General features: G+C 44.2%; 5 protein-coding genes and 2 pseudogenes across 5 annotated transcripts; 4 read left to right on the top strand and 3 right to left on the bottom strand.

Annotated features, from left to right (window-relative positions):
- The first annotated feature begins 21,503 nt into the window (after nt 1-21,503).
- LOC123408205 lies at nt 21,504-23,111 on the top strand. Its single transcript, XM_045101371.1, has one exon. The coding sequence runs from the start codon at nt 21,504-21,506 to the stop codon at nt 22,932-22,934; it is 1,431 nt and encodes a 476-aa protein (XP_044957306.1). The 3' UTR covers nt 22,935-23,111.
- Nucleotides 23,112-23,116: 5 nt separating this feature from the next.
- On the top strand, nt 23,117-28,874 carry LOC123408204 (annotated as a pseudogene).
- Nucleotides 28,875-29,168: 294 nt separating this feature from the next.
- On the bottom strand, nt 29,169-30,924 carry LOC123412384. The gene has a single exon (XM_045105330.1). The coding sequence runs from the start codon at nt 30,473-30,475 to the stop codon at nt 29,456-29,458; it is 1,020 nt and encodes a 339-aa protein (XP_044961265.1). The 5' UTR covers nt 30,476-30,924; the 3' UTR covers nt 29,169-29,455.
- Nucleotides 30,925-35,188: 4,264 nt separating this feature from the next.
- LOC123408203 (non-specific lipid transfer protein GPI-anchored 7-like) lies at nt 35,189-35,869 on the bottom strand. Its single transcript, XM_045101369.1, has 2 exons — nt 35,473-35,869; nt 35,189-35,346 (listed from the first exon to the last, which is right to left on the bottom strand). The coding sequence occupies exons 1-2, from the start codon at nt 35,867-35,869 to the stop codon at nt 35,189-35,191; spliced, it is 555 nt and encodes a 184-aa protein (XP_044957304.1).
- A 46,231-nt stretch (nt 35,870-82,100) lies between these two features.
- On the bottom strand, nt 82,101-84,654 carry LOC123408202. Its single transcript, XM_045101368.1, has 5 exons — nt 84,614-84,654; nt 84,292-84,510; nt 83,312-83,512; nt 82,698-82,830; nt 82,101-82,611 (listed from the first exon to the last, which is right to left on the bottom strand). The coding sequence occupies exons 1-5, from the start codon at nt 84,652-84,654 to the stop codon at nt 82,555-82,557; spliced, it is 651 nt and encodes a 216-aa protein (XP_044957303.1). The 3' UTR covers nt 82,101-82,554.
- On the top strand, nt 84,580-87,670 carry LOC123409981 (rRNA-processing protein FCF1 homolog). Its single transcript, XM_045102849.1, has 9 exons — nt 84,580-84,819; nt 84,909-84,986; nt 85,066-85,171; nt 85,788-85,830; nt 85,948-86,020; nt 86,168-86,255; nt 87,036-87,092; nt 87,179-87,257; nt 87,367-87,670. Exons 1-9 carry the CDS (start codon nt 84,746-84,748, stop codon nt 87,378-87,380), a joined length of 612 nt encoding a protein of 203 aa, XP_044958784.1. The 5' UTR covers nt 84,580-84,745; the 3' UTR covers nt 87,381-87,670.
- Nucleotides 87,671-101,131: 13,461 nt separating this feature from the next.
- On the top strand, nt 101,132-207,171 carry LOC123408200 (annotated as a pseudogene).
- The last annotated feature ends 42,283 nt before the right edge of the window (nt 207,172-249,454 follow it).

Here is a 249,454-nt window from a genome sequence, read left to right as displayed (position 1 = left end):
GTGGTTTACTGCTTTCTTGCTTCATGCCACTCCACTCCAGCAAGCTTATTTTGGCAAACAATACTGGCATGTGGCCTTTCATCTATACTACAGAGGATAGTCACTATTATGGGGGTGCCCTGTTCTCAGAAGTTTGCCAAAACAGCAAATATTTAGTTGAACATTAACAGTGTTTCTTGTTTTTCCTATCAAGGCAGTTTGAAAAGTTACAGGGTGCTTTAAGATTTATATGTGCTTTATTGGAAAACTAATAAAATATAACAGTGTTATGATAACTCCATTTTCAATAGCTATAGTATTATTGTAAGGAGCATCTAGATACTGAATAATGCCCATCTTTCGGACTAGGCAAGTGTAAAATACTGAAATGTTGGTCAATATCTGTAGTAGTATTGTAAGGAGCATCTAGATACTGAATAATGCCCATCTTTTGTACCAGGCAAGTGTAAAATACTTAAATGTTGGTCAATATCTGTAGTAGTATTGTAAGGAGCATGTAGATACTGAATAATGCCCATCTTTTGGTAAAATACCGAAATGTGATGGATGTTCACTTTTATGTTTGAGAAAGGGCTCAAGCATGAAGAATCCTAGTAGCCTCTGTTCAATACAGTTGAATGTGCTTGTCTTGTAACCATGTACTGAAATGTTTCACATCTGTATGTATCACCATCACATGGGATAGCCAATATCATGGGCATCCCCTGTTCTCTGAAGTTTACCAAAGTATGAAATATTTAGTTGAACATCGACTGTGTTTCTTGTTTTTCTCATCGAGGCGGTTTGAAAAGTTACAGGCTGTTTCACATTTATCTATGCTTTCTTGAACAAAATTATGAAATCTCCATGGTGAATATCTGTAGTATTACTGTAAGGAGCATATCAAAATTCAATTATACCCATCTTTCGGACTAGGTAGGTGTAATATACTTAAATGTGATTGATAATCAGTTTGATGTTTGTGAGATTTAAAGGCTCAAGCATGGAGAGTCCTAGTGGCCTCTGTTCGTCACTGTTGAATGTGCTTGTCTTATCATCATGTACTGGCTTGTTTGTTTATTGCCAGTGTAAAGATACCACATGCCAGTATTGTTCTCGCTTGTTTAGCTACTAAGGTTGTTTTGCTAGTGAAAAAATGGTTGCCTGCTACGCTGTTGATTGCCTCATTTTATTCATCTTCTCCATATATTCATTTGATTGCCTCCTACATGTCTCCTTAAATACTGATGATGGTAATGTCCACATTTTGTTCAGCTAGACTGACTAGATGCTCTTCTCGTTAAACTTATTTTTGGAGAGAAACAAATATTGCAATTTATGTTTCTCCAACTTGACATGGTGGTTACATTATCATGTCATCTTGCATTCCATTTGGCCACTTTATTTCTGGTTTCTTATCAGATGCACAAATACTTTTGTTGCAGATGCTAGTTTCATTTGTCTTGCTGCATGATGCACTAAATTACGGAACACACATCCCATTGAGCATGAACCAGGCCCTGTTTGAAACTGATGTGTGCACTTTTACATGTATTCACAATCTAATATTGGCTCTAATATTGCTTTTTCTTAATCAAGTGCCAGCCTTAAGTTCTGAATCATCATCTAATAAGTGTGCAAGTTAGTGGTTTTGTGACAAGGTTTATATCAAATTTTAGTGCGGTCCAATTTAGTGTACTGAACAAATAGATAACATAACAGGCTTTGTTTGCATTCGTAGGCTGACGGAGGTCATTGTACTTAGCTCTGATGATGAGGCTGCTGTCAAGATGACAACACGAGGTCCCAACAAAACAGGGAATGCTAATTTTGATAAGCATTGCGTGTATGCTAACAAAGTCGCCTTTAAGCCCTCGCAGGTTGAAAAATTAAAGCGCCGAATTCGTGATCGAAAGCCAACCATACCTTATTATGTATGCAGCATTCAAGAAGCTCACGTGATACCCAAGAAGGCAAAAATGGTAAGAAGTTGCCCATCTTTTTAATAAGTTGTCCATGTTGCCCATGTTTTTTACAAGTTGCCCATGTTTTTTTATGTGTAGTACTTCAACAAGCCCTACACCACTCAACACATCAAAAAGCGTCTTGCCTTGGAAGAAGAACATTCCCTCGAGGTCTATTACAAGGTGAAGAACATTGCTCAAGTTAGGATGATCTTCAGCAAGGCAAAGAAGAAGGGTGCTAGCATAACAACCAACTGGAAGGATGTCGTGGACAAGACCAAGATGAAGAGGGGAGATATCTTCGTGTTTTGGTTCCGCCGTCACTTTGGTGGACTCAAATTAATAGTTACTAAACTAGTGTAGGACTATCTAGGTGGTATGGCTATGTAAACTGATGGTACCCTGGTTATGTAGGTGTTATGGCTATGTAAACTGATGGCACTTGTTATGTTATGGTACCAGTTTGATCAGAATCAAGTTTGACAAGTACCCTGTTCTTAAATCAGTTTCTGGTTATTAAATCAGTACCCTGTTATTTTGTGCTGTTGTTTCAGTTTCTTGTTATTTTGTGCTACTGCTATTCTAGTAATTAAATCAGTTTCTGGCAGTTGCACTTGCTACTAAATGCATGAATATTTTGGCTATTCTGGTTATTAAATCAGTACCCTTTTATTTCTCTAAATGCATGAATACTTTGTGAAAATATTTTGGTTATTAAATCAGTACCCTGTTATTAAATCAGTTTCTGGCAGTTGCACTTGTTGCTGTTATCTTGTCATTTGTGCTGCTGCTATCTTGTCTTGTGAAGCATCAGGACAACTTGAGCCTACCAGTTTGATCAGAATTTTGTGATGCTGCTATCTTGAGCATCAGGACGAAATGAGAAACTGGTATTGTTTTTCTTTTTTCTTTTGTGCTATGGCATGCTAGAGGAAGACCCAAAGACTTCATATTTGCAGATAGGACACATAGGAAAGGTCTGTTTCTTCATTTCCTTGTTCATATTTTACAAGGGCGGACAAAAAAAACGCATACTATAAAACATATTTTACAAGTTGAAAAAACAGATTACATAGAGCTTAAAAGCTGATTGCACAAGGTCTATTTCTTCATTTCCTTGAACTGATTGCACAAGCAAAAGCTGGACTAATTATGTAGCACAACACTCAGATTCTCCGGTACTTAAAACATTGAAAAACTTAACTGATTACACAGAGAGAAAAACTGAACTGATTGTGGCAAAAGATGCATGAGCGGAACTGCTACTCGTCATCGTCCATATCATTCTCGCCGTCGCTACAATATTGGAGGATTGTATCGTCAGTCCCAATCTCTTCATCATCCTCGCTTTCATGACCATCCCCTACCTCCTTCCTCCTTTTCTTCATTCTTTCTACCACTTCAGCCTCAACAAACACGCCTTCCCTATCCCTTCGCAATCTGGTTTGCACATTGGCTTCTTGAGCTTGCACTGGAACTTCTGGGGTGTCATCATCTTGGTATGATAGCCCGATACCACCGGGACCATCTCCTATTTCATTTTCAGTCACACTCCACAAATGCCTATGCTGGAACTTTTGCACAACTCGCCAATTTCCACGCAAACGAGTGTCTGGCACATAGAATACCATTGTTGCTTGTGTTGTTAGAATAAAAGGATCATTCTTGTACCACCACTTTTCAGTGTTAATGCTTATGAAGTATCCATCATCATTGAATCCTGTGTAGGTTTTCTTGCAACTAAGATCAAACGAGTCACAACGGAATAAGACGACCGAACGACGGACACCTCTGATAGTGTTGTACTGCAGCTTTATGATGCTTTTGAGCTGACCATAGAAGTCGATGTCAGCGCCTTCATGTTCTCCCTCGGTAAAAATTCCACTATTATGTGACTTTCGATCTTTCTCGCGGTCAAAAGTGTGGTACCGGACACCATCAACAATACACGCAGAATACAATCTCACTCGCTTATCCGGTTCACATGCCAAGGCAAAGAGATCATCACTAACATTGTTCTTCTCATGTAATTTTCCAATCTGCACAAATAAAACCAGGGTGAATAACACACATGGAAAATTACGTGTCAATTGATCAAATGCTAAATATCTCACATGAGTCTTAAACCATTGAGAAAATCCCTTCGCAAGCCATTTATCAACATTGATGATACCTTGCTGGTTCAGCTCTTCCTTGCACAAGCTGTAATGCCAACAAAATAATAAATTAAAGCATCAGGCCTAAATAATAAATTAAAGCATCAGGCCAACAAAATGATACAATTAAGTGCACAAGAGATGCCATACTCGATATAAGGTTGAACCTCACGGCAACTTCTGAGGACATACCAAACCATCTTGTCATAGTCATCACCAGCAGGCACGTAATCTGAAGCTCCAAGAAAGCTCACACCATGCTTGAAAACCGAGAGATCACCACCTTGCGAATCATCCCGCTCTCTGTTTCTACCCGGTTGATTAAATCTTGTTTCCACATCATCAAAGTACCTCGAGCAAAATGTCAAGCACTCATCGACAATATATGCTTCGGCAATGGATCCCTCCGGTCTGGCCGTGTTTGGCACATACCGCTTCAGTGTAAGCAGCCGTCTTTCGATCGGGTACATCCAGCCGTATTGTACAGGTCCTCTAAGCATTGCCTCTTCAGGTAAATGGATGGCCAAATGAACCATAACAGTGAAGAAAGATGGAGGGAAAATCTTCTCTAGCTTGCAAAGGATAATTGGGATTTCTTTTTCAAGTCTTTTCAGAACACCTAGCTTCAGTGTTTTGCAGCACACCTCTTTAAAGAAATTCCCTAGCTCAGCAACCGCTTCATATATTTCCTTATCCATCAAACCTCGGAGTCCCGCCGGTAAAATCCTTTGGAGCAGGATGTGACAATCATGTGTTTTCAGGCCTTGAAGCTTGCATCCATCAGGAGAAACACATTTTGCTAGGTTCGCGGCGTACCCATCTGGAAATCTCACATTCATTATATATTCACAGAATGCAAGCTTTTCTTCTTTAGTCATCGTATACCATGCTTCTGGCATTTCGAATGACTCTCCGTCTTCAGAAGGCTGTAGGTGCAAATCTTCTCTTATGCCCATGTCTTCCAAATCTAGCATGGAGTTAACCGTGTTCTTTGTCTTTCCTTCAATATTCAGAAATGTCCCTAGTAGATTCTCACATATGTTTTTCTCGATGTGCATAACATCGAGATTATGCCTGAGCTTCAGGTGTTTCAGTACGGGAGGTCCCACAGAATAGACCTCCGGTCCCAACATTGACCCTGCTGACGCTTTCTTTTCTTTCCATGCTTTCCTGGTCTCACATCTTTGACCTTGTCAAGTTGCTGCTCAAGCTCTTCTTGAGTGAATTGTGCTGGCTTGTCGCGAGTTTCGGTCTCGCCGTTAAAATCCTTGCTTTTCCGCCAAGGATGGCTGCGACTAAGAAAACGGCGGAGCCCAGTAAAGCATATCTTGCTCCTTATTCTCTTTGAGCAAGGGTCCTTGTCACAACGAACGCATGCTTGATACCCCCTGTGGTCCTCCTGGATAAAGTGTGCAGCGCCGGGTAATCATGGATGCACCATAAGATCGCAGCACGTAGATTGAACTTTTTGGGACTTCCGGCATCATATGTAAGTACACCCTTCCATAGCAGGAGCAGTTCATCTACGAGGAGCTCCATAAAGACATCAAAATCCTTGCCGGGAGAATTTGGACCCGGAATCAGCAACACCATCATGACGTTGGACTGATCCATACATGCCCATGGCGGAAGGTTGTATGGAATCACAAATACAGGCCACATACTATAGGATGTGCTCATCTTTCCAAATGGATTAAAACCATCACCGGCAATGCCGAGTCTAAAGTTCCTTGGATCAGCGGCAAATTCTTTATCTAATTTGTCCAACTCTTTCCATGCCTCCCCGTCAGCTACATGGCTGAGTTCACCCTCCACGGCTTTCCGATTTAGCTTGTGCCATTGTACCTCCTCCGATTGTTTCTTTGAAATAAACATCCTCTACAGCCTTGGAATCAAAGGAAAGTGCCTCAATACCTTCACCGGTATCCGCTTCTTCCCATCAGCATTTTTCCACCTGGAGGCATTACATTTTGGACACTCGTCGTAGTGGGCAAACTGCTTCCGAAACAAGACACGGTTATTCGGGCAGACATGGATTGAAACATAGCCAAGTCCCAATGTGCTGATTATACTCAATGCTTCATCATAAGATTTGGGAATTTCGCTATCTGGATATTGCAAGGTCATGATACGGAGAAATCTGTTGAATTGAACATTGGTCATCCGGTAGAAAGACTTGGCGTGAAGTAACTTCACGGTGAAGGAAAATTTGGAAAATTTACCACCATCACTAGCTGGGCGCTTCGCCTCCTCTAACAGCTCGGCAAAGATTGTCTTCTGTCGATCACCTTGCGGTTCTGAATTGTCGAAATCCTTTAACAACTCAGGAATTCTGTCATCTTCATTTCCACCCTCCTCAAAACCAGCACCTGCTGGCGGATCATCTTGTACAAAATCATTGCCTTCATCAACATGGTGTGGGTCTGCATCAGGTTCAGGTTCAGGTTCAGGTTCAGCATGTAAAGGTTCTCCATGATAGACCCACCAATCATATGTGCTTGCCATCCCATAAATCAACAGATGAGCCTCTACAGTTCCTAGAGGTTGTTGTGCACGGTTGAGACAGCTCCGACATGGGCAAAGAACATGAGCATCCTCGGCAGCACTTCTACGAACAAATTGCATAAATTCTTCGACTCCTTTTGTATGTTCAGCGGAAAGCCTTCTAACTCCTTTAATCCAGCTCCTGTCCATCTGCCAAAGACCAAGAAATGTTGCAACTTAGCATCAATCAAAGCTCAGAGACCAACAGTAGCTAGCAAAAAGCAAACCAAACCTAGATAAATCATCAGTGCATGCATTTCCCCTACACAGCCTATACCAATAATATTAAAGATCCTGCATGCATGCATTTCCCCTACACAACCTAATAAAGTGATATATCATATACTCCAGCATCCTGCATGCATTTCCCCTACACAGCCTATACCAATAATATTAAACATTCATCCATAAAATGATTAGAAGCAGATCCCCTATAATATACCAGCTCCCTCCGGCATGCATTTCCCCTATACCAATAATATTTTTGCATCATCCTCCGAAAAATATGGATTTCCCCTATAATATACCAGCTCCATCCAGCCTATACCAATAATATACCAATAATATTTCCCCTAGACCAATAATACTGGCAGGAGAAGCTAAATCAGCGAAAATAATATGGACCGAAGGGACTATGAATTTAGTGGCAACAGAACCAACTTAAACCTGACTAGAAAAAACAGAGCGAAGCCCTGGAATAGCAAGAGCAGAAATGGGGCTAAATCTGCTGATATTTCACAATGCTTTCTTTCACTTGATTATATGATACAAGATGAAAGCAACTACAAAGCCCTGATATAGAAGCTTCCTGGTGTACAAGTGATACTGAACCTACTGATTTGAACACAAGTGATACTGAACCTACTGATTTAACTTACACTAACTGTCGATGGTACGACTACAACATGTATGTGCATCTATGAATTTACACAATGTCCGACATTCACATATTTAAAAATCCCCTGTAGGAGGAGGGAAGGATGTGGGATTTGAGTAAGCGGATGAATAGCAAAACGAATGATGAAATCCATAAGGCAGGAATTGTTTTCTTGTTATCTTTCTCTTCTGAATAGTTTTTTGATGCTTAGATTTGGTCCTTGTTCGTGCATATACTTTTCAGTATGAGGGCTTCCAAAGATGAAGCTTCCAAGGACTACGAGGTGGATAAATTAAGTTGTTTTAGCAAGAAATAATCTAATTCATATTCCACACTTTTGAAGTAACCTGTACAGTGTGTATTCAAAGAGGCCCTGTCCATCTACAAATCCAAAGCTGCAGGGGAATAATCACCTTGTGTAGGGGAAGAAGCCTATAGCCGTCGGGCACCACACCAGCTCCCCCCGCAGCTCCCTCCGCCCCACACCAGCTCCCTCTGCAGCTCCCTCTGCCGCTGCCCGCACCCTTCGCCGCTGCCCGCACCCGCACCAGCTCCCTCCGCCGCTGCCCGCCCCCGCACCAGCCACCGCCACCGGTCACCTCTGCATCAGCCCCCGCCGCCGGTCACCTCCGCATCAGCCCCCGCCGCTGGTCACCAGATCCGCCGCGTAGTGGGAAAACTGAAAACTGCAGTGGGTTAGATTAGGGAAGGGCATGAAAGAGTAGTTGTATCTATATAAAGTTACTATGCATACAGTTAGTTCTATCAACTAACACAAGCAGAGTCGCTAGCGCAGTGGCGCGGACCTATTAGCACTAGCTCTGGACAGAGAGGTTGTGAGTTCGAGTCCTGTCTGCGCTCGAATTTTTGCGATTTGTGCAGTGGTGCACACGATGTGGACAGACCACAAACAAGCCCATTAGCAAGCCCAATATGTGCACCATCTGGACAGACCACAAACAAGCCCATTAGCAAGCCCAATATAAAAGTAAGATGAAAAAAATAGCCAACATAAAAGTAAGATGAAAAAATAGCCAACAGAAAAGTAAGATGAAAAAAAAATCAATACATTTTACGATGTTTTTATAATCGTCGTAAAAATTATGTTACATCGTGTTACGATGTTTTTATAATCATCGTAAAAATTATGACGATCTCATCTTATGCGGTTACGATGTTTTTGACTCACATCGTCGTAATTTATATGTAGATTTGATCCCCTCAAACGGCTTACGACAATCTCGGATGAAATCGTCGTAGATTTATGACGAATTCATCAACGACATTTAAAAAAACGTCAAGTATGAGCATATTTCTTGTAGTGACTTGTTCTGGCGATCTTTATTCCTCGGAGACTTCAAGACCCTTATCCTGAATCCAGAGATACCCCATTGCCAGCCACCATGAGGCGATCTCAAGAGGCAAGAGGCAAAGTCACCGAAAGAAGGTCGCGTCCTGCCAAGCGGTCAAGATGGTGTGGCTGGATCCATAGAAGAAGAGACATCATAGAGATGGGATCGCTGGGATTAGCACCACACAGGTCCTGTCAAACATACATGTCGCGGAACATAACTTACATGACAAAGGAGTCTATCCTGGTGGTTAGAGGATCTAGTTAGGCGCATCTCTCCAAGATTAGCCTCATCTTTCTTTATTTCTCTCCAAGATGTACTCCCTATATTCTCTCCAACCGATGTATGCGCTATCAAGGATCATGCTTCCCTGTCTATAACATGAACCACGTCCCCTCGCACCGAGGTACGACGTTTTCCGCTATCGCACATTGTATACTGAGCCTTTCTACCTCCTAGAATCTAGCTTACCCCATCGCCAGTAGTGCCACAACCATGTCTTCCTCCGGTTCTTCTCACCTGAGCCTCAATGGACAGGTCATGGAGAAACTCACCCGCACCAACTACGTCTTCTGGTATGCATAGATCGTGTCACAGATAAGAAGCGCGATGTTTTCGGCTACACCGACGGAACTTCACTGGAGCCAGCGAAATCCCTCCTCACCAACGACACAGACGAGAAGGAAACAATTGAGCCGAACCCTCTCCAACCAATCTGTGTCAGAGGGAGGACCAATAGGTTCTCGGGTACCTGCTCAACAACCTCTCCAGGGAGGTGATCATGCAGGTGACTGCGATCACCACCGCGGGTGCGCTCTGGACGGCTTTGGCAAGCATGTTCTCATCGCAGTTGCTCAGCCATATGAACAACATTTGCACGACCCTCATCAGCACACAGAAGGGGACACAATTTGTCGCTGCCTTCTTCACCTACATGCACAGGATCGCAGACAAACGCGTCATGGCCGGCAAGCCGCTCCCGTACGATGAACTCGTCTTCTACATCCTTCATGGGCTGGACATGGACTACCGGCCCTTTGTTTCTGCCCTCGACGCCCGTGTCATGTCGGTCACCCTTGATGAGCTCTTCTCCATGATGAGCAACTTTGACCAGCGTGTGGCACTCTTCCACAGCTCGGGCAGTTTCAAGTCTTGTGTGAATGCTGCGTACCGTGGCCGCGGCGGCTCCGCGTCTTGTCAGTGTGGACCTCCTTGCAACAAGGGAAAGTCATCGGGTGGTGGCTCCAATGGCAAATCCACCCCACGCAGTAGTCGGTCCCCCTCCGGCAACAATACGGACCGTCGCGTGGCTCCACCAGATCACTTCTGGATGCTCCACTTTGCCGGATCTGGGGTAAACCTGGACACACGGCCAAAGACTACTGCTACCGCTATGACGAGGATGACGACTCCTCTCTGGACAAAGAAAAGTTGCTGCTGATGAGGATGGATCCTATGTGATCAACACCAACTGGTACACCGACAGTGGCACCCACCAACCACATCACCAATGAACTTCAGAAGGTGACCATGAAGGAGAAATACCGTGGCAAGGAGTAAATCCACACTACCAGTGGTGAAGCTATGAGGATAAACCACATTGGTCGTTCAATTTTGATACCCCTCGTCAAAAAATTCATCTTAGAAAAATCTTGCATGTTCCTAGTATCAATGAAAATCAACTTTCTGCTCATATAATTGCGCTTGATAATCATGTCTTCCATGAATTTCATCCTTATTTCTTTTTGATCAACGATGAGGCAATGAAGAAAATACTCTCTCGATGTAGATGTGTCCGAGGGCTTTACCCTGATTCTGGAGCGTAGAAGATTCAATAAACAAGCTCGTGGTGTTATCAAACTTACTTCAACACAATGGCACGATCAATTAGGACATGCTTCTTTTTCTTTGATTGAAAATTTTCTTAGGAAAAATAAGCTCCCGCATGTTGGTGAGCACAATGTTGCAACTATTTGTGATCCTATCAGGGAGCTAAGAGTCATCAATTAATTTATCCCATATCTACCAGTGTTTCTACCAAACCATTGCAATTACTCTTTTCTAATATTTGGGACCCTGCTCCTACTTCTGTTGGTAGACACGCCTACTATGTAAGTTTTATTGATGACTATTTCAAGTTCACGTGGATCTATTACTCTTTTCTAATATTTGGGGCACTGCTACTACTTCTGTTGGTAGACACACCTACTATGTAAGTTGTATTGATGACTATTGCAAGTTCACCTGGATCTATCTTCTTAAGAAAAGATTTGATGTTTTTCATGCATTTCAAAACTTCCAAGCACTTGTTGAGAGGAAATTTGATAACAAGATCATTGTTGTCCAATCCGATTGGGGAGGGGAATACGAAAAGATAAATTCCTTCTTCCAAACCCTGGGCATCTCCCATCATGTGTCATGCCCCAATGCTCAGAAACAAAATGGCTCAACTGAACACAAACATAGGCACATAGTCGAGGTTGGCCTCTCCCTCCTCTCCCATGCCTCCATGTCACTAAAATTTTGGGATGAAGCATTTCTCACCGCCATTCATATCATCAACACGCTCCCTAGTCATGTCATAAATAATGAAACTCTGGTAGAATGCCTTCTCGACACCAAACCAGACTACACCACACTTCGGGTATTTGGTTGTGCTTGTTGGCACAACCTACGTACCTACAACAATAGCAAGCTCATGTTTCATTCCAAACAGTGTGCCTTTTTAGGTATAGTGCCCAGCATAAGCGTGTAAAATTCCTACATCTCAACTGGGCATGCTTACATGTGTGTTATAGAGACCAAGTTGCATATGGATTTACAAAGGCCTTATCCACAAGAAGTTTTGAAAACTTCAAGCATAATCTCAACTTAATGAAGTTGTGATTAAGGGAGGGTGTCAAACATACATGTTGCGGCAGGTAACTTACATGACAAGGAGTCTATCCTCGTGGTTAGATGATCTAGTTAGGCACATCTCATCTTGTACTCGATTGTAACTATATTAGCCTTATCTCTATACAAGCTATCCTTGCAGCATGTTTAGAATAGTTGTCCTTGCATCCTGTTTAGGGAAGCCAAGTTTTAGAAATGTGCTTCTTGTTTTGTTTTATCTTCGTGGGCGAGTTGTGGCAACGTGTTTTTCGGAAGATGATTTCCAGAAAACATGTCTTTGTGTTTACCAGGCCCGGGATTGCTATTAGCTGGTAGACACTTACTTGATACAGAATATCCAAGAAAAAATACAAAATATGGATTACAAGACCATGATGGTCTACTGGGTTGAACAAAAGTCTGAGGTTGGCGGCAGAAGCGACTCAATGAATCTCCAGTGCCCATGGGACTCAATTCCCGCAGGAACAACTGACCTGGATAAATTTCTATCTCACAAGGCTGCTATCCTTGACTTATAGGTTCCCGGGTTGACGGCATCATGCTCCTCTCCGAACGCAATCTGGCCAAGACAATAGCCAGGGACAAGCCAGTGAGTACTTTGAATGTACTCGCAAACATCAAGAAAACAGTTGAGTTAAGCAGGTGAGATGCATGCAAATTTCCACTAACAATTATATCTTACCATTAGAGTTTAATTCATGGATGCATTTATGAAGATATGCAATGTTTCCATCAATGTTATATAAACAAGCAAAAGATGGTAATAATGAACGATATGCTTGTTGCCATATGTGCTTGCCCATAACTAATGAACCAACTAAACCGTGGATTTTGTTTTGAATGCAACGCTGTAATAGCAAATTAGAATGTGTATATACATCTCATTGTAGACAACAAGCCGCCGTTTTATCCTTGAAGGTGATTAAATTTGTTGTCATATGTGCTTGCCTTAACAAAATCAACTAAACCATTAATTTCTTTTCATTGCTAACATGGAATCATGATAGCCATATTTTCAATCTAAACATGTCCATCTTATACAAATATTTTCTTTTTCCCAACTCATATTTCGCAGCAGGATAAGCATGTTTTAAAAATACCATGATTTAACAAATGGTCCTTGCAACATGAAACTATTTTTCATCGATAATATGGCTTCAACGCGTCTCTGTGCCATTTGGCGCAATGGGTCAACTAGTACATATATACAAACAAGGAAACATAAGACAACATGTCATCCTTCCCCATACCGGACAACATTAAATTGACACTTCTTTTATTTCGACGAACGTTTTTTTGTTTTACGAATGTTTATAAAAAATTGTGGACTTTTTTACTTCATAAACATTTTTGTTAATTTATGAATATTTTCTAGTCTGCAAACATTATTTTTGTCTACGACATGAGTCAAGTGTGGCTAGCTCAAAAATCCCTTTGTACAAATAAAGGGCTGAATCGAATGAGTTTTTAACTATGGTATGAGTCGGGTATGGGTGTGGTGTATGGTTGCTCTAGTTTAATAGTGAGTTGGCTACCAGCTTTGTGTTTTTTTACATACTTCATGTCACTTTTGCTTCGGTACACCCCCTCAAGGCCTTAATAAAACGTACAAAGAAGAACGTATACCCACCTCGTATGTACATTATTGTACATTACAGACAGCCATGCGTATACCCACCTCGTATTACATACGTACGGCGACCTGTAGTATACAATACGAGGTGGGTATATGTTCTCCTTTATACGTTTTGTGGGCTCATGTCATGTATCCACGATCAACTTAATGGATTGGCGGCAGAGGGTTTTGTAGGCATGAGCTAGTTTCTATATGGCTGGAGTAAGTAAGCCGAGACAAACAAGAGGTACAACGTCACAAACGGTGTTAATGTTACTTAGGTGTGAGGTATTATCTCACATCTAGATAAGATATTTTTCAAACCATATTTATAATGCTGAACTGACCTTAAAAATGTGTATGGATTTTTATTTAATTTTTTCGTTGGCAAATTTTCCCCAGGTCCCAATTATTAAGTGGACCTCCGTGAAATTCTTTCATACAAGATTTAGACCAAAACTGATCTTTCAACCTAATTCAAAGTCAAAAGGAAAAGGGAAAATAAAAAAGAAAAAAAATCATATTCTATCCACCTCAACGCACGAGCCCTAACCCTATCGTACGGTCACCACGCGAGCACGGTGCACAACACGGCAGACCAATGCAAGGCTCATGGCCCATTTCCCCAATGTGAGCATGCCCCGCTTTAGGCTTTGTTTGGTAGAAGTGGATTGGGGAGGTTTGGGGAGGAGGGGACTTGAGGGGATTTGGTGAATCCCTTCCTTCCACCCAATCCTCTCAAATCCTCGGGGCTTTGCTTCCACCAGTCCTTCAAGAAGGATCCTGAAACACATGGATAGGAAGGGAGTGAAGGGGAACGGAGGGGATTCGGCTAAGCAAACCCCTCATACCAAATGGGCGCCCGAGGTTCTGTGGGGTTTCTGGCCCTCCCGAAGATTTTCCTCTTGAAACCTCATGAATCCCTCCGTGCCAAACAAGGCCTTAGGAAGATTTAACAACCGATAGCATCCCCGTGCCACCCCCTCAATATCACTAGTACACTGGCCCAACATGTCAGATCTGTCATCCACCTCCCACGCACGACCTACAAGGCACTACTAGAAAAAAAAGGCTATTAATTGCGCACCTATTTTGGCTATTAATGGCGCACTATAGGTGCGCCATTATTATCACGCCATTAGTAATAAATAGTAATGACGCACTATGGGTGTGTGCCATTACTATTTGACTTAGTAAGAGCAAGTACAATAAGGTACAGTCAGCAGGCTGTAAGGATTAAAATACTATAATTTTTGCTGAGTTGGATGAGAGAGAGAAGAGGAGAGAGAAGGGAAACGGGCTCTTCGTGAAGAGCTAGCTCTAGCACGTGCTCCTAGGTGCTTTGTGAGAATGAAAGGTGGACCGAGCACGCTTAACTTCTCAGTTCTATCCAACCCCAGCACCAGCTCACTTAACAGACACTTGTTGATATATGTATCATATCAATCCTATTAAACCTTGTTGATGTCTAGGACTTTTTCATGTTATGAGTGTGATGAAATTTTTAAAAAATATTTGAAACTTCCCGGTCATATTAAGTATCACATTTTGAACATTTTTTTCAAATAAAAAAATTTGAAACCAATTTTTTTTCAGTTACTAGTGGGGCACCTACAAATGGTGCGCCATTAGTAAGTTTGAATTTTTTTTCCATTTCCCCCCTCTAGATCTTAAAAGCTCCGTATCTTTTATTCTGTTAGGTTTTTGGGGGTTCTAAAAATCTTCAAACGGGGTTCCCCCGGTTGAATTCGGATGTAACTTTTCGAGTAGATGATTTTTCATATAAAAAACTTTTTCATCAGAGGTCGTATGTAAAAGTTATGCCCATTTTACTAAATTCCAGAGAGATTTTGCAAATAAAGTCGAAATTCATATTTGTAAATTTCCCCAACAACTAGACCACATATCACATGGGAAACTTATTTTCTTTTATTTTTTTGACATTTCCATCATTTTCTTTTATGTTTTTTAAAACTGAAAAGGCAGTACACGGGGGGCATTTAGTAATGGCGTACCTATACAAAGTGCGCCATTACTATGTCGCCGGCTTGGTCAAACCTTGGTCAAAGTTAGTAATGACGCACTTTGTATAGGTGTGGCATTACTATGTCAATTTAGTAATGGCGCACCTATATAAAGTGCGTCATTACTAACTGTGACCAAGGTTTGACCCAGTGATACACATAGTAATGACGCACTTTCTAAAGGTGCGTCATTACTATGTCAACTTAGTAATGGCGCACCTATACAAAGTGCGTCATTACTATATGTATGACAGGGTCAAACCTTGATCAAACTTAGTAATGGCGCACTTTTCACCTGATGCGCCATTACTATTTTGGTTACTAATGGCACACCTACACATGGTGCGCCATTACTATTTAGTAATGGTGCACCACATGTATAGTGCGCCATTAGTAACCATATTGTCCCATATTGTCTATAGCTGTTTTTCTAGTAGTGTGGTGTCAAAACCGTTGACCACCACCTCATGTCGCAATGATGCCTCCCTCGACCTCCTGCCAGCCCGTATAAAACCCTCGGGGCCCCTCCGTCGATCTCCATCTCGTGCGCACCTCACCGTTGCAAGGCCGCTCGATCCCGAGCTCAAATCACCATCATCGCTGCAACACTCCGATGAGAGATCTCGACCCCGTACATGAGCAATCAACCCTTTCTTTTATTATGTTCAACTCATTGTCATCCCAATTCATTATGCGCAATATCGAGCATAATGACAATGGCCCAAGGATGGTCAAAGACTCCATTGCTCCAGCTGCACATCGCCGTCACCAGAGGAGGTAGTTGATGGCGTTGACATTATCATTGTGATCGCCTCGCCGAGCTGCACCTTGTCAAGTCCTTCCCGTTGCCGGAGGATAAGCAAAGAGGACGTTTGGGGTGAATCCCGAGAGCCATTGCCGTCGTCATTTCATCTCCGGTGACCTAACCATCGCTAGGTGAACTCCCATATTCCTCGGACGTTCTATCTCGCACGATGTCGTGGTATTTCCGGGACAAATGCCATGGGGTGGATTAACTCGTAGGTTGGGGCCGATGGGCGCTGACGGCCTCTGGGAACGGGTGTGGGCGCAATACCCATGACGCCGGTTTACCCAGCTTTAGGGCCCTCCGGAGAGGTAAAACCCCTAGTCCTGCTTAGGTAACTATATGGGAATCACAGTCCAAAGGTTGCTCCTTGAGTTGTTCGTGAGGAGGGGACGGAGCGCTGACTGCCGGTCTCGCGCCTCAGGTGGTATTCTACGTATGGTGGTGGGATGGCTATCTGTTTTAGCCTGCCCTCTTAGTGGGCAGAGACGTGGCTTTTATAGTAAAGCCTCCTGTCGGCCGCACTTGTGGGCTGAGGGAGGGCCGGCTACCGCCAGCCGACCTACTCGCGGGTTGAGGGGTCGGCTATCATCAGCCGACCGTACTTGAGTCGGCCAAATGGGCCGGCTATCGCCAGCTGGCCTGGGGGGCACGGGGCCCCAAATGTCTTGGAGATGGGTAATCCCCGCTCTTGGTATACTCGGGGGTGATATCCCCGTCACGCGAACGCATGAGAATAGATCTCAGTGAACTGCTACCGGTGCATGTGGCTACGCAACATGTCCAAAATCCAGTTGTCTGAGTTAGTCTATATCCGGTGACACCTAGTCGAAAAACGGTATCAGCCAATTGAAAAAGGCCACATGTTGCCTATTTCTCTTAATTCATTTTCATCCAAATTGACTTCTGTAAATTCTGTAGAAAATTGCATGTAACTTCACACCTTTATAGCATGCTACGTGTAGCTCAAAGTTGAGTGAATCTTTTTGCATATTGATCCTCATGGAGAAGACTATTCACCGGAACCAATTAATTTCACATTTCCATATTTCAAAAACGAACTTGAACCTTGTTTAGGGTCTAAAATGCAAACCATTAGTCCAAATAAAGTGGATCTTTTTTAGATTGATCCTTAGGATGTAAGTTTTCAATAGAACTATGTTTTCATAGTTTCAACAATTAGAATTTGATACAACCTAAATTTGGTAGCAGATGATATATTGGAGCCACGGCAACCATTTTTGCCACCATGGTAGCTTTTGAGCAAAACAAAATTAAGTTGGAATTTGGTGCAACTTAAAGTAGTTAAAATGAGTTGATTGGTTTTCCTTTGCGTTCCAAAAGTTCACAAATGACCATTAGAACCTTATCGCCCTAGTTCAAAAATTCTCCAATTCATATTATATGAATCTGAGTTCAGATCCCATTTCAACCTAGAATTCAAACTACAAGTCCAAATTAGTTGAATATTTTTGTAAATTGATTCATAAGATGTCCTAAGCCTATTTAGTTCATTTTGTAATCTAACCTATCAAGCTTGAATTATTTATATTTGAAGTAAAACCTATTTTGAGCTATAACTTTCGAACCTTTTTGAATTTCATCATGAATCCTATTGTACATTGATTCACACACTGAACCAAACCATTCAAACTTGTTTGAATCCAATTAAGGACATCAAAATTTGAATGTGAGCTTGTATAACTCTAGTTCATAAACTACACGCCCAAAAGCAATTATTCCTTTTTCATATTCAATCATGAAGTGAACCTTACCCGTTATACATCTTATACCCGAACCTTCCAAGTAATTACACGTTAGATCACATTAAATTTAAATTGTACTTCAAATGTTCATAACATTGAAACCATGCACCCAATACAATTGAAGCCATGGCAATTTAAAACATGAACCATATACTAGTCATGCATAGCCTATGATACTAATAATCACAAACCTTGACCCATTGAGTTTGAACTCAAAACAAGCTTCATTCCACTTTAACCTGAATTGAAGTGACCCTACCCAAATAATCTTCTTTTATATGAACTTTGACATCATATGCAATCCACTGAACAATGTGTGTGTTGTTTCCAAATATACCTTGACCCTTCTATGCTCCATCAACTATAAACTTATTGTGAAGCAATAGTTCGGCATTCATTGACTCTCATGAGTTGATCCCTTCACCTACAACCGTGACATTACTATGAAAACCTAAACCATACACCCAAGTTAGTCACCTTGTTTGTAATTTCATACTTCTATATGTAATGTTTGTTTATGTGAATTATTTTCGATGATAGGTTGTTCGAAGAGCGAGGAGAGCCATACTTTGGAAGTAGACCAAACATCATTGTCGATCAAGGGTCTTTAGTAGTGGAAAGATTAGTTCCCTTCCCTCGCCCCACATCGACTTGTTGAACGAACTACTCTTCAAGGTACAAGCTCAGATGAAAGCTCAAGCTGATAGAATGTGCACAGAACAATATGTTGCTGTTGGGGAGCCAATGCTTTTGAAAGGTCAATTGACTGTGGCCCAAGCTATCCTTCAAATATTTCAAGTATTTCACAATTCTGGAGCGGCGAAGTGGTGTACCACCTGTATTTACCATTTGTTGTACAGGTGATCCAGTTTTTCATGTTTTCCAATTGAAACCATCTACTATAGGTTACTCCCTGACCCAATATCTCCCTCTACTGGATTTATTTAGCTGCGAAAAATTACCCACGACAATCATGCAACGCAGACTTGTTCACATGAGATAGACGCTTCCCTCAAGTGTTGATCAAATGGGAATATCTTTATCGCAAGGCAACCACCTAGGAGGACTATTACATGGGTGTCATCGCCTTTCAGCGACGCCATTATGGAGCGAGGACTTGTCTCAAGAGGGGGTGAGGGGGTGTTTGTTTTCAAGGACTTTTTGGTGCAGGGACTAAAAAAGTACCTTTTAGTCTCATGTGAAACAAACAGGAGGGACTTTTAGGGACTAAAATGGCGTATTTGGGACTAAAAGAAAAAGTCCCTATGTAAGGAACTTTTTGAGACTTTTTTGATACTTTTTCCAACACTACCCCTACTTTTAGCATGTCATTTAATAACTTCTAATATATTATTAGGAGTAACATGGTCTTTTTGCATGTCCTTTAATGACCTCTAGTCTCTGTTTAGTCCATGGAAACAAACAGGTAGGGACTAGGGACTTTTTAGTTGAGACTAAAAAAATCCTGGGACTTTTGAAACAAACAGAGCCTGAATATCACGCCCTCACCATCATCAATGATGATAACGGACCATAAATCGCCTGTCCTCAAGAATCCAGCTAGTGGATACGCGAGCGAAGCCAGGCCCAGCAGGCAGACCAAGCAAGCATCAGCGTGGTTCACAACTTAGATGGCTCCGTAATAAACCATCGAAAGAGTTCTTTCTTCGACGGCAGTCACCGAAATCAATGTTTTGGCGGGTAATTAGAGGGTGCTTGATCCAAGGGACTAAAACTAGTCTGACTAAAAATAGTCTCTTTAAGAGGCTAAAGTTCCAAGCATTCCTGACTAAAGAGAGGCTAAAACTAGTCTTGAGGCTAAAATCTTTTAGTCAGGGGTACCCTTATTAAAATGTGGATTAGTCATCTCTCTCCTCATTTAACTCCTCTCCTTTAACACATGCGAGTTCTGGATTGGAGGGTTTGGAGGATAATAAATGCTCATTAACTTGATTTTAGTCTGTTTAGTATTTGGATCCAAGCATGTGTGAGGCTAGCAAGTTTTAGACCTACTAGTTTTAGTCATGGAACTAAAACGTATCCAAACACCCTCTTATTCGTTTCGCTCCTTTACTCGTGTCAGTTGTTTGTTGAATGTTGCGACAGCATAACTGTGTTTGTCATGTAGTGATTCTGTCCAGTGTAATGTAACTCCGGATTGCATCCAGGGAACTCTTTGTAATGATATTTTGTGACCAATGAAGGACGGCATTCTCTTGAGAAAAAATCTAGATGGCTCTGCATGTTGGGGTTGAGACCCGGGGCCCGCCTGTAAGCGTGTGTTGCGTGAGAGACATAAGGTGTGTTTGACAGCAGTTCTCACCCGAGCATAATTGTTCCCTCTTGATGCATGCTAAGTATAGACATGATGAATACATACATCTTTTGTTGTTTGGTGGTCATGTATGTGGTGAGACATGCTTGGATGAGACTGTATTTGGTAGGGTATGTGTGATATGGGGAAGAGGTGCATTGCGAGGCCGCCGTCGGGGCTCGGGAGGGACGCAGCGCGGGCAAGGCCGTCGTCGGAGCTCGGGTTGAGGAAGAGGAGGGCCAGCGGGGCGCGGGCGAGGCCGCCGGGGCTCGGGAGGGGCGCGGCATAGCGGGGCGAGGGCGAGGCGACCGGGGAGCGGCGCAGCTTGGGAGGGGCACGAACCGGAGGGGGCGAGGCCGCCGGGGCTTGGGAGAGGCTCGACGCGGAGGGGGAGGGTGATGTCGTCGGGGCTCGGGAGAGGCGCGGCCCGACGGGGCGAGGGCGAGGCCACCGGGGCTCGGGAGGGGCGCGGCATGGCGGGGCGAGGGCGAGGCGACCGGGGACCGGCGCAGCTTGGGAGGGGCACGGCCCGGAGGGGGCGAGGCCGCCGGGGCTTGGGAGAGGCGCGACGCAGAGGGGAGAGGGTGATGTCGTCGGGGCTCGGGAGAGGCGCGGTGCGGTGTGGCGAGGGCGGGGCCGTCGGGGCTCGGGAGAGGCGCGATACGGTGTGGCGAGGGCGAGGTCGTCGGGGCTCGGGAGAGGCGCAGTGCGGTGTGGCGAGGGTGAGGTCGTCGGGGCTCGGGAGAGGCGTGGGAGGGCGAGGCCGAGGCAACCGGGGAGCGGCGGGGCGAAGGCGAGGCGGCCAGGGTAAAGGCAAGGCGGCCAGGGTAAAGGCAAGGCGGGGCGAGGCCGAGGCGGCCGTGGATCGACGGGGTGAGGGAAGGGCAAGGTGGGTCGAACTCAGCTATGATTTCCTCACCTCGCCTTCGCGGGGGTGTTGGGTTAAACATAGCTGAGGCCCTTTTTTGCTCTTCTTAGCTCATGCACTCTACCAAACAACAAAAAGTGGATCGAAAAGAAAACTTTTAAACTGATGTACCCTACATACAAGCTATCAATCACATCCATAAGGCCACTGAAGGGGAACTGTTGGCCAGCGTGTGGGGTGTGAAAAAAATTGACTCCTTCCTCCTGCACCCAACTCTTCCCGTACGTATCCTCAGACTCTCTGAGCAATCCATGGAAGGAGCTCGGGTCGTGACACGAACTCCAATGCCGCAAGACACGCCGGCCTCCCCAACCCAACCTCCGACGGCAACGCCATCCGGCACAGGGGCCTCAGGTCAGAGCCCGCCCTCCCCACCTCCACACATCCCCGTCGTCGCCGGCGGCCGCGCAGGCAAGGTGCTCGACGAAATGCCCCCTGACAACCCAAGGCTCGTCGTCGCGGGCCTCGAGCCGCAGCCACGATCGTGGGCGGACGTCCCTCCGGACATCCTCGGGGCCGTGGCCGGCCGCCTCCCGCGCGCCGAGGACCGCGCCAGGATGCGCTCCGTCTGCGGCGCCTGGCGCGCCGCGGCGCTCCTCCACCGCCCGCCGCCGCCGCCGCTGCCCCTGCTCGTCCACGCTGACTTCGCGTTCTCCGGCTTCTCCCCCGACGGGGCCGCCACGGGCGCGCGCCGCATCCCGCTGCCCGGGGACGCGGCGGCCGGCGACGACGACGACGACGTCCGCTGCGTGGGCTCGTTCGAGGGCTGGCTCGCCGGCGTGCGGCCGAACGAAGGCCGCTACTTTGGCGACGGCGAGTGCTTCTTGGTGAACCCCTTCTCCCGGGACGTGCTCCGTCTCCCGCCTCCTTCCGCGTCCTCCCACTTCGTCGATGCCCGCAGTCGGTCCCTCCCGATCGTCGGCGGCAGCGGCGTGGTCGAGTGCACAATCAACGCCGCACACTACGTCATGTCGTTCTGCAAGGTGATCCTGTCCTCCTCGCCTCATCCTCCTGGGTCCAAATGCATCGTGGCTGCCTTCTCCGTGCACAGAAACTCGGCCAAGCTCGCTCTCTGGCGGCACGGGATGGCGTCGTGGTGCGTGTGCCTCGGTGGCTGCATCAGCAAGTTCAGCGACATCACCTTCTACCAGGGGAAGCTCTATGTCCTCAGCGACCTCACCACAAACCTCTTTGCCGTCGAGACAACAGACGACGACGACGACTCTGGGCTGATGGTTTCTCGCGTCGAGCGTTGTGCGGCCGTGCTGCCCGAGGTCAAGGGCAGCTACAAGCAGAGGTGGAACCTGGTAGAATGGCATGGAAAATTGCTGTTCATCGCCAGACACTTTTTAGGTGGCGGTGTGGGCTGGCACGATATCTGCAAGGTTGGGGTGTATATGGTGGATTTAAGCACGAGACCTCTGCGATTCACCGAGATCAACACCTTGGATGGCGACTGCATCTTCATCAGCCCGTGCAGCAGCAAATCGTTTCATGCGTCGGAGTATGATGACGGGGTGGAAGGCGATGTCATCTACTTCGTCGATGGCCATCTCTGCCATGCTAAAAATGGTCCCCCACTCGATAAGTTCTTCATGTACAGTTTGAGAGCTAGCACATTGGCACCATTTGCTGCAGACATATCATCGGAGCACGCCTCTCGGGCACCAGATGGCAAGCCGATGAGTCCAACATGGTTGTTTCCTTCTGAATGAACTGCGGCACATCAACTCCGATGTCAATGAATCTTTTAATGTGTATGAGAGAGCCCTGATGCTAACCATGGTGTTTGCTTTTGAAGTACTGAAAAAAAAAAGTTCATGTTGTTGCCTGATTTGTGACTATTATGATGCTTGCCAACTTAAACTGTTTTAGTACTTCGTTTTCAAATTGATATATAGAGGCTGTGAAGCCATCAGCAGTAGATCAATTGATCAAGAGAGAGGAAAGCGAATCAGGGGATACAGGTCTTAAGCCTTATATGCTTTACCTGCGCCACAACAAAGGCTTCTTGTATGCCTCTCTTTCTGTTGTTTCTCACATAATTTTCTTAGCTGGTCAAATTTCACAGAATTCATGGATGGCTGCTAATGTCCAAAATGCTCGTGTTAGTACACTGAAGTTAATTTCTGTGTACACTGTTATCGGAATCTGCACCATTTTCTTTGTGTTATCACGATCTTTGTTCCTCGTTGTTCTTGGAGTCCAGACTTCAAGATCCTTGTTTTCCCAGTTACTCAATTTTTTGTTCCGTGTACCTGTGTCCTTTTTTGATTCTACTCCTCTAGGCAGGATTCTTAGCCGGGTAAGAAGAGCCTGAAACAAATGACTGATATGGTCTTTAGAGTTATGTTTCACATTCATTTTCTAATGATGGATTATCCCCTGCAGGTTTCTTCAGATTTGAGTATCATTGATCTTGATGTTCCATTTGCCTTCATGTTTACCTTTAGTGCCAGCTTAACTGCATATAGCGATCTGGTAGTATTGGCTGTTGTGACATGGCAAGTTCTGTTTGTATCGTTGCCGATGATAGTTTTGGCAATTCGGTTGCAGGTGATTCGTGTGACTTTATTTCTAGATGGTTAAATCCCCTTTCTACTGTTATTTTATTTTCCGAATGATCTACTCTGCTGAATTTTCATCCATGGGGTTAAATAGTCTAATGTTTTCTCACAATTCCGGTTGACTGAGATATGTTATCTTTGGTCATCTAAAGGTACTATTTAGCCTCAGCTAAGGAATTGATGTGGATTAATGGCACTAGCAAATCACTTAGGTGAATCGATTTCAGGGGTTATAAATTTGCTAAAAATACGTGCTTCCAAGGAACAAGATCGTTTCTTTGCTAAAAATTTGGAGCTAGTCGACAAGAATGCTAGTCCATACTTTTATAATTCTGCAGCTACTGAATGGTGGATTCAGCGCCTGGAAACAATGAGTGCTGCGGTTCTTTCTTTTTATGCCTTTGTCATGGTTCTTCTTCCTCCTGGAACTTTTAGCCCTGGTAAGTAGCTTAGTATCTTAAGTACAACAATCACAAAATTGTTTCACATATTGGAGAAAGTTATGGTTGCTTACAAGCTGTACGACCGTTGATGCTTGCATGCATCAGATGTGCAACGAATTTTATATGCATTAGAAATATATTTTTTCCCTCTGTTTTGATAGGTTATTGAGTTATGAATGTTAAGCTTGCGATAAGAAAGCCTACGCTTTATTGAATAGAGTTACAAACCTACTAGATAGCCGTGAATGGTTCAAAACGCTAGTGGTATATATCCAATTTGCCTTTAGTAACACTTTATATGCCCCAATGTCTATGTGCCAAAATCATTGAGAATATAGTTATATAATATCATCCAGTTTATGAAGAAATTAGCATTACCCATCAGAAAACTAATTACTTCTCTTCATACTTGCACAGGTTTTGTCGGAATGGCATTGTTGTTGAAATTAGAGATGGGCCTTAGGCCCATAAGACAAATTTTAGAAAAATCTCCAAGGGCCCATGTAGGTGGTGGCATGACAAGGTGGTGGGAAGTTTAGTCCCACCCCGCTAGTGTAGGAGAAGTTGGACCCCTTTATAAGGGTCTCTCTTCCACATGCTATTGGAGAGTGAGAAGAGAAGGTGCCCTCGCGCACTCCTCCTCCGCCGCCCGCCCCGCCGTGGGTTGGCCGAGCTCATAACTACGCGCTTATTTTTGCCGGTCAGGAGGCTATCGCCTACCCTAGCCGTCACGAGAATCAGATCACATCTGCCTCACGCGTTCGTTCCTTGACTGCTGCTGCCGTCGGCGACTCCGTCCCGTTTACCGCGTACACGGTCGACGGGAGAGCAGGCCTCCGAAACCTCGCCTCTCCGGTTCCTGTACGGGAGAGGGGCGATTAGGTTTTTGGGGAGCGATCACGCGACTGCTCGCCTCCGTTCGTCTGCTTCGTCTACGTCCGCGTCGCCCTCGTCATCGCCATGTCTTCACCAAGCGAAGCTGACCGTCTCGTCCGCGAGAAGGCCGAAGCCGAGAAGAAGGCGGCAGAGGATACTGCCGCCGCCACCGCTACTGCTACGGCCAACTGGCCGATCGGAGGGTATGATATGTTTATCTCTCTCCTGTTTGTCTGCACTAGTAGTACTGCCTATATGCGTAGATGTTTCTGCTATATGCGTAGTACTTGCTAGTATACTGCGTGATCATTATGTGATGAACCTATGCAATGCCATGTTAGTAATTATTTCATGGATTAATCTACTCGGAAAATTGCCTATTTACTCAACAATCCAAAAACCTAATTTCTGTAGGAATTTTTCGAGTAATGGTTTTGCTGCTGCACTGAAACCGGATAAATTTACCGGTACCTTTTTCAAGCATTAGCAAACGAGAACCACCTTATGGCTCACAGCTATGAACGTGTTCTGGGTAGCCGGTGTCACTCCTACAGAAACTATCACTCCTGAACATGAGAAGATGTTTAAGGAGGCCACCGTCCTATTCCTTGGAGCAGTCATTAGCGTGATCGGAGATAAGCTGGTTGATGCATATTTACATATGCATGTTGCCAAGGACTTGTGGGAGGCGCTCGAATCTAAATTCGGGGCCACCGATGCTGGGAGTGAGATGTATGTTATGGAGCAGTTCCACGATTACAAGATGGTTGACAACCGTTCTGTATTGAACAAGCTCATGAGATAATATGCATAGCTGAGGAACTTGAGGTTCTTAAGTGCAATTTGTCGGGCAAGTTTGTCGCGGGCTGTATAATTGCTAAGATCCCTAATTCCTGGAGGAACTTTGCTACTACTCTGAAACATCAGAGGCGTGAGTTCTCAGTAGAGGACATCATCGGCCATCTGAGTGTTGAGCAGAACTCGAGAGCAAAGGACTCCAATGGAAAAGCGGTGGAAAGCTCTTCTGCTGCCAATATGGTACATCAGAGGAACTTCAATTCCCACAAGCCCAAGGAAAAGAATTCTGTCCAACAGAATACCGACTTCAAGAAGAAGGGAAAGAAGCCCTTCAAGAAGAATAAGAAGGGAGATGGCTGCTATACTTGTGGTTCAGAGGAACATTGGGCGAACAAATGCCCAAACAAGTACAAGAAGCCGACGCAGGACTCCAAGTCTGCCAATATGATCGTGGGCAACAATGAAAGTGGTGCATCTGGGTACGGTAATTTACTTACTGTATTTACAGTTTGTCAGTCCACCGATTGGTGGCTGGACACGGGTGCAAATATTCATGTGTGTGCTGACTTATCATTGTTCTCTTCTTATCAGGCCACCGGTCGCGGGTCCGTATTGATGGGGAATGGCGCGAGTGCTTCTGTTCTTGGTGTTGGCACGGTCGATCTGAAGTTTACTTCGGGAAGGATCGTGCAGCTGAAGAACGTGCAACATGTCCCCGCCATCAAGAAGAATCTCGTTAGTGGCTTCCTTCTGTGTAGAGAAGGGTTTAAGTTGGTATTTGAGTCTAATAAAGTAGTAGTTACGAAATATGGACTTTTCGTTGGAAAAGGTTATGAATGCGAAGGTTTGTTCCGCCTTTCTCTTGCAGATTTTTGTAATAAAGTCGTGAACAATATTCATTCGAGTGTTAAATAATCTGAAGTTTGGCATTCACGTCTTTGTCACATAAGTTTCGGTGTTATGTCGCGGCTAGCAAAACTGAATTTAATCCCAACTTTCACTTTAGCCAAAGGTTCTAAGTGCCATTCGTGTGTGCAAGCAAAGCAACCTCGCAAGCCTCACAAGGCTGGAGAGGAGAGACACTTGGCACCATTAGAACTCATACATTCTGATCTTTGTGAGATGAATGGTGTGTTGACTAAGTTTACCGGTACCTTTTTCAAGCGTTGGCAAACGAGAACCACCTTATGGCTCACAGCTATGAACGTGTTCTGGGTAGCCGGTGTCACTTCTACGGAAACTATCACTCCTAAACAGGAGAAGATGTTTAAGGAGGCCACCGTCCTATTCCTTGGAGCAGTCATTAGCGTGATCGGAGATAAGCTGGTTGATGCATATTTACATATGCACGTTGCCAAGGAATTGTGGGAGACGCTCGAATCTAAATTCGGGGCCACCGATGCTGGGAGTGAGATGTATGTTATGGCGCTCGAATTATTTCATGGATTAATCTACTCGGAAAATTACCTATTTACTCAACAATTGTCTTATGGTCTTTCCCTAAATAATACTCTTGTTAACTCTATTCAAAGGCAATGCAGCCTTGCGAATCAAATAGTATCTGTGGAAAGGGTGAACCACTACATGGATATACAAAGTGAACGAGTAGAAGTTATTCAAGAAAACTGTCCGGCACCAGACTGGCCCCAAGTTGGCAGTGTGGAGCTTAGAGATTTGAAGGTAATCAAATTTAAGCATGTACATGTATGCCTGGCCAGGTGAAACCCTTTAGAAATTCTAACAATTTTATGTGATTTATTTTGATTTGACAGATTAGGTACAGAGAAGATGCACCCCTTCATACTTGAATGTTGAGACAAGATTGGTATAGTTGGTCGAACAGGAAGGGGCAAGGCAACTTCAATCGGTGCATTTTTTTCGTCTTGTTGGACCTGCTGGTGGCACAATAAGTATTGACTCTGTAGACATCACCACGCTTGGCTTGCATGACCTGCGTTCTCGTTTGGGCATCATTTCACACAACCCAACACTTTTTCAGGGTACAGTAAGATATAATCTAGATCCTCTTGGGAAGTACTCGGATCAACAAATATGTGAGGTAAAACAGTGTGATATATCACAATTTCAGGATAAATAAATTGACGTATGGGGTCGTAAAATGACAATAAAAGAAAACACTAAAGCATGTACTTAATATTAATATGCTATTGTGTTGCAGGTTCTTGACAAATGTCAACTTCTTGAAGCCATCCAGGAGAAGGAATAGGGATTCGGTTCGCTTGGTAGGAAACCTCACTATATCTATACATATACATAATTTGGTCTCGCGTTTATTGTAGGCCATTTCAGAGTTCTGCTGTAGCCATTTCAGAATTCAAAATACATGTGCCGTCAAATCTGTCAAACTGTTAGTGGTACTTATCAAGTTGTTGCCATAGAGTTGCAGAAAACGGGTCAAACTGGAGCATGGGCCAAAGGCAGCTCTCTTGTTTGGCTCGCACGCTTTTGAGAAGGTGTCGTATCTTAGTTCTTGATGAAGCCACGGCCTCTATAGACAACGCAACGGATGTTGTCTTTCAGAAAACTATCCGGACAGAGTTCAAACATTGGACCTTTATCACAGTCGTCCACCGTATTCCAACAGTTATGGACTGCTATATGGTACTTGCAATGAGCGGCGGTATGCTCGTCTTATTGCCAGCTTATTTGGACCACATCATAGAGTTTCTAATTCCATATAATACTGATGAGCTGTATGCACTTCCAGGGAAAGTACTGCAGTATGATGAACCTGTGAAGTTCATTGCTGCAGTTTCTCAGGAGATGTACAAGAATCGGTTTCAGAGAAACGGAGATTTGTGGATCAGAAAGAAAAACAGATATACTGTAATCTGTTGCGGTACTCGATCTACTTGGAGTCTGCAAAAGATGCAGTGCCATCTTCAAGCAATTTCTGGATTTCTTTTAGCTATGTATTGCTACCTGAAATTTGAGTAATGTACAGTTTTAGCTTATGTTTGCTGACCGGTGACAAGTGCTGAAAGCTGAAGAGAGTAAATTCTTGAACATTTTGTTGCTCCAGCAATCAAATATAAAAGTCTGAATGGTTGAAACTTCAAACATGTAACCCTGCTATCACTGTCGACATGTTCGAACTTCTTAGTAGAAGAAATGATGATGTATTTTTCATGGCCAAGTATATGATTTGTATGCATTTTTGCGAATTTAGTGACACCAAATAATGTGCATACCAGCATTATATTTCAGTCACAGCTTTGAGTTTTGTTCTATCCTGGAAGGAACATAAGAACAACAATTAGATTCGGTAAATGAGGTGGACAGCCCATTCCCCATTGCAACCTGCTACTGGTTCTCAAAGAACATGCAGTGATATGTTGCTCTCAATCTCAAGATAATGACCTATTTCAGTGTACATTTTTACTCTGAGTTTACACAAAATATCATATTAGAGTATAAAGTGGTGTATGTAATAATGTACAATGACAATACCAAGGCTGAATGTCTGATGCTGAGAAAAAAAAGAATACACCTAGTTCACACAAGGCGGCGACGGTGCAACCGGCGGAGGAGCTAGCGCCGCCACGCCAGCGGGCTCCCGTCCTCCAGCTCCGGCCGCGTCCTCACCATCTTCGCCGCCGGCATCCTGCTCCCCCGCACCGCCATCCTCCCCAGCTCCTCCCCGGCCAACGCCCGCACATCCATCTCCTCCCTCCTGCGCCTCCTGCTCCACCGCACCGCGGCGGCCACGGTGACCGCCAGGAAACTCACCGCCACCACCCCGCCCAGGCCAGCCACCACCGTCCACGCCCACCACCGCTCCCGCACCGCCCCGGGCGGCGGCGGCGGCGGCAGTACTGTCGTTGGCGGTGGCGGTGGCGGTTGCAGCCGCACCGCCACGCCGTAGTGCCCCGTGCCGGTCACCGCGCACGCGGTCGCCGACGCCATGGGGTGCGTGGCCACGGCCTTCCCGCTGTCCACCGCGAAGGTTACGCACCTGGCCGCCGTGGCGTTGAACGGCGGCGTCCCGTTCGTCGCCGCCGCCGCAGGCGCGAGGTCCCCGAAATCTACGCGGACCGGCGCGCCGAGCGCCCGCAGCGCGACGGCCCGGCTGCCGTTGTTCCCGGCGGAGACGTCGTACGCGAGCAGCGCGGCGACCGGGGCGGCCAGCGCGTACCCGCGCGGCGCGGCGAAGAGCGCGGCCGAGGCGTTGCCGACGAACCGCTCGAAGACGACGTCGACGCGGCGGGCGAACGGGGCCGGCACGACGCGCGGCGGCACGGTGAACCCGGCCGTGTCAGCGGCGGTGGCGTTGACGCCGTCGGACCAGAGGGAGCTGCTGCGCACGCGCAGCGCCGAGGCCTGGACCGCGACGACGCCGCACGCCGACGCGCAGGCCGTGAGGGGCACGCCCACGAGCTTGTCGGTGCGGTGGAGCAGCTGGAACGCGCGGTCGCGGACGGCCGCCTCGACGGCGGAGATGTTGACGGCGGCGGCGCCGTGGTCCTGGGCCGCGGAGCGATGATGCGGGAGCGCGAGGAGCAGCAGCAGCAGCAGCAGCGACAACAAGGACGACGACGACGGGACCGCCATTGCTGCCTCTCTTTCTGGAGGGCTAGCGCCGTGGCATGTGGTGGCGGCCGTAGGATGCCGCCATCTCGACGGAGGGATCGAAACGGCGGGCCGGCACGACGGAGACGGAGCGTGCGGAGGAGGTGGCCGAAAGTACGTGAGGTTAATCACCAATGGAGGAAAATGATCTCCTATATTTAGGGAGCAATGCTAACTACAGAGAGTTTACAAAACGATTACGGACAGAGCTTAGATGGGATATTTTGATTGGTTTAGGATGAAGCGGGTCCACCTTAAAAATCAGGGGGAGCAAGATTAGTGAGAGGAGAGGGGTTAGTCCGTTAAAGTTTGTATAAATCATCTGTAAGTTTAGCATTTTTGATATTTAGGGGGATGCTGGCTGTTAATTAGTAGTACTAGTGCTTGATGAAATGCAGCATTATATTATGACCTTGTTGAATTGTACTCACTCAGTTTCAAGGAGGGAGTGGGGATTAAAAAATACAGAAAGAGAAGAAATACAAAAATAAGATGGCAGGCACCATGAAGAATTCTTACATGATTTCGAAATTTAGAAAATTTCAAGTTTTATACGAATGGTATGCGTAGCGTGTGAAAAATTAACTCCTAAAGATGAGATAAGATGGAAATTTTACCAGGCGAACGTTGCGTCTAATGAACACTTACCCGGAGTGAAAGGAGAAGGACGAGGAATGAGAAGAACTGAAACCGTTACCGAGACAACGTCAATCCTTTCGCTCCACCGCCTTCTCCCCCGCGCCATCGTTACCTCCTCCACCCCCGGAGCCTGATTAATTAGTTGCTTTTTTTGGGGTTTGTTGTGTTGTGCCCTCAACCAGACCTATTTTACTTTTTCTTTTGTTGCCCGTAAACATTGAGCTTGTGGATTGGTGATATGCTTTATAATATAAAGCGAGAGAAAACCCTATTTGAATATAATGTGAGATAATGCCTTGACTTGATGCTGGCGAGACTGAAAAATCAAAGAGGATAGAAGAAACGACATGGCAAGGAGGACGAGGAAGAAGAAGGTGTGAGCCGGTCTCTCGCGAGGAAGAAGATGAGATAAGGGTACGACGGTTTGCGCCATATGATCAGTGCACATATGCAACATCATAGTCCCATCCGAAATAAAATGGGAATGCATGTTGGGTTCTCAATGAAAGTGGGGACGCGGGGACGCGTCCGTTCAAAAGGAATTCTTGAATTTGCAAAACTAAAATAAAAAACTTTGACAACCTAAATAAGTCAGTCCAAGACATCTGTTCATAACACCGAAGTCCTCCAAAGTGTCTTCCGAAAATGCCATGATCCACAATGAACTGGTGTTAGAAAAAAATCTTGAAACGTTGAAATACAATTTTGGTTTTCTTCAAAAGAAAAGAAAAAGGATTACAGAAGCTAGAGCTTTTAAAAGGCATTTTCTGTACAAAACCGGCCTTCTTTTCTAGTGCTGCCAAGGAGAAAGAGCAATGGAGCAGCTCGGTTCCCATTTTATATGTCATCTTATCGGAGAAATGAAATGGAGCAGTTGATAGGACAGTGCTCCGGTCTCCAACCCAACCTTTTTCCGATGACGACACGCCTCACCTTACCGGAGTTCCTGGAGTGCGGCAGCTTTACGGGGCGGCGCGGCGCGGCCGGGTTGACCCTCTGCATCGTAGAGAATCCTGCATACATCTGAACCGAATTGCCACACCTGTACGGTCCATGGACGCGTCCGGTTGTTTCAAATCTCGCAAACGAGATGGTAAGATGAGGCATTTGTTTGGTACTAGGATTTTTAATGGGATTTGTGCTAATTTAATGAAATCCCAACCTTCATCCAATCCTTTCAGATTTTCATTTATCTCCGATCCATTAGGTAGGGTAGTATATTAGGTATTGAGAAAAATACACTAGAGTTGATGGTCTTTCGGTCAGGCCTTTGTTTGGTACTAGGGTTTTTGAGGGGATTGACGGGGATCTGATAAAATCCCAACCTTCATCCAATCCTTTCAGATCTTCATTTATCTTCGATCCATTAGATAGGGTAGTGTATTGGGTATTGAGAAAAATACACAAAAGTTTGAAGATTTGTGAAAAATATGAAAATGAAATAGGTCAAATACATTCGTGCCAAACGGCGTTTCGAAATATGTGAGGATTTAGAGGTTTGACCGGGATAGTCCCACCAATTCTCTAAAATACATTAGTACCAAACAAGGCCTCGTTCTATAATCTGGTTTCACATAAAACATCTCTTGTGCCTCCGCCTTCTTCAGGGCGGTCAAGAGTGGACACGATCACGCACTGGAGTCGGCATTAAAGCGGCACTCCGCCAAGAGCCGCCCCACCATGTTTCCATCTCCGTGCGTGCTATCACACTCAAAACGTCTGCTTGTTCGTTCGCCTGCTTGCAATTAACAGACGCAGCGGTCCAGAAACCAACTCTGAAGCCCACGTTGAAACATTTCGCCGTTTGGCCTGGCTAGCGTCCGCTATTTATACATGGCCAGACCCAGACATAATCCGCACTGCGTTACCTCCGTCATGACCACAAGCTGTAGAGCGATCTCAGAGAGCCTCTCAATGGAGAGGCAGGAGTTAGTCGGCCTTGGAATCAATAGGCATGCCCATCATGCGCGACGGACAGAGACTGGCTTGCCGGCGAGCTCGCCATAGGTTTACAACGTTGAGCAGATGGTGGAGGAGGCGTCTGACGATCAGCCAACACCCTAGCCTGCGTCGACATCTTCATCATGGAGCAAGCGTGGGCGAACATCAACATCGTCATGGCGGAAGAGCAGTCGACGGATCCGGTATCGGTGTTCCGTCAGGCGCAGCAGGACGAACACTACTAACCTCTGGCTCCTCGATGAGCAGGCTCATGGAGGGATAAATTGCAGGCGAGCGAGCGAATGACGGCGTCGTCGTGACCATGGTCATGGAGGATCCGTCTTGGGCGAGTAGCGGACACACTAGTAAAGAAATGGCTAGCCATAACTTTTGTTGGTGACGCCGTTTCCAACCAACAGCGGCAACGTATTTTTCAAATAGCGCTGGTGTCGGTCATTTTTGTATGACATAGCTAGTAACTTAGTACAGGCGTTGAACTTACGTGGAACACCACTTGTATGTAGCCTCTAATGTTGTATGCAAGTGTAGTATGAGTTATGCCACAACGGTAGTATTTCCTTTATTTATGGTGTCGCTTTCGTCTGAACGTCAACAATATATTTTGTGGGTCAATTTTTGTGTGTCAATTTTGAGACCCACGTAACACCGGCGTATGATACAATGACACGTCAGGAATACACATATTAATGCTGGTGTTGCATTGTGTAGCAACGCCAGTAATAAAGTCACAACACTATTTTCATGCAATAACCCTTGTGTATCCACCTAGTATATTCCTTTCTTCTTCCTCTTCCTCTTGCTCTTCCTCCTCTCTCTCCCTTCTTTATCTTGAGAAACCCAATTATTTTATCATGATTCATAATTAGGTAGTTAGATCTAGCTAGGTGATGCATTAATTAAGTTTGCTAGCCTCGGCATATCCACTCTCTAAGCTAGCTAGGTAACTCTCTACTCCATCCATTTGCATTAAATTTTCCTTCACCCTCACGCCCTTCAACCTATGTATCGGTTCATGTGCAGTGCCCACGATATCCACCGCAAGCGATGACGACTTCACGTTCTGCAGGCGAAGACATACGCGATATTCATGGAGATTGATGCTGAGGTGGACGAAGAGGAGACACAGACGATCACACACGTCGCCAGCTCTGTGTCGGTTGCGTCGCCCATGTGATTATCTCCCGGCCGCAATGACCACGAGATCGGTCCATCCACAGGGTCGACTCCGTCGAGGAAGAGTAGGAGGCGGGATACAGATACAACGACGTCCCGTGTTCCATGTGGGTTGTGTCCCACGTCATACTCTTCCCCTCTCGCAACTTCACTTCCTAGAGCTCACAACCGTTAAGCTTGTTGTACACGGGTAAGACATATCCTGACAAAAATTTAGACTAGGTTAAAAAAATGCCGTCCGCTTTTGTTTAGATCAGAAGAAAATAAATTTGATTTGGTTTAAATAAAAATCATTCGGTTTGCATGCAAATCGTTCGGTTGGTTCAAATCCATTTGAAATGTATACAAATTCATTTGAGTTGTATCACTGCATCCATCGGCTGGATGAGACGACAAACATTCTTTATTTTTTCTACGATCGAGGTGACCGCGCCTGACTCTGTCATGTGGCATTCACTGGTTGGATGAGCAGAGGAAAGCTTTTTTAGATGCAGGTGACGTTTTTTCAGAAGGTTTTTCTTTATTTATTTTTGAGATGGAGGTGAGGAAAGGCTTGTTTTCTTAGATGGACATGGCGTTTTTTTCTTTCTTTCTAAGATACATGTGACACCGTACGTGCCCAGCGAGCGCATAACTTGATCTCAGACGGGCGCAATGGCACGCCCCAGCCACTAGTATCATAGCAAGCCCTGATGAAGAAAATACTTTTGGTACCACTATTGATTTAGACCAGCCAATAAGCAACAATCAGTGAATTTTCCTAGCACGAAAAACCTAGACGATCCTCTACTCTGGAAATGTGAAGACCAAACACCTCATCTTTTCTTCTTTCTTGAAGCTGACCAAACACACTGTGTGCAAGTGTACACGATCATGCATGAGCCGAATGCAGCGAGCAGAACACTCCTCAGTCCAAGAAGCCTAAAACGACACAGCGATCGTGAACAACTCGCCAAGCAGCATCGTCGTCCAGATCGCGCGCGAGACGCTCCCCGTCCTGCACCGGTCGCCACCCGACGGATCGCCGCCGTGCCCATTGCGCGGCGGCCGGACGGCGGGCGGCGGCGGCGCCTCCACAACTGCATGCACACAAGAGCAGCTTTATGTTCACCAGGAGTTACACACGGACACGGACGTGCATGCATGCCTGCGCACCGGCTGGCTGGGATGGAGGGGAAGGGAAGGGTCGAAGGGAGCTAATTAACCTGGGTCGGGCGTGCCGATGGAGCCCTCGCGGCAGCCGGCGGGGAGGCGGCAGCGCGCGGGCAGCCCGAGCGCCTGCTCCCTGGTGACGTTGAAGTCGGCGAGCATCCCCGGGTCGGCGAGCAGCTGGCAGATGCACGGCATCTCGGAGGCCGCGGCGCGGCCGAGGGCCGTGCAGCACGTCGGCGCGGGCCGCCCCGCCGACTTGAGGTACGCCGTGCACGGCAGCACGTCCTCCAGGCACGGTACGAGGGGCGCCGGCGTGACGCTCATGCTCTTGCCGGGGGCCGGGGCGGGGGCGGGGGCGGGGGCTAGGGCGGGGGCGCCCGCGTCGACGGCCGCGGCGGGACGGGGTCGGGGGAGGACGAGGAGGAAGAAGAGCACGGCGGAGCAGTGCATCGCGGGCAGGCACTGGCTGGCAGATCGACAGGCTTCGGTGTCCGGAATGGCGGATCGGCGCCGTGATGGTGGTCGATCTGAGGTTTGGTTTGGCTCGTTAAGCCCTGCGCATGCGCGCGCTCCGTGCAAAGAGGGCAGCACGAGCTGTGGTGGTGACCAGCGGATCGGAGCGCGCATGCGGGATCACATCAAAGACCAAGTGTGTGCATGTGCAGGCCGTTAAAGACTCACGGTTTCTGTTAGGGCGGGCGACCAAAAATGCTACACCTACGAATTTGTACGTGAATTACTTACGAACTGCAGGAGGTTTTCGGGAAAGAGGGGCGCTGAATATCTCTACTCTTTACCTTTTTTTACTCTCTACGACTTCAAGAAAAGAACGCATAGCTAAAAAAAATTTAAGTTAGCAGGAGAGCTGTTATGATTTCATTGCAGAAGAAGAAACCGATGATGGCTGGAAACTGCTCGGTTTATTAAAAAAACGAACAAAAACCAATAAAGGGATACATAACACCCAACTAAACTAGGCCTAAAGCACTACGATGTGAACAAGAGCATGAAGGACACAAGCATGCGAACAACATCGTCTGCACCGGAGAAAGGAGACATATCCGATAAAGAGGTGGAGATGTGCCGTTCCGGTGGCAAGAGGACATTCTACATGGCTTGTTAGGCGCTGCCTAGAAGTCAAGAATGCTCGATTATCCAATCACCGCTGGCCAACGGCCAACCCTCACCGGACACGCCACCGCAGACCCCATCGTCACCCCGCCACCGCCAACTTCGGACTGGACACCATGCCGCAAACCATGTGCTCCCATCAAGAGGTCAAATCTCCATAACGATGCTTCCAACAAAGAAACGACGTCCAGGACGCCGTCATCGCCGATCCAACAACGTAGATCTTGGTTTTCACCCGGAGATTGAACTCGAGGACGAGAGAGGTCCAAGATCTCCTCGGTGAGGCCTTCAACAAGGAAACAACACCCACGAGTGTTGCCATCACCGGCAAAGAGGAGGACTTTCGTCCGTAGAAATTGCAAAACCTACGTTAGGGAGAACACCCTAAACGCATCCACCAAAAGATCTCAAGCTACCCCTCCTCCCATCCAAACTGGAGCACAACGGCAACACCGACATCTCAGGACCTGCGTGTCGCGGTCAACTCCACCACTCGCACCAGCCACGCACCACGAAGGGCCTCAAACTGGCTGGCACCGCTCGCAGCCACCGCGTTCACAACACTGCACGCACCAGCCACGACCAGGAAGGGCCTGCTACGTCTTCATCGTATCTACTTTTCCAAACTCTTTTGCCCTTGTTTTGGACTCTAATTTGCATGATTTGAATGGAACTAACCCCGACTGGCGCTGTTTTCAGCAGAATTGCCATGGTGTTGTTTTTGTGCAGAAATGAAAGTTCTCGGAACGTCCTGAAAATTTACGGAGAATATTTTTGGAAAATATGAAAAATACCTGCGCAAAGATCCACCGGAGGGGATGGGCCAGTGGGCCACAAGCCTTGTTGCCGCGCCCCCCTGGCCGCGGCAACCAAGCTTGTGGGGCCCACGTGGCTCTGCCGCCGCCAAACTCAGCTCTATAAATTCACTTTCGTCCAGAAAAAAAATCAAAAGTGAAGATTTCATCGCGTTTGCGATACGGAGGCGCCGCCACATCCTGTTCTTCATCTGGAGGGCAGATCTGGAGTCCGTTTTGGGCTCCGGAGAGGGGAAATCGTCGCCATCGTCATCATCAACCTTCTTCCCTCTCCAATTCCATGAAGCTCTTCATCGTTCGTGAGTAATCTATTCGTAGGCTCGCTGAACGGTGATGAGTAGGATGAGATCTATCATGTAATCGAGTTAGTTTTGACGGGGATTGATCCCTAGTATCCACTATGTTCTGAGATTGATGTTGCTACTACTTTGCCATGCTTAATGCTTGTCACTAGGGCCCGAGTGCCATGATTTCAGATCTGAAATTATTATGTTGTCACGAATATATGTGTGTTTTAGATCCGATCTTGCAAGTTGTAGTTACCTACTATGTGTTATGACCCGGCAACCCCGGAGTGACAATAACCGGAACCAATCACGGTGATGACCATAGTTTGAGGAGTTCATGTGTTCACCAAGTGCTAATTCGTTGTTCCGGTTCTTTATTAAAAGGAGAACCTTAATATCCCGTAGTATCCTTTTGGACCCCGCTGCCACGGGAGGGATGGACAATAGATGTCATGCAAGTTCTTTTCCCTAAGCACATATAACTACACACGGAATGCATGCCTACATCACATTGACGAACGGGAGCTAGCCACATATCTCTCCGTGTTATAACTGTTGCATGATGAATGTCATCCAAACGAATCACCGACCCATTGCCTACGAGTTTGTCCCACCACTGCTGTTACTCGTTACACTACGTCTACCTGCTACAATACCTTTCTGGCGCCATTGATACAACAGTTAGGCATAGTCTGCCGTCAACAGATCGTTTTTGGCACCGTTTTTATCATACTACTTTGCTACCGATAATTTGCTTGCAGATACTAATCTTTCAGGTGCGGTTGAATCTGACACATTCAGCTGCTAATACTTGAGAGTAGCCTTTCACTTCCCGCCTGGCGAACCAACAAATTTGGGTCGAATACTCTACCCTCAAAAACTGCCGCGAACCCAGACGCTGGTGGGCCATTGCAAGACAATTACTAATTGTTGAGCAACTGGGAGCAGTTCTGGCTCTGTTGCCGCGGAGGCATCAAGTGAGGCACACGTCAACAACATTCTTCTAGTGTCGTTGTTGTGGATTGCTAGCAAGGAGCTCTTTTCTGGCGCCGTTGCCGGGGAAGGATTGCTATATTCTCTGAGTCACTTGGGATTTATATTTGCTGATCACTATGAAGAATCTGAAAGATCCAAAAACTAAAGTCTTGCCCTTAACTACGAGGGGAGGTAAGGAACTGCCATCTAGCTCTGCACTTGATTCACCTTTAGTTATGAGTAAGTTTGTGACATCACCTCCTGCTAGAAATCTTGATATGTCGCATGTGCTTGATGATGCTTATGATGCTACTATGCTTGATGATGCTATGCCTGATACTGCTAGAGATGCGATGCCTGATACTGCTAGAGATGCTATGCCTGATACTGCTAGATATGCTATGCTTGATACTGCTTTGCCTGATGATGCTAGAGATGCTATTTTGCCTGATGATGCTATGGTTGATACTGCTAGAGATACTACTTTGCCTGATGTGCCACTAGGGGTATTCCTTGATGCTCATATTGCTAGAGTTACTGCCAATGGTCGTGATGCTTCTAAAACTGTCGATACTATTGTGATAGAACCTGCTTTTGCTCCTGCTAGATCTAGCTCTCCTAGATATGAATTGCCTGATATACCTGAGGGTTACGTTATGGAGGGAGAGATAGCTGAGGATTTTCTTGCGTGTAAGGATGCCTATGACGCTGAGAAATTACTTCTCAAGTGGAAGGAAAAATCTCTGAAAGCTAGGATGAAATACGACCCGAAGATTGCCACTTCACCTATCTTTATCACCGATAAGGATTATGAATTCTCTGTCGACCCTGAGATAATATCTCTAGTCGAATCTGATCCTTTTCACGGTTATGAGTCTGAGACAGTCGTAGCCCATCTTACCAAACTACACGATATAGCCACCCTTTTTACTAGTGAGGAGAAGATCCGCTACTACTATATCCTTAAGTTGTTTCCTTTCTCTCTAAAGGATGACGCTAAAGCCTGGTTCACTTCTCTTGCTCCTGGATGTGTGAGTAGTCCCAAAGATATGGTCTATTACTTCTGTGAGAAATATTTCACCGCCCATAAGAACCAAGTTTCCTTGCAGGAAATATATAACTTTGCTCAACTCAAAGAAGAGAGTCTCCCACAAGCTTGGGGGAGGCTCATCCAGCTACAGAATGCTTTGCCTGATCACCCTCTTAAGAAGAACGAGATACTTGATATCTTCTATAAAGGACTTACCGATGCTTCTAGAGACCACCTAGATAGTTGTGCCGGTTGTGTTTTTAGGGAACGAACTTTAGAACAAGCCGAGACTCTACTGAATAACATGTTGATCAACGATAATGCTTGGACTATTCCCGAACCACCTCCTAAGCCAACTCCAAAGAAAAGAGGTATTCTATTCCTCAGTCCCGAAGATATGCAAGAAGCCAAGAAATCTATGCAAGAGAAAGGCATTAGATCTGAAGATGTCAAAAACTACCACCTATCGAAGAGATCCATGGTCTCGATAACCCGATACAGGTAGTGGAAGTAAATTCTCTGCGTAGGTTTGATGAGAGTGATATTCCTTTTGATAAACCTGCTAGCCTATGCTTTCATGAATTTGACAACTTTGTTGCCAAACAACAGAGTTTCAATGATTATGTTAGCAGACATTTGGAACAAAGTACTCGCATGCTTAGTCATTTAAGTGCTTGTGTAGACAGAAATGTCAATGATCTGAAGCTTCTGAGTAAACATGCCTCTATGATTACTACTCAGGTAGAACAAGTACTTAAAGCTCAGAATGACTTACTCAATGAATTAAATGACAACTCTCTCAGAGTCATTACTAGAGGAGGCAAAATGACTCACGAACCTTTGTATCCTGAGGGTCATCTGTGACAGCCCGAGACCGACGTTCCAGAAGATTCCCCTTTCTTTCCGTTTTCATCGTGTGTCTATTTTCTTTTGTCGCATCATCATCGCATCATGCGCATCATCTGCATTGCATCGGCATCTCCGTTGCCGCCAGTTTTCAAAACTTGCATCCGTTGTTAGTTGTCGGTTCGCGTCGTTGTTCGTTCTGAGCCCGACCGCACACGCACGCGCCCGCGGCATCGTCAAAACCCTGTTTTAAAAGTGTGCATAAAAATTTCTCTCATCGAGGTGAAACTTTGCATGCGGTCCAGATTAGTTGTAGCTAGGCCGCCTGTCGAATTTCGTCGCGATCGGAGTCCGTCTGGTACCCGAACGGTCGACCGTAGCGGCACCGGATTCGGTCTATCGTCGGACGTGTTCCGGTGTTTTTAAAAATACTTTGTCGGGCGCTCGTTTTCCCTCTCATCTCCTCCTAGTCCGTGTGCACAGTGCACCGACCTGCGCGCAACCTAGCCCAAAAACCTCTCGGAACCCGAACCCGGCAATCATGACCGTTGGATCCGGAACAACCCTGTTTTAACGTAAACCGTCTTTGGTTTGTCCATTGATCATCCTAACCTTTTTTTTCGACCGCCCGATTAAATCGGAGGGTTCAAATGAACCTATCACTAACCCAGCTATATATATATATAGCACCCAACCCTAAAATCTAGGAGGATTTTCCCATCCAATCACCCAGCCGCTGCCACCCCTTGTGCCATCTCTCTCCTCGGGATCTCCTCCCGACCCAACTCCATCCATGAGCGCCTCCAGCCAATTCCCCAGATCCACCGCAGCAAGCCGAAGCCAGCCACCCAAATCCATCCATCCATTGTTGATCCTCCTGCAGCCAACCACTGAGCACCTCAGCCACCTCCTGAATCGAGCATAGCCTCGATCCAACAGCTGGAGCACCTGCAGCCCCCTCCGCCCTCAAGCTCGCCGGAGACGTCGGCCGGAGCGCCACCGGCGACCCATCCAGCGAACATCCGCCTTGCGTGCGCAACCCCAAGTCTCCCAGCCGCTCGTCCAGCTCCACCTCGCCCCGACGCATCAGCAGGAGCAGCTGCACCCGCAGCGCCCCGCTGTTTCCCCCTCCTCGCCGCCTCGCGCCGGTCAGCCACCGGAGGGCTGCCACACGTCGGTTCCCCTGGTCATCTCTCTGCTCATCTCTCTCCCTTTTTTTCTTCCTTCCAGTGTTTCTTCTCTGAATCTCTCTCTGTCTATTTCTTTCTTCAGGCTGCAGCAGCGCCATGGCAGCCCGGAGCTTGCCGTCGTTCGCTCCCCATGCCGTCGGACCTTGCCGTCGACGAACCTCAGGCTGGAGCCCCGCTTCACCCATCGCCCTTCTCTGCTCCTCTCCTTCCCTCTCCCCTCGAGTCTCTCTCTGTATTTCTTCTCTCGCTGGTTCACGTACAGCGTCGCTAGCAAGCAGGAGTTGGACCTCTCCATGTGCTCGTGCGTCAGATCAAGCCCTCGTCAGCGGGAATGGAACCCCCGGTGTCGGATCTATGAACCCCACCGTTCCCGCGCCTCCAGGACCTCATCCCCTGCCCAGACCGCCATGGCTTCCCCTGTGATAGCCCGATGCCGACGTTCCAGAAGATTCCCCTCTCTTTCCGTTTTCGTCGTGTGTCTATTTTTTATTTGTCGCATCATCATCGCATCATGCGCATCATCTGCATTGCATCGGCGTCTTCGTTGCTGCCCATTTTCAAAACTTGCATCCGTTATTAGTTGCCGGTTAACGTCGTTGTTCGTTCTGAGTCCGACCGCACACGCACGCGCCCGCGGCACCGTCGTAACTCTATTTTTAAAGCGTGTAGAAAACTTTCTCCGATTGAGCTGGAATTTGTCGTGCGGTTTTATTTTAATATAGGTAGACCGCCTGTCAAGTTTCGTCGCAATCGGAGACTGTCTGGTACTCGAACGGTCGACCGTAGCGGTGCCGTATTCGGTCTACCGTCGGACGGTCATCGGTGTTTTAAAAATTGTTGCCGCGCCGCCCGTTCTCCCTGTCGTCTCCGGATATCCCCTCTACACGGCCGCGTACCCATACCTGCGTCCGGAATCGTCCGAATCCGACCCCGCGGTTGGATCCGGAACGCGATTCCGGTTAACCGAGCCCCTCTTTTCCCTATATATACCCCTCCTATTTTTTAGACAGCCACCCTAGCCCCTGCATTGATTTCCGTGCCAAACCCTAGCCGCGGCCTCCTCCCACCTCCTCCTCGCGCCGCCGGGCCCGCGAGCCCACGCGAGGCCCGCCGAGCCCATCCGGCCGCCGCCCCCGTTCTCCCCCCTGCCCGAGCTCCTGCCCGAGCCGCCGCCGCCCCTATCTGCCCTGAGCTCCCCCAGCGAGCCCACGCCCCGGGCCTCCCGCTCGTGGCCGCGCCGCCCGGGACCTCGCCCTTCGCCGCGCCGTCCCGTGCTCCAGTCGTCGGCCCCGTCCCCTGCCTGCTCCTCCATGACCGCCACCAGCTCACGTCCCGCGCCGGTGTCCCGCCGGATCCCGCCGCCACAGCAGGTTCCCCGGCCGCCGCAACACAGTGCAGCTCCAGATCCGACCGGCCCGAGCGGCTCCCCTCCCTCGCGGCCAGGCAAGCTCCTCCTCCTGCTCGATCTCGGGAGACCAGCGCCATGACCTCCAGATCGAAGGAACGAGGAGACGAGCCCCGCCTCGCCCCGCGTTGACCGGGCACTCGCTCCTGGGCCTCGTCGGCCGAGCAGGCCCAGCTCGGCATCCCCCCCCCCCCCCGTCGGCCTCGCTCCATGTGGCCCAACAGCGCCAAGGCCTGGCTAGCTCCACCGACCAGGCCCAACCGCCTCCTCTCCTGGCCCGTTGGCCCAAGGTGAGGCTGGCCATCCCCCCGCCTTGCTTTTTATTCTGTTATATTGCGCCCCTGTCGGCCCATGTAGTATTTTAGGTTTTTATTTCGTTTTAGATAATTCCAGTATATAAACGTATATATAAATGCCCGTAACTTTTTATCCGTAAGTCGGAACGAGGCATATTTTATATGGTTTTGGGGTAGCTTCGCGAGCAGAACACGATTTCACCACTTGCATATTTGTTTGAAGTTGTTTAGCGTGCCTAACGCCTAGTTTAGCGTGCTGTCCTATTATGTTCGTGTTCAGTAATATTTTCCGCGCGTGTTCATATAGCCCGAATGCCGTATTAGAAATGCCTACGTTTTAGGAACTATTTTCCCGTGTATTTTAGAGCAGCCATTTGTTATTTTGCGTGTAGGGATTTGTCGGTAGTTTATTTTCCCGTATATAGGTGATTATCTCGCATTAATGTGTGGCAATATTTTGTGTTGCAAACCCCACATTATTCTGTGCAATTAGTTTTAGCTTTCGAGTAAGTTAGTTCGTGAGATATTTTGCTATGTTGCCCTTTTGATTAATTCGTAGGATTTATTCCGTGCGTCATTTGAAGGAGTTGTCAACTAGAGAGTTGATCTTGGATGTTTTGTTTAGCCCCTGGTATTTTTAGTTGCAGTAGAAATGCATGTTTAGGTGTGTTTTGATTGCCCTCAAGTTGCTAGAAATAGTGCTGTTTTGGACGTGCTGAAATATTTCTAAGTCTGGAATCTGTTATATTTTGTTGTTGTCTTGTCTTGCTTGCATCTTGTGATCTGTAGCTCTTTTGAGGTTGGTCCAATGGAGTAAGTTGTAGCCCTTGTGTTTCTCTAGCATGCTGTGAAGTTTCATGCCATTTGAAGTCCTGTAGCTATAGGTTTTGCTGCTGTCAATATAGCTTCAGATCGAAAACTGCACTTTCATGAGGTGTAGTTTTCACTAAGTCTGAAATAGTGTGTGAGATGCCGTTTTGTGTCTTCTTGTCCTAGTGCTCCTTGCTGCCATGCTAGTGGTTGTTAGTTGTTTGTAGTAGAGCGTCTTGCCCTTTTTCGAGCCATGCCTTGCTTGAGTTTATCGGAGTTGTGTAGCCGTAGATGTGGGGTGTAGAAAGTGCTATGTGGCTGTTTTTGGCAGATTGTAGTCATTTCTTGTTTTGCTCGTAGTTTTTGAACCGTAGCTCCGATTTGATCGTGTCCTACATGAAACTTGCTTAGAATCTCGTGTAGTTTCATTTTCTCTTGCTGTTTGTATGTTTTGAAGTGCTCGTGACCGTCGTTGCACACATTTTGCATTCATGCCATCATATCTTGGGGTGCTTGTATCTTTTGAACCGTAGCTCCGTTGGAGATGTTCTTTATGTGTAGATTGCTTGCCTTGACGCGTAGAATCACGTGAACCTATTTGTTTTGCTGTTTAACAACTAATTAAATGCATTAGTTCAGATCTGGACAGAATTGTAAATTAACATGTGAGGTCGTCTCGGAGATGCTATATGTCATTTCCGACCTCACTTAAAATGTCTAGATAGGTAGTTTAATTTCCGCTTCACCTCTTGCCATGTTTAACCACATTTAATATTGTCGTGTATCTAACCGGGATAGAACTAAATAATTAAAGTGGAGTTTCGTCAATATGCAACTCGTTGCATATTGAACTTCACTTAATGTGTAGTGTTTGTTTGTGTGATTTGTCATGCCGTGACTTGCATGTATTCAGCTGCTCATGCATCATATGTGTTGTGCATCGTGTGGTGAATATCGTGTGTTGATTTGTGTTTCCGGTTTGCTTCGTCTCGATAGAGTTCCGCAAGCGTGTCGGATTGTGAGGACCCATTCGACTACGTCGGTTCGTCTGCTTCACGGAGTCATTCTTCTTCCAAGCGGGATCTCAGGCAAGATGACCATTTCCCCAGATACCATTACTATCATTGCCATGCTAGTTATTTCGATGCTACCGTTTATGTCTCGTTGCCTACCACATGTTAAATATCAGCCTCTCAACAATGCCATGAAAACCTTCAACCTGTTCAACCTAGCAAACCACTGATTGGCTATGTTACTGCTTGCTTAACCCTGTGTTAGCGTTGCTAGTTGCAGGTGCATTGCTTCCATGTGAAAGCACGGGTTCCTTGTTATATCACCATATTAAACGCTATTTAATCTAATGCACCTATATACTTGGTAAAAGGTGGAAGGCTCGGCCTTTTCTAGCCTGGTGTTTTGTTCCACCTTTGCCCCCTTAGTTTCCGACTACCTGTGTTATGTTCCATAAATGAGCGCTCCTAACACGGTCGGTGTTGTTATGGGGACCCCCTTGATAATTTGTTTTAGATTAAGACTGGTCTGGCAAGGCCCAACTTTGGTACTACATTTGCCTAATAACCTAATAATAATGCATAGGGACCTGCCGGCACCCGAGGAAATTTAATCAACCCCCGGGCCAGTGCTCCTCATGAGTGTTGGTCCCACCTGAGCGATATCCGGCGCCCCTCTGGTCACCCGGAGGTTTAGCGATCCCGACGTCTAGCTCATCCGCCGTGTCCTGAGAACGAGGTACGCGACTCCTATCGGGATCGTCGACACGTCGGGCGGCCTTGCTGGATTAGTTTTACCATTGACGAGATATCTTGTGCATCGGGATTCCGGTGATGCTTTGGGTAATCTCAGTGTTGAGGTTTTCCACTAGGGAATCCGACGAGATCGCGAGCTTCGTGATTGAGGATTTCTATGCGGCTTGTGGTAATTTATGATGGACTAGTTGGAGCGCCCCTGGAGGGTTAAATCTTTCGGAAAGCCGTGCCCGCGGTTATGTGGCAACGTGGAAGCTTTGTTTAACACTGGTTCTAGATAACTTGAAGTTAACTTAATTAAAACATGTCAACTGTGTGCGTAACCGTGACTGTCTCTTTCGTGAGTTCCTTCTCTGATCGAGGACACGGTGGGGTTATGTCTGACGTAGGTAGGTGTTCAGGATCATTCATTTGATCATCAGTACTTCACGTCCGTTATGCATAGATCTTCCCCCTCTTAACTCTTGTACTCGTAAGTTAGCCACCAAATATATGCTTAGCCGCTGCTGCAACCTCACCACTTAACCATAACTTACCCATTAAGCTTTGCTAGTCTTGATACCTTTGGAAATGAGATTGCTGAGTCCCCTGTGGCTCACAGATTACTACAACACCAGTTGCAGGTACAGGTAGAGGTTACTTGACGCGAGCGTGTTGGTTGTTCATTTGGAGTTGCTTCTTCTTCTTCTTGTTCATCGATCTAGGATGGGTTCCATGCCGGCAGCTTGGGATAGCAAGGATGGACGTCGTTCTTCTTTTCTCGTTTGTTTTCGTCCGTAGTCGGACCGTGCTCTTACTCTTGATGATTATGTAATGTACTGATGTGACTGTGATCTAGCTTGTGGCGAGTGTAAGCCAACTCTATATATATCTCTTCTTTTTCAGTACATGTACTTGTAACGATATCCATTCTTGCGACACGACGAGATGCGCTTCTATCCCTGACGAGGCCCTTGTGCCAAATTGAGGATATGGTCGCATCTTGGGCGTGACAAGTTGGTATCAGAGCAGTACCGACCTAGGAGCCCCCTTGATTGATCGAACTTGGCCGAGTCGAGTCTAGTAAAAATACTTTGAGTCTAGTTATATATCGGAGAGTAGGATTCTTTTTTCTCCTCTTCTATGCTCTGGTGAGGAATCTTGACGTAATATTTTAATTCTACTCCACTTCTTACTCAATTTTTTTAGGATCACGCGGATATTCTTGGGATCTATATGATGCCGATGTGACGGAGTTCTGTCTTGGTGCCTCCTGTCTGACTTGGTTTTCTTCCGGGGAGTTGAGCTCCAGGGGATTCTTGAGCACATCGTTATCATTCAGGTTTCTTAGTATCTCAGAACGAAGGATGTTCGTAATTGCTTCAATACTAGTAGTGGCGAGATAACCCCGATGTCCCCAGTACTGGTGCAGATTGTTCGGGAGTACTGCCATACTTTGTATCGTTGTGATCACGAGGGTCTGTTGTAGATGAAGGTCCAAGATTCTGGTTGTGTGTTGACGGATGTGATACAAGTGACGGGTTAGTATAGGAGTTGTGTGATGTTACTCCTTGTATCTGTGTACCAGATTGCATGACCAGATATTTTGGGAATTCATAGGTGGGAATTCAAGTAGTTGCTTATAGGACAATCTTCCAATAAATGCATGATGTTAGGTTGGGGTTCGACATCTAGTGGATTCGTCTGTTCACGGTCGACTTACAGCGGTACACGCTGTGTCTTAAAGAGTCCTTGTAGCTTGCTACGACTCGGGGACGCTTCGTATGTAGGGTGCACTGCCTTGTACTTGATGTCTACTGTATAATCGAGCCCGTGCGATCTTGTCCATGAAAATATCGGACAAAATCTTTCTCATGAGTTTGTTCTGGCTAATTGCAAGCCGCACCCTTTGTTTTGTTGAATGTGGTAATTCGTGTTGCTTTGATGTCAAGTGGTGTTCAGATCTTTCCAATAGGTGTTCTCATATTTTTATGGGAATACTAATTCTTTTGCTCAATCAGTTGTCTTATTAATTCTTGTCAACCAGAGTCGTCGTATCAATTCTTTTTCAACCGGTGTATTTCTCTCCAAGTGGATTCAATCTTCTCCAGTTGTTGCAGATCATTCTCTCATTTTATTCCGGAGTTCCTCTCATCTGTCCCGAGTTATTTTTGTTTTCCCCCACCCTCCCACCCTTTTCTTCAGTAATTCAATATTCATCCAAGAGTTTTCATTTCATTGTTGCTCCCGCTATCTTTTCTTCTGTGTCCTATCCGGTGATTCATTGTGAAGATTCTCAGGAGCTTCGTGTTCATCCTTATTCAGTCATGTTATCTTTTCCGGTGAATTCAATGCAGTTATCCGTGTTCATTGTATTTTATTCATCCTTGTAATTTTTCCCATGTTGGAAATTCTCATCAGTCTTCTTATTGTCATTTCTCTCTATTCCATCCGGAGTGCTGAAGTTATCTCAGAGGTTCTTATTTCCAATCTTTTTAATTATTTTGAGGTGCTATCCTCATCTAGTTTTCTTATACCGGTGCAATCTCTCTTTCTAATCTATTGTTTCAACGGTGGTTTCTTTGAGTGGGCCCATAACCCACATGTTCTTCCCAGGATCTTTCCTGGCTCTTTTAATCTTTTCCCGGAGATCATTAATTCTTTTCAACTATGCCGTAAGCATGATTTTCATCAGTCATATTCCTTCTTCAAGATCTATTTGAGTTAATTCTCATATTTGGCTCAACCTTGCATTCTTCTTTATTCCGGAGTGTCTCAGTTATTCTTGGTGAGGTTCTTCTCGTCATTTTCTACATTAAAGATTCGAAGGAGTGTTTCTCTCAATCTTGGTTCATTCTCTTGGATATTCGTCATTTCAGCTTTGTGCCATCATCTTAATTGTTGTCAATCATGTCTATTCCTTTCTCGCTATCCGGTGCGTTTCTGAGTTGTTTTTTATTTCTCGTTCCTTCGAAGGCCATCATTTCACAAGATTCTTCGTTCTCAGCTTTCAGCTTTCATCCTCAATTCTTCTCCATTGCTATCTCTTCGTTCGTCTCTCGGTTATTCCAACACTTTGTCAAGTTTTCTCTCAGGTGGCTCATGATCTCTTCATTCGCTTGTATCTCCATTAATTCATGGTGTTCCCATTCAATTGTGAATTCTTACCGGTGCTTCCTTCAATTATGCTTCATGTGGTGCATATCTATCTAGCTCTTCAAGTTCTTTCAAGAAGAATAAGTGCTATGCTAAATCCGTTGCTTTTCATCAATTAAACTTGATGAAGGATATGCATAACATAATTCTTATTCTTGTTCATAGTGATCTGAATTCTTCTTCCTGAGTGCCTCATTATGTCAATTCCTTTTTCTCAAGTGTTCTTATCTTTTCTTTTGCGGAGTTCCAAGTTTTCTCTTTGTGAAGCTTCATCTAAATCTTGGCAAGGTCATAATCTTATTCTTTTCTACCTTCATATTTGTTGCATCATTCTTTTGTATATGGAGGTCCTTCATGGTGATTCATCAAGATTTCAATTCATTCTGAAGTGTTCTTCAAGATTCTTGCGGGAGAACCTAAAGTTTTCTTCTCTTGCATTTCCAAGTGCATTTGTTCTTCCTTTATCCTTTGAGGTGGTATTATAGCATTCTTGTTAGTGTAGGAGCCTCGAAGAGATTTCCTTTCAAGAATGAGATAATTAAAACCACCAATTCTATGATCATGAGATTTTTCAACCCATGATTTCTTAATTGAGCTATCTGTTGGGGAACGTCGCATGGGAAACAAAAAATTTCCTACGCGCACGAAGACCTATCATGGTGATGTCCATCTACGAGAGGGGATGAGCGATCTACGTACCCTTGTAGACCGTACAGCAGAAGCGTTAGTGAACGCGGTTGATGTAGTGGAACGTCCTCACGTCCCTCGATCCGCCCCGCGAACTTTCCCGCGATCAGTCCCACGATCTAGTGCCGAACGGACGGCACCTCCGCGTTCAGCACACGTACAGCTCGACCATGATCTCGGCCTTCTTGATCCAGCAAGAGAGACGGAGAGGTAGAAGAGTTCTCCGGCAATGTGACGGTGCTCCGGAGGTTGGTGATGATCTCGTCTCAGCAGGGCTCCGCCCGAGCTCCGCAGAAACGCGATCTAGAGGAAAAACCATGTAGGTATGTGGTCGGGCTGCCGTGGAAAAGTCGTCTCAAATCACCCCTAAAACATCCGTATATATAGGTGGGAGAGGGGGGACCTTGCCTTGGGGCTCAGGGAGCCCCAAGGGGGTCGGCCGAGCCGAAGGGGGGAAGGACTCCCCCCCAAACCGAGTCCTACTTGGTTTGGTGGGTGGAGTCCTTCTTTCCTTTCCCACCTCCTCCTTTTTTTTTCTTTGATTTTTCTTCCAATGCGCATAGGGTCCCTTTGGGCTGTACCACCAGCCCACTAAGGGCTGGTGCGCCACCCTCAAGGCCTATGGGCTTCCCCGGGGTGGGTTGCCCCCCCGGTGAACTCCCGGAACCCATTCGTCATTCCTGGTACATTCCCGGTAACTCCAAAAACCTTCCGGTAATCAAATGAGGTCATCCTATCTATCGATCTTCGTTTCCGGACCATTCCGGAAACCCTCGTGACGTCCGTGATCTCATCCGGGACTCCGAACAACATTCGGTAACCAACCATATAACTCAAATACGCATAAAACAACGTCGAACCTCAAGTGTGCAGACCCTGCGGGTTCGAGAACTATGTAGACATGACCCGAGAGACTCCTCGGTCAATATCCAATAGCGGGACCTGGATGCCCATATTGGATCCTACATATTCTACGAAGATCTTATCGTTTGAACCTCAGTGCCAAGGATTCATATAATCCCGTATGTCATTCCCTTTGTCCTTCGGTATGTTACTTGCCCGAGATTCGATCGTCAGTATCCGCATACCTATTTCAATCTCGTTTACCGGCAAGTCTCTTTACTCGTTCCGTAATACAAGATCCCGCAACTTACACTAAGTTACATTGCTTGCAAGGCTTGTGTGTGATGTTGTATTACCGAGTGGGCCCCGAGATACCTCTCCGTCATACGGAGTGACAAATCCCAGTCTTGATCCATACTAACTCAACGAACACCTTCGGAGATACCTGTAGAGCATCTTTATAGTCACCCAGTTACGTTGCGACGTTTAATACACACAAAGTATTCCTCCGGTGTTAGTGAGTTATACGATCTCATGGTCATAGGAACAAATACTTGACACGCAGAAAACAGTAGCAACAAAATGACACGATCAACATGCTATGTCTATTAGTTTGGGTCTAGTCCATCACGTGATTCTCCTAATGACGTGATCCAGTTATCAAGCAACAACACCTTGTTCATAATCAGAAGACACTGACTATCTTTGATCAACTGGCTAGCCAACTAGAGGCTTGTTAGGAACAGTGTTTTGTCTATGTATCCACACATGTAAATGAGTCTTCATTCAATACAATTATAGCATGGATAATAAACGATTATCTTGATACAGGAATTATAATAATAACTATATTTATTATTGCCTCTAGGGCATAATTCCAACAGTCTCCCACTTGCACTAGAGTCAATAATCTAGCCCTCACATCATCATGCGAATTACATTGTAATAAATCTAACACCCATACAGTTCTGGTGTTGATCATGCTTTGGCCGTGGAAGAGGTTTAGTCAGCGGGTCTGCTACATTCAGATCCGTGTGCACTTTGCATATATTTACGTCCTGTCCTTCGACGTAGTCGCGGATGAGGTTGAAGCGTCGTTTGATGTGTCTGGACTTCTTGTGAAACCGTGGTTCCTTTGCTAAGGCAATGGCACCCGTGTTGTCACAGAACAAGGTTATTGGATTCAGTGCGCTTGGCACCACTCCAAGATCCGTCATGAACTGCTTCATCCAGACACCCTCCTTAGCCACCTCCGAGGCAGCCATGTACTCCGCTTCACATGTAGAATCTGCTACGACGCTTTGCTTGGAACTGCACCAGCTTACCGCACCCCCATTAAGAATAAATACGTATCCGGTTTGCGACTTAGAGTCGTCCGGATCTGTTTCAAAGCTTGCATCGACGTAACCTTTTACGGCGCGCTCTTCGTCACCTCCATACACGAGAAACATCTCCTTAGTCCTTTTCAGGTACTTCAGGATATTCTTGACCGTTGTCCAGTGATCCACTCCTGGATTACTCTGGAACCTACCTGCCATACCTATGGCCAGGCTAACGTCCGGTCTAGTACATAGCGTTGCATACATGATAGAGCCTATGGCTGAAGCATAGGGGACGGAGCACATATGGTCTCTATCCTCATCAGTTGCTGGGCACTGAGTCTTACTCAATCTCGTACCTTGTAAAACTGGCAAGAACCCCATCTTGGACTGTTCCATTTTGAACCTCTTCAAAACTTTATCAAGGTATGTGCTTTGTGAAAGTCCTATCAGGCGTTTTGATCTATCCCTATAGATCTTAATGCCTAGAATGTAAGAAGCTTCTCCTAGGTCCTTCATAGAGAAACTTTTATTCAAGTAATCCTTTATGCTATCCAAAAACTCTACGTTGTTTCGAATCAACAATATGTCATCCACATATAATATTAGAAACGCCATAGAGCTCCCACTCACTTTCTTGTAAATACAAGATTCTCCAACCACTTGTATAAACCCAAATGCTTTGATCACCTCATCAAAGCGTTTGTTCCAACTCCGAGATGCTTGCACTAGTCCATAAATGGATCGCTGGAGCTTGCACACCTTGTTAGCATTCTTAGGATCGATAAAACCTTCGGGTTGCATCATATACAATTCTTCCTTAAGGAAACCGTTAAGGAACGCCGTTTTGACATCCATCTGCCAGATTTCATAATCGAAAAATGCAGCTATTTCTAACATGATTCTGACGGACTTAAGCATCGCTATGGGTGAGAATGTCTCATCGTAGTCAACTCCTTGAACTTGTGAAAAACCCTTTGCCACAAGTCGAGCTTTATAAACGGTCACATTGCCGTCAGCGTCCCTCTTCCTCTTAAAGATCCATTTGTTCTGAATAGCCTTGCGGCCCACAGGCAGTACCTCCAAAGTCCACACTTTGTTCTCATACGTGGATCCTATCTCGGACTTCATGGCTTCTAGCCATTTCTTGGAATCTGGGCCCACCATTGCTTCTTCATAATTTGCAGGTTCATTGTTGTCCAACAACATGATTGATAAGACGGGATTACCGTACCACTCTGGAGCAGCACGTGGTCTCGTCGACCTGCGTGGTTCGACAGAAACTTGAACCGGAGTTTCATGATCATCATCATTAACTTCCTCCTCAACCGGCGTCGCAACGACAGAGGTTTCCCCTTGCCCTGCGCCACCATCCAGAGGGATGAGAGGTTCGACAACCTCGTCAAGTTCTATCTTCCTCCCACTCAATTCTCTCGAGAGAAACTCCTTCTCGAGAAAAGCTCCGTTTTTAGCAACAAACACTTTGCCCTCGGATTTGAGATAGAAGGTGTACCCAACTGTCTCTTTTGGGTAACCTATGAAGACGCACTTTTCCGCTTTGGGTTCCAGCTTTTCAGGCTGAAGCTTTTTGACATAAGCATCATATCCCCAAACTTTAAGAAACGACAACTTTGGCCTTTTGCCATACCACAGTTCGTATGGTGTCGTCTCAACGGATTTTGATGGTGCCCTATTTAAAGTGAATGCAGTTGTTTCTAATGCATAACCCCAAAACGATAACGGCAGATCGGTAAGAGACATCATAGATCGCACCATCTCTAATAAAGTACGATTACGACGTTCGGACACACCATTACGCTGTGGTGTTCCAGGCGGTGTTAACTGTGAAACAATTCCACATTGTCTTAAGTGAGCACCAAACTCGAAACTCACATATTCACCCCCACGATCAGACCGTAGGAACTTGATCTTCTTGTTACGATGATTTTCAACTTCACTCTGAAATTGCTTGAACTTTTCAAATGTTTCAGACTTGTGCTTCATTAAGTATACATAACCATATCTACTCAAATCGTCAGTGAAGGTGAGAAAATAACGATATCCGCCGCGTGCCTCTACGCTCATCGGACCACACACATCGGTATGTATGATTTCCAACAAGTCACTTGCACGCTCCATTGTTCCGAAGAACGGAGTTTTAGTCATCTTGCCCATGAGGCATGGTTCGCACGTGTCAAGTGAATCAAAGTCAAGTGACTCCAAAAGTCCATCGGCATGGAGTTTCTTCATGCGCTTTACACCAATATGACCTAAGCGGCAGTGCCACAAAAATATGGCGCTATCATTGTTAACTCTAACTCTTTTGGTCTCAATGTTATGTATGTGTGTATCGCTATCAAGATTCAATATGAACAATCCTCTCACATTGGGTGCATGACCATAAAAGATGTTACTCATAGAAATAGAACAACCATTATTCTCTGACTTAAAAGAGTAACCGTCTCGCAATAAACAAGATCCAGATATAATGTTCATGCTCAACGCAGGCACTAAATAACAATGATTCAAGTTCATAACTAATCCTGATGGTAACTGAAGTGAAACTATGCCGACGGCGATTGCATCAACCTTGGAACCATTTCCTACGCGCATCGTCACTTCATCTTTCGCCAGCCTTCGTCTATTCCGCAGTTCCTGTTTCGAGTTGCAAATATGAGCAACAGAACCGGTATCGAATACCCAGGCACTACTACGAGAGCCGGTTAAGTACACATCAATAACATGTATATCAAATATACCTGATTTTTCTTTGGCCGCCTTCTTATCTGCCAGATATTTGGGGCAATTGCGCTTCCAGTGACCCATACCCTTTCAATAGTAACACTCTGTTTCAGGCTTAGGTCCAGCTTTGGGTTTCTTCGTCGGATTGGCAACATGCTTGCCGCTATTCTTTGAATTGCCCTTCTTGCCTTTGCCGTTTCTCTTGAAACTAGTGGTCTTATTCACCATCAACACTTGATGCTCTTTACGGAGTTCAGACTCTGCGACTTTCAGCATCGCAAACAACTCGCCGGGTGACTTGTTCATCCCTTGCATGTTGTAGTTCAACACAAAGCCTTTATAGCTTGGCGGCAGTGATTAAAGGATTCTGTCAGTGATAGCCTCTTGCGGGAGTTCAATCCCCAGCTCAGCTAGACGGTTTGAGTACCCAGACATTTTGAGCACATGTTCACTGACAAACGAATTCTCCTCCATCTTGCAAGCATAGAATTTATCGGAGGTCTCATACCTCTCGATCCGGGCGTTCTTCTGAAAGATAAACTTCAACTCCTGGAACATCTCAAATGCTCCATGACGCTCAAAGCGACGTTGAAGTCCCGGTTCCAAGCCATACAAGACTGCACATTGAACTACTGAGTAGTCCTCCTTACGTGTTAACCAAGCATTCTTAACATCCTGATCAGCCGTAGCGGGTGGTTCATCTCCTAGCGCAGCATTAAGGACATAATCCTTCTTCCCAGCTTGTAAGATTAGCTTAAGATTACGAGCCCAGTCTACAAAGTTGCTTCCATCATCTTTCAACTTAGCTTTCTCTAGGAACGTATTAAAATTCAGGGTGACTGTCGCGTGAGCCATGATCTACAACACAAATATATTCAAAGTGGACTTAGACTATGTTCAAGATAATTAGAGTTTAACTTAATCAAATTATTCGCTAAACTCCCACTCAAAAAGTACATCTCTCTAGTTATTTGAGTGGTTCATGATCCACTTACACTAGCTCAAGTCCGATCATCACGTGAGTTGAGCATAGTTTCAGTGGTAAGCATCCCTATGCTAATCATATCATCTATATGATTCATGATCGACCTTTCGGTCTCATGTGTTCCGAGGCCATGTCTGCACATGCTAGGCTCGTCAAGCTTAACCCGAGTGTTCCGCGTGCGCAACTATTTTGCACCCGTTGTATTTGAACGTTGAGTCTATCACACCCGATCATCACGTGGTGTCTCGAAACGACGAACTGTAGCAACGGTGCATAGTCGGGGAGAACACAATTTCGTCTTGAAATTTTAGTGAGAGATCACCTCATAATGCTACCGTCGTTCTAAGCAAAATAAGGTGCATAAAAGGATTAACATCACATGCAATTCATAAGTGACATGATATGGCCATCATCATGTGCTTCTTGATCTCCATCACCAAAGCACCGGTACGATCTTCTTGTCACCGGCGCCACACCATGATCTCCATCAATGTGTCGCCATCGGGGTTGTCGTGCTACTCATGCTATTACTACTAAAGCTACATCCTAGCAAAATAGTAAACGCATCTGCAAGCACAAACATTAGTATAAAGACAACCCTATGGCTCCTGCCGGTTGCCGTACCATCGACGTGCAAGTCGATATTATCTATTACAACATGATCATCTCATACATCCAATATATCATATCACATCGTTGGCCATATCACATCACAAGCATACCCTGCAAAAACAAGTTAGACGTCCTCTAATTTTGTTGTTGCATATTTTACGTGGTCACCATGGGTATCTAGTAGGATCGCATCTTACTTACGCAAACACCACAACGGAGATATATGAGTTGCTATTTAACCTCATCCAAGGACCTCCTCGGTCAAATCCGATTCAACTAAAGTTGGAGAAACCGACACTTGCCAGTCATCTTTGAGCAACGGGGTTACTCGTAGCGATGAAACCAGTCTCTCGTAAGCGTACGAGTAATGTCGGTCCAAGCCGCTTCAATCCAAAAATACCGCGGAATCAAGAAAAGACTAAGGAGGGCAGCAAAATGCACATCACCGCCCACAAAAACTTTTGTGTTCTACTCGAGAAGACATCTACGCATGAACCTAGCTCATGATGCCACTGTTGGGGAACGTCGCATGGGAAACAAAAAATTTCCTACGCGCACGAAGACCTATCATGGTGATGTCCATCTACGAGAGGGGATGAACGATCTACGTACCCTTGTAGACCGTACAGCAGAAGCGTTAGTGAACGCGGTTGATGTAGTGGAACGTCCTCACGTCCCTCGATCCGCCCCGCGATTATCCCGCGATCAGTCCCACGATCTAGTGCCGAACAGACGGCACCTCCGCGTTTAGCACACGTACAGCTCGACGATGATCTCGGCCTTCTTGATCCAGCAAGAGAGACGGAGAGGTAGAAGAGTTCTCCGGCAACATGACGGCGCTCCGGAGGTTGGTGATGATCTCATCTCAGCAGGGCTCCGCCCGAGCTCCGTAGAAACGCGATCTAGAGGAAAAACCGTGGAGGTATGTGGTCGGGCTGCCGTGGAAAAGTCGTCTCAAATCAGCCCTAAAACCTCCGTATATATAGGTGGGAGAGGGGGGGCCTTGCCTTGGGGCTCAGGGGGTTGGCCGAGCCAAAGGGGGGAAGGACCCCCCCCAAACCGAGTCCTACTTGGTTTGGTGGGTGGAGTCCTTCTTTCCTTTCCCACCTCCTCCTTTTTTTTCTTTTCTCTTTGATTTTTCTTCCAATGCGCATAGGGTCCTTTTGGGCTGTACCACCATCCCACTAAGGGCTGGTGCACCACCCTCAAGGCCTATGGGCTTCCCCGGGGTGGGTTGCCCCCCCCCCCCCCGATGAACTCCCAGAACCCATTCGTCATTCCTCGTACATTCCCGGTAACTGCAAAAACCTTCCGGTAATCAAATGAGGTCATCCTATATATGGATCTTCGTTTCCGGACCATTCCGGAAACCCTCGTGACGTCCGTGATCTCATCCGGGACTCCGAACAACATTCGGTAACCAACCATATAACTCAAATACGCATAAAACAACGTCGAACCTTAAGTGTGCACACCCTGCGGGTTCGAGAACTATGTATACATGACCCGAGAGACTCCTCGGTCAATATCCAATAGCGGGACCTGGATGCCCATATTGGATCCTACATATTCTACGAAGATCTTATCGTTTGAACCTCAGTGCCAAGGATTCATATAATCCCGTATGTCATTCCCTTTGTCCTTCGGTATGTTACTTGCCCGAGATTCGATCGTCAGTATCCGCATACCTATTTCAATCTCGTTTACCGGCAAGTCTCTTTACTCGTTCAGCTCCACCTCGCCCCGACGCATCAGCAGGAGCAGCTGCACCCGCAGCGCCCCGCTGTTTCCCCCTCCTCGCCGCCTCGCGCCGGTCAGCCACCGGAGGGCTGCCACACGTCGGTTCCCCTGGTCATCTCTCTGCTCATCTCTCTCCCTTTTTTTCTTCCTTCCAGTGTTTCTTCTCTGAATCTCTCTCTGTCTATTTCTTTCTTCAGGCTGCAGCAGCGCCATGGCAGCCCGGAGCTTGCCGTCGGACCTTGCCGTCGACGAACCTCAGGCTGGAGCCCCGCTTCACCCATCGCCCTTCTCTGCTCCTCTCCTTCCCTCTCCCCTCGAGTCTCTCTCTGTATTTCTTCTCTCGCTGGTTCACGTACAGCGTCGCTAGCAAGCAGGAGTTGGACCTCTCCATGTGCTCGTGCGTCAGATCAAGCCCTCGTCAGCGGGAATGGAACCCCCGGTGTCGGATCTATGAACCCCACCGTTCCCGCGCCTCCAGGACCTCATCCCCTGCCCAGACCGCCATGGCTTCCCCTGTGATAGCCCGATGCCGACGTTCCAGAAGATTCCCCTCTCTTTCCGTTTTCGTCGTGTGTCTATTTTTTATTTGTCGCATCATCATCGCATCATGCGCATCATCTGCATTGCATCGGCGTCTTCGTTGCTGCCCGTTTTCAAAACTTGCATCCGTTATTAGTTGCCGGTTAACGTCGTTGTTCGTTCTGAGTCCAACCGCACACGCACGCGCCCGCGGCACCGTCGTAACTCTATTTTTAAAGCGTGTAGAAAACTTTCTCCGATTGAGCTGGAATTTGTCGTGCGGTTTTATTTTAATATAGGTAGACCGCCTGTCAAGTTTCGTCGCAATCGGAGACTGTCTGGTACTCGAACGGTCGACCGTAGCGGTGCTGTATTCGGTCTACCGTCGGACGGTCATCGGTGTTTTAAAAATTGTTGCCGCGCCGCCCGTTCTCCCTGTCGTCTCCGGATATCCCCTCTACACGGCCGCGTACCCATACCTGCGTCCGGAATCGTCCGAATCCGACCCCGCGGTTGGATCCGGAACGCGATTCCGGTTAACCGAGCCCCTCTTTTCCCTATATATACCCCTCCTATTTTTTTAGACAGCCACCCTAGCCCCTGCATTGATTTCCGTGCCAAACCCTAGCCGCGGCCTCCTCCCACCTCCTCCTCGCGCCGCCGGGCCCGCGAGCCCACGCGAGGCCCGCCGAGCCCATCCGGCCGCCGCCCCCGTTCTCCCCCCTGCCCGAGCTCCTGCCCGAGCCGCCGCCGCCCCTATCTGCCCTGAGCTCCCCCAGCGAGCCCACGCCCCGGGCCTCCCGCTCGTGGCCGCGCCGCCCGGGACCTCGCCCTTCGCCGCGCCGTCCCGTGCTCCAGTCGTCGGCCCCGTCCCCTGCCTGCTCCTCCATGACCGCCACCAGCTCACGTCCCGCGCCGGTGTCCCGCCGGATCCCGCCGCCACAGCAGGTTCCCCGGCCGCCGCAACACAGTGCAGCTCCAGATCCGACCGGCCCGAGCGGCTCCCCTCCCTCGCGGCCAGGCAAGCTCCTCCTCCTGCTCGATCTCGGGAGACCAGCGCCATGACCTCCAGATCGAAGGAACGAGGAGACGAGCCCCGCCTCGCCCCGCGTTGACCGGGCACTCGCTCCTGGGCCTCGTCGGCCGAGCAGGCCCAGCTCGGCATCCCCCCCCCCCCCGTCGGCCTCGCTCCATGTGGCCCAACAGCGCCAAGGCCTGGCCAGCTCCACCGACCAGGCCCAACCGCCTCCTCTCCTGGCCCGTTGGCCCAAGGTGAGGCTGGCCATCCCCCCGCCTTGCTTTTTATTCTGTTATATTGCGCCCCTGTCGGCCCATGTAGTATTTTAGGTTTTTATTTCGTTTTAGATAATTCCAGTATATAAACGTATATATAAATGCCCGTAACTTTTTATCCGTAAGTCGGAACGAGGCATATTTTATATGGTTTTGGGGTAGCTTCGCGAGCAGAACACGATTTCACCACTTGCATATTTGTTTGAAGTTGTTTAGCGTGCCTAACGCCTAGTTTAGCGTGCTGTCCTATTATGTTCGTGTTCAGTAATATTTTCCGCGCGTGTTCATATAGCCCGAATGCCGTATTAGAAATGCCTACGTTTTAGGAACTATTTTCCCGTGTATTTTAGAGCAGCCATTTGTTATTTTGCGTGTAGGGATTTGTCGGTAGTTTATTTTCCCGTATATAGGTGATTATCTCGCATTAATGTGTGGCAATATTTTGTGTTGCAAACCCCACATTATTCTGTGCAATTAGTTTTAGCTTTCGAGTAAGTTAGTTCGTGAGATATTTTGCTATGTTGCCCTTTTGATTAATTCGTAGGATTTATTCCGTGCGTCATTTGAAGGAGTTGTCAACTAGAGAGTTGATCTTGGATGTTTTGTTTAGCCCCTGGTATTTTTAGTTGCAGTAGAAATGCATGTTTAGGTGTGTTTTGATTGCCCTCAAGTTGCTAGAAATAGTGCTGTTTTGGACGTGCTGAAATATTTCTAAGTCTGGAATCTGTTATATTTTGTTGTTGTCTTGTCTTGCTTGCATCTTGTGATCTGTAGCTCTTTTGAGGTTGGTCCAATGGAGTAAGTTGTAGCCCTTGTGTTTCTCTAGCATGCTGTGAAGTTTCATGCCATTTGAAGTCCTGTAGCTATAGGTTTTGCTGCTGTCAATATAGCTTCAGATCGAAAACTGCACTTTCATGAGGTGTAGTTTTCACTAAGTCTGAAATAGTGTGTGAGATGCCGTTTTGTGTCTTCTTGTCCTAGTGCTCCTTGCTGCCATGCTAGTGGTTGTTAGTTGTTTGTAGTAGAGCGTCTTGCCCTTTTTCGAGCCATGCCTTGCTTGAGTTTATCGGAGTTGTGTAGCCGTAGATGTGGGGTGTAGAAAGTGCTATGTGGCTGTTTTTGGCAGATTGTAGTCATTTCTTGTTTTGCTCGTAGTTTTTGAACCGTAGCTCCGATTTGATCGTGTCCTACATGAAACTTGCTTAGAATCTCGTGTAGTTTCATTTTCTCTTGCTGTTTGTATGTTTTGAAGTGCTCGTGACCGTCGTTGCACACATTTTGCATTCATGCCATCATATCTTGGGGTGCTTGTATCTTTTGAACCGTAGCTCCGTTGGAGATGTTCTTTATGTGTAGATTGCTTGCCTTGACGCGTAGAATCACGTGAACCTATTTGTTTTGCTGTTTAACAACTAATTAAATGCATTAGTTCAGATCTGGACAGAATTGTAAATTAACATGTGAGGTCGTCTCGGAGATGCTATATGTCATTTCCGACCTCACTTAAAATGTCTAGATAGGTAGTTTAATTTCCGCTTCACCTCTTGCCATGTTTAACCACATTTAATATTGTCGTGTATCTAACCGGGATAGAACTAAATAATTAACGTGGAGTTTCGTCAATATGCAACTCGTTGCATATTGAACTTCACTTAATGTGTAGTGTTTGTTTGTGTGATTTGTCATGCCGTGACTTGCATGTATTCAGCTGCTCATGCATCATATGTGTTGTGCATCGTGTGGTGAATATCGTGTGTTGATTTGTGTTTCCGGTTTGCTTCGTCTCGATAGAGTTCCGCAAGCGTGTCGGATTGTGAGGACCCGTTCGACTACGTCGGTTCGTCTGCTTCACGGAGTCATTCTTCTTCCAAGCGGGATCTCAGGCAAGATGACCATTTCCCCAGATACCATTACTATCATTGCCATGCTAGTTATTTCGATGCTACCGTTTATGTCTCGTTGCCTACCACATGTTAAATATCAGCCTCTCAACAATGCCATGAAAACCTTCAACCTGTTCAACCTAGCAAACCACTGATTGGCTATGTTACTGCTTGCTTAACCCTGTGTTAGCGTTGCTAGTTGCAGGTGCATTGCTTCCATGTGAAAGCACGGGTTCCTTGTTATATCACCATATTAAACGCTATTTAATCTAATGCACCTATATACTTGGTAAAAGGTGGAAGGCTCGGCCTCTTCTAGCCTGGTGTTTTGTTCCACCTTTGCCGCCTTAGTTTTCGACTACCGGTGTTATGTTCCATAAATGAGCGCTCCTAACACGATCGGGGTTGTTATGGGGACCCCCTTGATAATTCGTTTTAGATTAAGACTGGTCTGGCAAGGCCCAACTTTGGTACTACATTTGCCTAATAACCTAATAATAATGCATAGGGACCTGCCGGCACTCGAGGAAATTTAATCAACCCCCGGGCCAGTGCTCCTCATGAGTGCTGGTCCCACCTGAGCGATGTCCGGCGCCCCTCTAGTCACCCGGAGGTTTAGCGATCCCGACGTCTAGCTCATCCGCCGTGTCCTGAGAACGAGGTACGCGACTCCTATCTGGATCGTCGACACGTCGGGCGGCCTTGCTGGATTAGTTTTACCTTTGACGAGATATCTTGTGGATCGGGATTCCGGTGATGCTTTGGGTAATCTCAGAGTTGAGGTTTTCCACTAGGGAATCCGACGAGATCGCGAGCTTCGTGATTGAGGGTTTCTATGCGGCTTGTGGTAATTTGTGATGGACTAGTTGGAGCACCCCTGTAGGGTTAAATCTTTCGGAAAGCCGTGCCCGCGGTTATGTGGCAACGTGGAAGCTTTGTTTAACACTGGTTCTAGATAACTTGGAGTTAACTTAATTAAAATATGCCAACTGTGTGCGTAACCATGACTGTCTCTTTCGTGAGTTCCTTCTCCGATCGAGGACATGGTGGGGTTATGTCTGACGTAGGTAGGTGTTCAGGATCATTCATTTGATCATCAGTAGTTCACGTCCGTTATGCGTAGATCTTCCCCCTCTTAACTCTTGTACTCGTAAGTTAGCCACCAAATATATGCTTAGCCGCTGCTGCAACCTCACCACTTAACCATAACTTACCCATTAAGCTTTGCTAGTCTTGATACCTTTGGAAATGAGATTGTTGAGTTCCCTGTGGCTCACAGATTACTACAACACCAGTTGCAGGTACAGGTAGAGGTTACTTGACGCGAGCGTGTTGGTTGTTCATTTGGAGTTGCTTCTTCTTCTTCTTCTTCATTGATCTAGGATGGGTTCCAGGCCGGCAGCCTGGGATAGCAAGGATGGACGTCGTTCTTCTTTTCTCGTTTGTTTTCGTCCGTAGTCGGACCCTGCTCTTACTCTTGATGATTATGTAATGTACTGATGTGACTCTGATGTAGCTTGTGGCGAGTGTAAGCCAACTCTATATATATATCTTCTTTTTCAGTACATGTACTTGTAACGATATCCATTCTTGCGACACGACGAGATGCGCTTCTATCCCTGACGAGGCCCTCGTGCCAAATTGAGGATAGGGTCGCATCTTGGGCGTGACATCCCCGTCCCTTGCTGTGAGCAAATCCTTCCCGTAACTGAACTTCGTGGTGCTTTCAGATCTGTTCTGGCAAGTAAGGATATTTGGAAGCGCATGTATTCTATAACACGAACAGATATCTAGCCGACTTGGCTATCTCAACAGTTCTGCACCTGCAAGATCCTGGGTTCGAGTCCCAGGCCACCCAATTTTGCGTGTGGTATCCTAAATTTATTCCTACGCACTACACTTCGCCCCACAGCCACACTTAGGCCAGGATACAGGCTCTAGCCTAGTGGACATCGCCACTCTTTGCAACCCAGGCGGCTAGGGGATCGAATCCCTGGGAGCCGTTTTATTTTTTTCGTTGTTTCCATCTTTTAGAGGTAGAATAGATCGCCCTATGCACATCATAGTAACTCTGCACACTTTGGACCGTGCCCTGTTTCGGCCCATGTAGGTTTTTTTTACGCCTCCGATTTATTTCCTTTTCAGAAAAAGCATTGTTTTTCAAACGCTCGTAGTTTCTTAACCGTGCACCGGGTCGGAGTGATTTAAATATGTAACTTGATTAGAATTTCGCGTCGATTACCAATTTCCAACTCTCATGCATAATTAGAACTGTTTAGTGTGCTGTTTGCACCGGTTTGCGTGTCGACGTGTTGAAAACGGTTTAGGTCGTAACTATTTGTCCGTAGCTCCGTTGGAGATGTGTCATATATGTAAATGGAGCAGAACGGCGAGTAGAATCACGTGAACCCCTTTGGTTTGCCGTTTAACAAACCTAAAATGTGTTTAGGACAAATCTGGACAGAATTAGAATTTAACGCGGGGGGTCATTTCGGAGATGCTATATGATGTTTCCGACCTCATTTAAAATGCCTAGATAGGTAGATTAATTGAGCTTCACCTCTTGCCATGTTTAACCATATTTAATATTACCGTGTATCTAATCGGGATAGAACTAAATAAAAACATGGTGTTTCGTCAATATGCAACTCGTTGCATACTGAACTTCACTTAATGTGTAGTGTTTGGGCGTTGTGAATTGCCATGTCGTGCCTTGCATTAGACCGTTCATGCATCATATGTGTCTTGCATCGTGTGGTGAATATCGTGTGTTGATTTGTGTTTCCGGTTTGCTTCGTCTCGTTAGAGTTCCGCAGCGTGCCGGATTGTGAGGACCCGTTCGACTACGTCGGTTCGTCTGCTTCACGAAGGCATTCTTGTTCCAAGCGGGATCTCAGGCAAGATGACCATTTCCCAGATACCATTACTATCATTGTCATGCTAGTTTTACCGCTTCTATCGTTTATGTCTCGTTGCCTACCACATGTTAAATATCAGCCTCTCAACAATGCCATGAAAACCTTCAACCTGTTCAACCTAGCAAACCACTGATTGGCTATGTTACCGCTTGCTTAACCCTGTGTTAGCATTGCTAGTTGCAGGTGCAATGCTTCCATGTGAAAACATGGGTTCCTTGTTATATCACCCTATTAAATGCTATTTAATTTAATGCACCTATATACTTGGTAAAAGGTGGAAGGCTCGGCCTTTCTAGCCTGGTGTTTTGTTCCACCTTTGCCCCCTTAGTTTCGGCTACCGGTGTTATGTTCCATAATTGAGCGCTCCTAACACGATCGGGGTTGTTATGGGGACCCCCTTGATAATTCGTTTTAGATTAAAGCTGGTCTGGCAAGGCCCAACATTGGTACTATTTTCCCAACATAACAATTCTGTTAATCTGAAATGCATAGGGAGTTAGCGCTACCCGAGGAGTAATTCTACATAATACAAGGAGGGCCAGTGCTGATGGTGCTGGTCCAAAACAAAGCACTGTGCGGGGCCACCGCGAGGAAACTCGAGGTTTGGCACTCGTACGCGTAGCTTATCCGTCGTGTCCTGAGAACGAGATACGCGGCTCCTATCGGGATCGTCGACACGCCGGGCGGCCTTGCTGGATTAGTTTTACCTTTGACGAGATATCTTGTGCATCGGGATTCCGGTGATGCTTTGAGTAATCTCAGAGTTGAGGTTTTCCACTACGGAATCCGACGAGATCGCGAGCTTCGTGATTGAGGATTTCTATGCGGCTTGTGGTAATTTGTGATGGACTAGTTGGAGCACCCCTGCAGGGTTAAATCTTTTCGGAAAGCCATGCCCGCGGTTATGTGGAAACGTGGAAACTTTGTTTAACACGGGTTCTAGATAACTTGAAGTTAATTTAATTAAAATTTGCCAACTGTGTGCGTAACCGTGACTGTCTCTTTCGCGAGTTCTTACTCCGATCGAGGACACGGTGGGGTTATGTCTGACGTAGGTAGGTGTTCAGGATCATTCATTTGATCATCAGTAGTTCACGTCCGCTATGCGTAGATCTTCCCCCTCTTATTTCTTGTACTCGTAAGTTTAGCCACAAAATACATGCTTAGTCGCTGCTGCAACCTCACCACTTAACCATGCCTCACCCATTAAGCTTTGCTAGTCTTGATACCTTTGGAAATGAGATTGTTGAGTCCCCTGTGGCTCACAGATTACTACAACACCAGTTGCAGGTACAAGTAAAGGTTACTTGACGCGAGCGCGTTGATTGTTCATTTGGAGTTGCTTCTTCTTCTTCTTCATCATCGATCTAGGATGGGTTCCAGGCCGGCAGCCTGGGATAGCAAGGATGGACGTCGTTCTTATTTTTCTCGTTTGTTTCCGTGTGTAGTTGGACCCTGCTCTTACTATTGATGATTATGTAATGTACTGCTGTGACTCTGATGTAGCATGTGGCGAGTGTAAGCCAATTCTTTATATGTATCTCTTCTTTTCAGTACATGTACTTGTAACGATATCCATTCTTGTGACATGACGAGATGTGCTTCTATCCCTGACGAGGCCTTCATGCCAAATTGAGGATAGGGTCGCATCTTGGGCGTGACATCATCCTAAGAGAATTGATCAAGATTCTCAAGGAATTAATGCTGATACACCCAGTCATCCTAAGGAGAAGAAGAAGGATGATAGAAACCTGCATGTTAGTCCACCAAATACTGTCACACCTGAAGAACCAAATGATATTTCTGCGTCTGATGCAGAAACACAATCTGGTGATGAACATGAACCTGGTGACAATATGGACAGTGATGTTCATAATGATGCTCAACCTAGCAATGATGAGGATGTGGAGATTGAACCTACGGTTAATCCTGATAACCCACAACCTAAGAGATACGATAAGAATGGCTTTATTGCTAGAAAGCATGGTAAAGAAAGGGAGCCATGGGTTCAGAGACCTATGCCCTTTCCTCCTAAGCCATCCAAGAAAAAGGATGATGAGGATTTTGAGCACTTTATTGAAATGATAAGACCCGTCTTTCTGCAGATGCGGTTAGTTGATATGCTCAAAATGTCTTCGTATTCTAAGTACATTAAAGATGTCGTGACCAATAAACAGAAAATACCAGATCTTGAGATCTCCACCATGCTTGCCAATTACACTTTCAAGGGTGGAACTCCTAAGAAACTTGGTGATCCCGGAGTGCTCACTATACCTTGCTCCATTAAAGGAAACTACGTAAGAACTGCCTTATGTGACCCTGGAACCAGAGTTAGTGTTATGCCTCTCTCTCTTTATCGTAGACTTTAACTGGATAAGTTGACACCCACTGAAATCTCTCTGCAAATGGCCGACAAATCAACTGCTTTCCGTGTCGGCATTTGCGAGGATGTGCCTGTTGTGGTTGCTAACACCACTATCTTAACAGACTTTGTTATCTTGGATATTCCCGAGGACGATGCCATGGCTGTCATCCTCGGAAGACCCTTTTTAAACACTGCAGGGGCTGTTCTAGATTGCAACAAAGGCAATGTCTTTTTCCATGTCAACGGTAATGAGCATACAGTGCACTTTCCAAAGAAACGATATCAAGTACATTGCATCAATGCTATCGAAAAAACTTCATCTATTCTTATTGGGAGCTTTGAATGCCCTATTGCTCGTGTCAAAATGAAGTATGATTTGCTTGTTGGGGAGATACATATCCCCATTGAGGTAACTTGGTGGCTATTCGAAAATTCTCCGTTCTCTTTTGCGATTTGAGAAAGTTTTGTCATAAGGATTTGATCAACCCCATTGACGGATTTCTTTCGATGACCATGAAATGGATGAATCAAAGAGTCACATACCTCTGTTTTAAGCTTTCACTTTTTTTCTTAGAAGAAAAATGATAGGTTTAGTTTAGTTTTTCCTGTTTCCTGTTTTAGCGTCCCGGAGAAAAATACCCCAAAAATAAAAGTTCTCCGATGGTCCTGAAAATCTACTATGATTTTTTCTGGAATATTTGAAAAATACTGGGACTGAGAACTGGCCTGGGGGCCACACCAGTGGGCCACAAGCCCTGTCACCGCGGCCACACCTCCTGGCCGCGACAAGCAAGCTTGTGGGGCCCACAGGGGCCCCCTCCGCTCATTCCAGCTCCCATCCTTTTCCTCTACCTCCAGAAAAAATTGTTTCGCAGCTCAAACCCGTGTTCTTGCTCATTTGGCTGTGATTTTCGATCTCCTTGCTCAAAGCATCATTCTCCGAACCGTTTTGGGGAAATTACTCCTTGGTAAGTGACTCCTCCATTGGTCCAATTAGTTTTTTCTCTAGTGCTTTATCCTTCGCGTATTCTTGCTACCTTGGTGACCCTGTTCTTCAGCTTGAAATGTTGATTTTAGCTGGTCCTAAGTAGTTTTAGCGCGTGATACGGTCTCTAGGAACTAGTAGGAGTAGTTGCTACAAGGTGTGGTTGGTCTTTATTCACTTTTCTCTTGAACTTCAAAAATTTCAGCAAAAGAAATTATGTTCACGAGGAAGTTTCATGGTGGTTCCTCAAGTAAGAAGGGTCCCCGTCTTTCTATTCAGGAGCCCGATCCTTATCAACTAAGGGATGTACCGGTACAACCATGTGAATGGCCTTCCGATGAGTTTATGATCGAAGCAGGCTTCAAGGATGAGTTTGATACACTTGTCCGCAATGCCGGGTTAGAAGAATTCCTCTCAGATAAATGTGAACAATATGCTTTGCTCACTGCCTCTTTCGTGCGTAGATTTAAATTTTCAGTTGGTCGTGACTCATCCATACTGTTTGATCTGTATGATAAATCCTACGCCATGGATTTGGAGGATTTCAATAGGATTTGCAAAATACCCGATGGGGGTAATCTTAACGATCCTGCTAAATCTTCCGTTAGAGCTTTTTTCTCTAGTATATCTGTTGGAGAAACTAGAGACATCATGCAAGCTACCATAGGAAGCATTCATTTCCCTGCCTTGCACTACTTTGCCCTCTTCATAGGTAGATGCATTAACGGCAAGGTTGAACATTTTCACCTATGCGCATCCGACCTTAGTATCCTTAAGAGCGCAGTGACGGGTGACAAAAGCGTCAACATGGGAGCTATTATAGCAAGGAGGCTGAATAAGAATGCTATTGAGGGGGATTTCTTTGGCGGCATCTATGCCACTCGCATAGCAAATTTTCTTGGAGTACCCATCAGCGCAGGAGATCCCCCGCTCCATACAGCTTTTCTTGACCGCATCGCTTTGACACGCTACCAGTTCCTTGAGAGGGATGATGAATCCCTCCTATACCGATTGATATAACTGCCAACGTGTTTTCCATATTACCCTTCATGCTCCTGCTTTCTTTGACTTTCAGGTGAAACGGAGATACTACATAACCATAGGAGAGGCAGAGGAGTATGAGAGGGAGACGACGGCTGCTCGTCTTCGTGAGGCAGCTATTCAGGTAGTGGCTGCAACGCTCCCGTATAACCCCGATTATGATTTTGGATTTTGCCAGGACCGTCCTTGGGAGTAGACCAAGCTAGGCCAAAAGCATAAGCTTGGGGGAGTACGTGTTCTCACCGACTTTACATTCATGCTTATGCTTTCACCTTGTTAGCCGGTGTTTACACTTTGCCATTGTATTATCCATGCTAGTTTATTTTCGTTTTCTTGTTTTGTGTCCTATTGAGAAAACCCAAAACGATTTTCCTTTCTTGTTTTGTTTTTCTTTGGGTCAAGGTAGAAGATATTGGTTACAATGTTTATTGGCTCTTGCATGCATACATGTTTAGCTTTCAAAGAGCCATATTACTTTGTCTTCTCCTTTGTGTTTGCCTGCAGATTCAGCTTAGTCCAATGCACGAGCACTCTTATTATTGTTCACATCGTTCGATCGTGCAAGTGAAAGACAATAATGATGACATATGATGAAGTGACTGAGACTGGAAAAGCTGGTATGAACTCTATCTATTTTGTTTTTGTAAATATGACTAGCTTGTCGTCCCAGATTCAGCTTTGTTGTGAGAGAACCATGTTTGCAATGACAACTTAGAGATCATAGTTTCTGATGCCATGCTTAATTAGCTAGGAGCTTATAATGCTTTGTCTTGAATGCCAACATAGATTTTGAGATGACTATGATGTAGTATGATAGAATGGTATTCTCCTTTGAATGATTCAAGTGGCTTGACTTGGCGCATGTTCATGCATGTAGTTAAAACAAAATCAACATAGCCTCTATGATGTTCGTGTTCATGGTGATTTATATCCTGTTCATGCTTGCACTCCATGTTAGTCAAACTCATTGCATCTTGATGACTGTTGTCGCTCTCTAGTTGGTCGCTTCCCAGTCTTTTGCTAGCCTTTACTTGTACTAAGCGGAATACTGCTTGTGCATCCACTTCCATAAACCCAAAAGTTTTTCCATGAGAGTCCACCATACCTACCTATTTGCGGTATTTACCTGTCGTTCGAAGTAAATTTGCATGTGCCATTATCTAAACCTTCAAGAAATAATCTGTTCTGCATGCCCCAAGCGCTCATGTGGTGACAGGGGGCTATTGGTATCTTCCATGTTAAGCGTGTTATCCTCGATATGTGTTTATTCACTGTCATTCACGAGAAAGGGGCCGGTAATTGGAATGCCCAGTTCCACGCTTAAATCAAAAACATAACTGTAAAATAAGACTCCTCCCGGATTGATGTTAGTATGGACGGTACCCGAGGATTCGGCTAGCCGTGGAGTGTGATTGATTGGTGGTGGGGGAGTTAAAACTTTACTTTTCTGTTTGGGAACCGCCTATAGCATGAGTAGCATGGAAGATGTTGAGAACTCTTGGTAATTGCGTTGACAATGAAAGCATGCCACCCAAAATTATTATCTCTGTTTTCAAAGCTTGAGCTTTGGCACCTCTGCAAATCAATGCTTCCCTCTATGAAGGGCCTGTTTATTTATTTTCCTGTTGAGTCATCCTCTTCTTATTTAAGCACCAATTAGAGAGTACCTCTGTCATTTTTACGCTTTGCTTTTGATTGATATTGGGTATGACTATGACTGGATCTTCGTTGCTATGAATTACAATGTTTAGTCAGCCCTTGATCTTTGAAAGTGCTCTGCATTTATGTTTTCCGGTCTCAGAAAGAGCTAGCGAGATACCACCTATTCATATTGCTTCATGCTTGTTTTGATTGAATTGTTGGTATCTAAAACTCATTATTATTTGCTCCCTAGCTGATTATGCCATTGATATTAGTTTACCGTGAGACCTTTGTGTCACTTGCTTATGTGGTTAACTTGTGATCTTGTTGAAATTCTAGTTATGAGTTAGACATAGTTGCAACAACAAGATCAAACAGAGTTTGTCAAAGTTTTTCTTTCTCTTTCAGTTTTTCAACTGAGTTGCTTGAGGACAAGCAAGGTTTTAAGATTGGGGGATTTGATACGTCTCCATCGTATCTACTTTTCCAAACTCTTTTGCCCTTGTTTTGGACTCTAATTTGCATGATTTGAATGGAACTAACCCGGACAGACGTTGTTTTCAGCAGAATTGCCATGGTGTTGTTTTTGTGCAGAAATGAAAGTTTCCGGAACGTCCTGAAAATTTACGGAGAATATTTTTGGAAAATATGAAAAATACCTGCGCAAAGATCCACTGGAGGGGATGGGCCAGTGGGCCACAAGCCCTATTGCCGCGGCCCCCCGGCCGCGGCAACCAAGCTTGTGGGGGCCACGTGGCTCTGCCGCCCCCCAAACTCAGCTCTATAAATTCATTTTCATCCAGAAAAAATCAAAAGAGAAGATTTCGTCGCGTTTGCGATACGGAGGCGCCGCCATATCCTGTTCTTTATCTCGAGGGCAGATCTGGAGTCCGTTTTGGGCTCCGGAGAGGGGAAATCGTCGCCATCGTCATCATCAACCTTCTTCCCTCTCCAATTCCATGAAGCCCTTCATCGTTCATGAGTAATCTATTCGTAGGCTCGCTGGGCGGTGATGAATAGGATGAGATCTATCATGTAATCGAGTTAGTTTTAACGTGGATTGATCCCTAGTATCCACTATGTTCTGATATTGATGTTGCTACTACTTTGCCATGCTTAATGCTTGTCACTAGGGCCCGAGTGCCATGATTTCAGATCTGAAATTATTATGTTGTCACTAATATATGTGTGTTTTAGATCTGATCTTGCAAGTTGTAGTTACCTACTATGTGTTATGACCCGGCAACCCCGGAGTGACAATAACCGGAACCACTCCCGGTGATGACCATAGTTTGAGGAGTTCATGTGTTCACCAAGTGCTAATTCGTTGTTCCGTTTCTTTATTAAAAGGAGAACCTTAATATCCCGTAGTATCCTTTTGGACCCCGCTGCCACGGGAGGGATGGACAATAGATGTCATGCAAGTTCTTTTCCCTAAGTACGTATGACTACACACGGAATGCATGCCTACATCACATTGACGAACGGGAGCTAGCCACATATCTCTCCATGTTATAACCGTTGCATGATGAATGTCATCCAAACGAATCACCGACCCATTGCCTACGAGTTTGTCCCACCACTGCTGTTACTCGTTACACTGCTGCTACCTGCTACAATACCTTTCTGGCACCATTGATACAACAGTTAGGAATAGTCTGCCATCAACAGATCGTTTCTGGCACCGTTGTTATCATACTACTTTGCTACTGATACTTTGCTTGCATATACTAATCTTTCAGGTGCGGTTGAACCTGACACATTCAGCTGCTAATACTTGAGAGTATCCTTTCACTTCCCGCCTGGCGAACCAACAAATTTGGGTCGAATACTCTATCCTCGAAAATTGTCGCGAACCCACACGCTGGTGGGCCATTGCAAGACAATTACTAATTGGTGAGCAACTGGGAGCAGTTCTGGCTCTGTTGCCGCGGAGGCATCAAGTCAGGCACACGTCAACAACATTCTTCTAGTGTCGTTGTTGTGGACTGCTAGCAAGCAGGGCCCAGATCTGGTCGGCCCCGCCCGCAGCCACCGCCGCACACCACTCCACCACTCGCCCGCAGCCACCGCGTCTGCACCACTGCACGCGTCAGCCACGCCCGGGAAGGGTCAAGACGTGGCCGACCCCGCCCGCAGCCACCGCCGCAGACCACTCCACCCCCACCCGCAGCCACCGCCACAGACCGCTCCACCCCCGCCCACAGCCACTGCCGCAGACCGCTCCACCCCCGCCCGCAGCACGCACCCTCCGCGACCAGGAAGGGCCTCGTCTCCCCGTCTCTGCTCGCAGTAGGCGCCGCACACCCACCTCCAAACGCGCCGCCGTGCCCAGGCCGCCTCGCGCCATGACGCGCTCTCGCTGGGCCGCCCACGCCGCGCCCTCGCCGGGTTGCCCCCACCGCGCCCATACCGGTCGCCTCGCCCTGCCCACATCAATCGCCTCGCCACGCCCTCGCCTCGCGCACACCGTGGCCTCGCAGCACGCATGTCGATCATTCCGCGCCGCGCTCACTCCCTGGTCCTCGTCGTGCCCAAGTCGCGCGCCGCAACAAAAAAACGGAATGGCCCTGCCACCAACTTCACCGGAGTCGGTGCAGGCTTCGCCGGGGGCTCCTCAAGTGATGGCGAGCGGGGGGGGGGGAGGGGGTTGGAGGAGCCCGATCTAGGGTTTCCTCCGAGCCGCCAGAGAGGGCAACGCGGGGTCTTTCACCACACATCCGTGTAGATCGGGACTCGCATAGCTAAAATTGGGGAGTTAAACCCCATCTCACATTTAACTCCGTTGAATCTGAGGAGTTAAACTGTGACCGGAACTAATGGAACCTTCAAATAACTCCTCAAATGAAGTGAGACCCCACATGAAAGTCTCTCTTCTTCTTTGTTTCTCTCTCTCTTTCTCTCTTTCTTTCGGCACGCCCAACCGAAGCAGCACATCGATCGCGCACAACTCCGACATGTCATAGAACCGTAATTTTTCCACCACAACGAGGTTCGGTGGGCCCGTGCCCATGCTTTCTAGATTCAAGACCAAAGAAGAACACCTGATACGTCTTAAACATATATATAAGTTTTGATTGTTTCATGTTACTATAATAACATTTTGCTGGAAATATGCCCTAGAGGCAATAATGAAGTGGATATTATTATATATATATATATATATTCATGATAATCATTTATTATCCACGCTATAATTGTCTTGATCGGAAACTCAAATACATGTGTGGATACATAAATAAGAAAGTGTCTCTAGTAAGCCTCTACTGGACTAGCTCGTTGATCAAAGATGGCTAAGATTTTCTAGCCATAGGCATGGGTTTTCATTTAATGACGGGATCACATCATTAGGAGAATGATGTGATGCACAAGACCCAAACCATAAGCATAGCATTTGATTATATCAAGTTTACTGCTACTGCTTTCTGCATGTCAATGTATCTGTTCCTATGACCATGAGATCATGTAACTCCCTGACACCGGAGGAAGTCCTTGTGTTTATCAGATGTCACAACGTAACTGAGTGATTATAAACATGTTCTACATGATATGTGTATTCGATGGTTTCTTATGAGTTGGCATGGATCAAGACAGGAAGTTGTCACTCCGTATGAAGAAGATGTATCTCGGGGCCTACTAGGCAATACAACATCACAATAAGCTTGCTTGCAATGTGACTAATGAGTTACTCACGGGATCTTGTATTACGAAACGATTAAGAGACTTGCCGGTGACGAGATTGAACTAGTTATGAAGATACCGACGATCGAATCTCGGGCAAGTAACATACCGATGGACACAGGAAACTTTTTATTTAGAAAAAGACGACATATGGGAACTCATCACTTGATCCAATTGAGGAGATTCTTTCAAGGCGGTCAACACACTCGTTTTTGTTTTTAGAAAATACGACATATCTCTACTCTCTGCTACATAACTTTTTTTAAGAAAAACTTTTAGTCTATTCAATTATCATGGTAGCACAAAGAATGTCATAGTAGAAAAATACATTTAGGGCGAGGAATATAAGCACTGAAGCCAGCCGAAGATGTCACTGTCATCGTCCCTCGCTCACTGGAGCCGGATAAATCTTATTGTAGTAAACCATCACAAAATCATCGTGCTAAGGCCCTATATAATCAGCGCACTAGAGCAGCAACCAGTGTCGATGAAATGAAACATAGATCGAAAGGGTCCAACATGTAAACACGCGAACGTAGGCTAGATTCACATAGATCCACCAAAAAAACACCGACCGAATCCTGCAAGATCCACCGAAGACAAACATCCTCACGTCCTTCCACAATGCTAGAAGCATCATTGGAACGGAGGCTACATGGGAAGAACCTTATTTCATGTTTAGAGAATCATCGTCGCCTCGCCTCTTTGAATGGGACATAAAAGCTAACAAAAATATATAAAATACATTCAAAAATAAAGCCCTCCAGCCGACGAGGGCCGGAATGCATTGTGCATCCATGACCCTAGGCTATAGAAGACGAGCCAGATCACAGGCAACGATGGCGGGCGGCACGAGAAACCGAGTACTAAACTCTCTACCATAGTTGCAAGACACATTTCGAGGGGCGAAGCCAGGATTTGGCCATGAGGGGGGGGGGAGGCGAGAAATCAATGCTTATAGAATAGACGAAATATCATGATACTATTTTAAAAAAGTTATAACTTGCTTCATAGTACATTATAGAATATCTGAATTCTCACAACAATTTTTTTTAATAATTGGATATGAATTATAACTTTAAGTTTTAACCTTGCATCTGCGACAGTTTTTGCAGATGCTTTCTTTAAGTCGACCCACTTGAAAATGAAATTTATCCCCCTAGTTGTTGGTGTGTTTTGCTTCCTCATTGAATACTATATAAAACAAAAGACATGATTAATAGATTAATTCACTCTTTTATACACAACACTAATGCATCAGATTAGGATTATAATTCATAATATTAAAAACTCATAGCTACAAGTACGTACTAATGAAGCCTCCTCCTGGTAAAACTTTGGTCTAATGAAGTCTCCTCCTATAGCCTTAACCTTTAACAGTGCACAATTCATAATATTGAAAACTCATAGCTACAAGTTCGTACTAATGAAGCCTCCTCCTGGTAAAACTTTGGTCAAATGAAGTCTCCTCCTATAGCCTTAACCTTTAACAGTGAACAAACAAGGGATAAAAACGACAGATGATAGATCGGCGCAGCCGATAGGGTACCTGAATGTGGGGCATCGTGATGAGCGGATGCGGGCGTGCGACAGCCGACAGCGACCCAACGGCAACCGGTGACTGGGCGGTAGCCGCAGACAACGTCCTCGTACAACCAGAAGACGATCAATAGATTGATTGATCACATAGGGTTGCCACAATCGTACATGACAAATTGACAATGACATGGGCTATTTGGCTTTCGGTATAACCTAGTTATTATATTAATACTTATGAACTAATGATGTAATTATCTTCGGTCAATAAGAACTTCTACAGTTATACAACCTAATACCGGTAGACTGTAGTACTATCTGCTAGAAATCGTTTAAAAGGGCGAGCGATTGACAGGGGTCTAGCTATGGCGGACCGCGGACCTAACTGAACTTTCGAATTTTACTTCTTAATATAAGCCGTGGCACATTTTACCCCGCTCATTGTGTATTTTTTTTCCTCAATTTTAACGCTGAGTAGGCGTGTCACGCAGAAGGTTTTTTCTTTTTGTCTGCTTTGACGTCTGGTTTTTTCTGATACGCTCCAGTTCAAGAGTTGGTCCTACCAGCTGGAAGAAATAAATATGAGGAAAAAATGGGCAGGTTGGGGTTCGAAATTATTGTGCTCCTACTCAAAATCAATGCCCGCGTAGACATATACTTCCTCCGTTCCTAAATATAAGTCTTTTTAGAGATTTCATTAGTGGACTATATACAGATATATATATACATATTTTAGAGTGTAGATTCACTCATTTTGTTCCGTATATAGACTTCTAGTAAAATGTCTTAAAAGACTTATATGTAGGAACGGAGGGAGTATGCTATAGGCACCTACTCATGCATGATACTCGCTGGCATTGAACTTCAACTCCGCCACCAGCGACCTCGGCATGTCCCTGTGCGTTCTCGACTGGTATGAGCGTGGAGTTGGCTTCGGCCACAGATATTGTTATTTTAGAAAAAGTCCGGATGGCATATTAGACATCTGTTCATATACCGTGTGTGACATATTCAAGAGGTAGCTCATACGATTATGTGTGAGCGAAATATTCAAAATGTCCACATGTATGGGCACAACTACTTCGTTCAACATGTCCAATAACTATTACTCATCTCCATCACATGCATGTGGCACGAAGTAAAATTTGTCTACATGTCCTGATGCAGCAACTTTAGTTATCCGAAGGATGGCAACTTTAGTTACCTGGGGATGGCAACTTTAGTTATTCAGGATGACAACTATAGTTGTAAAGCATGGCAACTTCTCTATTTTAGTTAATTATAATTGTCCAATGTAATTAACGGTATTTGTCGCGTGTAATCAAACATAGTTGTCATGTGTGATTACACTACCAGGGAAATGCTTGTAGATAGAACATCAGCAGTAGCGCTGGAAAATTTGCAGCGCTGCTGCTAATTAACAGTAGCGTCGGATATTGACAGCAATAAAAGTGATGTCGTAGCAGTACCGTTGTAAATGTAAGCAACGCTACTACTAAGTGGGACCAAACGAGCTCACCAACGCCAGCTCTAGTAGTAGCGCTGCCCAAAATAACGCGTTAGTGCTAATCACATTAGCAATAGCGCTGGCTTGCATAAGGCGCTACTGCTAAGTGGAACCCAAGGAGTCCACCTACCCAAGTTGTAGTAGTAGCGCTTCCCATAATAAAACGTTGTTGCTAAGCACCATAGCAGTAACGCCCTTCTCGTCCCCGCGCTACTGCTAATTAGTCCCATGGACTTGTCATCTTCCCCGTGGACGCCCCTCACTCTCTCCATCTCTCCCTCGCCACTCCCTCCCTTGAGCCGTTGCCGGTCCTCCCAACGGGACCCCTCTGCGCGACTCTGTGCTGCCCGGTGACCCCGACCCCGACCCTGACCCACCCTGCTGCCCCGACGACCTTGACCCCGGCCCCGACCCCAACCCCGACCTCTGCTTCTCCTCCGGACGTCTCCTCCGCGCGCCGGCAGTCTCCTTCGCTAGTGAGATACCCCGACTTAGCAGTAGCTAGCGCCTCGGCTCCTCCTCCGCCTATTTGCCTACTAGGGTTTCGGTGGATTGCTAGGGTTCTTGCTAGGACATTCCAAGGGTTGCTTGCTAGGGTTCTTGCTAGGACATTGTTTCTAAAATTGTTTGTGAAATTAGATAGTTAATAGGAAAACCGAGTCAAAATGAGTTTAAAATGAGTTTCAAAAATCAAGCATTTTTGAAATAGCAAAACTGAGTCAAAAATGAGTCAGAAAAATGGTTTTGATGCCCAAATTGAAATGAGATGCTTGGTGCCCAAATGAAAATTAGTATTAATTTGGCATACAGTTATAATTTGGATATGTTTTATATAATTTTTTATGAGAAAAAAGAAATTCTCCGCGTATTTCTAAGAAGATAACGAGAAAGTAAAACATTAAACGATAAGAAAATGTTCTCATAGAAATTTCTTCTCGACGTCGACAATTCCCGGCCAGCATCCTCGTCGTCGACTCAACGGTGAGATCCTAGACAGGCACCATGTATGGGGCCGGGCTTCCCCGGACTAGCAGTGGGAGGAGCTACCTTCCGGGTCGTCCAACTTGGTGAGGAATCAGAGTCTCGTCATCGACTCAGAGCTTCTTTGGTGACGGTCGCGTGGGCCACTATCAGTGTGAAAGAGTGCGCACCAACACACCATGAGATATGAGAGTTATTTAAGGAAAGTCTCGACAGATCGAAAGTCAACCGATATTGAATTAGGTCTATTTGAACATGTGTGTACGTATGTTATTGTAGTGCACACCTCCTAGTGCCTATGTTTTGCCGGAATGTTGATTCATTTCCGTTCCGGTAATTTTCAAGCACTCAATATGTCTTATATTAACAATGATCATGCCAAAATTTTGAATCATGAACACATGAAATATCTGACAACGATTGGGAGCGTGAACATTGCGGCGACGATCGGGGTTTGTGCGACACGCCTCACCTCCGAGATGACAGGCTCTTCACCATCAAGCTTGACGAGACCTTCGTTGTTTGTACGGTACCCAACGGTGACAAGTGTTTTTTCGTAATTAAGCACGACTTCTGTTTCTTTGCTTCAACGTGTAATTTCTGTTTTATAAAATTCGACCAGTTCATCCCCTGCCATGCAAGAAGGTATGTCTTGGAGAGACTCGGTTTCGAAGACCAGGAGAGTATGGAGACGACCTGAGGACTAGACATGGTGACACATTTCTGGTCAAAGTAATGAATGCAGTTAATCACACATAATTAGGATATTCAAATTGGCAAGCTGTAGCCAAGGCATATGGATTTCAGGAGGTTATGGAAATAATCTTTGATCTTCGTCTTGAAGATCATATTGAAGGTGGATGTCGATATGCTTCCAGTTTTACCTTCATGTGAGTTTGTCAAGTAATTTGCATTCTATATTTAAAATTACTTGGTGTCCATCCATACTAAATTTGTTAATTTATAATTTACATCTTATTTTCTTTCTTCTAATGAAACACAAAACATAGTTGACATGACACACTATATTTTATGGATCATATCTAACTTGGGAGGAGAAGGATATTCTTCTCACATTTGTTATTGGTGTCCTGTTTGGTAGGGACAACTTCCCGTATAATATGGGACGTGGCATAAAGTATACTTATTACATGGTATTAGTGCATAGGTTGAGGGCTGATGACATTCGCGCAAATATCTTGGTAATATTTGTTAATCAAGTACACTACCATTGTGTAAATAGTGTTGATTACATTGCTAACTAGGCTACTATTATGTTCTTTAACAGAAACTGCCAAATGATGTTGTGCTTCCGTTGATGCATGGCAAAGGTCATATGACAATTAAAAGCCCTACGTGAGTTCAGTTCGCTTTTCCATACTCGAGTGAGCGTAAATCAAAAGGACAACTCCAAATTGAAGCATGGGGAGAAATAAATAAGCATCACAAGTCACAAGTTGGAGACCGTTGGATCTCTCTGCTTCATCACATAGACATAGATGTTATTCTATTTTATGACATTTTACATAGAAGAGAGAACTATGTCCTATAAGAGAGAAGTTTTTCTGGTTTATATTAACTTGGCATGATCGATTAGGATGATGTTTTTCTGTTTTATGAGATTTTAACTTGGTATGATTAAGATGATGATGAGTTGTTAGATGAGTAAGATGATGATGAGTTATATGACATAATATGTATAACCGTGTGTAAATTTTGTTGCTGTCACAATAATTATTGATGTTGTATGTTAATATGTATAACTGTGTGTAAATACAACATAAATATAAAAAATAAATATGTTTGTTTAATAGTAGCGTGGGTTAGAAAAGCACGCTACTAACAGTAGCGCTGATTAGAAAAGCTCGCTACTGCTAACTCAGTTATCTGTAGCGATGGGCATACAACGCTACTGCTAAAAGTTAGCTACAACATCTTAGCAGTAGCGCGGGTATCCGTGCTACTGATAGTCCCAAAACCGCTGTTAGGGTTTTGCCTAGTACTGTTAACTGCTTGTCATGTATGATTAACTTTTTGTCACGTGTGATCCAACCATAATTGCTATGTACGGTTAACCGTAGTTACCATCATTACCTAGTCGCCACATACGCACAACTGTAGTTGCCATCGCACCGTACGAGCATCGTGTGAGCGAAGAGCAGTTCATCCAGACGCACGCGGACTAGGTGGTGACTGTGTGAGCAGGAACTGGTCCGCTCACACGGCGCAGCTGACAACCGCGCGTTGCTTGTCGTGTGGCGAATGCTCTAATGTCCACACAACATGCTATGCCTATGTAATACTGAAATTTCAATAAATTCCTTCAAAATTCATGCAAAACATAATAGACGGAGATCAATGAATGTGTACAAATCGCACATATACCACACGTATGGGCATTATCATTTGGGTTAGAAAAATAATTACATTATGAAATGAAAATATGAAATACTCTACATCATTACATTATGCCCTCCTTGGATTGTCGGAACTAAGAGACATAGAAAGAGAATGAATACAAAATAAGATGGTGGGAAATATGTTTGTACATGATTTCAAAAGATCTAGTTATCTAAGCAAGCGAAGAAAAAAAAAGCCCAGTAGTAGTGAATGCTCGCCCGAAATGGTGGAAAGGAGGGAGGGCATAATAACGATAAACTGAATACCTAGGGAACAAAAATGCTAGCCATACGTACGGGGTTTTACAGGCTTCTACTACAAGCTACTTCCTAACCAACTAAACATGCCCCCCTAATTTTCAGGTGGATGGGCCCCTCCTTCTTAATCCAATCACAATTTGCTAACTTCAATTCATCCTGTAAAATCCCGTAAGTGTCTGTCGGTGTATCATTGATCCCCTAGGGAAAGAGCTATGGATCAGCTCGGTTCTCATTCTAGTTTTTTTTTTTTTGCAAGGACCGTTCTCATTCTAGTTTATCTTACCGGAGCAGTTGATTCAGGAGTTCTCCGCTCTCCAACTCAACCTTCTTCCGGTTATTTTCGAAAGAAAAACCTTCTTCTGATTAGGACACGCTCTCCTCGAGATTCACTTATTTTGTTTCGTACGTAGCTTATAGAAGAACCTTAAAAGGGTCTTATATTTAGAAACGGAGAAAGTAGTATGAAAGTTAACTTGATGAATCTAATAATACTGATTTTTTCCTATATTGATATTTTTTCCTATAAATTTAGTCAGATTTACTTTGACCAAATCTTATATGCAAACTAAAAGAAAAAAAAAACCGGCAGGGAGTACAAGTTCTCAGCATCATCATTATATTATAGTATTCGCAGTGCAATGCTAGAGGTGATCATCGCAGCGTCTTGGGTTGATTGGATGACGACTGATGTTAGCGGGGGCAGGTGGATCCGCTGAAGCCGTCTTCTTGTGCGTGGACCGGCCCGCCTTGGCTCTCTCCTCCCACCACCTTCCTTCCCCGCGTGCTGCCGGTCTGCTCTGCTCTGCTCTGCTCATAGGCTTTTGAACAAAGGTCGATGAAGTAACCCCAAGGCGGTGTGTTTGGATGCTTGCACAGCAAACCTTGAAATGTTAACTTGAAAAAAAGCACACCTTGAATTTCTCGTGAACAACGCTATTCTTCTTTTTTTCTTTTTCTTTTTCCGACGAGCCATGCTCTTCATCCGAGCACCTCCCAGAGTATCTAAAATCTCGCCGGCTCTTCCAAAACCCAGTGTCTTTCACCAAGAAAAAAACAATGCTTTGCATACATGCGTTGTGCACGCGGTTGCATTTTCAAGGGACGAAAAGAGGGTGAGCACATTACTATTATTTTACAGGGCAAATGGAATAAAATGAGGTGGCCAGGTTGAGAGAACTGATACGCCTGTAATAGTCCAGGCCATGATCAACCAGAATCAGCCAAGATACCGCTACGAATGAGAGCTGGTTGGCTCCGGCCACTATCCTGAGCTGCTGCTTTTTCGAACCGGCGACAAAATATACAACACTAGTGGCACCATGAGGAAAACAGTGAGCAGCATCACAGTCACCCGAATTCCTGAACATCCCTAGCCTCCCAGAAGTTGTACACGAGTCACACTTGCGATGAGAAAACATCTCCTTTGCCGCAACAAACAAGCACGCGTATCACTAATCTGCGAGCGACTGAAAACGGCTTCTCCTCCTTCGTGTTTTGAAAAAACAGGTTCTTCAGGCTGGCTCGTAGAGACCTAGCACGTGGCCGTCGATGCAGCGTAAGGCTGCAACCTGCATAAAAGTAAACATGATACAAGAAGAAACAATGAATGGATATCATTACTAGGGCCACATATAGATGTTGAGGGATGTCATACTTTTCCATGGACCTCATATTTGATCGGCCCGTCCAGCTCGGCTCCCAGGGACATTAGCTTTGTCACTGTGCTGGTTATGTCCGGTACGGTGAAGGACATCATCGAAGAATAGGCTCTCTGCGTTGCAAGGGTACTGCAAATATGTACGAATATTTTGACAAAAGAAGTCACCATATTATGCTAGTTAATAGCAAAAAAGATGTCATGATATCGCAGGGAAAACTGGTTAAGATGATTAACTAATACTACTCCCTCCGTTCGTTTTTATAAGACGTTTTAGACGGCCTGCTTTGAACTATTTTGGGCACTGTCTGAACTGTCTAAAACGTCTTACAATTATAATTTGTGGTCATGAAGCTCAACCTGTCAGGCATGAATCAGTTAGTTGCTGCCTAGATTTCATCTTTTGGATGCAGCGAATATGCCGTACAATTCTCCGCAGCTGACTAAATGAAATCCATGTTATGAAATAAAATAAAAAATCCATGTGATGGCATAGAAAGGACTCCCTAAGCTACATTCTATCAAGCACCTCTAGAGTGACATCCACCTCAACCCTCAAAATCCCTATAAACCACAGTGAGTGACGAGGAGAGGGCAGTGCAGCTCCGAACCTGTCATTTGTGTGCATGAGCGCGAGCTTGAGCGGCCCTGACTGGAGCTCTGCAAAACGGAGTGTGCAGACGTTGACACTGAAGTCGAGCCCCTCTGCATAAAACCGTGCAGCCCGTGGCACGTCCCGGTGCATCTGGACCACCCACCGCAGTGTCGCCGCCGCCATTCCACGACAGGCAGGACCAGGGAATTTCTGGGGCCTGGGCAGACAACAGGAGAAACACTTGTCAAGAAATCCCTCGTTTCTTCAACCCCGCTACCGGCGGCCGGCGAAGCAACTTCCCAAATCTGGCAGCAGGTGGTAATTATCTCCAAGAGCAAAAGAGTGCTAGTCTGTTGTGAGAAGAAGAAGAACAGATAGAGCAGGAATTTCCTCTCTGTGAGGCTACAGCAGTCCAGTAATACAGATTTACTCTATTTTTCTTCAAAATGATGTCCCCCAAATCATTCAATCAGATGATGATATCACATCACTGCTACCAAAAGTTCTGATAAAAAACTAAAGACGCAAACCCTTCCCTTCCTTTGCAACAGGTAGCCACACAATTGACAAGTAATGGTATCTTATAAATGTGGCCGGCCACGGGTGGTAATTAACTCGAAGAAGAAAAGTTGTGAGATGAAGACAGGACAGAATAGGAGATCTCTTGCTGTGCTGCGAGGCAAACAGCAGTGCAGTGACCAGCAACACAGATGTATACGTACGTACCATTTATTTACTTCTATTTAAAACGGTGCCCCATAGATTCATTCAATCAAATGGTCATGCTCATACCACCTCATTGCCGCTAAAAACTTGGTAAAATGTTATGAAAGCACCCCCTTCCTCTGAAACTTAACAATTCCGAAGATCAAGTTCGAACCAGCCATTGATCAACCGGTTACAGGTAGCCACTCAGTTGACGAGTACTACTGGTATTTGGAAGCAATCGAGTAGCACAACTGAATGGACTGTTGATTCCTCAGTTCGGCATCTTACCTAGCCGGAGTCAGCGGGGGAGAGCGGACGCCGAGACCGTCAGAGCCGCGGCGAGCCCGGGCCTCGCGGCGAAGTGGGTGAGTCTCACAGCCAACACGGTCGAGGGAGAGCGGGGAGTGCCGGAACCGCGCCGCCGCGCGCCTGCGCAGGCCGTCTGCCCGTCGCCGCCGGCTGATTCGGGTGGGGATCAGGGATGGAAAAGGCTGGGAGCACGGACAACTGACACAAAGGTGATCCGCGGCCCAGGAGCTTAGGCCCAGCCCGGCCCGGCACGGCCCAGTAGGGCGCCGATAGAGAGGGAAGGGCTTGGCCCAGGAGATACCGCCAGCCGCCTTCGCCCCCCTCGCCGACCTCGAGAGCCATCATCCCACGGACCCGCCGCCGCCGCAGCCGCCGCCGTCGAGCACTCGAGCGGAGCAGAGGAAGCGGTGCCAGGGCTTCGGATCGAGGGAGGATGGGGAAGTCGAAGAGCAAGGGCGCCAAGTTCGCCGCCGTCAAGAAGATCATCAGCAAGAAGACCATCAAGAAGTAAGCATCCCTCGAGTCCGCCCCCCTCTGCGATTTTTTTCTGGTCTTAGTATGGTCGGAGCCCTGAGATTCGGCGCCGGTCGGTGTAGGCACAAGGAGAAGCTGCTGGAGGAGGTGCTGGACCCCCGGAAGAAGGCCGCCGAGAAGGAGAAGCTCGGCCGGAATGTGTGAGTGCCGCCCTGCTCGCGCTTGGGTTTTGCGCTTTTGGGGGTGCTCGTCTTGGGTCTAATCGGCGTGCGCTCGCAGGCCGCAGGTGTCGTCGGCGCTCTTCTTCAGCTACAACATGGCGCTCGGGCCGCCCTACCGGGTCATCGTCGACACCAACTTCATCAATTTCTCCATCCAGAACAAGGTCTGTCGTTATATAATTAGCCTGCTGTGCTTTGTTTCACTTGCTGGAAGCCTCCTGTAACCTCAAATTTACGAACTATGTGGTGTTGGTGGCAACCCACAACTTGTTATTACAACTGCCTCGGTTTGACGCCAGACGGTTTCAAGTCTGCGTTCAGCGGCGCTCAAAGCATAATACAAAGTTCAATTTTCTTATTGACAAGTTGAGTTGTGATGCTACACTGTTCTTATGCTAACAGGCATGCGTGCTAGTCCATGTGAAGAGTTAATGTACTCATAGTTTCATTTGCTTGTGTCACGTCATGTGTTCCTAGGCCCATTGTTCGGTGTGAGAAGCCTCAGCTCAAGCTACTAATTATTACTCCCTCCTTTCACTTTTATAAACCCTTTCAGACAACTAAAATTGAACTGTTTCGCACTATGTTTGAAATGTCTAAAAGGACTTATAAAAGTAAACAAAGGGAGTACCAGATAACACGGTTATATTGCGATTGGATTCAGTCCACTAGCCTTGGTCATATGCTTTGCTGATGCTACTGATGTTCTATTCAAGACAGGCTTGTCTTCATGCATACAAAGCTATCTGTGTGACTGAATGCTTCTTTTCCCTTATGCAGTTAGATTTGGAGAAAGGAATGATGGATTGCCTTTATGCAAAATGTAAGTTTATAGCACCGTTGCTTGCTTTCAGTTATCTTATTTGGATCTGTGCTATCTTTTCCGTTTGTATTCCAACTGCATATCTCTTTCCTGACAAATTCAGCCTTTGTTATGAAGGTACCCCTTGCATCACTGATTGTGTTATGGCTGAGCTTGAAAAGCTAGGACAAAAATACCGTGTTGCGTTGAGGTATATTCATGCCCAGTAATCACTGTAATATTTGCCGAGTCGTCTCTCTATAAATGTGCTACTACTAACTGCACATATTTGTGATTACTATATGATAATGTTGACTTCTCATTAATACTTCTATTTTTGTAATTCCCTCTGTCACAGAATTGCGAAGGACCCTAGGTTCCAGAGATTAGCGTGCACACACAAGGGAACTTATGCTGATGACTGTATTGTTGAGAGAATTACTCAGGTAATATTCTGCTTCCATGAATTACCTTTTGTTCTGTTAGAGTGGAGGTGCTGGCAACATTTGTGATGCTTAAGAGGTTGAGGGTAGTCTATTTTTATCTGGGTCCCTGTATAATCTACATAAGTATGTCATTTATATCGAGATCATATTCTTTTGGCATTGTAAACGTTCAACTAGAATCATTTACAGCGACAATTTGGAAGTTTGTGTTTGTTCGCTCCTTGATGATCAGAACTGTGAGATTTCTAGGAAGCTTTCGATGAAAAAGTGGCCCTTTTCCTCAAGAGTTTTTAGTTGATTTACGTTCTTTATGTCTATTTGTGGCATCAAATATGTTCCAAGGCAGTGAACAGAGCCACTCTTTATAGAAGCTTCCCTATTTTTTTGTACCCCTGCATATACTGTGTCCTGTGCCCATTCAAGTACCGTATCACTGCATGTACTACCTCTGTTCCAAATACATGATTACTTTAAAGTGTGATGTAAGAATTCTCTATATCCTACCACTAATAAATAAAAATATATTTAGTTTTTGGTAAGATAGAAATTGTACCATCAAATTTGTAGAAGGGCCTCAGAGTCTAATGTTTTACACACAAACTCATACAAAAAGTCAATGGTTAGATATCCTTCAGTTTTGCTCGTATTTAGTACCCTTTTGATTGCTTTGGATAGTTCATCTTTAGATAGCAAGTCAGTAATTACTTTGGCGTGGTACCTTTTTTTTTGTTAAACACTGATTTGAAATAATAATTTGAAACCAAATGTTTTCTGTAACAGCACAAATGCTACATTGTTGCCACTTGCGATAGAGATTTAAAGAGGAGAATAAGAAAGGTATACTTGCTTCCTTTAAGTTCAGCACCAGGACACCGAAGTTTTGCCCGCATACTGATAACTTCTGCATGCTATTGATTTGGCAGGTTCCTGGTGTTCCAATCATGTATATCACCCAACACAGGTACTCGATAGAACGACTCCCTGAAGCTACAATTGGTGGAGGTAATGTATTTTGCTCTAGTTTTAGTTTCTGTTCATGAAAATGTTCTGTTTATTTTTTTGTATTTGATAAATCCACGACCTAACTCATGTGTTGGTATCTTATATGCAGCACCAAGAATCTGATTAGCTGAAATACACCGTCACAGTTGCCCAAGTTCCTTGATTTAGGATGGACATGAGTACTGCCGTGCTGAATCGAGCTGATTGTAACCACTTCAAAATTGTGTACCAACCTCTTTAGGGCATCATTTTCATAAATTTTGTAAGGAACTTTAGAAGAATGTCTATCTTTGTCCTTTGTTTTGAGCTGAACTGTAGCCAACTTCCCAGATTGCTTGGTGTTGTTAATGTTGCAGACTCAAGAATATATTTTATGTAATATGCAAGTGCCGTCATATGGTTCAGTGCTTTGACATGCTTCTGGTTCACTGCACTCGATTGCCAAGCCAACATATGTTCTGGGTTTTGGATTTTGTGAACTATCTGTTCTGAACTGAGCCCAATGTGGAGTGCAATGCAAATAGTACGATTTACTTGTATCCTAAGCTTTATAAGCTCATGTATGACTCGTGTAGTGATAACTATAGTTGCGCAACTCTCTAGTGATAATTGTAGTTGATCAATGCTGAAGTTTTGTCGATACTATAACTTCACAAGCCAAAATAAAAATGGCGCCCACATGGTCTCTGCCCTTGGCCATGGTAGAGATTAGAGAGTAATTATCCTTTATTTAGTGGTAGAACATCGTGCGTCCACAATTCCACATCCAACCAACCATTATTATAAAAGGTGGCATAAGGCAAACTTGATGCTACCACCACACAGTTTCATAAACTGAAAAGAGAATTGAGGGGACAGTTTATCACCATGCCTTAAAGACAATGGGATAGTGGCATGCTAGCAAATCGTGGGCTTGATAGACTTCAGAAACTTAGGGTTCACTTGGACTGGTTCTGTCCTAGCATGATGGAATATCGTCATTGTTTTTTCAGCATCACAAGTATGCTCGAGAAGGCAACAAACTTTAATTAGGTTATGGAAATTGTTGACTGACATAGGAACCACGAAGAGTTATTCAGGAGGGTACACGTTAGGGATGCGAGATAACGAGTTGCCCTGTTGATGTTTTACAAGTAGAATCATCAATGGTGGATCTTCATCCTATATCAGAATGCACAATGACAAAAGGGAAAAACATGTGTTACTCACTAGTGGGGACAGGGCCTATAGCCCCGGCCCGTAAGGCCTAACTTTTTCGTCCTGGCCCTCTTACAAGCCGGGACTAAAGGTGCTCCACGTGGGCGCCTCGTAGCGCCCCAGGGGCAGGCCCTTTAGTCCCGGTTCGTTACATGGACCGGGACTAAACAGTTTCAGATTTTGCTTATTTTTGGGGTTTTTTTAAATGAAATTATTTTTGGGATTTAGGGTTTTAGGGTTTAGGTGTTCGGGAGATTAACGTGATGCCTCGTTTGGTGTTCGGGAATTAGTTTTCATATAATTTAAATAGAAATAATTATGCATATATATATATATATATAAGATTAACTTATCTTACAAGCGATCATATATATACAATTATATGAAGATCTGAATTATCGGGACTAGAGCCCGTCTATTCGATTACATGGACGAACATCAGTAATGGCCCTTAGCTACACTAAATCGTCCTTTGTCTTCTATAGCTTCCGTCCTCAGAAATCTCGCAAGCTCCTCTGCAACAGCAATCGCGCGTTGCTGTGGTAGGACCTTCGTCCTCATGGCCGTGTGCTATATAAGAAGAGGAGATGAATATGAATATCAATCATGATAACAAAGAATGATGGGTAAAAATAGAGGTGTGAATGTTCATTGCTTACGTCGAATCTGTGATCCTTGAACTCAGAGGTAAACGTGCGAATGATCTCGCAAACATAGTATCCGCATAGATGCGTTCCCCGTGGCTGCTGGTCGCACTTTACGAGAATAGAATATATATAATCAAAATAATAATCTAGCATCATAAATGTATTGAAAATTAATAGAAGTATATCATACTACTACTTACCTGAGCCACTCTAAAGGTCAGCTTCTCAGGCTCGATACCGGGAGTCACGCACTTGAACCGCTTCCAAACCCTGTCCGATAAGGATAATGATTTGCTAAGTTTTTCATTAATTAATATATCAGAAAATCATCGAAAGAGACCGATAGAGCGCAAGAATGATTAAAATTACCCTTGGAGCATGTCCTGCAGGCTTTGGAACTGTTCCAAGGGTCTCGATAATGGGTCGAAGGCATCAACTCTTCCCTTATCAATTTGAATGTCCAACAGAGTCCAATGAAAGCTGCACATGTATATATATATTATATATATATATATATATATTATATATATATATATATATATATATATATATATATATATGTGTGTGTGTGTGTGTGTGTGTGTGTCAGTAACTTATCAATTACACTTATAAGTGAATGGACACAACAGAGTAAAGACCCTCACCTGAAGTTGTATGGAAACAGTATGTGGTCACAGAAATTTTGATCTATTAGAAACCTTAGAAGGTTTTCCTCCGTCTCCTTGGGTTTGTCAGTTAGCGTCGCTATATGTATTTTATCTGGGTCAATAAACCCAATATTTAGGATGCTCTTACTTTTACACTCCAGAATCTTCATTCTGCATAATAGAGTACAAGTTATATATAGACAATGAATTGAAATAACTAAACAAGTTATATGTAGACAACGAATTGAAAAACTTACAGACAATAGCAACTCATAAGCGATTTGTCGAGGGCGTCGCCATTGTACATCTGGAAGAGTTCATCAAAGTCGATATGGATTTCTTCGGAGCGGCCGTAGTACTCCCGTGGGACACTCAGCACGATCATCGTTCTCCCATTCTTTGATTCACTTAAGTACCATTTATGCAAGTAACGCATATTTGTTGGGAGATCATCTTTGCTGACCAAAGGCTCTCCCATGACAAACTGTGGCTTAGGGGCTATCACAGCCTTGGTTATCCTGTCGTCTAGGGAAGCCAACAAATCTTCAACCGCGATACCACATTCGACCGCCAACTCCTTTGCTCTTTCAAAAGCTTGCCCCTGCACCGGAGGGGGAACATTCTCGGTTAACACCTTGAGGGTGGGATAGACTGTTTGGCCTGTTGTCCAAGCTGAGGAACGTCTGATTTTTTCTTGCTTGTAGTTGAACTTGATTTGCTCCCACTTGCACTTGCACGTGAGCTGCTCTTTTTCACTTCCTTCTGCAATGTGCGTGTATAGTCATCAGGCTTATGGTGTAAGTCATACTGTTATGGAAGGGTTATGAAGTCTTTTGCCCATGCTATATGCTTCTCGGTGTATTCCGGGCGGGGCTCGGGTTCCTTCTTTTTCATCCGTGCCTCATGCTGTTCCTTTGTTATCCTGGCATTTTCCTCGGGGGTACGATCATAAGGTCTGATAGGAAGATTAGCATGAGGTACCTTTGGGAGGGGCGACAGTTTGCGCTTTGGGGAGCTCCGTCGCTTAGAAATCATCGACAGAGCGTTCTTGCTCGCACGCTTCCGCTTAGTATCATGTGCGGGCGGCGGCGGAGACAGACGACCCAAGTCCGGCGGCGGTGATCGAGATGGACTCGTGTTGTGCTGGCCGAGGTCATGTGGAGGGCTTGGAGGTAATGGAGGTGTAGGTGACCTGCGACGACTCAGCGGCGGTGTTGTCCTTGGGGCCGAGCCTGGAAGCTTGATGTAGTTCTTGTCCCATAGGATGACTCCACCCAGTACTTCTCCGAGTGTTCTCTCATCTTCGGGTCCAGCTATGTCGAGCTCCATATCATTAAACCCCGTCATGGTTTCATCCACCCTGACTTTAGCAAAGCCAGCTGGAATCTCACGTCCATGCCAGCGTGCATCAGGGCCAGAAGGTAAAGCTTGTCCGACGGGCACCTTCATGGATATGTTCTTGAATTTCTGATGGAGTTCACATGATGTTGACTCCTTGATTCCATCCACGGGGTAGCTGGGACCGCCCTCTATCATTCTTTGTTCATCGTCGGGCGGGGCCTCAGATTCAGCCACGCTGCTTTTCCACTTAGATGGGGCGCCGGTAATATCAAGTGCAGGATCTTCCTGGCGCGGTACTCCTCTAAGCTCATCAATCTGCTTTTGTTGCTCGTTAATCCTGGCAAGCAACTGGTTGAACTTGTCATTCTCCTCATCCTGCTGCCCCTTCTTTGCTCTATCTCGGCTTCTGTAAGTGTCTTGGTCTGTGGCAAACCCAAGCCACCACGGGTAAGATGGACCGAAGCCTCGCGTTCGTCCTCCATGTTCGTCATTGCCGAGGACCAGTGTGAGCAAATCTTTATCTCTATCTGTAGTGAACTTTCTTTGCCCCTCCTTAATTTCTTTCACTATCCTTTTCCAATTCTCCCTGGGTATCCTAAGACCATCATTGCAGATGAGGTCCCCTGTTTGTTCGTCGTACGACCCACCATGCGCAAGGAACCAATTTCTTGCTCTCAATTCCCACTCATCACGGAGTGGTTCAGGTACGATGCCTTTATCTAGCAGATCATGCTCTTTCTTATCCCACTTTGGGATGGCAGTCTCATAGCCCCCTGGCCCCAGCTTGTGGTGATATTTCTTCTTGTCGGCATTTATCTTGTTCTTTTCTGATAATGCCTGGGCATCTTTTGACTCCTTGTACTCTTGAAATGCCTTCCAGTGATTCGCCTGCTTGGCTAGATACCCCTCGAATACTGGCACTTTCTGTGTCTTCAGATAGTTTTTCCATAGCTTCTTCTTCCAGCTACGGAACAGTTCGGCCATCTTCTTCAGAGTCCACTGCTTGACTTTGGCCCTCAGTTTGTCTGCGGCGTCTTCATTCTCACATTCTGGCAGGTTGAAATGTGACATGAGATCATTCCAAAGATTATCTTTGTACCTTTCGGCGACATAGTCACTATCGGCTGCCCCTTTGCGCTTGTTCCACTTCCGAACGCTGATCGGGACGTGATCCCTATCGAGAACTCCGCATTGCTTCTTGAATGTGTCAGCAGCATTCTTAGGAAGCTTGGGTTCTCCCATAGGAAATATCACCTCAAATGTGTAATGCGTCCGTGCATCCAACTTTCTAGTCGGGCCTCGTTTCGTAGTTTTGCTCGATGTGGAGGCCTAAGAGGGAGAAACATTCGTCAAATGAATGTATATGTATACAATATAGAGCTATCTCCAATATTTTTCACATATTACAAGTGATTGTCGAACTTCATATGTATACCTCGCCGGACTTCTCCTCTTCACCGGCTTCTCCATCAGTGGAGCTATCACCTTCTCCGTCATTGGACCTATCTCCTGCCCATCGGCTTCATCTTCGTGTTGCTCGACCTCCATTCCAACGTCCTGGTTTAGATATGACGACGGAGATTCAGCTGGTTCAACGTCGGGGCCGTCTTTGATTATATCTTCCAGAAGTTCTTCCTCTTCGAGGTTCCTGATATGTGGATCCATAGTTCTTCAAAAAACGGATTCTCTTAACCTTTGTACCAAAAACCAAAGTAGGAGTACTTTTCCAATTTGAGACTCCTAGATTTCTGCATAGTATTCAAAGTAGGAGTACTTTTCCAATTTGAGCATTCAATAAGCAAAACCAAATCGTAAAATAAAGTAGTATTCAAATTAGCATGCATTTAATTATAAGCTAATACATCATCACTTTTGTCCGTACACCGTCGAATATTATCATTAATACTCCTCGAATACTATCATACATATAGCATCACTAATACATCTAGAACCATAGCGCCCGACGGGTATCGGCGCGGGCGGTGGACACCCAAAGAGAAGGAACCATCACAGGATCATAGCTCCAGTGAGATCCCCGAAGAACCTGTAAGGTATGCTCGAACCTGCCCTCCAACGCAACCATGTAGCGACGGACGTGCTCATCCTCCTCGCTGACACGGTGACGTACCACCTCCGCGGTGTCCGGAAGCCTCGGCACCCTCACTGGCCCACGCGACCGCCACCAAACAAGGATCGGGTCAATGACGGGCTGGCTCCTCACCAACCTACGCTCCCCGGAAGGTAGCACCTCCCAATACCAGCCGGGCGGAGCCCAGTCCCGGACAGGGCCCCTCTGATCAAGCAGGTGTCCTCCGCCGAGTCGACGATGAGGATGCGGGATAGGCATCGTAAAATGAACTAAAAAAAATAAACTAGTTCTATTAATTTTCTTGCTAAAAATAAACTATTAACACTTAAGCATATACAATAGCAAAATTAAACTATTAACACTTATTTTCATTTTTCTTCTCCCTCCTCTTCTTTCTTCTCTTCTCCTCCTCTTCTTTTCTTCTCTTCTCCTCCTCTTCTTTTCTTCTTTTCTTATACACTATACACTATATACACTATAGCAAAATTCCTCCTCTCCTTATGCACTATACACTATATACACTATACACTTAAGCATATACACTATACAATATACATTTTTTCTTCTTTTCTTCTCCTCCTCTTCTTATATTCATTTTTCCTAATCTTATTTTCTTATTTTTGTTCATATTTCTTCTTCTTGTAACCCTAACCTAATTCTAAATATTACTAACCCTAATAATCTAGCACAAACCTAATAACAATAGGAATTAAATGACAAAAAAATCTTTTCTTTTTCTTCTTTTCTTCTCCTTTTTCTTCCTTTCTTCTCCTTTTTCTTCTTCTCTTCTCCTTTTTCTTCTTTTCTTCTATACTGGCCGGAGTGTTGGGGAGGAGGGGGCGGGGGGCTTACTGGCCGGAGTGTTGGCAAGGAGGACGGCGCGGCGGCGAGGAGGACGGCGCGGCGGCGAGGAGGACGGCCGACGGCGAGGAGTACGACAGGCGGCGGCGAGCAGGACGACGGGCAGCCTGACGGCGTCGGTTAGTTCGTCGTTGTGCCGCGCCGGGCAGGAGAACGAGAGGAAGAAGAAGAGAAATGGACGAATTGGGTTGGAAATTTTCGAAGTCCCGCTTATATAGGTGGATCTATAGTCCCGGTGCGTGGCTCGGGCCGGGACTAAAGACCCCCTTTAGTCCCGGGTGGAGCCACGACCCGGGACTAAAGGCCTCTTTTCGGGCAGACCAAGAGGCGGGAAGCAGGGAGTCTTTAGTCCCGGTGCGTGGCTCCACCCGGGACTAAAGCCCCTCCTCGGCTGCACGATAAATTTAGTCCCACCTCGCCCAACGAGGGGGACTAACACTTGTTTATAAGCCCCGTCGCAGCTTCTCCATCGAGCTCCTCTCTAAAGTAGGCTTACGGGCCTAAACTTACTGAAAATTGAAACTATATTCGAAATTGTGGATAAAATTCAATCTGAATTCAAAGAGAATTCAGGTCGAATTTTGTCCACGATTTCTCATATAGTTTCAATTTTTTTTTCTATTTTCATAATTAATAATTTTGACAATCCAAACTATTAACTTATTTTGTTATTTTCAATTAAAAACTATGTTTATTAAAAATTCTTTTTGCATATTTGAGAATTTGACAAAACTATGATAATGAAAAGTGTCTGAAATTGAATAAATAATTCAAAAATATTTTCTATATTCATAATGAATAATTTTGACTATCCAAACTATTAACTTATTTTGTTATTTTCAATTAAAAACTATGTTTATTAAAAATTCTTTTTGCATATTTGAGAATTTGACAAAACTACGATAATGAAAGGTGTTTGAAATTGAATAAATAATGCAAAACTATTTTTTATTTTCATAATTAATTATTTTGACTATCCAAACTATTAACTTATTTTGTTATTTTCAATTAAAAACTATGTTTATTAAAAATTCGTTTTACATATTTGAGAATTTGACAAAACTATGATAAGGAAAAGTGTTTCAAATTGAATAAATAATGCAAAACTATTTTTTATTTTCATAATTAATAATTTTGACTATCCAAACTATTATCTATTTTGTTATTTTCAATTAAAAACTATGTTTATTAAAAATTCTTTTTGCATATTTGAGAATTTGACAAAACTATGATAATGAAAAGTGTTTCAAATTGAATAAATAATGCAAAACTATTTTTTATTTTCATAATTAATAATTTTGACTATCCAAACTATCATTTATTTTGTTATTTTCAATTAAAAACTATGTTTATTAAAAATTCTTTTTGCATATTTGATAATTTGACAAAACTATGATAATGAAAAGTGTTTCAAATTGAATAAATAATGGAAACTATTTTTTATTTTCATAATTAATAGTTTGGACTATCCAAACTATTATCTATTTTGTTATTTTCAAAACTGGATGCAGTTCGTGTACAAAACTGACAATCTCTCTCGAAGTAGTAGGGTTTCGAACGAGAACTCATCTCTTACAAAGGGATTTCATTTTTTTAACTTATTTGAACTCCATACTTTTTGTGTGTTCAAAATGCACCATTCAAAGGCACATCACAAAGGGATCAACAATTTTTGACTTCATTTGATATATTTCGTGCATTTCCTTATTTTTTTTTGAGCTAGTTGACCCTGAAATTGAAAAGCACTACAAATGAACTCTGAAAATGTTGAAAGTTGGCATGCTATCATCATTTCACCCACATAGCATGTGTTAAAAAGTTGAGAGGGCTACGACAAAAATTGGATGCAGTTCGTGTACAAAACTGACAATCTCTCTCGAAGTAGCAAGGTTTCGAACGAGAACTCATCTCTTACAAAGGGATTTCATTTTTTTAACTTATTCAAACTCCATACTTTTTGTGTGTTCAAAATGCACCATTAAAAGGCACATCACAAAATTTCAACAATTTCTGACTTCATTTGGTATATTTCGTGCATTTACTTATTTGTTTTGAGTTAGTTGACCCTGAAATTGAAAAGCACTACAAATGAACTCTGAAAATGTTGAAAGTTGGCATGCTATCATCATTTCACCCACATAGCATGTGTTAAAAAGTTGAGAGGGCTACGACAAAAACTGGATGCAGTTCGTGTACAAAACTGACAATCTTTCTCGAAGTAGCAGGGTTTCGAACGAGAACTCATCTCTTACAAAGGGATTTCATTTTTTTTAACTTATTCGAACTCCATACTTTTTGTGTGTTCAAAATGCACCATTCAAAGGCACATCACAAAGGGATCAACAATTTCTGACTTCATTTGATATATTTCGTGCATTTACTTATTTTTTTGAGCTAGTTGACCCTGAAATTGAAAAGCACTACAAATGAACTCTGAAAATGTTGAAAGTTGGCATGCTATCATCATTTCACCCACATAGCATGTGTTAAAAAGTTGAGAGGGCTACGACAAAAACTGGATGCAGTTCGTGTACAAAACTGACAATCTCTCTCGAAGTAGCAATGTTTCGAACGAGAACTCATCTCTTACAAAGGGATTTCATTTTTTTAACTTATTCGAACTCCATACTTTTTGTGTGTTCAAAATGCACCATTCAAAGGCACATCACAAAATTTCAACAATTTCTGACTTCATTTGGTATATATCGTGCATTTACTTATTTTTTTTGAGCTAGTTGACCCTGAAATTGAAAAGCACTACAAATGAACTCTGAAAATGTTGAAAGTTGGCATGCTATCATCATTTCACCCACATAGCATGTGTTAAAAAGTTGAGAGGGCTACGACAAAAACTGGATGCAGTTCGTGTACAAAACTGACAATCTCTCTCGAAGTAGCAGGGTTTCGAACGAGAACTCATCTCTTACAAAGGGATTTCATTTTTTTTAACTTATTTGAACTCCATACTTTTTGTGTGTTCAAAATGCACCATTCAAAGGCACATCACAAAGGGATCAACAATTTCTGACTTCATTTGATATATTTCGTGCATTTACTTATTTTTTTGAGCTAGTTGACCCTGAAATTGAAAAGCACTACAAATGAACTCTAAAAATGTTGAAAGTTGGCATGCTATCATCATTTCACCCACATAGCATGTGTTAAAAAGTTGAGAGGGCTACGACAAAAACTGGATGCAGTTCGTGTACAAAACTGACAATCTCTCTCGAAGTAGCAATGTTTCGAACGAGAACTCATCTCTTACAAAGGGATTTCATTTTTTTAACTTATTCGAACTCCATACTTTTTGTGTGTTCAAAATGCACCATTCAAAGGCACATCACAAAATTTCAACAATTTCTGACTTCAGTTGGTATATTTCGTGCATTTACTTATGTTTTTGAGCTAGTTGACCCTGAAATTGAAAAGCACTACAAATGAACTCTGAAAATGATTTCTTCTTCTCTCATATATGGTGTACACTAGCTCACCTGATTTTTCAACCGTCGATGATGGTCGCTACTCCTACTTCCCCTAGTGCATAACCAATATCTAGCACAAGGAGAAGAAGGAGAAGCGACCTCCACAACAAAAGTGGTTCCGCGGCACGCCACGTGGTTCCGCTGCAATGACACGTGGGACTAATAGTCTTTCATTTTTAAATGATTGTTTTAATCAAAAACAGATCTGTTACAAAAGGGATTTCATTTTTTGAACTTATTTGAACTGAAGACTTTTTGTATATATATGTGGTCGAAATGCATGATACCATGAAGTTAGAAAGGGCAAAACCATTCAAAAGTAGCAAATGAAGTTAGAAAGGGCTAAACCATTCAAATTTGGAAACTATAATGGCACAAACAGAAACTAGACATATATAAATTGGTCCAAGAAGTACATGATACTAGCCCAAACAGTACATAATAATAGCTACCATAGATATATATACAAGTGTTCGACGTTCAGAACACTACTCGTCTGAATCATCTAAATCAGAATGTCCACGTTCCTCGAGGTGACGCTGGCCATAGTTGACGACTCGAATCTTGCGGTACAACTCGTATGAAACGTATGCATCTTTTGCTGCATACTCAATGTTGATATCATCAAGTGGGCCCTTCTCCCAAAGTTTGTGCTGATACTTTGGGAAAATGGTCTTCATATCACCATATGACTCGTCGATCAAGGCAACTGCCATATGAGCCATCGAAGTCCTCTCATGTCGAAGCTTGAATATCGTTTGTAGATCAACGAGGCAACCAGCTGGTATCTCAATACCGAAGCTGTGCCTCATCTTCAGCTTGTCGTTCCTTATGTCAACGGAAGCAGAAGTGACGCCGCTGCGAAGGAACTCCATGAGTCCTGGACAATGCTTGTCACTCCTGCAACAGAAACAAATTAAAATGGAACAAATGTTACATACTGCTGCAATAAGGAAACATGTTTCACTACAACTAAAGAGAAACTTATCTTTAGGATTCAAATAGAACATATGCAATGGAACCTAGAGAGATCACTACAACTATTTGAAGCGAACCAACTATGATTCCAATGGAACATATTAAAAACTAGTTCATTCTAATACGATTTTTCAGATTATGGAACACTATTCCAATCAGATTGTGTTCCCCTTCAACTAATCAAAATTGTTTCACTACAACTATTTGAAGGGAACCAACTATGGTTCCAATGGAACATATTAAACACTAGTTGATTCTAATACGATTTTTCAGATTATGGAAAACTATTCCAATTAGATTGTGCTCCCCTTCAAGTAATCAAAATTGTTTCACTACAACTATTTGAAGGGAACCAACTATGATTCCAATGGAACATATTAAACACTAGTTGATTCTAATACGATTTTTCAGATTATGGAACACTATTCCAATTAGATTGTGCTCCCCTTCAACTAATCAAAATTGTTTCACTACAACTATTTGAAGGGAACCAACTATGATTGAAACAAACAAATAAACTTATACAATGTCATTATCTTGGATCAAAGAAAGCCTCAAAACTTACCTCGCCCATTGGAAGATCAAGATATGCCTTGCGAAGCATATTTGGATGACGGCAACACCGCGTTGATCGGCCGTGTACTCCAGATCAAGCCCGAAGAACTTCTCATGATCCGCTGCGTGGTCAAACCATCGTTCCTTCAACTGTTGAAGGAAAAACGGCACCTCCCTGCTCAGGTTCGTGTACACGACACGGAGCTTCGTCGTGCCATGCGCGACCACCTCATGAAAGCTAGTTGGCATGGTGGAAGAAGAGAAGGGAAGAAGAGAGGAGAAGAAGAGAGAGGGCGACGCGAGAGAGAAGAAGAACAGAGAAATGGCGACTGTATGCTTCAGTTCGTGCTTTTCATCGCCCGAAACGACGCGAGATGCAAACCGTTTGGGCCTTTAATCCCGGGTTGAGCCACCAACCGGGACTAAAGAGGTATACCAAACGGTTGCCACCACTACGGCAGGCCACGTGTTAGGCTTTTAGTCCCGGGTTCAACCACCAACCGGGACTAAAGTGGTATACCAACCGTCGCCACAACCACGACAGGCCACGTGTTAGTCCTTTAGTCCCGGGTTGAGCCACCAACCGGGACTAAAGGGGGATACGAACGGTTGCCACCACCACTGCCCGCCGCGTAGCCCTTTAGTCCCGGTTTGGGACACACACCGGGACTAAAGGCTCCCTACGGGCCGGGACTAAAGCCTCGAGGGAGGCATTGAGAATTGGGGCGACGTGGCCGGGCCTTTAGTCCCGGTCCAGAGGCAGGCCGGGACTAAATGGTCCAGGCCAAAGGCCCGTTTTCTACTAGTGACTAGTGGCATATTACATTTAATGAGTGTTCTGTTTTGTTTACTTGTCATTGTTTTCTCTTATGAGCGCTAATAGTGCACTCCGCATAGAATGTACGTAAATAACAAGATGATCTAGCCGCCTAGCTTTACAAGTTTGTGCGTGTGTAATAATAACCATAGACCAAAGTGGCCAGTAGTGAATTTTATTTACGAAATGTCGTATAGCTGCATCGAGCAAAGCATGCCATATTTGCTACTTTTGTTCAAGTAGAATCCAGGCTTAGAGATTCTCATCATTTTCTGAATTTCAATAGTTAGGAAACTCTACCAAGTTACTTGGATTGGTGTCAATGGGCCAAGTGATTTTTTTGAGAAAAGGGAATCACGTGTTACTATTGAATAGTGGCTTCTGTTTGCTCTCTGTTTTTCAGATCTACCGTCCGCGACTTCTGATTCTTTGAGATTACATCTTATCCATTAACATGTTACTTTTCCTTTTTTGAATAATCAGGATGTGTTACTTTCACAAGACCACAACACTTATTTTGGATCGGAGGGGGTACTTGATTTACTATCAACAATTGGATGTGAATGATACCACATTACTTAATACATATTGTAGTTTAATTGCTTCTACTCTGAATGTGTATGTTGCCGGTTGTTCATTGTTTCGTAATGTTGTATTATCAGCTCACTAGTGTACATTCAATCTCTATGATCTTTGTGTGAATCGAATACTTAGTGAGGGCTCAGGTTTTTGAAGATCTTAAAGTGTTTTTGACTCGTATTCATCTCATCCACTGTAGTTTCTTCTGATTGGAGTAAATTGCAAAAAACACTACAATTGGGGATCCTAATTAAGAAAACCAACACCTTCTGTTTTTTCTTCTTAAAAAAATCGCCATCATTGTGCTGATAGTTTTTAGAAAATGTTGATCGATCGATTAGAACAGTTTGACGCCAAATCTAACGTGTAGGTCCCACTATCGGGTCGATGTGGCATGGGCTAAACAGAGTGAGGAGACAGACGTTAGGTCACTCGCTCAAACCCTCCTGTGCCTCTTGAGTAATTTCCTGAAACACCTAACAGACATCTCGTCGGCCGCCCAGCTTGCCCGTGGAAGGAGCACAACGCCGGCGGCAGTGGTGTAGGAATTCACCGCGGGTGACCGAGTGTGAGGTTGCACGACCGAGAGACTGAGGCCGGGTAGAGAGGTGGCGTCGGACCAAGGCACCCATCATAGGGTAGTCGGGGCACAAGGTGGAGCCAGAGCCCGTGCTCTTGACCATGGCGACAGGTAGCTTGTGGGCAAGGGGGAAGAGGGCAAATGAGGTGTCCCTCACGTGGGATCTCGGCGGCGAGGTAGAAGGAATGAGGGAAGCAGCCGAAGCAGAAGACAATGTCATCAATGATTGTGTCTGGTGGCACTCACTTAGAACGGCCCTAAGAGCATGGTTAATAGTATAGCCAACTGCTGGCTATAAGCCCATCTTATAGCTAGCTTGTATAATAGTTAGCTATAAAAGATTACTATTTTTATCATATATGGTCCACCTTTCATTCTGACAAAGCACCTAGGAGCACGTGCTAGAGCTAGCTCTTCACGAAGAGCCCGCTTCCCTTCTCTCTCATCTTCTCTCTCATCCAACTCAGTAAAAGTATAGTATTTTAATCCTTACAGCCTGCTGACTGTACCTTATTGTACTTGCTCTAATCTGTCAGAAACATTGTTAACATGTGTTTAGTGATCTATCGGTGTTTCTGGAAACTGTCAGTACAATGGTGACGGTCTTTTAAAGAAAAAAAGTGTTTTTTTTTTCCGTTTTAGGGTCCCCAATTGTGATGTTTTTTTTTGCAATTTATTCTTTGAGTGAGCTTGTTGTAGAGGTTTGTTCCATGCAAATGCTGAGAGGATATAGGGCTCTAGATCATCATAAGAAAATTAAACTCTATAGTTAGTGTACTCTTTGGTGTGATTAGTGAGTTGAATGCATCAAAAGAACATGTTTGCCTAGCCCAGTAAATCATTTCAAATTCTCGTGAATGAGCTTGTCTAGGGTATTCTGTTTGTGATGCAATTAATACCAAGTAGCAACCTAAGCTAGGGGTACGGCCCATGGGGAAATTTGTGTAATTGCCCGGCACTAAGGTTCCACAGATACTGAGACATGAACTTCACTCCTACACAAGAAAAAAAATGATCCTCAATAGGAACCACATGCTCCTTGCCCATGCAATGATACTCCCTTCGTTCCTAAATATAAGTCTTTTTAAGATTTCACTAAAAGACTACATACGGAACAAAATGAGTGAATCTACACTCTAAAGTATTTCTATATACATCCGTATGTAGTCTTTTAGTGAAACATTTAGAAAAACTTATATTTAAAAACAAAGGGAGTAGATGATAAATACCCATCATTTAGTGGGGCAATGTTGTTAGAAAAAAACCATCCAGCCGAGCCATGTATAAGATGTGGAGAGTAGCATAGAGGAAACTAATATGGAAAAATCTACTCCCTCCGTTCCTAAATAGAAGTCTTTTAAGAAATTTCACTAAGAGTTTACATGCGGAGCAAAATGAGTGAATCTGTAAAATATGTCTATATACATCCGTATGTAGTCTACTAGTGAAGTATCTAGAAAGACTTATATTTAAAAACCGAGGGAGTATATTACAACGTGCGCATAGGATCCTTTCCGTAGGGCGGCTGCATGTGCACCGTTCCGCTTACATGCCGCAGGTGTACATCATGCGTATTCTTTTTAATTACTCCTTTTGTTCCTAAATATAAGTCTTTTAAGCGATTTTACTAGGTGTCTACATACGAAGCAAAATGATTAAATGTACACTCTAAAGTATGTCTATATACATCCGTATATAATTTACTAATGAAACCTCTAGAAAGACTTATATTTAGGAACGGAGGGAGTAGCTTTTATTCTTAAAAAATAGATTGGCTGCTACAGCGAGGAGCATCCTGGACCCATAATGCGAGGTAGCGAGCCAACTTTAGCCGAGTAGTGTAGTATTAGTAATACTCATTTGCCTTTTATTTTCAGTAGTGTAGTACTAGGACTACTCTGCTATAATACATAGTCAGGTTTAGGAAAATAATTAGTCACTTGAAAGAATTTAAATGGCAAGCGTTGTTAATGTAACAGTTAATTTTTACGACAACTGACAAGCTATATGAGACAACTGAGTATAGTTAAATTGATAATCACAATAAAATACTATGGCAACTAGGTTTTAGGACAACTAAACAATCGATAAACATTTTATGTAAAAAACACGATAACTAGATAGAATTAATCTGATAAATACAATAAAGCATCATGACAACTAGTTTTTACAATAACAGACAAGTTTTATAAGAAAAAATGGCAACTGAGTAAAATAAAAAATGGCAAGCGCCGCAAAACATTTGTTGCAACTGGATTTCATAAGCACCGATAAGCTTTGAGAAAACATGACAACTTGATAGAGTTTTTAGTGGCAAGCACATCTAAACATTTGTGGCAACTGGAATTATAAGCACGACAAGCTATTACAAAATAATGTAAAAATGACAATAAAGTTATTTTTTATCAGACAAGTAAGTGGTTAATATTATGACAAGTCGATGAAACAATGTAGCAAGTACGAAACGGCAAAAAAAAGTTGTGAAAACATGTTAACATGGGATCTTATTTTAAAGATCTTGTCGTGAACAAGTCAATGATTAAAACAGACAATTAATCGAGTTGACGGTTTTAGAGATAAAATATTTTGAATCTCAAACACTAAAGGAAATATTCATGGCGTTGTTGCATGCATGCATGATGGAGTCACGTTAATTTTTTTAGCTAGTAGCATGTCGGCATGCCGCTTTCATTATAATAGCAGCTGCACGGAAAAAGCAGGGTGGGGCGCCGCTGTTTAGTCGGGTCCAACTAATATATATAATAGTTTTTGTAAGTGAAAGGGAAACACAGAGTGGAAGGAAAGAAATACAGATAAGGAAGTTGATTGGAGTGCTTTGGACCTAACCACACTGGATAGAAGGCAAAATGTAAGCAACTTAAGTCGTGGGCTTGAGAGACATCGGGTATGCAGGAAAAAGTTGCTGCAAGAGTCGACGATGAACATGCGCTTTTCTTTCTCCACCCGGGGCAGATATGGCCACTAAATCTCACATTGGCTACTCCTTTGTGTTCCTTGCCGCTACCTTTTTTGCACATAGCGATGCTATTTGTAGTTATGGGCGGCATGTTGGCTTTAGAACCTAGATCCAAAACCAGGAGCAACACGAACGTGTATGTGCTAAGTTAGTTTTTTTGTTTTAGAGAACTTCATCGCACTTGATTCAACAACGATGTTCAAAGGGTTTGTTACTAGATCATGTGGCTCCGTTAAACACACAATCATCCCCTTTTTTGACGATTTCCACCTTCTTCATGCTGATGTTGACCAGTCTAAGGGCATCTCCAGCATTGACCAGCAAATTTTCTCTCGCATCCGTCCATGGACAGGGGTATTAGTTTGCGGACACCGATGACGGAAGCAGCCATTTAAAAATATCCGCATACATTTGAACAACTATTTCAACTAACTGGACGAAATTCTGGTGGATTTTTAAATAAACCGGAAGAGATTCATTACATGTTAAGCTAGCGTTTTGTTTTAGAGAAATTCACTACACTTTATTCAACAACGATGTTCACATAGATTTTACAAGATCATATGCTTCCACAAGCCACACACGTCTACCAAAACTAGAAGACAAAGGGTATTTAGCTACTAGAATAGTAAGGGCATCAAGTTAACCGCCGTCAAGATGATCATCAGCAAGAGAGAAGGTCATCAAGAAGTAAGTCCGTTCCTATCTGCAACCTTCTGTGGCTTCGAATGCTCGGAGCCCTGAAGTTTGCACTGCATTTTTTGGGTTTGAACTGAAGTTTGCACCGTTCGGTTAGGTACAAGGATGAGGTGCTGGACCCTCGGAAGGATATAGAGAAGGAGAAGGACGGCCGGAATGTGTGAGTGCCCTTTTCTTGCTTGGATTTTGGTTACCTTTTTTGGGGGTGCTCATCTTGATATAATCGGTGTGTGCTCACAGGCTGCAGGTGTCGTCGCGCTGTTCTTCAGTTGCAACATGGCGCTTCGCCAGCCCTACCGGGTTATTGTCAACACCAACTTCATCAATTCCTTCATCCAGTGTAAAATATGTTGGAACCGTCTCAACACTCATACAGACAGAGGGCCGCGTGGGTTTATATTGATTGGGAGAGACCCATCTCTCAATAGGTTACATATTTGTAGAGATATTACAGGGAGGTTTAAGAGGATAGAGATAAACCAAATCTATCTCTACTAATAAAACACATATTACTTCTGTGGTACGTCATTAAAATTTAACTCCAAAACTCTCTAATATTATCCACCAATGCCACCTATAAGTTATAAAAAACGTTTTGCAGGGAATCCTCGCATAGGCCAGCCCAAGCATAGTGACCAGCTATACTACGCTCTGCTCGCTGGAAAATAGACAGCACGCCCATTTGGGCCAGCCCATGGGTGGGGGCCTGTTTTTTTAGTTTTTTAATTATTATTTATCTGTTCCATTTATTTTTTTCTAATTCAAATAAATAAATAAAAACTTTGGAAATTCAAAAAAATATATTTACATAAATGTTTGATAAAACATAGAATGTTTTTGAATTCAAAAATTGTTCAGGATTTTTTGTAAAAAAATGTTTGCATATTAAAAAAATCGTAATTTTGGAGAAAACATTCGTGAATAAAAAAAATTCCATCATTTTTAGCATTTTCTTTAATGAAATTAAAAAAATGTTTGATAATTCAAAAAATGAATTATTTGCCAATTCACAAGAAAATACTTGAAAACAGTTTGTAATATAAAATATTATTTGGAATTTTGAAAAAATGTTTCAACTTGTGAATTGTGAATCAAATTAAAAAAAGAAATATTTTCTTGCATTTGTGAACAAGTTTTTGAAATCATGCGATGAGATATGAACATAATATGGTCATCGCCATTGAAGATGGTGGTTTTTTTTTCTCCCGTTGCAACACACGGGTCCTTTTACTAGTCTAACTTAAACAACTAACAAACTCCCCTGGCAGACCTGGCGCACAAGGCCTCATAATATCTGAATATATTCTGTTTAACACCTTCCCTTAATCAGAACTTGACCAAGTTCAGATTACGCTTGAATTCTTCAAAGAGTTTTGTAGACAAAGGCTTTGTGAACCTATCAACAACTTTATCTCTTGAATGCACAAACCGAATGTCCAATTCCTTGTTGGCAACCCTTTCTCTTACAAAGTGATAGTCAATCTCAATGTGTTTTGTTCTTGCATGGAAGACAGGGTTAGCAGACAAGTATGTAGCTCTAAGATTATCACACCAAAGACAGGGAGTTTGGGTATGACATATCCCAAGTTCCTTTAGCATGGACTATACCCAAATAATTTCAGAAGCTGCAGTAGCTAATGCCTTATACTCTGCTTCAGTGCTAGACCTTGAGACTGTAGGTTGTCTTCTTGCACACCATGAGATTAGGTTGGGTCCAAAGAACACTGCAAAACTCCCTGTTGAGCGTCTGTCATCTAGACATCCTGCCCAATTAGAGTCAAAGAAAGTTCTAACCAAGGTAGATGACGACTTGCTAATTGTCAGCCCAACACTCAATGTATTCTTCACATATCTTAGTATACATTTGGCAGCAGTCCAATGTGTAGTTGTAGGTTCATGAAGAAACTGACAAACCTTATTTATAGCAAATGACATATCTGGCCTAGTGAGGGTCATATATTGAAGTGCACTTACCAAGCTTCTGTACCTGGTGCCATCCTCTTGGCTCAAAGGATCACCTTCTGTTAAAGACAATTTTTCCGATGAAGACATTGGTGTTGGTGATGATTTACAACCATGCATTACAAGTTTACTCAAAAGATCAGTGGCATATTTTCTTGAGAAAGATGAAGACCACCTTCCCTGTTTCTCCTCACCTCAATTCCAAGAAAGAAGTGCAAGTCTCCTAGATCCGTGAGAGCAAATTCCGAGTTCAAATCCTTCAACAGGGCTGTTACTTCTTCATTGGATGAGCTAGTGACTATGATACCATCAACATATACCAGCAAAAATATACATATATGTGATTTATTGTAAATAAACAGAGATGTATCACATTTTTAAGGAACAAAACCAAGTGATTGCAGCTTTGAATTAACCTAGAGTACCATGCTCTAGGTGCTTGCTTGAGTACATAGAGAGATTTACCAAGTCTGCAAACATAAGAGGGTTTATTCTTATGTTCAAAACCAGGAGGTTGTCTCATGTACACTTCCTATTCTAGAACACCATGAAGAAACGCATTCTGCACATCTTGTTTTCTGAGGCTCCATCCCTTAGAAACAACAATGGACAAAACAAGGTGTATAGTGACAGCTTTAACAACAGGACTGAATGTATCTTCATACTCTATGCCATACCTCTGCTTGAATCCTTTTGCAACAAGTCTTGCCTTATAATGATCAATGGTATCATCTGACTTTTTCTTTATTCTAAACACCCATTTGCAATCAATCAAGTTTTTACCTTGGTGTGGTGGAACTAGGTGCCATGTTTCACTAGTAGGAGAAAGGTTACCAGTAGCGCTGGTTTGTGCCTTACTAGTATTGCCGGTGCCAACGCTACTGCAAACGCGCTATAGCTAATCTGTTAGCAGTAGCGCTGTTTTATCTAGTGCTACTAGTATACACATTAGCAGTAGCGCTAGAGAAGATAAAGCGTTACTAATAACCCAACGCTACTACTAATATTCCAGCGCTACTGCTATTGTTACTGCTTTCAATATTTAATTCCCGTCGTATTAGCAACGCCATCATACATGTTTTCATACAATATCATCATAATACATCATTGTCATATAACAACTCCTCATCATCATCATTTTCGTCCATGATACATCACTAATTATTCTTAATACCTAGGACCTACCCCTGCTGCTCTCTGTGAGGTAAAATAGCATAAAACATGTGTAGATGCACTCATGTGCAATACATGATATCTTGGCCGTAAGCTGACCATTGTCATGCGACCTTTAGACTCGATCCAACGAGACACAACACTCATCAGGAGTCCCTGTTCAATACATAGATGTAACATACATAGTAATGAAGTTTAGCTTAAAATATAATGTATGCAGAAGATGCACTGAGGACAAATAGTAAATATCTTACCATCTTTCCTAAATAGATGTGACCGTAGTTCAATATGCACACTAGCTAGTATCGCACGTTTTGAGTACTAATATCTCGAAGTACAGGAAAATAACCTGTCTTGACAGTATCAAGATCCTCAAGCCATGAAACATAATGACCTATCTCTCCGCAGTTTAGTTCAGTTCCGGGATAGTAGTAGGTGTTGTCTACCAAGCGCTGGACATGTTTGCTTGAATGGAAATAAGCTGTCAATAGAAATTAGTTGTCAACTATTATTAATAAACAATATAAATTACTTAATAAATATGGTTGAGAAAATATTACTCAATATGCAACGGGTTGACTTTAGGACTGTCGAGTCTTCCTTCCTAAACTCTTATCTTACTTATATGGTGGGCAGTCCCTCATCGATTTTTGGACCGTCGATGATGGTCGCTACTCCTACTTCCCCTGGTGCATAACAAATATCTGTTAGAGCATATATCTCCATATGTGGTTTTGGTAATTGATGACAACTCCTATGGACTAATGGTTGCTTTAAGTTATATTTACAGGACTTGTCCATAGGCACTTCTTGAAGTCCATCTGTTGGGTTCAAGGAGTTTATATGTTGACCAAGATGTTATTCAAGTTATTATCCAAAGAATGGTCATAGAAACACTAGGTTGATCAAGATCTCAGACAAAGAGTAAATCAAGATGATCAACACACAAAGCGTATAAGATGTACCGAGAGGGATCAAGTGATCCCATGGTATGGTAAGCATTGTCCATTACGTGTTTGTGTACTAACCCATGGTCTTTGTGAGACTCCTATGTGGGGGTTAGGTGTGTTTCCATTGGGCTTGCGTCAAAAGGAAGATCTCATACAACCCATGAAGGATGACGTCAAGTGGTGATCGTCACCAAGATTGTGGTGTGCAAGTTCAAGTGGATCAAAACGAATATATCATTGAAACTATTGTCAATGATCATGTGTTGATAAGGACAATCTCATGTGCTAACAAGGACAAGATCAAGATAAGCATTCGTGAGCACTACATGCTTGATTCTTGTGGATGTTCACATGGTGGATAGGACAAGATCAAGATAAGCATTCTTGAGCACTACATGCTTGATTCTTGTGGATGTTCACACATGGTGGACAAATGAAGATAAATACATAAGCTAGGTTTTCCGCATTGTGTATGGGAAAGCTACTTGAAGACTTCATCATGTCTTGCTTTCAACTTGAGCCAAGAAGGAACAACAACATCAAGCTCAGGTGAAAGGGCTAACTCAAAGGTATCAGTTCCTTTGACGTTAGTTGTGCGGAGTGATGATCAGCGAATAAAAGTATACACTCAAGTATGGATCATCAGTACTCTTTTATGATTCTTGAGTCCTTAGGGATCCCGCACTATTAAGAGGGGATCACAGGTTTTGCGATGAACTTGCTCAAACTACATCATCACTTTCTGCTCAGACCACATCTCCACTGCTTTGCTGTTATCTGTAAACAGAACCAGTGCCTCGGACATCCGGCTTCCTCCGGACGTCCGAGGGCCGGACGACCGACAGCTTCGGAAATCCGGAATCCTATACCAGAGAAATCAGAGCCATATAACTCGGACTTCCGGCTCCCTCCGGACGTCCGAGGCCCGGATAGCCGACCAGCTTCGGAATTCCGGAACTATCCACCAGAGAAACTTGAGCCATATAACTCGGACTTCCGGCTCCCTCCGGACGTCCGAGGGCTGGTCAAGGCTCGGACGACCGACTGGCTTCGGAAATCCGGAGCCCTGCACCAGTAGAACATGAGTTCTATATCTCGGAAATCCGGCTCCCTCCGGACGTCCGAGCGCCGGACTTCCGACACCCGTCGGAAATCCGGAACCTACCACCAGTAGAAGTTGAGATGTATAACTCGGATTTCCGGTCCTCTCCAGACGTCCGGTGGCTGATAAATTCAACATAGGTTCGGTCGTATCTTCAGGCCTCGGACGGCCGACCCCTGTCGGACGTCCGGTCGCTGTTTAATTCAAAATAGTTTCAGTCGTATCTACAGGCCTCGGACGACCGACCCCTGTCGGACGTCCGACCCCTCGCGGACGCCCGGACTTCCGACAACTGTCGGACGTCCGGACCCTATGTGACTTAAAGTGTCCCCAACGGCTCTTTTTCTCTCCCCACTATAAATGCCCAACACAGCCTTATCCTCATAAGAACACACTTCCACCTCACACACATTTGCTCACTCCAAATCTTAGATCCCAAGAGCATTTGTGAGCCCCTTTGAGAGTTGTTCCAATCAAAAGATAGATCTTCTCCCTCTCCTTCTCTCAACCCAAGCTATTTGTGATTTGAGAAAGTTTTGAGCATTCCCCGTGATCTTATTACTCTTGGAGGTTGGAGACTCCTAGGCGGTAGGAGTTCTTCGGAGAGGAATCAATTCGTGTGATTTCCCCCGAAAAAGTTTGTGAGGGTTTGGAAGCCACCTCAAAGGCTTACCACTAGTGGTTGAGAAACGCCTTCGTGGTGTTATCTCAAAGGGAGAATAGGGTGAGCCTTCGTGGCGTTGGTGTGCCTTCGTGGTAACATCCACCTCTCTAACGGTGACTAGCTTCCCTCCAAGGAAGTGAACATCGGGATACATCTTCGTCTCAGTGACCTTGGTTATCCTTAACCCTAACTCCTTACTTGTGGTTTACTTGTGTTATTTGAGCATACATACATTGCATATTGCTTGTGCTCATTATATTGTGTTGGCCATTTCTTGTACAAGATTAATCATTCAAGCATACCCTCTATATCCACACGTTCATACTTGCATCCCTTGATACATCGTGTTGATATAGTGTGATCTAGTATCTTGTGTTGTTCACCTACTTGTCGTGTGATATAGCTCAAGTAAGTTTGTGTAACTTACTTGTGCTTGTTTGTAACTGTATTGTGTCCATCTTGGTAGATCGTGTTGTTGATACACGTTGCAGTGCCTAGTGCATTTAGGATTTGTGCTTGACAAGTACCCTCTTAGTTTATTTCCGCATTAGGTTCAAGCCAAATCCGAAGAAGTTTTTAAATAGCCTATTCACCCCCCTCTAGGCGTCATCGAGGTCTTTTCAATTGGTATCAGAGCTAGGTCTCTCTTTAATTAGGTTTCACGACCTAGAGAGTATCGATGTCGACTATTGGATTAGTGCACAATGGCATCTTTGACTTTGATGGCACAAATTATACCCTATGGAGAATTTGTATGCTTCATCACTTTCGGGCCATGGGCCCAAATACTTTACGAATTGTTCTTGTAGGGATTGCCGACAAAAAGGATGATGCATCTTCATCTACTAATGAAATGTATCTTGATTGTGAGGCCTTTCTTGCCATTCATCGAACCATAAGTCCTGAAGTGTTCAAGTCTATCTCGACTTGCAAGTCAGCTCATGAAGTTTGGACTAAACTTGAAGATATATATGGTGGGTCCAATCTTGATGAAGACGGTATTATGATGAAGGAGTTGGTGCACGAGCTCTTCACTCTTTTCGATCTTAAAGAGTCCACCACTACTCCCATATCCGATTGCTTGCACACCTCAGCATCTTCAATCTCACAAGGTAATGACATGGTGAGTGAAGAAATATATGTTGATGAAAATGGCATAGCCTCTATGGACACGAGCATATCTAGCACCACACATAGTGTAAATTATTGTGCTGATAGGTCATGCATTTCACCTAAAGATTCCTTGAAAAATGTCTGTGGTGATATGCCTGCTTCCTCGTGTCCTCTTGATCAAAATATCTTGTTTCTCCCTAGTTGCTCTATGACTAACCATTTAGGGGAAATCAAGAAATATGAAGTACTTTTGGCTAATGAAGAATCTGATTCACCAAAAGAATCATCATCAACTCCTCCAGTTCACATGTGCCTCATGGCAAGAGGTAATAATGAGGTATCATCTTCCCTGTGCAATAACGATGATATTTGCGATGAGGATGATGATGATGACTTGACTGAAAATATCTATGTGATCAGTAAAATTCATCATAAAGCTAAAAATAACTCTCTTCAAAGGTTCCAAGATGTTCTTGCTTACTTTGAAAACTGTAATGATTCACTTAATCATGAACAAGCTAATAGTGAACAACTTGAACATGAACTTGAGAAGAGTCATCAAGCATGTAGAGACTTAAAATCTTCAAAAGGAGAGATTGAAGTTTCTCATGATAAACTTAAAAGGGATTTTGAGGTCCTTCTCCTTGAATGCAATAATGTCAAGGGAGAGCTCATCAAAACCTCTGAGATCTATGAGGAGCTTCAATCTACTCATGAGAAGTCTCTATTTGCTACTTACTCCTCTCATATTGTTGATGATACTTGTACATCTAACTCTACCTCTTTTGAAGTATCAACATTGAAGGAGAATGTTGAGCTACGTGCTCAACTTGATTTACTAACTAGCAATTATGGGAAGTTGGAAGAAAACCATGTAATGCTCACAAGCTCTCATGCTGATCTTCTAACATCCTATAATGTGCAAAAGTTAGCTCATGAGGCTATCATCACCAAGGTAACATCAAGCGAGCCTCATGTGGACAATGGCACTACTTCTGGTCAAAGTACTATATTTCCATGTGCTAGTCCTCATAATTCGTCTACTCATAATGTTGCCACCTCATGTGATGAATTACTTTCCTTGTCTTGTTGCTCTAACATTGAAGCCTACACTTCCTCTAGTACTTGCATTGATACTAACCGTGCAGAGGAAATCAAAGAGCTCAAGGCCCAAGTCACTTCTTTGAAGAAAGACTTGGAACAGTGTCATGAAGGGATGCCCACACTCAACAACGTCCTGTGTGAGCAAACATCTCCGAATGACAAAAATGAGTTTGGAGTAAACTCAAACAAGAACAAGAGGGGCCTAGAACAAGTCAAGAATTCGGCCAAAATCATTTGCTTCAAGTGCAAAGTTAAAGGGCACCATGTTAGATCTTGCCCTCTGAAGACGAAGTCTCAAAGTCACAAGCAACAAGGGAAGCGGCCACAAACTCAATCACATATTCAACTACAAGTTGAAGGAAGGCCTCTTCCCAATAAAACCCAAGCCAACACTCCCCAAGGTGAGAAATCAACTGGGAAGAAAACAAAGGGTAGGTGTTGCTACTTGTGTCGTGAGAAGGGTCACGTCGCTTCGTCTTGCACGAAAGGTAACTTATCCAACCCAATCACCATTGATGATACATATTCCCTTGGGAAGGATAAGGTTGGCAATGTGTTTGCCAAGGTTGTTGGTACTCAAAATGGTGTCAAGAAAAGAACCATTTGGGTTGCCAAGCCTATTGTGATTAACCTCTTAGGACCCAACGTAGTTGGGGACCAACAAGCTCAAACTTGATCAATAGGTGACCTTGGAGGACATTAGAGACTTGGATACATAATGAAGAATTAAGGGGTCTTCATCATTCATATTATCTCAAGCCAAGTCATTTGGATTATCGAGTTCCTATCTTATATCCAATGTGCCTCCTTACGATAACTTATACTTAAACTGTTTACATTGTTAGGTGCTTGCCCCTTTGCATGTTGTGGTTTTGTACCTTGCATGCGTTTGTATATGTTGTGCTTCCAAACTAGCTTATCTTGAGTAATCGAGTATGTGTATGTTGTTTTGCACATCATATACATGTGAGTCCTGTATTGAGCCTATTTGCATCTTGTCTGTATTTTTGTTGGCTCTTGTGAGAGATTAATGGATTATCCCATTGTGGGGGAGTGATGTGCTTTGCACACCTCACAATCCTATAAATGTGTATACATGGGGAATACCACTTAGTTTTGATGCTTCAAGATTATCTAGTGTCTATGTGGTATGTCTTACTCATGAGAAATTCAAATTCTATATGGTCCATTAAGTATCTCTTGTTGGTTTTAATTTGCCACTTGTTAATGTTATTGGTTTATCACATTATGGGGGAGTAATATGCTATGTGCATATTACAAACCTAGAAAATGTGTACATTTGAGGTAATTGCCACTTAGCGTTGATATTGTAAACTATCTTGTTCCTAGGTGGCATGCTAGCTCTACAAGTGTCATTTGCTTGCGTTTTATGGGTAAAGATTATCTTGGATATATTTGTGATCTACCAATGAGTATCATTTCAAAAATACTTCTTGTCCTTGACAATTGGTATTACCATCATATGATTGGAATTGATAATCATCTTTACATTGAATTTTGTGTTTCGTTTGTCTTTCTTGCCTCTTATGAATCTATTTTTAACATGTCTAGTGTGGTTATAGATATAGAGAAAGTGATGATCCCATCGTGTGAGTTTTGTATTCAAATGCAAATTCTATATAATGCACGTCCCTTGGGGGAGCTATCCTATTCCCTTTAGAAACACTCTCTTTATTCACCCATCATAAAATCATTTGATCCCCATCAAGTGTGTGTTGATGGGAGTCAAGTCTTGCTCTTTATGATGCTTTGTGCCATCATGAAAATTTGTAGAGGGCTTTGTTTGTTGGAACCTAGCTCTCTCTTAGAAACTAGATACTTCCGTTTGTTTTCCTTCAAATGGTTTCTTGTTGCCTTCTATTTGACATGTGTCAATGGATATCTCATTCCTTGATGTATCTTTTAATTGATATCTTTCAAGTGATAGTTCTTTTGTTTTAGGATCTTATTGTCACTTGATATCTTGTCTTTTGATGACTTATCAACTTTGTGTTGAGTTGATTCTTGAGAGTCTTGAGCATGCATATCTAGCTACTATATACAACTTCTTTTGCTTGCTTTCCTCCTTTGACCCAATATATAAGGGAAACTCCACCCTGTCATAAATTGGCTAAAGTGTGCATGAAATTCAAATTCACATCTATATGCACATATGTGTGTGGAGTTTGTCCTATGTATTGCTGGTTTTCTAACTCTTTGGTCCCAATGAGTTTGGGCACCATTTTGTTTGTTTTGTTGTTCCAGGAACAACTGGAGATGCATTGGATGCTCGACTCACCTATAAGGAAGATGTTGGGACCATGTGATTATTGGAGCCAAGTTAGGATGATCAAAGAACAACTATCTACTACATCAATCCAATGTTGTCTCGGTAACAAGTATCCACTTCATGCATTCTTTTCTTGCAAAGGACCCATCCTGTCTTTCCTTTTCCAGGTTGCATCATGGCATGAATCTCTTGATTTGTTCTCGTAGTACTTGTTTGCTTTCTCAAAGCATCCGAACGATGATGTCTTACTGCTAGTTGGGATGTCTTTGATGTTCGTATGTTGGAAGTTCATATTATACAATAAGAAAATATTAGGCCATGTGCTATGCTTCCAAGCAAAATATCTCATTGATATATTTATGACTTCCCTTTTTGGATATCTAGTGTTCTTCCTTCTTGTAACCATTTCGTGTGTACATTCTTCTTTGTGGATATATATATCATCATGATTGTCTTCTACTTAGAATCTTGGTCACATGAGAGAAGTTACATCTCTAATTGATATCCTCTTTTCTTTCACGTCCACCGCTGCATTTCCTTTTTCGGTTTTGGTGGCAACGTGAAAGGATTTGTTTTGAGTGCGTATCTTATTTTCCTACATCTTGGTGCACTCTTTGGCCGTGAAGATTATTTTCCTCATGCTTGTCTTGATGAGGGTTTTGCCATTTTCAATTAGTATCCCTCCTCTTGACAAGATTCTTACTTCCTATCTTCACAATGGGTTGTCACAAGCGTTGGTTCTTATTTTGTTTATTAGTAAGCTTGTGAACCCATTTTCTAGTATGTGTGTGTGGGAATGATATGTCTTGCACTTTGTATCTCATATTCATCAAGACTATGTTGATGAGCAATGCTCATCCTTATCTTAAGTCTTCTCAAGTGCTTTGCCATGACTCACACACATTACTTTGGTTGAGCTTATTCTTAAGTTGCTTCCTTTACATGTTGCTCAACCATTAGTTTTGTGCAATTGATATGCCTATTGTCTCATCTATCTTCTTGCACTAGTTGTGTGTGTCTATTAATTCTGGGGGAGCAACGATCCTATTTTGTGCACCTGTGTCAAATACAAAAATCTCATATTAGTGCACAAATCATGGGGAGCTTTTCTAGTTTTTGATAAAGCACTATGTTGCCTCTATCATAATATCTTTTATTCATGTGGTTCGAAGGACCATATGATTGTTTGTTCCATCTGGAATTCTTTGATTGCTTGCCTCCATCTTTGTATGTCTTTGTGGCATACGATCCTTTTATTTGCAATCTTTGGGTCCTCAATATAGTTTGTTTTCCTCCAACTACTTATCATTGTATTTGTGTATTTTTCTGCACTCATTTGCTGAGAAGTACACACTTTTTGGAGGACCACCTACTATTTTGGCTTTCTAAACTTGTCGTCCATTTTGGCAATCGATGCCAATGGGGGAGAAGTTTAGAGAGTTTACTTTGGATATGTTTAGAGGGTTTTGCTTTTATTGCGTAAGCATTTACATCTTGCACACATGCATTATTACCTTGTATGTGTGTGCTTGGTTATGCTTATCTCCTTATATAAACTCTCTTGAAGTGGTTGTCTTCAATTACCAAAATGGGGGAGATTGTTAGAGCATATATCTCCATATGTAGTTTTGGTAATTGATGATAACTCCTATGGACTAATGGTTGCTTTAAGTTATATTTACATGACTTGTCCATAGGCACTTCTTGAAGTCCATCTGTTGGGTTCAAGGAGTTTATATGTTGACCAAGATGTTATTCAAGTTATTATCCAAAGAATGGTCATAGAAACACTAGGTTGATCAAGATCTCAGACAAAGAGTAAATCAAGATGATCAACACACAAAGCGTATAAGATGTACCGAGAGGGATCAAGTGATCCCATGGTATGGTAAGCATTGTCCATTACGTGTTTGTGTACTAACCCATGGTCTTTGTGAGACTCCTATGTGGGGGTTAGGTGTGTTTCCATTGGGCTTGCGTCAAAAGGAAGATCTCATACAACCCATGAAGGATGACGTCAAGTGGTGATCGTCACCAAGATTGTGGTGTGCAAGTTCAAGTGGATCAACACGAATATATCATTGAAACTATTGTCAATGATCATGTGTTGATAAGGACAATCTCATGTGCTAACAAGGACAAGATCAAGATAAGCATTCGTGAGCACTACATGCTTGATTCTTGTGGATGTTCACATGGTGGATAGGACAAGATCAAGATAAGCATTCTTGAGCACTACATGCTTGATTCTTGTGGATGTTCACACATGGTGGACAAATGAAGATAAATACATAAGCTAGGCTTTCCGCATTGTGTATGGGAAAGCTACTTGAAGACTTCATCATGTCTTGCTTTCAACTTGAGCCAAGAAGGAACAACAACATCAAGCTCAGGTGAAAGGGCTAACTCAAAGGTATCAGTTCCTTTGACGTTAGTTGTGCGGAGTGATGATCAGCGAATAAAAGTATACACTCAAGTATGGATCATCAGTACTCTTTTATGATTCTTGAGTCCTTAGGGATCCCGCACTATTAAGAGGGGATCACAGGTTTTGCGATGAACTTGCTCAAACTACATCATCACTTTCTGCTCAGACCACATCTCCACTGCTTTGCTGTTATCTGTAAACAGAACCAGTGCCTCGGACATCCGGCTTCCTCCGGACGTCCGAGGGCCGGACGACCGACAGCTTCGGAAATCCGGAATCCTATACCAGAGAAATCAGAGCCAAATAACTCGGACTTCCGGCTCCCTCCGGACGTCCGACGCCCGGATAGCCGACCAGCTTCGGAATTCCGGAACTATGCACCAGAGAAACTTGAGCCATATAACTCGGACTTCCGGCTCCCTCCGGACGTCCGAGGGCCGGTCAAGGCTCGGACGACCGACTGGCTTCAGAAATCCGGAGCCCTGCACCAGTAGAACATGAGTTCTATATCTTGGAAATCCGGCTCCCTCCGGACGTCCGAGCGCCGGACGTCCGACACCCGTCGGAAATACGGAACCTACCACCAGTAGAAGTTGAGATGTATAACTCGGATTTCCGGTCCTCTCCGGACGTCCGGTGGCTGATAAATTCAACATAGCTTGAGTCGTATCTTCAGTCCTCAGACGACCGACCCCTGTCGGACGTCCGATCGCTGTTTCATTCAAAATAGTTTCAGTCGTATCTACAGGCCTCGGACGACCGACCCCTGTCGGACGTCCGACCCCTCGCGGACGCCTGGACTTCCGACAACTGTCGGACGTCCGGACCCTATGTGACTTAAAGTGTCCCCAACGGCTCTTTTTCTCTCCCCACTATAAATACCCCCCTGCCACTTCGTGAGAGGGTTCCCCAACACAGCCTTATCCTCATAAGAACACACTTCCACCTCACACACATTTTCTCACTCCAAATCTTAGATTCCAAGAGCATTTGTGAGCCCCTTTGAGAGTTGTTCCAATCAAAAGATAGATCTTCTCCCTCTCCTTCTCTCAACCCAAGCTATTTGTGATTTGAGCAAGTTTTGAGCATTCCCCGTGATCTTATTACTCTTGGAGGTTGGAGACTCCTAGGCGGTAGGAGTTCTTCGGAGAGGAATCAATTCGTGTGATTTCCCCCGGAAAAGTTTGTGAGGGTTTGGAAGCCACCTCAAAGGCTTACCACTAGTGGTTGAGAAACGCCTTCGTGGTGTTATCTCAAAGGGAGAATAGGGTGAGCCTTCTGTTGGAATTATGCCCTAGAGGCAATAATAAATATAGTTATTATTATAATTCCTGTATCAAGATAATCGTTTATTATCCATGCTATAATTGTATTGAATGAAGACTCATTTACATGTGTGGATACATAGACAAAACACCGTCCCTAGCAAGCCTCTAGTTGGCTAGCCAGTTGATCAAAGATAGTCAGTGTCTTCTGATTATGAATAAGGTGTTGTTGCTTGATAACTGGATCACGTCATTAGGAGAATCACGTGATGGACTAGACCCAAACCAATAGACGTAGCATGTTGATCGTGTCATTTTGTTGCTACTGTTTTCTGCATGTCAAGTATTTATTCCTATGACCATGAGATCATATAACTCAGTGACACCGGAGGAATGCTTTGTGTGTATCAAACGTCGCAACGTAACTGGGTGACTATAAAGATGCTCTACAAGTATCTCCGAAGGTGTTAGTTGAGTTAGTATGGATCAAGACTGGGATTTGTCACTCCGTGTGAACGGAGAGGTATCTCGGGGCCCACTCGGTAATACAACATCACACACAAGCCTTGCAAGCAATGTAACTTAGTGTAAGTTGCGGGATCTTGTATTACGGAACGAGTAAAGAGACTTGCCGGTAAACGAGATTGGAATAGGTATACGGATACTTACGATCGAATCTCGGGCAAGTAACATACCGAAGGACAAAGGGAATGACATACGGGATTATATGAATCCTTGGCACTGAGGTTCAAACGATAAGATCTTCGTAGAATATGTAGGATCCAATATGGGCATCCAGGTCCCGCTATTGGATATTGACCGAGGAGTCTCTCGGGTCATGTCTACATAGTTCTCGAACCCGCAGGGTCTGCACACTTAAGGTTCGACGTTGTTTTATGCGTATTTGAGTTATATGGTTGGTTACCGAATGTTGTTCGGAGTCCCAGATGAGATCACGGACGTCACGAGGGTTTCCGGAATAGTCCGGAAACGAAGATTGATATATAGGATGACCTCATTTGATTACCGGAAGGTTTTCGGAGTTACCGGGAATGTACCGGGAATGACGAATGGGTTCCGGGAGTTCACCGGGTGGGGGGGGGGGGGCAACCCACCCCGGGGAAGCCCATAGGCCTTGAGGGTGGCACACCAGCCCTTAGTGGGCTGGTGGGACAGCCCAAAAGGGCTCTATGCGCCAAGAAGAGAAAATCAAGAGAAAAGAAAAAAAAGGAGGAGGTGGGAAGGAAGGGGGACTCCCTCCCACCAAACCAAGTCCAACTCGGTTTGGGGGGGGGGGAGTCCTCCCCCCTTGGACTCGGCCGACCCCCTTGGGGCTACTTGAGCCCCAAGGCAAGGTCCCCTCCCTCCCACCTATATATACGGAGGTTTTAGGGCTGATTTGAGACGACTTTTCCACGGCAGCCCGACCACATACCTCCACGGTTTTTCCTCTAGATCGCGTTTCTGCGGAGCTCGGGCGGAGCCCTGCTGAGACAAGGTCATCACCAACCTCCGGAGCGCCGTCACGCTGCCGGAGAACTCTTCTACCTCTCCATCTCTCTTGCTGGATCAAGAAGGCCGAGATCATCGTCGAGCTGTACGTGTGCTGAACGCGGAGGTGCCGTCCGTTCGGTACTAGATCGTGGGACTGATCGCGGGATTGTTCGCGGGGCGGATCGAGGGACGTGAGGACGTTCCACTACATCAACCGCGTTCACTAACGCTTCTGCTGTACGATCTACAAGGGTACGTAGATCAGTCATCCCCTCTCGTAGATGGACATCACCATGATAGGTCTTCGTGCGCGTAGGAAAATTTTTGTTTCCCATGCGACGTTCCCCAAAAGTGGCATCATGAGCTAGGTTCATGCGTAGATGTCTTCTCGAGTAGAACACAAAAGTTTTTGTGGGCGGTGATGTGCGTTTTGCTGCCCTCCTTAGTCTTTTCTTGATTCCGCGGTATTGTTGGATTGAAGCGGCTTGGACCGACATTACTCGTACGCTTACGAGAGACTGGTTTCATCGTTACGAGTAACTCCATTGCTCAAAGATGACTGGCAAGTGTCGGTTTCTCCAACTTTAGTTGAATCGGATTTGACCGAGGAGGTCCTTGGATGAGGTTAAATAGCAACTCATATATCTCCGTTGTGGTGTTTGCGTAAGTAAGATGCGATCCTACTAGATACCCATGGTCACCACGTAAAACATGCAACAAAAAAATTAGAGGACGTCTAACTTGTTTTTGCTGGGTATGCTTGTGATGTGATATGGCCAATGATGTGATGTGATATATTGGATGTATGAGATGATCATGTTGTAATAGAAATATCGACTTGCACGTCGATGGTACGGCAACCGGCAGGAGCCATAGGGTTGTCTTTATACTAACGTGTGTGCTTGCAGATGCGTTTACTATTTTGCTAGGATGTAGCTTTAGTAGTAATAGCATGAGTAGCACGACAACCCCGATGGCAACACGTTGATGGAGATCATGGTGTGGCGCCGGTGACAAGAAGATCGTGCCGGTGCTTTGGTGATGGAGATCAAGAAGCACGTGATGATGGCCATATCATGTCACTTATGAATTGCATGTGATGTTAATCCTTTTATGCACCTTATTTTGCTTAGAACAACGGTAGCATTATGAGGTGATCTCTCACTAAAATTTCAAGACGAAATTGTGTTCTCCCTGACTGTGCACCGTTGCTACAGTTCGTCGTTTCGAGACACCACGTGATGATCGGGTGTGATAAACTCAACGTTCACATACAACGGGTGCAAAACAGTTGCGCACGCGGAACACTCGGGTTAAGCTTGACGAGCCTAGCATGTGCAGACATGGCCTCGGAACACATGAGACCGAAAGGGCGATCATGAATCATATACATGATATGATTAGCATAGGGATGCTTACCACTGAAACTATACTCAACTCACGTGATGATCGGACTTGAGCTAGTGTAAGTGGATCATGAACCACTCAAATGACTAGAGAGATGTACTTTTTGAGTGGGAGTTTAGCGATTAATTTGATTAAGTTAAACTCTAATTATCTTGAACATAGTCTAAATCCACTTTGAATATATTTGTGTTGTAGATCATGGCTCACGCGACAGTCATCCTGAATTTTAATATGTTCCTAGAGAAAGCTAAGTTGAAAGATGATGGAAGCAACTTTGTAGACTGGGCTCGTAATCTTAAGCTAATATTACAAGCTGGGAAGAAGGATTATGTCCTTAATGCTGCGTTAGGAGATGAACCACCCGCTACGGCTGATCAGGATGTTAAGAACGCTTGGTTAGCACGTAAGGAGGACTACTCAATAGTTCAATGTGCAGTCTTGTATGGCTTAGAACCGGGACTTCAACGTCGCTTTGAGCGTCATGGAGCATTTGAGATGTTCCAGGAGTTGGAGTTTATCTTTCAGAAGAACGCCCGGATCGAGAGGTATGAGACCTCTGATAAATTCTATGCTTGCAAGATGGAGGAAAACTCATCTGTCAGTGAACATGTGCTCAAAATGTCTGGGTACTCAAACCGTCTAGCTGAGCTGGGGATTGAACTCCTGCAAGAAGCTATCACTGACAGAATCCTTCAATCACTGCCGCCAAGCTATAAAGGCTTTGTGTTGAACTACAACATGCAAGGGATGAACAAGTCTCCCGGCGAGTTGTTTGCGATGCTGAAAGTCGCAGAGTCTGAACTCCGTAAAGAGCATCAAGTGTTGATGGTGAATAAGACCACTAGTTTCAAGAGAAACGGCAAAGGAAAGAAGGGCAATTTGAAGAAGTGCGGCAAGCCTATTGCCAATCCGATGAAGAAACCCAAAGCTAGACCTAAGCCGGAAACAGAGTGTTACTATTGCAAGGGTATGGGTCACTGGAAGCGCAATTGCCCCAAGTATCTGGCAGATAAGAAGGCGGGCAAAGAAAAATCAGGTATATTTGATATACATGTTATTGATGTGTACTTAACCGTCTCTCGTAGTAGTGCCTGGGTATTCGATACCGGTTCTGTTGCTCATATTTGCAACTCGAAACAGGAACTGCGGAATAGGCGAAGGCTGGCGAAAGATGAAGTGACGATGCGCGTAGGAAATGGTTCCAAGGTTGATGCAATCGCCGTCGGCACAGTGTCACTTCAGTTACCGTCAGGATTAGTGATGAACTTAAATCATTGTTATTTAGTGCCTGCGTTGAGCATGAACATTATATCTGGATCTTGTTTATTGCGAGACGGTTACTCTTTTAAGTCAGAGAATAATGGTTGTTCTATTTCTATGAGTAACATCTTTTATGGTCATGCACCGAATGTGAGAGGATTGTTCATATCGAATCTTGATAACGATACGCATATACATAACATTGAGACCAAAAGAGTTAGAGTTAACAATGATAGCGCCATATTTTTGTGGCACTGCCGCTTAGGTCATATTGGTGTAAAGCACATGAAGAAACTCCATGCTGATGGACTTTTGGAGTCACTTGACTTTGATTCACTTGACACGTGCGAACCATGCCTCATGGGCAAGATGACTAAGACTCCGTTCTATGGAACAATGGAGCGTGCAAGTGACTTGTCGGAAATCATACATACCGATGTGTGTGGTCCGATGAGCGTGGAGGCACGCGGTGGATATCGTTATTTTCTCACGTTCACTGACGATTTAAGTAGATATGGTTATGTCTACTTGATGAAGCACAAGTCTGAAACATTTGAAAAGTTCAAGCAATTTTAGAGTGAAGTGGAAAATCATCGTAACAAGAAGATCAAGTTCCTACGGTCTGATCGTGGGGGTGAATATCTGAGTTTCGAGTTTGGTGCTCACTTAAGACAATGTGGAATTGTTTCACAGTTAACACCGCCTGGAACACCACAGCGTAATGGTGTGTCCGAACGTCGTAATCGTACTCTATTAGAGAAGGTGCGATCTATGATGTCTCTTACTGATTTGCCGTTATCATTTTGGGGCTATGCATTAGAAACAGCTGCATTCACTTTAAATAGGGCACCATCAAAATCCGTTGAGACGACACCATACGAACTGTGGTATGGCAAGAGGCCAAAGTTGTCGTTTCTTAAAGTTTGGGGATGTGATGCTTATGTCAAAAAGCTTCATCCTGAAAAGCTGGAACCCAAAGCGGAAAAGTGCGTCTTCATAGGTTACCCAAAATAGATAGTTGGGTACACCTTCTATCTCAAATCCGAGGGCAAAGTGTTTGTTGCTAAAAACGGAGCTTTTCTCGAGAAGGAGTTTCTCTCGAGAGAATTGAGTGGGAGGAAGATAGAACTTGACGAGGTTGTCGAACCTCTCATCCCTCTGGATGGTGGCGCAGGGCAAGGGGAAACCTCTGTCATTGCGATGCCGGTTGAGGAGGAAGTTAATGATGATGATCATGAAACTCCAGTTCAAGTTTCTGTCGAACCACGCAGGTCGACGAGACCAGTTGCTGCTCCAGAATGGTACAGTAATCCCGTCTTATCAATCATGTTGTTAGACAACAATGAACCTGCGAATTATGAAGAAGCAATGGTGGGCCCAGATTCCAACAAATGGCTGGAAGCCATGAAGTCCGAGATAGGATCCATGTATGAGAACAAAGTGTGGACTTTGGAGGTACTGCCTGAGGGCCGCAAGGCCATTCAGAACAAATGGATCTTTAAGAGGAAGACGGACGCTAACGGTAATGTGACCGTTTATAAAGCTCGACTTGTGGCAAAGGGTTTTTCACAAGTTCAAGGAGTTGACTACAATGAGACTTTCTCACCCGTAGCGATGCTTAAGTCCGTCAGAATCATGTTAGCAATAGCTGCATTTTTCGATTATGAAATCTGGCAGATGGATGTCAAAACGGCGTTCCTTAATGGTTTCCTTAAGGAAGAGTTGTATATGATACAACCCGAAGGTTTTGTCGATCCTAAGAATGCTAACAAAGTGTGCAAGCTCCAGCGATCCATTTATGGACTGGTGCAAGCATCTCGGAGTTGGAACAAACGCTTTGATGAGGTGATCAAAGCATGTGGGTTTATACAAGTGGTTGGAGAATCTTGTATTTACAAGAAAGTGAGTGGGAGCTCTGTGGCGTTTCTAATATTATATGTGGATGACATATTACTGATTGGAAACAACGTAGAGTTTTTAGAGAGCATAAAGGATTACTTGAATAAAAGTTTCTCTATGAAGGACCTAGGAGAAGCTGCTTACATTCTAGGCATTAAGATCTATAGGGATAGATCAAAACGCCTGATAGGACTTTCACAAAGCACATACCTTTATAAAGTTTTGAAGAGGTTCAAAATGGAACAGTCCAAGAAAGGGTTCTTGCCAGTTCTACAAGGTACGAGATTGAGTAAGACTCAGTGCCCAACAACTGATGAAGATAGAGAGCATATGCGCTCCGTCCCCTATGCTTCAGCCATAGGTTCTATCATGTATGCGATGTTGTGCACTAGACCGGATGTTAGCCTGGCCATAAGTATGGCAGGTAGGTTCCAGAGTAATCCAGGAGTGGATCACTGGACAGCGGTCAAGAATATCCTGAAGTACCTGAAAAGGACTAAGGATATGTTTCTCGTGTATGGAGGTGACGAAGAGGTCGCCGTAAAAGGTTACGTCGATGCAAGCTTTGACACAGATCCGGACGACTCTAAGTCGCAAACCGGATACGTATTTATTCTTAATGGGGGTGCAGTAAGCTGGTGCAGTTCCAAGCAAAGCGTCGTAGCAGATTCTAAATGTGAATCGGAGTACATGGCTGCCTCGGAGGCGGCTAAGGAGGGTGTCTGGATGAAGCAGTTCATGACGGATCTTGGAGTGGTGCCAAGCGCACTGAATCCAATAACCTTGTTCTGTGACAACACTGGTGCCATTGCCTTAGCAAAGGAACCACGGTTTCACAAGAAGACCAGACACATCAAACGACGCTTCAACCTCATCCGCGACTACGTCGAGGGAGAGGACGTGAATATATGCAAAGTGCACACGGATCTGAATGTAGCGGACCCGCTGACTAAACCTCTTCCACGGCCAAAGCATGATCAACACCAGAACTGTATGGGTGTTAGATTTATTACAATGTAATTCATATGGTGATGTGAGGGCTAGATTATTGACTCTAGTGCAAGTGGGAGACTGTTGGAATTATGCCCTAGAGGCAATAATAAATATAGTTATTATTATAATTCCTGTATCAAGATAATCGTTTATTATCCATGCTATAATTGTATTGAATGAAGACTCATTTACATGTGTGGATACATAGACAAAACACCGTCCCTAGCAAGCCTCTAGTTGGCTAGCCAGTTGATCAAAGATAGTCAGTGTCTTCTGATTATGAATAAGGTGTTGTTGCTTGATAACTGGATCACGTCATTAGGAGAATCACGTGATGGACTAGACCCAAACTAATAGACGTAGCATGTTGATCGTGTCATTTTGTTGCTACTGTTTTCTGCATGTAAAGTATTTATTCCTATGACCATGAGATCATATAACTCACTGACACCGGAGGAATGCTTTGTGTGTATCAAACGTCGCAACGTAACTGGGTGACTATAAAGATGCTCTACAAGTATCTCCGAAGGTGTTAGTTGAGTTAGTATGGATCAAGACTGGGATTTGTCACTCCGTGTGAACGGAGAGGTATCTCGGGGCCCACTCAGTAATACAACATCACACACAAGCCTTGGAAGCAATGTAACTTAGTGTAAGTTGCAGGATCTTGTATTACGGAACGAGTAAAGAGACTTGCCGGTAAACGAGATTGGAATAGGTATACGGATACTGACGATCGAATCTCGGGCAAGTAACATACCGAAGGACAAAGGGAATGACATACGGGATTATATGAATCCTTGGGACTGAGGTTCAAATGATAAGATCTTCGTAGAATATGTAGGATCCAATATGGGCATCCAGGTCCCGCTATTGGATATTGACCGAGGAGTCTCTCGGGTCATGTCTACATAGTTCTCGAACCCGTAGGGTGTGCACACTTAAGGTTCGACGTTGTTTTATGCGTATTTGAGTTATATGGTTGGTTACCGAATGTTGTTTGGAGTCCCGGATGAGATCACGGACGTCACGAGGGTTTCCGGAATAGTCCGGAAACGAATATTGATATATAGGATGACCTCATTTGATTACCGGAAGGTTTTCGGAGTTACCGGGAATGTACCGGGAATGACGAATGGGTTCCGGGAGTTCACCGGGGGGGGGGGGGGGCAACCCACCCCGGGGAAGCCCATAGGCCTTGAGGGTGGCACACCAGCCCTTAGTGGGCTGGTGGGACAGCCCAAAAGGGCTCTATGCGCCAAGAAGAGAAAATCAAGAGAAAAGAAAAAAAAGGAGGAGGTGGGAACAAAGGGGGACTCCCTCCCACCAAACCAAGTCCAACTCGGTTTGGGGGGGGAGTCCTCCCCCCTTGGACTCGGCCGACCCCCTTGGGGCTCCTTGAGCCCCAAGGCAAGGTCCCCTCCCTCCCACCTATATATACGGAGGTTTTAGGGCTGATTTGAGATGACTTTTCCACGGCAGCCCGACCACATACCTCCACGGTTTTTCCTCTAGATCGCGTTTCTGCGGAGCTCGGGCGGAGCCCTGCTGAGACAAGGTCATCACCAACCTCCGGAGCGCCGTCACGCTGCCGGAGAACTCTTCTACCTCTCCGTCTCTCTTGCTGGATCAAGAAGGTCGAGATCATCGTCGAGCTGTACGTGTGCTGAACGCGGAGGTGCCGTCCGTTCGGTACTAGATCGTGGGACTGATCGCGGCATTGTTCGCGGGGCGGATCGAGGGACATGAGGACGTTCCACTACATCAACCGCGTTCACTAACGCTTCTGCTGTTTCATCTACAAGGGTACGTAGATCACTCATCCCCTCTCGTAGATGGACATCACCATGATAGGTCTTCGTGCGCGTAGGAAAATTTTTGTTTCCCATGCGACGTTCCCCAACACCTTCGTGGCGTTGGTGTGCCTTCGTGGTAACATCCACCTCTCTAATGGTGACTAGCTTCCCTCTAAGGAAGTGAACATCGGGATACATCTTCGTCTCAGTGACCTTGGTTATCCTTAACCCTAACTCCTTACTTGTGGTTTACTTGTGTTATTTGAGCATACTTACATTGCATATTGCTTGTGCTCATTATATTATGTTGGCCATTTCTTGTACATGATTAATCATTCAAGCATACCCTCTATATCCACACGTTCATACTTGCATCCCTTGATACATCGTGTTGATATAGTGTGATCTAGTATCTTGTGTTGTTCACCTACTTGTCGTGTGATATAGCTCAAGTAAGTTTGTGTAACTTACTTGTGCTTGTTAGTAACTGTATTGTGTCCATCTTGGTAGATCGTGTTGTTGATACACGTTGCAGTGCCTAGTGCATTTAGGATTTGTGCTTGACAAGTACCCTCTTAGTTTATTTCCGCATTAGGTTCAAGCCAAATCCGAAGAAGTTTTTAAATAGCCTATTCACCCCCCCTCTAGGCGTCATCGAGGTCTTTTCAATATCGAGCACAAGGAGAAGAAGGAGAAGCGACCCCATGACAACAGTCGGCATTCTTCTTCTCTCATACATGGTGGACACTCCCTCACTCATTTTTCGACCGTCGATGATGGTCGCTACTCCTTCTTCCCCTTATGCCCCCTCTACGTATTTGTGCATGCTCGAAACAATAGTTTCATCATATCATAATAAACATGCATTATTCTCATCATAGCATACACATAAAGTATCCTGTCATATAACTCATCATAATCTTACGTACTCATCATCATCTTAATCATATATCAAGTTAAAATCTCGTAAAATAGAAAAACATCATAATAGTTATCATATGCATGCATCCTAATTGATCATGCCAAGTTAATATAAAGCAGAAAAACTTGTCTCTCATAAGACCTAGTCCTCGCTCCTAGGTATAATGTCATAAAACAGAATAACACCCATGTCTCCATGATGAAGCACACAGATCAAATGGTCTCCAACTTGTGGCTTGCGATCCTTCTTTATTTCTCTTCATGATTAAATTTGGAGCCTTCTTGATTTGCGGTTAGTCGAGTATGGAGCATCGAACTCATCCCTGAGCGGGCTTTTAATTTTCATATGACCTTCTGGGTGCATCAACAAAGGCACTACATCATTTGGCAGTTGATGTTGAAGAACATAATAATAACCTAGTTAGCAATGTAATCAACACCATTTATGCAATAGTAGAGCATACTTAATTAGGAAACTCTTACCAAGATATTTTGGCGAATGTCATCCGGCCTCAAGCTATGCATTAGTGGCATGTAAAATGTATAATTTAGGCCAATTCCCAAATTATACGGGAAGTTCTCCCTACCAACCAGTACACCAACAAGAAAGTATAGAAGAACATCCTTCTCCTCCCAAGTTAGATGTGATCCATACGTGTAGTTTGTCGTGTCAATTAATTTCCGTAATTCACTGGAAGAAACAAAATAAGAAGTAAATTATAATTTAACAAATTTAGTATATGGATGAACACCAACTATTTCTAAATATAGAATGCAAATTACTTAACAAATATGGTTGAGGAACTCACATGGAGGTAAACCAGGAAGCATATCGACAACCACCCAAATGTCGATGTTGCCTCGCATATTATCTTCAGGACGAAGATCGAAGGTTATTTCCATACCCTCCTGAAATCCATATGCTTTGCAAAGATCTTCCTAATTTGGGCACCCTATTTCTGTGTTAAAAACTGAATTAAATACTCTGATCACAAATGTGTGACCATGTATAGTCCTCAGGTTAGCGCTCCTCGTCTCCATACTCTCGTGGTCTTTGAAACCGAGCCTCTCGAACACATATCTTCTTGCATGGCAAGGGAGGAACTAGTCGAATTGTATAAAATAGAAATTACACGTTGAAGCAAAAAATAGAAGTCATGCATTCTTAATTACAAAAAACACTTGTCATTGTTGCGTACCATACAAACTTTGAAGGTCTCATCAAGTTTCATGTTGAAGAACCTGTCGTCTCGCAGGTGAGGCGTGTCGCACATACCCCGACAGTCGCCGCAATATTCACACTTCCAATATTCATCGTCAGACATTTTCTGTTTTAATGTGGTAATTTAACTTATAATCCATGGAACATGTTTGTAAATGCGTAAACAACAAGAGTGACACTATGTCAAAAGAATTGAACATCTATATACAAATAGAAGCATGAATAATAAAAAGGGACCTATATTTGGTCAGAATGTTGATTCATTCCCATTCCTGGCAAGTCCATGACACTCCATATGTCCTAGTTTCTAGCACTAGTCATGCCGAAGAACTTTGGCATGACCTTTGCTAAAAAGTGGACATATGGAGCGCCTGAAATTTGCCAGAACGGAAATGACTCAACGTTCCGGCAAAACATAGGCCACTCGGATATTGCAACAATGAACAAGTACAACAGATGGGCTAAATTCTTCTCATGAAGATGCATAAATGTCCATACAATTTTTTTTGGTTTCTACTTTCAATATTCAAAGATTGCATATAAAATGAGTAAGATTGCATATATTCAAAGATTGCATATCAAATTCTGGTTTCTAATTTCAATATTCAAAATTGCATATAAAAAAAATTCTGGTTTCAATATTCAAAGATTGCATATAAATCACATCACTCGCATTTTGAATACGCATGATGGTTTTCCCTGAAAATAGAAAATACAAAGGTTGCATATAAAATGAGTAAGAACTTGAACTTGAAATGTTTGCTTATATTTTGTTGCATGCATGCCCTTTTTATTAACCCATAATTGATTTACAAGTGACGAACATCATCACCATCAACACTAAAACCAAAACTTTCCCTAGACATACTAAAACCAAAACTTTCCCTAGACATACATATTGTAGATTTAGCTACAAATTTTCCCTAGACATCATATTGTAGATTTTTTTCCAAAACAAATTGTATGTCTCCGGTGGGGAGGGCTTCGGTGGGGAGGGCTCCGGTGGGGGCGGCAGGGGAGGGCTCCAGGGGAGGTGGGGTGGGGGAGGGCTCCGGGGGAGGTGGGGAGGGTTCCGGTGGGGGAGGTGGAGAGGGAAGGGCTCCGAGGGAGGTGGGGAGGGCTCCAGTGGGGGAGGTGGAGAGGGAAGGGCTCCGGTGGGGGAGGTAGGGTGGGGGAGGTGGGGTGGGGAAGGGCTCCGGTGGGGGAGGGGGAGGTGGGAAGGGCTCCGGTGTGGGGGGGGGGACTTACCGCAGCGGCGGCGGCGGCGGGGGAGGGCTCCGGCAGCGGCAGTGGGGGAGGGCTCCGACGGTGGCGGCGGCGATAGGGGAGTTGAGTGCGCGTGGGAGAGGTGGAGGGGTGCTACGTCAAAAAAAGTCCTTCCCCGACAGTGGTGCCAGAGATCCTTCTGTCGTCTCTTGAGCTTGCGTTGGTTTTTCCCTTGAAGAGGAAAGGGTGATGCGGCACAGGAGCAGTAAGTATTTCCCTCAGTTTGAGAACCAAGGTATCAATCCAGTAGGAGAATCTCGTCAAGTCCAGAGTACCTGCGCAAACACAAAAGAGCTTGCACCCAACGCTATAAAGGGGTTATCAATCCCTTCAAGATTGTTTGCAAAGTGAGATCTGAAGGCGGAAAGTGCAACGAAGTAAAAAGTGTAAGGCTGAAAATATGGTGTGGAGTAGACCCTGGGGGCCATAGTGTTCACTAGAGGCTTCTCTCAAAATAGCAAATATCACGGTGGGTGAACAAATTACCGTCGGGCAATTGATAGAACCGCGCAAAGTCATGACGATATCTAAGGCAATGATCATACATATAGGCATCACGTCCGAGACAAGTAGACCGATACTTTCTGCATCTACTACTATTACTCCACACATCGACCGCTATCCAGCATGCATCTAGTGTATTGAGCTCATGACGAACAGAGTAACGCCTTAAGCAAGATGACATGATGTAGAGGGATAATCTCAAACCAATGATGAAAACCCCATCTTTTTACCCTTGATGGCAACAACACGATGCGTGCCTCGCTACCCCTTCTGTCACTGGGTGAGGTCACCGCACGGTATGAACCCAAAACCAAGCACTTGTCCCATTGAAAGAATCATAGATCTAGTTGGCCAAACAAAACCCACAACTCGAAGAGAATTACAAGGATATGAAATCATGCATAAGAGAGATCAGAAGAAACTCAAATAAGATTCATAGATAATCTGATCATAAATCCACAATTTATCGGATCTCGACAAACACACTGCAAAAGAAGATTACATCGGATAGATCTCCATGAAGATCATGGAGAACTTTGTATTAAAGATCAAAGAGAGAGAAGAAGCCATCTAGTTACTAGCTATGGACCCGTAGGTCTATGGTGAACTACTCATGCATCATCGGAGAGGTCATGGTGTTGATGAAGAAGCCCTCCGTATCCGAATCCCCCCTCCGGCAGGGCGCCAGAACGTGCCCCAGACGGGATCTTGCGGAGACAGAAGCTTGCGGCGGCGGAAAAGTACTTTCGATGATCTCCTGATTTTTTATGGAATTTTTGGGGATATATAGGCGTAGATCCTAGGGCAAAGGGTGTCCAGGGGGCCCACAAGCCTGAGAGCCGCGACCTCCCCCTCGCCGCGGGGTGGGGGCTTGTGGGGCCCCTGGGCCCCCTGCCTTGGTTCTCAACTCTCTTGATCTTCTTCCGTTATGGAAAAATTCTTTTCGGGGATTTTATTCCGTTTGGACTTCGTTTCAAAATCTCCTCTGAAAGGGGTCAAAAACATGGAAAAAAAATAGGAACTGGCACTTGGCACTGAGTTAATAAGTTAGACCCAAAAAATATATAAAAGGCATGCAAAACATCCAAAGTTTGACAAGATAATAGCATGAAACCATCAAAAATTATAGATACGTTGGAGACGTATCAAGCATCCCCAAGCTTAACTCATGCTCGTCCTCGAGTAGGGAAGTGATAAAGAATGAGTTTTTGATGTGGAATGCTACCTAGCATTGTTGTCATTTACAACTTCTTTCACGTGACATGAATGTTCAGATCCGTAAGATTCAAAACAATAGTTTGCTATTGACATGAAAACAATAATACTTCAAGCAAACTAGCAAGGTAATCATGAACTTTCAAAATAACAAGGCCAAGGAAAGTTATCCCTACAAAATCATATAATCTGGCTATGCTCCATCATCCTCACACAACTAATGTAAATCATGCACAACCCCGGTATTGGCCAAGTAATTGTTTTCACACTCTTACTTTCTCAAACTTTTTATAACTATCACGCAATACATGAGCTTGAGCCATGGTTATAGCACTATAGGTGGAATAGGGTGTGGTGGTGGTTGTGAGACAAAAAGGAGGAGATGGTCACATTGACTCGGCGTATCAAAAGGCTATGGAGATGCCCATTAATAGATATCAATGTGAATGAGTACGGATTGCCATACAAGAGATGCACTAGAGCTATAAGTATGTGAAAGTTCAAAAGGAAAACTAGTGGGTGTGCATCCAACTTGCTTGCTCACGAAGACCTAGGTCAATTTGAGGAAGCCCATCATTGGAATATACAAGCCAAGTTATATAATGAAGATTCCCACTAGCATATGGTAGTGACAAAGCAAGAAGCTCTCAATCATGAAGAACATGGTGCTATTATGAAGCACAAGTGTGGAAAATGATAGTAGCATTGTCCCTTCTCTCTTTTTCTCTCTTTTTTTATTTCGGCTCTTGGGCCTCTTTTTTTTCTTTTCTTTTTCTCTCTTTTTTTGGGCTCTTTTTTTATTTCCTCACATGGGACAATGCTCTAATAATGATGATCATCACACTTTTATTTACTCACAGCTCAAAGCTCAAAATGATGATGACTCTATAGGAAATGCCTCCGGCAGGGTACCGGGATGTGCAATGATCTAGCATGGCATATGACGTTGAAACATCTCGCTAGCTATCTTACGATCATGCAATGGAAATATGAGAGTGACGGCACAAGTCATGAGACGGAATGGTGGGAGTTGCATGGCAATATATCTCGGAATGGCTATGAATATGCCATAGTAGGTAGGTATGGTGACTGTTTTGAGGAAGGCATATGGTGGGTTTGTGCACCGGCGAGAATTGCGCGACACTAGAGAGGCTAGCAAAGGTGGAAGGTGAAAGTGCATCTATACCATGGACTCACATTAGTCATGAAGATCTCACATACTTGTTGCGAAAGTTTTTATTAGTAATCGAAACAAAGTGCTAAACGCATACTCCTAGGGGAAGGGTTGGTAGGTGTTAACCATCGAGCGATCCCGACCTCAACACAAAGGATGACAATCAATAGATCAATTATGCTCCGACTTCCTAACATAGCGGTTCACCATACATGCATGCTACGGGAATCACTAACTTCAACACTAGTATTTCTAGATTCACAACACCCTACTAACATAGCTCTTAATATTACCAAATCCACGTCTCAAAACTAATTGAGAGGAATCAAGACTTCTCTTTCTACTCAATGCACATGAAGATGGAGGTTTTTGCATCCTCTTTGGGTACCTATCACCTTTGGGACTACTTTCATAGCATAAGCCAAGTACCAAGTTGTGCACTGCCATGCTCTAAAAGATATAAGTGAAGCACATAGAGCAAAAGTATCTAGCTCAAAAGATTTAAGTGAAGCACTATGAGCATTCTAGCAAAAATCACGATGAGTGCATGTCTCTCTCTCTCAAAAAGGTGTGCAGCAAGGATGATTGTGACACAACAAAAAGAAAAGACTCCTACGATACAAGACGCTCCAAGCAAAACACATATCATGTGGTGAATAAAAATATAGTTCCAAGTAATGTTACCGATGGATTGAAGACGAAAGAGGGGATGCCTTCCCAGGGAATCCCCAAGCTTAGGCTTTTTGGTGTCCTTGAATTTGGCTTGGGATGCCTTGGGCATCCCCAAGCTTGAGCTCTTTCCACTCCTTATCTCTTTGTCCATGAGAACATCACCCAAAACTTGAAAACTTCACAACACAAAACTTAAACAGAAACTCGTGATAACATTAACACAAGAAAACAAACTACCACTTCTTTTGGTACCATAGCAAACTTGAATTCTATCTGTATTGGTGTTGGGATACTGTATTCTCACTTATACATGGCTAGTACCCCCCGATACTAATCATAGTTTCATCAAAACAAGAAACCAACTCAACAAAAACAGAATCTGCCAAAAACAGACCAGTCTGTAGCAATCTGTATACTTCGTATACTTCTGGTACCTCAAAAAATCTGAACAATTACGAAGGCCTGGGAAAAAGGCATATAAACCAGAAGTAAAAAGAATCAACTCAAAAGATCTTTCTGAATAAAAATGAAAAATCATCTCGTGAGCGAAAAGTTTGTGTCTTTTTCTAGCAGGATCAAACAACCATCACCAAGACTAGTCATAAAGGTTTTTCTTGGCTCAAACACAAAAATAAACACACAAAACACAACCACAACAGAATTATGATGGTGTGGACACAACAAAACAGAAAGAAAAAGATAAATTCATTGGGTTGCCTCCCAACAAGCGCTATTGTTTAACGCCCTTAGCTAGGCATTGATAATTCAATGATGCTCACATAAAAGACAAGAACTGAAGCACAACGGGAGCATCATAAAGCATGTGAAAATCACATCTAAGGCTAACATACTTCCTATGCATAGGCATTCTATAGGAAAACAAATTATCAAGACAACCAATAGCTGCCATATGCAAGGAAGAAGAAAGAGACAATAGCAATCTCCACATAACGAGAGGTAATTTGCTAACATGAAAGTTAATACCACAATATTTTCCTCTCTCATAGCAATTACATGTGGGATCATAATCAAATTCAACAAAATAGCTATCACAAAGGATATTCTTTTCATGATCCACATGCATGCAAAGTTGACGCTCTTCAAAAATAGTGGGATTATCATCACCTAAACTCATGACTTCTCCAAACCCAGTTTCAATAATATTGCAAATATCATATTCATCATGAGGCTTAAACAAATTTTCAAGATCATTAGAAAAATCATCGCCCCACTCATGATCATTGCAACAAGTAGTGGACATATCAAAACTAACATCCCCAAGCTTAGGGTTTTGCATATTTTTAGCATGATTGTCACTAATAGAATTTACAGTGAAACCATTGCAATCATGCTTTTCATCCAAGGAGCCCTTGTGAATCACTTCATAAATTTCTTCCTCACAATTTCAGATTCACGCATCTCAAGCAAAACTCCATAAAGATAGTCAAGTGCACTCAACTCACTAGCAATTGGATCAACATAATTGGATCTCTTAAAGAGATTAGCAAGTGGATGAGGATCCATATCACTAGATTTTCAGCAAGCGAAGATGCAAGCATATTGAAGGCACATGGCACACAAGTGAACAGAGAGCAAGCGAGAAAAAGGGCAAACGAAAAGGCAAACAAGGCAAACAAAAAAGGCAAATTGGTGAAGTGGGGGAGAGGAAAACGAGAGGCAACTGGCAAACAAAGTAAATGCAAGAGATGAGTTTGTGACACCTACTTGGATGACTTCTTGACTTGATCCTCCCCGGAAATGGCGCCAGAAATCCTTCTGCTACGTCAACAAAAGTCCTTCCACGACAGTGGTGCCAGAGATCCTTCTGTCGTCTCTTGAGCTTGCGTTGGTTTTTCCCTTGAAGAGGAAAGGGTGATGCAGCACAGGAGCAGTAAGTATTTCCCTCAGTTTGAGAACCAAGGTATCAATCCAGTAGGAGAATCTCATCAAGTCCATAGTACCTGTGCAAACACAAAAGGGCTTGCACCCAACGCTATAAAGGGGTTGTCAATCCCTTCAAGATTGTTTGCAAAGTGAGATCTGAAGGCGGAAAGTGCAACAAAGTAAAAAGTGTAAGGCTGAAAATATGGTGTGGAGTAGACCCTGGGGGCCATAGTGTTCACTAGAGGCTTCTCTCAAAATAGAAAATATCACGTTGGGTGAACAAATTACTGTCGAGCAATTGATAGAACCGCGCAAAGTCATGACGATATCTAAGGCAATGATCATACATATAGGCATCACATCCGGGACAAGTAGACCGATACTTTCTGCATCTACTACTATTACTCCACACATCGACGGCTATCCAGCATGCATCTAGTGTATTGAGTTCATGACGAACAGAGTAGCGCCTTAAGGAAGATGACATGATGTAGAGGGATAATCTCAAACCAATGATGAAAACCCCATCTTTTTACCCTTGATGGCAACAACATGATGCGTGCCTCGCTACCCCTTCTTGTTGGAATTATGCCCTAGAGGCAATAATAAATATAGTTATTATTATAACTCCTGTATCAAGATAATCGTTTATTACCCATGCTATAATTGTATTGAATGAAGACTTATATACATGTGTGGATACATAGACAAAACACTGTCCCTAGCAAGCCTCTAGTTGGCTAGCCAGTTGATCAAAGATAGTCAGTGTCTTCTGATTATGAACAAGGTGTTGTTGCTTGATAACTGGATCACGTCATTAGGAGAATCACGTGATGGACTAGACCCAAACTAATAGACGTAGCATGTTGATCGTGTCATTTTGTTGCTATTGTTTTCTGCGTGTCAAGTATTTGTTCCTATGACCATGAGATCATATAACTCACTGACACCGGAGGAATACTTTGTGTGTATCAAACGTCGCAACGTAACTGGGTGACTATAAAGATGCTCTACAGGTATCTCCGAAGGTGTTCGTTGAGTTAGTATGGATCGAGACTGGGATTTGTCACTCCGTGTGACGGAGAGGTATCTCGGGGCCCACTCGGTAGTACAACATCACACACAAGCCTTGCAAGCAATGTGACTTAGTGTAAGTTGCGGGATCTTGTATTACGGAACGAGTAAAGAGACTTGCCGATAAACGAGATTGAAATAGGTATGCGGATACTGACGATCGAATCTCGGGCAAGTAACATACCGAAGGACAAAGGGAATGACATACGGGATTATATGAATCCTTGGCACTGAGGTTCAAACGATAAGACATTCGTAGAATATGTAGGATCCAATATGGGCATCCAGGTCCCGCTATTGGATATTGACCGAGGAGTCTCTCGGGTCATGTCTACATAGTTCTCGAACCCGCAGGGTCTGCACACTTAAGGTTCGACGTTGTTTTATGCGTATTTGAGTTATATGGTTGGTTACCAAATGTTGTTCGGAGTCCCGGATGAGATCACGGACGTCACGAGGGTTTCCGGAATGGTCCGGAAACGAAGATTGATATATAGGATGACCTCATTTGATTACCGGAAGGTTTTCGGAGTTACCGGGAATGTATCGGGAATGACGAATGGATTCCAGGAGTTCACCGGGGGGGGGGGGGGGGCAACCCACCCCGGGGAAGCCCATAGGACTTGGGGGTGGTGCACCAGCCCTTAGTGGGCTGGTGGGACAGCCCAAGACGGCCGTATGCGCCATAGGAAGAAAATCAAAGAGAAAAGAAAAAAAAGAGGAGGTGGGAAAAAGGGGAAGGACTCCTCCTTCCAAACCTAGTTGGAATCGGTTTGGAAGGGGAGGGCTGCCCCCCTTGGCTCGGCCGAAGCCCTTAGGGGTACTTGGACCCCAAGGCAAGGCTCCCCCTCTTCCCCCTATATATGGAGGTTTTAGGGCTGATTTGAAACGACTTTTCCACGGCAGCCCGACCACATACCTCCACGGTTTTTCCTCTAGATCGCGTTTCTGCGGAGCTCGGGCGGAGCCCTGCTGAGATAAGATCACCACCAACCTCCGGAGCGCCGTCACGCTGCCGGAGAACTCTTCTACCTCTCCGTCTCTCTTGCTGGATCAAGAAGGCCGAGATCATCGTCGAGCTGTACGTGTGATGAACGCGGAGGTGCCGTCCGTTCGGCACTAGATCGTGGGACTGATCGCGGGACGGTTCGCGGGGCGGATCGAGGGACGTGAGGACGTTCCACTACGTCAACCGTGTTCACTAACGCTTCTGCTGTACGGTCTACAAGGCTACGTAGATCACACATCCCCTCTCGTAGATGGACATCACCATGATAGGTCTTCGTGCGCGTAGGAAATTTTTTGTTTCCCATGCGACGTTCCCCAACACTTCGGTCACAGGGTGAGGTCACCGCACGGTATGAACCCAAAACCAAGCACGTCTCCCATTGCAAGAATCATAGATCTAGTTGGCCAAACAAAACCCACAACTCGAGGAGAATTACAAGGATATGAAATCATGCATAAGAGAGATCAGAAGAAACTCAAATAAGATTCATAGATAATCTGATCATGAATCCATAATTCATCGGATCTCGACAAACACACCGCAAACGAAGATTACATCGGATAGATCGCCATGAAGATCATGGAGAACTTTGTATTGAAGATCCAAGAGAGAGAAAAAGCCATCTAGTTAGTAGCTATGGACCCGTAGGTCTATGGTGAACTACTCACGCATCATCGGAGAGGTCATGGTGTTGATGAAGAAGCCCTCCGTATCCGAATCCCCCCTCCGGCAGTGCACCAGAATGTGCCCTAGATGGGATCTTGCGGAGAGAGAAGCTTGCGGCGGCGAAAAAGTACTTTCGATGATCTCCTGATTTTTTATGGAATTTTTGGGGATATATAGGCGCATATCCTAGGGCAAAGGGTGTCCAGGGGGCCCACAAGCCTGAGGGCCGCGGCCTCCCCCCTGGCCGTGGGGTGGGGGCTTGTGGGGCCCCTGGGCCCCCTGCCTTGGCTCTCAAGTCTCCTGATCTTCTTCCGTTACGGAAAAAATATTTTCGGGGATTTTATTCCGTTTGGACTCCGTTTCAAAATCTCCTCTGAAAGGGGTCAAAAACATGGAAAAAACAGGAACTGGCATTTGGCACTGAGTTAATAAGTTAGTCCCAAAAAATATTTAAAAAGCATGCAAAACATCCAAAGTTTGACAAGATAATAGCATGAAACCATCAAAAATGATAGATACGTTGGAGACGTATCAAGGGGCAAGGGGAGTTAGGGGATTTTGGGTAGGGTTTACGTAGGTAGAAGTAGCGCTCGTTTGGCTCCAGCGCTACTGCTAAGTTAGTAGTAGCGCTGGTGCTAACCGAGTGCTACTTCTAAATGACCTAGGTTATTTAGCAGTAGCGCTGGTTTGCTTACAGCGCTACTACTAAGTTGTCGGTAGCGCTCGCGCCAAACCAGCGCTACTGATAACTTTATTTTCTTTATTAATTTCTTTTAGTTATTTTTCTTTATTGATTTTCTTTATTATTTCCTTTTAGTTATTATTTTTTATTATTTTATTTTTATTACCTTTCTTTCCATTTTATTATTTTTCTTTCCTTTTCTTTTTCTTTTTATTGCTTTCTCCCTTTTTGTTTTTTGTTTTTCTCCCGACGGCCTCTCGCACGCATGGAGTCGATGACGAGAACATCTCCCTCCCACACTACGCGTATGTATGTGCTGTTGCGTACACAAAATACGTACATATATCTGAATGATTGTTTCTCAGGTGCATTGAAGACGTTTCATGTTGAGCTTCTTACCTTTATTTTCCATTGTATTATATTTTCTTTTCCGACACCATGGAGTACGATCTTTCTTAGGTAATGTAGTCTTGATTCTTCTTTTTACGTATGCTTCATCGTCATCGTCATCTTCCCTCATCGTGTTGCCGTATTGGTCGTAGTCTTCCTCGTTGGCGACTCCATCCATTCCGATGATGTTCCTTTTGCCTCTCCTCACGACAACAGGTCTGGGATTGGTCGGGATGGTTATGAAGAAGCATTATGCCATGTGCTTAGCGTGTATCCATGGCTCAATTTTGGCGATGACGTTAACGTTGACGGTAGCGCTCTTTGCGTCGGGTGTAGACATGGTAGTGAGAAACCCATCCGCATTGCCCTCTTCGGGGGGATTAGCATGAACCTGCTCTTTGAACCAACACAAGAAAGTGGCGTTGTCCTCTATAGTAACTTCGTCGTCCGTCTTGCGCATCCCCTGATCATGGTACTTATTTGCGATGATTTCTTTGTGCAGTGTTACATAATCATCTACCACATCTAGGTGTTGTAGCACTACTAAGTTAGCCCTGTCAAAGTCGTCCCGTCGATCCGAGTAGTCCACGTGCAATTCCCTCCGGCCGTTGTTGTGACCTTCTCCTCCGAGCCTCCCATGGTGCTTGTTGACGGCAAACTAACAACAAAGTCTTCTTTGCCCATATAATTCTCGCAAAAGGAGATGCCCTCTTGGGTCAGATACCCGTGGACGATGCTCCCCTCGGGACGGGCCATGTTAAGAACGAATCCTTTGATCACCCCATTCACCCTCTCCAATGGCATCATGCTGTGTAGGAATGTTGGCCCGAGGTCGATGATGTCGTCCACGATGTGGACATACAGATGCACCATGATGTCAAAGAATGCAGGCGGGAAGTACATCTGAAGCTCACATAGTATGACAACGATCTCTTCCTGTAGCCTTCGCAGCTGCTTCACATTGATGGAATTTTGAGAGATAACATCGAAGAAGTTGCAGATACCAGTAAGTGTCTCACGGATGTTCTTGTCCATTATCCCTCTAATGGCAACCGAGAGTATCTGCGTCATCATCATGTGAAAGTCATGAGACTTCATCCCGTTGAACCTTTTCTTCTTGGTGTCTAGAAATCTGCTTATCTTCCCACAGTAACCGGAACTTAATTTGATTCCCGTAAGGAACTTGACGAATTGATCGATATCCTTCGGACTTAAGGTGAAGCTGTTGGGGAACGTCGCATGGGAAACAAAAAAAAATTCCTACGCGCACGAAGACCTATCATGGTGATGTCCATCTACGAGAGGGGATTTTCGATCTACGTACCCTTGTAGATCGCACAACAAAAGCGTTAAGAAACGTGGTTGATGTAGTGGAACGTCCTCACGTCCCTCGATCCGCCCCACGAACCGTCCCACGAACCGTCCCGCGATCCGTCCCACGATCCGCTCCGATCTAGTGCCGAACGGACGACACCTCCGCGTTCAGCACACGTACAGCTCGACGATGATCTCGGCCTTCTTGATCCAGCAAGAGAGACATAGAGGTAGATGAGTTCTCCGGCAGCGTGACGGCGCTCCGGAGGTTGGTGGTGATCTAATCTCAGCAGGGCTCTGCCCGAGCTCCGCAGAAACGCGATCTAGAGGTAAAACCGTGGAGGTATGTGGTCGGGCTGCTGTGGCAAAAGTTGTCTCAAATCAGCCCTAATAGCTCCATATATATAGGAGGAGGGGACGGGAGGCTTGCCTTGAGGCTCAAGGAGCCCCAAGGGCTGCGCCACCAAGGGGAGGAGGAGTCCTCCTCCAATCCTAGTCCAACTAGGATTGGAAGGTGGAGTCCTTCTCTTCCTTCCCACCTCCTTTTTTTTCTTTTCTCTTAGATTTTCTATCTATGGCGCATAGGGCCTTCTTGGGCTGTCCCACCAGCCCACCAAGGACTGGTGCGCCACCCCCAAGGCCTATGGGCTTCCCCGGGGTGGGCTGCCCCCCCGGTGAACATCCGGAACCCATTCGTCATTCCCGGTAACTCCGAAAACCTTCCGGTAATCAAATGAGGTCATCCTATATATCAATCTTTGTTTCCACTAGTGGAAAACGGGCCTTTGGTCGGGACCATTTAGTCCCGGCCTGCCTCTGGGCCGGGACTAAAGGCCCGGCCACGTCGCCCCAATTCTCAATGCCTCCATCGAGGCTTTAGTCCCGTCCCGTAAGGAGCCTTTAGTCCCGGTTCGTGTCCCAAACCGGGACTAAAGGGCTACGCGGCGGGCAGTGGTGGTGGCAACCGTTCGTATCCCCCTTTAGTCCCGGCTGGTGGCTCAACCCGGGACTAAAGGCCTAACACGTGGCCTGCCGTAGTGGTGGCAACCGTTTGGTATACCTCTTTAGTCCCGGTTGGTGGCTCAACCCGGGACTAAAGGCCCAAACGGTTTGCATCCCGCGTCGTTTCGGGTGATGAAAAGCATAAACCGAAGCGTACAGTCGCCATTTCTCTGTTTCTTCTTCTCTCTCGCGTCGCCCTCTCTGTTCTTCTCCTCTCTTCTTACCTTCTCTTCTTCCACCATGCCAACTAGCTTTCATGAGGTGCTCGCATATGGCACGACCAAGCTCCGTGTCGTGTACACGAACCTGAGCAGGGAGGTGCCGTGTTTTCTTCAACAGTTGAAGGAACGATGGTTTGACCACGTAGCGGATCATGAGAAGTTCTTGGGGCTTGATCTGGAGTACACGGCCGATCAACGCGGTGTTGCCGTCATCCAACTATGCTTCGCACGCCATGTCTTGATCTTCCAATGGGCGAGGTAAGTTTTGAGGCTTTCTTTGATCCAAGATAATGACATTGTAAGTTTATTTGTTTCAATCATAGTTGGTTCCCTTCAAATAGTTGTAGTGAAACAATTTTGATTAGTTGAAGGGGAGCACAATCTAATTGGAATAGTGTTCCATAATCTGAAAAATCGTATTAGAATCAACTACTGTTTAATATGTTCCATTGGAAATAGTTGGTTCCCTTCAAATAGTTGTAGTGAAACAATTTTGATTAGTTGAAGGGGAACACAATCTGATTGGAATAGTGTTCCATAATCTGAAAAATCGTATTAGAATCAACTAGTGTTTAATATGTTCCATTGGAATCATAGTTGGTTCGCTTCAAATAGTTGTAGTGAAACAATTTTGATTAGTTGAAGGAAAACACAATCTGATTGGAATAGTGTTCCATAATCTGAAAAATCTGATTGGTTCAATATGTTCCATTGAAATCATAGTTGTAGTGATACAATTTTATGCGGTGTTCTTTGATCCAAGGTTATGAAAATTGAATATAGCTAGTGATCTCTCTAGGTTCCATTGGATAGCAATATGATATGTCATAGTCATGAAAATTGCATATAGCTAGTGATCTCTCTAGGTTCCATTGGATAGCTATAGTGATCTCTCTAGGTTCCATTGCATATGTTCTATTTGAATCCTAAATATAAGTTTCTCTTTAGTTGTAGTGAAATATGTTTCCTTATTGCAGCAGTATGTAACATTTGTTCCATTTTAATTTGTTTCTGTTGCAGGAGTGACAAGCATTGTCCAGAACTCATGGACTTCCTTTGCAGCGGCATCACTTTTGCTTTCGTTGACATAAGGAACGACAAGCTGAAGATGAGGCACAACTTCGGTATTGAGATACCAGCTGGTTGCCTCGTTAATCTCCAAACGATATTCAGGCTTCGACATGACAGGACTTCGATGGCTCATATGGCAGTTGCCTTGATCGACGAGTCATATGGTGATATGAAGACCAGTTTCCCAAAGTATCATCACAAATTTTGGGAGAAGGGCCCACTTGATGATATCAACATTGAGTATGCAGCAAAAGTGTTGGAATTATGCCCTAGAGGCAATAATAAATGTATAATTATTATTATAATTCCTGTATCAAGATAATAGTTTATTATCCATGCTATAATTGTATAGAATGAAGACTCATTTACATGTGTGGATACATAGACGAAACACCGTCCCTAGCATGCCTCTAGTTGGCTAGCCAGTTGATCGATGATAGTCAGTGTCTTCTGATTATGAACAAGGTGTTGTTGCTTGATAACTGGATCACGTCATTGGGAGAATCACGTGATGGACTAGATCCAAACTAATAGACGTAGCATGTTGATCGTGTCATTTTGTTGCTACTGTTTTCTGCGTGTCAAGTATTTATTCCTATGACCATGAGATCATATAACTCACTGACACCGGAGGAATGCTTTGTGTGTATCAAACGTCGCAACGTAACTGGGTGACTATAAAGATGCTCTACACGTATCTCCGAAGGTGTTAGTTGAGTTAGTATGGATCAAGACTGGGATTTGTCACTCCGTATGATGGAGAGGTATCTCGGGGCCCACTCGGTAATACAACATCACACACAAGCCTTGCAAGCAATGTAACTTAGTGTAAGTTGCGGGATCTTGTATTACGGAACGAGTAAAGAGACTTGCCGGTAAACGAGATTGAAATAGGTATGCGGATACTGACGATCGAATCTCGGGCAAGTAACATACCGAAGGACAAAGGGAATGACATACGGGATTATACGAATCCTTGGCACTGAGGTTCAAACGATAAGATCTTCGTAGAATATGTAGGATCCAATATGGGCATCCAGGTCCCGCTATTGGATATTGACCGAGGAGTCTCTCGGGTCATGTCTACAAAGTTCTCGAACCCGCAGGGTCTGCACACTTAAGGTTCGACGTTGTTTTATGCGTATTTGAGTTATATGGTTGGTTACCGAATGTTGTTCGGAGTCCCGGATGAGATCACGGACGTCACGAGGGTTTCCGGAATGGTCCGGAAACGAAGATTGATATATAGGATGACCTCATTTGATTACCGGAAGGTTTTCGGAGTTACCGGGAATGACGAATGGGTTCCGGGAGTTCACCGGGGGGGGGGGGGGGGGGGAAACCCACCCCGGGGAAGCCCATAGGCTTTGGGGAGACACACCAGACCTTAGTGGGCTGGTGGGACAGCCCCAAGGGGGCCTATGCGCCAAGAATAAAGAATCAAAGGAAAAGAAAAAAAAAGAGGGAGGAAGTGGGAAGGGAGGGGGACTCCTCCCACCAAACCAAGTCCAACTCGGTTTGGGGGGGAGTCCTCCCCCCCTTGGCTCGGCCGACCCCTTGAGGGTCCCTTGGACCCCAAGGCAAGGTCCCCCTCCCTCCTCCTATATATATGGAGCAATTAGGGCTGATTTGAGACGACTTTCTCACGGCTGCCCGACCACATACCTCCATAGTTTTTCCTCTAGATCGCGTTTCTGCGGAGCTCGGGCGGAGCCCTGCTGAGACAAGATCATCACCAACCTCCGGAGCGCCGTCACGCTGCCGGAGAACTCTTCTACCTCTCCGTCTCTCTTGCTGGATCAAGAAGGCCGAGAACATCGTTGAGCTGTACGTGTGCTGAACGCGGAGGTGCCGTCCGTTCGGTACTAGATCGTGGGACTGATCGCGGGATTGTTCGCGGGGCGGATCGAGGGAGGTGAGGATGTTCCACTACATCAACTGCGTTCTCTAACGCTTCTGCTGTACGATCTACAAGGGTACGTACATCACTCATCCCCTCTCGTAGATGGACATCACCATGATAGGTCTTCGTGCGCGTAGGAAAATTTTTGTTTCCCATGCGACGTTCCCCATCAGTGGCATCATGAGCTAGGTTCATGCGTAGATGTCTTCTCGAGTAGAACACAAAAGTTTTTGTGGGCGGTGATGTGCGTTTTGCTGCCCTCCTTAGTCTTTTCTTGATTCCGCGGTATTGTTGGATTGAAGCGGCTTGGACCGACATTACTCGTACGCTTACGAGAGACTGGTTTCATCGTTACGAGTAACCCCCTTTGCTCAAAGATGACTGGCAAGTGACGGTTTCTCCAACTTTAGTTGAATCGGATTTGACCGAGGAGGTCCTTGGATGAGGTTAAATAGCAACTCATATATCTCCGTTGTGGTGTTTGCGTAAGTAAGATGCGATCCTACTAGATACCCTTGGTCACCACGTAAAACATGCAACAACAAAATTAGAGGACGTCTAACTTGTTTTTGCAGGGTATGATTGTGATGTGATATGGCCAATGATGTGATGTGATATATTGGATGTATGAGATGATCATGTTGTAATAGAAATATCGACTTGCACGTCGATGGTACGGCAACCGGCAGGAGCCATAGGGTTGTCTTTATACTAACATTTGTGCTTGCAGATGCGTTTACTATTTTGCTAGGATGTAGCTTTAGTAGTAATAGCATAAGTAGCACGACAACCCCGATGGCAACACGTTGATGGATGATCATGGTGTGGCGCCGGTGACAAGAAGATCGTGCTGGTGCTTTGGTGATGGAGATCAAGAAGCACGTGATGATGGCCATATCATGTCACTTATGAATTGCATGTGATGTTAATCCTTTTATGCACCTTATTTTGCTTAGAACGACGGTAGCATTATGAGGTGATCTCTCACTAAAATTTCAAGACGAAATTGTGTTCTCCCCGACTGTGCACCGTTGCTACAGTTCGTCGTTTCGAGACACCACGTGATGATCGGGTGTGATAGACTCAACGTTCACATACAGCGGGTGCAAAACAGTTGCGCACGCGGAACACTCGGGTTAAGCTTGACGAGCCTAGCATGTGCAGACATGGCCTCGGAACACATGAGACCGAAAGGTCGATCATGAATCATATAGTTGATATGATTAGCATAGGGATGCTTACAACTGAAACTATACTCAACTCACGTGATGATCGGACTTGGGATAGTGTAAGTGGATCATGAACCACTCAAATGACTAGAGAGATGTACTTTTTGAGTGGGAGTTTAGCATATAATTTGATTAAGTTGAACTCTAATTATCTTGAACATAGTCTAAGTCCACTTTGAATATATTTGTGTTGTAGATCATGGCTCACGCAAGTGTCATCCTGAATTTTAATACGTTCCTAGAGAAAGCTAAGTTGAAAGATGATGGAAGCAACTTTGTAGACTGGGCTCGTAATCTTAAGCTAATCTTACAAGCTGGGAAGAAGGATTATGTCCTTAATGCTGCGCTAGGAGATGAACCACCCGCTACGGCTGATCAGGATGTTAAGAACGCTTGGTTAGCGCGTAAGGAGGACTACTCAATAGTTCAATGTGCAGTCTTGTATGGCTTAGAACCGGGACTTCAACGTCGCTTTGAGCGTCGTGGAGCATTTGAGATGTTCCAGGAGTTGAAGTTTATCTTTCAGAAGAACGCCCGGATAGAGAGGTATGAGACCTCTGATAAATTCTATGCTTGCAAGATGGAGGAAAACTCGTCTGTCAGTGAACATGTGCTCAAAATGTCTGGGTACTCAAACCGTCTAGCTGAACTGGGGATTGAACTCCCGCAAGAAGCTATCACTGACAGAATCCTTCAATCACTGCCGCCAAGCTATAAAGGCTTTGTGTTGAACTACAACATGCAAGGGATGAACAAGTCTCCCGGCGAGTTGTTTGCGATGCTGAAAGTCGCAGAGTCTGAACTCCGTAAAGAGCATCAAGTATTGATGGTGAGCAAGACCACTAGTTTCAAGAGAAACGGCAAAGGCAAGAAGGGCAATTCGAAGAAGAGCGGCAAGCCTGTTGCCAATCCGCCGAAGAAACCCAAGGCTGGACCTAAGCCTGAAACAAAGTGCTTCTATTGCAAGGGTATGGGTCACTGGAAGCGCAATTGCCCCAAGTATCTGGCAGATAAGAAGGCGGGCAAAGAAAAATCAGGTATATTTGATATACATGTTATTGATGTGTACTTAACCGGCTCTCGTAGTAGTGCCTGGGTATTCGATACCGGTTCTGTTGCTCACATTTGCAACTCGAAACAGGAACTGCGGAATAGACGAAGGCTGGCGAAAGACGAAGTGACGATGCGCGTAGGAAATGGTTCCAAGGTTGATGCAATCGCCGTCGGCACAGTGTCACTTCAGCTACCATCAGGATTAGTGATGAACTTAAATCATTGTTATTTAGTGCCTGCGTTGAGCATGAACATTATATCTGGATCTTGTTTATTGCGAGACGGTTACTCTTTTAAGTCTGAGAATAATGGTTGTTCTATTTCTATGAGTAACATCTTTTATGGTCATGCACCGAATGTGAGAGGATTGTTCATATTGAATCTTGATAGCGATACGCATGTACATAACATTGAGACCAAAAGAGTTAGAGTAAACAATGATAGCGCCATATTTTTGTGGCACTGCCGCTTGGGTCATATTGGTGTAAAGCGCATGAAGAAACTCCATGCTGATGGACTTTTGGAGTCACTTGACTTTGATTCACTTGACACGTGCGAACCATGCCTCATGGGCAAGATGACTAAGACTCCGTTCTCCGGAACAATGGAGGGTGCAAGTGACTTGTTGGAAATCATACATACCGATGTGTGTGGTCCAATGAGCGTAGATGCACGCGGCGGATATCGTTATTTCCTCACCTTCACTGACGATTTAAGTAGATATGGTTATGTCTACTTGATGAAGCACAAGTCTGAAACATTTGAAAAGTTCAAGCAATTTCAGAGTGAAGTGGAAAATCATCGTAACAAGAAGATCAAGTTCCTACGGTCTGATCGTGGGGGGTGAATATCTGAGTTTCGAGTTTGGTGCTCACCTAAGGCAATGTGGAATTGTTTCGCAGTTAACACCGCCTGGAACACCACAGCGTAATGGTGTATCCAAACGTCGTAATCGTACTTTGTTAGAGATGGTGCGATCTATGATGTCTCTTACTGATTTGCCGTTATCTTTTTGGGGTTATGCATTAGAAACAGCTGCATTCACTTTAAATAGGGCACCATCAAAATCCGTTGAGACGACACCATACGAACTGTGGTATGGCCAGAGGCCAAAGTTGTCGTTTCTTAAAGTTTGGGGATGTGATGCTTATGTCAAAAAGCTTCAGCCTGAAAAGCTGGAACCCAAAGCGGAAAAATGCGTCTTCATAGGTTACCCAAAAGAGACAGTTGGGTACACCTTCTATCTCAAATCCGAGGGCAAAGTGTTTGTTGCTAAGAACGGAACTTTTCTCGAGAAGGAGTTTCTCTCGAGAGAATTGAGTGGGAGGAAGATAGAACTTGACGAGGTTGTCGAACCTCTCATCCCTCTGGATGGTGGCACAGGGCAAGGGGAAACCTCTGTCATTGCGACGCCGGTTGAGGAGGAAGTTAATGATGATGATCATGAAACTCCAGTTCAAGTTTCTGTTGAACCACGCATGTCGATGAGATCACGTGCTGCTCCAGAGTGGTACGGTAATCCCGTCTTATCAATCATGTTGTTAGACAACAATGAACCTGCGAATTATGAAGAAGCAATGGTGGGCCCAGATTCCAACAAATGGCTAGAAGCCATGAAATCCGAGATAGGATCCATGTATGAGAACAAAGTGTGGACTTTGGAGATACTGCCTGAGGGCCGCAAGGCTATTCAGAACAAATGGATCTTTAAGAAGAAGACAGACGCTGACGGTAATGTGACCATTTATAAAGCTCGACTTGTGGCAAAGGGTTTTTCACAAGTTCCAGGAGTTGACTACGATGAGACCTTCTCACCCGTAGCGATGCTTAAGTCCGTCAGAATCATGTTAGCAATAGCTGCATTTTTCGATTATGAAATCTGGCAGATGGATGTCAAAACGGCGTTCCTTAACGGTTTCCTTAAGGAAGAGTTGTATATGATGCAACCCGAAGGTTTTGTCGATCCGAAAAATGCTGACAAAGTGTGCAAGCTCCAGCGATCCATTTATGGACTGGTGCAAGCATCTCGGAGTTGGAACGAACGCTTTGATGAGGTGATCAAAGCATTTGGGTTTATACAAGTGGTTGGAGAATCTTGTATTTACAAGAAAGTGAGTGGGAGCTCTGTGGCATTTCTAATATTATATGTGGATGACATATTACTGATTGGAAACAACGTAGAGCTTTTGGAGAGCATAAAAGGTTACTTGAATAAAAGTTTCTCTATGAAGGACCTGGGAGAAGCTGCTTACATTCTAGGCATTAAGATCTATAGGGATAGATCAAAACGCCTGATAGGACTTTCACAAAGCACATACCTTGATAAAGTTTTGAAAAGGTTCAAAATGGAACAATCCAAGAAAGGGTTCTTGCCGGTTTTACAAGGTACGAGATTGAGTAAGACTCAGTGCCCAGCAACTGATGAAGATAGAGAGCATATGCGCTCCGTCCCCTATGCTTCAGCCATAGGTTCTATCATGTATGCGATGCTGTGCACTAGACCGGATGTTAGCCTGGCCATAAGTATGGCAGGTAGGTTCCAGAGTAATCTAGGAGTGGATCACTGGACAGCGGTCAAGAATATCCTGAAGTACCTGAAAAGGACTAAGGAGATGTTTCTCGTGTATGGAGGTGACGAAGAGGTCGCCGTAAAAGGTTACGTCGATGCAAGCTTTGACACAGATCCGGACGACTCTAAGTCGCAAACCGGATACGTATTTATTCTTAATGGGGGTGCAGTAAGCTGGTGCAGTTCCAAGCAAAGCGTCGTAGCAGATTCTACATGTGAAGCGGAGTACATGGCTGCCTCGGAGGCAGCTAAGCAGTTCATGATGGATCTTGGAGTGGTGCCAAGTGCACTGGATCCAATAACCTTGTTCTGTGACAACACTGGTGCCATTGCCTTAGCAAAGGAACCAAGGTTTCACAAGAAGACCAGACACATCAAACGACGCTTCAACCTCATCCGCGACTACGTCGAGGAGGAGGACGTAAATATATGCAAAGTGCACACGGATCTGAATGTAGCAGACCCGCTGACTAAACCTCTTCCACGGCCAAAACATGATCGACACCAGAACTGTATGGGTGTTAGATTTATTACAATGTAATTCACATGGTGATGTGAGGGCTAGATTATTGACTCTAGTGCAAGTGGGAGACTGTTGGAATTATGCCCTAGAGGCAATAATAAATGTATAGTTATTATTATAATTCCTGTATCAAGATAATAGTTTATTATCCATGCTATAATTGTATTGAATGAAGACTCATTTACATGTGTGGATACATAGACGAAACACCATCCCTAGCATGCCTCTAGTTGGCTAGCCAGTTGATCGATGATAGTCAGTGTCTTCTGATTATGAACAAGGTGTTGTTGCTTGATAACTGGATCACGTCATTGGGAGAATCACGTGATGGACTAGACCCAAACTAATAGACGTAGCATGTTGATCGTGTCATTTTGTTGCTACTGTTTTCTGCGTGTCAAGTATTTATTCCTATGACCATGAGATCATATAACTCACTGACACCGGAGGAATGCTTTGTGTGTATCAAACGTCGCAACGTAACTGGGTGACTATAAAGATGCTCTACAGGTATCTCCGAAGGTGTTAGTTGAGTTAGTATGGATCAAGACTGGGATTTGTCACTCCGTATGACGGAGAGGTATCTCGGGGCCCACTCGGTAATACAACATCACACACAAGCCTTGCAAGCAATGTAACTTAGTGTAAGTTGCGGGATCTTGTATTACGGAATGAGTAAAGAGACTTGCCGGTAAACGAGATTGAAATAGGTATGCGGATACTGACGATCGAATCTCGGGCAAGTAACATACCGAAGGACAAATGGAATGACATACGGGATTATACGAATCCTTGGCACTGAGGTTCAAACGATAAGATCTTCGTAGAATATGTAGGATCCAATATGGGCATCCAGGTCCCGCTATTGGATATTGACCGAGGAGTCTCTCGGGTCATGTCTACATAGTTCTCGAACCCACAGGGTCTGCACACTTAAGGTTTGACGTTGTTTTATGCGTATTTGAGTTATATGGTTGGTTACCGAATGTTGTTCGGAGTCCCGGATGAGATCACGGACGTCACGAGGGTTTCCGGAATGGTCCGGAAACGAATATTGATATATAGGATGACCTCATTTGATTACCGGAAGGTTTTCGGAGTTACCGGGAATGACGAATGGGTTCCGGGAGTTCATCGGGGGGGGGGGGGGGGGCAACCCACCCCGGGGAAGGCCATAGGCTTTGGGGAGACACACCAGCCCTTAGTGGGCTGGTGGGACATCCCCAAGGGGGCCTATGCGCCAAGAATAAAGAATCAAAGGAAAAGAAAAAAAAAGAGGGAGGAAGTGGGAAGGGAGGGGGACTCCTCCCACCAAACCAAGTCCAACTCGGTTTGGGGGGGGAGTCCTCCCCCCCTTGGCTCGGCCGACCCCTTGAGGGTCCCTTGGACCCCAAGGCAAGGTCCCCCTCCCTCCTCCTATATATATGGAGCAATTAGGGCTGATTTGAGACGACTTTCTCACGGTTGCCCGACCACATACCTCCATAGTTTTTCCTCTAGATCGCGTTTCTGCGGAGCTCGGGCGGAGCCCTGCTGAGACAAGATCATCACCAACCTCCGGAGCGCCGTCACGCTGCCGGAGAACTCTTCTACCTCTCCGTCTCTCTTGCTGGATCAAGAAGGCCGAGATCATCGTCGAGCTGTACGTGTGCTGAACGCGGAGGTGCCGTCCGTTCGGTACTAGATCGTGGGACTGATCGCGGGATTGTTCGCGGGGCGGATCGAGGGACGTGAGGACGTTCCACTACATCAACCGCGTTCTCTAACGCTTCTGCTGTACGATCTACAAGGGTATGTAGATCACTCATCCCCTCTCGTAGATGGACATCACCATGATAGGTCTTCGTGCGCGTAGGAAATTTTTTGTTTCCCATGCGACGTTCCCCAACAAAAAGATGCATACGTTTCATACGAGTTGTACCGCAAGATTCCAGTCGTCAACTATGGCCAGCGTCACCTCGAGAAACGTGGACATTCTGATTTAGATGATTCAGACGAGTAGTGTTCTGAATGTCGAACACTTGTATATATATCTATGGTAGCTATTATTATGTACTGTTTGGACTAGTATCATGTACTTCTTGGACCAAGTTATATATGTCTAGTTTCTGTTTGTGCCATTATAGTTTCCAAATTTGAATGGTTTAGCCCTTTCTAACTTCATTTGCTACTTTTGAATGGTTTAGCCCTTTCTAATTTCATGGTATCATGCATTTAGACCACATATATATACAAAAAGTCTTCAGTTCAAATAAGTTCAAAAAATGAAATCCCTTTTGTAACAGATCTGTTTTTGATTAAAACAATCATTTAAAAATGAAAGATCATTAGTCCCACGTGGCGTGCAGCGGAACCACGTGGTGTGCAGCGGAACCACGTGGCGTGCCGCGGAACCACTTTTGTTGTGGGAGTCGCTTCTCCTTCTTCTCCTTGTGCTAGATATTGGTTATGCACTAGGGGAAGTAGGAGTAGCGACCATCATCGATGGTTGAAAAATCAGGTGAGCTAGTGTCCACCATATATGAGAGAAGAAGAATGTCGTCTCTTATTGTGGGGGTCGCTTCTACTTTGAGAGAGATTGTTCATTTTGTGATGTTCCTTTGAATGGTGCATTTTGAACACACAAAAAGTATGGAGTTCAAATAAGTTCAAAAAAATGAAATCCCTTTGTAAGAGATGAGTTCTCGTTCGAAACCCTGCTACTTCGAGAGAGATTGTCAGTTTTGTACACGAACTGCATCCAGTTTTTGTCGTAGCCCTCTCAACTTTTTAACACATGCTATGTGGGTGAAATGATGATAGCATGCCAACTTTCAACATTTTCAGAGTTCATTTGTAGTGCTTTTCAATTTCAGGGTCAACTAGCTCAAAAAAAATAAGTAAATGCACGAAGAATACCAAATGAAGTCAGAAATTGTTGAAATTTTGTGATGTGCCTTTGAATGGTGCATTTTGAACACACAAAAAGTATGGAGTTCAAATAAGTTCAAAAAAATAAAATCCCTTTGTAAGAGATGAGTTCTCGTTCGAAACCCTGCTACTTCGAGAGAGATTGTCAGTTTTGTACACGTACTGCATCCAGTTTTTGTTGTAGCCCTCTCAACTTTTTAACACATGCTATGTGGGTGAAATGATGATAGCATGCCAACTTTCAACATTTTCAGAGTTCATTTGTAGTGCTTTTCAATTTCAGGGTCAACTAGCTCAAAACAAATAAGTAAATGCACGAAATATACCAAATGAAGTCAGAAATTGTTGAAATTTTGTGATGTGCCTTTGAATGGTGCATTTTGAACACACAAAAAATTATGGAGTTCAAATAAGTTCAAAAAAATGAAATCCCTTTGTATGAGATGAGTTCTCGTTCGAAACCCTGCTACTTCGAGAGAGATTGTCAGTTTTGTACACGAACTGCATCCAGTTTTTGTCGTAGCCCTCTCAACTTTTTAACACATGATATGTGGGTGAAATGATGATAGCATGCCAACTTTCAACATTTTCAGAGTTCATTTGTAGTGCTTTTCAACTTCAGGGTCAACTAGCTCAAAAAAAATAAGTAAATGCACGAAGAATACCAAATGAAGTCAGAAATTGTTGAAATTTTGTGATGTGCCTTTGAATGGTGCATTTTGAACACACAAAAAGTATGGAGTTCAAATAAGTTCAAAAAAAATGAAATCCCTTTGTAAGAGATGAGTTCTCGTTCGAAACCCTGCTACTTCGAGAGAGATTGTCAGTTTTGTACACGAACTGCATCCAGTTTTTGTCGTAGCCCTCTCAACTTTTTAACACATGCTATGTGGGTGAAATGATGATAGCATGCCAACTTTCAACATTTTCAGAGTTCATTTGTAGTGCTTTTCAATTTCAGGGTCAACTAGCTCAAAAAAAATAAGTAAATGCACGAAGAATACCAAATGAAGTCAGAAATTGTTGAAATTTTGTGATGTGCCTTTGAATGGTGCATTTTGAACACACAAAAAGTATGGAGTTCAAATAAGTTCAAAAAAATAAAATCCCTTTGTAAGAGATGAGTTCTCGTTCGAAACCCTGCTACTTCGAGAGAGATTGTCAGTTTTGTACACGTACTGCATCCAGTTTTTGTTGTAGCCCTCTCAACTTTTTAACACATGCTATGTGGGTGAAATGATGATAGCATGCCAACTTTCAACATTTTCAGAGTTCATTTGTAGTGCTTTTCAATTTCAGGGTCAACTAGCTCAAAACAAATAAGTAAATGCACGAAATATACCAAATGAAGTCAGAAATTGTTGAAATTTTGTGATGTGCCTTTGAATGGTGCATTTTGAACACACAAAAAATTATGGAGTTCAAATAAGTTCAAAAAAATGAAATCCCTTTGTATGAGATGAGTTCTCGTTCGAAACCCTGCTACTTCGAGAGAGATTGTCAGTTTTGTACACGAACTGCATCCAGTTTTTGTCGTAGCCCTCTCAACTTTTTAACACATGATATGTGGGTGAAATGATGATAGCATGCCAACTTTCAACATTTTCAGAGTTCATTTGTAGTGCTTTTCAACTTCAGGGTCAACTAGCTCAAAAAAAATAAGTAAATGCACGAAGAATACCAAATGAAGTCAGAAATTGTTGAAATTTTGTGATGTGCCTTTGAATGGTGCATTTTGAACACACAAAAAGTATGGAGTTCAAATAAGTTCAAAAAAAATGAAATCCCTTTGTAAGAGATGAGTTCTCGTTCGAAACCCTGCTACTTCGAGAGAGATTGTCAGTTTTGTACACGAACTGCATCCAGTTTTTGTCGTAGCCCTCTCAACTTTTTAACACATGATATGTGGGTGAAATGATGATAGCATGCCAACTTTCAACATTTTCAGAGTTCATTTGTAGTGCTTTTCAACTTCAGGGTCAACTAGCTCAAAAAAAATAAGTAAATGCACGAAGAATACCAAATGAAGTCAGAAATTGTTGAAATTTTGTGATGTGCCTTTGAATGGTGCATTTTGAACACACAAAAAGTATGGAGTTCAAATAAGTTCAAAAAAAATGAAATCCCTTTGTAAGAGATGAGTTCTCGTTCGAAACCCTGCTACTTCGAGAGAGATTGTCAGTTTTGTACACGAACTGCATCCAGTTTTTGTCGTAGCCCTCTCAACCTTTTAACACATGCTATGTGGGTGAAATGATGATAGCATGCCAACTTTCAACATTTTCCGAGTTCATTTCTAGTGCTTTTCAATTTCAGGGTCAACTAGCTCAAAAAAAATAAGTAAATGCACGAAGAATACCAAATGAAGTCAGAAATTGTTGAAATTTTGTGATGTGCCTTTGAATGGTGCATTTTGAACACACAAAAAGTATGGAGTTCAAATAAGTTCAAAAAAATGAAATCCCTTTGTAAGAGATGAGTTCTCGTTCGAAACCCTGCTACTTCGAGAGATAATAGTTTGGATAGTCAAAATTATTAATTATGAAAATAAAAAATAGTTTTGCATTATTTATTCAATTTGAAACACTTTTCATTATTATAGTTTTGTCAAATTCTCAAATATGCAAAAAGAATTTTTAATAAACATAGTTTTTAATTGAAAATAACAAAATAGATAATAGTTTGGATAGTCAAAATTATTAATTATGAAAATAAAAAATAGTTTTGCATTATTTATTCAATTTGAAACACTTTTCATTATCATAGTTTTGTCAATTTCTCAAATATGCAAAAAGAATTTTTAATAAACCTAGTTTTTAATTGAAAATAAAAAAATAGATAATAGTTTGGATAGTCAAAATTATTAATTATGAAAATAGAAAATAGTTTTTCATTATTTATTCAATTTTAAACACTTTTCATTATCATAGTTTTGTCAAATTCTCAAATATGCAAAAATAATTTTTAATAAACATAGTTTTTAATTGAAAATAACAAAATAGATAATAGTTTGGATATTCAAAATTATTAATTATGAAAATAGAAAATAGTTTTGCGTTATTTATTCAATTTGAAACACTTTTCATTATCATAGTTTTGTCAAATTCTCAAATATGCAAAAAGAATTTTTAATAAACATAGTTTTTAATTGAAAATAACAAAATAGATAATAGTTTGGATAGTCAAAATTATTAATTATGAAAATAGAAAATAGTTTTGCATTATTTATTCAATTTGAAACACTTTTCATTATCATAGTTTTGTCAAATTCTCAAATATGCAAAAAGAATTTTTAATAAACATAGTTTTTAATTGAAAATAACAAAATAGATAATAGTTTGGATAGTCAAAATTATTAATTATGAAAATAGAAAATAGTTTTGAATTATTTATTCAATTTCAAACACTTTTCATTATCATAGTTTTGTCAAATTCTCAAATATGCAAAAAGAATTTTTAATAAACATAGTTTTTAATTGAAAATAACAAAATAAGTTAATAGTTTGGATAGTCAAAATAATTAATTTTGAAAATAGAAAAAAATTGAAACTATATGAGAAATCATGGACAAAATTCAACCTGAATTCACTTTGAATTCAGATTGAATTTTCTCCACAATTTCGAATATAGTTTTCAATTTTCAGTTAGTTTAGGCCCGTAAGCGTGCTTTAGAGAGGAGCTCGATGGACAAGGTGTGACGGCGCTTATAAACAAGTGTTAGTCCCCCTCGCTGGGCGAGGTGGGACTAAACTTATCGTGCAGCCGAGGAGGGGCTTTAGTCCCGGGTGGAGCCATTCCCCGGGACTAAAGACACCCTTTAGTCCCGGCTGGAGCCACGCACCGGGACTAAAGACCCCTTGCTTCCCGCCTCTTGGTCTGCCCGAAAAGAGGCCTTTAGTCCCGGGTCGTGGCTCCACCCGGGACTAAAGGGGGTCTTTAGTCCCGGCCCGAGCCATGCACCGGGACTATAGATCCACCTATATAAGCGGGACTTCGAAAATTTCCAACCCAATTCGTCCATTTCTCTTCTTCTTCCTCTCGTTCTCCTGCCCGGCGCGGCACATCGACGAACTAACCGACGTCGTCAGGCTGCCCGCCGTCCTGCTCGCCGTCCTGCTCGCCGCCGCGCCATCCTCCTCGCCGTCGCGCCGTCCTCCTCACCGTCTCACCGTCCTCCTCGCCGCCGCGCCTCACCGTCCTCCTCGCCGCCGCGCCGTGCTCCTCGCCGTCGCGCCATCCTCCTCGCCGCGCGCCGTCGACACCTCCGACCGGTAAGCCCCCGCCCCCTCCTCCCCAACACTCCGGCCAGTATAGAAGAAAAGAAGAAAAAGGAGAAGAGAATAATAAAAAGGAGAAGAAATGAAGAAAAAGGAGAAGAAAAGAAGAAAAAGGAGAAGAAAAGAAGAAAAAGAAAAAGATTTTTTTTGTCATTTAATTCCTATTGTTATTAGGTTTGTGCTAGATTATTAGGGTTAGTAATATTTAGAATTAGGTTAGGGTTACAAGAAGAAGAAATATGAACAAAAATAAGAAAATAAGATTAGGAAAAATGAAAATAAGAAGAGGAGGAGAAGAAAAGAAGAAAAAGTGTATATTGTATAGTGTATATAGTGTATAGTGTATAAGGAGAGGAGGAATTTTTCTATAGTGTATATAGTGTATAGTGTATAAGAAAAGAAGGAAAGAAGAGGAGGAGAAGATAAGAAAAGAAGAGGAGGAGAAGAAAAATGAAAATAAGAAGAGGAGGAATTTTGCTATTGTATAGTGTATATGCTTAAGTGTTAATAGTGTTTCTTAGATTATTGCTTAATTTTGCTATTGTATATGCTTAAGTGTTAATAGTTTAATTTTGCTATTGTATATGCTTAAGTGTTAATAGTTTATTTTTAGCAAGAAAATTAATAGAACTAGTTTATTTTTTTAGTTCATTTTACGATGCCTATCCCGCATCCTCGTCGTCGACTCGGCGGAGGACACCTGCTTGATCAGAGGGGCTCTGTCCGGGACTGGGCTCTGCCCGGCTGGTATTAGGAGGTGCTACCTTCCGGGGGGCGTAGGTTGGTGAGGAGTCAGCCCGTCGTTGACTCGATCCTTGTTTGGTGGCGGTCGCGTGGGCCAGTGAGGGTGCCGAGGCTTCCGGACACCGCGGAGGTGGTACGTCACCGTGTCAGCGAGGAGGATGAGCACGTCCGTCGCTACATGGTTGCGTTGGAGGGCAGGTTCGAGCATACCTGGCAGGTTCTTCGGGGATCTCAGTGGAGCTATGATCCTGTGATGGTTCCTTCTCTTGGGGTGTCCATCGCCCGCGCCGATACCCGTCGGGTGCTACGGTTCTAGATGTATTAGTGATGCTATATGTATGATAGTATTCGAGGAGTATTAGTGATAATATTCGACGATGTACGGACAAAAGTGATGATGTATTAGCTTATAATTGAATGCATGCTAATTTGAATACTACTTTATTTTACGATTTGGTTTTGCTTATTGAATGCTCAAATTGGAAAAGTACTCCTACTTTGAATACTATGCAGAAATCTAGGAGTCCCGGGTGGAGCCACGACCCGGGACTTAAGTTGTTTTGGAACGGAGTTCCTGATAGAATAATTCTTTTTTGGTACAAAGGTTAAGAGAATCCGTTTTTTGCAGAACTATGGATCCACATATCAGGAACCTCGAAGAGGAAGAACTTCTCGAAGATATAATCAAAGACGGCCCCGACGTTGAACCAGCTGAATCTTCGTCGTCATATCAAAACCACGACGTTGGAATGGAGGTCGAGCGACACGAAGATGAAGCCGATGGGGCAGTAGATAGGTCCAATGACGGAGAAGGTGATAGCTCCACTGATGGAGAAGCCAGTGAAGAGGAGAAGTCCGGCGAGGTATACATATGAAGTTCGACAATCACTTGTAATATGTGAAAAATATTGGAGATAACTCTATACTGTATACATATACATTCATTTGACGAATGTTTCTCCCTCTTAGGCCTCCACATCGAGCAAAACTACGAAACGAGGCCCGACTAGAAAGTTGGATGCACGGATGCATTACACATTTGAGGTGATATTTCCTACGGGCGAACCCAAGCTTCCTAAGAATGCCGCTGACACATTCAAGAAGCAATGCGGAGTTCTCGTTAGGGATCACGTCCCGATCAGCGTTCGGGAGTGGAACAAGTGCAAAGGGGCAGCCGATAGTGACTATGTCGCCGAAAGGTACAAAGATAATCTTTGGAATGATCTCATGTCACATTTCAACCTGCCAGAATGTGAGAATGAAGACGCCGCAGACAAACTGAGGGCCAAAGTCAAGCAGTGGACTCTGAAGAAGATGGCCGAACTATTCCGTAGCTGGAAGAAGAAGCTATGGAAAAACTATCTGAAGACAAAGAAAGTGCCAGTATTCGAGGGGTATCTAGCCAAGCAGGCGAATCACTGGAAGGCATTTCAAGAGTACAAGGAGTCAGAAGATGCCCAGGCATTATCAGAAAAGAAAAAGATAAATGCCGACAAGAAGAAATATCACCACAAGCTGGGGCTAGGGGGCTATGAGACTGCCATCCCAAAGTGGGATAAGAAAGAGCAAGATCTGATAGATAAAGGCATCGTACCTGAACCACTCCGTGATGAGTGGGAATTGAGAGCAAGAAATTGGTTCCTTGCGCATGGTGGGTCGTACGACGAAACAACAGGGGACCTCATCTGCAATGACGATCTTAGGATACCCAGGGAGAATTGGAAAAGGATAGTGAAAGAAATTAAGGAGGGACAAAGAAAGTTCGGTGCAGATAGAGATAAAGATTTGCTCACACTGGTCCTCGGCTTCGGTCCTTCTTACCCGTGGTGGCTTGGGTTTGCCAGAGACCAAGACACTTATAGAAGCCGAGAGAGAGCAAAGAAGCAGCAGCAGGATGAGGAGAATGACAAGTTCAACCAGTTGCTTGCCAGGATTAACGAGCAACAGAAGCAGATTGATGAGCTTAGAGGAGTACCGTGCTAGGAAGATCCTGCACTTGATATTACCGGCGCCCCATCTAAGCGGAAAAGCAGCGTGGCTGAATCTGAGGCCCCGCCCGACGATGAACGAAGAATGATAGAGGGCGGTCCCGGCTACCCCGTGGATGGAATCAAGGAGTCAACATCATGTGAACTCCATCAGAAATTCAAGAACATATCCATGAAGGTGGCCGTCGGACAAGCTTTACCTTCTGGCCCTGATGCACGCTCGCATGGCCGTGAGATTCCAGCTGGCTTTGCTAAAGTCGGGGTGGATGAAATCATGACGGGGTTTAATGATATGGAGCTCGACATAGCTGGACCCGAAGATGAGAGGACACTCGGAGAAGTACTGGGTGGAGTCATCCTATTGGACAAGAACTACATCAAGCTTCCAGGCTCGGCCCCAAGGACAACACCGCCTCCGAGTCGTCGCAGGTCACCTACACCTCCATTACCTCCAAGCCCTCCACATGACGTCGGCCAGCACAACACGAGTCCATCTCGATCACCGCCGCCGGACTTGGGTCGTCCGTCTCCGCCGCCGCCCGCACATGATACGAAGCGGAAGCATGCCAGCAAGAACGCTCCGTCGATGATTTCTAAGCGACGGTGCTCCCCAAAGCGCAAATTGTCGCCCCTCCCAAAGGTACCTCATGCTAATCTTCCTATCAGACCTTATGATCGTACCCTCGAGGAAAACGCCAGGATAGCAAAAGGAACAACATGATGCGCAGATGAAAAGGAAGGAACCCGAGCCCCGCCCGGAATACACCGAGAAGCACATAGCATGGGCAAAAGACTTCATAACCACTCCATCACAGTATGACTTACACTATAAGCCTGATGACTATACACGCACATTGCAGAAGGAAGTGAAAAAGAGCAGCTCACGTGCAAGTGCAAGTGGGAGCAAATCAAGTTCAACTACAAGCAAGAAAAAATCAGACGTTCCTCAGCTTGGACAACAGGCCAAACAGTCGATCCCACCCCTCAAGGTGTTAACCGAGAATGTTCCCCCTCCGGTGCAGGGGCAAGCTTTTGAAAGAGCAAAGGAGTTGGCGGATGAATGTGGTATGTCGGTTGAAGATTTGCTGGCTTCCCAAGACGACAGGATACCCAAGGCTGTGATAGCCCCTAAGCCACAATTTGTCATGGGAGAGCCTTTGGTCAGCAAAGATGATCTCCCAAAAAATATGCGTTACTTGCATGAATGGTACTTAAGTGAATCAAAGAATGGGAGAACGATGATCGTGGTGAGTGTCCCACGGGAGTACTACGGCCGCTCCGAAGAAATCCATATCGACTTTGATGAACTCTTCCAGATGTACAATGGCGACGCCCTCGACAAATTGCTTATGAGTTGCTATTATCTGTAAGTTTTTTAATTCGTTGTCTACATATAACTTGTTTAGTTATTTCAATTCATTGTCTATATATAACTTGTACTCTATTATGCAGAATGAAGATTCTGGAGTGTAAAAGTAAGAGCATCCAGATAAAATACATATAGCGACGCTAACTGACAAACCCAAGGAGACGGAGGAAAACCTTCTAAGGTTTCTAACAGATCAAAATTTCTGTGACCACATACTGTTTCCATACAACTTTTGGTGAGGGTCTTTACTCTGTTGTGTCCATTCACTTATAAGTGTAATTGATAAGTTACTGACACACACACATATATATATATATATACATGTGCAGCTTCCATTGGATTCTGTTGGACATTCAAATTGATAAGGGAAGAGTTGATGCCTTCGACCCATTATCGAGACCCTTGGAACAGTTTCAAAGCCTGCAAGACATGCTCCAAGGGTAATTTTAATCATTCTTGCGCTCTATCGGTCTGTTTCGATGATTTTCTGATATATCAATTAATGAAAAACTTAGCAAATCATTATCCTTGTCGGGAAGGGTTTGGAAGCGCTTCAAGTGCGTGACTACCGGTAACTTTCCTGAGAAGCTGACCTTTAGAGCGGCTCAGGTAAGTAGTAGTATGATATACTTCTATCAATTTTCAATACATTTATGATGCTAGATTATTATTTTGATTATATATATTCTATTCTCGTAAAGTGCAACCAGCAGCCACGGGGAACGCATCTATGCAGATACTATGTTTGCGAGACCATTCGCACGTTTACCTCTGAGTTCAAGGATCACAGATTCGACGTAAGCAATGAACATTCACACCTCTATTTTTACCCGTCATTCTTTGTTATCATGATTGATATTCATATTCATCTCCTCTTCTTATATAGCACACGGCCATGAGGACGAAGGTCCTACCACAGCAACGGGGATTTCTGAGGAAGGAAGCTATAGAAGACAAAGGACGATTTAGTGTAGCTAAGGGCCATTACTGATGTTCGTCCATGTAAACGAATAGACGGGCTCTAGTCCCGATAATTCAGATCTCCATATAATTGTATATATATGATCGCTTGTAAGATAAGTTAATCTTATATATATATATATATATATGCATAATTATTTCTATTTAAATTATATGAAAACTAATTCCCGAACACCAAACGAGGCATCACGTTAATCTCCTGAACACCTAAACCCTAAAACCCTAAAACCCAAAAATAATTTCATTCAAAAAAAAACCCAAAAACCAGCAAAATCTAAAAATATTTAGTCCCGGTCCGTGTAACGAACCGGGACTAAAGGGCCTGCCCCCGTAGCGCCCACTTGGAGCACCTTTAGTCCCGGCGTGTAAGAGGGCCGGGACGAAAAGGTTAGGCCTTTAGTCCCGCCCCTTTAGTTCTGGTTGGTGAACCGGGACTAAAGCCCCTTACGGGCCGGGGCTAAAGGCCCCGTCCCCACTAGTGTTCCGGACCATTCCGGAAACCCTCGTGACGTCCGTGATCTCATCCGAGACTCCGAACAACATTCGGTAATCAACCATATAACTCAAATACGCATAAAACAACGTCGAACCTTAAGTGTGCAGACCCTGCGGGCTCGAGAACTATGTAGACATGACCCGAGTGACTCCTCGGTCAATATCCAATAGCGGGACCTGGATGCCCATATTGGATCCTACATATTCTACGAAGATCTTACCGTTTGAACCTCAGTGCCAAGGATTCATATAATCCCGTATGCCATTCCCTTTGTCCTTCGGTATGTTACTTGCCCGAGATTCGATCGTCAGTATCCGCATACCTATTTCAATCTCGTTTACCGGCAAGTCTCTTTACTCGTTCCGTAATACAAGATCCCGCAACTTACACTAAGTCACATTGCTTGCATGGCTTGTGTGTGATGTTGTATTACCGAGTGGGCCCCGAGATACCTCTCCGTCATACGGAGTGACAAATCCCAGTCTCGATCCATACTAACTCAACGAACACCTTCGGAGATACCTGTAGAGCATCTTTATAGTCACCCAGTTATGTTGCGACGTTTGATACACACAAAGCATTCCTCCGGTGTCAGTGAGTTATATGATCTCATGGTCATAGGAACAAATACTTGACACGTAGAAAAGAGTAGCAACAAAATGACACGATCAACATGCTACGTCTATTAATTTGGGTCTAGCCCATAACATGATTCTCCTAATGATGTGATCCCGTTATCAAGTGACAACACTTGCCTATGGTCAGGAAACCTTGACCATCTTTGATCAACGAGCTAGTCAACTAGAGGCTTACTAGGGACAGTGTTTTGTCTATGTATCCACACATGCACTGTGTTTCCAATCAATACAATTATAGCATGGATAATAAACGATTATCATGAACAAAGAAATATAATAATAACTAATTTATTATTGCCTCTAGGGCATATTTCCAACAGTCTCCCACTTGCACTAGAGTCAATAATCTAGTTCACATCACCATGTGATTCCAACGAATCCAACACCCATATAGTTATGGGGTCTGATCACGTCTTGCTTGTGAAAGAGGTTTTAGTCAACGGTTCTGAAAATTTCAGATCCGTGTGTTCTTTACAAATCTTTATGTCATCTTATAGATGCTGCTACTATGTGCTATTCGGAAATACTCGAAATATCTACTCTACTATACGAATCCGTTTCACTACTCATAGTTATTCGGATTAGTGTCAAAGCTTGCATCGACGTAACCCTTTACGACGAACTCTTTAACCACCTCCATAATCAAGAAAAATTCCTTAGTCCATCAGTTACTAAGGATAAATTTTGACCGCTGCTAATGATTCAATCATGGATCACTCTCTGTACCTCTCAACAGACTTTGAGTCAAGGCACACATCAGGTGCGGTACCCAGCATGGCATACTTCAGATTCTATGGCCAAGGCATAGAAGATGACCTTCGTCTATTCTCTTTATTCTGCCGGGGTCGGGTTTTGAGTCTTACTCAAATTCACACCTTACAACGCAACCAAGAACTCCTTCTTTGCTGATCTATTTTGAACTCCTTCGAAAACTTGTCAAGGCATGCATCTTGTTGAAACTTCTATTAAGCGCTTTCGATCTATCTCCATAGATATTTGATGCTCAACGTTCAAGTAGCTCAATCCAGGTATTCCTTTGAAAAACTCCTTTCAAACAACCTTTTATGCTTCACAGAAATTCTACATTACTTCTGATCAACAATATGTCAACCACATATACTTCTCAGAAATTCTATAGTGCTCCCACTCACTTCTTTGGAAATACAAGTTTCTCATAAACCTTGTACAAACCCAAAATCTTTGATCATCGCATCAAAGTGTATATTCCAACTCCGAGATGCTTGCACCAGTCCATTAATTGAAGGATCGCTGGAGCTTGCATACTTGCTAGTATCTTTAGGATCGACAAAACCTCCTGGTTGTATCACATACAATGTTTGCTCAAGGAAACCGTCGAGGAAACAATGTTTTGACATCCTATGTGCAATATTTCATAAATAATGCAGCAACTACTAACATAATTCTAACATACTTTTAGCATCGCTACGAGTGAGAAAGTCTCATCATAGTCAACTGTTTGATCTTGTCGGAAACATCTTTGTGACAAGTCGAGCTTTTCTTAATAGTGACTTATCACCATCATCGTCTGTCTTCCTTTTAAAGATCCATCTTTACTCAATAGTCCTATGACCATCAAGTAGTTCTTCCAAAGTCCACACTTTGTTTTCATACATGGATCCTCTCTCGGATTTCATGGCCTCCAAACATTTGTCGGAATCCGGGCCCACCATCGCTTCTTCACAGCTCGTAGGTTCATTATTGTTCAACAACATGACCTCCAAGACAGGGTTACCATACCACTCTGTAGTAGTACGCGACCTTGTCGACCTACGAGGTTTGTAGTAACTTGATCCGAAGCTCAATGATCACCATCATCAGCTTCCACTTCAATTGGTGTAGGCGCCACAGGAACAACTTCCTGTGCCCTGCTACACACTAGTCGAAGTGATGGTTCAATAACCTCATCAAGTTCTATCGCCCTCCCACTCAATTCTTTCGAGAGAAACCTTTCCTCAAGAAAGAACCCGTTTCTAGAAACAAACACTTTGCTTCCAGATCTGAGATAGGAGATGTATCCAACTGTTTTGGATATCTTATGAAGATGCATTTATCCGCTTTGGGTTCGAGCTTATCAGACTTAAACTTTTTCATATAAGCATCGCAGCTCCAAACTTTCAAGAAACGACAGCTTAGATTTCTCTAAACCTTAGTCTATACTGTGTCATCTCAACGGAAATACGCGGTGCCCTATTTAAAGTGAATGCGGTTGTCTCTAATGCATAACCCATAAACGATAGTGGTAATTCAATAAGAGACATCATAGTATGCACCATATCAAATAGGGCGTGGCTAAGACGTTCAGACACATCATCACACTATGGTGTTCCAGGTGGCATGAACTGTGAAACAATTTCCACATTGTCTTAAGTGCGTACCAAAACTCGTAACTCAGATATTCATCACTATGATCATATCGTAGACTATTTATCCTCTTGTCACGACGATCTTCACTCTAAAATAGCTTTGAACTTTTCAACCTTTCAGACTTGTGATTCATCAAGTAAATACTCCTGTATCTACTCAAATCGCCAGTGAAGTAAGAACATAATGATATCCACTGCGTGCATTAGCACTTATTGGACTGCACACATCAAAAATGCATTACTCCCAACAAGTTACTCTACTTGTTTCATGTGGCATGTTTTGCATGTCTCAAGTGATTCAAAATCAAGTGAGTCCAAACGATCCATCAGCATGGAGCTTCTTCATGCATTTTACACCAACATGACTCAAGTGGCAGTGCCACAACTAAGTGGTACTATCATTATTACTTTTTATCCTTTGGCACTAATATTATGAACATGTGTAACACTACGATCGAGATTCAATAAACTATTGAGGGTAATTATTCAAAATAGAATAACTATTATTCTTTTAAATGAATAATCGTATTGCAACAAACACGATCCAATCATGTTCATGCTCAACGCAAACACCAAATAACAATTATTTGGGTTTCACCACCAATCCCGATGATAGAGGGAGTGTGCGGCGTTTGATCATATCAACCTTGGAAACACTTCCAACACGTATTGTCACCTCGCCTTTAGCTAGTCTCCGTTTATTCCGTAGCTTTCATTTCATGTTACCAATCACTTAGCAACTGAACCGGTATCCAATACCCTCGCACTACTAGGAGTACTAGTAAAGCACACATCAACATCATGTATATCAAATATACTACTTTCGACTTTGCCAGCCTACTTATCTACCAAGCATCTAGGGTAGCTCCGCCTCAGTGACCGTTCCCCTCATAACAGAAGCACGTAGTCTCGGATTTGGGTTTAGACTTGGTTCTCTTCATTAGTGCAGCAACTCTTTTGCTGTTTCACGAAGTATCCCTTCTAGCCCTTGCCTTTCATGAAACTTAGTGGTTTTACTAACCATCAACCATTGATGCTCCTTCTTGATTTCTACTTTCGCAGTGTCATACATCACGAATCTCTCAAGGATCATTGTATCTATCCTTGATATGTTATAGTTCATCACGAAGCTCTCACAGCTTGGTGGCAGTGACTTTGGAGAACCATCACTATCTCATCTGGAAGATTAACTCCCACTTGATTCAACTGATCGTCGAACTCAGACAATCTGAGCACACGCTCAACGATTGAGTTTTTCTCCTTTACTTCATGGACAAAGAATCTTGTCGGAGGTCTCATACCTCTTAACAAGGGCACAAGCATGAAATCACAATTTCATCTCTTTAGAACATCACTCATGTTCCGTGACGTTTCAAAATGTCTTCGGCGCCACGCTTCTAAGCCATTAAGTTTTTGCACCGAACTATCGCGTAGTCATCAGAAACGTGTATGTCGGAGGTTCACAACATCCACAGACGACGCTCGAGGTGCAGCACACTGAGTGGTGCATTAAGGACATAAGCCTTCTGCGCAGCAACGAGGACAATCCTTAGTTTTATAGACTCAGTCCGCAAAGTTTGCTACTATCAACTTTCAACTAATTTTTCTCTAGGAATATATTAAAAACAGTAGAGCTATAGCGCAAGCTACATCGTAATTCGCAAAGACCATTAGACTATGTTCATGACAATTTGTTCAATTAATCATATTACTTAAGAACTCCCACTCAAAAAGTACATCTCTCTAGTCATTTGAGTGGTACATGATCCAAATCCACTATCTCAAGTCCGATCATCACGTGAGTCGAGAATAGTTTTAGTGGTAAGCATCTCTATGCTAATCATATCAACTATACGATTCATGCTCGAACTTTTGGTCTCATGTGTTCCAAGGCCATGTCTGCACATGCTAGGCTCGTCAAGCTTAACCCGAGTGTTCCGCGTGTGCAACTGTTTTGCACCCGTTGTATGTGAACGTTGAGTCTATCAGACCCGATCATCATGTGGTGTCTCGAAACAAAGAACTGTCACAACGGTGCACAGTCGAGGAGAACACAATTTCGTCTTGAAATTTTAGTGAGAGATCACCTCATAATGCTACCGTCGTTCTAAGCAAGATAAGGTGCATAATGGATTAACATCACATGCAATTCATAAGTGACATGATATGTCCATCATCAGGTGCTTCTTGATCTCCATCACCAAAGCACCGGCACGATCTTCTTGTAACCGGCATCACACCATGATCTCCATCATCATGATCTCCATCAACGTGTCGCCATCGGGGTTGTCGTGCTACTCATGCTATTACTACTAAAGCTACGCCCTAGCAATATAGTAAACGCATCTGCAAGCACAAACGTTAGTTTAAAGACAACCCTATGGCTCCTGCCGGTTGCCGTACCATCGACGTGCAAGTCGATATTAACTATTACAGCATGATCATCTCATACATCCAATATATCACATCACATCGTTGGCCATATCACATCACAAGCATACCCTGCAAAAACAAGTTAGACGTCCTCTAATTGTTGTTGCATGTTTTACGTGGTGACCATGGGTATCTAGTAGGATCGCATCTTACTTACGCAAACACTACAACAGAGATATATGAATTGCTATTTAACCTCATCCAAGGACCTCCTCGGTCAAATCTGATTCAACTAAAGTTGGAGAAACCGGCACTCGCCGGTCATCTTTGAGCAACGGAGTTACTCGTAGCGATGAAACCAGTCTCTCGTAAGCGTACGAGTAATGTCGGTCCGAGCCGCTTCGATCCAACAATACCGCGGAATCAAGAAAAGACTAAGGAGGGCAGCAAAACGCACATCACCGCCCACAAAAACTTTTGTGTTCTACTCGAGATTACATCTACACATGAACCTAGCTCATGATGCCACTGTTGGGGAACGTCGCATGGGAAACAAAAAAATTTCCTGCGCGCACGAAGACCTATCATGGTGATGTTCATCTACGAGAGGGGATTTTCGATCTACGTACCCTTGTAGATCGCACAGCAGAAGCGTTAAGGAACGCGGTTGATGTAGTGGAACATCCTCACGTCCCTCGATCCGCCCCGCGAACCGTCCCACGAACCGTCCCGCGATCCGTCCCACGATCCGCTCCGATCTAGTGCCGAACGGACGGCACCTCCGCGTTCAGCACGCGTACAGCTCGACGATGATCTCGGCCTTCTTGATCCAGCAAGAGAGACGGAGAATTAGGTGAGTTCTCCGGCAGCGTGACGGCGCTCCGGAGGTTGGTGGTGATCTAATCTCAGCAGGGCTCCGCCCGAGCTCCGCAGAAACGCGATCTAGAGGTAAAACCGTGGAGGTATCTGGTCGCGCTGCCGTGGCAAAAGTTGTCTCAAATCAGCCCTAATAGCTCCATACATATAGGAGGAGGGGAGGGGAGGCTTGCCTTGAGGCTCAAGGAGCCCCAAGGGCTGCGCCACCAAGGGGAGGAGGAGTCCTCCTCCAATCCTAGTCCAACTAGAATTGGAAGGTGGAGTCCTTCTCTTCCTTCCCACCTCCTTTTTTTTATTTTCTCTTTGATTTTCTATCTATGGCGCATAGGGCCTTCTTGGGCTGTCCCACCAGCCCACCAAGGGCTGGTGCGCCACCCCAAGGCCTATGGGCTTCCCCGGGGTGGGCTGCCCCCCCCCGGTGAACATCCGGAACCCATTCGTCATTCCCGGTACATTCCCGGTAACTCCGAAAACCTTCTGGTAATCAAATGAGGTCATCCTATATATCAATCTTCGTTTCTGGACCATTCCGGAAACCCTCGTGACATCCGTGATCTCATCCGGGACTCCGAACAACATTCGGTAATCAACCATATAACTCAAATACGCATAAAACAACGTCGAACCTTAAGTGTGCAGACCCTACGGGCTCGAGAACTATGTAGACATGACCTGAGTGACTCCTCGGTCAATATCCAATAGCGGGACCTGGATGCCCATATTGGATCCTACATATTCTACGAAGATCTTACCGTTTGAACCTCAGTGCCAAGGATTTATATAATCCCGTATGTCATTCCCTTTGTCCTTCGGTATGTTACTTGCCCGAGATTCGATCGTCAGTATCGTGGGTATAAGCCTGACAGTAGATGTGTAGGGTACGGATGAGATGGGCGGAGTCCTAGCTACGGCGAGGTTGTATGAGTTTAGGCCCCTCTACGGTGGAGGTAATAGCCCTACGTCTCAGTGCTCTTGGAGCTTGTTACCGAGTGTAATATGGAGTACAATGTTTTTCTAACCCTTTTACCAGTGGGGGAGGGCGGCTTATATAGAGTGCGCTGCCCTCCACAAGGATTCTGATTCAAGGGTGGAGTAGTGGCGATTGAATGCATGCGTTACAGGTAACGTATGCTACAAATGCTAGTTAATGCACCCGGAAACGTACGGCAGTTTCCCTCCAGGGAGGTTACGACGCACCGAGTGTATCCAATCGGTAGGTCCGGTGTCCTCCGAGTCTTAGTCTCCGACTGGATGATTCGGGACCCATTACCGACTGGATGATGGGGGCACCTTACTACAGTCGGGCATACTTAAGGTCCTGTCCCTTGCGTGGGGTAGTCCTTGGGTAGGACCAGTAGGACAGGCCTATGACCCTACCCTAGGACTATGACCCCATCATTAGTCCCCGAATGGATTGGGGTTGAAACGTCAAAGCAGTGCTCGATGCTCAGATCCGACTGGACTAGGTTCGGCTTGGGCGTTGCTTGCCTCTATCCATTCTATCTCTCCTGGCCAATGATCAGAGTGAATGTGTTCTGCGGAATGGACTGTCGGGAACCGAGTGCTTTCGCATCATCTTTTGACACGACCGGTCAACTGACATCGGCGGATTTTCCGGGATCTCAAATTTCGGGTTCCGCGCGCTTAGCGGGGGCGACGTCAGCGCGCTCGAGTAGCGCCTGACTCCTCGATCCTCGCGCCTTCAACTCTTCCACCGATATCGCCGCGGCTGGTTGGGCGGATAAGATTTCGGGCCCGCTCGCGAGCGACCCAGTCGGTGTTCTATTTAACTCTGGCCGACGAGACCCTTTGGTTACGCTCGCCGAATCCTCTGCTCTTGCTTGCTCCGTCTTCCTTGCCACCTCTTGCGCTCATACACCTTTCCCTTCCCATCCTTCTCGAAAGCTCGCCATCGCCGCCATGACCAAGGGCCAGACCAGCAAGATGGAAGCAAGGAAGAAGAAGGGCAAGGCGGCGGCTGCTCAGCGGCGGCAGCGGCCATTGCCAGCGGGATGGATCCAGGGAGACTTTCTCCCCTCCACAGTGACGGAGGGGGACCTGCTGGAGCTGGTAGAGCACGGCCAGCTCGTGCATAAGTCTTGGAGGTTGCTGGTGGACAACGAGATTGAGCCGGCACCACGGGAGGGGGAGCGCGTCTTGCTCCTCAGCCATGTTCACAGAGGTTTTTCTCTCCCCCCGCACCCCTTCTTCAAAGGCATCATGAATCATTTTGGTGCTCAACTCCATTACTTCCCTCCGAATGCCATTGCCCACCTTTCTGCCTTCATTGTTCTGTGCGAATGCTTTATCGGTTGTCCCCCTCATTGGGGTTTATTCAAACATATCTTCTTCGCCCGCTCTCAAACCATCAAACGTCTTAGTCAGTCGGATGACAAGACGCATCTCCTCCAGCTCTGCGGGGGTTTAGGGTTTCAGAAAAAGAGTCGGAGTAGCTACCCTGCTCTCCAGTTGAACGAGTCGGTTAGGAACTGGCAGTCGACGTGATTCTACTGCCAGGACATAGCCTGTCCGAACGCGTCGACTGGGCTGCCTCCATTTAGTCTAGACCGCCCTGCTCCACCCAAGCAACTCGCCCTCTCGAAAGCCGAGAGGAATGACATCCAGCCTTTGGTCGAGGCACTCGCGGATGTTGTCAGGAGGGGGGTCACCGGTATTGACCTGTTGGGAGTCTTCACCGGTCGGCGGATCCAGCCTCTACAAGCTCGCCACCATGCTATGTGGCTCTACACAGGGCCCGAGGATTTCACTCGGACCGTCGCGGTGGGCATACTCGAGGAGAAGGTGACCTCGATAGTGCTCCAAATCACGGGACCTTGCGAGAACCCTAAAGGAGCTCGTCGAGTGGTGCCTTATAGCGCGGACAACCTGCCACCGAATCAGGTGAGTAGCATTAGCCGAATATATCGAACTGTTTTGATTTTAGTCGTTCATTTATATCCTCGTGTGATGCTTAATGTTTCCGACTGAATCTCATGTAGGAATGAACCAACTGGTCCTCCCCTGTCTCGAACGGGGATCCGGAGGAGGAGGAGGAAGAAGGTAGCCAGGAGGGGAGCGTGGAGAGCGCTGAATATGTCTCCGACAGCAGGGAGTCGGAGGAGGAGGACAGCGAGGAGGAGGAAGAAGACGAAGAGCGCGACTCTCCGCCTCCACCGCCAGAACAGTGGAGTAAGCGTCGACATGAGCCTGTTGTCTCTTCGGCTCCTCCCGCGTTGTCGAGTGCTCTACCTACCGCTCCGGCGGTCCTGAGTGCTCGAGGCACGAAGAGGTCCACGGACGCCCCCGCTGAGCCTGCAGGCCAATCTCCCAGGGCGCCCAAACCGAGTGGGCCCAAACCTCGGAGGGCTCTGCCGCGCATGAGGGTTGCCATCCCCGTCACATCCACGTAAGCGAATCCAACTCTCGGCTTTTTATGTTATCCGAGTGAACTCCCGCTTTACAAGTCGAATGGGCTTCACTTGACAGGGTCGCCACTTCTACAACCTCTCCGGTCCGCCAAGGGGATGACGCCATGGACACAGACGACGTAGTCTCGTCCCAGCCGGGTATGTTGTAGGAGAGTCAGGTGTTTTATTCCTGTAGACTGTACTATCCTTTTCTTTTTCTGAATCATCATGCTATTCGGCTTGTCAGGGGCGATTCACCCGGACGAAGACGGGCAAGGGAGAGCCGACCCGGCCGCGGAGCCTGTCGTGGAGCCTCTCCTTGAGGCTGCTCCTCCTGCCGCTGCCCCTGCCGTTGACGCTCCGCCGACTGAAGTGCCTCCACCGACCGAACCAGTGCCGGTGGGCGACGAACTGACTGGGGCGAATCTTGGGATGCCCCAGGATCTTCCTACGATTCCCGGTTCGTCGAATGTTAAATTCAGCATTCGGTGTGTCCCAGAGGAGCAGGTGGGAGCGGCCAAGGGAGCCATGATCCAAGCGGAGCTGATGACCGGGGAGGCCAAGAAGGCTTATGACTCCGTTGCGGCTTTGTACCAGCGGAGCTTGGAGCTGCGCGACGACATCCGAGTAAGTAGTCTAGTAAGTACTTACTTTTCTTTTGTAACCCACTGGGTGTTGTCGTAGTCTGTTGTTTGCAATGGGTTCGCTCCGAGTGAACCCAGTGGGTGTAGTCCCCGAGACTTCTGTCGAGTGCTTGCACCGACAGTTGTCTTTATACATTTGGTCTTTATTTGTGTCGTGTCCGTAGACAAGATTTTTGAGTGCAAGTACTTACTGTAGTCGGAGCACTCTTGCGGTAAGAGTTCCCTAGAGTAAACTGCACACAGGTGGAGTAGCTTTAGCCTCGGAGGCGTAGGTGAAAACGTGCACCTCAATAGGGCAGACCTGCTTGAGGTGCATGCCAGTGGGGTCACTCTTAGTGAACCCACTGGGTGTAGTCCCCGAGACCGCTGTCGACTGCTTGCGTCGGCAGGGGTCTGAAGAACGTAGTGTGTATTGAGAAAGTTGCTGATAACCCTTTGTTTCGTTTTGTAGAAAACTTGTGAGATGGGGAGCGCTTATGAAGCCTTGAAGGCCGAGAAGAACCAATATGCTGGTGAACTAGAAGCCGCAACGCTCGCCATGGCTGGCCTGAAGAACGCGCTGGAAGTTCGAGAGAAATCCTTGGAGGAAGCATTGGAGGCAAACAGGGCGTTGGTGGCGGAGGTGGAGAGGCTGAAGAAACAGAGGACCGAAGTGTACGATCAAATGGCTGCTCGGAATAAACGATGGACAGCTGAGGAGAAGTATGTGAACGACTGGGATGTCCAGATGATGAGTCGTCTGGCTGGTAAGTCTGATGATTTGTCGAGTGGTTGTATCTTGTGACGAACACTCGGTTTGTAAATTCTATTTGCTCGTTTGTTGCAGATTTTTGTGGTGACGCGGAAGCTGAAGCGGCGGCCGTGGAACGATCCATGAAGGGCAATGTGCCACTCAGCGAGGACGCCAACCGGAATCTACTCCGGGCTCATATCCGCGTAGGCAAAGTGGGTCCGTTCATCAACCGACTGAGAGAAATCTTTGGCCGCATTGAGAAGGAGCTTTGGCCGTAAGACGAGTCGCGGGAGAAGATGGAGACTCTGTTGGGGCGACTGGGGGACATTCCGGCCCGAGTGCAATCTTGGAAGAAATCGGCAGCGCGTTGCGGTGCTGATGTGGCGCTGTCCTTGGTCCGAGTCCATTGCAAAGAAGTGCGGGAAGATAAGCTGAAAGCCTTGAAAGTCGCCAACACGAAGAAGCTTCAATTCGAAGACTTCATGGAGACATTCCTGGAGACTGCGACCCGCATTGCTGATGGAATCGACCTGGATACCTTTGTGGAACCCTCCAGTCCTGACGCGGGCCCAGCTGACTCATGATCGAACTTTATCCTCGATATGCCGAGTGTTTGACTGTACGATATTCTGGCCACTTCTGTTGGCCGTCATACTTTTAGATCGGTGCGGATAAGCTTGATCCGCACCAAGTCTGTTATCATGTCTAGACTGTTGGAGTCACCACGAAAACACTTATTATTTTGCTTGAATGCTGTTTGGAGTTGAACACTTAATGTGTACTCGTAGAATATTAGGACTTAGGTGATTCATGATCAGTGCTAAGTTCTCGAGCGTAACGTATAGTGTACATTCGGAGAAGCGATTAGTACTTAGGCGATGCTGGATCGCAGCTAAGTCCTCGAGTGTGACGTGAAATGCACACTCGAAGGAAGATTAGTACTTAGGCGATGCAGGATCGCAGCTAAGTCCCCGAGTGTGATGTGAAGTGCACACTCGGAGAAGTTAATACTTAGGCGATGCAGGATCGCAGCTAAGTCCCCGAGTGTGAGGTGAAGTGCACACTCGGAGAAATTAATACTTAGGCGATGCAGGATCGCAGCTAAGTCCCCGAGTGTGAGGTGAAGTGCACACTCGGAGAAGTTAATACTTAGGCGAAGCAGGATCGCGGCTAAGTCCCCGAGTGTGAGGTGAAGTGCACACTCGGAGGAAGTTAACACTTAGGCGATGCAGGATCGCAGCTAAGCCCCCGAGTGTGAGGTGAAGTGCACACTCGGAGAAGTTAATACTTAGGCGATGCAGGATCGCGGCTAAGTCCCCGAGTGTGACGTGAAGTGCACACTCGGAGGAAGTTAATACTTAGGCGATGCAGGATCGCAGCTAAGCCCCTCGAGTGCGACGTGAAGTGCACACTCAGAGGAAGTTAATACTTAGGCGATGCAGGATCGCAGCTAAGTCCCCCGAGTGTGAGGTGAAGTGCACACTCGGAGAAGTTAATACTTAGGCGATGTAGGATCGCGGCTAAGTCCCCGAGTGTGACGTAAAGTGCACACTCGGAGGAAGTTAATACTTAGGCGATGCAGGATCGCAGCTAAGCTCCTCGAGTGCGACGTGAAGTGCACACTCAGAGGAAGTTAATACTTAGGCGATGCAGGATCGCAGCTAAGTTCCCGAGTGTGACGTAAAGTGCCCACTCGGAGGAAGTTAATACTTAGACGATGCAGGATCGCGACTAAGTCCCCGAGTGTGACGTAAAGTGCACACTCGGAGAAGTTAATACTTAGGCGATGCAGGATCGCAGCTAAGTCCCTGAGTGTGACGTAAAGTGCACACTCGGAGAAGTTAATACTTAGGCGATGCAGGATCGCAGCTAAGACCCCCCGAGTGTGACGTAAAGTGCACTCGGAGCAAGTTAATACTTAGGCGATGCAGGATCGCAGCTAAGCCCCCCGAGTGCGACGTGAAGTGCACACTCGGAGGAAGTTAATACTTAGGCGATGCAGGATCGCAGCTAAGTCCCCGAGTGTGACGTAAAGTGCACACTCGGAGGAAGTTAATACTTAGGTGATGCAGGATCGCGGCTAAGTCCCCGAGTGTGACGTAAAGTGCACACTCGGAGAAGTTAATACTTAGGCGATGCAGGATCGCAGCTAAGCCCGTGAGTGTGATGTAAAGTGCACACTCGGAGATAGGTGTTACTTAGACGATTCGGGATCGTAACTAAGTTTTTTTTTTGTGTCCGTAGTCTGCAACCATGGAAGGACTCTGAATCTGCAAAAGAAATTGAATCTGCTGTATATTATTTCTCCAAAACTTGTTCGTTACACTGCTTCAGTCGGCGATCACGTATAAAAATGCTTGAGGAGGTCTCTGTTCCACGCGCGGGGTTCGTCGGTCTCCTTCTGAATGTTGTTCAGCACCTTTGAAATGATGAAAGGACCTTCCCAGGCCGGAGCCAACTTGTGTGGTCTTTGCTGATCCACTCGGAGCACCAAATCGCCAGCCTGGAACGTGCAGCTTCTGACATGTCGTGCGTGAAAACGTCACAGATCTTGGCTCTTCCGTGAAGGGATCTTCTTTGACTGAAGGAAGATGGAGGTGCTCGAGGCAGACATCACTCAGGACGGGTCTCCGAGTGGATCCGAGCTTCGCCAACTCGTCCGCCGCTTGGTTCTTCAGTCTTGGAACATGATGAAGTTCTAGACCTTCAAACTTCTTCTCCAGCTTCCTGACTGCATTGCAGTAGGTTGTCATAGTGGGGTTCCTTACGCCCCACTCTTTCATCACTTGGTTGACCACCAAGTCTGAATCCCTGTAGACCATCAGGCGACGGACGCCGAGTGAGATGGCCATGCGCAATCCGTAGAGAAGAGCTTCATACTCTGCCTCATTGTTAGAGGAATCAAAGTGTATCTAAAGCACATACTTGAGCTTGTCACCCTTTGGTGATACGATCACAACGCCAGCAGTGGATCCATTCAACATCTTAGACCCATCGAAGAACATTGTCCAATGAGCCGAGTAGATGTGAGTCGGTTGCTGTTGTTCTACCCATTCTGCTATAAAGTCAGCCAGGGCTTGAGACTTAATAGCTTTTTTGGCCTCGAACTTGATGTCACAGTACAGCATCTCCATCGCCCACTTCGCCACTCGGCCTGACGCGTCTCGATTGTGGAGAATTTCCGACAAAGGAGAATCAGAAACGACAGACACCGAGTGGTCTTGGAAATAATGGGCAACCTTCTTCGCAGTCAAATAGATCCCATAGATAAGCTTTTGATAATGGGGATACCTCTGCTTGGAAGGTGTCAGGACTTCGGAGACGTAGTACACTGGCCGCTGAACTTTGTATGCTTTGCCTTCTTCTTCTCGCTCGACTGTAAGAACAGTACTGACGACTTGATTTGTAGCCGCGATATACAGAAGAAGGGGCTCTTTACTGAGCGGAGCAGTAAGAACCGGCTAGGTGGAAAGTAGGACTTTGAGGTCGTCGAACGCGACTTGGGCTTCGTCTGTCCACTCGAAGGTATATGATTTCTTCATGAGTCGGTACAGAGGAAGTGCTTTTTCTCCGAGTCGACTGATGAACCTGCTCAAAGCTGCTAAGCAACCTATGAGTCGTTGAACATCGTGTATTCTGACCGGCCTCTCCATTCGGACGATGGTCCCGATCTTTTCGGGGTTTGCATCGATCCCTCGTTCAGAAACGAAGAAACCGAGTAACTTTCCGCTGGGAACACCGAATGAACACTTGGCAGGATTTAACTTGATATCGTACCTACGAAGGTTGGCGAATGTTTCTGCCAAGTCAGTCAGCAGGTCGGAACCTTTGCGGGACTTGACTACGATATCATCCATGTATGCCTCCACATTGCGACCGATCTGGTCGAGGAGACATTTTTGGATCATGCGCATAAAGGTAGCTCCTGCATTCTTCAGACCGAAAGGCATGGTGATGTAGCAGAAGCACCCAAACGGGGTGATGAAAGCTGTTTTCAACTCATCGGGACCATACAGACGGATCTGATGATAACCCGAGTAGGCATCAAGAAATGATAAACGCTCGCACCCCACAGTCGAATCGACAATTTGATCTATGCGGGGGAGCGGAAAATGGTCTTTCGGGCAGACCTTATTGAGGTGCTTGAAGTCAATGCACATTCGGAGTGACTTGTCCTTCTTGGGCACCATGACTACATTGGCGAGCCACTCGGAGTGGTGAACCTCGCGAATGAATCTGGCAGCTAGCAGCTTAGCCACCTCTTCTCCGATTGCCTTCGTTTTGTGCGCGGCGGACCGGCGCAGGCGCTCTCGGACGGGCCGAGCAGCGGGATCCACATGCAGTCGGTGCTCAGCCAACTCCCTAGGTACACCCGGCATGTCAGATGGCTTCCATGCGACGATGTCCCAGATCTCACGGAGGAATTGGGTGAGCTCGGCTTCCTATTTGGGATCCAGGGTGGTGGAGATGTTCGTCGGGGCGGCAGACTCGTCCGTCGGGTGGATGCTGACCTTCTTAGTCTCTCCCGCCGACTGAAACATGGACTCAGAAGCTGGCTTCTTTGAGCGCATTAAGTCGGCAGGGTCGGCTGTCTTCTTGTACTCTTCGAGCTCGAGTACAGCCATCTGCTGGTCGGCGATCCGCGACCCCTCTTGCAGACACTCCTCGGCTCGCTGGCGGTTGCCGGTGATGGTGATACCACCTTTTGGACCGGGCATTTTCAACTTCAAGTACACATAACACGGTCGTGCCATGAAACTCACATATGCCGGGCGGCCCAGAATTGCATGGTAAGCGCTCTGGAAGTCCACCACCTCAAACGTGAGCTTCTCCTTGTGAAAGTTCTTGCCGGAGCCGAAGATGACCTCCAATGCAATCTGGCCGAGTGATTTGGCCTTCCGCCCTGGGACGACTCCGTGGAACTGCATATTGCTCTCGATGAGTCTGGACATCGCAATGCCCATCCCCTTGAGAGTGTCGGCGTACATAATATTCAATCCGCTGCCACCGTCCATTAGGACTTTGCGCAGTCGAACTCCTTCCACCACCGGGTCGACGACCAGAGCCTGCCTTCCTAGGGTGGGGACATGTGTTGGATGATCCGACTGATCGAAGGTAATCGCAGTCTGAGACCATTTAAGAAACTTGGGGGCAGTCAGAACTGCCATGTTGACTTCTCTGTTTACTAGCTTCAGTCGACTCTTGCTTTCGACGTCAGCGAAGATCATGAGGGTTGCATGGACTTGGGGGAACGGATCCTCCTTGTCCTCCTCATCCTGTTCAGGATTCTTCTCACTCGGCTGCCCTTCGCTGAAACCCTGGATCAGGAGACGGCACTGCCGAGTGGTGTGCTTTGCGTATATGGGCTTACCTTCCTCATCCATCTTCGTATGGATTGGACAAGGCTGGTCCAGAATGGGATTGTTGAAAGGCTTTTTCTTGGGGGTGAACTGCACTTTCCCTTTGCCTTTGAATTTGGCGCTGGTGACAGCTGCAGCTTCTGCTTGCGGTGTGGGCGGAACCTTCGGTTTCTGCTTCCGAGTGTTACCCCCATCGGCATCGCCGACTGTCTTGTGTTTACCGCTCCGGATGCGGTCCTCTTCTTCGCCATTTGCATAGCGAGTTGCTATCTCCATCATCTTGCTCATGGAGATGTCGCCGGTTCGACCAAACTTCAAGTACAGCTCCCTGTACCGCACGCCTGCCTTGAAGGCGCAGACTGCTTGATGCTCGGTGACGTTCTCCACCGTGTGGTAAAGAGTCGTCCATCGCTGGATGAAGTCGCGCAAGGGCTCATTTGGCTTCTGGACACAGTGCTGAAGCTCCACAAGACCTGCAGGGCGCTTGCACGTTCCTTCGAAGGTTCTGATGAACACTCGGGCTAGATCTGCCCAACTATAAATGCTTGAGGGGGCCAACTGGTTCAGCCAAGCTCGGGCCGAGGCGTCGAGCATCAGAGGGAGGTGCTTCATAGCGACATGGTCGTCTCCTCCTCCGATCTGGACTGCCACTCGGTAGTCATCTAGCCATGTTTCGGGCTTGGACTCTCCTGAGAATTTACCGATTCTCGCAGCCAATCGGAAGTTGGGCGGGATATCAGCCGAGCGGATGGCTCGACTAAAACACTCGGGACCAGATACGATGGCCCTGCTTCCACTCGAACGGGCCATATCGCGGCCATCGCGGTGGGCTCGACCCATGTCGACTCTTTGCTGAGCGATTCGGCCCCTCGCGTCGGGTCTTGGGTCGTAAGTGTCGCCGACTGAATGTCGATCATCATGATGCCGGGACCCGTAGGGCCCACCCTGCGGAGGGGTGCGTGAGCGACGGCGATACTGATGAGATCCAGGGCTGTGAACCGATCTATGCGTGTTTGCATGGACGAAACTATTGCGGATCCGGTTGTGCGACTGGGAGACTGCCAAATTCTGCTGCTGCGCCGTGCGCAACAGGGTTCGGATTTGTTCGATTCCCCTTCCTGCCTCTGAATCAGTCAGCTGGAGGGAATCGGCAATCTGGGCAGCCGCGGCCAGGTTGAGGAGAGGTGTGCGGAACACCTCCACGTTGCTCCGCCGAGTGTGTCGGCTGGTAGAACGACGAGGCGGACAACGCGCACCAGATGCTTCGCCAACTTCACCTCGGTCGGCTTGACGAGGATCTTCATGGGAGTTGGCCATGTGTACTTCTGCTGCAGGCCCACGACCCACGTACTCGGTAGGAAGCTCAGTCGGAACCGAGTCCGAGCACTGGGAGCGTGGGGCGACTACAACAGACTCCAGAACTGCCACCTGAGAGGACGCGAACTGGCGCGCTCGGGCATGCTGCACCCAACGTTGTAGACGTGGACTGCGAGATCGCCTGCTGCGGTGCGTGACGAAGGTGCAAGCCGGCAATGGAGCCGATTGTTGGAGAAGAAGAACGCCGCGAGTGCCAGCACGGAAGTGCGTGGCTCCACGACGGGGAAGCGTCTCGACGTCGAGAGGTGCATCCCGAAGCCACGCCGAATCGTCGACGACGAAGGAGAGAGCGCCGAAGAGGATCTGGTGACCCATGCTCGAACCTCCACCGGACGACACGACGAAAGGAAGTAGTCGCAAACTCGCCGGAAGTCGCTTAGACGCCTGCCCCACGGTGGGCGCCAACTGTCGTGGGTATAAGCCTGACAGTAGATGTGTAGGGTACGGATGAGATGGGCGGAGTCCTAGCTACGGCGAGGTTGTATGAGTTCAGGCCCCTCTACGGTGGAGGTAATAGCCCTACGTCTCAGTGCTCTTGGAGCTTGTTACCGAGTGTAATATGGAGTACAATGTTTTTCTAACCCTTTTACTAGTGGGGGAGGGCGGCTTATATAGAGTGTGCTGCCCTCCACAACGGTTCTGATTCAAGGGTGGAGTAGTGGCAATTGAATGCATGCGTTACAGGTAACGTATGCTACAAATGCTAGTTAATGCACCCGGAAACGTACGGCAGTTTCCCTCCAGGGAGGTTACGACGCACCGAGTGTATCCAGTCGGTAGGTCCCGTGTCCTCCGAGTCTTAGTCTCCGACTGGATGATTCTGGACCCGTTACCGACTGGATGATGGGGGCACCTTAATACAGTCGGGCATACTTAAGGTCCTGTCCCTTGCGTGGGGTAGTCCTTGGGTAGGACCTGTAGGACAGGCCTATGACCCTACCCTAGGACTATGACCCCATCAGTCAGTATCCGCATACCTATTTCAATCTCGTTTACCGGCAAGTCTCTTTACTCGTTCCGTAATACAAGATCCCGCAACTTAAACTAAGTCACATTGCTTGCAAGGCTTGTGTGTGATGTTGTATTACCGAGTGGGCCCCGAGATACCTCTCCGTCATACAGAGTGACAAATCCCAGTCTCGATCCATACTAACTCAACGAACACCTTCGGAGATACCTGTAGAGCATCTTTGTAGTCACCCAGTTACGTTGCGACGTTTGATACACACAAAGCATTCCTCCGGTGTCAGTGAGTTATATGATCTCATGGTCATAGGAACAAATACTTGACACGTAGAAAACAGTAGCAACAAAATGACACGAGCAACATGCTATGTCTATTAGTTTGGGTCTAGCCCATCACATGATTCTCCTAATGATGTGATCCCGTTATCAAGTGACAACACTTGCCTATGGTCAGGAAACCTTGACCATCTTTGATCAACGAGCTAGTCAACTAGAGGCTTACTAGGGACAGTGTTTTGTCTATGTATCCACACATGCACTGTGTTTCCAATCAATACAATTATAGCATGGATGATAAACGATTATCATGAACAAAGAAATATAATAATAACTAATTTATTATTGCCTCTAGGGCATATTTCCAACAGAAGCAAGAAGGGGGGCAACAATTCTTCTCCTTCTTGTTGACTTTTCTTCGACTTGGCCCCGTCACCGTCTCCGTCTCCTCCGTCGACTTTCTACGGGGCATGTGGAGATCCCCCCGATCTCCAAATCCTCCAAGTCTTTCCTTGCCTTCGGCCCATCCTTGGTCTTCTCCGGCATGTTCATCAGTGTGCCAAGCAAGCTCTCGAGGACATTCTTCATTATATGCATTTGATCAAGGCAATCAGGTGTGTCGTGATTGGGCCAATACTCCAAGTCCGAGAAAACATACCTCATTTTCCATACCTTCAGTAGCGGATCCGGCGCCTTTTCCATCTTTCCCGACGCAAGGCACTGTTGCCAAACATTCAACGACTCGTTGATTTCAGTGCCGTTCCTCTTACGTGGAGGTCCTCGATGCTCATCCAAGCCATTGAATTGATCTCCACGTTTTCTCCACGGGTCATCCTTTTCGAGCCATCTATGATGCCCCATGTACACGATTTTCCCAGACCCGCCATCCTTCTTTGACGTAAGCTGCTGAGACGTTATATCATCCATGCACCTCATGCGTACGCTGTATCCGTGGCACACCTGGCCTGAGGTGTGCCCATAACAGAGATAGTCATGCACCGCCATCATCAGCGCAATTCTCATATAGAAATAATCTCTGGTGCTGGCTTCCCATGTCTTGACCGGCGATTTCCATAACGTGTCTAGCTCCTCTTTTAGAAGTTCCATATATAGGTTAATATTATTTCCCGGTTGTTTCGTCCCTTGAATCAGCATGCTCATGTGTATGTACTTTGTCTTCATGCACTTCCATGGTGGGAGGTTGTACATCCATACAAAGACGGGCCATGTGCTGTGGTTGGTGCTCTGGTTTCCAAACAGATTCATGCCATCGGTACATGCACCAAGACGTTGTTTTTTTGCATCTTATCCAAAAAAACTATATTCGACATTGCGTGCTCTCCACTGGCTACCATCTGCGAGGTGTGTCAGCTTCGGATCATCTCCGTCATCAAGCTTCTTCCTCTCCACGTGCCAGCGCATGATCTTTGCTTCCTTAGGATCTACGAAATACCGCTGCAGACGGGGAGTGATCGAAAAGTACCATACAACTTTCTGAGGAGCTTTGTTTCCCGCCTTCTTGTAACGAGAAGCATTGCACACTCGACACCTGATTTTTTCCGCGTGCTCACCCCTATAAATGATGTAATCACTGGTGCATGCGTGGTATCTAATGTGCGGCAGATCCAGAGGGGAAACGATTTTCTTGGCCTCATCGACACTAGTAGGACACAGGTTCCCTGCGGGAAGAACTTTACTTTGTACATACTTCAATTGCTCATCGAGGCTTTTGTTTGTCCATTTGTTTTGGGCCTGCGTCTTTAGAAGTTCAAGCATGAAACTCAACCGGGTAACCTCGGGATCGCAACCATCATATAATGGAGTCTTCTAGTCTACTTCAAGTGGCGCCAGCTTGGCCTCCTCTCTATCATCAACTTTGTTGCTATTCGTACTCTTGCGAAGGAGGTCTCGAACATGAGGGTCCTGCACGACTTAACTTAGTAGTCGAAGTCTGCGGCGTGTCCATCGACTCTTCTCCGCCATGTCCGGACTCTGCTACTTTGCTGTATCCAGAATATTCTTCAACGCCATGTCCAGACTCTTCCCCGCCGCCGTGTCCGGACTCTTCACAGCCGTCGTGTCCGGCGCCATCGTCTTCTTGTCGATCGGTCATCTCCTTGTCTAGACCCATGTCGTTATTCCCTGCCATGTGGACGTCCTCATCATCATCTTCACTTATCCACCGAGTATAGCCATTCATGAAACCATTGATTAGCAAGTGGGCCTTCAAACTGCCACGATCAAAAGGGTCCAAAATTACTTCTTCTTTGCATCTTGCACACGGACATCTAATCCCAGTCCGTTTATTTTCATACATGTCCATAATCGCAGATTGCAAGTATCGCTCCACCTTCCTACCACTCACCTTCATGACTGCAAGGTATAACAAGCAAAAGGGTCATAAGGAAAATAGGACATATCAGTTTGCTCGTAATTCGCCGAAACGGAAATAAATCGACATTTCGGCAAAACATAAGCAACTCACGGGTCATGTCACTCACACAATATCCCTTTATATCGCAAACACACATATTCCCATTACTGATATGCACAACTTTTTACTCACCTATATACATATCCCGAGAGAGATTGTGCACGACTAAATAATGGAGAGGTAACAACGGTGGAAAACTTAGAGAGAGGAAAGGAAAAAGGAGGGGATAGGGCAAGGGGGGGAGGGGGAGAGGGTGTATGTGTGGGGGTCAAATGAAGGCAAGAATGGTGAAGGAAAGGAGATAGGAGGGGATAGGGCAAAGGGGTGTGTGTGTGTGTGTGTGGGTGAAAGGGCAACAATGGTGGAGGAAAGGAGATATGAGGGGATAGGGAAAATGGGGGAGGAAGAGGGAGAGGGTGTGTGTTGGTGATAGGTAGAATAAAGAGAGAAGAAAGACAATAATGGTGGAGAAGTAACAATGGAGGAGGAAAGGAGAAAGGAGGGCAAAGGAGGAGGAATGGGGAGAGTGTGTGTGGGTGTAAATGAAGCTGCCCACGTGTAGCAGTAGCGCTGGTTCCAAAGGAGCGCTACTACTATTACACATAGCAGTAGCGCTTTCCCCAACCAGCGCTGCTATTGCAGCTGCTGTCCGTGCCTCGTTGGGCCCCTTTTAGCAGTAGCGCTGGCTTCAAGGAAGCGCTACTGCTATGGAACTTAGCAGCAGCGCTGGCTTGAGGTAAGCGCTACTACTACAGATATTGCGGATGGCCTCGTTGGGCCCCGTTTAGGAGTAGCGCTGGAACTATAGCCAGCGCTACTACTACGGTAGTTATCAGTAGCGCTTACTATTTTCAGTGCTACTGCTAAGTAGCAGCAGTGCGTGCTATGTTCCAGCGCTACTACTAGGCTCCTACCTTTAGGGTTTTCCCTACTAGTGGTTTGTTCTTCTAAAGAGCTTAGAATTCTTCTTCCATAGCTTGTCTCCACTATGAATCTTTGCATGCCTCTTGGAACGTACTAGGCTCTCCTGTAGAACAAGTTAAACCAAACTTGATCTTATAATTAATGGGTTGGATTACTCCCGCTCGTAACCTTGTGCGTAGTGGAGTGATCGTCGGCTGGATTGAAACAACAGTGTCCTGCACAGCAGATCCTAGAGATAGTTCTACAGCAGGTGATTCCAAAATATTGTTAGCCAGGTCTTCTGTGACCAAATCAACAAGTGGATGTGAAGCGACCGACGTAGAGGAACGAGTGGCTCCGATGCAACACTCCACCACATCCTGATGAGGAGCCATGCCTGGTTTTGATAGGCGACTCGTGTGCCTAATGTAGACCTGGCTTGCTGGCTGCACTATAGGCACGGATTGGCTACGCTCCAACCCGAAAGATGATTGCACTTGTTCTAACACTGCTGATCCCAACGAGGATCCTATCGCGGTGTCCTGTTGCGCCCACATAGGATGACAGCCGCTGTTGTTTGAGTTCTCCTTTGATTTGTACTGAAGTTTGCCCTGTTTGTCCTACACTATCACAAGACTCATGTCCACGGTTAGAAGAATTAATCATATGACCAGTACAACTGCCATCCCCTTGCTGAGAACTGGTAAGATGAGTGGGTAAGAAGAGGATTTCTTGATGAAGCAAGGCCCCAACATTGGGATGAAGATGGGAAAAAGGAAAAACAGTTTTATCAAAGACAACATCACGAGAAATATATACACGCCCTGTAGACACATCTAGGCACTTGACCCCTTTATGTTTTGGACTATAGCCGAGAAAAATACATTGTGTTGAGCGGAACATGAGTTTGTGGTTGTTGTAAGGGTGTAGGTTAGGCTAGCAGGCACAACCAAAGACACGAACAGAAGTATAATCTTGTCGAGTATGAAAAAGCTTGTGGACGGGTGTTTCATTGTGAATAACACGACTGGGCAACATGTTGATGAGGTGAATAGCTGTGAGAAATGCCTCATCCCAAAACTTAAGAGGCATGGAGGCACCAGCAAGCAGTGCAAGCCTTACCTCAACAATATGTCTATGTTTGTGCTCGGTGGAGCCGTTTTGCTGGTGAGCATGTGGGCATGACACATGGTGTGAGATACCCAAAGTCTTGAAAAAGAATCTAATTTTTCATATTCACCACCCCAATCAGATTGAACAGACAAGATTTTGCTATTGAATTGACGTTCAACAAGTGATTGAAAGTGTTTGAAAACTTGAAACACATCGGACCGTTTTAAGAAGATATATCCAAGTGTACTTACTGAAGTCATCGATGAAGCTAACATAGTAAGTATGACGTCCAACAGACATAGGGACATGACGCCATACATCAGAAAAAATTAGCTAAAAGGGCTTAGTAGAAACACTAGTAGAAATTGGATAAGGTAACCGATGAGCCTTTTCTTGCTGACATGAGTCACAAATAGTTTCAAGACTACGCTCACCAACACATGGGAGCTGATTATTTCTAAGCACTTGCTGAACAATAATAAAGGAGGGATGGCCTAATCTTGCATGCCACCGCTCGGAGGAAAGTTTGATGACACACAAACTTTCTTATTGAACCTTCTAAATTGGGGAATCAACGGATAGAGCCCATGCACACATCTACCTTGGTAGAGAATTTGCCTCGTGACCTGATCTCGGATCAAAAAGAAATAGGGGTGAAACTCAAGAAAGACACGATTATCAAGGGCAATACGATGAACAAAGAGAAGGTTTTTGGATATTTGAGGAACATGTAAGATGTTTCTTAGATAAATTTTTGGATGGCGAGTATGAAAAATTGCATGACCTATATGATCAATCTTCATACCTTCACCGTTGGCATTGTGGACTTGATCATGACCTTGATACTTCTCGCTCATGGTCACCTTCTCAAGCTCACTAGTGCTGTGGTTTGTGGCTCCAGAATCTATGTACCAGTTTGTGTCAACACTATAGGAGGTGTCTGCCGCCGCTGCAACCTTTTTACGGGAATTGTTCTCAGCATAGCGCGAGTCAAAGTCCTTGGCAATATGATTATTTTTCTTACATATTTGACACTTTTTCGTATTCCTCATATCCTTGAAAGGGGTGCCCCTGTTGTTGTTGTAGTAAGGATGCCTGTTGTTGCCGCCGCCACCACCATTACCGTTGTTGCTCGAGTTGTAGTTGCCGCCGCCACCACCGTTGTTGTGGTAGCTGCTGCCATTGTTGTTGTGGAAGCCGCCGCCGTTGTTGTAGCAACGGCCGCTGCATCCATCTTGTGATCCACCGCTCCCACTACCCGTGTTGGAGTTACGGTCGTTCCTGGAGTTATTGCCACGTCCACGAGACACATCGTTTCCAAATGATTTGAACGTGCCTGGCCCAGTCCCCTGGAACATCCCAACACGCTGGTCGAAGTTGGCGATTATGCCGAAGAGATCTTCCACCGAGAGGGGCTCAGTGCGTACATCCAGCACTGACATCGGCGGCTGGTAGTCCATGTCGAGCGCTGCAATAATAAAGGAAAGAAGTTCTTCTTCCGTTATGGGTTTTCCGGCTGCAACCAGTTCGTCAGCTAGGGCCCTCAACTGACCAATGTATGTGGTGGCACTCTGAGTTCCTTTCTATGCATTGGAGAGGGATATGCGACAATTGTTTGCTTTGGAGCAGGATTGAGTGATGAACATGTTTGCTAGAGCAGACCATATTGCATAGGATGTTTCTAAGGAGGCGACTTGAACAAGGACCTCTTTTGAGAGAATCCGTAGCAGGAAGGCTACGATCTGCTGATCTTGGATCAGCCATGGCTTGTAGGCAGGGTTTGGAACATATTGCTCCTTTCCTTCTGAGTTCTTGGTGATAATGGTTTTGCTAGGTTGTGGTGTGGTTTGATCTATATACCCATATAGCCTGGGACCCATGATTCAGGAGCGGGTTTTGGCTTTCCATTGGATGTAGTTGGTTCTTGTGAGAGGCTCGGATGTGGTGTTGGTAAGAGAAATGGATGTAACTTGGCTTGAAGACATGGTTTGGTTCGAGGGAGGAGATGATCTGGAGATGGGTTTCGGCGAGATGGAGCTGATGCTAGATGTGCCGAAAGAGGGGGGCTCTAATACCATGTAAAATATGTTGGAAGGGTCTCAACACTCATACAAAGGGCCGCGTGGGTTTATGTTGATTGGGAGAGACCCATCTCTCAATAGGTTATATATTTGTAGAGATATTACAGGGAGGTTTAAGAGGATAGAAATAAACCAAATCTAACTTAAAAACTAACAAACCCCGTGACAAACTTGGCGCACAAGGCCTCATAATATCTGAATATATTATGTTTAACATCCAGAACAAGGCCCGTCCGTCGAATTAGCCTGCTTTGTTGTTTTTTACTCACTTATTTGAAGCTCCTCTCTAATCTCAACCGTACAAAGTATTTTGTGTTCACCATAACTTGTTTTACAACTGCCTCGTTTAGGCAACAGATAGTTTCAAGTTTGTATTCTGCAGCACTCAAAGCATAAGATGATGTTTATTTTTCTTATTGACGATTTTGAGTTGTTGTACCATTAGGCGTGTATGCTTGTTCATGTGCAGAAGTTAATGTTTTAACATAATTTCATTTGCTTGTCTCATGGCATGCTTTGGTGTGTGCAGCTTAAGCGCTAATTAAACTGAAGCTACTTATTCTTACTATATATCAAACCACTATGGCAGCCAAGAAAAATGGCCAGGATAAAGTGATTTTTATTGCGATTAGATTTAGTCCGCTAGCCATGGTCATATGCTTTGCTAATGTAGTGATGTTCCAGTCAAAGTTATCTGCTTGACTTGATTCTTGATTTTCTCCCTATGCAGTTGGATTTGGAGAAAGGAATGATGGACTGCCTTTAGGCAAAATATAAGTTTGTAGAGCCATTGTTTTGCCATGAATTGTCTTATTTGGATGTCTGCTATCATTTTTCATGTGTGTGTTGAACTTCATAATACTTTGCTGACAAACCCGGCCTTGTTATGAAGGTACTCTGTGTATCACTGATTGTGTTATGGGCTTATGGCTGAGCTTGAGTAGTTAGGACAAAAATATCATGTGGCTTTGAGGTATATCATGCCCAATAATTGCTGTAATAGTTGGTGAACTGTCTCGCATTATTGTGCTAGTTGTACATATGTGTGATTAGTGTTTGGTATTACCATTTTTCTATCCATTAACACTTGACTTTTATTTCTTGTCATTCCCCGTGTCACAGAATTGCTAAGGACCCTAGGTTCTAGAGACGAGCATGCACACACAAGGGAACTTATGGTGATGACTGTATCATTGTGAGAATTATTTAGGTAGGGTTCTGCCTCATTGAATTAGTTTTTGTGTACTTAGAGTGGAGGCACAAACAATATTTGTGAAGTTTAGGAGGTTGATGATTGCTCTTTTTAGCGGACTATACCTGTATAATCTCCATAAGTATGTCAATGATATGAAGACCATGTTCTTTTGGCGTTGCAAACTTGCAAGTAGAATCATTTACAACGAAAATTTGGATGTATAGGTGATCATTAAAGATCAAAACTATAATATTTTGATTTCTTTTATGATGCTTTTGAATAGCAAAGTAGCACGCTTTTCCTTTCTCCAAAGAGTTGTTAGTTGATTTTCCTTCTTCATTTGTGGTATCGAAATTACTTCCAAGGTGAATGAATATGTAATGCATGTGAGAAGAACCTCTTTGTGCCCCTGCTTTGTACTGTCTCGAGTGCATCAATTGTGACCAAGCAAGAACATATTATCAAGGGATTTTTATTTCTGTGCCCCTCGTTCGTTAGTTCTACTCATTCATCCCCACGCTCTTAACTTTTACTCACTTTTCCCCACTCCCTTGCTCGCAACCCTCAGAACAGGTTACAACGGACGTTGCCGTCGGGTCAGTGCTTTGACCGTTAACTTTGACGAGTGGGGCCGCGTAGGGCGCATGCAACTGACCGCGGTCGTGGGGTAGCACATGTCAATGGGGGTAGTCGATGGGACATGCCCGAAACGTCCCATCGTATAAAGACGAGGAACCACCTCCCAGCGCATCGCCCCTACCATTTCCCCCAAATCCCCTCCCTGCCGCATCGTCTTCCTCTTCCCAACCGACATCATCTCACTCTCCTCCACTGCCGTCTCGTTGTCTCCCACTGCATCCTCTTCCTCACCTTCATCGCCTCCATCTATCCGATGGCGGAAGCTCATGGCGACGCCGTCGCAACAGCCGGAGATGTAGTGGAGTTGCAGGGCGTGGTGACCGCGGATGAAGTGAAGGATGTTGGTGGCGTCCATGGCGGTGCCGGGAAACTCGCAACCGCTGCAGATGTGAAGAAGGAGGTGGCGGTCTCCGCCTCAGTGCTGCTGGAGCAGAAGGTGACGGCGTCAAGCGGCGCAGTCCATTCCGATACCCGCGATGCGCAACCTGGCGAGGAGCAGGAGGTATTTGCACTTGCTTGTTAGTTGCAATATTTAGGATATTAGCTTGTAGAGTTAGTTGCATTGGTTAGAATGTGATTCATACGGTAGTACAGATGGTTAGAGTAGTTGGTTTGACGGATGGGCCAGGGTTTTCTATATGGGGGGATGGGGGTTTTTTCGTTGCGAAAATGCTAGATAGATGTGTATGAGAGATAGGGATCTCTGTGCTTCAATGCTACACATATGTATACTTATTAGATTTGTTTTTAATGCTACACAAACTGGGTTTTAATGCTACACAGACATGTATGCTTATTAGATTGGGTCCTTATTAGATTTGTTTTTGAATGCTACGCATATTAGGGTTTTGAATGTCATATGCCCAAATGGAATCCATTGATTAAGAAGTTATTTGATTCATTAGTATATAAATTTGTCCATAATATGTAGTTATATTAGCTCTGTTGTTCAATGTGTGTGCATGACAATGGAAAATGCAAATAACCCTAGTATATTAGCCCTATGATCAATGTGTCATGTGTGCATCTCTAAATTTTCAATTGGCTTCTGTATTTACTAGTGATGGATGTAATTATATATTCAGGAGGATGATGGATGGGGAAAAAAGAGGAAACTGGCCTTTACTGGGTTCGACCCGTACGATCTAGAGTATAGTGACGACGAAGAATATGAGGTAAGCCTACTTGAAATTTAGATTGTTCATTTAGTTCCTTCGACATGGTGTATATGAATATGTAATGTATTAATGCAATTCATTTATGTGTGCAGTATGATTCTGGAGAAGATGTGTACAAGGGAACTTCAAGTTCTTCAAAGCGAAGGAGGTGGAGAAGATCAAGGCCAAGGGAGTTGCTTCCTTCTTCAACCGCAAGATCAAGAAGTGGCGCTGCCCCTACTGCACCACCAAGCCAACGCCTAAGGATGGCCGCTTCGATCACCTTGTGTGTCATGCAGAGGTTGTAGCGATTCGCGGGGAAGACTACATGATCAGGGGACAACATGCTGCCCTCGCGAAGGCACTGACTCCGGTGTGATGTGATGATGTGATGAACTGAATGGGGCAGTGATGACCCACAAGTATAGGGGATCAATCGTAGTCCTTTCGATAAGTAAGAGTGTCGAACCCAACGAGGAGCAGAAGGCTCTCATAAACGGATTTCAGCAACGTAGTAATTGTAAGCACTGAAAGTAGCGGTAACAAGTGATTGTGTAGCGAGGTGAAACATAGCGAGAAAAAAGTAACAAGTAACAAGTAGTAGAAATGGTGCAGCAAGTGGACCAATCCCTTTTGTAGCAAGGGACAAGCCTGAACAAAGTCTTATAGGAGGAAAAATGCTCCCGAGGATACACGGGAATTTTTGTCATGCTAGTTTCATCATGTTCATATGATTCGCGTTTGTTACTTTGATAGTTTGATATGTGGGTGGACCGATGCTTGGGTACTTCCCTTACTTGGACAAGCATCCCACTTATGATTAACCTCTCTCGCAAGCATCCGCAACTACAAAAGAAGAATTAAGACAAAGTCTAACCATAGCATTAAACTAGTGGATCCAAATCAGCCCCTCACGAAGCAACACATAGACTGGGGTTTAAGCTTCTGTCACTCCAGCAACCCATCATCTACTTACTACTTCCCAATGCCTTCCTCTAGGCCCAAATATGGTGAAGTGTTATGTAGTCAACGTTCACATAACACCACTAGAGGAAAAACAACATACAACATATAAAAATACCGAACGAATATCAAATTCATATGACTATTATCAGCATGACTTATCCCATGTCCTCAGGAACAAAAGTAACTACTCACAAGACATAATCATAATCATGACCAGTGGTGTAATGAATAGCATCAAGGATCTGAACATAAACTCTTCCACCAAGTAATCCAACTAGCATCGACTACAAAGAGTAATCCACACTACTAGCAACCTTACAACTACCAATCGGAGTTGCAAGACGAAGATTGGTTACAAGAGATGAACTAGGGATTGGAGAGGAGATGGTGCTGATGAAGATGTTGATGAACATGCCTCCCCTCCGACGAGAGGAGTGTTGGTGATGACGATGGCGACGATTTCCCCCTCCGGGAGGGAAGTTTCCCCGGCAGGATCGTCCTCCCGGAGCTCTAGATTGCATCTGCTCAAGTTCCGCCTCGTGGCGGCGGCGAAACCACGAAAAAGCTCCCGATTGATTTTTTTCCAGACCAGGACGCTTCATATAGCAAAAGACGGGGGCTAGTGGGCCTTTAGGCAGCCCACAAGCCTGCTGTGCGCCACCAGGGGGTGGTGGCGGTGGGCAAGCTTGTGGAGCCCTGGTGGCCCCCCTCCGGTAGTTCTTTCGCCCAGTATTTTTAATATATTCTAGAAAAAATCCACGTAAATTTTCAGGGCATTTGGAGACGTGCAAAATAGTGGACTAGGATTTGCTCCTTTTCTAGTCCAGAATTCCAGCTGCCTGAATTCTCCCTCTTCAAATAAACCTTGCAAAATAAGAGAGAAAAGGCATAAATATGGTACCACAAGTAATATAAAAGCCCAAAAATAAATAAATATCAACATGAAAGCATGATGTAAAATGGACGTATCAACTCCCCCAAGCTTAGACCTCGCTTGTCCTCAAGCGAAAACCAAGTTCCATAAACATGTCCACATGTTGAGGGACGAAGGTGTCGATAAAACATAATACAGACATGAGGGCATCATGATCACACATAGGACAACAATATATCATAAAGATTCTTATGGGAAAGTAACAATTCCTTCACAAAGCAAAGCATGAAGCAAAAACCTTACCGAGAAGTAACCAACAATAGTCCATAGTCAATGAAGCAATTGCAATTTATCACAACATCAGAAAGAGTCAAATAAGAGCTTGCAAGGCAAACCAACATACTCAATCATCTCTTTCATTTTCCACAATTGTTACAACTCATGTGGTACTCATGGTGTCAAAGTTTCAGCTGGACACAGAGGAAGATAGGGGCTTATAGCTTTGCCTCCCAACGGTTTACCTCAAGGGTAAAGTCAACAACAATAAAGCATAAGTACTCAACTCCAAGTTGATATATGAATATAGATCTTTCCTAAACATGTGACGGTAGCCAAGACAAAGGCGAAAAGGGAATTGGTGAAGATCACCATGACTCTTAGAAGGGTAAAAAGTAAAGGTACAAGATTGGCCCTTCGCAGAGGGAAGCAGAGGTTGTCATGCGCTTTTGAGGTTTGAATGCCTGTCCCCTTAGTGCGGAGGAACATTACTTTATATTGCCTCTTGTGATAAAGAACTTTATTATGCAGTCTGTCGCTTTTATGTCTTCCTCATCACAGGTTCGTACAAATCTTATTTTCCACACACTAATAGATCATACATATTAGAGAGCAATTTTTATTGCTTGCACCGATGACAACTTACTTGAAGGATTTTATTTAATCCATATGTAGGTATGGTGGACTCTCATGGCAAAACTGGTTGGAGGTTTATGGATGCACAAGTAGTATCTCTACTTGGTGCGGGAGTTTTGGCTAATATGAGGTGGAAGCAATCATTACATGCTAAGGGATCTCTAACCATATAACATTGTTTGGAACCAAGCAAACACAATTCATTATGTTGTCTTCCTTGTCCAACATCTACTCCTAGGCATGTAATAGTTTGGTGGGTGCTCACAATTGTAAAAAGTGTCTAAGATAATATATTTATATGTGAACCTCTCTTTCCTTATTACTTATTATTAATTGCAACAATGACTGAGGTCTATGTTGATTTATTCTCAACAAGTTTCAATCATCATACGTGTCATAAGTGAAGTTATCACATTCCATAAGATCGTCTCATGATCTTTCATGCTATCGTTCTTTTCATACTTTTGATCATGGCACAAAGCAAAGGCCTTGACTAAGACACTCTTTATTATATAGCTCGTAAGCTCGAGTACAACAGGGGAGAGACAAAAGCTAAAGACTCAAACTAAAAACTAAAGACTTATTCCTCTGAAAGAAGAAATAAAAACTGAAAAGGAAAGAACTAAAACAAAGGTAAAACCAAAAGATATAAAGGTGATACGATACCAGGGCAACTCCCCCAAGCTTGGCAGAAACCAAGGGGATTGCCCATACCAATGCTTAGTGGTCTTCCTTTGGTGGTGATGGTGGTGTTGTTGTCGCCTTTGATTCCAAGAGAGCTATCAATCTTTGATTTATACCTTTGAGATCTGTGACATGGTTTTCCAGCAAAACAACTTCACGAGAAAGAGAAATATTGCGAGCACGAGTTGTTTCGCAAAACCTCAAGAGTACAATCAAGGATGGAGACAGCACGTGGATGAAGGGTTGGAGAAAATCTACTCCTTCAACGGCTTCAATGTTGAACATAGGTTGAACTTCCTCCCTAGCTTGGGTTTTCTCCTTAGCTTGGTCCCTGGCTTCCGTGACTTCTACTCTTTTCATATCAGCATCTACTTCCTCATGAACTTGGTGAAGATCATTCTCCCCAATAGATTCCTGAGACATCTTTGCTCTAAATCTGCGGCAGACAACAAGCTCGAAACGAAAACAGAGGAAAACTACGCGATACGGAGATCAAAACCTTCGGGCGACTATATATTGATTTTTTCTGGGCCAGAAGGAGTCCTCCACAAGAAAACGGAGTCCGGGAGGCACACGAGGTGCCCACAAGCTTTCCCACCGCCACCAGGGGGGTGGTAGCGGAGTGGGCCCTTGTGGCTGCCTCGTTCGCTCTCCGGACTGCTTTTTATTTTTCTAATTTTCCAAAAATTCCAAAACTGAGGAAATTTCCTATTGGAAAAGTATCGGAGTCCAATTTCTTGCCGAAATAGATACATCTTCGTTTTCAAGGTCTAAAATAGGCTGATAAACATCCCTTATGTACTCCTCTGGAGTTATGACATTGATGATATTGGTCTCAACATTTATGGGAGTACCAGAGATGTAATGCTTGATTCTTTGCCCATTTACCACTCTAGGAAAATTTCCTTCCGTGTTATTGATTTTGATGACACCGGAACGATATACTTCCTCAACAACATAGGGACCTTCCCATTTAGAGAGAAACTTGCGTGCAAAGAATCTCAAACGAGAATTGTATAGCTAGACATAATCACCTACATTGAACTCTCGTTTCTGTATTCGTTTGTCGTGCCATCTCTTAGCCTTTTCCTTGAACAACCTGGCATTCTCATATGCCTGGGCTCTCCATTCATCTAACGAACTGATATCAAACAACCGCTTCTCACAGGCAAGTTTGAAATCAAAGTTGAGCTCTTTGATTGCCCAATAAGCTTTGTGTTCTAGCTCAAGAGGTAAATGACAGGCTTTACCGTAAACCATTTTATACGGTGACATGCCCATGGGATTCTTATAAGCAGTCCTATAAGCCCATAGTGCATCGTCAAGTTTGCTTGACCAGTTCTTTCGAGATCTATTGACGGTCTTTTGTAAGATCAACTTGATCTCCCTATTACTCAACTCCACTTGACCACTATACTGAGGATGATAAGGAGATGCAACTCTATGGTTGACATCATACTTAGCTAGCATCTTGCAGAAAACACCATGAATGAAGTGTGAACCGCCATCAGTCATCAAGTATCTAGGGACTCCAAATCCTGGGAATATGACTTCTTTAAGCATCTTAATAGAGGTGTGGCGATCAGCATTTTTAGTGGGGATAGCTTCTACCCACTTAGTAACGTAATCCACAACAACCAAGATGTGAGTGTACCCATTGGAACTCGGGAAGGGTCCCATATAATCAAAGCCCCAGACATCAAATGGTTCAATGACAAGTGAATAGTTCATAGGCATTTCCTGACACTTACTGATGTTCCCTATCCTTTGGCATTCGTCACAAGACAAGACAAACTTACGAGCATCCTTGAAGAGAGTGGGCCAATAGAAACCTGATTGCAATACCTTATGGGCAGTTCTATCTCCAGCATGGTGTCCTCCGTAGGCTTCGGAATGACACTTCTGCAGGATCTGTCCATTTCATGTTCAGGCACACCACATGTAATAACACCATCCACTCCTTCCTTATAAAGGTGAGGATCATCCCAAAAGTAGTGTCTCAAATCAAAGAAGAATTTCTTCTTTTGTTGATAGGTGAAACTGGGTGGTATGTATTTGGCTACGATATAGTTTGCATAATCGGCATACCACGGTGCACTATGTGAAGTGCGGATGACATTTAGTTGCTCATCAGGAAAGTTGTCATCAATTGGTAGTGGGTCATCAAGGACATTCTCTAGCCTAGACAAGTTATCTGCTACAGGGTTATCAGCACCCTTTTGGTCAACGACGTGCAAATCAAATTCCTGTAGCAGGAGAACCCATCTGATCAGCCTAGGCTTAGAGTCCTTCTTCTGCATAAGGTACTTAATAGTAGCATGATCAGAGTGAATAGTGACTTTGGAGTCAACTATGTAAGATCTGAACTTTTCACATGCAAACACGAGTGCTAAAAATTCCTTCTCCGTAGTGGCATAGTTTCTTTGGGCACTGTCTAGAGTTTTACTAGCGTAGTGAATGACATTCAACTTCTTGTCAACTCTTTGTCCTAGAACAGCACCAACAGCATAATCACTAGCGTCGCACATGATTTCAAAGGGCAAGTTCCAGTCAGGTGGTTGAACAATAGGTGCGGTTATCAAAGCCTTCTTAAGTATTTCAAAGGCTTCCTCACAATCCTCATCAAAAACAAAAGGAACATCCTTCTACAAGAGGTTGGTAAGAGGCCTAGAAATCTTAGAGAAGTCTTTAATGAACCTTCTAAACAAACCAGGATGACCTAGGAAACTTCGTATACCTCTGATATCTGTGGGGCAAGGCATTTTCTCAATTGCATCAACCTTAGCCTTATCAACTTCAATGCCTCTTTCAGAGATTTTGTGTCCTAAGACGATACCTTCATTAACCATAAAGTGGCACTTCTCCCAATTCAAGACGAGGTTGGTTTCTTCGCATCTCTGTAAGACTCGATCAAGGTTGCTGAGGCAATCATCAAAGGAAGACCCGTAAACGGAGAAGTCATCCATGAAAACCTCGACAATCTTTTCACAGAAGTCAGAGAATATAGCCATCATACATCTTTGGAAGGTGGCAGGTGCATTACATAAGCCAAAAGGCGTACGTCTATAGGAAAAGGTACCAAAAGGGCAGGTGAAAGTGGTTTTCTCTTGATCAGATTGTGCAACAGGTATCTGCGAGAAACCTGAATAACCGTCTAGAAAGCAGAAGTGAGTGTGCTTTGATAGCCTTTCTAGCATTTGGTCGATGAACGACAAAGGATAATGATCTTTCCTGGTTGCCTTGTTCAGTTTCCGGAAGTCTATCACCATTCTATAGCTGGTAATAATCCTTTGTGGGATTAGTTCATCCTTATCATTAGGAACGACGGTGATACCTCCCTTCTTAGGTACGCAATGTACTGGACTTACCCAATCACTTTGAGCAACAGGATAAATGATTCCTGCTCCCATAAGCTTTAATATTTCTTTTCTAACGACTTCTTTCATCTTAGGATTTAATCTCCTTTGATGATCAGCAACTGGTTTAAAGTCAGGATCGGTTTTAATCTTGTGCTGACATAGAGTAGGACTAATACCCTTAAGATCATCAAGAGTATATCCAATAGCAGCTCGGTGCTTCCTTAGAGTTTTTAGTAACTTCTTCTCTTCGCGCTCTGAGAGGAGAGCACTAATAATGATAGGATATATCTCCTTCTCATCAATATAGGCATACTTAAGAGTATCAGGCAACTGTTTAAGGTCGAACACAGGATCACCCTTTGGTGGGGGAGGATCCCCAAGCAGTTCAACAGGCAGATTATTCTTGAGAATAGGATATTGTTCTAAGATAATTTTATCAATCTCATCTCTCTCCTCCATATGCATATCATTTTCATGCTCAAGCAGATATTGCTCTAAAGGATCCGTAGGAGGTACGGCAATAGAGGCAAGAGCAATGATTTCATCTCTACCAGATGACTCTCTTTCATGGGTATGTCTTCCAAACTTGGAGAAGTTAAATTCATGAGACACACCCTCGAAACTAACTGTGGCGGTCTGCTTAATGCAATCAATGTGAGCATTGATAGTGTTGATAAAGGGTCTACCGAATATGATGGGACAAAAGCTATCTTGTGCAGTACCAAGGACGAGGAAATCAGTAGGATACTTCGTCTGACCACATAGGACTTCTACTTCTCTCACAATTCCCAGAGGGCAGATAGTGTCTCTATTAGCTAGCGTAATAGTGACATCAATGGGTTCTAACTCAGCAGGTGCAATCTCATCTTTGATTTCATCATTTAGAGAATGGGGTATTGCACTAAAACTAGCTACCATATCACATAAACCATGGTAACAGTGATCTCCTATCTTAACACAAACAACGGGCAGGCCACCTACATGTCCGTGTTTGTCTTTCGTGTGAGGTTTAGCAATTCTAGCGGAGTCCTCACAGAATTTGACAACATGCCCGTCTATGTCTTCGGCTAAGAGATCTTTGATAATAGCAACACTAGGTTCAACTCTAATCTCCTCAGGGGGTGGAAGTGGTCTAATGTAACCCCTACGTATCATAGTTGGAGCTTTAGAATAATCCTTTATCCTAGCAGGGTATGGTGGTTTCTGAGTGTAAGCACAAGGAACAACAAGATCACTAAAAGCTATGATTTTCTCCTCAACTAGATTGGTTTTGCCTATGTTGCTTTCTATATGAGGATGATATTTAAACCACTTCTCTTTGGGAAGATCAACACGAGCAGCAAAATATTCACATAGAGAAGCTACTATCTCAGAGTCAAGTCCATACTTAGTGCTAAAATCTCTAGAAGTGTTTGTCTCAACAACAGATTTAACGCAACCAAACTGGAAATTCATACCTGAGTCCTTACCTTCCTCCAGCTCCCAATCTTCAAAGTTGCATTTGATTCTCTCCAATAAATTCCACTTGTGATCAATATCCTTCTTCATAAAAGAACCGGCACAAGAAGTGTCAAGCATGGTACGATCTTCATGAGAAAGCCGAGCATAAAAGTTTTGAGTGATGATTTCTCTCGAGCGCTCATGATTGGGGCATGAATATAGCATTGATTTAAGCCTCCCCCAAGATTGAGCTATGCTTTCCCTGTCATGAGACCAAAAGTTATAAATAAAGTTCCGATCACGATGTACTAAATGCATAGGATAGAACTTTTGATGAAATTCCAATTTCAACCGATTGTAGCCCCATGATCCAGTATCATCACATAGCCTATACCATGTCAACGCCTTATCCTTCAAAGATAAAGGAAAGACTTTCTTCTTTACCTCATCCTCGGGCAAACCTGCAAGCTTAAATAAACCACAAACTTTATCTACATAGATTAGATGCAAGTCAGGATGTGAAGATCCATCTCCTGTGGGATTAGCCAGCAGTTTCTCAAGCATACCCGAAGGAATTTCATAAAAGATATTTTCAGTAGGTACCTCAGGTTGAGGAGCAACTCCTCGTGCTTCCGTTCGTGGTGAAGATACCCCGAACAAACTTCTCAAAGGAAGAGTTTCCATAGTGACAAGTGATAATAAATTTCAGCACAATATATAAATGTTTCCTTACCAATTTCCACTTACCAAAGGCGCTTCACTCCCCGGCAACGGCGCGAGAAAAGAGTCTTGATGACCCAGAAGTATAGGGGATCAATCGTAGTCCTTTCGATAAGTAAGAGTGTCAAATCCAACGAGGAGCAGAAGGCTCTCATAAACGGATTTCAGCAAGGTAGTAACTGCAAGCACTGAAAGTAGCGGTAACATGTGATTGTGTAGAGAGGTGAAACGTACCAAAAGTAACAAGTAACAAGTAGTAGCAATGGTGCAGCAAGTGGCACAATCCCTTTTGTAGCAAGGGACAAGCCTGAACAAAGTCTTATAGGAGGAAAAACGCTCCCGTGGACACACGGGAATTTCTGTCATGCTAGTTTCATCATGTTCATATGATTCGTGTTCGTTACTTTGATAGTTTGATATGTGGGTGGACCGGCGCTTGGGTACTGCCCTTACTTGGACAAGCATCCTACTTATGATTAACCTCTCTCGCAAGCATCCGCAACTACAAAAGAAGAATTAAGACAAAGTCTAACCATAGCATTAAACTAGTGGATCCAATATCAGCCCCTCACGAAGCAACGCATAGACTGGGGTTTAAGCTTCTGTCACTCCAGCAACCCATCATCTACTTACTACTTCCCAATGCCTTCGTCTAGGCCCAAATATGGTGAAGTGTTATGTAGTCGACATTCACATAACACCACTAGAGGAAAAACAACATACAACATATAAAAATACCGAACGAATATCAAATTTACATGACTATTATCAGCATGACTTATCCCATGTCCTCAGGAACAAAAGTAACTACTCACAAGACAAAATCATAATCATGACTAGAGGTGTAATGAATAGCATCAAAGATCTAAACATAAACTCTTCCACCAAGTAATCCAACTAGCATCGACTACAAAGAGTAATCAACACTACTTGCAACCTTACAAGTACCAATCGGAGTTGCGAGACGAAGATTGGTTACAAGAGATGAACTAGGGATTGGAGAGGAGATGGTGCTGATGAAGATGTTGATGAAGATGCCTCCCCTCTTACGAGAGGAGTGTTGGTGATGACGATGGCGACGATTTCCCCCTCCGGGAGGGAAGTTTCCCTGGCAGGATCGTCCTGCCGGAGCTCTAGATTGGATCTTCTCAAGTTCCTCCTTGTGGCGGCGGCGAAACCACGAAAAAGCTCCCGATTGATTTTTTCCAAACCAGGACGCTTCATATAGCAAAAGAGGGGGGCTAGTGGGCCTTCAGGCAGCCCACAAGCCTGCCCTGCGCCACCAGGGGGGTGGTGGCGGTGGGCAAGCTTGTGGAGCCCTGGTGGCCCCCCTCCGGTAGTTCTTTCGCCCAGTATTTTTAATATATTCCAGAAAAAATCCACGTAAATTTTTAGGGCATTTGGAGATGTGCATAATAGTGGACTAAGATTTGCTCCTTTTCCAGTCGAGAATTCCAGCTGCCTGAATTCTCCCTCTTCAAATAAACCTTGCAAAATAAGAGAGAAAAAGCATGAATATGGTACCACAAGTAATATAACAACCCAAAAAGCAATAAATATCAACATGAAAGCCTCATGGAAAATGGACATATCAGGCATCATGTTTTATCTTTATCTTTTGGGTTACTTTTGGTAAATTGAATGTGTCTATTTAAGATGTGATGAACTGAATCTATGATAGTAATGTATTAGGGTACCTAATGTATTATGGGAACCCATGTATTATGCTATCTATATTTGTCTATCCTTAAATTTTCCTCCGGTGTATGGTTACTTCTGTTTAGATATTTTTTGAATTAATCTTCATATTTTTAAATTTTATTTTGAAAAATATGCTTTAATATAAAACTATTAAAAACACGTTTAAAATATGAAAATGTAAAACTAGTTCAGATCCTTCTTATTCACTTTGAAACAAAGTTTTGGTGTTTTTTTTTAAATTTTTCAAAAACAGAATGTAGCCCTACCTCATCTCCTTGAACTCTATGAAATCTTGTAGGTGATAGCTCATATGTGTGAAGGTTTTCTCATGAAAATGACCATAGATTTTGTGTCCTTAAATTTGCTTGTGGTGTATGGTTACTTCTGTTTAGATGTTGTGAGCTATGAGTTTAGGTGTTGCAGTGATCACACATGTTGTTTCAGTGTTGCTTCACTGATTAGACATGCTGCAAAAAAACCTTGACAAACTATCTAGGGTAACTATCTATGTTTGTATAGGAGATCATGTGTGCAAAATTTGAGGTGATTTAGAGGATGTCAAAGAAATTTCAATTTTAGAAATGTGCTCCAAATGAGCTCCCAGGCTAGGGTAAACAACCCCATTTGTAATCAAGTTTTTCTGGACCTACTCTAAATGAGCCAAATGTTTTTTATTAACACATGTTCAATCTATATAGTGTAGATTTGAAGTCTCACTATTTTTTGAATTAATCTTCATATTTTTACATTTTCTTTTGAAAAATATGCTTTAATATAAAAACTATTAAAAACATGTTTAAAATATGAAAATGTAAAACTAAGTTAAGATCGTTCTTATTCACTTTGAAATAAAGCTTTGGCGATTTTTTTGATTTTTTTAAATTTTCCAAAAACAGAAGGTAACCCTACCTCATCTCCTTGAACTCTATGAAATCTTGTAGGTGATAGCTCATATGTGTGAAGGTTTTCTCATGAAAATGACCATAGACCAAGTTTATGATTTTTGGTTGGTAACATGTCACATAAGACAACATTGTGTGCAGGTTTCATATTTTTTTTGATTTTTTTTAAATTAATGGTGCTCATTTGACCTCAATCGTGCTAGCTAGGGTTTTGTCATGAAAATGACCATACACCAAGTTTAGTACTTTTCTCGTTAGTGTGTCTTATAAAACAACGAAGGGCGAATGTTTCATATTTTTTCGATTTTTTAAAATTAGTTATGCTTAGTCAAGGTTTTCATAACCCCGTTGACCAGCTCAAAACCCCTCTAAATCCCGCGGGGTTTCGCATAACCCTAGCTCCCAACGCCAGCCGTCCGACCACACCTTGGCGCCAAGCGACAACCCTCGGATGTGGTCTTCTAGAAGGAATTCGGTGGGCAGGCTGCGTGCAGCTCCGGGCCGTTGGATCACAAGGACGGCTCCACATCGTTGGATCGTGGGGCGATCCGCGAGAGGCGATTCCGTTGGTTGTGCTCGGCTGCTCGCCCACCACTCACTCCGCATCGTTTTTTTGCATCATTTTTTTGCATCGTTTTTTTGCATCATTTTTTTGCATCGTTTTTTGCGTCGTTTTTTTTGCATCGTTTTTTGCGTCGTTTTTTTTCATCATTTTTTGCATCGTGTATGAACGTGTGGCTCTTTCACATTTGACCCCGATCACAGTCCACTCATCAAACCAACCACAGTTTCCCTCGCCTGTACACTCCTGATGCCGTGGTGGGTGTGAAAATGGGGCGGTTTAGGGTTTAGGTTGCAATGGCTATTTAAGCCGGACGGACACTCCCCTCCCCCAGCCGTAGCTCTTCGCCTGCTCCGTTTTCCCGCCGGGACCCGAGCACTCCCCTCTCCCAGCCCATCATCCATGCCACCACGCCGCCAGTACTACACGATCGAAGAATGTCTCTACCTCCTTCGGCGGGCCCAAATCCGGAGGCAAGCGGGGATACCTCTAGAGGATTTCGGGGAGCCGGAGGAGGAGACGCCGTCACAGGATCCGGAGGTGGAGGCATCGCCGGAGGAGGAGGCGGCGCCGCAGGAGCCGGACGTGGAGGCGCCGCCGCAGGAGCCGGAAGTGGAGGCACCGCCGATCTACTATCTGTGGCCCGACCAAGTGGTGATCCTCAACTCCATCCGCTCGGAAGCAGCTGCGCAGGCCCGACGTCTTCGACAGCAGCAGATGCAGGCAACGCGGGCGGCGCTGGAGGAGGCACAGGTGGTGGCCCAGGAGGACCAGGCTCCCGCGCAGGCGGATCAAGCCATCTCCGACTACGAAGACGCATAGTGCACTAGATAGTACGTAGGATATATAGCATAGGCTTCCCTATATTGTATGCTTTCGTTATTATGCTCTCTGAGCTATGTTTGTTGATGCTTCAACATGTATGCTTTCGTTATTATGCTCTCTGAGCTATGTTTGTTGATGCTTCAAAAAATATATTACATGCTTTTTGTTGATGCTTCAAAGCCCTAAACCCTAAAATACGTAAAACCTAACCCTAAACGTAGAACTGCACCCTAGCCTTGGTTTGTGGCACTTGGAAGGTGGAGACGCGTGCGAGAAGAGAGGAACTAGTGGCAGCGACTCTCGCTGCGTCCGTGACAGCGCGCATGCAGGCAGCCTAGCTCGATCACATGGCATGCACAACAGGCTTCGCCGATTCGGTATCATGGCGGCGCACGTCGATCGGTATGCCCTAGAGTTTAATTGCCATGCTGAATTGATGCTGCGGTGGTCAAAGGCTGAGACAGTGTGAACTATGAATCGATCGAGGAGGCGACAGACGCTGCGTCCCGTGGCGGCTCACAAGAAGGCTGCATCCGTGGCGGGGCGCATCGATGCATGCAGGCAGGCGGTTCATGTCGCGCATGCATAGCTTTAATTGCCACGTTGAATAGACGCGAGTGGATCGGGGAGACAAGCGTGTGACATGAGACGAACCAGCAGCAGCGATCGTCCCTGCGTCCGTGGCGGCTAGCATGCAGAAAGAGGCCGGTTAGCGTACGTGGCAGCTCGTGTGCAGAAAGAGGGGAGGTCAGCGCATCATGGCGGCGGTCATCAGCGCATGGAGGCAGGCTAGCTACGTGCATCCATAACAGGCTCATGTCGTTACGGCGCGCAGGGCCCAACAACGACCGATGGAGGTAGGCTAGCTATACGTGCATGCATAGCAGGCTCATGTCGTTACGGCGCGCGCATGGCCCAACAATCTAACCACGGCCCAACGGGCTAACCACGACAACATCCGCCGCGACCCCACTCATCAGGTCCAACGGGGGACACAGTCAGCGCGGCCCCACTCGTCAGGGTTAACGGTCAAAGCACTGACCTGACGACATCCACCGTTTGTGACCTGTTCTGAGTGTTTCGGCCAAGGAAGTGGGGAAAAGTGATCAAAAGTTAAGAGCGTGGGGATGAATGAGTAGAGCTAACGAACAAGGGGCACAGAAAAAAAGCCCTATTATCAATACATGTGTCCTAGGAAGCGTGCAGTCAGAATTCTCTATCTTTGACCATTGATTGATAAAGATATATTTAGATTTGTTAAGATAGAAAATGTACCATAAAATGTGTCATGAAGAATGGATTCACAATATATATTTTTATAATTATTCAGACACATATTCATCGAAAAACAAAGGTCAAATATGCTTCAGTTTGCTTGTTAGTAATACCTTCATTATTGCTTTGTATTACATAAGTTCATCTTTAGATGGCCAGTCAATAGTCATTTGGGTCTATGTTACCTTTTATGTCAAACATTGGGTTCAGGTGTAATCATTTGAAACACATGTTTTCTGTAACAGCACAAATGCTACATTGTTGCCACTTGCGATAGAGATTTAAAGAGGAGAATACAAAAGGTATACTTGCTTCCTTAAAGCTCAGCACCAGGACTTTGAAGTGATGCCCTTACACAGATAATGTGTACATGTTGTCGATTTGGCAGATTCCTGGTGTTCCAATCATGTAAATCACCCAACACAGGTACACGATAGAACGACTCCCTGAAGCCACATAATAGCTTGCTCTAGTGAAAGTTTCTGTTCACTGTTATGTCTGTTTATCTTATTTTGTTTTGCTGTGGTAAAGCCAGGACCTAACTCATCCGTTGGTATCTTATGCAGCACCAAGAATCTGATTAGTCATGAGTTGGTACCATGGCGACTTCACAAAAATCAGCACTCTAAGTATCGTTGTGTAGTTAGACTAACAACATCACACTTGCCCGAGTTCCTTGATTCAGGATGGATATGAGTACTGCCGTGCTGAATCAAGCTGAATGTAACCACCTCAAAACCGTGTACCAACCTCCTTAGGGCATCATTTTCATAATTTTTGAAAGAAACTTTAGGATAAAATTTATCATTGTCTTTTGTTTTGAGCTCAACTGTAGCCAACTTCCCAGCTTGCTTGCTGTTGTTAATTTTGCAGACTCGAGAATATATGTTATGTAATATGTAAGTGTTGTCATATGGTTCAATGCTTTGGCATGCTTCTGGTTCATTGCAATCAATTGCCAAGCCAACATATGTTCTGTGTCTTGGATTTTGTGAACTGTTTGTTCTGAAATGAAATGAGCACAATGTAGAGTGCAATGCAAATAATGAGATGTACTCGTAGCCTAAGCTTTATAAGCTCATGTATGACTCTTGTAGTGATAACTATAGTTGCTCAACTACTGTAGTCATAACTAGAGTTGATCAACCTGGAAGCTCCCCCACCCCGATACAATAACTTCACATGGCAAATAAAAATGGTGGCCACATGGTCTCTGCTCTTGTGCATTGTAGAGAACCATTAACCTTTTATTTGGTAGAACATTGTACATTCACATCCAACCAAACCGTATTATAAATGATGGCATAGGGAAAACCTGATGCTACCGCCACATAATTTTCTAAACTGGAAAGAAAATGGTGGCGACAGGAAGGGAGACAGAGAGTTTACCACCATGCCCTGTACATTTGGATAGTGGCATGATAGCAATCGTGGGCTTGAGAGATTTCGGGAACTTAGGGTTCACAAAGGCGCTAGTTCGTACAAGAGAAGGCAACAAAGTTTGTTTAGGTTATTATGGAAATTGTTGACTCACATGGGAACCACGTACAGTGGCTGCCTGACATGGGAATAAATTTAGGAAGATACATGGTGGGGAATGTGAGAAAATGAACTGCCTCAAAACAGCCTTGTTGATGTTGTATAAGTAGAATCATCAAGGATGGGTTTACATTTAATGGGTATTCCATTTTGTTTACTTGTCATTGTGTTGTTCCGATGAGTCTGAATACTACACTTATTTTTTTTACATATAATGCTAATAATAGGATGCACTGGCCACTTAAGCTTTACAGGCTCGTGCATGTGCAAGAACAAGTGTAGACTAAAGTGGCCAGTCGTGAATTTTATTTTATGAAATGTGGAATAGCTGCATCCAACCAACCAAGCCAATTTTCCTGCTTCTGTGCAAGTAAAATCCAAGCGTAGAGAGTCGCATCATCCGCTGGATGTCAATAGTTAGGTGGCTTTATTAACTTATTCTGGACTGTTGTCAATGTGCAAGTCAATTTTTGAGAAAGGAGAGTGGCTTCTATTTGAGCCTCTGTTTTTTCGATCTACAGTCCGTAATTTTTGGTTCTTTGATCCCAATATAGGAGCAAAAACAGACCGTAATAAAAAAGATTGTCATGGAATGTTCTGATTAAAATAAGATCTACACAAGGAAGATCACTTGCCATTCACTTGTTATTAGAAGCATCCAAAAAGTGTCTGGAGCAGAAGTATGAAAATAGGCAAAGATAGGGACGAGACGAGCCGACCAAAATTGGGATCATCCGCAAAGAAAATACTCCCTCCATCCTAAAAGAAGTGTCTTAACTTTATACTAGTTTTAATATAAAATTATATATACTAGAGTTAAAGATATTTATTTTGAGACGGAGGGAGTATGGTAGGGCATATTATGAGTGTCTACACGATTGTTTTTTTGGAAAAGGAGGATAACCCCCGGTCTCTGCACGTGGAAGATGCATGCGATCATTTTATTGATTATTTCCGAGGACCTTACAAAGTAGTACAACAATATGCCTGAATCCGACATCTTGACAACATCTGCCGTTACTCCTATGCATATGATGAAGGGGTGCAAGCTGAGCCAAATACCCAGACCTCTCACCTAAGCCTAACATCTAAAACCGGAGGCCCCGACCGAGCCACATACCGGGTCAGGGGCACAAACCAGTCTGACGCACTCACATGTGTCGCTGCCATCATCTTCCACCGGTACATCTTGAGAGCAGATTGAGGTGCCAGCCTTGGCAGGTGCCTCCGCCATCGACGCCACCATGACGCCAGACGACGACCTCCACCTATGCGAGTCCAGCTCCAAGCAACGGACGGAGATCCATGCTAGGATAGGGCCGCACCACCGCCGTCGCCCACCATCCACAAGCGCCACCCAACCCCAGGGTTCCCAAAGCGGCGCCTTCAAGAAGGGAACAACGTCGTGAGCGCCACCGCCGCCCAACAAAGTTAGGGCTTTCGCCCAGGAGGCCTAGGGGAAGGGGAAGTGAGTGTCTACACGATGAACTTGACTTTACCAAAGATGGTGAAAATGTAAACTCACAATAATTTAATGGTGCTTCGGTACACCCGCTTAAAAACTATGAAAAGGATATTTCTGCCCGTTCACATAATTCTGAGGTCTGATTCAAGCGCTTCATCCCTCTGTCTATCCGCTTCGAGTCCCCACATCCTTCTCCGCTTTCCGTCGCGTCAACCTGCATGCGTCCCATGTCTGGCTGGGCGGTCGCTCCTTCACTGTTCATGTCCGCTCGCATAAAACTACCATTTTTCGTGTCATGGTTTCAAAAATATACCAAAAATTGCTTATTACTGACAGCTATCAGAATCGGCGTTGGGTGTTTCGAAAAACTTAAATCATTCAGAATTTTTGGGTAGTTTTTGAAACCGCAACGCGAAAATTGGTAGTTTTATGTTATATACTCGGCTACTCGCTCGCTACCACACGCCAACCAATATGTCTTGGCGAAGCCCACACCTCCTCCCCGCCGATAGGTTGCCTGCTCACCACCGCCCGAGCCTCCTTGTCCTCCCCGCCGACGGGTTTTCTGAGAACGGCCAACTCCACGAAGAACATAAGGACCCAATTCTTTCCTGTACGTGTCACTTGCAGCAGCCGCGTCGCCGGGGAGCAGCCAAGCCATCTGTGTGATGTCCTTGATGGTAGTGTAGGATCAGCACAATTATCAGCTGGGTAGAATCAAGTCAATATTTAATTCTTAAAGAAAAAGGACCAATCAGTGTTAGTTTTACTAATCTCATGCATCGGCCAGTACCAAGTAGTAGCTTTGCGGGACCAATGCCTGAGGACATGCCCGTCGCGTTGTTAATTCCATGCCAATGAAATTAACTTCACAAAAATCAGCACTCTAAGTATCGTTGTGTACTTAGACTAACATCATCAGACTTGCCCGAGTTCCTTAATTAGGATGGATATGAGTACTGCCGTGCTGAATCAAGCTGATTGTAACCACCTCAAAACCATGTACCAACCTCCTTAGGGCATCTTTTTCATAATTTTTGAAAGAAACTTTAGGATAAAGTTTATCATTGTCTTTTGTTTAGAGCTGAACTGTACCCAAGTTCCTAGCTTGCTTGCTGTTGTTAATTTTGCAGACTCGAGAATAAATTTTAGGTAATAATAATATGTAAGTGTTGTCATATGGTTCAATGCTTTGGCATTCTTCTGGTTCATTGCAATCAATTGCCAAGCCAACATATGTTCTGTGTGTTGGATTTTGTGAACTGTTTGTTCCGAAATGAAATGAGCACAATGTAGAGTGCAATGAAAATAATAAGATGTACTCGTGGCCTAAGCTTTATAAGCTCATGTATGACTCTTGTAGTGATTACTATAGTTGCTCAACTACTGTAGTGATAACTAGAGTTGATCAACGGGGAAGCTCCCCCGCCCCGATACAATAACTTCACATGGCAAATAAAAATGGTGGCCACATGGTCTCTGCTCTTGGGCATTATAGAGAATCATTAACCTTTTATTTGGTAGAACATTGTACATTCACATCCAACCAAACTATATTATAAATGGTGGCATAGGGAAAACCTGATGCTACCACCACATAATTTTCTAAACTAGAAAGAGAATGCAGGCGACAGGAAGGGAGACAGAGAGTTTACTACCATGCCCTGTACATGGGGATAGTGGCATGATAGCAGTCGTGGGCTTGGGAGATTTCAGGAACTTTGTTTAGGTTATTATGGAAATTCACAAAGGTGCTAGTTCATACAAGAGAACACACCTAACTTTGTTTAGGTTATTATGGAAATTGTTGACTCACATGGGAACCACGCACAATACCTAACTGACATGGGAACAAAAATGTTACCCATTGCCCCCTGCATGGTTCATATTTTGCCTGATGATCCGGAATTTTTAGAAGCTGTTGCAAAAACTGGACTTGACATCAAAATTATACAACAACCAGCCAACAGTCCTGATTTGAATGTGCTTGATCTTGGGGTTTTCAACTCATTGCAATCCTTGACAGATTGTCTGAGCCCTAAAACACTACAAGACCTTATTAATGGAGTGTAGGAGGAATTTGAAAGCTATGAGGTTTACAAGCTGAACATAATTTTCCTAACTCTACAGACTTGCAGGATTGAGATCTTGAACCATGCAGGGGGCAATGGGTATAAATTGAGGACCACGCATTTGTAGATGTTATAGAAGATGACGGTAATGAGTGGATCACGGGCGTTGTGCCTCTTGAAGGAGAAGATGTACATGTTGAACCTGAAGATGTTGCTCCATAAAAAAAGATAGTGTCTCGATCTCATCCTAGGAAGAAGAAAAAGTTGCTTCCTGTTTATCATGATGATGAATTGCAATCAGCCGATTCTTCTTCTGAATCAGAAGATGATGACATGCATTCACGAGTGAGTGATTCTGAATAATTTCATCATGCTATGTTGTAATGTTGTTGCCACGGTGGCTATTGATGTAAACTATCTTAAAACTGTTTATGTTATTCCGTGTTGTATTGTTATTGCCCCGCTGGCTGTTGATGTTAGAGACTTTTAAAACTATGGTCGTTGATGTTAGAGACTTATCTTAAAACTAGAGTTGCTGATGTTAAAAGAGCATGGTTATATATTGTTGCCTACGTGGCTGTTGTTGTTAGAGACTTTTAAAATTATTCATGACTTATTATTTTTATCTCTTGGATTGGCCCTTATGCATTTATTACTTGCTCCTAAGAAAAATTCAGTTGCTTAAATACTTTATTTCTAGATATATTTGGATTTTTTTACAAACGCTATTTTAAAATATAGCACACTATTACCACGCTATAACTTGTGTATCATTTGGAGAAGGGCCTCGCTATATTTTGTAGCACGCAATTTTGTTGTTGCAATCAATATGCCTTGGCGAAGCCCACACCTTCTCCCCGCCAACGGGTTGCCTGCTCACCACCGCCTGAGCCTCCTTGTACTCCCCGCCGACGGGTTGCCTGAGAACGGCCAATTCCACGAAGAACACAAGGACCCAATTCTTTCCTGTACCTGTCACCTGCAGCAGCCGCGTCGCCGGGGAGCAGCCAAGCCATCTGTGTGATGTCCTTGATGGTACTGTAGGATCAGCACAGTTATCAGCTGGGTAGAATCAAGTCAATATTTAATTCTAAAAGCAAAATGACCAATCAGTGTTAGTTTTACTAATCTCATGCATCGGGTAGTACAAGTACTACCTCCGTTTAGAAGGGTATACCTAGGTCGTTAATTTGACTTATATAGAATTTATTATCTAATATAAAAATTATATCATTAGAAAATAAAACATCTAATTTTTTAATGATATATTTTTTGTAATATATTTTTATCATTAAGTTGGTCAAATTGACGACTTAGGTACACGTGCCGGACTTATAAATTGAAAAGAAGGGAGTAGTATCTTTGCGGGAGCAATGCCGGACGGCTAGCGACATGCCCGTCACGTTGTTAATTCCATGCCAATGAGGAAACAAAGATGACATCGATAGCGGAACGAAGACACCAGGATGAAGTGAAATTTTACATGTAAAGACGCATGTGTGGGTCACTGTAAGAAAAAAAATCTATTGTGAGCGGTCATAGCGGCACGGCAGCGAGAGCATGCGGGCAGGAGTTGGCGTTGACGTACACATTCAAATGAACACGGGCATGATTTTATTATTTGTTACTGCCCATCATGCACTTAATTGTTTGAGGGGACAACTGCCTATCCACCGGCCGACGTATGCTATACATCCGCCATCTCGTTGGCCGTTGGATGCGGAGGCAGCCGTCTGATCGATCTGTTGCCATAACCACCGTGACAACGGGTTTGTTGTAGAAACAACTAGTTTGTCCCGGCCTCGACACACCTGTTTCTAGGAAAGATCTGTAGGGGAAACACCTGTAGAATATATTTTTTTGCAACAAATATCGTGTTGCGAAAATACATGTAGAATATTTTTTGAAACAGAGTTTGTTATATAATATTTTTCACAACAAAAGCTCGTGTTGCGGAAACATATGTAGAATTCCTTTTTTGTAAAAAGGTCTTCTTGCAGATTTTTTTGCAACCAAGTGTTTGTTTTAGATTTTTTTTTTGCAACAATAGATTTTTTTTGCAAGAAAATGTCATGTTGCAGAATTTGTTTTGCAGTCTTTACTTTTTTGCAACATAGGCGTTGTTGCGGAAATAAGTTTTGCAACACATGTAATATTTTAGAAAAAGAAAATGATAACGCTGCAATCCAGATTCTCACCCGCATCACCCTGCCATCGTTTTCCAGAGTAGCAACCTCAACTCTGCTCGACCCCAGGAGGGACGGTGGCCCCGTGGTCGACGGTGGCGGGCAGAGGTCGTCTTCATCGTGACTCGATAGGAGCTGCGGCGGGAGCTATAGATGGAGGGGAGGGAGGAGAGGGAGGCGGCGATGGATGTGACCGATGGACGGCGAAGTGTTTGCTCGCCATCGCCGGCATAACGAGTGTATTCGACGACGGCACGGTTGGTAGCACAGTAACGCCTCGTCTGAAGGTAGCATAGATCTGAGAGAGAGGATTTTATTATGGAAACGAGCAGACATGTTCGCTATTTCAGGAAGGAGAGACGTGTGAGCGCACAGGGGCACGTGTCCTTAGCACGAGGAGGCGGACGGAAATTGTGTGATCCATCGGATGATTAGCATCGTTTCTCTAATTGTTTAGGGGTACAACAAATCAATCTCATATGTTGATGTGTTTAGGAGACCGTACGGAAGCAAAAGTGTAATTTATACGCTGAAGAGACCATATAGTCTTTTGTGCTGAAGCAACTAATAAATCACGGGCCATATCACTAAAAGACTCCGAGAACAAATGATGGCGGTACTTGTACAACAGTGACACTAAGTTTTTCTTGCTTAGAGAAGACACCCAAAGATTTCTGTTTTATTTCATTGAATAAAATGATATCAAGGGCACACACACACCCACACACAAACGCACACCCACGCGCACACACACACGCATGCATGCAGGCACGCACGCTCACACACACACGGCCTCACCCAGCCTTGCCTCCAGCTAAAAATGGCAAGGTGACATGGAGCAACATGGAAGCTTCACCGCCATTGCCAGACACCTCTAGGGCCGATTACAATTCCAACACTACCTAGGCAAACGTACCTCACACCCATGTGCCTGAAGAGTCGGCGAGTGAAAGGCAAGGACCGACTGGAACTGACGTACCATCCACTAGGGGAGCATCTGCACTGGCATACGTTGCGACCTGCTCCCTCTCTAGAAGTGTACGCCATAGCGATGCATCACTGATGTGTCCAATTCATGTGGTGATTTTCCTATGTATTTGGTGCCCAGTAATGTTACATCTACAAGCATTTTTTAGAGAAGATTACGAAGGTGATAATTTAAAGACGTACTATTAGTTGGGATGCGCCCCCGCCCGAGAATCGTCGGGGGGGGGGGGGGGGGGGGCAAGAGATTATTGACCAATCACAGGTTGTCTCATCCGTAGCAACCCCACAAATCTTTGTATGTCTAGGATTATTGATTTGGTGCCTACAAGGTAGGCCTTGTGAAATTTTACCGCATTTCGCACTTCTTTTGTTGCTAATCCCTCAGGTAACATCTTTTGGAGCAATATTCATTTGATAGAGAAAATCCGCAAGAATGACAGTGTAATCACGTATCTAATGCGATGATCACTTTCCATAAAAAGGTCAATCAAAAAGGCCAAAGGAATGGGCACTGTCGGGCTTCCAGAGCAAACGATGGCATTCCATACGACCGCAAGCGTTTGTATGAGCGGTCATTTGGGGCGCCGCCGCCTCTGGCAGATCAACTATTTTCACCCCGTTGAAACGAATCGTGGATCAGACGCATAGAGACACCAGAAACTCATCCAGAAGGCACAACCCTAGCCTCCACAACCCCGCCTAGTGAGTGTGGGCGATGGGGGGGGGGGTGTGTCCTTCCCACATGACCCAGAAACCGTCGGGGATAGGCCCTTGGGTCACACACGCTGCGTAAAAGGAGCTCGTGTTTGATCGGGCTAGCCATCGTTTCCGTTCATAGGTAGATCCCACATAGTGATTCTTAGAGAAACATTTCGCTTCGTTTGCACAACCCACACAATCAATCCACGAGAAAGTTTTCCGTTCGTCTGCATATCCCACATAGTGAATCCTAGAAAAACATTTTCGTTCTTCTGCACAACCCACAAAGTGAATCCCAGATGAACGTTTCCGTTCGTATATACATCCCACATAGTTTTATGTATAGCCTCGTGTGTGATAGGTGTAACAAACACACACGCTCACACGCTCTGCCTCCGTTAACCGTTTGCTTTATTCAACTATATCACACATAATTTGATGAAGAACAGTATGGCATTGGGCTATCCATCACAACCGCTCTTACTGCTAGAACTGTTTGCAAAGTTCCATGACCCATTTAGCAGGTTTATTAGTTTACAATTAATAATTATAGTATTACGCAAATTCACATTTCATATCTAACAGATGTTTGCCAATTTCATATCAGGCACATAAATATATTTTAACATCACGGTACGATAGCTAACTGAAAACAACACAATACAACATATAGCTAGTTCACCATCATATATAAGAACAATATATTCATTTCCCTAATTGAGTGATGCATGATCATCCAGGTTCGTCTGCTCCACCTCTGCTTTCAGTTCAGTAAAAACCTGTTTTGCACTAACTGACACCATCTTGGCATAGTCTTATTTAAAAAATCTGATCTCATTCTCCATCTTCCTCTTTTTTTTCCCGCATCTTGAAAAGTTATTCAGCGTTGACAACACTTTCTCTAAAACTATCTCTATTCTCTTCCTCATACATGCTCGAGAGCTTTGCTAGGCACATCTACAAAGACTATGGCCACTCTTGATCAACCCACTCCAGGTAAGAACACCTCCGTTCATCCTATAATATTTAAAACTAAATCATTAACAATTGTTGGGGAAGAGGTTTATAGCAACATATAAAATAACCAAATACATTTTTTGCAAAACTAAAGAAATATGTTAATTATGACATATCTTCTCAAAAGATCAATGAGAAAATGAATTAATTGCTACTGAGACAAGAACCAAATTCAAAAACATCAGAAACTTTAATTAACTCCAACAACACTACAAGTTCCTAGTCAGGTACTATAAATAACAAATTGAACATTTCATGAGGAAGCTAAATATAACTGCAACAACATAGCGAGAGTGTTTCGATGACATCAAATTGGTACTAACATGTGTGTACATGCACAAATTTAGTAACATAGAACTAATTGCACTAAGGCCGTCCACTATGTATGCGAAAACCGGTGTCAAGACAATTATTGCTACATTTGGCACCGGTGCCGTGCACTACCCGGCTGATGTAGAGGAAAAAAAATCAGGGAACCGGATTCCGGAGCACCTAGTAGCTCCGATGTCCAGTTCCTTCGTCTCATAAAGTTTTAGTATTTTACTACTTGGCTTCTCGGATGTGTGGAACAAAGTTGGTTGCACAAACTGGTGAAGCGGTGCCAAATAATTTTGTAATGGCGCCACTAATGAGATACCAACATTTTTAGATACGTACTAGGTAGAAACTATGACACTATCTTAATCACATCTAGAATACCATAGCATGGTGACACTGTCTGAATCACATCTAACAAATGATTTGTAACAACCAAAGTGGGGCTAACCTTCTCTTCACATGCCAGAAACTTCCTTCCACTGTCCACAGATTCAAACACAACTAACTTCACGCATGGAGATTGATGGTGACAACGAGCAGGCAGATCTTCAGCCATCCCACTCCATTCGTTGCAAGTGATGGTCCTAGGGAGCTACAAGAGGAAGCAATGATTCAAATCGACCACCGGGTTAAATTCCTTCATTTCAAATCATAACCTGAGAGAGAGAAGAGAGGCATACCCGGGCGGTGAAAGAGTCGTCATCGGAGGAGGAACCACTGGAAAGGTCATTAAAGAAGACCATGGCGACCACATCGGTTGGGTGCGAGACAACGAGAGCGAGGAAGAGACTATAGCTTGGGAAGGAAGGAAAGAGGAAATAGGGGAAATGTGACTTTTGGTCGGCGAGAAAAGGGGGTGGGGAGTCGTTTGACGTACTCTCAGCCGCATCACGTGTCACGCCCTCAGCGTTTCCTTCTGATTTTGTTTTTTTCATGTGTTTTCGGCTTTTTAGATTAGTATTTTTCCAGGTTTTTTTGCTGTTTCCGTTTTTCACCGGTCTGTTTTAGCTTGTCGACGAAAACATATTTGTTGCGCATAAAAACGTGTATTTTTCTGCGAGGGTATGGTTTTGCCTCCGCGAGAGGCACAGTTTGGCTTTCGTGAGAGGCATGATCGTGTCTCTTGGAAATGGGAAAAAATGTGTTTTCTGTTTTTCTTCGCTAGAGGCACGGTTTTGCTTCCGCGAGAGGCACGACCGTGCCTCTCGGAAACGAAAAAACGTGTTTTCTGTTTTTTGTCCCGCGAAAGGCACAATTTTGCTTCTGTGAGAGGCATATTTTTTGTTTCGCGCCTCTCTGAAACAAAAAAAAATGCATTTTTCGCGAGAGACATGGCCGTTCCACGCATAAACGAAAAAAGAAACGTGTTTGATGTTCTTTTGTGACACATGATTTTGCTTCTGTGAGGGACACGGTTCTGCTTCTGTGAGGGGCACGGTTTTGCTTCGCGAGAGGCACAACCATGCCTCTTGGAAATGAAAAAAAAAACATATCTTCTGTTTTTTTACGAGACACACGGCTTTGCTTCTAGGAGAGGCCCGATTTTGCCTTTCTCAGAGGCACGGCTGTGCCTCTCGGAAATGAAAAAAACACGTTTTATATTTGTTTCTATCGCGAGAGACACGATTTTTCCATCCGGTTTTCTCATGAATTTTCTTTTCATTAAAACCTATATCTAGTTTTGAAGATCTCTACTCGAGGAACCCAACAACAAAAACGGTTCGAGATTGGGATGCACGATTTAAGAGATAAAATATTTCAAAATACGTATCTATGAAAAAAGGAAAAACTCCCAGATTGCGACATGTGACATAATTGCAATGCGCCACTTATCGCAACCTGGCGATATGTGAGTGATCTTTGAAAGAAGTACTCATCAATTAGTGAGTTCGATGGATGGATCGATGTGAGGCATGCATGCAAGGACGTTGGAGGGCATGAATTCAAGGAGTGTAGCTTTGTTCGATTTATATTCATATCTTGACACATGATTTGTATAAATACTCTATAATTCTGCATATAATGAAAGGTGGTGTTGTATCTTTGTTTGCGACCATAAAAAAATTCATGTAATTATTGTTAATGAAAATCACCTTTAAAATATATATTGTTGCATTATTTTTAGTCTTATTTGAGGCAGCCATGTCCACATTACTTGTAGACTAAAGTGGCCAGTAGTGAATTTTATTTTATAAAACGCGGTATAGCTGCATCCAGTCAGCCAAGTCATTTTTGTTGCTTTTGTATAAGTAGAATCCAGGCTTAGATATTCTCATCATCCGTGGGTTCAGAAGTTTCTACCAAGTTATTTTGGATTATTGTCATGTACGTAGTGGTTTTTTGAGAAAAGAGAATCATGTGTTACTACTGGCCAGTGGGTTCTATTTTATCTCTACTTCTCAGATATACCATCCTTGATTTCTGATTCTTTGAGATTACTTTGTGTCCAATCCACCACCCAAACATGTGACGTGTGCTATGTCGACAGAGACCTTCTGTCGTCTCTTGAGCTTGCGTTGGTTTTCACTTGAAGAGTAAAGGGTGATGAAGCACAGGAGCAGTAAGTATTTCCCTCAGTTTAAGAACCAAGGTATCAATCTAATAGGAGAATCTCGTCAAGTCCAGAGTACCTGCACAAACACAAAGAGCTTGCACCCAACGCTATAAAGGGGTTGTCAATCCCTTCAAGGTTGATTGCAAAGTGAGATCTGAAGGCGGAAAGTGAAACGAAGAAAAAGTGTAAGGCTGAAAATATGGTGTGGAGTAGACCCGGGGGCCATAGTGTTCACTAGAGGCTTCTCTCAAAATAGTAAATATTACGGTGGGTGAACAAATTACTGTCGAACAATTGATAGAACCACGCAAAGTCATGGCGATATCTAAGGCAATGATCATACATATAGGCATCACGTCCGAGACAAGTAGACCGATACTTTCTGCATCTACTACTATTACTCCACACATCGACCGCTATCCAGCATGCATCTAGTGTATGGAGTTCATGACAAACAGAGTAACGCCTTAAGCAAGATGACATGATGTAGAGAGATAAACTCAAACCAATGATGAAAACCCCATCTTTTTACCTTTGATGTCAACAACACGATGCGTGCCTCGCTACCCCTTCTGTCACTGGGTGAGGTCACCGCACGGTATGAACCCAAAACCAAGCACTTTTACCATTGCAAGAATCATAGATCTAGTTCGTCAAACAAAACCCACAACTCGAAGAGAATTAAAAGGATATGAAATCATGCATAAAAGAGATCAGAAGAAACTCAAATAAGATTCATAGATAATCTGATCATAAATCCACAATTCATCGGATCTCGACAAACACACCGCAAAAGAAGATTACATCGGATAGATATCCATGAAGATGATGGAGAACTTTGTATTGAAGATCCAAGAGAGAGAAGAAGCCATCTAGCTACTAGCTATGGACCCGTAGGTCTATGGTGAACTACTCACGCATCATCGGAGAGGTCATGATGTTGATGAAGAAGCCCTCCGTATCCGAATCCCCCCTCCCGCAGGGCACCAGAACATGCCCTAGATGAGATCTCGTGGAGACCGAAGCTTGCGGCGACGGAAAAGTATTTTCGATGATCTCCTGATTTTTTTTGGGATTCACTACAAGAAATGTGTTAATGCATGACGGTTCAATTCCGTCACGGATCAGTCAAAATCCGTCATGTATATCGCGTCATAATTTGATATCATACCTTCCATGACGGTTCTTGTCCGTCATGGATCTACCAGAGGCTCGCCCAACCCAAACCGATGCCACGTAGGATTCTCACGTGGCTGCCTACTTGAACATTGTTTTTGTCACAGAATCCGTCACGGATTTAGGCACAATTTAAATTTAGTCCAGCCCATCAATCCATTTCTTTTGGCCCAATATTGACCCAATAAACATTTATCATAATATGTCACAGAAATCATAATGCCAATTGTGGCCAAGACAAAGGATTTGCAAAGTGTCATACATTACACAAATAATTCAGTATGCAGCCATTTGTAAGTATATACAACATAACAGTTTGCAAAATCCAATATGAAATCATAATTGACAACATAGATAGGAAAAATGTGAAACAACATAGATTGGTCAAATATGACACAACAATGTAAAGAGCAAGTACATTCTAGTTTACATTAAGAAAACTATAACGTATTGAGGTTATTCAGGTTCTTCCAAATCAGCCCTCTTGGCCCTCCCCTCCTGATGGCAACTACCATGCCGTAGGAGAGGGCGATGAGTAGCATCAAGTATCCCGCCACCCAAACGTGCCTACCATATTTACAAGAACATTAGATATTTATATATATATGAATAGATTGTTGAAATGAGAGAATTACAAGAACTATAAAAAGTAAATTACTAGTTGTCCAAAATTTGTAAATCTTATAGTGACTACAAATGAGAATGACATAATATCTACTATAAACAGAACAAACATGAGGTTTCTTAGAAGTATTCCAAATAAAAGTGTGTCAAATTAATGTTTAATAAAATTAACCTATACGTGACAAAGTAATAGAACACACATCACAGACTCCAAACACTATAGCACAAATAGTTGAAACTATATAAATCGATCAAGAAAATGACATCACTAATAATCAATATTAAAAAATGGCGTCACTAGCAACAACAATTGACACATGAACATTTGAAGTTTACATCGGCCAAGTTGATGACCAGCGGCATGAAGCTCAATTTTTATTTTGACACGTATATATGCTTATTTTTTGGCAATTACAAATTGGAGAATACTTCTACTGTGTTTTGGTTGTATGTTGAAGACTAATGTAACATCTAGAGGTTCGATAGACATATGACACAAACATGCTGAAGGTTCATAAAAACAAAAGCAACTTCCATTCATACTGTCCTACTATAACAAATTATGAAGCACGGACACGATGATGCAGGGACACGAGATACAACAATTTTTTAAAAGAACATCAATACGACAATACAACGAGTATATATAAATAACTAATAAAATGCCTTGCAATAAAGATGGAATTATTAAATGTGTGAGGTGAGAACAAAATAGTGCCAAATTAATTTATTACATGGCTTAAGCATTAAATGATGATTATCTAGATACAAGCACAATCGGAACCCATGAACACCAAGAGATGACAAATCTAGTAGTGTATCGATGCAATGCATGATATCAGGGAGATGGTCCAATGCAGATTATGTACGTCCAATGCAGATTATGTATACATAAAAATCCATGCAGTTATATTTTACTAGAACCACACAAAGTCCACACCTTGGACAACCCAAAATCTACAACATGATTATTTCAAATCAAGAATAAGACAAGCAGAAGAATGTAAGGGTATATCACAGCAAATGTTTCAACTTTCCGTATCTCTTCTCAACATCGAGTCATATGGCAAATCTAACAAGGAAGCATACAAATCTAGCAGTAATTTTGTGCCAAGTAGTATAACATGCACCCATGAGACACAAAAATATAACGATTTAGGGTCACAACAAGATTACCGGGGGCCGCTTCCAATAGGTCCTGCAGGACTTGAGATTTCTTAGCAACGTGGGGCATTACCATCAACACTTGGCAAGAGAAACAAATAGCAAAGCACATGTGAGATATATTTTGCCTTCATAACACCACAACAATATTAGGCTTGTCTGCTGCTTCTTCAATAGGGTTACTACCTCCTCCTTTTGGGCGTCCTGTGCATCAGCAGCATCCGAGCCCTTCTTCTCCGCGGCACTTGCAGCACCATCTTCTCCTTCTCATTATCCTACGAACAAACAAAATTGTGTCCATTTCAGTCCAAACTGTAGCTGAAACAGAGAACCAAGTACCAGATTCAGCAAACAAAAACTGTGTCCATTTCTGCAAAAAATTAGGGAGTGTATAACTATCAAACCGTTTTTTATTTTGATTCAGGCTGTTTTTTCTCTTGCAACCACAATTCAACACATGTCTATACTCACTAGTTAGTCCAGATTCAATATGAAAAAGTCATCTGTTTTCTTTTGTGCTTCAGGTGGAATTTTAGCGCTAGTCTTTCTGTCCCGTCTAATGATTTGAGCGTCCGACCTGTCCACTTCCTTCTTCCCACTTGCCTGGAGAAAAAAAACATTTTCAAAACATATTCATCTGAATAACAAAAAACGCTAACTAGTTGGCCTGGAGAAAAAACACCTTCTTAAAATTGACAAGATTCCAAAACATGAATACAGGGTGCTGATATACAAAATCAGGAATACAAAGCCTTAGTGGTTCAAAATGTTATAACCCAAACTTTTGTTTTCTGAAAGGAAGAAACTGTAGACCAACTGAATGTAGGCACCACTATGTTTATTTTAGAAGATATGGTTTTGGTACTCATATGGTTCGGCATTAAAAAGAACAAACTTCAGGAAATGGGTGTGCTCTCTCTAAATTTTCTTTACTGATTAACACACATACCCAAACTAGACTAATGATGGATCAAAGACTGACCTAATGAAACTAAAACAGAGGGAAATCAAAACAAAAAAACAAACTGCAGCTAACTACAACATGACTGAACATAGGCAGAAAAAATACAACACTGAAAAGTGACACTAAAACTAAAGCTACAATGATAGAAAAAATACATGAATATCGGTGACTGACGAGTGAGACTGACCATAACCAAATACTAAATTATCTGATAAACTGATACTAAAAACAAAAGCAATAATGATAGAAAATATGAACTGATAACTGAAAAAAGACAAGTTAGACCGATGACTAAATACTAAAGTATGTGATAAACTGAACATCAAAATCTGAAGACCCACCTCCTAATAAAAACAAACTGAAGCTAACTACAACATGACTGAAGATAGGTAGATAAAAATACAAGACTGAAAACTGACACTCCAACTAAAGCTACAATGATAGAAAAAATTACATGAAGACTAAATGCCCGACGAGTGAGACCGAGCAGAACTGAATACAAAATTATCTCATAAACTGATACTAAAAACTAAAGAAACAATGATAGAAAATATAAACTGAAAATGAAAAATGAAAAGTTACACTGATGACTGAATACTAAAGTATCTGATAAACATGACTAAATACAAATTTTTAGCATGTTAACACTGATCCCTCAAAGAATCAACACTAAAAAAATATGAACAAGCACAGTGACTGATCAAATCTGAATACGATAACAATGAACTGACATAATGACCGAGGGACTGAAAGTCTGATAAAGAATAACACTGATGTAGTGATGAGTAAATGTACACATCCACACACTTTTGTTGTCGATGCTGCTGCTAGTTCATCAAAGCACCTCACATTTTTGCTCCAAGATGCCAGCAACTAAGCATCAGTCTGTACACGTCCACAAACTCGAGACTAGGCATGTTATCGCATCCGAATGGCCTGCAATTAACACCCGGGGCCGAAGCACGCTCGGCTGAGCACAAATTTCACAAGGCACTCCTAGGTGACCACCAGGAACACCAACTGAGTACTTCCTGAGCAACTCAGGAATCAGAACACGAATCCTGACTCACAAATGTAGAATTAACACATTCATCATTCCTGTGTTATGGCTTGAAATTGCTTGGCCAGCCGCAGACAAACACCAAATCTTGACCCCTACATAGTGAATCTAACGCTCACACACCTTACAAGAATTGCACTAGATCCCCTTCAGAAATATGGATCGTCAGTACACACAAATTACTGATAAACGAGTACACCCCACAAAACACATATAATGTGAAAAGGGGGAAACATAGCTGAACGCACAACCCCAGAAATCCGTGGGCGAAAAATCGAACTCCACGGATCAGATAATCTAAGAATCGAGATGATGCTGATATATCTCATGAAATTAGTGCAAGCACGATTAATCCCACACAAGCAAAAAAGGATCTGAGTTAGCGGCCACTAGCAAATGCACGGAAATGAGCACTAATTACTGACTGAGAAATTACTCGGATGAGAGGTGGGGGTGGGAAAACACACTCGATACATCCCGCCAGACCGGCGCCGACGACTGATTCCGACCTCACCGGCGAACACCTGCTGGTGGCGGGACTAAAGGAAAAACTCCGTCGGCCTCCTCTCTGTACCACTCCCTCCTTCCTCCTGATAATCTAAGAGGAGAAGAGGGAAGGGGCAGACCTGGGTAGGGGTCAAAGTAGCGAAGCTCTATGAGTGGAGTCTGTGGCGTCTCCTCACACATAGCCAAGTAGTATCAATGGAAGGAGGTGGTCCTCCTATCCCCGGACTGGCCCTCGATTGTGGGGAAGGAGATGATATCCATGGCGGCAAAGCCCGCAACCTTGGCGAGGAGGCGGAGGTGGCTGCGGTAGTGGTGGATCTGGTTGCTGCCATGGCTGGTCAACTCTCCCATCCATCTCCAAAGGAGGGAAGCGGGAGGGGGTAGGAGGGCGGCTGTTGTGGGGGATTTTGACGGTGAGGTGTGACGACGACATTAGGTTGCGAATTTGGTCGACGGCTGCTCACCCATCGGAGGGAGCATCGGAGTGAATCTGAAGGAGAGGAGGCGGCGGATGCACGTGGATAGGGTTTTCGGTGAGAGAGGCACGAGGGTGTGGGACTGTGTGTTATGTATTTTCACAGATAGGCTCCAAAAAAATTCGACTCCCCGCGTAAACGACTTGAACGTTTTATTCTCCGCGCGCTTTCCTTCGCGCCTAGAGTGAAAAAAGTAGTCTCGGTTAGGTCTAGTTGGTCGATCCATGACGGTCTTTGCGACGGACGTTTCCCATCCGTCATTAGGGGGCTACCCTTTTGGGGTCCAAACGCCTTTTGCTAATCGGTGACGGTTTTTCTGACGACTTTGAAGAACGTCACCCGTAATCCGTCACAGATTAACAGATTTCTTGTAGTGATTTTAGGGAATTTATAGGCGAAAGATCTAGGGCAGAGGAGGCCCAGGGAGCCCACAAGCCTGGGAGGCGCGGCCCCCCTGGCCGCGGCTAGGGGGCTTGTGGGGTCCTTGGTGGCCCCCTGTCCTGATTCTCACGCTTCCCAATCTTTTTCTGTTTCGAAAAAAATCTTTTTTGCAGTTTCGTTCCGGTTGGACTCCGTTTCAAATCCTCCTCTAAAAGGGGTCAAAAACATGGAAAAACATGAACTGACACTTGGCACTGAGTTAATAAGTTAGTCTCAAAAAAGATATAAAAGACATACAAAACATCCAAAGTTTGACAAAATAATTGCATGAAACCATAAAAAATTATAGATGCATTGGAGAGGTATCAACGTGTTACTTGCACAACTATGAAGCAAAGTTGCCCACCCGAAAACTGCTATGGGTGTTCTTCTATGTAATTGTACTCCAATGGGCATACCAATTTCATTGCTCGTTTTTTATTTGTCCAGAAGTAGAAGGAACATGTTCGGTATAAAAGAGCTGTTTACCTAAAAATAATTCATTGTTCCAGAATACTATTTTATCATGTGACAATTCTACACTATGATTTTGGTGTGAACTGGATACTTAGGCAGGGCTCAAGTGTTTGAACGTTTTCAAACTGTTTTCGACACTTATTAATATGCACAGTCATTCTTTAGTAAATAGGAGTAGCTAGTATGGTCTAGGTAAGTATGTCACCGTAGTTGTAGCCATGCAAATGCTGAGGTGATATAGGGTTTTGTGGAGAGTTGAATGCTTCAAGAACAACATGTTTGTAATCCCCCATTAAACCCTTACAATTATTATGAATGATTTTGTGTAGGATATTCCGTTTGTAATGCAATTAATTGAAGTAGCAACCTAAGCTGAGGGTACGGCCCATGTGCTAATTTCTGTAGTCGCTCGACACTAGCTAGAGCTCCGTAATATCATGGACGAGAACGAGTGTGGCATTGCAGATGCCGGCCGTCAGGTAGCTCGGTATCCTGATCGTGGGGATTTGCTTCGCGATTCGTTCTTTTCAGGCTTTTTCAAGGAATACAGCCCAATATACATGTGCATGAATAGTGTAACCGTATGTCCTTTGCCGCATTGTGGGACCGATTGCCCAGGTTTAATTGATGGGCTGTAGTTTCCTGACTGTTTCATTGTGTGTTCAGAGGCCTGATTAGGTGAGGCCTGTCCCACAAAAATTGTTGCAGCTGCAATAACTGCTGCTCTGCCCAAGCGTAAACCAGTGTAGATTACGTTTTCCCTTCTTTTGTCTTAAGAAAAAACAGGTTTTCCCCTTTGTTTGTTGTGCTCCCGTTTAAGGTCAAGCTCAAGGCAAGTCGTCAATGGTAAATCCGCAACATCCCCAATCCAGGTTATCTGACAGAAATAATTTACTTGTTTTTTTTCGTAGTTTAGGAATGATCGGAAATGTGCATTTTTCACAATGGTGCAAGAAAAATCTGTGAGCGTCCTTGCCGGCCCGTCTATGTGACCGAACAGAGACCATTTTTTTTTTACCTATGCATTGTGGACCAACCCCTGAATATGAAAAATTTAACATGGAGCAATAAAATTTGACCGGAAGGACATAATACAAATATTTAGCATCATTCTTCTTGTCTGCACGTGAATGTGACCGGATTGAGACAATTCATATTGTTACCTACAGATAGAGGCAATTCATATTTTTACCTACATATTCTAGACTGGCCGTTACTATTGACTTTTAAAAATGGAGCAACAACATTCTATCAAAACATACTGATTTTGTTATAGTGCTCCCCACTTTCGCGTGCCTCGCGAGGGGCACGCCGTCATAATTTGAAAATACTCCATTCTGTCACTAGGTAAACCTAGAAAAGAAGGTTCTTTCCTAAAATGGTGGTTACCGATTTTGGCACAATGTTGATGATAGGATTAATGTGCCCATCTGTTTTACACCTTTGGATTTTTTTGCTTCGCCTCTGTCATTGGGTAACCGTATAAAAAGTACTTCTTGTATGTTCATAACGGTAAACATATAACCAATGTGTTAGTGCGTTTATTTCATTATTGTTTTTTTCTACTTTCCTTTGGTAAGAATGCTTTGTGATATTGAAAAACTGTCCAAAAACATGCAATAAAATTTTGTACTAGGCCAAGGATTCAACCAAAGAAAAGTAGTACTCCCTCCGTTCTAAAATAAATGACTCAACTTTATACTAACTTTAGTATAAAATTAGTATAAAGTTATGTCATTTATTTTGGGACGGAGGGAGTATATGAGAACATACTTATTTTCTGACCTGTGCTGTCAGCGTATTCCTTATCTTTAATGACAAATCCTCTAATTAGTGTGATAATAAATGTTAGATTTGGAACAAACTAACTAACGCAAATAAAAATATTGCTCATTAGGCATCACGCACTAAGCTATGGATCCCCATTTTCCAGCTTGCTAATGATACAGTTAGCGGTAGGCCCCCACCCGTTTGTTTTCTGTAACTGTGCAAGTGCAACCTATTATTGTTTAGTATATACATCAAACTCACCGAATTAGTGAGCCAAAAAAAATAATGCTTTTCCAGTTCGAAATTAACACGAATGAATATTCTCAAGAAAAAATATACCTGCTTTCCTTCTAAGCATTTCTCTATTTTTCACATTGCTAATCTCCAAAAAAAAAGGTTCTAACTCAAAACTATCTATGAACGAACTATTGTCTACAAGATCTGTAATTAGAGTGCTAGTAACCATAGACAAGTAATTTCCACCTCCCTGACCAGACTCTTCCTTCATCAATCGTCTCGCCAGCAACCTGCAGGAAAAAGTGATGGCCGGCTCACAGCGAATTGACTAGATTGGAGGTATAGATGCTGTTTTGCCCAGGTACTCTTGGCCACACAGATCACGATGCTGGTTCTACGGGGTTGATTCCGAGCTGCCTGCAGACCGGCCTCCGCAAAGCTTTATCGGACGAGAACTTCTCTCCTACATGAGTAAAGGAAAATGATCATCTATAGGAAACGCATGCTCTTTGCCTGTGGACATGATAAGTAATCAATATGCTTCATTTAATGAGACAACATGGTTAAAAAAATGCATCCCGCCGAGCCATGTATAAGAGGTCGAGTAGCATAGAGCAAACCATGACATGTTATAGTTTTCATGAAATGCAAGAGTGGAAGGAAGAAATATACTGCCTCCGCCTGAAATTACTTGTCGCACAAATGAATAAAAACAGATATATCTAAAACTAAAATACATCTAGGTACATTCATTCTTATGACAAGTATTTTTGAACGGAGGAGTAGATAATAACTTGATTGTCATGCTTCCCAGCTAACTATTGGATGGGAGACAAAATGGTAGTAACTTAGGCTGTTAGTAACTTAGGCTTGAGAGATATCGGGTATGTAGGGATAAGTTGCTGGGTACTTTCATGGACAATTTTCTTTCTTGTTTCTTCAAGCCTAGATGTATCTAGTACATAAAGCCTCAACTACTTTATTCTGGCCCTTGGCTCTCTTTTTGCCACATTGCCTTACTTATGCTATCTGTCGTGTTGTGTCCCAAGCCCTTGATGTAGTGTTGCACGTCCGATGGAACTCAAGACGTTGAAAGGGCCCTTGAGCCGGAAAGTGCACTTCTAAACCCGAGCTCAAAAAAGCTCGGGTAAACAGTAATTTGGTATAATATTTTAAAAATGTTCAAGGAAATCTGATATTTTTTACAGCAAACTTTGACAAATGTTTTAGAAGCTTGCCAAATTTCAGCACGAAATCACATTTTTTGAAGTCGTGGCAAAGAAACAAAATTAGCGATCCAAAATGCTTTGAAAGTAGCATTTTCAAAGTTTTGATTTTGCTTTTTTTTTTGCCACGACTTCCACTAATGTGATTTCAAGATGAAATTTTATGGGCACTCAGAACAATTGTCCAAGTTTGCTAAAAAAACAGATTTTTTTAAACATTTTTACAATATTTTTTTGAATTTACTGTTCATATGATCTCGGATGCAAAAACATCACGTCCCCTTGAGCCAGTTTTTGTTAGAATACTTGCAATTAGCTAGCTAGAACTATGTCTGTTCAGTGCTAAAAGTTTACACCAGTGGAATCCAAAATGTTACACATTCCATCGATGCGCAAAAACAACATGGTTGATTGGATTTGTCCTTTTGTTAAGATGCCACATCAGCCTGTCATGGATGTTGTTGATCCACGTCTGGTCAATGAGTGCTTTCTTTTTTTTGCAATATTCTTGCCAATGGATCGAAAATAGGCGTGTAGTAAGCTTTCAATAACTTGTAATGCAACAACAAACCTAGATTATTTTTTAGAGCAAGTGGATGAAGTGCTACCTTTCCATTAAGAAGAATAGATATATACCATGTGTTAGAGTTATATTGATAATGGCCTTTGGATTTTTCCTATTCTATCCTTTTAGCATCCTCTTGTACTTGTATATATGTTGGCTTTAGCCTCCTAGTAATATAAGTTGCATCATAACATGGTATCATGAGCTTAGGTTAATAGATTTTTTGGCGCCGCTACTCACCTCTTGATTCAGTCTTAAGCGCCACCGTTTTTTCTGTGCCGTTCATTGATTCCTTCCACAACTCCGAGCTGCAGGTACAGTCGCATCTTCAGGCCACACGCCTCTGCCCCGCTACAATCTTATCTACCAAAAAGTAAAATAAACATGTCCCATAATTCTTTTACAGAAATAGGATGTTGTATAAATTTGATAGTAATTACATTGTTTACTATCAACAATTTGATGTGAATGATACCATATTACTTATTGATTTGCATACTCTATTTTAATTTCTTCTACTCTAAATGGGTATATTGCAGATAGTTCGTTTCTCCGCAATATCATATTATCACCTAACAAGTCTACATTCCATCTATCTATGAAAGGTCAGGAATCATCTCTATGATTTTTGTGTGATTCAAAAACTTAGTCAGGGCTCAAGTGTTTGAAGGTCTTCAACCGTTTTAGAAGCATATAATGAGCACAATGATTTTTGAGAAAAAGGATATTATGGGTTACCTATCTATCTCATCCAACATTGTTTCCTCGCAAATGTTGAGATGGTGTAGTGTTATAATCAACATTTGAATAGTGTACTCTTCGATATGATTATTCATGAGTTGAATGCTTCAAAATAACATGTTTGTAGTTCCCACTGAATAATTAAAAATTCTTATAAATGAGCTTGTGTAGGGTATTCTATTTGTGATGCAATTAATACGAAGGAGTAACCTAAATTGGGGGTACGTATACCATGTGGTGATTGTTGTGGTTGCTCGCCACTAAAGGTCCATAAATACCCAGCACCAGAACTTTACTCCTACACGAGTAAAGGAAAATGATCCTCAACAGAAACCATGTGCTCATTGGTCGTAGCGAAGATAGATAATTAATAACCTTCATAGTGGGACAATGTGGCTGAAAAAATCCATCCAACCGGGCCATGTATAAGAGGTCGAGTAGCGTAGAGCAAACCATGATATACTGTATACAGTAGCTTTTCCAAAGTTGAAGAATGGAAGAAAGAAATATAGATAAGGAAGTTGATTGCCATGCTTCAGATCTAGCCACATTGGATGGGAAACTAAATGTAAGCAACATAAATAATGGGCTTGAGAGACATCGGGTATACACGGATACGTTGCTGGGTCACCTCACCTCATGGTCAACAGAAGATGTTGTTTCTTCAATTCTCGAACAAGTCCCTGTGTCCATAGTTACACGTTCTTGGGAAAACGACCCCGCGTTGTCCGCTCGGGCGACCCTTTTTCGTGACTCGGGCGGCTAGCTCGGTCCATTTCTTCTGTGCCGTTCATTAACCGTGGCTCATCGTGTTCGCGGACACGGTTACGCAAGCAATTGTCTCTCGGGCATATGTATGCCATGTAATTCAGATTAGAATACCTCGTGACCATGGCTTTTGCATGCCCTTACATGCAACATCCTCTTCTTCAGCAAGTGGTGACGACAACACGGGATGACTTCAGCTTGTAGGTGCTATTTGTGTACCGAGTCTCGAGCTCCGGGGTAAAACCGTAGGTCCAATATTCGTTGGTGGTACTTGGCAATGATGGTGTTCAGTCGTTGTGTCCGTGTTGAGGGCATTGCTTTGGTGATTACTCGGATGTGCTCATCGGGGTGAAAACACTGGATCTCCTCGAAACAGTCTTTTGACCCGTTTTATAGATAAAACAACATAACAAAATACATGATAGAACAATACAGTATGATGAGGAGGCCCTCTTACAAAGCAAACCAAAAGATAGAACAATAACCTAAAACAACCCTGGATCTAATCTTTAGTGGTTGGATGCGGTGTTACCTTCCTGGAGGTGTTGCTTTTGAAGAACCTTTCTTGTAGTTCACGTGTTGTCAACCATAAGAGGTGATGGTGCCCCTCGTTATTTGCAGGCCCGACCCATAGGCCGGGTAAACAGCGCGCCCGCCCTGGGCCGCCGGAAGGTAGGGGCCTCAGCCCAGGTAATACTTCCCCATATCCCAGCCCAGGTAATACTTCCCCATATCATAAAAAACTAGCGAATGCAGCCTAAGCGAGAGACCGAGAGTAAATCTTCTCGTTCCTGCTCGAGACCGAATCTCCTCCCAAATCCCAGACTCCCAGAACAGCGCCGCCGCTCCCATGCCGTCTCCGATTCGAAGATCGCCGCCGGCCACTAATGGTGACTAATGGCGCAAATCAGATCCCCGATCTGCTCGCCTTCCTTCTTCAAATATCTTCCCGTTCCTCACTTCCCCATCAGCTAGACGTTGGAGTCTTGGAGACAGGGAGATCTGCCCGTTCCTCACTTCCCGGTGATCCCTTTCCTTGTTTCAGTTAAATAGATGACCCTAACCCTGCATCTCCAATATCTCTTCTCTTTCTCTGTTTCGGTGGATCTATTTGAGGCAGGGGGAGGGGACGAAGGTGAGGTTCGCTGCTGATCTGTTTGAAGGCCGAAGGTGAAGGCAGGAGGAGGGGCCGAAGGCAGGGGAGGGGCCGAAGGGAGGGGCCAAAGTTTATCTGGTAGTAACAAAAGGAAGAAAAAAATAAAAAATATGAAGAGGTAAAATCTCTAAAAGGATCACTTAACAAATATTTCAAACATGGTAGTTCTTCTAGAGGTCCCCTGGAATTTGCCATAGTATGTGTTGAAGAGCAACCAACTAAGAATACAAATGCTACTGATGATTATATGGATGTGGGTAATAGTAATTCCAGTGAGCATGGAAATGTAACTCGTTCATCAAATTGTGAATCACCGAGTGTCGATAAACAACAACCATTCACTTTTGATATTTTTGAACCACGAAACTGGGATAATCTGGATGATAAGGGAAGGGATATTTTAGTTGAGAAGGGCCCTGTAAGGAATGATGATATTGTTTTCCCTCCAGATAGTAATTCTAGACATTTTTCACTATCTTTTTATTCCAGAAAGTTGAGGAATGGAGAGGTACATGCCAGGAAATGGTTGGTTTACTCAGAACATGCTAACAAAGTGTATTGTTTTTGTTGCAAGCTTTTCAAATCCCATAGCAACAAGAGTGTGTTAGCTGGTAATGGATTGAGTGACTAGAAGCATCTTAGCGAGAGGCTTAAAGAACATGAAAATGGTGTAGAACACTTTAAAACCATGAACACTTGGAATGAGTTAAAAGTTAGACCGGCCAAAAAAAACCATTGATAAGGATTTGCAGCAGCAGATTAATAAGGAGAAAGAACGTTTGAGACAAGTGTTAGTGAGATTAGTAGCAATTGTTAAATATCTTGGTAAACGTAACTTAGCTTTCCGTGGATCTAGTGAGAAAACTTTATCAACACAACAATGGTAATTTTTTGGTATGTGTAGAGATGATTGCTAAATTTGATCCAATAATGCAAGAACATCTTAGAAGAATTCAGAATGATGAAATTTATCATCACTATCTCAGCCACAAAATTCAGAATGAGTTGATTTCTCTATTGGCCTGTAGTGTTACTAGTTCTATCTTACGATTATTAAATAAGCTAAAATTTCTCCATAATTCTTGATTGTACTCCAGATGTTAGCCATCAAGAACAAATGACCCTAATTATTCGATGTGTTAACATGTCAAATAAAAAAATAAAAATAGAAGAATTTTTTATGGAATTTTTGACAGTGGAAGACACTTCTGGTTTGGGTCTTTTAATGTACTTCTTGATGCAATTGATTCTTATGACTTAAATATTGATAATGCAAGGGGCCAAGGGTATGATAATGGTTCCAACATGAAAGGAAACAAACAAGGGGTACATAGTCGTTTACTTGAAAAAAATCCAAGAACTTTATATATGCCATCTGCGTGTCATAGCCTCAATCTTACTTTGTGTTATATGTCAAGTTCTTGTAGTAAAGCCATATCCTTCTTCTTTGGAATTGCGCAACAAATTTATGTTTTATTTTCAAGTTCCACTAAAAGATGGAAAGTTTTACTTCATCATATTCCTAGTTTAACCATAAAAGGTTTGTCTAATACTCGTTGGGAGAGTCGAATCAAAAGTGTAAAGGCTATTAGATATCAAGCTCCACAATTAAGGATCGCTTTGTCTGAGTTATGTAAAATTTGTTATGATGCCAAGTCAAAGAGCGATGCAAAAAAATTATTTGATGCAGTTGGTAGTTTTGAGTTTTTACTTGGCATGGTTATTTGGCATGATATATTGTTTGTTGTAAACATGGTGAGCAAGAAGTTGCAGTCTGCATCTATGTCTGTTGACTCTACCTTGCAGCAAATTGAAGGCATAATGCAGTTTTTTGATAAGTATAGAGATGAAGGATTTGCCTCGTGTTTAACTATCGCCAAAGGTCTTTCAATTGATATGGGCATAGAACCATCATTTTGTTGGGGAACGTCGCATAGGAAACAAAAAATTTTCTACGCGCACCAAGACCAATCATGGTGATGTCCATCTACGAGAGGGGATTTCCGATCTACATACCCTTGTAGATCGCACAACATGAAGCGTTAAGAAACACGGTTGATGTAGTGGAACGTCCTCACGTCCCTCGATCCGCCCCGTGAACCGTCCCACGATCCGTCCCATGATCCGCTCCGCTCTAGTGCCGAACGGACGGCACTCCGCGTTCAGCACACGTACAGCTCAACGATAATCTCGGCCTTCTTGATCCAGCAAGAGAGACAGAGAGGTAGATGAGTTCTCCGGCAGCGTGACGGCGCTCCGAAGGTTGGTGGTGATCTTATCTCAGCAGGGCTCCGCTCGAGCTCCGCAGAAGCGCAATCTAGAGGGAAAACCGTCGAGGTATGTGGTTGGGCTGCCGTGGCAAAGTTGTGTCCAATCAGCATTCCGGAAACCCTCATGACGTCCGTGATCTCATGCGGGACTCCGAACAACATTCGGTAACCAACCATATAACTCAAATACGCATAAAACATCGTCGAACCTTAAGTGTGCAGACCCTGCAGGTTTGAGAGCTATGTAGACATGACCCCAGAGACTCCTCGGTCAATATCCAATAGCGGGACCTGAATGCCCATATTGGATCCTACATATTCTACGAAGATCTTATCCTTTGAACCTCAGTGCCACGGATTCATATAATCCCGTATGTTATTCCCTTTGTCCTTCGGTATGTTACTTGCCCGAGATTCGGTCGTCGGTATCTGCATACCTATTTCAATCTCGTTTACTTGCAAGTCTCTTTATTCGTTCCGTAATACAAGATCTCGTGACATACACTAAGTCACATTGCTTGCAAGGCTTGTGTGTGATGTTGTATTACCGAGTGGGCCCCGAGATACCTCTCCGTCACACGGAGTGATAAATCCCAGTCTTGATCCATACTAACTCAACGGACACCTTCGGAGATACCTGTAGAGCATCTTTATAGTCACACAGTTACGTTGTGATGTTTGATACACACAAAGCATTCCTCCAGTGCCAGTGAGTTATATGATGTCATGTTCATTGGAATAAATACTTGACACGCAGAAAACAGTAGCAACAAAATGACACGATCAACATGCTACGTTCATTAGTTTGGGTCTAGTCCATCACATGATTCTCCTAATGATGTGATCCCGTTATCAAGTAACAACACTTGCCTATGGTCAGGAAACCTTGACCATCTTTGATCAACGAGCTAGTCAACTAGAGGCCTACTAGGGACAGTGTTTTGTCTATGTATCCACACGAGTATTGTGTTTCCAATCAATACAATTATAGCATGGATAATAAACGATTATCATGAACAAAGAAATATAATAATAACTAATTTATTATTGCCTCTAGGGCATATTTCCAACAGTCTCCCACTTGCACTAGAGTCAATAATCTAGTTCACATCACCATGTGATTCTAACGAATCCAACACCCATATTGTTCTGGGGTCTGATCACGTCTTGCCCGTGAGAGAGATTTTAGTCAATTGGTTCTGAAACTTTCAGATCCGTGTGTTCTTTAAAAAACTTTATGTCATCTTATAGATGCTGCTACTATGTGCTATTCGGAAATACTCCAAATTTCTACTCTACTATACGAATCCGTTTCACTACTCATAGTTATTCGGATTAGTGTCAAAGGTTGCATCGACGTAACCCTTTACGATGAACTCTTTAACCACCTCCATAATCGAGAAAAAAATCCTTAGTCCATTAGTTACTAAGGATAACTTTGACCGCTGATCAGTGATTCAATCCTGGATCACTCTCTGTACCTCATAACAGACTTGCTGCAAGGCACACATCAGGTGCGGTACTCAGCATGGCATAGTTTTAGAGTCTATGACTAAGGCATAGAAGACAACCTTCGTCTATTCTATTTATTCTGTCGTGGTTGGGTTTTGAGTCTTACTCAAATTCATACCTTACAACACAGTCAAGAACTCCTTCTTTGCTGATCTATTTTGAACTCCTTCAAAAACTTGTCAAGGCATGCATCTTGTTGAAACTTCTATTAAGTGTTTCGATATATCTCCATAGATCTTGATGCTCAACATTCAAGTAGCTCAATCCAGGTATTCCTTTGAAAAACTCCTTTCAAACAACCTTTTATGCTTCACAGAAATTCTACATTACTTCTGATCAACAATATGTCAACCACATATACTTATCAGAAATTCTATAGTGCTCCCACTCACTTCTTTGGAAATACAAGTTTCTCATAAACCTTGTATAAACCCAAAAGCTTTGATCAACTCATCAAAGCATATATTCCAACTCCGAGATGCTTGCACCAGTCCATAGGAGGATCGTTGGAGCTTGCATACTTGTTAGTATCCTTAGGATCGACAAGACCTTCTAACTGTATCACATACAATCTTTCCTCAAGGAAACCGTCGAGAAAACAATGTTTTGTCTTCCTATGTGCAATATTTCACAAATAATGTAGCAACTACTAACATAATTCCAACAGACTTTCAGCATCGCTACGAGTGAGAAAATCTCATCATAGTCAACTCTTTGATCTTGTCGGAAACAACTTTGCGACAAGTCGAGCTTTTCTTAATGGTGACTTATCACCATCATCGTCTGTCTTTCTTTTAAAGATCCATCTTCACTCAATAGTCCTACGACCATCAAGTAGTTCTTCCAAAGTCTACATTTTGTTTTCATACATGGATCCTCTCTCGGATTTCATGGCCTCCAGCCATTTTTCGGAATCCGGGCCCACCATTGCTTCTCCATAACTCGCGGGTTCATTGTTGCTCAACAACATGACCTCCAAGACAGGGTTACCATACCACTCTATAGTAGTACGCGACCTTTGTCGACCTACGAGGTTTGTAGTAGCTTGATCCGAAGCTCCAATGATCACTATCATCAGCTTCCACTTCAATTGGTGTAGGCGCCACAAGAACAACTTCATGCGCCCTGCTACACACTGGTTGAAGTGACGGTTCAATAACCTCATCAAGTTCCACCACTCTCCCACTCAATTCTTTCGAGAGAAACCTTTCCTCGAGAAAGGATCCGTTTCTAGAAACAAACACTTTGCTTCTGGATCTGAGATAGAAGATGTATTCAATTGTTTTGGATATCCTATGAAGATACTTTTATCCGCTTTGGGTTCGAGTTTATCAGACTGAAACTTTTTCACATAAGCATAGCAGCCCCAAACTTTCAAGAAACGACAGTTTAGATTCCTCTAAACCTCAGTCTATACTGTGTCATCTCAACGGAAATACGCGGTGCCCTATTTAAAGTGAATGTTGTTGTCTCTAATGCATAACCCATAAACGATAGTGGTAATTCGATAAGAGACCTCATAGTATGCACCATACCAAATAGGGCGCGGCTATGATGTTCAGACCCATCATCACACTATGGTGTTCCAGGTGGCATGAATTGCAAAACAATTTCCACATTGTATTAACTGCGTACCAAAACTCATAACTCAGATATTCATCTCTATGATCATATCGTAGACAGTTTATCCTCTTGTCACGACGATCTTCACTCTGAAATTGCTTTGAACTTTTCAATATTTCAGACTTGTGATTCATCAAGTAAATACTCCTGTATCTACTCAAATCGTTAGTGAAGTAAGAACATAACGATATCCACTGCGTGCCTCAGCACTGATACATATCCATCGTATCTACTTTTCCAAACTCTTTTGCCCTTGTTTTGGACTCTAATTTGCACGATTTGAATGGGACTAACCCGGACTGACGCTGTTTTCAGCAGAATTGCCATGATCTTGTTTTTGTGCAGAAATGAAAGTTCTCGCAACGTCCTAAAAATTTACGGAGAATTTTTCTGGAAAATATGAAAAATACCTGCGCAAAGATCCACCGGAGGGGATGGGCCAGTGGGCCAAAACCCCTGTTGCCGCGGCCACCCCCTGGCTGCGGCAACAAAGCTTGTGGGGCCTACGTGGCTCTGCCGCCCCCAAACTCAGCTCTATAATTTCATTTTCGCCCAGGAAAAAAATCAGAAGAGAAGATTTTGTCGCGTTTGCGATACGGAGGCGCCGCCACATCCCGTTCTTCATCTGGAGGACAGATGTGGAGTCCGTTTTGGGCTCCGGAGAGGGGAAATCGTCGTCGTCGTCATCATCAACCTTCTTCCCTCTCCAATTCCATGAAGCTCTTCATCGGTCGTGAGTAATCTATTCGTAGGCTCGCTGGGCGGTGATGAGTAGGATGAGATCTATCATGTAATCGAGTTAGTTTCAACGGGGATTGATCCCTAGTATCCACTATGTTCTGAGATTGATGTTGCTACTACTTTGCCATGCTTAGTGCTTGTCACTAGGGCCCGAGTGCCATAATTTCAGATCTGAAATTATTATGTTGTCACCAATATATGTGTGTTTTAGATCCGATCTTGCAAGTTGTAGTTACCTACTATGTGTTATGACCCGGCAACCCCGGAGTGACAATAACCGGAACCACTCCTGGTGTTGACCATAGTTTGAAGAGTTCATGTGTTCACCAAGTGCTAATGCGTTGTTTCGGTTCTTTATTAAAAGGAGAACCTTAATATCATGTAGTATCCTTTTGGACCCCGCTGCCACGGGAGGGATGGACAATAGATGTCATGCAAGTTCTTTTCCCTAAGCACGTATGACTACACACGGAATGCATGCCTACATCACATTGACGAACGGGAGCTAGCCACATATCTCTCCGTGTTATAACTGTTGCATGATGAATGTCATCCAAATGAATCACCGACCCATTGCCTACGAGTTTGTCCCACTGTTGCTGTTACTTGTATTGCTCTGCTGCTGTTATTTGTCTTGCTCTGCTGCTGTTACTACTGTCGCTTGCTACTGCTGCTACTTGCTACTGTTGCTACTTGCTAACGCTGTCACTACTGTTGTTCCTTGTCACTGTCGTTACTCGTTACACTGCTGCTATCTGCTACAATTCTGGTTCACTAGGCGTTGACGGGAAAAGACAATTTATGTCAACGGGCAACTTCTTGCGCCATTGATACGACAGTTAGGAATAGTCTGCCGTCAACAGATTGTTTCTGACACCATTGTTATCATCCTACTTTGCTGCTGATACTTTGCTTGCAGATACTAATCTTTCAGGTGTGGTTGAATCTGACACATTCAGTTGCTAATACTCGAGATTATTCTCTCACCTCCTGACTGGCGTACCAACAAATTTGGGTCGAATACTCTACCCTCGAAAACTGCCGTGAACCCACGCGCTGGTAGGCCATTGCAAGACAATTGCTAATTGTTGAGCAACTGGGAGCAGTTCTGGCTCTGTTGTCGCGAAGGCATCAAGTCAGGGACTCGTCAACAACATTCTTCTAGTGTCGTTGCCGGGGACTGCCGTTAGAAGCATTTTTCTGGCGCCGTTGCCGGTGAGGTATTGCTATATTCTTTGAGTCACTTGAGATTTATATATGATGATCACTATGAAGAATCCGACAGATCCAAAAACTAAGGTCTTGCCCTCAACTACGAGGGAAGGTAAGGAACTGCCATCTAGCTCTGCACTTGATTCACCTTCGGTTATGAGTAAGTTTGCGACATCACCTCCTGCTAGAAATCTTGATATGTCGCATTTGCTTGATGATGCTTATGATGCTACTATGCTTGATGCTATGCCTGATACTGCTAGAGATGCTATGCCTGATACTTCTAGAGATGCTATGTCTGATACTGCTTTGCCTGATGATGTTAGAGATGCTATGCCTGATGATGCTATGCTTGATACTGCTAGAGATGCTACTTTGCCTGATGTGCCACTAGGGGTGTTCCTTGATGCTCATATTGCTAGAGTTACTGCCAATGCTCGTGATGCTTCCGAAACTGCCGATACTATTGAGATAGAACCTGCTTTTGCTCCTGCTAGATCTAGCTCTCCTAGATATGAATTGCCTGATATACCTGAGGGTTACGTTATGGAGGGAGAGATAGCTGAGGATTTTCTTGCGTGTAAGGATGCATATGACGCTGAGAAATTACTTCTCAAGTCGAAGGAAAAAATCTCTGAAAGCTAGGATGAAATACGACCTGAAGTTTGCCACTTCACCTAACTTTATCACCGATAAGGATTATGAATTCTCTGTCGATCCTGAGATAATCTCTCTAGTCGAATATGATCCTTTCCACGGTTATGAGTCTGAGATGGTCGTAGCCCATCTTACCAAACTACACGATATAGCCACCCTTTTTCACTAGTGAGGAGAAGATCCGCCACTACTATATCCTTAAGCTCTTTCCTTTCTCTCTAAAGGATGACGCTAAAGCCTGGTTCGCTTCTCTTGCTCCTGGATGTGTGAGTAGTCCCCAGGATATGGTCTATTACTTCTGTGAGAAATATTTCCCTACCCATAAGAACCAAGCTGCCTTGCAGGAAATATACAACTTTGCTCAACTCAAAGAAGAGAGTCTCCCATAAGCTTGGGGGAGGCTCGTCCAGCTACAGAATGCTTTGCCGGATCACCCTCTTAAGAAGAACGAGATACTTGATATCTTCTATAACGGACTTACCGATGCTTCTAGAGACCACCTAGATAGTTGTGCCGGTTGTGTTTTTAGGGAACGAACTGTAGAACAAGCTGAGACTCTACTGAATAGCATTTTGATCAACGATAATGCTTGGACTATTCCCGAACCACCTCCTAAGACAACTCCGAAGAAAAGAGGTATCCTATTCCTCAGTCCCGAAGATATGCAAGAAGCCAAGAAATCTATGCAAGAGAAAGGCATTAGATCTGAAGATGTCAAAAATCTACCACCTATCGAAGAGATCCATGGTCTCTATAACCCGATACAGGTAGTGGAAGTAAATCCTCTGCGTAGGTTTGATGAGAGTGATATTCCTTTTGATAAACCTGCTAGCCTATGCTTTGATGAATTTGACAACTTTGTTGCCAAACAACAGAGTTTCAATGATTATGTTAGCAGACATTTGGAACAAAGTACTCGTATGCTTAGTCATTTAAGTGCTTGTGTAGACAGAAATGTCAGTGATCTGAAGCTCCTGAGTAAACATGCCTCTATGATTACTACTCAGGTAGAACAAGTACTTAAAGCTTAGAATGACTTACTCAATGAATTAAATGACAACTCTGTCAGAGTCATTACTAGAGGAGGCATAATGACTCAGGAACCTTTGTATCCTGAGGGTCATCCTAAGAGAATTGATCAAGATTCTCAAGGAATTAATGCAGATGCACAAAGTCATCCTAAGGAGAAGAAGAAGGATGATAGGAACCTGCATGTTAGTTCACCAAATATTGTCACACCTGAAGAACCAAATGATATTTCTGCGTCTGATGGAGAAACACAATCTGGTGATGAACATGAACCTGGTGACAATATGGACAGCGATGTTCATAATGATGCTCAACCTAGCAATGATAAGGATGTGGAGATTGAACCTACGGTTAATCCTGATAACCCACAACCTAAGAGATACGATAAAAATGACTTCACTGCTAGGAAGCATGGTAAAGAAAGGGAGCCATGGGTTCAAAGACCTATGCCCTTTCCTCCTAAGCCATCCAAGAAAAAGGATGATGAGGATTTTGAGCGCTTTATTGAAATGATAAGACCCGTCTTTCTGCAGATGCGGTTAGTTGATATGCTCAAAATGTCTCCATATGCCAAGTACATGAAAGATATCGTGACCAATAAACGAAAGATACCAGATCTTGGGATCTCCACCATGCTTGCCAATTACACTTTCAAAGGTGGAACTCCTAAGAAACTTGGTGATCCCGGAGTGCCCACTATACCTTGCTCCATTAAAGGAAACTACGTAAGAACTGCCTTATATGACCTTGGAGCCGGAGTTAGTGTTATGCCTCTCTCTCTCTTTGTCGTAGACTTGAACTAGATAAGTTGACACCCACTGAAATTTCTCTGCAAATGGCCGACAAATCAACTGCTTTCCCTGTTGGTATTTGCGAGGATGTGCCTGTTGTGGTTGCTAACACCACTATCTTAACAGACTTTGTTATCTTGGATATTCCCGAGGACGATGCCATGGCTGTCATCCTCGGCAGACCCTTCTTAAACACTGCAGGGGCTATTATAGATTGCAACAAATGCAATGTCACTTTCCATGTCAATGGTAATGAGCATACCGTGCACTTTCCGAAGAAACGATATCAAGTACATTGCATCAATGGTATCGAAAAAACTTCATCGATTCTTATTAGGAGCTTTGAATGCCCTATTCCTCGTGTCAAGATGAAGTATGATTTGCTTGTTGGGGAGATACATATCCCCATTGAGGTGACTTAGTGGCAATTCAAAAATTATCCGTTCTCTTTTGCGATTCGAGAAAGTTTTGTCATAAGGATTTGATCAACCCCATTGACGGATTTCTTTCGATGACCATGAAATGGATGAATCAGAGAGTCACATACCTCTGTTTTAAGCTTTCACTTTCTTTTGCTTAGAAGAAAAATGATAGATTTAGTTTAGTTTTCCCTGTTTTTTATTTTAGCGTCCCGGAGAAAATACCACGAAAATAAAAGTTCTCCGATGGTCCTTAAAATCTAGTATGATTTTTTCTGAAATATTTGAAAAATACTGGGACTGAGAGCTGGCCTGGGGCCGACCCCAGTAGGCCACAAGCCCTGTCACCGTGGCCACCCCCTGGCCACGGCAAGCAAGCTTGTGGGGCCCATAGGGCCCCCCCTCCACTCATTCCAGCTCCCATCCTCTTCTTCTTCCTCCAGAAAAAATTGTTTCGCAGCTCAAACCTGTGTTCTTGCCCATTTGGCTGTGATTTTCGATCTCCTTGCTCAAAGCATCATTTTCCGAACCGTTTTGGGGAAATTACTCCTTGGTAAGTGACTCCTCCATTGGTCCAATTAGTTTTTGCTCTAGTGCTTTATCCTTCGTGTATTCTTGCTACCTTGGTGATGATAGGTAGTTGCAAAGTCGGCTGATGCTTGATCGTTGAGCCATCTTGAGGTCCAAAAATACGCCATGTCAACGTTTGTCAATCTAAATTGTTGTGGAAGAATAGAGCAAAATAGAATCCTCTTTGTTACTGGGAATCATATGTCTAGACAAGGCCGTCATTTTTTTCGATAAAGGGCATTTCAATGAATTGAATTATCGAGTTGATACAATCGCATTGCAAAAAAGACCCGGCCTCTGCATAACAAGATGCACGCCACAACGAAGTCCACAAATTCGTAAAAAGTAAAAATTAAGAGGCAACTAAGATAACAAAGTGCAGCGTGGGACGTTGCTGATCCTATCCGAATGTCACACCGCCATCTATGGGGGTAGAAAACCTTCATGGACGTACGCTCCAGCCGTGTAGACGCCATCATAAAAAGGTCCTTTTCTTCCGGTTTCTGCAAGATAGAACAAGTACAGAGCCGTCGCGAACATACATGAACAACATGCACATGAGATGAAACACATCTTTTGTTAAAAACTATATCATTTCTGGTATGCCACATTGCCGAACATAAGGCAGCCACCCCCACTAGAATGTTTGAAGAAAATTGTTTGTGGATACCCCTCAACCAGTTGCCGAACATGTTCCGTGCACTATGTGGTGGGTATAAGTTTGAAGCTATTTGGACTATGGCCGACACAGACCTAGCAAACTTACACTCAAAAAATAAGAGCGTAATAGACTCATCGTGTTGACAAAAGACACATTTTCTGCATCCTTGCCAGTTGCGCCGTGTCAAATTATCCCTGGTTAAGATGACCCCTCTATTAAGAAACCAAAGGAATATCTTCACTCTTAGAGGAATTTTAAGCTTCCACAATTTTCTGTTATCAACCGACACCTCGTTATGAACCAGTGCATCATACATGGACTTGACTGAAAACTTGCCATTTTGGTGCAATTTCCATCGGAAACATCTGGTTCATCTGACAGCTGAATGACCTCCAAACGTGTGAGTAATTTATCCCATGCTGTCAGTCGAGGTCCTAGAAGAACCCTACGAAAAGAGATAGCAAGATTTGCTTGGCACAAAGCTTGTTTGGTCATAACAAATTTATGTCTGACTATCCTATACAAGCTGGGGTATTGCACACTGAGCGGAGTTGTCCCTAGCCAGGTATCTTCCCATAATCTGACCTGGGACCCATCTTTGACCGAGAAAGTTCCAAATTAAAAGAAGAATTCCTTGGCCTTCATAACCCCACTCCAAAAATGTGAATCGCCAGGTTTCTAGTACACCCGAGAAATAGCTTTGGACCCCACATAGTTGTTACGAATGATTTCCTGCCATACGCCATTCCAAGTGAGTAATTTGTACACCAATTTGCTGAGAAGAGTAATGTTTTTAATCTCAAGATCTTGCATTCCAGGTCCCCCTTGGCTCTTAGGTTGACATAATACATTCCATCGAGCTAGCATATATTTTTTTTGTTTCATTATCACTCTGCTAGAAAAATCTGGATCTAAAGTAATTGGGGCGCTGAAGAACTCCCTTAGGGAGGTGGAACAAAGATATCATATACAAAACCATGTTGGTCAGGACCGAATTGATCAAAGTTAATCGGCCCCCGTATGACAAGAGTTTGGCCTTCCAACTTGCGAGGCGTTTATTTTTCCACATACTTCCATTCAGCTATAGTCAATCGCCGATAATGAATAGGGGTACCCAGATAGCGAATCGGGAATTGCCCTATTTGGCAGCCAAAAATTTCATCATATTGGGATGCAGCTTCTGCGGCCTCGCCAAAACAGAATAGTTCATTCTTATGGTAATTAATTTTGAGACCAGCAACTTCCTCAAAAGCACATAGGAGCAGTTTGAGGTTTTTTGCTTTTTCTAAGTTGCGTTCCAAGAACAAAATGATATCATCCGCATATTGAAGAATAGAGAGACCTTCTTCAACCAAATGAGGAATGACAGCACTGACTTGTCCGACCATCTTAGCCCTCTCAACAAGTGTAGGTAGCATATAAGCCACAATGTTAAAGAAAATAGGAGATGCGGGGTCCCCTTGGGGTAGCCCCTTCCTAGTCTGAAAGTAATTGCCCACATCATCGTTAACCTTGATGGCCACGCTACCTCCAAACACAAAGCTCACTATCCATCGACACCACTTGTGTGAAAACCCCTTCATGCGTAATGTTTGCAACAAAAAGGGCCATTTAACTTTATCATAGGCCTTTTCGAAGTCTATTGTAAAGATGACTCCGTTGAACTTCTTATGGTGAAGCTCATGTACAGTTTCACGAAGTGCAACAACTCCATCTAGAATGTTACTTCTTTGCATGAATGTTGTTTGAGTGGGTTTGACGATATGGTCAGCCACCCCGTTGAGCCCATTTGACGCGACCTTCGTAAAGATTTTAAAAGTTACATTTAAAAGGCAAATCGGTCTATATTGTTTAATCCGACTAGCGTCCTTAGTCTTAGGAAGCAAGATAATCTCTTCAAAGTTTAAACGTGCGATGTCAAGTTCCTCGGCATGTAGTTCATTAAATAGTTGATCTAGGTCCGGTTTAATCCTATCCCAAGTATTGATAGAACTCCGCCGAAAAACCATCTGGTCCGGAGCATTGTTATGAATCTTTTTAAATTGGGAAAGAATTTTACTTCCCCGGCCTCTTCATAAACTAAGGATGCACGCAACTCTTTTAAGTATGAGTAATAGGATTATAATTCTCGGTTACGAATACAAACTAAGCCTAGTCCTTAATAAATAACTGAATACCAGAAAAGTCTGGTCCTTAAGAATAAATAGGAACCTAAATTCACCTCCGTAAGGATTTAAACTCAGGTGTTGGACCGTCATTTTTGCTTGATCATATATACCACTCCCGACACAATTGTGGTGCGACCAAACTTTCTAAGTCTGATAAGCACCAGCCTACTCTGTGAACTTGATTCTTTAATTCCACCTGACCAAACATGCAACGTCCCCAAATTTGCATCTGCCATACAATTCTGAAGGAGATTCTTATGAAGCATATCGATCTCCTGGATTGCGAATGGAATGATGTTAAAGTGTAAATTCGGATGGCCGAAAGCAGTGTGCTGACGTGTTGATAAGGATGAGCCGAGACAAGCGTTGGTGCGCAACATTTCAGTGATCTCGCTGTAATTTGGTCGCTATTTTATCCAAGACTTTAATTTGACCACCATTTCCAAGACTAAATGATGTTCACCTTGAGATATATTTTTTCTAATGCAGCAACAAACCTAGACATTGTTTTTCCGAATAGGCCGAGCCACTATCTTTCTATTGAAAAGAATATTTAATATGTATACTCCCTTTGATTCAGATGTATATAGATGTATTTTTAGTGTGTTTTTAGGTGATTGAGGTCAACATGCTCAGCACGCGCCTGGAGACACCATGGCCGCACCTAGAGATTGGCGGTGCCGCACGATTGATTTTTATGCAAGGGTTGTTTCATAAAAAAAAAATGCAGGAGCTGTTTTATTAAAAAAAATGACACATGGGACTCATCTGTCATAACAGTCAAAACTAATGGTGTTTATTACTTTTATGCCACGCCATCATTACTTACTTAGCTGGTCGCGGATGGCAGATTGGCTGTTAATGGGACACTATGGCAAATCCTTGTGGCGCCGACAATCGGACTTGATGAGCTCTCACGGTGCCATCCACTCCACCTCGAGCCCTGTTGGTGAATGCACACCTGGGTGCCATCCTAAGTGGCACGCATTAGACTAGGCGGAGTCTCCACGGTGCGGCCAGGCCGGCCTGACAACGGCCGAGCTGGGGAGCCCGACTCGCGATCCAGATTTCGGATTGCTGACGCCGGCGGGCTGTTTGGACAGCGTTGAGAAGCAGCCTGCGGGGATGGTGATAGGTGGAGGCTAAATTTTGTGTTTTCACTTTTTTGCTGAAGAAAATTAAGATCTGATCCATACGAAGGTCTCCGGCGGTAGAGTTGCACACCCTGCCTAAAATATTTCTAAGTCTGCGTGAATGCACCTTACCGTCAGGCGCCTTGACGATAGAGTTGCATATATTACCGCGAGCATATGTGATGGTAGGGATGCACTGAGCTGACGTGGCCCCTTTTCCTACCGTCAGGGACCTTGACGGTAGGTTCTTATACCCTATCGTCTTAGGGCCTGGCGGTAGGAAAAGGATCACACCCATAATTTTTTGCAAACGATGGTTTGATTTCGATTTACTTCACTAAAAGTGTCAAAACATGAAATTTTACCGCTGGTGGATGGTGCCGGAGTGGCGGCAGTTGAAATGGGGCCGTGGACCCCAACGGGTCATATGAGTAAGAATTTTTTTTCGTTCCTTCCAATCCATGGATTTCATTTGTCTGCTCATTCATAGCACTTCCAACACAACTACGGACCAAACATTCTATTGAGGATAACCACTTCCAACTGACCAGACATGCAAACTCCCCAAACTTGCATCTACATACATTTCTCGAGGAAATTCTTGCCCACGAGCACAAAACGGAATACTGTTAGCACTTAGCAGCATGGAAACCCGGATGGCTGAGAGCACCATGCTGCGTGTTGACAATGACGAGCCAAAGAGCATTGGTGAGCAAATTTCACTACTTTATTTGCACTTTGGCCGTCATTTTATGCAACACTTCAGATTGGCTACCATTTGATCCAAGGCAAGATGTTTTCGGGTTAAGAGATCATTTTATAATGCAGCAAGAAACCTAGATATTGTCTTTTTTAAGAAACCTGTATTTTCACTCAAAAGAATAGTGAGTATGCTGCAAACTAACCTAAATATTCATAGGTGAGTTTTGAACTGGAACAGGAAATGTGTCATCCACAGTCCCAGAATTGCGGGATTGAACTTACGGACGCAATGGGAGCGGATTAAATCCAACGGGGCCACTGTCCCTGATTTCAACTCGTGCCCCCACAACAGCCATTAGTGGAAAACGGGCCTTTGGCCGGGACCATTTAGTCCCAGCCTGCCTCTGGGCCGGGACTAAAGGCCCGGCCACGTCGTCCCAATTCTCAATGCCTCCCTCGAGGCTTTAGTCCCGGCCTGTAAGGAGCCTTTAGTCCCGGTTCGAGTCCCTAACCGGGACTAAAGGGCTACGCGGCGGGCAGTGGTGGTGGCAACCGTTCGTATCCCCCTTTAGTCCCGGTTGGTGGCTCAACCCGGGACTAAAGGACTAACACGTGGCCTGCCGTAGTGGTGGCGACCGTTGGTATACCTCTTTAGTCCCGGTTGGTGGCTCAACCCGGGACTAAAGGCCTAACACGTTGCCTGCCGTAGTGGTGGCAACCGTTTGGTATACCTCTTTAGTCCCGGTTGGTGGCTCAACCCGGGACTAAAGGCCCAAACGGTTTGCATCCCGCGTCGTTTCGGGCGATGAAAAGCACGAACCGAAGCGTACAGTCGTCATTTCTCTATTCTTCTTCTCTCTCGCATCGCCCTCTCTGTTCTTCTCCTCTCTTCTTCCCTTCTCTTCTTCCACCATCCCAACTAGCTTTCATGAGGTGCTCGCACATGGCACGACCAAGCTCCGTGTCGTGTACACGAACCTGAGCAGGGAGGTGCCATTTTTTCTTCAACAGTTGAAGGAACGATGGTTTGACCACGCAGCGGATCATGAGAAGTTCTTGGGGCTTGATCTGGAGTACACGGCCGATC

This window comes from Hordeum vulgare, chromosome 7H (assembly GCF_904849725.1).
Source record: "Hordeum vulgare subsp. vulgare chromosome 7H, MorexV3_pseudomolecules_assembly, whole genome shotgun sequence".
Lineage (NCBI taxonomy): Eukaryota > Viridiplantae > Streptophyta > Magnoliopsida > Poales > Poaceae > Hordeum > Hordeum vulgare.
This window is presented reverse-complemented; position numbering and strand designations above follow the sequence as displayed.

Bases quoted from the DNA above. Each gene is read 5' to 3' on its own strand.
- LOC123408202 (XM_045101368.1), bottom strand. From the start codon at position 84,654: ATGGCTCTCGAGGTCGGCGAGGGGGGCGAAGGCGGCTGGCG. The intron at 82,831-83,311 runs GTTCGGAGCTGC...ACATATTTGCAG, and splicing joins CTCATGCACACAAATGACAG to TACCCTTGCAACGCAGAGAG. The intron at 82,612-82,697 runs GTATGACATCCC...ACTTTTATGCAG, and splicing joins AATATGAGGTCCATGGAAAA to GTTGCAGCCTTACGCTGCAT.
- LOC123408203 (XM_045101369.1), bottom strand. From the start codon at position 35,869: ATGCACTGCTCCGCCGTGCTCTTCTTCCTCCTCGTCCTCCCCCGACCC. The intron at 35,347-35,472 runs GTTAATTAGCTC...GTGTGCATGCAG, and splicing joins CATCGGCACGCCCGACCCAG to TTGTGGAGGCGCCGCCGCCG.
- LOC123409981 (XM_045102849.1), top strand. From the start codon at position 84,746: ATGGGGAAGTCGAAGAGCAAGGGCGCCAAGTTCGCCGCCGTCAAGAAG. The intron at 84,820-84,908 runs GTAAGCATCCCT...CGGTCGGTGTAG, and splicing joins AGCAAGAAGACCATCAAGAA to GCACAAGGAGAAGCTGCTGG. The intron at 85,172-85,787 runs GTCTGTCGTTAT...TCCCTTATGCAG, and splicing joins ATTTCTCCATCCAGAACAAG to TTAGATTTGGAGAAAGGAAT.
- LOC123408205 (XM_045101371.1), top strand. From the start codon at position 21,504: ATGCCGCAAGACACGCCGGCCTCCCCAACCCAACCTCCGACGGCAACG.
- LOC123412384 (XM_045105330.1), bottom strand. From the start codon at position 30,475: ATGGCGGTCCCGTCGTCGTCGTCCTTGTTGTCGCTGCTGCTGCTGCTG.